Source organism: Ursus americanus, chromosome 10 (assembly GCF_024610735.1).
Source record: "Ursus americanus isolate L20-20 chromosome 10, mUrsAme1.1.p, whole genome shotgun sequence".
Classification (NCBI taxonomy): domain Eukaryota; kingdom Metazoa; phylum Chordata; class Mammalia; order Carnivora; family Ursidae; genus Ursus; species Ursus americanus.
Window position 1 is genome coordinate 21998260 of NC_142136.1, and position 288358 is coordinate 22286617.

General features: G+C 33.9%; 1 long non-coding RNA gene and 1 pseudogene across 1 annotated transcript; both read right to left on the reverse strand.

The window, feature by feature from the left end:
• Positions 1–12280: 12280 nt before the first annotated feature.
• Positions 12281–233162, reverse strand: LOC123801122 (uncharacterized). The gene is made up of 3 exons (XR_006782115.2): positions 232695–233162; positions 212616–212670; positions 12281–13791 (listed from the first exon to the last, which is right to left on the reverse strand). It is a non-coding gene; the product is annotated as an uncharacterized LOC123801122 (long non-coding RNA).
• On the reverse strand, positions 160292–160688 carry LOC123801120 (mitochondrial intermembrane space import and assembly protein 40 pseudogene; annotated as a pseudogene).
• Positions 233163–288358: the final 55196 nt, after the last annotated feature.

Genomic DNA, 288358 nt, shown 5'->3' on the forward strand with positions numbered 1-288358 from the left:
TCTATATTTCATTTTGTTATCATTGTATTTTCAACAGTGAGTTTGCAATAAACAATTTGTTAATTCATAATGCAATAATGGAAATGCTTCAAAATATGATAGTATAAATGATAAAAGTGGAAAATTATAAAATTAATAAGTAAATTTGTATGTAAGTATTTTAGAAAATTGCAGTAAGTAATTTAAAAGGTACAAAAATAAAATACAGAAGTGATTTTTAAGAAATATGATCAAAAAAACAAAAACAAAACAAACAAACAAAACAAAAACAAAAACAAAAAAAATATGAAAGTGAAAGAATAATATGTAAAATTTTATTAAAAATGTTTGATAAAATGGAATTATTTATGGAGTTCTGTCTTGTATTTGTGTTGCCTACTGTTTTCATTGCAATAGTGGAGATAGTGAGAATTTTATTATTTTCCTAAAATTAGCAGCGAATCCTCTCATTTTTCACAAACCAATTCACTCGCTCCGAAATATTCAAAAGGAAGGAAGGAAAGAGAAATTAGGGGAAACACTTTCTACAGGAGAAGCCATTTCATTCACATAGTTGAAAGATTGAGGATCACTATTTTGCAAATTTTAATGCAATAACTAGTGCAATGATTATAAATGGAAGCAAATAGCACAAATAGAAAGATACTGGGCATAGATTATTCACATTGTTTAAAAGTATCATCTCACAAATTATTTTATAACAAGGAAAATTTACACACACACATACACACACACACACACACACACACACACACACACTGAAGAGGATCAGACACCACTTTTATCCAGTGGAAAGATTAGCCTCACCTTTTGAATATAAACTGGCATCATGTGCCAGCTGGTATGATGCAATAACAATTAAGAAAATTTGTTAGTTACTGCCACCAAATGTATAAAAAAGACTAAGCATAGGAAAACATTCAGATATTTTTGAAAGTAAGACATTCTACAAAGAAAAAAAAACACAAAAAGGTCACTATCATGAAAACAAACAAAAATACCAGTGCGTCCTTTCTAATTAAAGAAGATTAAAGAGATACACCAACACAATCAGTAATTTTAAGTATTCCTTGGATAGGGAATAAATATATTTATTAAGAAGTTGAGTCCGTAGTTAAATTTTTCCAATAAATCTCCAAGCCAATACGGCTTTACTGTTGAATTCCAACAAACAATTAAAACAGAAATAATGCCAAGCGTACACTCACAAATTGACACACACAATTACACACTGATTTACACAACTATTCACATATAACTAAAATTCAGGTAAGTTTTTAGAGCCACAAGGAGAGGTAACAGCCTACCAAAAGTGGGGTTTCTGCCATGTTTCTGGCCCCCGTTCTCTCACTTTTTTCTTTTTATTCAATCCTCTTTCCTTGGTCCTCCTCCCTCTTAGAAGAAATCCAGTTTGTCTTTATGTTTGTTGCTGTTGTTTTGTTAGTTTGTTACCACTGTGAAATCATTAGGAGAATGACTTAATAATCATTCTTGCTGCCTTGAGCATATCTTTAAAATCTTCACTCTCTTTTACAATCCTTTTATCAGATCATCCCTTCAAATAAATGCATGAAATTCTGTACATATCAAAATCTCCGTCTCAGCTAGATATCTTATTACAATTATCAGATTGAGAGAGGGGGAAGGAAGGAGGAAGGCGGAGAGAGAAACGGGTTTGATGTTTTGCCACTTTATCTTTGCAAATCAAATGCATCTGACATGAATTTATTATCTTCCACTACTTAGTAAAGATACAAAAAGAAAACATACCTTCAATAAGGATTTTTAAAACTCTTACAAATTTTACATGAAATATATTAATATTATGCATATTATGATATATTCAGATTTAATTATACTCATCTGCTTTAGATTTTTATGTATTCTTAATCTTTGATGTTCTTTCTGGGTAACAACTGAAAAATTAGTATATTCTTACTTGTTGCTTATGGAATTCTCTGAATATTAAGACAAATTAAATTCTTGTATCTATTTATTCAAAACACTATTCTTTTCTTACACAGGTTGTAACTCTTTTATTTCTCTGAGTTCTACTTTGACTAAATGGATAAACAATTATAACTATATTCTATGATAAGTGTTAAAACCATACAAAATATGACAAGATAAGACTTACTGAACGATTGAGGCTTGTAAAATTAACCTTGGGAATATTTGTTTTATGAATTCATAACAACTCCAGATGACTAATATGTCAAAGAATGGTAATGCTTAGATCCCTGGAGTCATAGATCTAACAAACAAAAATAGGTAATCGTCTCTCTAATGTACTGATTTATGTTATCTGATTGCCTTGGAAGTTTAGCATTATTGAACAGTGTAGCTTATCCACTTCCGAATAAAGTGTTAAATTTAAAATAAAATTTCTCATGATATTAACAGAAAAATAAAACATAACAATAAAATCAATGTATATGTCAAATGTGATAATAACTTAAAGATTTACAAATAATAAAACATGTTATAGTCAGAAAATATACAGCTTTAACGAACAGGTACAAGTGGCCTGAATGGTTTTTCTATATTAAATTAAATCTCTTTCCTTTAAAAAGTCAACCTGCTATTGCTTCTTTTTGTAAAAAGAATGGAAATTCTCACCATAAGCTGTAAGACTCTTTGTGAGCTGAAACTTTTTCTTTCAGTCTTTGTTAAATAAAAAAAGATTATGAAAATTTGGTTTTTCATGGTCCCAATTATATGACACTGTTTTGTGTATATATACACATTTCTATAGAAGCACTGTTCGCTATTCTCATTTATGTCCATGACATATTTATTTTCCTTATTTTGTTTGATTTTAAATAACTTAATGAAACTACTTCTTACTATAAACTTCTCAAAATAGTGAAGATTTCATTAATATGATTACTCTGTGCCATTATTCTGATTATTGACATACATTCTGGTAGTTCAATTTAATGAATTGTATGATTCTTTTCTATTCTTTGCTGAGTTTTTTTTCATGAACAGGTGTTAATAGTCTTTTTAAATCATTTTTATATTTAGATGATTTTTTTTGTCGTCTGTTACTCTCTGTTAATCTATTAATCTTCATCTCGTTTCACTACTTAGAATATAATCAATAATGAATATGTACTTGTTAAGTAAATATGTTAAACTGTTGACTCAGATTCATAGAAAATTTAAGTCAAAATATGAATGAATGAATCGATTTTTCATGATGAATTTTAATTATTTATTTTTAAAGACTTATTTATTTTAGAGAGAGAAAGTGAGAGAAACAGCATGGGTGGAAGGGGCAGAGGGAGAGAGAGAGAGAATCCCAAGCAGATTCTGCACTGAGTGAGCGCAGAGCCCGACATGGTGCTCCCATCCATATGTTTAGGATTTTTACCTGTATGTCTGTGAATGCAACTGTTTCATTGTTTATTTCCTTGTACATACTGTCCTAGTTTGTTTCTAGAATCAACTTTATACAACCTTTGCAAAGGATAATAAGGGTTAAGAGTATTTCTTTAAAAGGGCATGTTCTGAACTACATTAGGCCTTTCCTCCATTTTCAAAGATTTATTTTACTTCTTTTTCTGCTTCCTGAGGTTACAGAATATACACATACACATGCAGCAGAAGTAGGTTAATTTATCTGGGGATAATAAAGTTGTTATAACAGTGATTTGAGAACTTCAAACCCAAGATTCCCTTATAATTCAAGGCCACACTTATAAATTAGGCTGCTTTAAAGAGAACTTTTGGGAACACTGCAGATAAGGGAAGGGGACAGAAAAACTAAAAACACACTTTTTAAAATGGGCAGCAACACAAAAATCATTGGGGAATTCTTCGCCAAAACCAACTTTGACAAGCTGATTAGAAAAAAGAATCCTTAATTTTTGTTTTGTTACTTTTACCCCTAAATCTGCTCTCTCCTATCTTTGTTTTCTGAATGCCTCTCCCTCCCTCAAAAAACAAACAAACAAACAAACAAACAAAGCCACTATTTTGGTTCATCACAATTCAGTAATTACTGGAAGAGGGGAGTCTTTGTCCCCAGCCAAAGGAGACAGATAGATAGATAGACAGATAGATAGATATATTTTATATAACTATAAGGATTCTTTTTAGAATGAGAAACTATAGGTGTGGCTAAAATTCTTTTTGCATTTAATCAACTTGTGCAATGAAGGATGGTTCTCGATTAAGAGTTCCCAAATCATAGTATACTTTGAACACTTCTCCACAGCACGATGGAGAGTTTTGTAGTATTTCTTTAGTACTTCCACCACTTTGTGGGATCTCAGGTATAGACATCTATCCTCCACTAGCAAATAAATCCATGGGCTCCACCCAGTATAGAGAACGTCAGTAAAGGCAGTAAAGGCGGTGGCTTTTTCCAGCTGCTCCATTGCCTTGTCGCTGCAGAAATCCACTAGTGCTGGACTTACAAAAGGTCCCCTTGGCCATGACTTCCCTAAGGAATCATCCTGGAGGTGAAGCCCCAGTGTCTGCCCATTCAGGACAGAAACCCCAGTTGTGAGTCTGTGTATTTTTATATTTTTCCTTCTCTATGAATACAGCTACTATTTTCCCTCAAGTATCCTTTTAGCTGGAACTTAATTTGATATACAAAAATAATTTTTTTATTTTTTAAGCTTTCCAATTACAATTTGGTCTTTAATATTTCATTTACTTAGAAATATGACTTGCAAGTAATTCATAATTATTTACTTCTAAATTATTTGTTCTGTACAGCGAGGAAATATGATTTACAGAACACCAATTCTATAGAATTCATAGATTTATGGCCTCATATTTATCAATTTCTGTTACTGAATTACATGTGCTCAGAAAGATTCCTGATATTTTGGGTTCAAAATATTATGAATATCCTCCATATATTATATTGTTCAGATCTTCTATGTATTTCTATTATTTTCCTTTGTTTGGTATGTCATTTTCTGAAAGAGGTACTAAAATATACAATGACTGCTTTTAAGGTATGACCATTTTTATATTTCTTTATGTAGTTGTGGCAATATTCAATTATTGCATAATTTTATTCTGAAAAAATGAACTATTAAGAATTGAAAATTTCAACAGTACTAAAAAACCTACCCTTTCTCTCCTAATATCTCTTTTATTAAGTCTATTACATCTAGTATTAACTTAGTTACCCAGCACTAATTTGGTAAGAATTTGTTACATAGTTTCCCTTTTCCATTTTCTTGAAAATTTCTCTTTCTTTACACTTAATTCAAAAGAATGAGGCCTCCATTATGATTCCTGTGATAATCCTTGTACCACTGAAATAAGAACAGCAACTGCTTATAACATCCAGATTTTTCCTTACGTGAGAGAAATAATTAGGTGTGTAAGCCACTGTATTTAGCTGCCCACACATCTGAAAGCAACTGCTAATCTACAAACCGTCTTGGTATGGACTGGAGTAACACCTGATGTGCTTTGGTAGAAGTGAGCCTCAATTTCTCCATGTAAAAATTAGGTAATGGGGCGCCTGGCTGGCTCAGTCAGTAGAGCATGTAACTCTTGATTTCAGGGTTGTGAGTCTGAGCCCCACACTGGGTGAAAAGATAACTAAAAAAAAATAAAGTTTTTAAAATTAATAAAGAACAAATTAAAAGAAATAAATAAAAGTTAAGTACTGTGATTTGTATCATATTTATCAGTTGCTTTGAACTGAGGACAGGTATAAAGACACCTGCAGAATTTTTGTGTAGTTTCCCCAATTCCTGAATTCCTTATTAAGAATCTTTAATTAATGGGGTAAATATCAGTATAATTTTATAGTTGCCCACAGAATATTATGATGAGAAATTCTAATTATGTATCACCAGAATAAGCAAACTAGTACGGCTGTTCTGATTTAATTATTTTCTTATTCTCTCTGCTTCATGAAGAACAGTCAAATTGAATAGGATCAAGCAGTCAAAGTAGTAGAGGACCATAAGATTGGGAACAGAGTGGGTTGGCCAATGTGATTAGACCTTCTCTCTTTGCTTTTTGGCACCTATCAATTTAGGCTCCTATGCTCTCACAGAGACTGGGAGATAGGGTCTTTCTCTTTCTTGATGCATGCATTTCAAAGGGATGCCTCCAAGATTCTTGACAATGACATCCCTGTGGTGTAGAACTGGCAAGAGGCTAAGAGAACATTTACAACCCAAACATTTCTAAAGTAAATGCTCTAAAGAAAAGGGATGTCAGGGGCCTAGAGTCTGGAAGAAACCTATCTTAAGTATAGTTAACCTGAGGGAAACATTAAGGCTGTCTTGGTGATTATATAAATATATAGAGTTAATTTCAAGCAAGCAATTATTACAGACTGAATTTCATTTTTTTAAAGATTTATTTATTTATTTTAGAGAGACAGTGCAAGGGGTGGGGGAGTGGCAAAGGGAGAGGGAGAGAGAAGCTTCAGTAGACTCTGTGCTGAGTGGAGTGTGGAGGCTCGATCGCATGACCCTGATGATCACAGCCAAAATCAAGGGTCAGATGCTTAAACCGACTGCACCACCCAGGCACCCCTCTATTTTTTTTTAAATATTAGTTCACAGATATTTTTTAAGAGGGCTAATATCCCACTATAAGCAAATTGGAAAATGGTGACATGATTTATATGGTTATTGATAAAATGTTACAGATCCTATCTATGCAAAGGGGAGAATTATTATCTTTCTTCCAGAAATAGCTTTAAAATACAAAGCTTAATAATACCGAAGTAAAAAAACTCTGAACTAATTTTCATTTCTAGTACAACATTAAACCTTATCTATTGTGAAAAAATTGGTAATCCTTCTCAATAGCACTTTTTTTACAACTCCTATGTGATTTCTCATTTTTTCTCATTATCTATATAATTATCCTTTGTATTAAAAGCAAACAAACATACATGCAAGGAAAAACGAGAGATAAAGTTGGAAATGAGCACACTTGAGAAGAGAGCATTAATATATGGCTTATGTGGAGATGAATTTAAAAAACACATTTATTTCTTAATTCTTGCACAGTCTGCTAGATTCTAGCAACAATTTGAAAGAAAAATTTCAATCTTGAACAGTGGCAAATTCATATATATATTCATTTAAGAAGAGGACTCGTTACATGCAATATACACAATCTGTGCTCTCTCATGTGTTGAAAAAGAATTTACTTGCTAGACATGTTTTATAAGGAAAGTTGAAAATATAACTATTGAAATTGGAAATATTTTCAATAAGAACTTTGCATGTCAATGAATATACATAAAAGGAAAATATCTTTAAAGATATAACACGTAGGGCTAATAGAGAAATACAGTGTATAAATATGTCTTAAGATGTTTTGTCTCTTAAAGATATCTCTCATACTCAGAGAACAAATATTTGTTGTTATAAATTTTAAAGTGGAAGATGGATTAAAAGTAAAGGTTATACTTATTATGCTCCTGTTTAATATTATTACTAAACATAAACAATAACCCACAAAATGAACTAACTATAAATCTTAAGGATATTCACTAAATGTAGTACAGAATAAACACTTCCTTACTCAGCTCTAATATTTATCCAATGACCTCACTTATTCTGTTTTCCAAGTAGGAAATAAATATACTCTGAAATATATTTTTATGAATATATGGCCTAAAAATTTTCATTAAAATATTTTCTGGGGCACCTGGGTGGCTCAGTCGGTTAAGCATCTGCCTTCAGCTCAGGTCATGATCTCAGAGTCTCTGGATCCAGCCCCCTATCAGGCTCCCTGCTGAGCAGGGAGTTGGCTTCTCCCTCTGCCCTTCATCCTGCTCATGTTCTAGCTCTTGCTCTCTCTCAAATAAATAAAATATATTTTCTGAATTGGACTTAAAAATTTTAGGAGCATTAGATTCAGTCTTAAGTGTTCTAATAAGAATATAAGCATGGATAGTAAAGGGATTGCCAACATTTACAAGGAAGAATTAAGGAAAATTACATGGCAAATTATTAAGTAAAATTATGAAGTGATAATTTACTGAGGAAAAATTACCAATGTAGTCACAGAAATATGTACATAAATGAGTGTAAGAATAAATGCAGAAAAAATGGTATGTTTATAAAATTGCCGGAAATAAAGGTGCCAACATCAGATGATTCCACAACTGCAAAAAAAATCAAGTTACGGATAATGACAAAACAGATGACAAAAACTTCATACTACATATTTTAAGAAATGAACTGCCTAATCTAGAAAACTAGTACAAAATATTTTATACTAACATAGCTATAAGCAAAACAAATCTAACAATACTTTAAAAGCATGGTATTCTATGAAGCAGAAGGGTAACTTTCTGAATTCAAAGTTCAAGGTCACAATATCCATTAATTCTTTTATCAGTATAATATTTAGTAAGTATACTGAAAGAAAATGCACATGAAAAATTACTTTATAAAATTATTTAAATTCACACTGAATAACAATATGGAATAATATGTGCAGATTAATGTAAAATATCCCTATTTTTTAAAGAAAATATAATGGAAATACACAATTACCACAGCTAGAAAAACTATAAACCATTATTTACCACCTTGTAGGTAAATATGAGATTTTTTCCCTAGTAACTCTATTCTTGATTGTCAGGTCCAGACCAAAAATGGCCATAGTGTAAGGCATGAATTTATCTTCTCTTTCCTTTAGCAAGGAAAATTAGGCTTTTGTCACGGCTTATGTGCTTAACCTATCAACAACATAGACAAACCTGTGCTGCTGACATGACACCAACCCCCAGTTGATAAGTTACCTTGTTAGCGGCTAGTTGATTCTCTTGGATTTGCCTTCTCTGCTTAATGTTTCTATCAACACTTCTGTTTCTTGGTTGACAAAATTCCTTATTGACTGCCAAAGTAATAACCCATACAAAACCTTTTTACCTTCTATACCCAATATTTTGGGCTTGATGAATTTGGGTATTTTAGGACAAATGCATCCACTAAAAAACATAATTATAGTTCTGATTAACTAGAAGCCAAGACTACTCCATGAAGCTCTTAGGTTTCTGGATTTCTCATGCAGCTGATATATTGAGAAGCAAACTGGTGACTTGTGTAGATAGAATAATTAATTTCCTTTATCATGTTGTTTTGCTGAACTATAATTGGAACAGGGAGGACTATTTTGAAAACTGAAATTTGCTTTAGTTTTTCTCTTAAGTACTACAGTAATTCAGGACAATGAAAACTACGGTAATATGATAAAGATAACATTACTAAGTCTTCAGATATTGCAACAATAAATGATGGGATTTCTGCCTTTATAACTAATTTGCTACCTGAGGGCAGGAGAATATCTAACGGAGATAGAACAAGTTCATTTTGATTTTTTTTTTTTAATATTTTATTTATTTATTTAACAGAGATACAGACAGCCAGCAAAAGAGGGAACACAGCAGGGGGAGTGGGAGAGGAAGAAGCAGGCTCATAGCGGAGGAGCCTGATGTGGGGCTCGATCCCATAACTCCGGGATCACGCCCTGAGCCAAAGGCAGACGCTTAACCGCTGTGCCACCCAGGCGCCCACAAGTTCATTTTGATTAAAAACACAGAGTTGTGACAAGCTTTCAGATGAGTATGCAATATTTGTGTTGTACACCATTACTAAGTATCTTCACCCTCCTATTTATTTGTTTATTTTTGCAACCCTATTTGAAGAACACAGTGATGGCTAGTATGTTAGGTTTTAGATTGGAGTAAGACTTGATTGCTAGCCACCTGTCAGTGAGAAGATTGATGATGATGGATCTTTGTGAATTCTGATCATTGGGAACACATTATATTTACCTGAACTAAAAACAGAGAGGATGATAAAGGGAAAAGGGAGTGATTTTGCCAGAGATATTCCATTTGACTTTGCTATACCCACTCTTCTCTGTCGTCATTCCTGCTCTCTTCTGCAGAAAACTGACTTGTATGAAACATATCGATGTGTCCCCATGCTTTTTGATTTCACTTGGTGTTAACCAATAGAGAACTGCAGGGGAGCATTAGAAAAGAGGAGGGAGAGAGAGATCAGTGCATTGATTTTCCTTGTTTCCTTACAAAATAAGTGTTAAATAATTATGTATTGATTAATTGAGCAAATAAAATGTAGGCAAATTATGAAATATTCTTATATCCGCGGTTGTTTTCTTCAAATCTTTTCATTAAAAAATAAAGAATATGTACTTAAGAAAAGCATTGTTTATAAATAACCAATAATTTGAGTCATAATTTATTTTCATATTCATGCTAAAATCCATCAATCCATCAAGATAATGTTTGACTATGAAATGAGAAGCATTGGTTTATCTTTGATTTCCTTTTAAAAAAAAATGGTTATAGAGCCAGGAAACTACTCCCAATAAAACCAATTACTCACAAATCCTTCTCATTATGCTTGTCACCTGATGCATTTTAATCTAAACAATATTTTAAGAATGCCTTAAACCTTTGCTCCAATAGGGAAAACTATCAATAATGATTTAGTTTGCTTTTTGTTATTTTCCTGATAAACTACTCTGCTTTTCTTATAAGAAAAATGGAGGTAACATAGTAAGAAAATGACAGAAATACAAAAAATTCATCCCGAAATACCTTGGGCAAAGAGTAAAATATAAGGTTCATTTAACAATGACTACGGGATATGTGTCTGGACTTCTGAAACAATTGGGACCAGTAGTTGAATGTTGACAATAATTTACCTTTCAATTCCACCTTTTCTTTCTGTGTTTGCTTTCTTTCTTTCGGACAAGCTATTTCCATGTGGTCTGAACACAGCCAGCCATGAGTAGTTCTTAAAGAGAAAGCCTTTATTATTTATTTCTGGGATGATCAACTATAGGGAGATATCCATAGTAATAATGTAAAGCCACTGTTAGAAACTTATGGTTGGCATAGGGAGGTGGATTGGAAAGGGGGAGTCATTGTTCTTAAAAGAAATGAAGGTTCTGCCCTCAGATAAAAGGAAAACTGCCAGAAACAGTCAGTGGACATTCAACAAAGAATAAAAGGTAGAAAATAAGCTCAGCATATATTTTTACCAAAATAAAAAGTTTTAAATATAGGAGAATTACTATCTCTACACAATATAATTCTCAGCACACTGGTGTTTTGTACACATAGACATTTAGGACACTTTCAATTATTATCTGTTAAGTGTCTTCACAGCATAAATGTTTTTATGTTGTTGTGAGGAAAGTGGTAAAGATTAAAGATGAATGCAGTGATCTGTGCAACAGGGTGTGCGCAATTCATAAATCCACTAGGAAAAGTGACTGTCACGTCAAAAAATAGACTGAAAATAAAAAACTGCTTTACAGAGAAGCATGTTTGCCCTTTGCTTTACCAGCGTTATTATAACACACTCAGAAAGAAAACGTTTTGTTTTGAAATCTTCCTCTGATACACTTGTAGGTCCTGCTGGTATCAGAAAAAGGTTATACCTTTTTCTTCATAGAATTGAGACTTGGCAACAAAACTACCCCACTTATCTATGATTTTACTTTGTAAGAACTTCTAGGATTTTAAGGGTGTAAAGAGAGAATCATTCTTAATGATGCAACCATGAGTAGGGTTGAGTTACCCAGTTGAATTATAATTCTGACTCGTTTCATTGGGTAAACTCCTCAGTTTGTAGCCAAATGTTCAGTCAAGAGATGATCTATTTTCCCTTCACTAAATCCCTATCCTTAAAAAACTACAACTTTATGCACTCATTGTTCCTTAACTTTCCCTTTAGGCTTCTGGTAACAGCTTTCACGTGGGATAAACCATGACACCGAAAATATGCCAGGGTGTTGCTCTACTTTTTTTTAGACAATCAGAGAATTACGTTCTTTTTATAATCACTGAGTTCCAGCGCATTGTGGCTTTTTTGCAGAGTCAAGCATTCATATCATATATAGAGTATTTTAAAAGAATTGCATAAATTTTAATTTCTAAGCAGCTTATTTAAAAAGTTGATTATATATTCCATATGAATGTTCTAATAAATAATACTGAAGTACCCAATATACACAACAAAAATACAGCATCCAAACAGGCACCCCCAGAGAGACTAAAAAAATTTTTAAAGTAAAAATAAACAGAAGAAAGGCAATACAATTGAACACACCTTAATATTTCCCATGAAATTTGGTAAATGGGAAAATAATTTTCAACAAAAGATACCAATTAGATCAATATAAATACATATATGTTGTAAGAATCTGAAATGTAAAATTTTTAGAGAGATTTTTGTCTCTTTTACATGACTTTAAATAATTTATGATAACGTTTAATCATGTGTGTTCATATCACTTTTGACAATTTTAGTGAGTTGAATTGTGATATTCTTACAAACCAAAGAACACCAAGGATTGCCAGCAACCATCAGAGGCCTAGAAGAGGCAAGGAAAGATCTGCCCTTAAAGTCCTTAGAGCAAGTGTAACACTGCTGAAAATATGATTTCTGAAATCTAGCCTCTAGAAATGTGACACAGTAAGTTTCTGTTGTTGTGTTTGTTGTAATTTTTTTTTTTTTTTTGGCAGCCCTAGTAAACTAATACAGCCGTCACTATGAGGCCTGAAAATAAACATAGATAAAATAACTATTTGGGGGGAAACACACTGCAAGTTATGTTAAGCAGTGATAAATTTTACTCATATAAGTTCAATACAGAGGAAAATGTGAAGATAGCACTAACAGATATGCTTTGTGTGTGGGTATGCATGTATGTATGTGTACTTTGAAAGACAGATTCATGCACTCGGGTCATTTGTGGTGACTTTGATTTGACATGAAAAATGAAAGAAAGAAGAAGTGTCAAGGGTTCATACAGAAAAATATAATGTTTCACTTACTGTTTAATATGTAGATATTTGCAAGCCAGTTGTTAACATTTTAAGCTTTGATTTTTCAATGCACATCCAATGAATAACTTATAGCTGATTCAAAGTAATATCTCAATGCACACCTGTGGACTTACATATATAGTAGTTACTAAAATAAGTAAATTGTGTTAAGAATTCAAATGGAATAATATTAACAAAGGCAGTTATGCGATACCCTTCTTGCACAAATTAAAAAAAAAAAAAGCAAAGCTGCTATCAAAGTTCCAATAAAGCAAAGTTTATTAAGCCATCTCTTAATTCCCCCAATCAAGGACTATGATTTCTCTTTTCTCTACATTCTAATAGCATAATTACACTTATTCAAGTGAGACTTGTTCTTGCCCATTGTTACTTGCACATAACACACTTAATTACTTAGATTATCTCTGCCTCTGGAATTTAACATTTTAAAACCAATTCATGTCTTCATTACTGATAAATTCACAAAAGCAGATCATATAACTTGTGCTCAATGTACTATTAATTGGATAACTTTTATAGCCACCTTTACAATCAATACATATTGCAGATATCTCTTGTGCCATATACGGTAGTCCCCACTTACGCATGGGGGTTACCCTCCAAATCCTCAGAGAATGCTTCAAACCCTACGTATACTATGTTTTTTTCTATACATACATACCCATGATAAAGTTTAATTTATAAATTAATCAGAATAAGAGATTAACAACAATAAATAAAATAGAACTAACTATACTGTAATAGAAGTTTCTCTCTCTGAAAATATTTTATTATACTGTACTCACCTTTCTTCTTGTGATGATGTGAGATGAAAAATGCTTACCTGATGAAGTGAGGTGAAGTGAGTAACACAGGCATGGCGACAAAGCCTTAGGCTACTGTTAACCTTTTGATAAGTCAGAAGTAGGATCATTTGCTTCTGTGCAGTTGTTGACCACAGGTAACTGAAACTGTGGAAAGCAAACCAGAGACTAAGGTGGGAATACTGGTACACTTTATAACTTAACAAATGGAAGTGATTAACAGTGTGTAACAGGCATTATCAGTATTATTTAACAACTTGTTCCTAAGTTTAGTTAAAAGAAATATGTGAATGTGTATGTCATAAAACTCACTTAGGATTTCCTACTTTGCCACTCATTAGAATTGGGTCATACATTAGAAGTTATACTTGTTTTCAATCCATATGTTTCCTACCTCAAATGAATAATTATGAAGACTACTTCAATTAAATTTTATAATATGCAGTGTTGTATAAAACATACTTGGCTACTTGTATAAATATCCCTTGTACAGCATTAATTGATATTTGTTACCTCATAAACTAGCTGGCTTTTTCTCTTGTATTTTGTTGCTTGGGGGATTAATTTGAGAATTGTTTAGTCTTTGTATCCAAAGCATATGTTTAACACAATGTCAGCCAGCAACATTACTACATGTTTTTTAAAAACTGCAATGCTAGGAATGCAGTGGATTTTAAAAACTAAAAAAGAATGCTGGTTTCATTTTTTACAGTTTTCAAACCAATTCCTAGAACTATTGAGAAATAACATTTATGTTTCAGCATCCTGAAATTCTAGATGCCAAATATGAATTATATTTAACATTCAAAATAACTTGAATGAACTCAGAATAATACTAAGAAGGAATTATTTGACTCTACCTCTTCTTGCTTTTTGCTTATGTGCATTTTAAAGTTAATGGGAGCCTTGTAGAATTAGAAGATATCCTAATAGGAAAATACCTCAAAGCTTTATAAAAGTTTTTATTTTTTGGTCTAATTTGAACCAGTAGATTCTCTGACTCCAACAGCATTGAGAAAGTAGTATGGCTAATCAGAATTATCACTTACAAAAGAAAGTTTAATGTTTCCAAATTTCCTTTGGGAAACTATAAACAAACATGAGGCAAAGTAAGGTCTGTAGGGATTATCTTGATATCAGTAACATATAACTTTAAGAATTAGGAAATCATGAAATGTATTCATAAATTTGCCAATCTAAAGAATGCTAGGATAAGAGTTCACAATTCTTACTTAGTTTTCATTAGAAATTAAGACTTTCAATGTTTAAGAATTCTAATTAATATATGTAATTAAAGCTACTAGATATAATAAGGGAAACACCTCTGTATGCAAAGAAAGTAAAATGTGTTTTTTGCTAATAAAAGGTATAAGGTTAAAAAAAAAGAATTATAAATTAACATAGAATTTCCTTAACATTTATTTAATAATTAACTTCATACAGATCAAATCATCTGTTTTTTTCCATCAAATTTCTCATTGTGAAAACAATCAGAATTATTCTTCTAATTCAGAATTAATTCATTAATTCACAACATTTTAATACCTTTGCCATTATTAAATGTAATTTCTATACAAAGTTTTAGAATAAAATACTTATTGGACTGTAAAATGATATATCAGGATTTTTTCTATTGGTTAGGATGTACTTTTTTAATCAAAATTGCTACTGTTTATGTAATCATTTTTATATGCATGTAACTTAGTGTAAATAGAAAAATCAAGTGTCAAGTAGTTTTTCACGTCAGAATGCACAAACATATTGAAACAGATTTTGCATATACAGTTGTTAAACTCCTACCCAAGAGATTATTAATGCACCCTTAGCAGCTGCTACATCTTTTATTTGAAGAAAGTGTGAGAATAGAATCTGACATGTTGCAAGTCACATGATCCAATCCAATAAGGTTGATTAAGGCATGAAAATGAGTCACTAATACCCAAATTAGTAGATTATTAAAAGAGATATGAATATGCATGTTGAAGTGCCAAATATATTTTCAAGATTTCAAAGACTTAAAATATCCTGAAAGCTGTCAATAAAAAGACCTTTTACAAAACTAAAAATCCACTTAAAATATCTTATGATGTTGACAATTTTATTTCCACTAAGCTTTTCACTGTGATTTCAAAAACATTACAAAATTGCTCAAATATTATAGAGAAATCAGTACTAAAACATTGTTTATTATTTTAAGCAAAAATTTTCAAATTCAAGAATATGTAGAAAGGTATTTCAAAATGTTATTTCTAATATCCATATGTTTCATGTGAAGTTATACTATTTAATTATAAGTAAAATATTTTGTGAATCCCAATTACCATTTTAAATTGGGTATTAAAATATGTAAGTCCTGCAGTATTTGTGATATTAGCCATAAAATGCGTATATTATCTGATCAGATAAGCAACATTTAAAATCTTTGAGCAATTTATGTAACATGAAAAATAGTAGAATATGTGAATTTCATAATTTTAAAAATACCTGGCTTTATTTTCAATATATAATTATTTATATACTTCAAATAGTTTGTATTTTTCAGTTGCTTGTTTTAGAACAATATTAATGAATTTCACTGAATAACAAGTATATAAGTATTTTTTAAATTTATTTTTGAAGCATTTTTCTTAGTATTTTTTCTTTTGTGTATCTCATGTGAGGTGTATATCATACTTTTGCTTTCTTTGTTCTTGGTTATGACTAAAGAAAATCACAAATATTTGCTGACAGATTCACTATTAATTATAGTTTCTTAATCTCATTCATTCCTTCACAGATTGTTCTGGATGTCTAATGTCATGTACCAAACTGCTACAGAAAATAGTGCCTTAAATTGTTTACTATCACAGGTAAACAGTTCTCTCTTGGGATCTCTCATACACTTGCAGTAAAAAATTACCTGAAGGTACAATTCAGTTCTGCATGCAAGATGTCTTTTTCACTTATGTATTTGGCTGGGCTGCCTGGAACAGCAGAAGTTGATCAAAACCACTCTCATTCTCTCTTGTCTCCCTGTCCTTCTATTCCCCTCCCTTTCTGTCTTACTCTGTCTCTTTGTCTTTCTTTTCCTACCTCTATATTATTACAATTTCCCAAGAACTTTATTCCCTCTACTAAGTGACTGCAATTATGAAACATATCAGTAAAATGTCCAGTGAATTTTTAGTTTCAAGCATTATATTCTTCATTTCTAAAAGTTATGTTTCTCCATGGACACTGAACACAGCATTGTTCCTTACTTATATTTTTAATTAGATTTTTAAAGGTATTTAAATTTTTCTTATGCCATATGTTATGTCACATACTTCAAAATTTCGTTACCTTGAATTATTTCAGTTCCATTTAGCCATTTTTATCTCATATTTAGTCACTGTACATTATTAATATTTTGTATAACTTTGAATTAAGGAATGAATTTTTGACTTAATTTTTACTAAAATGGACTTCTTACATATGCAGGAGAGTCTTTTTCAAAAAAAAAAAAATCTTAATCAAGACTTCCTGGGAAGATGGCAGAGTAGGATGATCCTTAGGTCACCTGGTCCCACAGATACACCTAGATAACATCCGTATCAGTATAAATAACCAAGAAAACGATCAAAATACTGGCAGAACAAACTCTCCACAGCTAAATGTAAAAAAGAAGAGGCCACACTGAAAAAGGTAGAAAGGGCAGAGATGTAGTCAGGTACCAAAATGACCCACAAGAGGCTGTCTGTGGGAGAAAAGGACATTGTAGGCACAGAAAAGCAAGAGGAGCACACACCACACCAGGCACGTAAGGCATGGGAGATCTGCACTGGGAAGATAAATCCCCATAAAATGTGGCTTTGAAAATAAGCAGGGTTTAACTTCATGAGTTGTTACAATCAGTGCAGTTTAACAACTGGAACTTTAAAAATCAGTGGGCTCATCTCTGGGAGAGCAGAAGGTGATAGGACATTGTGTGCCTGTGCTTAGAGAGCCAACATAACAAATGATACCTCTAAGATACAACATAAAAGCAGCAGTTTGAAATTGTGCCTGGGATATACAGGAAGAAGATTTATTTGCTAATCTCATAACATATATTAAATGGGGAGGGATTCTGAGGAGACTTGCTCAAGAACAACAGAGCTGGCGGGCACCCCTCCCCTCCCCAGAGGCACTGCCTACATACACAGTAACCAGCAGACACACAGAAACCAGACTTTGCACCGCAGGGCACTACAGCAAATCTTCTATATAAGGCCACTACTTCCAAGAAAAGGAGATATGGCAGACTTTCCTAACATATAAAAACAGACACAGAGAGATAGACAAAAAGAGGAGACAGAGGATTTTGTCCAAATGAAAGAACAGGATAAATAGCAGCAGAAGACCTAAATGAAATGGAGATAAGTGATATGCCTGATAGAGAGTTTAAAGTAATGGTCATAAAGGTACTAAATGGACTGCAGAAAAGAGTGGAGGCACTCTGAAGAGACAGAAAACATAAAAAAAAGAATCAGAGATGAAGAATGAATTAACTAAAATTAAAAAATACACTAGAAGGAATAAATAGTAGACTAGGAGAAGCAAAAAACAAAACAAAACAAAACAAAAAACAGATCAATGACTTGCAGGACAGAATAATGGAAAGGTATCAAGGTGAACAGGAGACTGAAAAAGACTAATAGAAATGAGAATAGATTTAGGGAACTCAGCAAAACAATCAAACATAATAACATTCACATAAAGTGATCCCAAAAGAAGAAGAAGAGAAATGGAGTAAGAGGGGTAGAAAATGTATGTGCAGAAATAAAAGCTGAAAACTTCCTGAATCTGGGGAAGGAAACAGAAGTCCAGATCCAGGAGGCAGAGAGCCTTCATCAAAATCAACCCAAGGAGATCCATATCAAGACATATTATAATTAAAATGGCAAAAAGTAGTGATAAAGAGAGAATTTTAAAAGCAGCAAGAGAAAAGAAAATGATTGCGTATGGGGGAAACCCATAAATCTGCCAACTGATTTTTCAGCAGAAACTGCAGGCCACAGAGAGTGGCATAATATATTCAATTTGCTAAAGAAAAAAAGCCCTGCAACTAATACTCTGCCCAGCAAGGCTATTATTCACAATAGAAAGAGAGATGAAGGGCTTCCCAGACAAACAAAAGTTATTTAGGACCATTAAAAAAGCCCTAAAAGAAATGTTTTTTTTTTTTTTTTAAGATTTTATTTATTTATTCGACAGAGATAGAGACAGCCAGTGAGAGAGGGAACACAAGCAGGGGGAGTGGGAGAGGAAGAAGCAGGCTCATAGCGGAGGAGCCCGATGTGGGGCTCGATCCCATAATGCCGGGATCACGCCCTGAGCCGATGGCAGACGCTTAACCGCTGTGCCACCCAGGCGCCCCTCTAAAAGAAATGTTAAAGGGGACTCTTTGAGTAGAAAGACCATAAGAGTAAGAAAAGTAAAAAGTACAGAGGAGTAAAATTAGGTACATCTATAAAAATCCGTCAAGAGACTCACAAAACAAAAGAATGTAAATTATGACACCATACATCTAAAACATGGCAGGTGGGGGGCAGTAAATTGAATGGATTCAAACTTAAGCAATGATCGGCATAAAATAAACTCCTATATGCACAAGATGTTATAAATAAATTTAATGGTTATCACAAATCAAAACCAGTAATAGATATGCAAAAAAAGAAGAGAAAGGAATCCAAATATATCATTAAGCAAAGTCCAGCAAACTGGGAGAGAAGAGATCAAGAGAAAAAAGGAACAGAAAAGAACAAAAACAACCACAAAACAAGTAACAAATGGCAATAAGTACATCTATCAATAATTACATTGAATGTAAATGGACTAAATGTTCTATTCAAAAGACACAGGGTGACAGAATGGATAAAAAAACAAGACTCATCTACATGCTGCCTACAAGAGACTCATCTCAGATCTTAAGACACATTCAGATTGAAACTGAAGGGATGGAAAGACATTTTCATGCAAATTAAAGTGAAAAGAAAGCTAGGGTACCAAAGCTTATACTGGACAGGATGAACTTTAAAACAAAGACCGTAACAAGAGACAAGGACACTATACAATCATAAAGGAAACAATCCAACAAGAAGATATAACAATTATAAATATTTATGCACTTAGCACATAATTACCCAAATTCATAAAGCAACTAAAAGCAAACTAAAGGAAATAATTGATTTTAATAGAGTAATGGCAGTAAGAGTACCTACTAGTAATAGTAATAACACCCCACTTTTCCACAATGGATAGATAATCCAAACAGAAAATCAACAAGGAAATAGCGGCTTTGAATGACACATTGGACCAGATGGATCTAACAGATATATTTAGAACGTTTCAACCTAAAACAGCAGAACATACATTCCTTTCAAGAGTACATGGAATATTCTCTAGAAGAGATCACATGTTAGACCACAAACAAGTCTTAACAAATTCAAAATGATCGAAGTTACACTATGTATCTTTTCTGACCACAATGCCATGAAACTAGAAATCAGCAATAACAGAAAAATCTAGAAAGAACACAAAAACATGGAGGTTAAATAAAATACTATTAAGTAATGAATGGGCCAACTGAGAAATCAAGGAGGTAATCAAAAAACACATGGATACAAATTAAAATGAAAACATGGTGGTCCAACATCTTTGGGATGCAGCAAAAGTGGTTTAAAGAGGGAAGTTGATGGCAACAGAGGTCTACCTCAAGAAGCAAGAAAAATCTCAAAAAACATCAACCTAACTTAACACCTAAAAGAGCTAGAAAAAGAACAACAAAACAAAACTCAAAACCAGTATAAGGAAGGAAATAATGAAGATTAGAGCAGAAATAAATGAAATAGAAACTAAAAACAAAAACAAAAAAACAAAACCCCACCATAGAGCAGATCAATGAAACAAAGAGCTAGTTCTCTGAAAGATCAGCAAAACTGATAAACCTATAGCCACACTCATCAAGAGAGAGTGGTGGTGGGGTGGGGGAGAAGGGGGAAAAGAGAGAGAGACAAAAGACCCACATAAAGAAAAGCAGAGATCAAAGAAGAGATATAACAACCAACACCACAGAAATAAAACAATTATAGGAGAATATTATGAAAAACTATATGCCAATAAATTGGCAACCTAGAAGAAATGGATCAATTCCTAAAAACATATCAGGTCCCAAAACTGAACCAGGAAGAAGCAGAAAATTAGAACAGACATTATCAGAAATGAAACTGAATCAGTAATCAAAAAATTCCGAACAAACAAAAGCCCAGGACCAAATGGCTTCAGAGGCGAATTCTATTAAACATTTAAAGAAGCTTTAATACTGATTCTTCCCAAACTATTCCACAAAATAGAAGAGAATGAAAGATTCCAGATTCATTCTTTGAGACCAATAGTGCTCAGACACCAAAACCAGATAAAGATACTACAGAAACAGAGAATTACAGGCCAATATCTCTGATGAACAGAGATGCAAAATCCTCAACAAAGTATTAGTGAATCAGATCCAAAAATACATTTAAAAAATCATTCATTATGATCAAGTAGGATTTATTTCTAGGATGCAAGTGTAGTTAAATATTCATGAATCAATCAATGTGATGCTTCACATTGGGAAAGAATAAAAACTACATGATCATTTTAATAGATGCAGAAAAATCATTTCACAAAGTATAACATCCATTCATAGTGAAAACTTCAAAAGGTAGGTTTAAAGGGAACATACATAAACAAAATAAAGGCCATATATGAAAAAACCCACAGCTAGCATCATACTCCATGGTTAAAAACTGAGAGCTTTTCCCCTAAGATGAGGAAGAAGACAAGGATACCTACTCTCACCGCTTTCACTCAACATAGTACTAAAAATCCTAGCCACAGTAATCAGAAAAGAAAAAAAAATAAAAGTCATAAAAATTGGTAAGGAAGAAATAAAACTTTCACTACTTGTAGATGACATGAAACTATATATAGAAAGTATATATATATATATATATATATATATATATATATATATATATTAGAATTCATAAACAAATTCAGTAAGGTTGTAGGATCCAAATCAATATACAGAAATCTGTTGCATTTCTATTAATAATTAAGTAGGAGAAAGAGAATTAAAAAAAAAAAAATCCTGTTTCAATTGCTCCAAAATAATACAATACCTAGGAATATACTTAACCAAGGAGGTAAAAGACTTGTATTCTGAACACTATTATACATTGATGAAAGAAAATGAAGATGACACAAACAAGTAGCAAGATATTCCATGCTTATGGATTGGGAGAACAAGCATTGTTAAACTGACCATACTATCGAAAACATTCTACAGCTTTAATGGAATCCCTATAAAAATACCAACAGCAGTTTTCACAGACCTAAATAAATAATCCTAAAATTTCTATGGAAACAAAAAAGACCCCAAATAACCAAAGCAATCTTGAAAGGAAAGTACAAAACTAGAGGTATCACAATCCCATATTTCAAGATATACTATAAAGCTGCAGTAATCAAAACAGTACGGTACTGGCACAAAAACACACATAGATGTATGGAAAAGAATAGAGAGCCCAGAAACAAATCAATGATTATATGGTCAATTAATCCACAACAAAGGAGGCATGGATATGCAGTGGAAAAAAGGCAGTCTCTACAACAAATGGTTTTGGAAAAAACTGAACAACTACATGCAGAAGAATGAAACTGGACCATTTTCTCACACCACATACACACACTCACACCCATACACACACACATACATATACACAAACTCTAAATGGATTAAAGACCTAACTGTGAAAAAACAAACAAACAAACAAAACAAACAAACAAACCTAAGTGAAATCTAAAACCACAGAAATCCAAAAAGAATGGAAAAGGCAGAAATTTCTCTGACACTGACCATGGCAACATTTTTATGGATATGTGTTGTAATTGCACAAAATCAAAAACAAACTATTGGGACTGTATCAAAAAAGAAAATCTCCTACACAGCAAAGGAAACAATCAGCAAAACTAAAAGACAACCTACTGGATGGGAGAAAATATTTGCAAATGACATATCCAATAAAGGGTTAGTATCAAAAACATACAAAGAACTTACACAACCAACACACACATACACAAAAACAAATAATCCAATTAAAAATGGGCAGAAGACATGAACAGACATTTCTCCAAAGAAGACAAATGGTCAACAGACACATGAAAAGATGCTCAACATTATTCATCATTAAGGAAATGCAAATCAAAACCACATTGAGAATATCACCTCACACCTGTCAGAATGGTTAAAATCAAAAACACAAGAAACAGCAAATGCTGGCAAGGATGAAAAAGGAAACTTCATGCACTATTGGTAGGAATGCAAACTATGCAGACACTGTGGAAAACAGAATGAAGTTTCCTCTAAAAATTAAAAATAGGATCATCATATGATCCAGTAATTCTACTACTGAGTATTTTCCCAAAGAATAAGAAAACACTAATTTGAAAAAATATATTCACCCTTTTATTTATCATAGCATTATTTATAATAGGCAAATATGGAAGAAGCCTAAGTGTTCATCAGTAAATGAATGGATAAAGAAGATGTGATATATATGTGTGTGTATATGTACATTTATATTATTTATATAAGTACACACACACACATATAGGAATGTTACTCAGTCTTTAAAAAGAATGAAATTTTGCCATTTGCAACAACATGGATGGATCTAAACAGTATAATACTGAGTGAAATAAGTCAGAGAAAAACAAATACCATATGATTTCACTCATATGTAGAATTTAAGAAACAAAACAAAATAAAAAGAGACAAACAAACAGAAACAGACTCTTAACTATAGAGAACAAACTGATGATTACCAGAGAGAAGGTGAGTGAGGGAATGGCTGAAATAGGTAAAGGGGATTAAGGGTATACCTATCATGATGAGCAGTGAGTAATGCATGAAATTGTTGAATCACTCTTGTATACCTGAAAATAAAAAATGCTTTACCTTTATTATATTGGAATTTAAAAAATCTTAGTCAATACTTTTATTAGTAAGTTCTCTTATGCTAAATTTAAAACTAAAGACATGTGTTGAGACATTCAAAGCTTCCCCACTAATACTGGATACAAGGGAAAGATGACCCCTCGAACCACTCATTTTCAACACTGTGCTGGAAAGTCCTTGCTAATGTAATGAGACATGAATGTGGATTAATGATTTCTGCCACATAGATTTCTTTAATATGTATTTTCATTCCTTAACAACTCTTTTATTACTCAATACAATTTCATTGTAAGAATATAAACCATTTGTTTATACATTCACCTGAAGAATTGCATATTCTTCCCATCTTCCCATTTTTTGCAATTATGAAACAAAGTGGCTATGAACATTTATATGTGTGTTTTCTGTAAACATAAGGTTTCAACTCAATTGGGGTATTTACTTTTCTGTATGATAGATGAATCCTATGGTAAGACTACCAAACTGTCTTTCAATGTGGACTGTACCATTTTGCATTTCTACCAGCAATGAATGAAGGTACCATTTGCTCCACATCCCTAACAGAATTTGGTATTGTTGTCCAATTCATGATCACTAGAATCACACCTTCACTTTTGAAATTTAAAAACAAAAAGAAAAATCCCCAAAACATTAAAATTGGAAGAATATTTAAATTATTTTAGGTTCAGTAGAGGATTGTTCTCTCCTAGAATGCTGTGTTCTTTTTTTTTTTTTTTTTAGGATTTTATTTATTTCTTTGACAGAGAGAGAGAGACAGCCAGTGAGAGAGGGAACACAAGCAGGGGGAGTGGGAGAGGAAGAAGCAGGCTCACAGTGAAGCAGGGAGCCCAATGCGGGGCTCGATCCCAGGACCCCGGGATCACACCCCAAGCTGAAGGCAGATGCTTAACAACTGAGCCACCCAGGCGCCCCTAGAAAGCTGTATTCGTAAATGACTTTCATCAATATATAAGGCATAATTTTGAAACCACATTTTTGAGCTATGATTGACATATAAAAAACTCTCCATCTTTAATATGTACAATTTGATGAGTTGGACGATTAAGTATAAACCTGTGAAACCATCACTATAATCCATGCCATAAAAATATCCATCACTTTCAAAGTTTTTCTTCCATCCCTCTTTATTATTTTTGTGACAAGTACATTTAATACAAAATCCAATCTTTTGGCAAATTTTTCAGTGTAGGGTATAGTATTTTTAACTACAGGCACTATGCTGGACAGCAGATGTTTCAGATTTATTCATCTTGTAACCAGAACTTTACACCCTTTGCTAAAACTTCCCCTGTTTCTCTCTGTTCCTCCAATTCCGTGCAAACACAATCCCACTTTTCACTTCTAAGAGTCTGATTATTTTAGATTCTTCATGCAAGTGGCACCATGTAGTATTTGTCATATATCTGGCCTATTTTTCTTAGTGTAATATCCTTCAGGTTTATCTATGCCACTATAAATGGCAAGATTTTCTTCTTTTTTTAAAGATTTTTATTTATTTATTTGAGAGACAGAGAGAGAGAGAGGGAGTGCAAGCAAGCGTGGGGAGGGGCAGAAGGAGAGGGAGAGAGGGAATCTCAGGCAGACTCTGCACTGAGCATGGAGCCAGATGCAGGGTTTTTTCCTGGGCTCTCAATTGTTTCAATGATCGATATGTCTGTTTTTATGCCAGCTCCTTACTGTTCTGATTACTCTAGCTTTGTGATATATTTTAAAATCAGGAACTGTGATGATTCTAGCTTTTCTCTTCCTGCTTAAAATTGTTTTGGCTGTTCTGGGGTTTTGTAGTTCTGTATGAATTTCAGGATTTTTTTCTATTTCTGTTTTTAAGAAAAGCACCACTGGGATTTTAGTAGAGATTGCATTTAATTTGTAGATCACTTTTCATAGTGTGGATACTGTAATATTAATTTTCCCAATAACATGGGATGTTCTTCCATTTATTTGCATCTGCTTCAATTTCCTTTATCAGTGTTTTATAGTTTTCAGTGTACCAGTCTTTTACCTCCTTGGTTAAATTATTTCTAAGGGGGCACCTGGGTGGCTCAGATGGTTAACCATCTGATTTTGGCTCAGGTCATGATCTCAGGGTCCTGGGATCAAGCCCCACATCAGGCTTTGTGCTCAGCGAGGAGTCTGCTTCTCCCTCTCCTCTTGCCGCTTCCTCTGCTCATGCTCTGTCTCTCTCTCAAATAAATAAAATCTTTTAGAAAATTAACAAAATTATTCCTAAGTATTTTACTGTTTTTGATGCAATTTTAAATGTGATTTTTTTTTCTCGATTTCCTTTCAGGATAGTTTGTTGTTACTGTATAGAAACACAACTGATTTTTGTATATTGATATTATGTCCTACAACTTTATTGAATTAGTTTATTAGTTCTAACAGGTATTTGTGTGTATGTGTGTGTGTGTGAGTATGTGTTCATGTGTGTGGAATCTTCAGGATTTTCTGCATATAAAATCATGACACCTGCAAACAGAGATAACTGTACTTCTCCCTTACTGGTTTGGATGCCTTTTATTTATTTTTCTTGCATACTTGTTCTAGCTAGCACTTCCAGTACTATGTTGAGTAGAAGCCATGAGTGGGCATCCTTGCCTTGTTCCTAATCTTAAACAAAAAGCTTTCAGCTTTTCACCATTGAATATGATGTTAGCTGTGGATTAGTCATATATGGCCTTTATTATGTTGAGATATTTTACTTCTATACCTAATTTGTAAATAATTTTATTATGAAAGGATGCTCAATTTAGTGAAATGCATTTTTTACATCTGTTGAGATGATCCTGTGATTTTTATCCTAAGTCCTATTAATGTAGTATGTCACACTATTGATTTGCATATGTTGAACCATCACTGCATCCCAGGGATAACAGTTGGTTATGGTGCATGAAACTTTTAATGTGCTATAGAATTCATTTTGCTAATATTTCATTGATATTCATTTCATTGACATTTTTCTTAACCATGTTCATCAGGGATATTGATTTACAGATTTTTTGTTTTTCCTTTTATTGTTTTAGTCTGGCTTTGACATCAAACTGATGTTGGCTTCATTAAATAAATTCAGAAGTGTTCCCTCTATTTTTGGAAGAGTTTAAATGGGATTGGTATTAATTTTTCTTTCAATATTTAGTAGAATTTACTTGTAAAGTCATCTGGTTCTTGGGTTTTTCTTATTTGGGAGCTATTTCATGACTGATTCAACATCCTTACTTATTATTGGTCTGTTCCAGTATTCTATTTCCTCCTGTTGGTTAGTTGGATGTTTCTAGGAATTTATTTATTCTAGGCTGTTCAAGTTGTTGACAAGACTGTTCATAATAATCTTTTACGATATTTTAAATTTTCCATAGCATTATTTGTTCTGTCTCTTCTTCCACTTTTTATTTTATTTTGAGTCTTTTTCTTAGTCTAGCTAAATGTTTATTAATTTTGCTTACCTTCTGAAATAACCAATTTGATTATGATGTGCCTTAGTGTAGACTTCATTTGATTTATCACAGTTTTATTAATTTAGGCTCCATGAATCTGGTTAATCATTTCCCTCCCCTCATTTATGGATTTTTTTGTCATTTTCCTTTAAATAAGTTTTCTGTCCCTATCTCTGTTTTCCTCCTGGGATTCCCATAATGAATGTATTGGTCCACTCAATGGTTACCTGTAAGTTCTGTACTTTCCTCATTCTTTTTCAATTTTTTTTTTCTTTTTTGGTTCCTCCAACTGGGTAATTCAGACAACCTCTCTTTGAGTTTGCTGATCTTTCTGCTTTATTGAGTCTGCTGTTGAAACTGCCTACAGATTTTTTTTAAATTTCAGTCATTGTATTCTTTAGCTCTAGAATTTGTTTAGCTTTTTCTGCTGAACTTTACATTCTATCTGTGTATTGTTTTCCTGATTATGCTTAGATGCCTAAATGTATTCTCCTGTATCTCACTGGACTTCTTTAATATGATTATCTTGAATTATTTTCTGAGAAGTTCATAGATCTCCATTTTTTTATGAATAGTTACTGGAGATAATTTTGCTTTCATGATTTCATGTTTCCCTGATTCTTCATTTTCCTTGTAGTCTCACATTGTTGTTTGTGGACTTAAAGAAGTATTCACCTCTTCTAGTCTTTACAGACTGACTTCATCAGAGAAAACTTCTCACTAGTCAATCTGGCTAGAGATTCTGGACAGATTTATTTCCTGGGTCTTCTGGCAGGTGACATGGTGCTGGGTTCTTCTGATACAAGAAGACGGATGGAAGATGGAAGAAGCCATGTTCTATGGCCTGCTGCTGAAGGGCTTTTTTGTTGTTGCTTTTTGGGTTTCATTGTTGTTGGTGGTGGTGGTGGTTTGTTGTTATTGTTGTTGTTGTTCCTCCTTAGCAAAATGGGATAAATTTTTCCTTTGGGAATTTATTAAAATTTCTACTTTAAACACTGCCTAATAAAGATTTTTCTACAAATATTCCAGGAACTTTAATTGGACAGAATTTTTGTTTACCATTAATTAGTCTGTCTTTTCTATGAGTCCTAAAAATGTTTAGTTGAAAATATCTCTTGACTTAAAAGGAAAAGCAGGGATATCAGCATTACTCATACTGAAAAAAATATATTCCAAAAATCTAAGATGTAAAGGAATAAATTTTCTCTACGTAGAAGTTCACTTATAGAAAATACTATCTCATCCTATGAGTTTGCAGGCTTCTATACTATTTCTGAACAAAATGCAATTCTACACATTGCTTTGCTCAAATAATTAAGTATAACAAAAATGTATATTTTCAAATTTAAAAAGCTTCCTCTAAATGGTTCTTTAAGAAAAAAAAATCAAAAAGATTTTCAAGCTAAGTAACTTATTTACACATGATGAATTATAACAGTTCAGATATACAGAGGTGATAATTATTATTTTTTATAGTTCAGTGTTTTAGAGCATATTTGATTTATGTGTGATTTCATGGGTTTTCTGAGTTAATTATTTGCTTTGATATTCAATTGCATATGCTAAATAATAATAAAGTCATCCTATATAAAATAAAATGTAGTTATTTTATATTGGAAAGAAAATTTTAAAATTATAATGTGATTAAAAACTGAGATAGGAACCAAAATTGGAGCAGTTACTGCTAAAAAGACATTTGTTCTTTTAACATTGGAGAGGTCATTCTTAGATAGCAAATAAATAGGCACAGCAGGAGATACCTACAAAGACATAATATCTTGAAATCAGATTGATGTAAGTTACTCTTGATCACCCACAGGCACCCCAATTACCTAGAATTACTATCCCAATTAAGCACCTGTCTTTACAGTTGAGTGTTATTAGGCTCGATTTGATAAGATGGGAAAGTCCCAATTAAGAGGCCTCCCTAATTAAGCATGCTTTATGTAGAACAGAGTGATTACTCCACGAAATATATTTTTCTCTCCTACTTCAATAACATTTATCCATTATATACACATATCTATCTAGCTATCATCTATCTATCTATCTATCTATCTATCTATCTATCTATCTCCATTTATGTAGTTACACAATGTTTTTATCATAAATGTAACAGTAAAGAAAAACATAATACTTGGCAGAAATGGTCCAATTATGGCAAAATCCTTTACTCTTACATGGAAGCTAAACGGTATATATAAGATTCCATTCCCTGATAAATTTTGCTTTATTTCGGACTTTTCATACAACACTTTAATTTGCATTCACATTTTAAAACACGTAAAAATCACAGATAGCCATTATATTTTGTGTAATTTCTATGAAGCTAATGTAATATTTTTCATCTAGCACATGTTTCACTCCTGTTATAATTTATAACTTAATTAAAGCTGGTTAGATAAGTTGGTTAGAACTGTGACTTTGAAACTGAAATCTGTACAGTTTCAATTATTCAGAGGTGCATGCATTGCTAATGAGAGTAAGATGTGCCACTGAGAGGAGATGAAATTGTATGAAGACTTGTGTCCCAGCTTCCATCCCCTATTGTATCAATAGAAACACATTTATTATACAATTTTTTAAAATTTAATGAGTTTTAGAAGAAAGGTTCAGAAGAAATGAGTATAAATATATCATTACTGCTGCATAACAAATCTCTTTAAAACATGCTGGTTTAAAACAGCAAGAATTATTGTTTTAGATAGCTTCTATGGGTTGAGTATTTCAGTGCTGGTTGACTAGGAGGTTCTGGTTAGGGGTCTCCATGAGATTATAGCCGAGATCAGCTGACTGCATTCTTCTTAGGGCACATATGCATTTGCAGAGTTAAATTCCACAGAAGTCACCCAGAAGTAATTTCACCTAGTTGGCAAGCTGGTACTGGCAGTTGGCTAGAAGATCTATTTCTTCTCAATGTGAACCTCTCTTTGGAGCTACCTTAGGGTCATCTCAGCAGGGAAGCAAGGAATCACCAGAGCAAGAAATTCAAGCAACCAAACTGAAAGTTGCAATGCTTTAATGGCCTAGCTTCATATTACATCAGTCACACAGGGACAACCAGCCCTGGTGCAGTGCAGGAGAAGACTACACAATGGCATCACTACAGGGCAATCATTATTGGGAACATCACAGAGGCTGTCTAACTTCCATAGGCTAGTGTGTGCTAGTAGAAATTCTTATGCCAGATTTTCATGATTCCACTTTTAATTCTGTTACTGATTGTGTCATTTGGGCAACACACTTAATTTCTATCTCTCAATTTTTCCATATGCAAAACAGAAAGTACAATATCATTTACTTCATAGTATTTATGAGGATTAAATAAACTAACATTTGAAAAATATTTTTAAAAAAGGCAGGGATACAGTAGGTTTCCATATATGATTGTTATTTCTAATTTTATTTTTACAGTAATATCATAAGTAAGCAATTTTTATGTGTTTTTTTTAGAGGTTAAAGTGTAAAACTTGCCTGGACAAGTTGATTATCAACATAATTTTTTAAAAAAATTCTTATTTGAGTATAGTTGAACCACAATGTCACATTAGTTTCAGATGTACAACACAGGGATTCAACTTCTCTGTATCCTATGTTGTGCTCACTACAACTGTAGCTACCATCAACATAATTTCTGACTGAGTGTGAAGGAGCTAGCAAATATACATTCTATGATGAATAAAATTAAGAAATGGTGAAGTGAATCATCTGATGAAGAGATGCATTTTTATAGATGGGCAATTACAGCATATATGAAAATTAAAATACACAATATTATCTCTACCAACCTTGAATATTTGGCAAAAAGACAAAAAATGTATTTAGGAAAATAATTGTGTTATAAAATAGATATATTTTTCATCACCAACGCATGCACTGCCACACTCGAATATAAGATACACTATATATCATAAACCAGATTTGTCAATTAAAATATTCAAAAACACCCAAGAACGACTGACTATATAAAATCAACAAAAGAATTAAATAAAAACTAAAGCACAAGTTTGTAGGTAAGTTTAACTCCCAGTTTTGAATTTGAGGTGAGGAGAGAGGGATCAGAATTTGAAGTATTTTCTTGGCTATGCCTGAGATCATCTCCTGACAAAATGAAAATAGGCTATGAACTAAAAATAGTCTCTATAGTTTATGCTAAATGTAGATGCCGGCCAAGAATAACAATGTTACATAAAATACTTCTTGAAAAAGGATCCACTGTCATCACTCTCCTTTGCTATTAATCTTAATTTATTTGTGAATTGGCTTAGCAAGAATCATATATTTTCATAAATATCACTAGCAGTCAGAAAAATTTACAAAAAGTATAACAATTCAATATAAAAGTATAACTCATAAAATGTATGGGAGTACTTAAAACAGAAGTACTGAATGAAATAAAATTTGCATCCATTTGCAATTCATAAGTTAGCAGTTTCAATGACTCCAGTAAAACTGAATTCCTTGTTCCAATCATAATCAACTATCTTTCTACATCAACAAAGTTTCTATCATAATGTCTATCACAGAATGAGGGAATACATTTTCCTTAACTATACTCACACTCTGTAAATTGTACACTTTAAAGATAAAATGTTTACAAGTGTACCAAGAGATTTTTCTAAATGATTGAAAGGAACCCATAAGAACAAGTGACTACAATAACAACACATGCATGCAAACATCCATACACACAATGCACCTATCTGTACTTCCCCTTGGTTTGTAGACTGGTCTATGCTTAAGGCATCTGAGGAATATAAAAAGTGGTTTAAACAAGCGCTATGATCTTTCAAAAATATATTATAACCACACACACATCAATTTGCCTTTTCCTACTTTCTCCAACTACTCTACCACATACACACTATTCTTCAATGTGCATTTAGGTTTTTAAATATTAAAGGCTTATATTTTCTAATATGTAAGGCTTTATCTAGAATAGACTTTCATTCATAGATGTTAGTCAATAAGTATTTAAAGAATCAATAGATGTTGGGCTTGATAAAAGAATGGCACCGTTTACATTGCTGTATTAGCTCATTAAAAAGTATAGTGCATGACCACCACCTGACAAATAAATTAGTGCATACGTAATTTTTTAATATATCCATTTAATAGTGCTTCCTTTTATAGAAAGATATTTATTTTAATAAAAAAATCTGCCAAGTATCATCAGCTATAAAAATTCATTTTTTCCTGTTAGTCAACCAATTGCTTTTCATTTAAGTATATGACAAAATATAACAAAAATATAGAATAAAAGACACTAAAATAGAAAAATATTCAAGAAAGAATGCTTCTTTTTTCAAAAAAACTTTTCAAAAACATTACACTGATATGCAACAGTTAATGTTATATTACATATGCTTAACAGTAACTGAAATAAAGCATTTGAACACATAGCTGTGTTCTGGATTATAAGAAGTTTCATGAGGTATTATTAATAATTTATTACTTTAATTGCTAGGTTATTAGGAAACAATATGTTATTTCAAATCTAATAAAGACAGTTGAAAATATGTCATTTATATTTTTATTTTGATTCACAATCAACATTTCATTTCACCTCATGAATCAAATTTGTACTTCACAAAACAATCTTATTCTGTGATCACTGTTCATTAAAGAAGTAACAAAGAATATTTTGCTTTATGCTGAACACTCTTTCTTACATTTGTACATTATATACCTTTAATATAAAAGTATATATGTGATATTAGTGTATATACAGATATAGATACGTATATATATCATAAAATATATTTAAATGACATAGATTACTTTATACTTCTCATGTTTCTGGTACTAATAAAATATAACTGAATAAAACATGTATAAAATGTACAAGAAGCAATGATGCTTGTCATGAAACAGGCCACAGTAAAATTGGAAAGAAACAGAAAATAGAATACATCTGACGTTTTTCAAAGTCAACAGAGTACTTAGTAATTATTTAGCAATGGTGACCCCACAATTAGATTTATATCTCAAATAAGAAAATTTTTCTGTAATCTATTAAATGTTGAATGCTGAGTTTCTGATCAAGATTTCCAAGATTTTCAATGTGTGTTAAAATAATTGTTTTAAATATATTAGCATAAAAGGAGGAACAGTTGAAATATTATAAAGGAGGTAATTAAAATATGAAAAAACAAATTAATAATAGGAAAGAAAAGCAAATGAAAGAAGTCTCTTAGCATAACAAAAATGCAAAGTGTAAGAATCCGGACAACTAGTGGCAATATAAAGGAATCAGTGATGAAAGGACTGGAAAATAGTTGCAACGTATGCATAAAATGAAACAGAAGAATGCATACCTAAGCATGCCTTGATTATTTTTCTTCTGAACACCAATAATAATCCTATCAAAAGCAAAAAAAAAAAAAATCCAGATTTCAAGAACAAGTTAATACCAATGGAAACATTACCAAACATATTATGCTTCTTTCTTTGACAGAGTAAGCTAAAAAACAAAAGATTATTTTTAGAAGATTGTATGAAAAGTTCTTTTACCCAAGAATAGGCTATCTATAGTAGGAAAAAGTCCAATATACCAGCCATCATTCATGGGTCAGCAAAATCAAAACTTTCTGGATGCTACAAACTTCAAAGATATAAAATGTATTTGAGAGAAATACTTAAATAATTGATAAGGTCCATGAAAATCATATCAGAAACATATGGCAATTATATAGTTAACATTTTTACATAATTTCACCATCTCAATTACTAAATCTATCACATATAATATGTACTTAATTTCTTACAAAAATTATATAGAGACTTCCAGGGAAGATGGAGGAATAGGAGGATCCTAAGCTCACCCTGTCCCATGGGTACGACTACATAACACTCACATCTGAATAAATAACCCCCAAAATAACCCAAAGACCGGAAAAACACTTTCCACAACTAAATGTAGAGAAGAGGCCACAATGAAGAGGGTAGAAAAGGCAGAATCACGCTCAAAGTCAAACTGACCCCTGGGACTTTCTGGGGTAGGGGGCAACTAGGCCAGGGTGAAGAGGGGAAAGGAGCATACCCCAAAGCTAGACACAAGGGAACCACACAGGGAGATGAATCCCCATAACATTTGGGTTTGAAAACCACAGGGGCCTAACAATGAGTGGGGCTTAACACCTACAAATTAAAAAATCAGCCAGCAAGACTCTGTGAGAACTGGGAGGGTGGAGTTCCAAACCTTCAAGAAACAGCACAACAATCAGCCCAGCTAAAATATAGCACAGAAGCAGCAGTTTGAAAAATGCATGGGGTATACAGGAAGGAGATTTATTTACTAATCCCAGAGCCTAGACTAGAGGGTCAGAGATCTTTGGGAGATCTCTCCAAGAACAAAAGAGAGGGTGGGAACCACCTACTCTCTTGCCTCCAACACAGATACATGGGATACCTAAAGGAACCAGCACAGTGCAACATTCTCCCCCTAGCTTTCTAACAGCACACTATATCCATGGACTTCTGTGGATCCACCCCCTACAACTCAGCTAGCCTGGTAGGAGTTTTCCTGTGTGGCTGCAAGTCCCCTCCTGTAGTGGACCTGCAGTGGATCAGCAAGAGAGCTAAATGAAATGGAGATAAGTCATATGCCTGATAAGAGAATTTAAAGTAATGGGCATAAAGATACTCAGTGGATTTGAGAAAAGAGTGGGGAGCTCAGTGGGACTTTCCATAAAGAGAAAATATAACAAAGAACCTATGAGAGATAAAGAACTCAATAATTGAAATTAAAAATACACTAGATGGGATAAATAACAGCCTAGAGGAAGCAGAAACATAGATCAGATATGGAAGGCAATCAAGCTGAACAGAAGAAAAAGACTAATAAAAAAAGAGAATAGATTAAGGAACTCAGAGAAACCACCAAGTGTGATAATATTCGCATTACAGGGATCCTAGAAGAGAAGAGAGAGAAAAGGGGGCAGAGAATTTATTTGAAGGAATAATAACTGCAAACTTCCAAAATTTGGGGAAGGAAACAGAAATCCATTTCCAGGAGGCAGGGACAGCCCTCAACAAAATTAACCCAAGGAGGCCCACACCAAGACACACAGTAATTAATATAGCAAAAAGGAGTGATAAAAAGAATTTTTAAAGTATCAAGCAAAAAAGAAAACAGTTATATACAAGGGAAATCCCATAAGGCTTTCAGCTGATTTTTCCACAGTAATTTGCAGACCAGAAAGAACTAGCATGATATATTCAAAGTGCTAAAAGCAAAAACAAACAAACAAAAACCCTGCAACTAAGAATACTCTATCCAGCAGGGCTATCATTCACAATAGAAGGATAGATAAAGAGTTTCCCAGACAAACAAGGTTAAGGGAATTCATGACCACTAAAAAAGCCCTACAAGAAATCTTAAAGGGAACACTGAGTAGAAAGGAAAGACCATTAAGTAGAAGTAAGAAAAGTATGAAGCAAAAAGCAGTAAAGTTAAGTATATCTATAAAAAATCAGTCAAGGGACTCATAAAATTAAGGGATGTAAAGTATGACATCATACACCTAAAATGTGGCAGGGAGAAGAGTAAAGAATGGATTCTAACTTAATATAGTGACCATCAACTTAATATAGACTGCTATACGCATAAGATGTTATATATAAATCTAATGGTAACTACAAACCAAAAACTGGTAATAGATATGCGAAAAATAAAGAGAAAGGAATTCAAGTATTTCATTAAACAAAGCCAGCAAACCATGACAGAAGAGAGCAAGAGAAGAAAGAAACAGAGAACTACAAAACCAACCATAAAACAAGTAACTAAATAGCAATAAGTACATACTTATCAATAAATACTTTGAATGTAAATGCACCAAATGCTCTAATCAAAAGACACAGGGTGACAGAACGGATAAAAAAACAAGACTCATCTATATGCTGCCTACAAGAGACTCATTGAGGATTGAAGATACATACAGATTGAAAGCAAAGAGGTATAAAAGTACTTATCATGCAAATGGAAGTGAAAGAAAGCTGGGGTAGCATACTTACATAGGACAAAATAGACTTAAAAACAAAGACTGTAAAAAGAGAAAACAAGGACAATATATAATCATAAAGGGAGTAATCTAACAAGAAGATTATAATGATTGTAAATATTTATGTAGCTAACACATAAACACCCAAATACATAAAGCCACTAATAACAAACATAAACAAAATAGCTCATAGTAATGCAATAACAGTAGGGGACTTTAATATTCCACTCGAATCAATGGATAGATTATTCAAACAGAAAATCAACAAGGAAACAGTGGCTTTGAATGACACAGTGTACCAGAGGGATTTAACAGATACATTCAGAGCATTCATACTAAAACAGAATACACATTCCTTTCTGGAGCACACTGAATGTGCTCCAGAATAGATCACATGTTATGCCACAAAACAAGTCTCAACAAATTCAAGAAGATTGAAGTCATACCATGCATCTTTTCTATGCAATGCTATGAAACTAGAAATCAATCACAAGAGAAAAATCTGGAAAAAAACACAAATATATGGAGGTTAAATAACATGCTACTAAACGATGAATGGGTCAACCAAGAAATCAAAGAGGAAATCAGAAAACATATGGAGATAAAAGAAAATGAAAATATGATGGTCCCAAGGAGGCAAGATAGCAGAATAGTAAATGACCTCCTTTTATCTTTATTCTGATCCTCTAAAGAGGCACGGAAAGCCTCCAGGGAACAAAAGCCACACAGAGGACTAGCTTACACTGAGCCCAGCTCCCTGGCAATTCTATAACTGAGATGCAATCTAAAATGGATGCTTCAACAGCTAGGGTGAATGAGGCAGAAGAGAGAGTAAGTGATGTAGAAGACAGGCTGATGGAAAGGAAGGAAGTAGAGGAAAAGAGAGAAAAACAACTCAGAGTCCATGAAGAAAGGTTTTGAGAATTTAATGATGCCCTGAAATGAATAAATCTCAGAACTACTGGTGTGCCTAAAGGGGAGGAGAGAGAGAGAGAGAGGACCAGAAAGTATATTTTAGCAAATCATAGCTGAGGACTTCCCAAATCTGGGGAAGGAAACAAGTATTCATGTCCAAGAGGTAAAGAGGACCCCTCCCAAAATCAATAAAAATAGATCAACATCCAGTCATATAATAGTGAAGCTTGCAAATTTTAGAGAAAAATAGACTATCCTGAGTGTAGCTCAAGACAGGAGGTTCCTTACCTACAGAGAGAGGAACATCAGATTAACATCAAACCTAGCCACAGAAATCTGGCAGGCCAGAAAGGGGGGCATGATATATTCAAGGTACTAAATGAAAAGAACATGCAGCCAAGAATTCTTTATTCAGTAACGTTGTCATTCAGAATGGAAGGAGAGATGAAGTGCCTCCAGGACAGACAGAAACTGAAAGAATATGTGACCACCAAGCCAGCCCTGCAAGAAATATTAAGAGGGATCCTGTAAGTGAAAAGAGACCCCAAAAGTAACATAGATCAGAAAGAAACAGAGACAATCTAACAGGTACTTTATAGGCACTACAGTGGCACGAAATACATATCTTTCAATAATTACTTTGAATGTAAATGGGCTAAATGCTCCAATCAAAAGACACAGGGTATCAGATAGGATAAAAAAGTAAGACCCATGCATATGCTGTCCACAAGAGACTCATTTTAGACCTAAAGACACCTCCAGACTGAAACTGAGGGGATGGAGAACCATTTACCATGCTAATGGGCCTCAACAGAAAGCTGGGGTAGCAATCCTCATACCAGACAAACCAGATTTTAAATGAAAGACTGCAGTAAGAGATGAAGAGGAACACTGTATCATACTTAAAGGGTCTATCTACAAAATCTAACAACTGTAAATATTTATGCCCCCAACATGGGAGCAGCCAATTATATAAATCAATTAATAACCAAAATACAGAAACACATTGATAATAATATATTAATAGTAGCAAACTTCAACACCCTACTCATAGCAATGGACAAATCATCTAAGCAGAAGATCAACAAAGAACAAGGGCTGTTAATGACACACTGGACCAGATGGACTTCACAGATATATATAGAACAGTGTGTCCTAAAACAACAGAATACTCATTTTTCTTGAGTGTACATGGAACTTTCTCCAGAACAGACCACATACTGGGTCACAAATCGGGTCTCAACAGATACCAAAAGACCGAGATTATTCCCTGCATATTTTCAGACCACAGTGCTTTGAAACTTGAAGTCAATCACAAGAGGAAATCTGGAAGGAATTCAAACACTTGGAGGTTAAAGAGCATCCTCTAAAGAATGAATGGGTCAACCAAGAAATTAAAGAATTTAAAAAATTCATGGATACTAATGAAAATGAAAACACATCTGTTCAAAACCTTTAGGATACAACAAAGGTGATCCTAAGAAGGAAGGTCTTAAAGGACCTGCAGAAAGAACAGCAAAGAAAGCCTAAACCAAGCAGGAGAAGAGAAATAATAAAGATTAGCACAGAAGTCAATGAAATAGAAACCAGAAGAACAGTAGAACAGATCAATGACACTAGAAGCTGTTTCTTTGAAATAATTAATAAGATGGGTAAACCTCTGGCCAGACTTATCTAAAAAAAAGAGAAAGGACCCAAATTAATAAAATCATGAACAAAAAGGGAAAGATCAAGGCCAACACCAAGGAAATACAGACAATTTTAAGAATACCTTATGAGTAACTATATGCCAACAAATTAGACAATCTGGAAGAAATGGATGCATTCCTGAAAACTTATGAACTACCAAAACTGAAACAGAAAGAAAATACGATGGTCCAATATCTTTGAATGCAGCAAAAGCTGTTCTAAGGAGCAGTTTTTAGCAATAGAGGTCTACCTCAAGAAGCAAGAACAATTTGAAATAAAAAACTTAATCTTATATCTAAAGGAGCTAGAAAAATAACAAACAAAACCCAAATCCATTAGAAGGAATTAATAAAAATTAGAGCAGAAATAAATGAAATTGAAATTAAAAAACAACAGAACAGATCCATGAAACTGGCAGCTGGTTCTTTGAAAGGGTCAACAAAATTGATAAACCTTTAGCCAGACTCAAAAAAAAAAAAAAAAAGAGAGAGAGAGAGAGAGAAAAAGAGAGCGAACTTAAATAAACAAAATCAGAAATAAAAGAGGAGAAATAACAATCAATATCACAGAAATACAAAGGATTATAAGAGAATATTATAAGAAAAGTTATATGCCAACAATTGGGCTACCTAGAAGAAATGGATGTTTCTAGAAACATATGACTTCCCAAAACTTAACCAGAAAGAAATAGAAAATTTGAACAGACCAATTCCCAGCAATGAAATTGAAACAGTAATCAAAAAAAAAAAAAAAAAAAAAATTCCCACAAACAAAAGTCCAGGACCAGAAGCTTCACGAGTGAATTCTCCCAAACACCAAAGAAGCTTTAATACCTATTCTTATCAAACTAGTCCAAAAAATAGAAGAAAGAAAGCTTCCAAATTCACTCTGGGGCCAGCATTGCCCTCATATCAAAATCAGTTAAAGACACTACAAAAAAAGAGAATTACAGACCAATATCTCTTATGAACATAGATGCAAAAATCCTCAATAAAATATTAGCAAACCAAATACAGCAATACATTTAAAAAAATCATTGACCATGATGAAGTGGGATTTATTTCTAGGATGCAATGTGGTTCAATATTCACAAATCAATCAATGTGATACACCACATCAACAAGATGATGTAACGATCTTTTAATAGATGCAAAAAAAACCCATTTCACAAAGTACTATATTCATTCATGATAAAAACTCTCAAGACAGTAGGTTTTGAGGGAATATAACTCAACATAAGAAAGGCCATATATTTTATGAAAAACCCACAGTGAACATCATAGTCAATGCGGAAAAACTGAGAGCTTTTCCCCTAACATGAGGAACCAGACAAGGATGTCCAATCTTACCTCTTTTATTCAACACAGTACTAGAAGTCCTAGTCACGGTAATCGGATAAGAAAAAGAAACAAAAGGCATTCAAATTTGTAAGGAAAAATTAAAACTTTCACTATTTGCAGATGACATGATACCATATATAGAAAACTTGAATGATTCCACCAAAAAATTATTAGAACTGATAAATGAATTCACGAAGTTTTCAGGACAGTAAATCAATATACAGAAACACGCTGGATTTCTAGACACTAATAACGAAGTAGCAGAAAGAGAATTTAAGAAAACAATCTCATTTCAACTGCACCAAAATAACAGAATACCTAGGAATAAACTTAACCAAGGAGATGAAACACCTGTACTCTCAAAACTATATAGCACTGATGAAAGAAACTGAAGATGACACAAGCAAATAGCAAGATATTTCATGCTCATGGTCTGGAAGAAAAATCATTGTTAAAATGTCTGTACTACCCAAAACAATCTATAGATTTAATGCAATCCCTATCAAAATACCACCAACAGTTTTCAGAGAACTAGAATAAATAATCCTAAAATTTGTATGCACCCATAAAAGACCCCAAATAGCCAAAGCAATCTTGAAAGAGGAAAAACAAAACTGGAGGTATCACAATCTCAGATTTCAAGATATACTACAAAGCTGTGTAGTCAAAAACAGTATGGTATTGGCACAAAAACAGAGACACAGATCAATGGAACAGAATATAAGCCCATGACTGTATAGTCAATTAATCTATTACAAAGGAGGCAAGAACACTCAACAGGAAAAAAGAAAGTCTCTTCAACAATTTTGGGAAAAGTAGACAGCTACATGTGAAAGAAAGAAACTGGACCACTTCCTCACACCATACACATAAATAAACTCAAAATGGATTAAATACCTAAATGAGAGACCCGAAGCCATAAAAATCCTAGATGAGAGCACAGACAGTAATTTGTCTGACATTGGTGGTAGGTACATTTTTGTAGCTGTCTCCTCAGGCAAGGGAAACAAAAGCAAAAATGAACTATTGCAATTTCATCAAGCTAAAAAAAATTTTGCACAGTGAAGGAAACAATCAACAAAACTAAAGGGCAGCCTTCAAAATGGGAGAAGATATTTGCAAATGACATATCTGATAAAGGATTAGTATCCAAAATCTATAAAAAACATCAAATTCAACACCCCAAAAACAAATAATCTGGTTAAAACAATGGGCAGACAACGTGAATAGACATTTTTCCAAAGAAGACATACAGATGGCCAACGGACACATGAAAAGATGCTCAACATCGCTCACAGTCAGGGAAATACAAATTAAAACTACAATGAGATACCAACTCACACCTGTCAGAATGGCTAAAATCAACAACACAAGAAACAACAGGTGTTGGGGTTGATGTGGAGAAAAGGGAACCTTCTTGCACTGTTGGTGGGAATGCAAACTGGTGCAGCTACTCCAGAAAAAACAGTATGGAGGTTTCTCAAAAAGTTAAAAATAGAACTACCCTATGATCCAGCATTTGAGCTACTAGGTATTTATCCAAAGGATACAAAAATACTGATTGGAAGGGATACATGGACCTGATGCTTACAGTAGCATTATCAACAACAGCCAAATTATGTAAAGAACCCAAATGTCTATAGACTGATGAATGGATAAACAAGACGTGGCATGTATGTATGTGTGTGTATGTGAGTACACACACACACACACACACACACACACACACACACACAGGAATATTACTCAGCCATAAAAAAAGAATGAAATCTTGCCATTTGCAATGATGTGGATAGAGCAAGAGAGTATTATGCTAAGTGAAAGAAGTCACTCAGAGAAAGACAAATACCATATGATTTCACTCATATGTGAAATTTAAGAAACAAAACACATGGGCATGTGGGAAAAAAGAGAGGCAAACCATAAAACAGACTCTTAACAATAGAGAACAAACTGAGGGTTGCTGGGGGGGGATGTAGGCAAGAGGATGGGTTAAATGGGTGATGGGTACTAAGAGGAGGTCACTTGTGATGAGCACTGGATGTTGTATTTAAGTGATGAATCACTAAATTCTATACCTGAAACCAATACTACTCTGTATGTTAACTGGAATTTAAATAAAAACATGAAACTAAAAAAACAATAAAAATTTAAATTTAAAAAATAAAAATGGGTAGAAGACATGAGAAGACGTTTCTCCAAAGAAAACATACAGATGGGCCAACAGATACATGAAAAGATGCTCAACATCACTCATTATCAAGGAAAGGCAAATCAAAACCAAACGAGACATCACTTCACACCTGTCATAATAGTTAAAGTCAAAACACAAGAAAAGAATGTTGTCAATGACGTGGAGAAAAAGGAACCCTCATGCACTGTTGGTAGGAATGCAAACTGGTACATCCACTGTACAAAACAGTATGGAGATTCCTCAAAAAAATTAAAAATATAATTACCATATGATCCGGTAATTCTACTACTGGGTATTTATCCAAAGAATATGAAAACAGTAATTCAAAAAGAAGTATGTTTATTACAACCTTATTTACAACAGGCAAACTATGGAGGAAGCCCAAGTGTCCATTAGTAGCCAAATGGATAAGGAAGAGGTGAGTATATACTCAGCCATAAAAAAGAATGAAATTTTGCCATTTACAACAATATACATGGAGCTAGAGGGTATAATACTAAGTGAGATAAGTCAGTCAGAGAAAGACAAATACCATATGATTTCACTCATATGTGGAATTTAAGAAACAAATAAAAGAAAAATAGTGTCAAACCAAAAACCAAATTTCTAATTATAGAGAATAAACTGATGGTTACCAAAGGGGAGGTAGGTCGGGGGACACATGAAATAGGTGAAGGGGATTAAGAGTAGACTAACCATGATAAACACTGAGTCATGTATAGAATTGTTGAATCACTATATTGTATAACTGAAACTAATACAATACTGTATGTTAAACTATGCTGGCGTTAAAATAAAAAATAATAATACACTAGTGAGTTAAAAAAAGAATCATATAAACAAAACATTATTACTAATTTCCAAATGAGGATAACAAAATAACAAAACTTAAGAAATTAAGTGTCTTCCTAGGACATGGGGAACACAGCTCATAAGTGATACAAGCTGCTGTTTAAACCACTCACTTTGCCTTTAGAGGTTGATACTTTCACCACTGTTTAATAAAGCCCGAAAATGTTCTAATCTGCATGCCAATGTAAAACCCATTGAGAGAAAACAGGAGTAGTCAATGAATCTAGGAATAGTTTACTAATCTAATCATTGCAAAATATAATCTTGTAACCTACTAAGAGAATAATCACTTTCTTATATTAAAAACAATGTATACTATGGGAGAAGAAAGAACATGAAACTAACTATAGCTTGGCACAGAATTATCAAGCAACCTACTGAATTTTATTTGCAAATTAAGTATGAGAGTTATAAGAATAAACGTAGTGAAGAGAAGGGCCATATGCACCCCAATGTTCATACCAGCATTGTCCACAATAGCTAAATTGTGGAAGGAGCCAAGATGCCCTTCAACAGATGACTGGATTAAGAAGATGTGGTCCATATATACAATGGAATATTACTCAGCCATCAGAAAGAACGATTACACAACATTTGCAGCAACATGGACGGGACTGGAGGAGATTATGCTAAGTGAAATAAGTCAAGCAGAGAAAGACAATTATCATATGGTTTCACTCATTTACGGAACATAAGAAATAGGAAGAATGGTAGGAGAAGGAAGGGAAGAATGAAGGGGGGTAAACGGAAGGGGGAATGAACCATGAGAGACTGTGGACTCTGGGAAACAAACTGAGGGCTTCAGGGGGGAGGGGGGTGGGGGATTGGGATAGGCCAGTGACGGGTATTAGGGAGGGCATATATTGCATGGTGCACTGGGTGTTATATGCAAATAATGAATCATGGAACATTGCATCAAAAACTGGGGATGTACTATATGGTGACTAATATAACAAAATAAAAATTATTAAAAAAATAAAAATAAAAAAATAAGAATAAAACTATAAGGAAGATTGCATCTTAGTAAGAAAGGTCTACATTGATATATAAGTAAGGTAACATATATGTAAACTTTTAAAGGTAGATATTAGTTAAATATAATAGGTGCACAAAAAAATGCCATTAAAATCAGTCAGTCAGTCATCCCAATCAGGACAAATAAGTTGAATTATTTTAGTAATAATAAAGATAGCACATTTTGCCAGTCATTGTTTTAAGCATTTTTGTATGCATTAAACCACAAGAGCTCCACAATAAATTCACTAGTTGATTCTACTGTTATATCTGCTTTGCAGGTGGGTGAACTGTGACCAATAAAGGTAAAATTGTCCACCTTGACAGATTAGGAGACAATGTATCCAGCAATGTAAAGTTTAAAGCAACTTTATTTAAATATCTTCATGACCTCACATAAGGAAGATTTATTGTATAAAACAAAGAAAAGCAAACTTTAACAATTATTCAAAACTAGGTCAAACTGAGATTGAAAATTTGCAGTTATTGAAAGATATCATCTCCCATTTTGTAAGGTAACATGTAAGAATATGGAGAAGCTATATACTAAGGAGTAGTCTGAAGCTAAGAACACTTATTCCAGCAACAAACTTAAGGGAAATCAAAGTCAAAACATGCAAAAGGAAGAAAGCAAGCTGCATAGCAGGTGGGAAGCTATTCTAAACAAGCGGACAGCTTAAGTGTGCTATGTGTTTCAGGAAGGCTATTTGTAAATAAAGTAAAACACAGCAGCTAAATCCAGGGTTGCCCACTCCCCCAACCCCCCGGTCAAAAAAGTTCTGGGAACTGGCAGAAAAGTTGCAGTAAGAAAGGTAGCTGTTAACCTTCTATTAGATATGCCTCTGTATCTCAACCTGGTTCCTCTAAATAGAACTAATACCGTTTGGAAATTCCTCTTTAATCCAAATTAACCTTGATAGTATGAAAATTACAAAAACCTCAAGGGTGTTTAAATCAACGGCAAAAATCTGCATATTACTGAAGGCCAAAGGGTTGCAATTTTTCTGCACAGAGAAAGAAGCAGCAGAAGAGAGATAAGAAATTCAGATTCACCATTGTCAGAAGTCAAAGCTCTTCTTCGATTCCAGGAATGTATCTGTTCTGAATTCTAGACCAAATAATAGAATCTATCCTGACAAATATGTGTTCTCCAATTCTTGCAAATGTTGATGCTGATTAAAATTTCCAAAAGAGATAGTCACTTCACTTAGATGTAGAAAGTCACAGTGAAGATTACTTAATGAGTCTGGAGTAACAAGAAATTTTAAAACTAAAGAGACATGGTTTTTGCATAATACCGTGAATATATGACACACCACTGAATTGTCCACTTTAAAATGTTATGTGAATTTCACCTCAGTTAAAAAAATCCAAGTTGGTTAAAAAAAAAATAAGTAGTTATCATTTCATTTCCCTTAAAATTGCAATGATAAATTAACATGTACAGTTTCATTTAATGAACATGCTTTACAAAATATATCATTTCCATCAGGGAAATACACAATTACTTATTATCCTTTTTTAAGAAGTCAGGCCAGTCATTTTTCCCAGCCCAGTATCTTTAATAAGTGATATTATTCTTTCAAAAATTGAATCTATGAGGTCAAAAGTGGAAAAGAAAATACTCTCTAATGAAAATTGCATTTCTATTTCTGTTTCTGAGGCACTTTAATCATTCAGTGTGTGTTGTTGCTGGACTTAACAATCACCGTTTGTGGGCAAAATAGCTCTAATTAGCTCCATGTAGCACTGAGCTGACGGGGAAATATTCTCAAAAGGGTTCTAAATTAGCACTAATTTAAATCACCTCTACTATCAAAGGCTTTCTTTAGCAGATCTGAAAAGTTTATGTAAGATTTTCTACTGGACCATTTAAATGAAAATCTTTCATCCTGATTAGCGTATGCTAAGGGTAGCAAGCAGGGGCAAATACCAAGATGGGGAGTTTGCAAAAGTGTATATATATATGAATTTTAACATATATAATATATACTTGGTCAGAACAAATAAAAATCTAAAACCATTTAATTGACATGGAGATTTCAAATGTGATGAAAAAATAAGTAAATCTACATGTGCATTCTAGTATTTTCTCAAAGGAACTATGGATTTGTTCAATAGCTCTTTGATTAAAATCCAAGTATCTGACACATTTATCATACAGTAAACTAATTTATATAACAATTAACTATTTATCAGAAACTGAACAAATTTTACATTAATGATATAACTGTAAAATATTTTTCTATGAAGATACTAAAAAATATTATGTACATCCACATACATAAACATCTATTTTGCATCGATAAATTCACACTATTAGTGTTCAAAAGGAATGAAGTATAATTAAAATAACATTTAATAAGACAACAGTAAAAAAAAAGTACATCTGGACATGTCATCTGTGGGGTTCCCATTACACATAAATTAATATTAAAGAAATAGGATGGTATCATTTATATCATTTTAGCTTCTTATTCCAAGGTTATAAATATATAAAGTACTAATTGTATTAATTGTGCTTAAGCTGTTAATGATTTCTGGACGAATTTAAGAAAGCAAAAATATAACCAAATCATTTAAATACTATCCCTCTCAAAATAATTTTGACAAATATATAATAATTGATACAGGAGTTAAGAAAGGTAGGTAGTAAAAATAAAAAAAAAAAATCTAAAGAGCAATTCCCACCTCCAATACTACCACCCTGCCCCAACCCATCATCATTTTAATCCTGTAACTTTACAATAATCCTCTTACTGTATCTCTTTTTTTCTGGTTGCTTTTCTTTCATCTATTCTTAATGCAGTAGCTAGTATAATCTTCTTAAAACTTAAGGTAGATCTTTTGTCAGCTGGCAAAAAAAAAAAAAACTTAAGGTAGATCATATCACTCCCATGCTTGCAATTATGTACTGTCTTCCCATCTCATTTCAAGCTGGAGTCATTACAATGAACTTACAAACTACCCAACAAATTTGGCTCCACGCTATTTCCTATTTGAGTGACTTCATCTTCTGTTTTACTCCCCCCCATTCAGTTTACTCTTATCAAAGTGTCAAGTTTGACAGCTTTTTGCAAGAACAATTAGAAGGGGCTGATTTGTCAATAGTTTTGAGTGGGAGACTACAATGATGTCATTTGCACAAAACAGAAGGAGTTCAGTTTTTCATGTGTTAAATTTAAGAAAATATAGAATTCCATTTGGAAATACTGAGTTTGTGTTTGGATAATTCAGTGAAGAGATATTGCTCAATGTATCTTGCTCAAATGTATATAGATGTGGTATACGTGAATCTCTTAAAAAAGATTTCTAATTTAAATGTGACTGCTCTATTAGTTTTTAAGAGAAGCCATAACAAAGAACTACAGAGCTGGTGGCTAAACAACAGAAATTTATTACCTCACTGCTCTGGAGGCTGGAAGTCTGAGATCAAGATGTTGGCAAGGTTGAATTCTGAGGCCTCCCTCCTGGACTTGTGCATGGCCAACTTCTCCCTGTATTTTTACATGGTCTTTCCTCTGTAACTGTCTATATTCAAATTACTTCTTTTTATGGTGAAACCAGTCATATGGGATGGGATCCACCCTGATCACTTCATTTAACTTAATTATATCTTTAAAGACCCTTTATCTAAATAAAGTCACATTCTGAGGTACTAGACATTAAGACTAATACATGAATTTTAGGGAGACACAGTTCATCCCACAACAGGTTCTTACCATTTACTTATGTTTCCTAGGAGAACCAAAAAGATATTATCGTCATTAAAACAATAAGGAATACATTGTAAAGTGTGGTATAATACAGTAGCTTTGAGAAGTTAGATGCTAATTACGTGCTATAAATTTCAAATAACACTAAGAGATACTGTATGGAAATGGTGTCCCAAATATCAATGACAGTGATGGGATTCTAGAATGTTATAGTCCAGATCCCAGCACGTAAATATCAATGGAAGATGAATATTTCCATAATGGCTATCAAGGCAGGAGTGGCATTCAACATGCTTTCTTCTGAAGGGAATAGAAGAAGTATTCTAAGGGTAAGATGGCAGGTCAGAAAAACTGGTGAACAGAAGGCTGATTGAAGCCATAATGTAGTAAATAATACTGCTTCACAAGGCTTCCAAATAGAAGTCTTTTTCCATTGTTTGAAATGGGGAAAGATTCTCTTGCAGAAGTATCTATGAGTGCCCTATGTATGCCTCCAATTTTTCTCCAAAAGGGGCTTTTGTAATTTGCCAATGCAACTGTGTACCAGAAAAAGGACAATCACTAGAGCTTTTTTTTTTTCAAGTGTATTTTGAGCTGACATGGAAACTAATTACATAAATGCTAAAATAATCTTCTGGATTGACTGATACACGAACATTAAGTAATAAATGTTTTGGGACTAAGTTCATCACATAGGATGTCTAATGCATTCTTGTACAATGTATTTTCCAGTTCTTGAGTGTCTACCTGACATAGATATACTTCACAAATGAGAGAAGCCTCACATTGGTTCTCATATTGGACATTTGTGGTAGAAAGCCCTAGAAGAAAACCCCTAAAACTACTAATCCTCTAGCCCAGATATTTTATCCAAAGCAAAACCACATTCTAGAAATATTTACAGAGAAAATAAAAGGATTTTTAAAGATGCATAGAGACTTATATCCATCATTGCTTCTTTTATTCTTTTTATTTTTTTATTTTTTGAAGATTTTATTTATTTGAGAGAGAGAGAGAGCATGAGCAGGGGCAGAGGGAGAGGGAGAAGCAGACTCTCCACTGAACAGGGAGCCTGATGCAGGGCTCCATCCCAGGACCCCAGGGTTTATGATCTGAGATGAAGGCAGACGCTTGACTGACTGAGCTAACCAGGTGCCCCCATCATTGCTCCTTTTAATTTACTATCTGAAACTCTACGGAAAGCAGTTGTACCAGATGTTATATTTTATATGGAGCCAATTAATACAGCCTCTGACATTTTGTATGTATCTTTGACTTTGGTGAATGCTTTTTTTCCTTGACCTTTTTAATAAGAAGGATAAAAAAAAATTGGGGCACCTGGGTGGCTCAATCAGTTAAGCCTCTGACTCTTGATTTCAGCTCAGGTCATGATCTCAGGAACGTGAGCATGGAGCCTGCTAAAGATTCTCTCTCTCCCTCTTCTTCTGCCCCTCCCATCTGGCTTGCCCATGTGCTCTTTCTCTCTGTCAAAAAAAAAAAAAAAAAGAAAAAGAAAAGTGTGTGTGTGTGGGGGGGGTATAATCTAGCTGCAGGGCTCTGCCCTTCTGTTCTATGGTCCTTGATCATACTGACACTTTGTGTTAATGACATTATGTTATTTTTGATCAGGTGAATAGGAAGTGGCAAGAACCCTAAATTCTCTAGTAAACAACATGCTTACTGGAGTATCAAGTCAAGATGATCTCTAAAAAGTTTTAAATGGGGGCGCCTGGGTGGCACAGTGGTTGAGCGTGTGCCTTTGGCTCAGGGCATGATCCCGGCGTTATGGGATCGAGCCCCATATCAGGCTCTTCCGCTATGAGCCTGCTTCTTCCTCTCCCAATCCCCCTGCTTGTGTTCCCTCTCTCGCTGGCTGTCTCTATCTCTGTTGAATAAATAAAATCTTTAAAAAAAAAAAAGTTTAAAAGACTGCGAATCAATGAAATTTTTGTAGGTAGAGAATTTTGGATAATCGTGGACATCTTCTTTAATATAAAGCTGCTTCTACTCTCAAGAAACTGACTTCTACCACTGTGAAATAGATTCCTAATACACCTCTTCTGATTTTAGAGGCAGTATATACCCTACATGAGTCTATTATCCTGGTCCATTAAATAAGTGAATAGAAATTCTTCTAGTTCAGAAGGTGATCTAGAGCAAAAGAGTTCTCTGTAGTAAGAGTAGGCTACAGAACATGCTGCTTAAACTTTAGGACCAGGGACCCAAAAGAACTAAGGTGACATAGATGTATTTTGCTGATATTCACACTGTGTGGACTTTGTCTTAAACTATTAGGAGACTAGCCTCTCAGGCTCATCACGTGCCCTAGCAAGACCATGCCTTCTGCGGCAAAAAAACCCCAAATGTCCTTTTTACAAATAGCTCCTACTACATCGGGACTTGGTAGAGAGTGTGTGTTTGATCATTGGACACGTATTGACTGAGTAACTAAAGCTTTGCATTGTAGCACTATTATTGAACCACTGAGTCATAATTTTAGGCAAGCATGGTAAAAATCCACCATACCATGGAAGTGGTACATTTGAGATTGGCCTTAAGTAGATGTAGAAAAATAAGGCTCAGATTCTCAGCTCACTTATTACTTTTGTACCAAGATCTGTCCTTCAACTCTCATCTACTGCTTTGTGGCATATTTCCTATAATCCACTGAGGGGGAGGAAAAGACGTGGGCCTGGTTCACATAGAGAACATCAAATATAATGGCGGTAGCCCAAAGTGGATTGCAGTTGCATTCCATTCCACTCAGGATAAACTCTGAAGAACTGTGGTAAAGAAAAATTTTCTCAGTGGGCAGAGCTGTAAGCAATACATTTCATTGTCCCACTCAAATTGTAGGGAGAAGTGGCTAATATAGGTTTTACATTGATATCTCACTAGAGGAGAAAATAATGGCCTGGATAGCATAGGATGTGGATAGTATGGCCCTGGAATAATAGAAAAAAGAGACTTGGGAAAAGACGTAATTGAATCAATAAGAACGGAGAAAAGCTTGTGATCTTTGTATTTCATATTAATATCCACAGAGACTACCATGGAGGGAATGCTATCAGGAAACATCATGACTGACCTAGTGAAGTCAGCCAGCCTCCCTCTTCTATATCCCTAATGTTTGCAAATAGGCAAATGAAGAGACTGGTCATAACAGCAGGGGTGGTGGCAATGTACTGCCTTAACATGGGCTCCATTTTACCCAGGATTACTTAACTGTGTCACTAGTCAATGGCAAATCTATCAGCAGTGCTATTTATGAATCCTATGTATGACATTATTTACAGGAAAGTAACTCAGAAAGCCTTCCTAAGCAACATAATCTGAGAGCTTACAGAATGTCTTATTCAGATCAAGAGACCCATTTTAGGATAAGCAACAGTGGGATTACAGTTATGTGGTTCAATGATCTTATCGTATATCACATTACTGAAAAACATCTGGCCATAAAACACAGGCCTGTATAATGGCCAATTAAAGAGAAAATACCTTGAAAGATTCGGCTGCTGCCCTAAAAACTGCAGTGTATGCCCTAAACTATCAGTCAAAATACAGTGTTGAGTCTCACATGCCATGATATATGGGGTCCGGAAATCAAGGGGTTGAAAAAATTTTTGTTCCTTTCACTGATATGCCAGAGACCTACTGATGAAAATTTGCTTCCCATCCTAGAAACCTAAGACCTCGGCAGGTTCTATTTATTGGTCTTTTGAGAAATTCAGGGAATTTCTGCCCATGGAAAGAGTCAGGACTTTCTGATATGAAAGTGAAGCTGTTACGCTAACATGGCACCTGTGGACTCCTCATGCCACTGGTTATGTCAATGTGCTGGCACAAAATTGACTCTGATTTTCATGAAAAGTTGGAAAAAACTACTAAATAATGGATAGGGGGAGAGGGCATATGAAGCCAAAGGGGATTCAGGGGGGTGGATCTTGGTGTTTTTATGTTAAGTTAATAATTATGAATAATGAGTTAGAGCATTAATTGCCAGAGAACAGTATAGCTTCAAAAGCTCAGTGCCCACAGGCAAGCAAACAAAACCATCTGTAATGCCACTTAAGTGTAAGGAAACTCGAAATTCATGATCAAGTAGAGAACTGATGAATATCAATTACAGGTTTAGGATTACCTTCAGCAACTGGCTTGGGTTGCTATCTCACTTTAACTCTTTTTAAGGTATTGTAATTGGCCACCTCCTTGAAAGACTGGGTTTTCACTTACTCAGTCATGGACTATGTGTATGCATGTTATTCTCGTATTATTCGAAGACACTCGAAATCTAGAAAAGAAAGTGAATTGATCTGAGTGTTGTCAGAGATATACTGTATCTGAGTCATGATTCTCCCCTGAATAATTTGGCCTCTCCAGTTTCCTCATCTGGTTCAAGAAAATCATCCCTGCTGCCTTCGTGACTGAATTTCTGATCCTCACCAGCTCTCAGAATATCCCAAAGTGAAGGAGGGCCTCTTGTTCTACCTTGCAAAACCTAGTGAGAAATCAAAAGCCATAGTGCTCCATCCAGGTAGGCCCAAGGACCTACTACTAATTGTAGGATCAGAAGACATGTCACATCTCAGGTGAGCAATATGGTTACCGAAGGGGATGCTCAAAAAGCCCAGTGAAGCTAACCTAGAAGTATAGAGTAGTTAGTACATCACAGACAAACACTGACCAAAGAGAGAAAAATTAAATAACAACAACAACAATAAAAGGAAAAAGAATCGAGGGAATACATCTTTTTCTCTTTCTTTCCACCTCCTGCCATCAGATTGTTCAAAGGCACAGTGGTTCTATACAAACAGAAGATTTAGTGAATGCCTAAGCAACTGGCTTTGTTTTACTGAGAAGCTGTGGCCAGCATGGTGACATACCACCATTTCTTTCTTTCTCATTCTTTCTTTGATGGTATCATTATCTGCCATAAAGTGCCTACAAATAAGCCTTACTACAGGTTCTGAATTCTACAGATTTCATGGTAAGATGGTCTAATTGATCATAAAGTCTATAGGTCTAAAAATTAGATATGCACCTTATCATTATGAAGATTCACTTACAGCTTCATTAGCAGGTGTCATATGTTCTTTTATACACTTAATTCCATAATAACTATGACTATGATAATACTATGATAAAATAGTATCCTTATTTTACAGAAGAGGAATTTGTGTAATAGATTAAATAGTACAAAACATCAATTTTATCTTTATAATCAGAAAAGCCTCTTGTTTGGGAAAAGTTGGATTTTACTAATTTACTACAATGAAATCAGTTATTATGGGACAGTGGCTTTAAGGTAATTTTTAATTTTGAAGTCAACGCTTACATCCAAATAGTTTGTGCATTTTCTCAACCATATCAAAAAGCTACCACAATCTAGTGTTTTCTAAAGCTAGAGAAAAATCTTTAATTGGTGACAGAGTAAACTATTCTGGTTTGAATCCTATGGATCACTTAATTGAATACACCTAAAGTGTTTGTGACAGGTTGAAATAAAAAAAGGAAACTAGCTTTCCTTGAGAACAAAATCAGAGAAGCAGTCTCTTTGCTTCTGATGTAAACCCTTACTCAGCAGGTCACTGTTCTTTTGAGAAATAGTGATTTACATGGGACTTGGTTCCTATAAATATTAAATAATTTAACATGAGATATCAGTTGACCATGAAACATGAGTTTCCCATCATGAACTCGATGTTAACTGACCTGCAAAACAGAAAGGCAATGAAGATATACTGGAGGCTGATGTTGAACAGTGGTTGCAAGCAGAAATGTCAGTGGTATACCTAGAAACAAGGCTAGAATACAATAAATACTGGAGACTTTAATATGTTGTATGAGAACGGTTGTCTGCCTCAGTGTTTCTAATCTTTCTGTACTCCCTCTCATCCTTCAGAACTAACGCCTAATTGGATAAGCATATGACCCACCAGTTAGGACTGAAAAACAGCATATCATGGATAGCAGAAATTTATGTCTATTTGTCTCCTATCCGTAGTGCAATATTCTAAAATAAACATTACTAAATTGATCTGGATGTATATAAATAGCATATAATTTAATAACCGAAGTAAAATTATTCCAGAAATGAGAAGACATTAAAATGGCCAATAAATATATGAACAGATTCTCACCTTCACTAGTCACAAGGAAAAATATAAATTCAAATCAAACCAAGATATTACTACATATTTGTCAATAAATCTAAAATGAAAAAAAGCAGACCATGACAAGTGTTGATACTTGTCTTTCTAAGGTCATTAGGAACATACCTGCAGTTTTATGGATTTTGGTTTATTGGCTTATTGTAACTTGTGAGATAACATAACATTGAACAGGGTATCTGAGTTATAGATGTTTCATGAGGATTCAAGAAGAGGTTTCACACCGAAATGAATGCTTTCTAGATATTGCTCCAGGTAGTGGGAGGCAACTTTATGGTTCTGTTTCTTTGTTGATATTATACAGAAGACAGAAAAAAAATGGAATGAGGCTAAACAAACATTTGGTAAAGAAGTAGATGTCACATCAGTTGGGAGGATAGTCATTTGATAATCCTTATGGTTTATACAGTGACCTTATTTTTGTCTCTCTTCAGAAAAGATAATGGAGTCATCTTGTTTGAGTTTACTTCATCACAGTCAAGGAGTGACCTGATCTGATACTGGTGACCATCGAAACTTTTTATTCAACAGGTGAACATGATCGCTTACTTATGGTGCCAAGACAGCTCCTCGAAGGGGCTCCTGGGTGGCACAGCGGTTAAGCGTCTGCCTTCGGCTCAGGGTGTGATCCCGGCGTTATGGGATCAAGCCCCACATCAGGCTCTTCCACTATGAGCCTGCTTCTTCCTCTCCCACTCCCCCTGCTTGTGTTCCCTCTCTCGTTGGATGTCTCTATCTCTGTTGAATAAATAAATAAAATCTTTAAAAAAAATTGTTAAAAAAAAAAAAAAAGACAGCTCCTCGAAAACCAAGGTCTGACTATTAGCAACAGGACAGTTCCCAATTATCTCTTCTTACAGCAATATCAGTTAGTTATTATCATTGACAAGTCTATGGGTTAGTAGAGAAATCATTTTTTATTTTTTGTTTAAATTCCAGTTAGCATACAGCAGAGTGTTAGTTTCAGGTGTACAATGTAGTGATTCAACATTTCCATACAACACCTGGTGCTCATCACAAAAAGTGCACTCCTTAATCCCCACGACCTATTTAACCTATCCTCCCATGCACACCCCCCTGGTAACCATCAGTTTGTTCTCTATAGTTAAGAGTCTGTTTCTTGGTTTACCTCTCCTTTTTCCTCATTGTTCATTTGTTTTGTTTCTTAAATTACACATGTGAGTTAAATCATATGGTATTTATTTTTCTCTGACTGATATATTTCACTTTGTATAATACTCTCTAGCTACATTCACATCATTGCAAATGGCACGATTTCAGTCCTTTTCATGACTAATACGACACTGTATATAAATACAGCACTTATTCTTTATCCATTCATCAGTCAATAGACACTTGGGCTGTTTCCATAATTTGGCTGTTGTAGATAATGCTGCTATAACAACTGGGGTGCTTGTATCCCTTTGAATTAGTATTTTTATATCCTTTGTGTAAATGCCTCATAGCTCAAATGCTGGATCATAGGGTAGTTCTCTTTTTAACTTTTTGAGGAAGCTCCATACTGTTTTCCACAGTGGCTGCACCAGTTTGCATTCCCACCAACAGTGTAAGAGGGGTCCCCTTTCCCAACATCCTTGCAAATACCTGTTGTTTTTGTGTTGTTAATTTTAGCCTGACAGGTGTGAGGTAATATCTCATTGTATTTTGATTTGCATTTCCCTGATGAGTGAGTGGCCTTGAACATTTTTTCACATGTCTGTTGGCCATCTGTATGTCTTCTTTGGAAAAATGTCTATTCATATCTTCTGCCCATTTTTAAATTGGATTATTTATTTTTTGCATGTTGAGTTTGATAAATTCTTTATTGATTTTGGATACTATCCCTTTATCAGATATGTCATTTGCAAATCTCTCCCATTCTGTAGGTTGTCTTCTAGTTTTGTTGACTGTATCCTTCCCTGTGCTGTAGCTTTTTATTTTGATATAATTCCATAGTTCATTTTTGCTTTTGTTTCCCTTGTCTCAGGAGACATACCTAGAATGAAGTTGCTACTGCTGTTGTAAAAGAAGTTAGTGCCTGTGTTCTCTTCTAGGATTTTTATGGTTTCAGGTCTCACATTTAGGTCTTTCATCCATTTTGAATTTATTTTTGTGTATGGTGTAAGAAAGTGGTCCAGTTTACTCTTTTGCATGTAGCTGTCCACTTTTCTGAACACTATTTGTCAAAGAGACATTCTTTTCCCATTGGATATTATTTCCTGCTTTGTCAAAGATTAAGTCGTAGGCTCCTTTCTGGGTTTTCCATTCTCTTCCTTTGATCTATGTGTCTATTTTTGTGCCAGTACCCTATCGTTTTGATTACTATAGCTCTGCAGTATATCTTAAAGTCTGGAATTGTGATGCCTCCAATTTTGCTTTTGTTTTTCGAGGTTGCTTTGGTTATTCCGGGTCTTTTGTGGTTCCATACAAATTTTAGGATTGTTTGTTCTAGCTCTGTGAAAAATGCTGTTGGGATTTTGATAGGGATTGCATTAAATGTGTAGATTTCTTTGGGTAGTATAGACATTATAACAATATTTGTTCTTACACTCCATGAGCATGGAATGTCTTTCCATTTCAACAATACATTAAAAAAAATCATTCACCATGATCAAGAGGGATTTATTCCTGGGTTGCAAGCGTGGTTCAATATTTGCAAATCAATCTACATGACATATCACATTAATAAAAGAAAGACTAAGAGCCATATGATCATTTCAATAGATGCAGAAAAATCATTTGAAAAAGTATAATATCCACTTATGAGAAAAACTCTGAACAAACTAGGTTTAGAGAGTACATAACTCAACATAATAAAGACCATATATGAAAAACCCACAGCTAACATCATATTCAATGGGCAAAAACTGAGAGCTTTTCCTTTATGGTCAAGAACAAGACAGTTATGCCCACTTGCAAATACTTTTAGTTAACATAGTACTGGAAGTCTTAGCCACAACAATCAGACAACAAAAAGAAATAAAAGACATCCAAATTATAAAGGAAGAAGTAAAACTTTCACTATTTGCAGACAACATGATGCTATACGTAGAAAACCTGAAAGACCACCAAAACCCCTAGAACTAATAAACAAATTCAGTAAAGTCACGGGATAGAAAATCAATGTACTGAAATCTGTTCATTGCTATACACCAATAATGAAGGAGAAAGAGAAATTAAAGAATCAATCCCATTTACAACTGCACCAAAAACAGTAAGATACCTAGGAATAAACCTGAGATCATGACCAGAGCTGAAATCAAAAGTCCAACTCTTAACCCACTGAGCCACCTAGGAGCCCCCCTAGGAATAAACTTAACCAAAGAGTTGAAACACCTGTATTCTGAAAACTATAAAACACAGATGAAAGAAGCTGAAGATGACACAAAGAAAAAGTAGGGCAATTCTTCACACTCAGCTTGATTCACACTTGTGTCTTGACTAAGTATGAATAGAGGGTCGTTATAAGGCTACAGAAGTATGTGGCCTTTAATGGGAGATTTGAATATCTACAGCCCAGTGTTAAGTCCACATTCACACCTATCAATTTACTTGGTAGACTTTTACTTCTCGCTTAATCTAGGGAACTTGACTTCTATGAGCATCCGTTTCTTACTAGGAAAAACTGGAGATCAATGTGATAATCACTCCACAGGCCTGTTGTGATGAAGAAACAAGCTCAAACATGTAAAAGCACTTAACACAGTGCCTGGTACACAATAACACTCCAAAATGTTAAATATAATTATCACCTACATAAATAAAATATTTAGGTCTGTTTGCTCAAGATCCAATTGGAATAGGGGTGTTAGCAAATAATATATAAGACACTCAGTTAATTTGAATTTCAGATAAGCAATTAATAAATTTTTGGTATCAGTACAGAATATGCAATTTTTAGAACATACTTATGCAAAAAAAATCATTGTTTAACAAATGTAACTAGAAGTTCTGTAATTTATTTGGCAACCATATGATGGATAAAATTCTTACATTATTTTTGGTGCATTTTTATGTATCATAGGAGGTGCACCTGGGTGGTGCTGTCAGTTAAGTATCTGACTCTTGGTTTCCTCTCAGGTCTCAGGTCATGTGATTGAGCCCCGTGCCATGCTGTGCACTCAGCATGGAGTTGGCTCGAGATTCTCTCCATCTCCCTCTGGCCCTCCCACCCATGTTTTTGTTCTATCTCTCCCTCTCTCTCTCTCTAAAATAAATAAATCTTTAAAAAAGAAAAGAATGATTATAAGAAAAAATGATGCTGAGTAAAAACCTGGATAAATACCACAAAAACATACACAAATATTTGGGAAATGTACTTACATTTTATTGTGGATAAGTACTGAAAATCTTCTACTTTTACCATATAATTTAAATCGCACAGTTCTATCAGTTTTTTCTCTATAGTTAAGAGTCTATTTCTTGGTTTGCCTCTTTTTTTTTCCTCCTTATGTTTGTTTTATTTCTTAAATTCCACATGAGTGAAATCATATAGCATTTGTCTTTTTCTGACTTATTTCACTTAGCATAATACTCTCTAGATCCATCCACATCATTTCAAATGGCAAGGTTTCATTCTTTTTTATGACTAAGTAATATCACATTGTATATATATACACAACTTTCTTTATCCATTCATCAGCAGATGGACATTTGGGTTGTTTCAGTAATTTGGCTATTGTAGATAATGTGGCTATAAACATTAGGGTGCATATATCCTTTTGAATTAGTATTTTTGAATCCTTTGGGTTAATATCTAGTAGCTCAAATGCTGGATCATTGTGTAGTTCTATTTTTAACTTTTTGCGAAACCTCCATACTGTTTTCCAGAGTGACTGCACCAGTTTGCATTCCCACCAACAGTGTAAGAAAGTTCCCCTTTCTCCACATCCTTGACAACACCTGTTGCTTCTTGTGTTGTTAATTTTAGCCATTCTGAATGGTGTGAGGTGATATCTCATTGTAGTTTTGATTGGCATTTCCCTGATGATGAGTGATGTTGAGCATCTTTTCATGTGTCTGTTGGCCATCTGTTTGTCTTTGGAAAAATGGTGGGGGGGGGGGATGCGTTAAAGAGATGATGGGGATTCTGGGAGCACTTTTGTGATGACTACTGGGTATTGTATATAGATATTGAATCACTAAATTCTGTAACTGAAACTAATATTGCACTATATGTTAACTAACTGGAATTTAAATTAACTTAAAAATGAATGAATGAATGAATGAATGAATGAATAAATAAATAAATAAATAAATAAGACAGTTCTTAATTTAGTACCTTAAATCTTCAATCTAATACTACCTATATAACTGTGGGGTGTTTGCTTTACCTTACTTGGTTCATTGATAAAATGGTGGAAAATGGTTTATCTTTGTAGAGTTGGTAAGGATTAAATGAGTTGTTACATGGAAGATTTTTTTAGGTAAAGATTGCCACAGAACATGCACTCAGTTAGTGTTAGCTACCTTTTTAAAGGTTTTAAAACATTTATCCCAGGATTCAGAATTCTAGACATATAATTTTCCTTGTTAGTCCTGTACTGATATCTACTAGCTCATAAGAACATATTTCAATTCATATCTGGTAAAGAGGAGTGAGAGGGTAGTTTAAGCTTTCTATCTCAAATTATGATAAATTTTCCACTTAAAAAATGCTCTCTTTTACATAGTTTATCAGTTATTTCAGAATTTAAACTCAGTCAGTTCAAAATTAATCTCCTTTAAAAGTCAGTCATCCCTTTCATCCCTTTTGCCTTCCCAGGAGGTGCATGAGCAGAAGGAAAATTATGTAACACCAGGAGGAAGAGCAGTGCTGTTGTCTTGGCTGACTCCAGGGAGAGGCTTCACCCAAATTGCTCTTTACTCCACACACTAGCAGCATGTATTGGTTTGACCTCTCCCACATATCCTTCTGGTGTGTGGTGACATTTACTGCTTTTCCATGGCCCTAGAAAAAATAATTTACATTCTGTACATCTTTGTTCTCTTCCTAGAACTGTTTGCATCTGCGTATTACCACAGCCTTTTCTAGACTCTGTTCAATAAGAACCAAATAAGGCTATGGAAGTAATAATATAAGGCTTATTTTTACCTAAGTACACCTTCACACTTTTTTTTTTTTTTTTTATCCTCTACAATGACAGTCTGACACTGACGCCTGACAATCTGAAAAGTGTTTTGTTCCTGAAGTTCCATATAGGAGGAAGGTCACTGGAGTCAAAGATGACTCTCTGACCTACTTCAAAACTATTAGGAGGGTTTCTTCCTATCATTCAACTTCCAAACCGTAAGTTTCTCTCTTTTTTTTTTAAAGATTTTATTTATTTATTTGACAGAGAGATAGAGGGAGAGCACAAGTAGGCAGAGCAGCAAGCAGAGGGAGAGGGAGAAGCAGGCTCTCCTCTGAGCAGGGAGCCCGACGCGGGGCTCCATCCCAGGATGCGGGGATCATGACCTGAGCCGAAGGCAGCCACTTAACCGACTGAGCCACCCAGGCGCCCCTAAACCATAGGTTTCAACACATGAAGGATAAAGACTGAAACTCCATTGACTATACTAATTTATAATTTTCTTTAATTTTAATATCTCTCATTCCCAAAAAAGAGAACAATGCATTTCATGTTTGAACTGAATGGTTATTTTGTTAAATCCTGTGCTCTTCCTATAAAGTATAATAAATACTTTAAGTCAGAAAAATCTAAAAATTTCCCAGTTATTTCTCTACATTTACTATTCTATTCTTAGATAATACTGTTTTATAATATGCCACAGTCTTGGCTAATAATTAAGAATACAAAAACAGAGGCTCCTGAATGGCTCCGTCAGTTGAATGGCCAACTCTTGATTTTGGCTCGGATCATGATCTCAGGGTTGTGTGACTGAGCCTCATATCAGTCCCCACGCTCAGTGGGGAGCCTGCTTGAGATTCTCTCCCTCTGACCCTCCCACAGCTCGCACTTTCTTTCTCTCTAAAATAAATAAATCTTTTTAAAAAAGAATACAAATTTAATAACACAATATTATACCATCAAAAACTCCAAAATTTAGTGGGGTAAATCGCAATGTGGTTTTCTCTGTAGTCAATGATACTTAGAAATAAAATAAAATATGCATTTCTGTATGCAGAAGATGATATTGCTTTAAATGATCTTAAGTGACTATAATGCATTTCATATCATTTCCCTTAACACAAAATGATACATAAATAAATCAGAGGCAAAAATCTTAGCTTTGTGTTTATTCAAAATAAAATCATGACCTACTTTTACAAGAATGTTAGGGTTTCAGAGGAGAAATGCTAATGTATTCAAATACATTCAGTTATTTTCTAACAGCATATTTATCTTTATCAATACACAGATTATTTGAAATAACAGATTTCCTCATTTTAGCTAATTGGTTTTACTCAATTTGTCACTATATAAATCAATACTGTTTTAATTTCATATTCCCCATTTATGTAACTCAATCCAAAATTTGTATGATACAGAACGCAGACAGAATTTGGAGTTCTATGTCCTAAACTTGATATATTTAGTAAGTTTGAGAAACAGTCGATGTACCAAATAAGAGCAGGAAATAAACATTATTTTCATCAGACAGTCTTGTTTGACTTCTTTCTCTTTTTATGTGATGCCAGGATTTTTTATGGTTTGTCGTATTTTGTTAGCCTCAGACATGCAATTATACTTTCTCTTCTTTATCATTATTATCATTTATAGCTTTACTTGCTGCTGTGTGAATCTCACCAGCCTACTATATTTGAGAGCATTAATTTAGAGTACTTTATTTCTGTTCTTCAAGAAAATCTTTATTTTTAAACTTAGAAGAGCACGCCAATTTAACAGTTAAATAATTAATGCAAATTTTTGTAGTCTAAATTACTTTTAAGTTTTCATCGAAAATCCAATAGAGAAAAATCTCAAGCATATATTAATTGATTCTGCCTGTAATTTGGCATGCAATACAAAGTTATGATTTTCCTTTTCCCCTATAACCTGACTTAAAGTCAGTAATGCTATGATTTTTCAAGATTTTATTTATTTATTTATTTATTTATTTATTTATTTATTTATTTATTTGAGAGAGAGAGAGAGAGGATGCACAAGTAGGGGGAGGGACAAAGGGAGAGGGAGAGAGACAAGCAGACCCCCAGTGAGTGCAGAGCCCGACACAGGGCTTGATCCTAGGACCCCGAGATCATGACCTGAGCCCAAGTCAGACACTTAACTGACTGAGCCACCCAGATGCCCCTGTGATTTTTTTTTTTAAGTTGCCAATCACCTAACTCCTTCCAGTTTAGCAACAAACATTTTTTAAACTAATTTTCTTTCCTTAGTTTTTGTATTTTACACATTTTAAAAGTTCCATACCATGTATTACTTGTTAATTCAGGACAAAATATATTTCATTCCTTTTATGGTATGAAGGACGTTTAAAAAATGGAAATTTAGAATATTTAAAAATTGAAAATTTGGAGTATTTAAAACTAGTTCTAGTAGTTTCCATTAGAAATAACTTTTCATTCATTCAGAAAAATTTTATTGACCATATGCAACTTATGTATGTACTCTGTTGGCATTAAATTAATGTCAGGTTAATTTAGCACTGGTTCCTACTCTAAGTTAATCTCGGTTATTTGAGATGTGCCCATACTAACTTAATCTTTCCAATTAAATGAAATTATATAGGTAAGGTTATAGAGAATTGAAGAAAAGAATAGAATATAACTCTCCTTATAAGCTCATAAAGTGATTTTCTTTACACTAGTGCAAATTTGAATAGAAAATAAAATTTAATCCTCAATATTCAGTCCAGCATGTAAAACTAGAGATTTCTCAAATCGGAAAAAAACATATGCAGTCTTCTGGTGAAGATGGATGGATGGATGGACGGACGGACGGACGGATGGACAGATGGATGGATAGACAGATATACAGATGCATAGATAATGTCCTAACACAATGTGTAGAATCTGTGGGCATATCAGTAAAGGTGAAAGAATTCACTTTAATGCATGTTTTCTATCTACTTAGGTGGAACTGTATACTTTAATCAAATATACATATTTGCAAGTAATGACAAGATATTAAAATTTTCATGGAATAGAATAAGCTAATTTTTCCAGAGATGCTACATTTTGATTCATTACCAGTATTTTCTTCACTTACAACTACTAAACTACTTGCCAGAAATCATCAGTCCTTTTTGCTTCTGCAATCCTGAATGTATTTTGAAGAACAAAATGATACTTTGTACCTGTCTGAATTATCATAGTTGTTAGTATAAAATTAAATACTTGTGAATAATACAATTTTCAGCATATTGTATACTTGGTATTTTTATATAGTTATATTACCAATTTAAACGGATATGGTAAATTCCAAATAATATCCATATTGTATATAACTTTTTTTAACATTAGCAATTTAACATTTTTTTTTCTTATTTCAATGAACTAGGATTTCAATTCCACTTGCTCACATTTTATAACAGCATATTATTATATCTTTTATACATTAAAGTATTTTCTTCATACATTTAAAGGCATCTGGATGAAAATTATTACTTAAACATTATCAAATGTGAAGCACAAATTAAAGTGAAATGAATTTAATTGTCTTCATAATCTGTAGGTCTCTATGCCAATATCCATATGAAGCTGTATAATTATTGCTTTCATCACCTGGTTCTACTATGATTATCCTTCATAAAAGATCTTGCATTCAGCTGGAAAGATAGCAGGTAGCTGACAATCCCCAAGTGCAGCACTTTTAGATCTGTCTCTGAATTTGAAGGTAAGATCACACATTTCCCACACAGGCCCCAGCCAATGACTAAACCTAACAAGGTTACCGAGGTTGTTCATTACCAAGGGAGTCCAATGAAGGACTCCTTTATTGGGGAATATCTATTTCTGAGCTCCTCATCATGGCACCAACAATTTGTCAAATTTGCCCAGTGGTCTTAAACTCTACCTGCCATCCCATTTCTTCCCATCTTTTGTTTAATGGCTTTCAGATGTGCAGTGCATTCCAAAGTTTTCCCTTGGGCAATCTGGTTTCCTTTCTCTTTTTCAGTCACAAGCATTCACTACCATAACTTTCCTGAACATAAGTTTATCTCAGGGCCACCTACCAGAGGTACTGAACTGACACCAGCTTCTGTATGTCAGAGTTTAATTCTAGTCGTAATTTTTTGTTTTAGTCATAATTCAATATACCTCTTACAATATAATCCTTACTGTTATTTATTTTGAAACTTGGTGCATGTGGAAATATAAGTATAAACTCATTTTATGTTTTTTTTCTTTTTTGGTATTTTTAATTTTTTTGTTATAAATAATTTTAGATTTAAATTAGAGATACAGGGATGTAACAGAGAGTTCCTGCATACCTTTCACTAACTTCCTCTAATGTTAACACTTTATATAACCATGGCATATTTATCAAAATTGAGAAATAAATAATGGTATGGCACTAATGAAGTACAGACTTTATTAAAACTTCAAACATTTGAGGCCACCTGGTTGACATAGTTGGTTGAGTGCCCGACTCTTGGTTTCGCTCAGGTTGTGATCTCAGGGTTCTGGGATCAAGACCCAGAATAGGCTCTGAGCTGAGCATGGAGTCAGGTTGAGATTCTCTCTCCCTCTCCCTCTGCCCCTCCTGCTGTCTTTCTCTTTCTCTCTCTCTCTCTCTCTTAAATAAATAAATAAATCTTTAAGAAAATTCAAATGTTTGCTACAAGTTTTTGCTACTGTATTTTCTGCTAATGAATTTCCATTCCATCATTAACCTAGGATACCAAGTTGCACTTAGTTATCTTTTTGCCTGAGCCTTCTCAAATTTGTGACTGATTTTTATTTTTTGCTTTTTTTAAATAACCTTCACACTTTTTTTTTTTTTTAAGATTTTATTTATTTATTTGACAGAGACAGCCAGCGAGAGAGGGAACACAAGCAGGGGGAGTGGGAGAGGAAGAAGCAGGCTCCTAGCGGAGGAGCCTGATGCCAGGCTTGATCCCAGAATGCTGAGATCACGCCCTGAGCCGAAGGCAGACGCTTAACGACTGCGCCACCCAGGCGCCCCACCTTCACACTTTAAAATAACCTTCACACTTATGAAAGTATTGGTCAATAATTTCATAGAATGAACCTGGTTCAGGTATTTTTCTACTTTTTTCTCATAGTATTACTAGGCTTATAGATTTGGGGGAAGAAACTTATAGCAAGTATTCTTACTGCCTCATACCAATGATTACATGACATCAACCTAGCATTAAGGTCCTGTTCCTGTGAATCTAGATCCCCAGGTCAAGGTGGTGTGTGCCAGGTTTATCCACTGTAAAGTTTGGTTTGTAGTTTTCTTCTAATACCTTATAAGCCTTTGTTTGGTTTTGATGTCAGGGTAATGCTGGCCACATAAAATGAGTTGGGCACAATTCCCTCATCTTGTATTTTCTAGAGGACATTTTTGTAGAATAGGTGTTATTTCTTCTTCAAATGTTTGGTAGTTGCAAGCTTTGTTCAATGGGAGATAGAGAGGAAGTAGGTCTGAATGGAGTTTCTGTACTGGCTGCTATTCCCCTCTCCAGCCAGCACCACAGTAAAACTTGCAGAGGTTGTCTCCCAGATCTTCCCTATGAGTGCTTCATGAAGATCTGGAAGAAGAACCTGTAGTAAGGTGCAACCCTCCTCCCAGTCTTCAACCTGAAAGGGCTTCTCATTCCTACTCTATCCTATCCTTGGCTTTTAACATTTTTTTTTAAGATTTTATTTATTTATTTGACAGAGAGAGAGAGCCAGCAAGACAGGGAACACAAGCAGGGGGAGTTGGAGAGGAAGAAGCAGGCTCCCAGCAGAGGAGCCTGATGAGGGGCTTGATCCCAGAACACCGGGATCACGCCCTGAGCCGAAGGCAGACACTTAACGACTAAGCCACCCAGGCACCCCATTTTTTTTTTTTTTAATTAGCTGAATTTTCTTTTCTGTTTAAGTGGCATACAGCAACTTTTGTCCTAGGTAAATCTGGAGTCCTGTTTCTCAAGGCAGGCATCTGTCTCTCTGCACATTTCAGGTTAGTGGTTTGCCCTGCTACTCAGTTACCTGATAAGTTAAAAAAAATCACTAATTTGCTATTTTTCAGCTTTGTTTTTGTTATAAGGGTGGGAGTAAAACCCTTTTTCGTTCTCAATATCTCTTACTGACCCTGGAAGTCCTCTGACCTCATTTATGATATTCCTATCCTATTTCTTTTCTTCCATTGTTTTTTCTTCATCATCTTCAATTGGAAAAATGATACAAACACAGAATATTAGATTTCAAAAAGTAAAGCAATATAGAAAAGTTATAATTCTGTATCAACTTAAATTGTAATTTTAGAATTGGATTTTTTAGAAGATATTGTAACTTTTGTATAATATTTATAAAATACTTATAAATGTAAGTAAACCAGGATTATCCAATCTGAAAGTTGAAAAATTCAAAAATAATCTCATCAAATAAGTGCTTGCATTTGAATCTGGATTATTTTCTGAGTGAATGAGATAAATTTCTGGATACAGGAGCCCTTTATTTTCCTAGTTTTATTTTGGGAAAAAAATCTATTTTATACTAAAGAATATTTCTTTAGCAGGAATAAGTCAATCAATATGTCACTGCATCTCTTCCTGTTTAATTATGACTTCAAAGAAAAACAAAACAAAATATGGATTTATTTTGTTTCATATTTTGTTTCACATAGTAAAGTATTACTACATAGATTACAAATATTAAAGGTTTTAGGTTTTTTATTATTAATATGCTATATTATATTGTGATTCACTGTGATCATATAACACTTCCCACATAATCCACCCATTTAAATGGTGTCAAGTCACTCAAAAGGATACCAAAGCACATGCAGTTTTTATGTTCTAAAACTGAGTTTAGGATATATGATAAATGCCATTAAGGCTTCTAAGTGCATTTGTTAAGATGCTTGTAGACACTTGTAATTAATGTACAGTTTTGTCATCATTACCAAGAAGAAAATTGTATTTTAAGTGGAATAAGTTAAGTATTTCAGAAACTGGTTCATTACATTATTTTTTTGTTACTGAAATGATTTCTAAGACAATGACACTTTGGGAAGTCTCTGTACTGAGGAAGCTTGGAAGCTTTAAAAGTAACATGTTAGAGAGGCTTAAGTAGAAAATTCTTTATTTCCTTTCCTCCCTCCTTCTTCCTCTCCCTCCCTCCTCTCTTTTTCTCCTCCTCATATTCTCCCTCCTCTCTTCCTTTTGTCACTTTTCTCTATTTGGTTAACAGGAATAACCAACTATATCAATGTTTCCTTTTAAAATTGACTTCCAACTATGGTTATCTAAGTGGACTGGTTACTAAGATATATGCCATGTAGTTACTTTTATATTACATTTCACTCCTTTATTTCCAACTAAGTCCTCTATTTAATGTCCTTTAAAATTGCCTTTAAACAACACAAGTTACAAAAGGAATGCATTTTCTTTAACAATGGAAAAACCTGCGCACAAGGCTGATGGTGCCCTATTCCACCCCCTCTCTAGACATGTTAAGAATTTGGGGGTTTTACTTGATAACTTTCACACTCCTGTTGTGTACTTGTAGGCGTGAGCACATATGAGTGTATATCTAGTGCCACATCTATCTTCACTGTTCTCTCTTATAATCGGGTAGCTCAACATTCCACCACAGCAATCGGCTCTTCAGTTTTGTTTAGTCTTGAATTAAATTTACTTTCTGAACTTCCATTTTTATTTTCATTTTTAATTTCAACAATTATTGTTTTAAATTCAAGTTATCTCTAACAGCTTTTCATTGCATAATAATCTATGCTTAATGAACACAGATCCTTCATTGGTATCTCTGAGAAACCAAAAAGGACAGACTTAAAGTTCTAAATATACTCTTATTTTTCTTTTGCTTTGTGTATTTCACTCATTTTTTCATATTCCTTGTATCTCATTTAAGATAGGAATTTACTCATTTTTTTTTTTTTATACTTGAACATACACTGACTTTCTGACTCAATTATCTATATGCTGTCTTTGCTAAGGCAAATCCTTGGTAAAGAGCCATTTTTGTTTTATTCTTTAAAGTTGAATAAAAACTAAAATCCCAAAAACTTTGTTCTAAGGCTTATGATTAGGCATATTTAAATGATATAATAAAAATACTTTAATACTCAGTTTCCATGAAATAATTTTGTTTTTTTAAAGGAAGCTATTACTACAGTTTGAGAAATACTAAACTAAAGGAATAAAGCTAATTTGGAAGATGTCTAGCTAAGGTGGGAGAGAGGAGTTTTCTGGGAAAATGCCCCAGATTTTATATAGACTGCAGTAGATATTCCCAGTATTTTTCCTTTACAGTGTTTTACTTTCTGTCACACAGAATTGGTCACACATCAGAGTAATTGCCTATTTTTCTGCTATCCTTATTAAAATAATAGAGCAAGTACCATATTTGTTGTTTTTATCTCCATAGTCTGGCACATTGTTGTTTAGAAAATATTGTTGAATAAATGAATAAATTGCAGAAATGTTTCATATTGTTTTTGATTCATACGACTTAATAACTTTTACATATGTTGAATATTAAAACAATACAAACACAATATTTCCTCTGCACTTAAAGAATTCAGTGATATAACAAGTGTTTATGAATTACTTTAACATTTGTCCTTTATTAAACAGTGAATGAAGGATACAAATTTTCTTTTACAGCACCAAATTGTACCCAATTTAAAAACATGGTCTAGTGAGTCAAATGACCTAATGAATCAACTGAAGTTTTCACAACATTGATTCTATGTATAAACCATCTCAGCCTTAATGACTGGCTGCACAATTTGTTGTTTATAGTTCTGTCTCCTTTCCTCCTAAGACTACTTTGTTCTAACTAAAACACCCCTTCACACTTTGCTGCATGGGCACGCAAGTCTGGGCTTCACTGATACTGACAACTCTATCATACTGATTCAAATTGTGCTTCAACATGTCTTTGAAGGATTTCTTATGACCATCTGTTGTACAACTGGTTTTCTTCAGTTATTCATACACAGGTTGCTTTGGAATCTTATTGCCACCAATTTTTTCCCACATGAATAGGTTTGCAGAACAAGATAAAATAAAAACAACTCAGATGTCCAGAATTTTTGAGTACTCAATTACTATATGGTTTGAAACTCAAAATTATCAAGGTATATTATTTCAGTATAAGCTTTGTTTTTTGTTTCTGTTTTGCTTTGAGAGAGCAAGAGAGAGCAGAGGCAGGGGGAGGGGCAGAAGGAGGGGGAGAGACAGAATCTTAAGTAGACTCCATGCAGAGTGTGAACCCCACGTGAGGCTTGATATCACAACCCTGAAATCAAGACCTGAGTCGAGTCCAAGAGTTGGGCACTTAACCGACTGCGTCACCCCAGGCACCCCCAGAACTCAGAATTTTCAACTAAAGATGTTATAACTATATGTTCCTGACCTGTGGAGTTTAAAAGAGCTTATTATTACTAAACTATTATAATTTGTAGTTAATTTCTAAAGAATGTTTAAGGTGATATCAAATTACGTTGAAAATGTTTAAAAGGAATAAGACAATTTGAATTCCTTATGGGTTATTAATAATCCAGTAAATCTTTGTTGATGAGTGGATGAATAATTAATGAATGAACTCAGTGGAGTTAATTGAGAATATACTATATAAAAAGGATTTGCATTATACTACAACAAACTAAATATTAGAAAATTTAATGACCTTTAAGTATGTATTATTTTATAATAATTAAAAAATAAAGATAAATTCAAAATTGATACTACCCCAGAATTGTTTTTCAGTACTGTCAGAAAGTAACTAATAAAATGTTATATTCCATAGGACAGAAAATTCTTGCAGTTTTCGGGAACTGAACATTTATAAAATACAACATACATAACTGTTTAGGGAAGATTCTTAGTCATTACTTAAACTCAGGTATGATCAAACATGCAGGAACTTCAAAAGCATGTCTGTTGAAAAGGAGAAGAAGCCAAACATTCTACAGAAACTGGTGTCCCAGTAGAAGGTCAATCAAATGTAAACGGCCTAAGGCAAAACTGGTAATAGATGGCAGTTAACATCAGGCATTTTTCTAGAAAGTATGGTTGTGTATATAAAAATAAAAATTTATATATATACACACAACCACATATATAATTTCAATCTATTAGAACTAACGGTGCATCAAAAAAGGATATACTTGGTCTATACTATAATGTGCCTTATATTTTACCAGACTGTTAAATTCCTAGATTAGAATAATATGCAGTACCCTGTCCATAATATTTATATACTAGATAGCATTAACATAATAAATATTACAAGAAATACCCAAAGGTGAAATTTTCTTCCTCCTCTCTTCTTTTTGGAGGTAACTCATGGCTTTTAGGAGCCTTCATCATAGAAAGAAGAAAAAGAAAACTGAACTGTATCTAGTTATTTGTTCACTGTGATGTATTTTCAGAAAGTTATGTTTAAGAAGGACATTGTTGGCATTAACTAAATATATTCATCCCACAATTTTGAGCAATCAGATAGAATATGTAGCATTCTTTTGGCATGAAAATTGGCAGAAAACTCTCTTGAAGTATACTTTTTCCTCTGTGTGAGGGCATGTGGTCAGATACACATATTTTCACACATAGGATGTGTGCTAGGCAGATTTCTAAGAATGGTCCCCAACATTCACCCCTGCATAACCTGCTTCCCTTTAAATGTGGATAGAGAGGGGTGCCTGGGTGGCTCAGTCCATTAAGCAGCTGACTTGATTTCAGCTCAGGTCTTGATCTCAGCGTCCTGAGTTCAAGCCCCTTACTAGGCTCTATGCTGGGCGTGGAGCCTACTTAAAAAAAAAAAATGTGAATAGATATAGTGAGTATGATATCACTTAATGACTCCTCTACACTAAATGGCAAAAGGAAGATGGTCTAGGTGGGCCTAATCTCATCACGTGAACCTTTAAAAGGCAGAGATTTTCCTAACTGGTAAAAGAAAAGCACATCAGAGAGATCTGAAGCATAGGGAGAAATGGATATGACATATTCGAATTTGAAAACCGAGGAGGCCACTTGCCAAGGAATACAGGTATCTTCTACATGATGAGGAGCAATTGCTAGTTGACAGTAACAGAGAAATGGGGGCCTTAGTCCTATACTTCGAGGTACTAAATTTGGCCAACAACTTGAATGTGCTTAGAAGTGGTTTCTTCCCCAGAGTCCCCAGATAGGAGCCCATTCTGGCTGACATGCGATTTTGCCCTTTTGAAGCCTTATGTGGAGAACCCAGTTGAGCCTGCCAGGACTTGTGACCTACAGAAATATGAGCTGATAAATGGGTATTGTTTAATGCTGAGTTTAGGGGCGCCTGGGTGGCACAGTCATTAGGCGTCTGCCTTCGGCTCAGGGCGTGATCCCGGTGCTCTGGGACCAAGCCCCACATCAGGCTCCTCCGCTGGGAGCCTGCTTCTTCCTCTCCCACTCCCCCTGCTTGTGTTCCCTCTCTCGCTGGCTGTATCTCTCTCTGTCAAATAAATAAAATCTTTTAAAAATTTTTTAAAAAGCTGAGTTTCTAGTAATATGCTATACAGTATTAGGAAATTAATACATGATGTAAGATTTTTTATTTTTAAATGTGATCTTTATGATGAAAATGTCAGTTCACATGGATCTGTATGATGAAATACATCAATACATTTCTTAATTTCAATATGTGTAGTTTTTATTTTGTTTTTAATGTTTGGACGAATAATGGTTCATAAGGAAAAAAAAAAAGAAAGACACATATTAGTGGACAGAAGACATATGAGCCAGTAGTATGAGATTGCTGTCAAAGCTGCTAAAGCCTAAGACAAGTACATTACAGCGGTCAGTGGTGTTCCACAAAAAAAATCACCTGTCTCACCTCTCTGCCACTGATCACATCCGGCTTTAGAGAACCATTCAAAGAGATAGAAAGGATTGTACTCTGTTCAGTGGTATTAAAATCAATCAGCATTTTGGATCACCTATTATTGAGGTTAGCCAAGACCCTGTATCTAGCAGTCCTTAAAAAGTCTAAATGCTATCTCTCCTAGTGCACTTTTTACTTCATTTCAAATCAATTTTCTGGGAATAAGACTCTGAGGCAGAGATGTGTATGCAGGATGTGTTTCGGACTTTCAGGAATATATCCAAAACAAAGTGAGGGAACAGAAATGGGACTGAGTAGATGAATAAGGTAAACTAAGATGCAGTTGCAACAGAAGCCTCAGCTGATATTAAGAGAGCTGTATGTGGAGATGAACCTTCAGAATTAATTCAAATATAGGCAATGGGCCTACAGCACATTGACCAGCTGCAACCACAGAAAGCACATGACTTTGGGAAATACAGCTCCCAAAAACAACTGAGAACAAGTTCCAGGGAGGTCCTCAGCTGTGAGCCATTAGAACCTAACTTTCCTGGCATCTGGGGAAATAAGGTGTTTGATTCTGAGAGTGATAGCTGGGCAGGATAACAGAGTCCACTATATTCTGTAATGAGGCTGCATGTCCATTTGGTGAAGAACTGGAAAACACTGTATATACTTGTAGTTATGGTATGAAGTCTTTCTTCAATTATATCCAGTCTTACCTTTAGGTCTTTGGGTCTGGGAATGAATTTAGATCTAGAAACTGAATGTGATAGATAATGCTTGTTAAATGTCTCTTCCCCAGTGTCCTGCTCTAACCCTCAGAATTTGTGAATATGACGACACATCACTTCTGGGATTATTTTATGTTTGGTGGCACAGATGACCTTCAAATAGGGAAGTTACCTAGGTGGGCTTGGTCTAATCACATAAGACTTTTTTTTTTAAATATTTTATTTATTTGAGTGAGCGAGAGAGAGAGCATGAGAGGGGTGGAGGGACAGCAGGAGAGAGAGAAGCAGATTCCCCGATGAGCGGGGAGCCCAATGTGGGGCTTGATCCCAGCACCTGGAATCATGATCCAAAGGCAGATGCTTAACTGACTAAGCCACCCAGGTGCCCCTCACATGAGACTTTAAACTCAGAGAGCTTTCCCTGGCTCATGGCAGAAGGGAAAGGAAGAGAAAATGGAAGTGAGAGAACTCAATATGCTATTGCTAGCTTTGAGACAGAAGGAGCCACGTGAACAGGAATTTGGAGGCCTTTAGAATAAAGAAACCCCTGGATGACAGCCAGTAAGAAAATGAGAACCACAGACCTATAACCACAATGAAGAAGAACCAACAACCTGAATGAGTTTGGAAGTGGAGTTTTTCCCCAGATCTTTGAGATAGGAGTCTAACCTGGCTGACACCTTGACTTTGATCTTCTGAGTTCCCAAGCAGAGAACCTATTTGAGTCCACCTAAATTTTGACGTACAGAGCTGTGAGATAATAACTGGGTGTTATTTTAAGCGGTTATATTAGTGTTGATTTGTGATGGCAGAAATGGAAAATTTATTCACTGAGTAAAGAATTTAGTTTTTCCATTGTGGTCAGTCCATCTGCTGGCCAATTTTTAATCCTTTTTTTGATATGGAAATTAAGCAACAGTTAACTGCATGTCTATTTTGTCCGGGCATACAGTGGGTTTTTATTCATTCCCATAGATTTCTTTGGGTTAAGGCACTCTGATTCCAACCTCAGTAAGGCTGCACATTACATTAATTAACTTCATGACCTGACACCTCAGTGGCTCAGTTGGTTGAGCATCCACTTTTGGCTCAGGTCATGATCCCAAGATACTGGGATCGAGCCCCGCATCAGGCTCCTTGCTCAGCAGGGAGCCTGCTTCTCCCTCTCCCTACCACTCTGTCTACTTGTGCTCTGTCAAATAAATAAAATCTTAAAAAAAAATTAACTTCATGTTGACTCTGATTAGTTGAATGCCATAGTTATGCTCTGCCATTCTGGAATCCCATCAGCCTCATGATATAATGGGGTTCAGTACCAGGAAGATTCTCCTGATTATCCCAGCCATCAGTGAAGTTTGCAAAAATATTGGTGCCACATCCCTCAATGTATTCCCTATCACCTAATGAAGGGGATGGCCTCTGAGCACTCCCAAACAATCAAATCAGGTGGTAGTTTCTCCAATTAGGTGCTGAATTTACAGCATCTAGAATAGTTTTTGGCACACAGTAGGTGCACATTAAACATCTGTGAATTAATGAATGGTTAAATAAACACAAACCTACAAAAGGAAGTGTGGTTTTTTCCAGCCTCTTTGCATATCACTATGGTATTTTAAAAACCTATTCAAGATGATTAAAGTTCAGTAAAGACGTTTATTTGCTGAATCAAAAAATATCAAAACTAACTGTTTATTAACTTTTGACAATTCCCTTGTAAAGAAAATTCACAAATTTTATTTCATCCTACCCTTTAACTCAATCTCTTCCTCAAATTTTATCAGAATTAAATTCTTGCTGTTATGTATTGGAGTTATATAATACACTAAAATACAATCTTATATTGTGATATTAGATATAACCATTTAAAATGACAGAACTCCAACCAAATAAATTTTAGTGTATGTTCTTCAATCCCATAAAAATAAATGAAAGGTCTCGGGTATGTTAATCAGCTGTTTCAAAAGGAATACCAGTGTTCTGCTTTTATACTTTATTAGACAAAATATGTTTTTCACAGATTTATTTTATTAATTTGCTGGTTGGTTGACAGATTGGTTAATTTCCACCCATCTGCAAAAACTTAAATGAAGTGCTTTATTTTGCATGATAAAATCATAAATATAATACAAAATTAGAAAATCAGATTCGGGTTAAAGGAAGAAGTATAATAAGAGGTTAGGTAGAAAAGGGTTATTCATATAGGTAGATTTCTACAATAAAATATTTATCTTGACAGAAAGGAGGGCTATTTTCACAGGAAAAGCAATCTTTGTATTAGTATTGAATTTCAAAGAAAAATTATTACTGGGTATTTAGTTAAGAGGTACATATTTAGATGCTTAAGCATTTAAAAATATTTTGTAAGACATTTTTATATAATGACTTTTGTAGAAAGCTGAAGGCATAATATTAAAGTAAAATAAAAATACATGTGGGATTTTAGGTATGATAATCAAATAAATTTCTGACAGGCAACTGGGTGTTAGAATAAATAGATGTAATGTGTAGCTTTCAAAATTTAACAAACAGTATAGCTCTCAGAGAGCATTAGAGAAATCTGGGAGAAAAACACAGACGAAGACAAAGTCTGTGTGGATATACTATGTTCCTACCCAAGGGCCAATATATGTCTAAGAAAGAAAAGAAATGATGAAAGAACACCAACAAATTATATGCTTGAAAAGTTTAAAAGGATAGCATCAAAATCACAATGAGATACCACCTATGCCTGTCAGGATGGCTACAGTCAAAAAGACAAGAAATAACAATGTTGAGGAGGATGTGGAGAAAAAAGAACCCTTGTGAACTGTTGATGGAAATGTAAATTGGTACAGCCACTGTGGAACACACCATGGAGCTTCCTTAAAAAATTAAAAATAGAGGGACACCTGGGTGGCTCGGTTGGTTAAGCGTCTGCCTTCAGCTCGGGTCATGATCCTAAGATTCCGGGATGGAGTCCCCCATCAGGCTCCTTGCTTCCTCTGCCTGCTTGTATGCTCGTACTCGCTCTCTCTCTCTCTCTTTGATAAGTAAATAAATAAATAAATAAAAATTTAAAAATAAATTCAAAGTAGAAAAACTACATGATCCAATGATTCCACTACTGGGTATTTACCCAAAGAAAACAAAATCACTAATTTGAAAAGATATATGCATCCCTATGTTTATTGCAGCATTATTTACAATAGCCAAGATATGGAAGCAACCCCAAGTTTCCATTGATAGATGAATGGATAAAGAAGATACGGTATATATATAATGGAATATTACTTAGCCATAAAAAGGATGAGATCTTGCTATTTGTGACAACATGGATGTACCTAGAGGGTACGATGCTAAGTCAAATAAATGAAACAGAGAAGGACAAATACTATACAATTACACTTAAATATGGAATCTAAAAAAAAGCAAACAAATAAATGAATAAACAAATAACCAAAAAGCAAAATCAAACCTATAAATACAGAGAACTGATGGTTGCCAGAAAGGAGGGGTTTGGGGAGATGGGCAAAATGGGTGAAGGGGAGTGGGAGATACAGGCTTCTAGTTATGGAGTAAGTAACAGGAATAAAAAGCACAGCATAGGGAATAATTTCAGTGATATTGTAATAGTGTTGTATGGTGACAGATGGCAGCTACACTTCCAGTGAGCATAGCGTAATATATATTGTTGCTGAATCACTATTTTGTACACCTGAAACTAATGTAACATTGTGTCAGTTATACTCAAATAGAATTTAAAAAGGGGCAGAAGTGTTACTTAGTTTTTATGAAAATGGAAAAGTATGTATGAATTTTAAAACCACACAACAGTTTTCTTAAACTCAACATATACATAATTAATAAAATACCAATTAAATCTAAAACATAAAATAAAATGATAATATCACAGTATATTTTTAAAGTTTTAGTTTTGAAAGTTTTGTATGTATGAATGCATACAACCTCATTTAGTATTCATAGCATTTTATATTCAGTATATGAAGATCTCGACCTAGATACACACACACACACACACACACACACACACACACACATACATACACATTAGTATGGTAACAATTTTATAGTCTTTTTTTTTTTACTGATTATGTATTAATAAATATAGGCATCTTTTTGTAGATTTGGTTTTACTTTTTTTAAATGGAGGAAAAGCTAATTTTTAAAACTTTAAATTAAAACCTTAAATATTTTGAAGTTATTTTGTATATTTGTGTGTGTTAGTATTCATATATTTATATACACAACTTACGTTTTGTTCTGAGGCCATAATTCTTCCTGCTATATATGATCATTCCTCTCTGTAAATGGATCTTGTGTTCATTATCAGTCCTTATGTTAATGGTTCTGATTTTTTGAAATATTTGTTTAATCTTTTAGCTGCATATAATGAGTCTCAATAAAAATATTTTATAGCAGCATGTTAGTGTTGCATACATTATTCTTCAACATCTTATTGATGGTCATTGAGATGAGATATTTGTATACTGAATAAATTAGTGAATACTTTCTCCGGGCCAACAAATGTACTAAGAGATCTTAAGTCAGAATATACATCTTGGCCCCATATCTGATAACAAGAAATATCAACTTAATTATCCTTATTTTTTTCATCTCAGATAATGGGAAGATATCTCCATAAAATCAAGCAAACCATTATCCAAGTTGATGAGTGTTTGACATATTTGAATCACATTGTCCTGGAGACCTAATTCCTGTATGCCAATAACCAAGCAAGTCATAAAATCACATGAATTACTATGTTCAAACTGGGCTTATTCCTAACAGAATAACAAACTTCAATGTGGAAAAAAAAAAAAAAGAACTTAGGCCACCTAAATTATGGGAGAACCTAAGAAAAATGTATTGCCAAATAGGATTCTGCCTCTTTAATCTCTCATACAAAATTTAGCATGAATGCATTTATATGGAAATACATATGATATACATGCATTCTTATATGATTTGTACATATGTGTGTGTTGTGTTTAGCTCACTGTCTAGCTGCATATCCTATTTTGGGGTTTACCGTATGCCTTGTCTTTGCATAAATGGAAAATTTATAGTTCTTCATATACATGAATTAAAATGTTGAAGAGTTCTAAAACCTAAATGAAAATGTAACATGAAAATCTCCACATACTACAAAGAAAGTATCATATAACTTTGTATTTTGTTTTGAAGGAGACATCCCACCAACTAGTTACTTCTACCTAAAAAAAAAAAAGACACTTTTTCCCCCCTGGAATAGGTCACTGTTTGTTTTTTTTCTTTTCTCCCAACCATATATTTTGTGGAAACTTTTCATTACAATATGTATTTTGAAAAGAAATGCATATACTTTCAAGAATAATGTCAGTAGCCAGGATTTAAAAAAAAAAAAAGATTACTTTTGGACATCTATGAGTAACTTAGGTTAAGCGTAAACATTGTATCTCTAGAAATAATGGCCCTGGATTGGCATAACATAAAAGTGAGTCTTTTTATTAAAAATTTCTTCTTTGCAGACTCATTAGGAGTTAAGGTAAGACACATGGCTAAAATTATATTTTTAAAAACATTAAAGGAAACATTTGAGCACTTCCATGGGGCAGCAGAACAGAATCTCAAATACAGAAATGTGATAACCAGCAGGTAGCATCAGATGTTTCTGATTCATTGGTAGCAGTAGGGAGCAAAAGTTCCCTGAGACAAACCACAGCTTTGCTAACAGTGCCCCAGGGTGTATTGGCAAATACATCTGAAATATTGACTTTCATAAAATAGGCAAACTTACTTTGTTTGCAGAACGCACATTTCCTTTCACAACTATACCTAAGAATCTCTCCAAAGACAAAAGATAATAGAGTTTCCTCTTTGTTTTTGGTACACTGTGAAACATGAGAGTGAATTGGAAAGAGATAGATACCTAAAAATAGAAGGATAGAACATTTTTACTTGAAATCAGAGTCACAGAATAGCAAAATATGACTTTTAAACCACATCTCACTCTTTAAATATGTTTTTAAATAGAAACATAGATAAATTACTTTTCCAATGACTAAATTAATAAAATTTGTCTTGACTAGTTCATGGATAAATCAGAATGGGGAAGGGAAGAAATGCATACAATCCACTGCAAAGCCATGTGTGAGAAATGGTAAGCTTGAATAAATATTATTCTATATCATTAAAAATATTTGTATTAAAATGCAAATAAAATAACCACATACTCTTATTGTATTTTATTCTACCAAAGAAATATATGTATCCTAATTTTCCTATTTCATACCAAAACTTATGACAAGTGTTTTTATTTTCTTTAGAGCAACACTTCTAAAATGATAATATACAAATGGGATCATCCAAAATCTTATTAAAATGCAACCTGGTTGGGGTGCCTGGCTGGCTCAATCAGTATAGCATGTGATTCTTGATCCTGGGGTTGTGAACTCAAGCCCTACTTTGGGTGTAGAGACTACTTAAAAACAAACTAAAAAAACAGTACAACCTGGTTGAGCACGGATGTGGTAGAACCTGAGTTTCCAAATTTCTAAAAAGTTCCCAGGAAATTTCAAAGCTAGCCTTTAGCCAGATTACTGGCTTTAAGCACAGAACTTTCCAGTGTATATACAACAACACACTAGTGTGTCCCCCACCGATACTGGTATGCCTAAGCTATTGATCCCATTTGTTCAGCATCTTAGTGATAGTTGAGACAGCCAGAGCCTCGACTGATTTCTTTCAGCTTCACAGAGCTTTATCCACATAGTATAGTAAGCCATACTTTATGTGTGTCCTGACATGAAACAAAGTTTAGACACAGTGCATACTGCTCTGAATAGTAAATAAGTACAGAAAAATTACATATTGACATGATATTTCAGGAGAGATAATCCTTATCAATAAATAGTTATTACCTAAAAATAGTACTTAATTAAAATATGTGAAAAATATCTTCAATATTGGCTTATTTGGCATACTTGAAAAATAATTTCGAATTATGACTGGTCTACCAGACTGGTATTAATCTCAAGCACAGGATTACTTGGGTATCTTTAGAGGAGAAGATTTTAAAAAATACTGTTCTTAAAAAATTCCTTGAAAGTAGAATGAATAGGGGCACTGGGGTGGCTCAGTCAGTTCGGTGTCTGACTCCTGGTTTTAGCTGAGGTCATGATCTCAGGGATGTGGGATCTAGCTCCACGTCGGACTCCAAGCTTGGCACTTTGGCACAGAGTCTGTTTAAGATTCTCTCTCTCCCTCTCCCTCTGTCCCTTCCCCTGCTCATGTTTTATAAATAAATAAATAAATAAATAAATAAATAAATAAATAAATAAAATGTTAAAAGTAGAATGAATAGTTCTCTAAAAGCCCAGCTGTCTTGAATATAATGAAGTCACTAAAAACATATGTGCACACTTTTTCTTTTTGATTACAAAATGAATTTTTAGAGATTACAATTTTGAAATCCATGTGTTGCTCCCAACTTTCTATATGGTTCCAATTATATCTTAAAAATCCATTTGCATATATAAAATTATGTATCATTGAATTACTTTGGAGTTTTTAGTATTATAATAAAATGTAATATTAAATGATTAAAAGACAACCATTTCTTTTTTCCAACAGTTGTCTTCTGTATCACAAAATTAATAACCCTTCAAACAGATAATAACATCCTCAGCAACAGAGAAGACAGAATATCCCAACTCACCAGAGCATAATTAAAGCCTTATGAAGTCAGTCCCAAGAGCACCTCTTACAGGATTTCACTTAAATAAAAGACAAAAAGAGTAAAATAACGCCTGTTAGATATGAGGGAGCGGTTTTCCTTGGGAGACAGTGACTCAAAGGAGCGCTCAGAGACTTGTAAGTTGCCAGTAATGTTCTATTGCATGATCTGGGTAGTATATTCAGGTTGTAAAAATCCTGAATAATGTACTCTGACATGTGTACTTTTCTGCATTAATAATAACTTTTAAATGTATGAATAATCATTTATTTCCAAAATTCTTTTTGGATTTTTCAAGGGTGATTTTTTATTTAAAATCTATTCAACGGTTGGAGTAATACTTGTGTTTTTGTTTGAGTACGTACGTGTGTATGTGTGGTGTGTGTTCAGTGAAGGATTGGATATAAACACTTTTCTTTAGCAAATTCTAATTGTAACCTTTAAATCTGCTGAAAGAGTAGACTGCAACTATAGTTTAGTGTTATGTTTCTGAAAAATTTGGAATGCTTTCCTAAATCTTTCTTTCCACAAACAGATTTGATTCAAGATAGAGAACTGCACAAGTGAGAACTTTCTGTCTGATGAAACGGCTGGTTCATCATGCAGAACGTCCTGATAATCAGAATTATAAATCACTGAGAGATAGCTTGGCTTTGAGTCATTGAAACTCTACTTCAAAATGCACCCTTTAGTCAAGATAATGAAATCCACTGCAACTATAGGCTTTTTATGAAAATACAAGTAAAACCACTCTTTCCTGACATTTACTATGGTAATCAGACATAGAACTGAAATATATTCCTGGCATCTGAGGCTGCTTTACCCTGATTGAAAAAAAGTAGCTTTTCCAAAATATCCACTTTATGGATATTTGGCAACAACCATTTTTCCCTTTCTGTGGGGTTGGGGGGGTGGAAGACTTGTAGTAAATAAACAAAATTAGCATTCATTACAGTGAAAATGAAATATTTTACCCTAAGTGGGTGGAAAAATGTATAAATGACCCTATACAGTTATTCAGTAAAAACACAAAAAGAATGATTTGCGGGGAGAGTTTGTTAAAGAATATTCAGCCTAACTCCTTATGCCCAAACTTTTCTTTGAAGGACACAAGTAAACTTCTTTTCCCAGACAGAATCATTCGATGGATCAGCATATTCATCCATATTTTGTTTCTCATTTGCATTTTCAAGATGTTTGTACTTCAAGGAGTCTGCCTTGAATAAGAACTTTGAGAAGTAGGTAGAACTACACGTAAGTTTCATAAAACACTGGAGTATCTAGGAGTAGCTAGATTTTATCCATTCATTCTCTGGTAATGTCCTCAAATTATGTTTTTGCTTCAAAATTTATCTGGGGTTGTAGGCCAAATAAGGCCTCCCGAAGATCTCTACATCCTTATCCCAGGAACTTGTGAGTTTGTTTTCTTGATGAGGGAGCGAAAGGCAAGCTGAGGGCAAAGCACAAGCTAATATCCCTCAAGCCCCCCCCCCCCAACCCCAAGTGGGGTATGTGTGACATTCCTCACGCATTCCTGGCTGCCCTAGAACAAAGGGAAGGGAAAAGCAAGTGGCTAACTGATAGAGATCAGAGTCCTGCAGGACAAGAGTCTCCATCAGTTTGCAACTGTCTTAATGATTTACAAGAAAAAAGCAATCCCCAGAAACGGACAGACACAATTTCCTCGAGCCCTAACATCACCTTCCCCTCCATAAGATAGAAAATCTACAATCTGTCACTCCTCACAATCCCAGTGCAGCTCTTTCTGCCCCACATGTCCTGTCCCCTTGCTTTCATAAAAACACCCTTTTTTATAATAATATTTTTATTGTATTATTGTATTGTATTATATTGTATTATTTATTGCATTATGTTAGTCACCATACAATACATCCCTGGTTTTTGATGTAAAGTTCCATGATTGATTAGTTGCGTATAATACCCAGTGCACCATGCAATACGTGCCCTCCTTACTACTCATCACCAGCCTATCCCATTCCCCCATCCCCAGTTCGTTTCTTAGAGTCCATAAGTCTCTTATAGCTTCATTCCCCCTTCTGATTACCCCATAAAAACACCCTTTTTGCACCAAAGATGTCTCAAGAATTCTTTCTTGGCCATCAGTCAGCTCCAAGCCCCACTTCAAACTTCATGTGGAAAAAGAGACTTTTCAGATATGATTAAGTTAAAAATCTTAAAATGTATTATACTGGAATCTCCAGGAGGGCATAATCTTGTGATTACAAGGGTCCTTATAAAAGGGAGGCAGTTGTTAGGGTCAGACAGGCAAGAAGATGCTAGGCCGGCTGGCTTTCAGCATAGAGGTGAGAGGGAATAGTGGAAGGCATGAAGCAAGGAACTCAATTGGAATCTAGAAGCTGGGAGAGGGAAGCAATCACATTCTCACCTAGAATCTCCAGAAGAAACGAGCCCTGTGGACAACCTGACTTTAGCCCAGTGAAACTGATTTCAGACTTGTGGCCTTCAGAACTAGAGGATAATAAATTTGCCTTGTTTTAAGCTACTAAATTTGTGGTAATTTGTTAGAGCTGCGGGCGGTAAGAAGCAAATATACCCAGCAACCATTAACCGATAACTGCCTATCAAGACAATGCCGCTGTTGTACTCTTTCATTTATTATATAACTCTACTTTACATAATTTACTCTTTTTGTAATTCTTTACTTCAAGGCTGGTTTCTTCCTCTAGACTTCTAACCGGTTCCTGCAGGGATCTAGCTTTAGTTCTCTTTATGTCTCCAATGTAGCAGATGCTTTTGATGTCTGCATTACATTTTCTTAGCATACAACTGATTTCAGGTAGAAATACCAAAGTTTTGTGTGGCCTCAAACCTACTTTGCATTGTCAGACTCTCCCCTGGAGTGACTGTTCCTACCTTTCTGCACTTTCTCTGGGGCCTTTTCTGATATCTGGAGAAAAGCTGCTGTACACTTAAAGCCCACTAAACATAGTACCCCTGCAGAAGATAATAACTCTAGGGGTAACCCTCAATTGGGGTGCAGGAGCTAGTACATAAATATTCCAGCTGACAGTACTTCAGATGGACACTCGTGAATTTCATTCTCAAATTTTCTCAGCTCTGGAAAGAAAGAATTCACTCAACCTGTAATAAACTTTATAGGGCATCCTTGTTTTCTCTTTAAATCCTGTCCCTTCTCATTCTTGACAAGCACATATTCTACTTCCTGAGATCACTTCACAAACAACTACCTGCACTAAGATCTTGCTTCAAGCTCTGTTTGCAGGGAAACCCAAAGTAATGTATCAGGATAATGGCAACAGTTTTGAACACAGCAGTCAATCAAATGTTTCCTGCATGATTTACATTTGAAAAACAACTGATTAATGAGAAGGATTTAAAATACATTTTAAGAATTGTCTTGATTTTGTTTAGTACTTTTAATTACCTTTCATAATGATGTTTTTTTTTCCTTCTGCATGTATGCATTTAACATTAACAAGATGTATAAGTAGCATGCTGTTAAAACTTCTGGAATACGTCCACAATGAAAAGTATTTCTAAAATCTAGTTATTAAATGGTCACTCTCATTTTATGAATCATTTTTAGATAGGTCTTACATTAATTTTATTTTTAAAATGTTGTATAAGTGAGTAATTTTCACTGAGCATGGCATTTCCTTGAAGGTCATATTATGTTAAAGATTCCTTTAAGTAGAAAAATTGTGGGGCACCGGGTGGCTCAGTCCTTTAAGTGTCTGCCTTTGGCTCAGGTCATGGCTCCTGGGATCAAGCCCCGCATCACATAGGGCTCCTTCCTCAGCAGGGAGCATGCTTCTCCCTCTCCCAGAACTCCCCCTGCTTGTGCTGTTGCTAGCAGGCACCTGCTTTCTCTCTGTCAAATAAATAAATAAAATCTTTTTAAAAAATGAAAAGAAAAAATGTACAGAATATAAAAAGATCAATTCTGATCTTAGATATAACACATGCTTTTCATACTCTATATAGGCAGTGCTCACTGGTCAGTCTTTATAGTAACTCATTAAGTTCAGAAATTACTTTTTTCTTTTTAAAAAGAAATATATATATTTGATGAATATATGCAATCTTTTAGTGCTCTCTTAAAAAAAAAGCCAGGAAAAAGCAACAGACTATGAACATATATGTGTTTGTGTATGTGTGTATTCACAGTGTGTATATATATATATATGTGTGTGTGTGTGTGTGTGTGTGTGTGTGTATGTGTATATGTATGTATACATATATTCACAGGATATTCACTTTGTGTGTGTGTGTGTGTGTGTGTATATATATATATATATATATATGCTACATATAGTAGTACATAGTACATAATATATGTACTATATGTAAATATAATTTTCATATATATTTTCAGCATATAAATAGTCTGAATCATTTTATTGAGACAGTTCAAATTACAAGTAGGAGTATAAATACTTTTCTGGAACTTTTAATCATAGAGCTTTACTCATAAAAACATATGTAACAAATTGGTCAGTTATTACTAAGAATTGTGATTAGGTGAAAATATAATACATATGTTTATGTTTCTAGATACAGTTCATAATAATACTTTTTCATTTATTTCCTTCAAGTTTTAATGGCAGTATGGTTGGGAACAAAATGTTCTGGGCACATTTTATAGTAAAAAATTATGAAGGCAGTCTAATTTTTCAAAATTATATGTAACTAAATAACTTGTATTTTTTCTAGGTAAATACAAAAACAGATTTTTGTCACTGACTTCTGATAATACTACCACGGTATAACAGGAGATTGACAATTACCCATAGAAAGTTTTTTTGTTGTTTGTTTTCCCTTGGATGGGCAGTCTTTATAATGTGCACATAAAAGATGTTCTTATTTTTTTTATATTTAAGAAATTATATCTTCTGGGGCGCCTGGGTGGTGCAGTTGTTAAGCGTCTGCCTTCGGCTCAGGGCATGATCCCGGCGTTCTGGGATCGAGCCCCACATCAGGCTCCTCCGCTGGGAGCCTGCTTCTTCCTCTCACACTCCCCCTGCTGTGTTCCCTCTCTCACTGACTGTCCCTCTGTCAAATAAATAAATAAAATCTTTAAAAAAAAAAAAAGAAATTTTATCTTCTATTACAAACTTCCTTTTTTCTCATCCATTCATTATCATCTCTTCACCTGAAATATATGTATGCATTTGTGCATTTAATTATTTGTGTTGTGCTTGATTTTATTTCATCTTTATAAATGTTTATTGTTTGAAATGATGCCAGTTCTTATGTCTGCTTATAATAATTTGTTTTTTTTCCTAATATTTCCTTTCTCTCATCTGTTTACATCCAGAGTACAGCTGACAATATTCAAAGCCTTCTGTTATCTCAGCATCTCTTCTTTGCTAACCTACAGTCTTTAATTTCTAAATTATCAAAAAAAAACCTCACAAGTATTTATAAATTTAACTTTTTTGTGAAATAAATTTTGTTTCATTAGCCACCTGCATTTTGCTTCTTTGTTCATCTTATTAGTGCAACTGAGTAGGTCCTACAATAATCCTTTTTTTTAATTACAGAGACTTTTAATAGGTGTCATTCTTCTGTGAATATGTAATATTTATCCTGAGACATGCATTTGTAAAAGTATAGAAAAGACCATCCCATGGAGGGAACTAAAGGTGTAAACTGTTTACAATTTGCTAGGTTAAGACTTAGCATCATCCACAGATGCTCTGCTTTGTGAATATATCTCCTCCCTATTCAGTAAGGTATTTGTGTGAGTCAGAAAGAAGACCAGTATGTTACAGAACTTTATATGGTTTTCTAATACTTACTCCAATTTCTCTCACCAGGAAATTAAGCTGGTAAGCTGATTAACATGTACTGCTTTCTCCCTAGTATGTCACAGAGACAGAAAAATGCTTTTGGATGAATTTTTGTTTGCTTGTTTGCTTGGTTGGTAGCTGGTTAGTGGGTTGGTTAGTTGGTTGGTTTGGTTTCGTTTGCTTATAAGATAAATACGCATTTCCTCATTGAATCTGACCTCATTTGTAATTCTATGTTTTCACCTGAGGCTTTCACTTCCCAACTGAGCTTTGCCTTGACAGGCCTACAAGTATTTCTGACTTTCTTATTATTCTCTGGTTTGCTGTTTATTCCACAAATAGCATTTCACAGAATTCAAGTTTAAAGATATGGATGACTTTTGGTTTCATAAGCAGTTCTTTTTTGTTATTATGTTCCCTCTTTGATTTGGGTTATTTTCAGAGATAAGAATGTGAATATAGTCTTTAGTTCAATATGATCATTGCCTTTAATGAACTATTACCTAGTCCCTATTTATCCCAAAATTCTATCTGATTATGCATAAATCTCCTTTTGTATGCCTGTAATTCATTTTTAAGAGGTAATTGAAAAGGACACAAATAGTGCATAGAATATTAACAAGTGTTACTACTTATTTTGTGTTCATAGATTAATACATTTCCTTCTCTGTAAACTGATAACAATACTGATTACCATACTCTGTACTATATATTAATTATGAATGTAGAGCCTGTGAGGAATACTCTTTTAATTTAATAGAAAATCTTGCCATTTAAAAATTTTTCATGACTATTAAAGATTGATTGCGAGAGAGAGAGAGAGAGAAAGAGAGAGAGAGAGAGAGCACAAGCACGGGAAGGGGCAGAGGCAGAGGGAGAGAGAGAATCTGAAGCAGACTCCATGCTGAATGTGGAGCCAGTCATAGGGCTCAATCTCACAACCCTGGGATTATGACCTAAACTGAAACCAAGAGTTGGATGGTAACTGACTGAGCCACCCAGGCATCCCAACATTGACTAATTTTCTATCATCTGACAAGCCATCTTCTATGAAGTGAGGACACAGCGGTGAACAAAACACATTCCTGTTCACAGTGTATTTGCATTCCAGTTGTGGAAGCAGGCAATACGCTAAACTAAAGCAAACATTTTCCTGATAATAAGTACTATAAAAAATAAAATAATTAAATAGAGCATGACTGACAAAAGTTAGTGTGGCAAGAAAGATTTTTCATAATATGGTGATTCATGAAAGCACTTCTGAATTATGTGAATGGGCATCATGCATAGATGTGGGGAAAATAATTTGAGATGAACAGTATGAATGCCCTGAAACAGAAATGTGCTTAGAATGTTTTGAGAACAAGAAGGGGGGTAGGATGACTGAAGCATGGTGAACACAGAAAAGAAAAGTAGGGAAGGATCTGGAAGAGGAGGCAGTGGCATTTTTACTCTATTAGATTGGTGCCTCTGAGGGATTAAAATGGGGAGTAGAGATGTCGCAATCAAATCTCAAAAATCATACTTTTGGTCCTATGTGGAGGTTGTACTCTAGTAGGGACAGACTACCAACAGTCATTAGGGTGCTAAAGCTATTGTATTACATAGGAGAAGGAAGTTCTTCCCTTGGATTAATGTCGTAGTAGTGGAGTGGAAATAGAGAGTGAAACTGGAAATAGGTTTTGATAGCAAAGACACATGATAAATTGAATGTGTTAAGAGACAAAGAGAGGAAACAATGGTTATTCCTAGAATGCTGATTGGCTCAATATATTGGCTGTGGTACCATGTCCTCACATGGATAGGATTAGGGGTCCCCAGTTGTGCTGGGGAAAAGCAGGGAGGAAATTAGAATTTACTTATGAATTAAGAGAATTAAATCGGAACCTTGGGACATTCCAATGTTTAGAATGCTAAAGGCTGAAAGTAGAGAAAGTAAAGAAAAAGCCCATAAGAAGATGATAAGAAACTCGTTTTGGAAAAAAAAAACAGTAAATTTTCCTAACATTACTGAAATACTAATTGTAAAAAGCAAAATTGACCACTGTATTTGGTAAAGTAGAGGTGGTTGTCTACCTTGACAGAATATTTTAAATGAAATCATAATGAAAGCCTGGTAGGAGTCATTACAAACAAATATAAGGAAAGGGATTCTTTTATTTAAATTTTATTTTATTTAAATTCAATTAATTAACACATGGCGTATCATTCGTTTCAGAGGTGGAGTTCAATTACTCATCAGTTGCATAAAACACCCAGTGCTCATTACATCACATGCCCTCCTTAATGCCCATCACCCATCCCCCACCCACCTCCCCTCCAGCAACCTTCAGTTTGTTTCCTACAGTTAAGAGTCTCTTATGATTTCTCTCCCTCTCTGATTAGTCTTACTTTATTTTTCCCTCCCAGGAAAGGGATTCCTAATGGAGACTAGCCTCTAAGGTAATTTTGAACTGAGTATCAGAGAAAAGTAACCCAAGAAGGAATGTGAAGTCATGGGAGTATTAATCTCATTTTTAATTTTAATTTTACTTTACAATGTATCTGTTAAACTTTTAAAGTGACACAGAAAAGAGAAGACTGTTGGTACAGAAGAGAAGATGAAAGAAACAGAAGAGTAAATACAAGAATAACTGCAAGAATGCCTGCAACATTCATGTGTTGGTCACAGTAAGTAACACCTGCTGCCACAGAGTCACCTTCCAAAATCTCAGTAGATTAGTATGATGACTCCTCCCTCAGGCAATGGCAGACTTTCTGCTCCAAACAGGTACTCAAGAACTCACTTAATAAAGGCTATGTGATCTTGCAACTATACAATCTAGATAACATGGCTTCTAAAATCACTACAGTAGAGAAGAAAGAGATGGAGAAGGCATATTGACTTTCAACTGCCTTGGTCCACATGTGACACAAATCACTTTTATTCACAACCTAGTTACATGTTTTCTTCCAAATTAAAGGATGATTGAGAAAGAAAGCAAACATAGAACATATGGTAACACTTTTATTCTCTATCACAATAGAGAGACTGAGGTCCCAGACATAGCAAAAGGATTAAACTTAGAGCAGAACAATTCTATCTTCTATAAGAGCAGAGAAGACAGAATGCATTAGAAGCAGGTACAGATGATATGGATAGGTTAGGAAGTTAAAATCTGATTGCTTTTATAATATCTATAAAATGACAACAGTGGGGCATGCAATTTTATAGGAAAGGAGAGCATATGAAACTAACTTAATTGGAGGGTAGGAAAATAAATCAATTAAGGACATGAGTAAAAATGCTGGTACTAGTTGAGATCTGTGGTAAAAATAAAATATGTACAAGACATCTGATAAGATGTGTTAATCCAACCATATAGGAAAGAGGCAAGGATCAGCAAGTATGGTGGATAGAGAATGACAAACACATTTAGAATATAAGAAGATAAATAAATTCAGCAATAGCACTTAGAATTTAAGTTGAACATGTATGGATACAGAAATATGTGGAAATGAAACTTAGTGAAAAACTAATGAGATCACCAAGTTAAGGACACACATGTATTAAATAATTGTTGAACTGAAGAAATAATTGCTAAATTGGAAATTATTAATATGGAGATATAGGTGGTTTTGGACAGAACTGGAAATTTTGAAATCATGATTACAAAGGTACAGTTATTGGAAAAATCTGATTTAAGGCACAGCCACGAAACTGGGTGGCTAAAATCAAGTGGAGAGACCAGTTTGTAGAAATTGAGATCAAGGAACTTAAAGGCTAAAATGTTGTATGGATGATCTGTATAAAAAAATGACATTACTATGATCTCAGTGTTATCTATTAAAGATATTAAGGCAGTTAATAAAATATTCAGGGAATGTGGGAAAGCAACCAAGAGGTATTGTTTGAAGTTGTATGTTTGAAAAGAACTTTTTTTCTTTGTTTTGTTTTGGTTTTTGAGGGAGAAGGCAAAAGAGAAAAGGAAATAATCTACAATTATAATAAGAACAAAGAAAACACTGCATTTTCTGCAGTCTCCATAATACATGGGTATGAAAAGAAAAAAATTGTCTCTGAGAAACTTCAAGAGAACTATGGCCTTTTCAGAAACCCAGACTTCACCTTAAAATAAAAAAAAATAAAAATAAAAAAAAAAGGAGTTATAAAAGGGGATTTGAGGATATGTAGAACTTTACTCTTTGCAGACCTTAAATTCCAGAGGACAACAATGAAAACATGATAGCAAGTCCAGCTAATGGATGATGACTTGGAAAATTATACCTTTTCTTGACAGCTGAACTAAAAAGAAAGTTATTCATGACAGGATTAACAATCTGTCATGGTCTTGCCAGAATCTTGGAAGAGTGTAGCATCTACATTTTAACTTGATAGATGCTCTTTGGTTAATGATCATCATTCATTCCATTCCCACCACCACGTTTTTAGGTATTGATGAATAGGAACAGGAAATCTGGAAACATCCACCCAGTGTACTGATACTTCCTTCTCCAATAATTTATTTACTCGGAATTGAAATATAAGCTAGTCAGCCAACTTCTTAACAGTTAATAAATGAAAAATAAGCCTCATAGTTAAATACAATGAAGTGTTTCTAAAATCCAGCTGTCAGTGGAGCCCCAATAAGCACTATTGTCTGGAAATGAGTAATCATTTAGGTTTTGCCTAAACACCTCACCTAACATAGACACTTTCTTTGGAAGGAGACACCTAGTTCCCCTCTTCACATGTTTTTGTTGTGGAGAAAACGTTATAACCTTTCTTTTGGGGGTGTAGGTGATTATCAGAACAATTTGATCTTCTCTCTGCTGCTACAATTAAGAGAGAAGCCAAAGTGAAGTCCTTCTGGGGTTTGATTTCTTTTTATTTGCCTCTCATTATACGGTTACATTCTGATTCATTTGACCTCAGATTAAAATAGCTGTGCAACTGACTAAGTAAATAAGTCTGTTCAAATCAAAGATTCTGTAGTATTAATCCCATTAACAATACACCTAAAGTTATGATCTCTAATCAGGAGTCAGTAGGAATAAGCTTACATTTTGGCTCATAGACTCTTCTATAAATTTTTACAAGAGCTATCTGAATGACTTAATTTGTAATACAAGAATTTCCTTTTCATTCCTAATATATTTTTGTCTGTTTTTCTTTCCACTCATAGAATCATCCCTTTGCCAGGATGCTTAATAATCAGGAGCACTACCCCTGCCATCGAGACTCAGGTTGGTTTTGCCAAAAAGCCCCAAAAATAGTCTCAGCAGAGCCCAAATTCAGTTTTATTCCCCAAGATCTGAGTCATTCAACTTTATATAATTAGTAATTAATGTAAGACATTAACAATACTATCTCTATGGAGCTAAGACAGCCGAGACTTTTCTCTACTTCTTTATAGTCTTTTTATCATGAGATAGAGAAAATGGCCACCTGGCTTTTATAAATGTTAGAAGCATGGCTTCTCATATATTTTAAACAATTGCTACAATTAGGAAATACATAATGCCCATAGAAAATAAAATGCCATGTAGACTCAATGCAAACTAAAGACATACATAGAAAAAAAGAAATCTTTCAAGGAAACATTATCTTGGGAAATTTAGCACTACCTATATTTTAGAGAACCTTTTGCATTACTTTGTCACACAGTTGATATTTGTGATGGTTCCACAAAATCTCCTTTCCTAATCATAGCTGTTTAAAATTGATATTAAAAAGTATTATTGGGGCAGCTGGGTGGCTCAGTTAGTTGGGCAGTCAGCAATTGGCTTCTGCTCATGTCATGATCTTGGGATCCTGGAATAGAGCCCTGTGGCAGGCTCCGTGCTCCAGGAGTCCTTGGCCTGAGGATGCGCTCTCTCCTTCACCCTCTGCCCACCCTTCCCCTGCTCTCTCAAACAAATATATAAATCTTTTTTTAAAAAGTTATTGGTACATACTGTTCTTAGACTGCAGGAAAATATCTACACTCTGGTGTATATAATATTCAATGACTTATTTATTTATTTATTTAATCTTTTTATTTTTAAGTAATCTCTACACCCAGCATGGAGCTTGAACTCACGACACTGAGAAAACGAGTCACATGCTCTATGTACTGAGCCAGCCAGGTGCCCCTACAATATTTAATGTTTAGAGTTGAAAACTGCTTGTCTTTTGAAATGACTATTTTATCTTCTGGCATTCATTTGTTAGCCCTTCACTGTTTCAAAGGTCTTAAGTCCAAGTAATCATTAAAAGACCTAAGAGCTCAAATTAGCTATTTTCCCCTCATTTCTCTGTATCAGGCTTCAAAAACAGATTTAAATTTTTTTTTCCTAAAGCTAAAAAACAGCTAAAGGACCAAAAAAAATTAGAGCTAATTACTGTGATGGTGGCTGTACCCTCCCATGTACTAATCTAGGTATCTCTAAATTTTCCTGTTATAAAACATGTATGTTACATAAAGAAAAGAACTACTGTGAGTTTATCCATGGTATTTTCAAATAAATATACATATCTAAAATAATTTATCATATATAGATATAGATTGACATGATGATATATTAATTCACCCTGAAGACTGTTCTTGAAATTCATGTTTTTAACGAATCACTTAAAGTAATTCTGTCCATTCAAGAAAGGTCTATGAACAGACTTAAAAGTAATATTGGTTGGCACTCTCTTTTTTAATACATAATACTACATTTTCTCTTAGGGTTGTGATAGAAAATACAAATCCTATACTGAAGCTCATGCTTAGTGCTGTACTATAGAGAATGGTCTACAATCTCCAGTTCACAGTATAGGTTTTTTTCTTTTTATTCATAAGAAATAACCAAAATTTCTCAGAAAAAAATCTATACGGAAAAAAGAAATGAATTATAATCAAAATGGCATTACCTTCAAATAAACGTCCAGTGTGATGCTATAGTTCATGTAGATCATCATATGACTTAGGTCCCATTCTCTCGTTTCTCTTCCATTTTTACTAGGAGAGGACTTGTGCATTGCATATACATTATTAGTTTTGATGTTATTTTTCCTCTAATGGGTTTTGTTCATAATTATCTCTTAGACTTATTTCCATTGCTGCCAGATTTCCCTCTCAAAACCTGCATCTCTGATGCTTGGCCAATTTTACTGATGCCCTAAAACCCAAAGAAGATGGTGAAAGAGGTCTTTCAGGACCTAATCTAGGCAATCCAGGTTCTATATATATTAGGCAACCCAGGTTCTCTCTCTCTCTCTCTTTCTCTCTCTCTCTCTATGTATATATTTTGCTACTCTGTACTTTCTATAAAATTAACACGCTAGCAAGTTCAGAAATATTCAAATTAAAATGTTGGCTTAATTTTAGAAGGTATTTGAAACAATGAAGAGGATTTTTTTTTTTAATTCTGATTACCTAGAATTTCTTTTATTTGAAGGGATAGTTTAAATTCTTCATACTTAAAAAGGAAGTGTTAGATATCCCAACATATGCTTGGGGCTACATTAGCTTGAAACAGACCAATCAACCTACTGAAAACAACGAGGAATCAGACAGAACATATATTAAGAATCTGCTTTAAGGTTATGAAGAGTTATTAAAGCAACCAAAACTTGAAGTGTCAATATCTTGGTTTAAGGCCTGATCCTGACAATCGGTGCTACATTTATCCTTAAGCCATTTGCTTATTTGAATATCTCCAGGGAAAAAACAGAAATGCCGAGGACACATGTTCCCAGTCTTACAAAAGTTAGAATCAAGTTAAATGGACCTCAGGTCCTCGTAAGGTAGAAGTAAACTCATAAGTACTCAAGGTTTTTGCTCTGAATCCCTGAGAGCTCAGACACATGTGAGGTATAAGGTGAAACAGAAATACACTAGCCTTTACAAAAAGTGAATTCAGTTTGAATCAGCTCAGTCTCCAACTGGATTATTGTGATGTGGCCCTATCTTATATGGCAGTCAAGAATCAAAGGACTTGAGAAGAATTTCCCAAATTCTTATGAAGATTTGGAGGCAAAAATCAGAGGTTAGGTGTGGACAAGTTAGAGATCCATGCTACACAACCCAGACTTCTTTTGGTTCCCACGTAAATCAACATACAAGGAGCAAAGCTGTGCCTGAAATAAAATACCTCTCATAAAAGGAGAAACTCATGTGGAAAAAAATGATGTAGTCTCAATTGTTTAACATGCTCTTCCAGAAATGAAAGTGAAATCTTTCTGGAAATAAAAACCTATGATATTTTACACACTGTTTCTCTCTCTCTCTTTTTTTTTTCCAAGAGAGAAAAATCTGCTCCAATTTATAACATATATTTTGCATAGAAAGAGCACTCATGTTGTGACTCTATACAAAACTGGGCAAAATATATAAGGAAATCTGTTTGGGTGTTTGATACCTAAGAACAGGAATACTCAGCAAGGTGAACCCCACACTAGATTTATCACTCTGACTGGGGACGTTTCCCCTACTGTGGGAAAGTAAACTGAGGGGGCAGAGGAAGGTTTTCAGGAGAGGTAAAGCAACTGACATATGTGGAACTTTGACATTCAAATAAGAAAGTATGCTGAGGGAAAACCAGGGGTTCCCTCTGAGTTCCCAAAAGAGAGCTTAACTGCTTATGCCCAGGCAGAGCCTCCCTGAAGCTTGTCATAGAAAGGGTGAGTTGAGAGAAGAACAGGGAAACTAGTGGTTGAGCAATTCTGGGGGAAACTGGAGATCTAGCCCCAGCAATGAGAGTCCACATTTATACATCTTCAAAGTTCAAGATCTCAAGTTTAGACACAAGAAAGGCCTTACCTTTGGATAAGGAATATGACATAGAGTAAGTTACATAGTAGCTTCACCCTAACAGTCTGAAATTATGCCTTGAAAAGAATTTGAAAGGAAACTATAGATGTAGGGCCTTAGCAACTTGTACCTGCTTGGAGAAATATTAGGCTTTCCATACATTTACAGCATCATACATTCAAGACTACACAAGCTCAGAATGAATAACCAGTAACTAAATTGAAATCTATGACGAAAACATCAAACTATATCTTTGTTATGGTGAATAATGTTGCAATGAACATGGAATACAAATATCTCTTTAAGATAGTGATTTCACTTCCTTTGGATATATCCAGAAGTTGAGGTTTCTCGATCATATGGTAGTTCTATTTCTAACAGGAAGCGCCATACTGTTTTCCATAATGTTAGTGTCCATCAACAGATGCATGAAGAAAATGTGAGATCTATATATATATATAAATGCTAATCAGCCTTTAAAAAAAAAAAAAAAGAAGGAAATTCTGCCAGTTGTGACAACATAGATAAAACTAGAGGGCATCATAAATTTAAGTAAAATAAGCCAGAAATAAGCCAGAGAGAGAAAGATAAATACTGCATGGTATCACTTCAATGTGCAATCTAAAAAAAAAAAAAAAAGAAAGGAAGCCGAACTTATAGAATCAGAGTGTATCATGGTAGTTGGTGTGTTGTGGTTGCCAGGGGCTGGGGGGACAGGGGTCTGGAGAAGGAAATAAGTTGATAAAAAGTTATAAACTTTCAGTCATAAGATGAATAAATCCTGAGGATCTAATGTATAGCATGGTGGCTGTGATAATACTAAATAACTGGAATTTGCCAAGAGAGTAGATCTTAAGTGTTCTCACAAAAAATTAAAAAAAAAATTTAAAAAGGTAACCACCTGAGATGATGGATGTGTTAATTAACTTGATTGTGGGAATCCTTTTATAATGTATACTCTATATCATATCATCACATGGTACACTTAAGTACATTACAACTTTGTCTACTGTACCTCAATTGATCTGGGAAAAAGATCAAACCAATTCACAAAAATATCACAGAATTCAAAAGGTATAAAACATTTCATACAATAAATAGTAAGCAATTAAAAATGCCAGAATTGTGAAGAAATAAGAAACGTGGCTTATAGTCCATTCAAATACAGCTTATAGAAACCAAACCCAAGACAGCCTGTATGTTACATTCAACTGACAATCAATTTAAGGCCGATACTGTAAATATTCAGAAAAATTAATGAAAAATCATTGAGAACATAGAGTATATCAGCAGCCACAAAAACTATTAAGCAAATAAACACAGATCATGGTCTGTATCTAGGACACGTATTGAGGTTGGCATGGTAGTCATTTAGAGATCTCTAAGCATCAGACTTTCTTGTTCTTTTCATTGATTTTTTAAAAATTATTATTCTACTCAGATACAGGCACCACAACATTAATTGAGAATTGGCAGATCACATATTTGACTAAAATCATGAAGACAGGGATTTCTATGAAAGTGTTCAAGGTACTTCAAAGTCATATTCTATAACAATCAATACAATTATATATTTTTTTCAACTTTTTTAGGTGATCAATGGCTTTTCCCCCCATAATTTGGATGTAAACTATTCAACTTTATCAGCGTCTGAAGAGTTAGTCCCATATCTGGTGACTGTTAGTGGTAAGGACCTTAGAAGTAAAAAACTGAAATCAGTGAAACAGATACAATCCCATTAATGATTTATTACATGATTTTCCATGGTTTCTTACCTGTAATACATGATTAAATTACACCATTAAGATAGTCTGAACATTACTATTTTGAGAATCTCTAAGAAAGAGCTTTCCACTTACAGAGTGTTTTATGTTAGTAGATACTTCATAAACAGCATTTAATAGGCACTTCTAATTAAAGATTCAGTTTGAAACTAAGGATTTTTAAAATCTTTTCTGCCTCTTGAAACCATGTCAAAATTTGAGTATATAATACATGGAGGTTTTTGTTTTGGGTTTTGGCTTTTTTTTAAAGATTTATTTATTTATTTTAGAGAGCGAGCATAAGCAGGAGGGACAGAGGGAGAGGGAGAGAGAAACGCAAGCAGACTCCACACAGAGCACATACCTGACATGGGGCTTAATCTCTGACCCATGAAATCACCCTGAGCCAAAACCAAGAGTCAAACGTTTGACTGCACCACCCAGGTGCTCCTAAAACACGTGGTTTTAAAATCATATGGGGAAAATAAAACTGAATGAAAGTAAACTATGGACAAGATATGTAACTAATTTCATAAAGATAAAACGTATATGAAGAACTAGCTGACAAGAGACATGGAATATCAAGTTCCTACCCAAAGGTAATGACAAGAAGAAGCCTGATGATTTCTACCCTCAAACCCAAGATTTGATGAATGACACAAGACACAACTATGGAATAAAGATAAAAAACTGGAGACTATTTAAAAGTCTCTAAAAAGTAGAGTTACCAACGTCTCTGCCTCTATTCCAGAGGCCATATATCCCTCAGAATAATTTATGAATGAATGGAGCCAGAGAGACTTCTTTAGGGAATCTAACCTAGCATAGAGAAGGAAGCAGCCACCTTGATAATTAGTCTCCTTAAGCTTTATTGTGTTCTATTAACAATCTCCATCTCCCATTCCCACACCACTCCCTCCCCTCAGTTATAAGAGATACTAGTACAGACTTAAATGGATTAGATCAATCACGGTTCTTCACCTCGGCTGCCTTCTGAGCAGAGCCCACGAATACCTTAGAAGAGAAGTAGATATGGATGCTGGGGATCCAACCTTGTCTTCTACATTAAGTTGAAATATTGTTCGGGCTATGGGTTCCACATTTGATGTTTTAATTATGCTACTGAACTCTATAATATGATGATAATAAATTAGATTAACATAGCAAAAAAACAGACTATAAAATTCACATTTGATCATTTTGATTTTTAAAATAGCCTATGTAAGTTACATGCAAAATTATTTCTGCTTCATACTTCTGAGCTGAAAGTTCTGGTACTCACATGGCCAACTTCACAGAAATATTTTCAAGGAAAAACAAATCTGAGAAAAGCATTCAATTATAAAGAGTCTGTGAGATGAAGACAATCATACCAAATAAAATATTTTGTGTAAAATGGTCATATTTTTTTTTCCCTGAAGGTCCTCACTGAGTCATCACTATGAAAATTTTGAATAAACAAAGAATTGTGGTACTGAGATTTCTCTTGGTACAGATCTCCAGAGATTTATGCTTTCTTGACAATTTGCTAATTACCCTTGCAAATATACAGTACAAAATAAACATGTCAAAACTGGACCTCTGAATTCCCCCTGTGATATGCTACATCTATATTTCTCACCCATTTTCAAGAATTGCTACCATCATTTATACTGGTTTTGCTCAAACTAAATAAACTGAAGTAATTCTTTCTTTTAAGCAATATTATTTTTTATTTTTTTAGAAGGAGAGAGTGCATAACTGAGGGGGGAGGGAAGGAGCAGAGGGAGAGAGAGAATCTCAAGCAGGCTTTGCACTCAGTGTGAAGCCTTACATGGGGCTTAATCTCCCTGAGATCATGACCTGAAATCTAGAGTTGGAGGCTTAACTGACTGAACCACCCAGGCGCCCCTAAACTAACATAATTCTTGACTCCATTTTTCCCATACTCTTCACACAATCCATCACAAACATTTTAAAACTACGTAAAACATATATTTCAGGGCACCTGGGTGGTACAGTCGGTTGAGCATCTAACTCTTGGTTTTGGCTCAGGTCATGATCTCAGAGTCGTGAGATCGAGCCCGTGTTTGCCTCCATGATCAGTGCCTAGTCTGCTAGGGATTCTCTCTCTCTTTCCCTTTGTCTCTGTCTTTGTCTTTCTCTCTCAAAATAAATAAATAAATCTTAAAAATTAAAAAAAATAAAATATATATTTCATTCTCATTATTACTCACTACTCTCATTATTACATTTCTAAATCTAATTTTGGACTACTGCCTGGCCTCTGAAGTGATTGTCTTGCTCTTCATACAGCAATCAAATTAGCATTTAAAATTCTAAGTCAAATAAAGTCATTTAGCTCCCTGCTCAGAAATTTCCAATGGCCTTACTGCATTACCTCCCTCTGTTCTTTAAGAATTCCACAGCGTCTCACCTCAGACTGTTTGGATTTCTGGTCTCTACTCTCCACAGATATTTATATGGCTCAAAAGTGGATTTCATTATTATCTAATCCTCTATGATAGTATCTTACATATTATATATTGTCTATGTTATATATATATAATATATAAAATTTTAAAAACTATATGGTGTGTGTATATATTATGTATATGTGTGCATATAATTCATTAATAACAAATGCTACATTGACTAAAGATTTGGATACCATCCGGTTCTTTCTGCACATTGTAGGCTACATAAGAGAACAGACTTTCTTTTCTTTTTTTTTTTTTTTTTTTTTTTTAAAGATTTTATTTATTTATTTGACAGAGATAGAGACAGCCAGCGAGAGAGGGAACACAAGCAGGGGGAGTGGGAGAGGAAGAAGCAGGCTCATAGCGGAGGAGCCTGACGTGGGGCTCGATCCCGTAACGCCGGGATCACGCCCTGAGCCGGAGGCAGACGCTTAACCGCTGTGCCACCCAGGCGCCCCCAGACTTTCTTTTCTTATATATTGCCATATGTCCAGTCACTAAGAAGATGTCTGGAATATGTTAAGTAGAGCTTCAATAAACTTTTTTAATGCTTAAGTGAATGAGACAAACATACTGATTCTATATTTGTAAATGTTCATTTTAGAAGTATTTCTGAGGGTTTTGGGTTTTGAAGCATCATCTACAAATTTTGTGTGTAGCCCCAGAATATAATTTGCATTTGCTCACATATGAAAAATAATGCACTAAATTTAATTACATTTTAAAATATATCAGTCACATGGATTATTTGTCAAGATTCTGATTATCTCCTGCTTGACAAGATAATTTCTAGTTATTTAAAATATCTCCATGTTGATACAACCTAATTCTGACATTTCAATTTTGCTCTAAGTTTTTAAATCATCCCATACCCTCTCTCTTTAATAAAGTATCTAGAAAATCAATGCCAATTAGAGATAGGTCTTTTTTTTCCTTTTCCTTTTTTTTTTTTTTTTGCAACCTAACAGTCCATATACACTGCCCTTAACTTACCATGACGTGGATTTTAAAATTACAACATAGCTCTCTTAAAAGACCAAAAAAAAAAAAAAAAAAAAAAAGTCTTCATACATCATTGTGAAATAATGAAATCCTAACTTCTTTCAAGGTGCTCTATAGTGTGACTTCCAAACAGAATGCAAATTATAATAAACAATATACTTGCAATCATTTGCCAAGGTATTTAAAGTAAAAAGTATAATCACCTACCATTAAATCACTTTTATATTGTAGTGTATTTCTGATTAATAAATGTTCTGCAGCATGGTCAGAGAAAATTAAAAAAAAATCTGTCATGTAATTAGCAGTAATGCAACTTTTCCATTAAAAATATAGAACTAAACTGAAGTAGAATAATTGTTTGCACTCAAATAAAAGCACTAGAATAAAAGAAATGCATAAAAATCAAATTTTACACTGTTATAAAATTTTTATTTTTATTCAGTTTCGGGCAGGTATTGCCTTACAACATTTCTAATGGTGATCTATTGCCCACATTGGGAAGAATGTATACCAACCAATCCTAGGTTAGCATAAATACGCTCATGCATATATACATGCAAATATAAATGCCTCTAGATGATTTTCATATACGATTTTCTTCTTAACTTTACACCAGTGATTAAAATGATAATTGTCAATAAGGTTTGAACTACTGGTTGATATTAAAAAGCAAATTCATACTCATTAACTATTATTTTAAAATATATTTCTTATTAAAAAATGACATACCTTGTAAGGGAGATTTCTAAGCAAATCTTATAAAGAAGACTGCTAGGCAAATTGTCCGTATCCCTCAATCGATAATTTGCTTAATAAGTATTGAGCTGCTTTTTCATGTTAACATATTGCTCAGTGACTTAAACTGATTTTTATGCATTCCTGTTTTCTCAGAAAATATAAACCACCAAATATAATTCTGACTCAAATACAAAATATCCTTTTCTCACATTAGTTTTCAATGATAATTAACATCATCCACATAATTTTGTTTCATAAAAATTCAAATTAAATCACTCTTTTATGCTTTATGGTTATAAGTCTTTTGGGTAATTCTCATTCTATTATTATCTAGTAGACATTGTAATGAACACTTAGAAAGACCTTTCAATAACATTTTTGCTCACTATTAATTTTGGAAGTGTTCACTGGGCAATTTTATGGTAAGTGGCAAATTACTTCTAGTAGTTTAATGAAGTCCCTTTTTACGCACAATACTCCTTTATTTATTGCTCCCCCTTTTTTCTGTATCCATTTGATATTATGCATTAGTCATTCAAGGACATAATTAACACAGACAGTCTCTTTCTAATTCTCAGGACAAACTTTCAAAGCTTTTTACAAATGTATCAGAATTCAGTGGGTAAAGCAAAAAAAAAAAAAAACATTGAGTGCTTTTTTGGGAGAAAGCCATATAGATATACTGAATCAAAGCCGATAACTAAATTATTCTGTATTATAGATGAACATAGTCTATAATATTGAGTTGGGAAGACAGTCATAAAGGAATGGTGAATATTTTAAAACTCTTGTGGATAAATATAATTTTAAAATTACAGGGCTTAAATTTTATCGCTTAATTGCATCATCTTTATGCAATAATAATAATGATTACTTTTGAAGAAATCTAAATGGCAGAGCAGAAGGCTGAAAAACATTTTAATTATCTTACATATAAGTATATCATTTCCTTTCTGTTACATTAACCACGGTATAATTTACTTGCAATTTAAAACCTAAGCTTCAAAGTCACACAGGTTTCTCCTGTATAGTTTCTAAGTTGATGCCATTCCATGTAAGTTCTTCAAAATACATGCAGTATATGTTCTAAGAACATATACATAAGAAATCATAACATCTGATTATAATATCATCTTTTATTCTTAGTGGTTATTTTGTATTGACACAATTTTTATGGTACATGTTATCAAAATGATCATTTTGCATATCATAAGTTATCAGTAAATGTATACATTTCTTCCATGTTTTAGATGGTGGGAATAAAGATCTTAGCAACTTTAGGACATATCGCTCAGGGACTCACATAGGTAAGAGTTGGAATTGTTTTAGTTTGGCATAAAGTTTCAATAGTTTTGAACTGCTTCTAATTATTACAAAGGCAGAAATCAGGTAATACTTTTCAGTATTATTATTAGGTTCCTGATTACCTCCCATAATCTGACTTAAGAAACCCTATGAATATTATACTATTTCTTTTCTAATAAACACGTCCCATTAAAAAGACTCTAGTTTCATATTGTCTTCCTTGTACTCATATCAAGCATGCCATCCTAATGACTTCAGTTTTTTCATTAGCACCTGCATCCACATTAAACAAATGGAATTAGAAGAAAATATTCCTCATTTTTTTCAACTATTTTTTCATTAAAACCTTAACTAAATAAAACTAAATAATTTCCAAGGCCTCTTTTGGTAAACATTAATAAAATGTTAATCATCTACATTAAAAAATATATATGTTGGGTTGCCTGAGTTGTGCATTTGGCTGGGCAGCCAGCTCTTGGTTTTGGCTCAGGTCGTGATCTCCGTATCCTGAGAGTGAGCCCTGCATGGGACTCCACACTCAGTGGGGAGTCTGCTTGACATTCTTTCTCCCTCTTCCTCTGCCTTCCTGTTCATGCTCAATCTCTCTCTATATAAATAAATCTTTAATATATATATAGATAGATAGATTTAAATATATCTATATATATATTTAAAATGGTATACACACACACACACACACACACACACACACACACACACCCCATTCTGAGAAATATAGCTGAATAATTTCTTAGTGAACATAAGAGAACGTGAAGGCATTCGTAGGAGCTGCTTCTGGATAGTAATGTGACTATATGAGCTCTGTAATTCAAATCTTTCCAAGATCAACCTGGAAATATTTTTTCAGTGGCTATGTAGGTAAATGAGGTAAAATTAGTGGCATCTTAGTCTCATTTTTTTTCTAATTAATCCTATTTGTAGCAAGATTCCTCTGTTGGGCCTAATACCAAAGGCTGAATTTTGGAATAACCAATAATTAAATGAGAATTTCGTATTGAATTAAAACAAAAACTCTCCCAGAAGCAATCATCGAACTAAGAGTTGAGAAGGCAAAATAGTAACAGTGAAAGAGCAAAGTGAGTATAATTTTAATGACACAAAGGGATATTCTGGTTGGTGATGGGAATGTGACAAGTGCAAGGATTATCAGTACTCAGAAAACTGACATCATATGCTACAAAATTTGAATCTTTAACTTTACTAGTAGTGCCACTTATAAATTACCACTTTGCTATCCACTGATACATAAAACTTTAGTGAAGATAAATTGTGAGGTTACTTTGCTATTTTGGTTACTGCTTAGTTTGTCTAACCTCCCATTTGAAATACATACCCAATGAACTACAAACTCTTCCAAATAGTTCATACCTTGAGAAAAAGTATGTTTTACTGGAAAGATTATCTAAGACATGGGAGGTTTAATATATCTTCTGAAGTAAGAATTAATAGGAGAACATTTCACACATTAGTATTTGTTCTAGTAGGTAAAACCTGAAATCAGGATCATCTGCTTTCTCCAACTATTAACTGTAAGGTACCCACAATATGAAGCTATGAAAAACACTGGTGAATTCTTTAACGCTAGCAGACTCAAACACAGACATCACTGAGTAGCAATTACAGAACAGGAATTTAAAGATCAAACGTTAACTCTTTGGAATTTGATTATGGAAAATGTTATTATATTTGATTTCACTAGTTGAGCTAAATGGCACATATGAGACAGTAGCATAAAAAGTCAATACACTTGAATAATGCAAAATAAATTATCTGAAACAAAGTATAAGATATTGGGGAAAAATGAGACACAATTATCAGTGACAGATGACAAAGCAGGTGTGATGGTTAATATGTGTCAATCTGGAGGGTGTTTTTGGATGAGATTACATTTAAATCAGTGAACTTGAAGTAAGCAGAATGCAAACTGGTACAGCCACTATGGAAAACAGTATGGAGGTGCCTCAACCTAGCAATTGCGCCACTAGGTATTTACCCAAAGGATACAAAAACACTGATTTGAAGGGGCACATGCACCCTCATGTTTACAACAGCATTATCAATAATAGCCAAATTATGGGAAGGGTCCAAATATCCATTGACTGATGATGGATAAAGAAGGTGTGGTATATATATATACACACACACACACACACACACACACACACACACACACACACACAATGGAGTATACTTGGCCATCAAAAAGAATGAAATCTTGCCATTTCCAATGACATGGATGAAGCTACAGTAGATTATGCTAAGTGAAAAAAGTCAGTCAGGAAAAGACAAATACCATTTGATTTCGCTCATATGTGGAATTTAAGAAACAATACAGATGAACATAGGGGAAGAGAAAAAAAAGAGAGGGAGGCAAATCATAAGAGACTCTTAACTACAGAGAACTGAGGGTTGATGGAGAGAGGTGGGTAGGGGATGGGCTAGATGGCGATCAGTATTAAGGAGGCCACTTGTGTTGAACACTGGGTGTTATATGTAAGTGATGAATCACTAAATTCTACTCCTGAAACCAATATTACACTACATGTTAACTAACTGGAATTTACAGAAAAATTTGAAAAACAAACAAACAAAAAACAAGCAGACTGCCTTCCACAATGTGGGTGGGCCTCATCCAATCAGCTGAAGGCCTGAATAGAACAAAAAGTCTGGCTTCTCCAATCAAGAGGGAACTCTCTAGCAGAGTACAGATGGATTGGAACTGTACCATCAGCTTTTCTGGATCTCTAGCCTATGGGACTACACTGCAGATTTTGGGCTTACCCACCTCCATAACTGTATGAGTCAATTTCTTATAATAATTTTTCTCTCTTATATACAGATTCTATTGGTTGTATTGCTCTGGAGAACTCTAATACAGCAGGATAACAAGTAATTGCAAGCTCAGAAAGAGATGAGGAAGAGATAAAGATAGGGGAAAGACTGTCAGAAAAAATTATTAATCATATAATTGCTAAAATCCTTTGAAGATAGAAAAATCATAAACCCAATCAGGATAATTAAAACATGTTTATAGGCTAGATGATTAATCAAAATTACATGTAGTTTCATCCAAAGCACACTGAAATTCCAGTAAGCAATTTGTTATATAAGTGTTGAGAAGTTGAGTCTAAAATGTACATGGAAATGTAAGGATCTAAGATGCCAAAAACAATCTTGGAAAAAAATTTGGAGAATCTGCATTTCCCTAATATTAAATTTAACTATAAAGTTGCAGAAATCAAAAGAATGTAGTATTGGTATAAAAGAAGAAAAACTGATGAATGGATCAAAATGTGGAGTCTACATGTAGAAACATACTTAAAATGTCAATGGGTTTTTTAAAGTGCCAAACAATTATTAGGGAAAGGAAATTCTTTGTTAAAATAATGGCGGTGCAACTTGATGTTCATATGGAATAAATGAATCTAACTCCATCTCATGCCTTATGAAAAATTTGAGATGCGTTAAAGACCTCGACATAAAGGTTTAATTTTTTTATTTTAAATCTTCTAGTTGAACACATAGGAAAACCTCATTATAACCTGGATGTTATTTAAATATTTCTTATACGAGATCCTGTAAGTGATGTTTACCATACTGTTAGATTACATTTCAAAAAATACATTTTAAAAAACCCTTTTCCTCTAAAGATACCGGTATTACAAAACTTACAACTTTCTGAGACTTGTACCCAGGGTATATAAATAGCATCTATAGACAAACATCACCCACAAAAGCAAGTTACTTGAACAAAATCTTCATGAAGGAAAGGAGAATCACTTAATTACTACCTAACCATGCACAAGAATGGGTTTATAATTGATTAAACACTTCAGTATGAAAACTAAATGTGGGAACTGAAAAGGAAGTGCAGGAAATGTTTTAATTTTATGTTAGGAGATAATTTCTTTTTTTTTTTTTTTAAAGATTTTATTTATTTATTTGACAGAGATAGAGACAGCCAGTGAGAGAGGGAACACAAGCAGGGGGAGTGGGAGAGGAAGAAGCAGGCTCATAGCAGAGGAGCCTGATGTGGGGCTCGATCCCATAACGCCAGGTCACGCCCTGAGCCGAAGGCAGACGCTTAACTGTTGTGCCACCCAGGCGCCCCTAGGAGATAATTTCTAACAGACTAATGGTATTTACAACAAAATATAAAGTTTAACTCCATTAATATTAAGAACATCTTTTACTCAAAATACAGATAAAGAAAATTAAAAAGACAATACACAAAGAGGTAAATTGTTTTCCACTTATATGGAGAAAATAAAGAATCACTATCTAGTTCTAGTACTAGGTAACAGTTTACAGTAAACAAATCAATACAAATTAAAAACAAATGTGTATACACAATTTGGAGAAAAAGCACAAATAGCAAATAAAGTAGTGAAGAGATTCTCAACCCATTTATGAATGCTGGAAATGCAAACTAGACCAACAATGAAATACCACTTAATACCCAAGAAATTCTGCAAAGATAATTTATACTAAATGTATGGGAATGCATGTTCACCAAAATAAATAATTAGTGCACAGAAATAAATATGGTTAACATCAGATTATATTCAGAATAATATGTAAATAAAACAATTTTTTTAAAGATTTATTTATTTTAGAGAGCATGGGGGGAAGGGCAGTGGGAGAGGGGGAGAAAGAATCTTAAGCAGACTCCGTTTCCCACTTGGAGCTTGATCTCATGACCCTGAGATCATGCCGGAACCAGGAATCGACAGGTGACCAATTGTGCCACCCAGGTGCCCCAATAATTCCTAAAACCATAGTGAAGAATAAAAAATTTTTTGAAGAATAATGAAGTGGAGGGCAGACATGTAAACCAAAGTCTGAACTCCATTTTCTATAACTAATGAGTATGAGTACAAGAAGCTGATTGCCTCTTACACCCTGTCTTCCCTTCATAAATTATCCCACCCATCTTCTCACTCTGGCATCTCCCCTCCTTCCATATCCTCTTTTATCATCCTGCTCTTTATTATTTTACTGGATAAACAAAAAAAGCAATCTCATGGAATTGCAGAAGACTCACGTAGGGAATCACCCCAAATATTATTGTCCTCCATTTGATAAAATATCCCAGCACCAATTTTCTTTTTTATAGGGATTAAAGGGATTATAAACTTTTATTGGAAAAAATAAATGTACATGAATGAAAAGTGTTTGAGGGCTATCACACATGGGTATTAAGCTCTAGGCAAAGATAGGAAAATTCATTATCCCTGTTTAATTATTCTTAACCTTTCCAAGACATGAAGGCTTTTTAATACTTCAAATACATAGAAAATCCTTAAGATTAGCTGCCTGACCCTCCAACAAAACACTGTTACATTAATATTTCAACTCTGATTTTGTTATTTCTTACTGTTACTAATGCAAATTCATTACCTTACTTTTAACTCTTTATCATCAGAGTTGACTAAACGTAGATAATGTGTTGAAGGCAACGTTACCAGACACCAAATAGAAAAAAATGAATTCCTCCCACTAGACATTCTACAAACATACAGAATACCAAGGACACACTGGTCTAATACATGTGATATAAGAGCATACATACAAGAAAATTATTAAAATTTGGACATTCTCAGCTTATATTTATAGCCACAATACTGGTGAGACTAGAAAGCAGGAATGTAAATGGCCTAAATGCAAAATAATAATAATAAAAAAAATTAAATTAAAATATCTGACAACAAAAAGTAATTCTAATAATAATAAAATACAGTTTTCACCCGATTACCTTCTTTCTCTCATCTTCAACCTCCAATGCTATTTTTAACTTTTTCATAGGGATATTGAACAATTCTTAAAATGTCCATTCTGTAGTTATACTATTTTAGAATGCCATCCAAACTCTTTTTTAAGGAAAATGCATATATGATTTAGAAAGTTTTTTTTTTAAACCCATCATGTTTTTTTCTTTCTAGTGAATTTTACAAAGAAAGATAAAAAAATAAAAATAGTGTAAAATAAATTATGCATATATGCATTTACAAAATGAATTAATATGTTACATTTTCCTGTGTTAAAGCATTTGGGAGTAAAGCATAGTTACCAAAGAGAGTACTACCCTCCCACCCCCATACCACAAAATCAACAAACTTAACAGTTCATAAAGGAAACATTTCTCCACCATATGTAAAATGAAATCTTGATTGAGAGCTGATCTTACTCCCTGTGAGGCCATGACATTATTAGTTTCAGTGTGTCTTGAAAATGTTCATTTTGTCAACCTTGCATGTACCTGTTTTGCTCCAGTAAACCATATTCACCTATACACAGTCTGCTGTCAATCACGCAGAAACTTTTAATGTAGCTTTTATCATCTGTGTCAGAAAAATCACTTCTCTCTAGGACCTCAGTATGTGGTTAGATATATAAAATTGGGTAACTATTGATATAAAATTCAAGGAACTCCATATTTTAACTTTATCTAAGTTAAACACAATGGGGAATGATTTACATTCATTAAAATTCAACCTTATTACATGTACAGTTCTCTAAGTTGTGGCAAAATAAACAATCTTGTTACCAACAAAATAATAAAAATATGTAATAGATCCATTACTCCCAATTTTTCCTTCATTCCCCAAACAAGACAAGCATGATGTAGTTTTTAGTTATAACTTTGCTTTTTCCAAATGAAATAAATAGAAAATTCAGTACATAGCCTTTTGTATCAAGCTTCTTTTTTGTAACATAATGCTTCAAGATGTATCCCTGTGTCTTTTTTCTAAAGAAAAATATGTAGATTTTAATAAAATTATTAATAGCTTCAGGTAAGTTCTCTGGTATCCAGTAGTAACACAATGATAGATACATCACTGGGTCACTTTCATCTGAGCACTTCAGGAATTCATGCCTTTGCATGTATGCCTAGTTTGTTTCCTTCTTTTATGGAGTAGTATATTTTGTATATATGTACTACAGTATCTTCATCTAGTTGAAGGACACTTGGATAATTTTCAGTTTATGATGATAATAAAATTTTAATAAACATTCATTTAAAATTTCAGTATGCTTTTAATTTCACTTGTATGAATATGTTTGAATGGGATTACTGGGTTGTATGGTAAGTAAATGATTAAATATATTTGTGAATGGTAAGTATACGATAACACGTTAAGTGTAAATTATGTTTAAGCTTATTTGTTTTCCAAAGTGGTTGTATAATTTTGCAGAATTATCATTTTTTTAATAAAAGCTTTGATATTTTTTTAAGACTTATTTATCTGAGAGGAAAGAGCATGAGCAGGAGGAGCAAAGGGAAGGAGAATCTCAAGCACACTCCAGGCTGAGTGTGGAGCCAGTGCTGGGCTTGATCTCAATCCACTGAGATGAGGAGCTGAGCTGAAACCAAGAATCAGGCACTTAACTGACAGCACCACCCAGGTGCCCCAAGAGTTTTCATATCTTTTGTTTCTACTTCATTTGTCCCAAGTATGTTTTGATTTTCATTTTTATCTCTGACCCATTGATAATTCAGAAGTATGTTGTTTAATTTCCACATATTGTGAATTTTCCAGCTTTCCTCCTGTTACTGTTTTCCATTTTTATACTACTACGGCTGCATATTATTTTAATCAACTTGATAGTATTTCAGTCTTCTTAAATTTGTTAATACTAATTTTGAAACCCAACATCTGCTCTATTCTAGATAATGTTCTGTGTGCACTTAAGAAGAACGTATATTCTGCTGCTGTTGAATGGAATATTAGGTACATACCTCTTAGATCCATTTGGCCTGAATTTTCAAATCCAGTTTGCTTACTGATTTTCTATCTAACTGATCTATCCATTATTGAAAGTGGGGTATTAAAGTCCCCTACTGTTATTGCATTGCTGCCTATTTCGGCCTTCATGTTTGTTAGTATTTGATTAATATATTTGGATGTTTCAATATTGTTTGCCAATATATTTATAGTTGGGGCGGCCTGGGTGGCTCAGTTGGTTAAGCGGCTGCCTTCAGCTCAGGTAATATTCTCAGGTTCCTGGGATCAAGCCCCGGGGTCAGGCTCCCTGCTCAGTGGGGAGCCTGCTTCTCCCTCTGTGCTGCCCCTCCACCCCCCCACTCATGTTCTCTCTCTCTCTCTCTCAAATAAAATCTTTAAATATATATATATATACACACACACACACACACACACACACACACACATATATATACACACACACACAAACATATATATAAATATATATATATTTACAGTTGACATATTCTATTGAGATATTGACCCTTTTATCATTACATAATGACCTACTTTGTCTGTAATTAACAGTTTTTGACAAAATACCATTTTTTGTCTGATACAATTATAGCTAACCTTGCTTTTTTGGTTTCCATGTGCATGAAATCTCTTTATTCCATCTCTTCACTTTCAGCCTATGTGTATCCTAAATTGAAAATGGGTCTTTTGTAGACAATACAGAATTGGATCTTGTTCAATATAAAATAGCATAAGGCACATCTTATCTCTGATAAGTTAAAAAAAAAGTGATAAGTTGAAAAAAATATTTTTCAGGGCGCCTGGGTAGCTCAGTGGTTAAGCATCTGCTTTCGGGTCAGGGCGTGATCCCAGGGTCCTGGGATCGAGCCCCTCCATCAGGCTCTGGGCTCCGCTGGGAGCCTGCTTCTTCCTCTCCCACTCTCTCTGCTTGTGCTCCCTCTCTCGCTGGCTGTCTCTCTCTCTGTCAAATAAATGAATAAAATCTTTAAAAAAAATATGTGTATATATATTTTTGAAATATTTTGTGAAAAATTATTTATAAATATCCTGTGCTCTTTTCATAAACATCTTGCCAAAATGGTGGCTGACATTCTGGGATAGTCATGAATAGTTGAGGTTCCAGGAAATTTAAAGCAAAGTAACAGAGGAATCAAAGCTTAGTTTCCTCACCTACACTGACACATAAAGTACTTTATTTTTAAAGGTCTTATATTGTCCTTAGGATATTGCGAAGTTTCTAACCTGCCTTAGACATTATCCACTAGACCCCCCTTTTCCGTTTAGGTTTCATTCTGATTTAAGCACTAAATACTTGACTGACACAAACTAGATCATTAACAGCTATGAATCTAAGCTCCTTTAAGCTTCTTTAAGCTTCATTTAATGTAATGACTTTGTTGTGACCTGTTTGTAGGGCAGATCTCCCATGGGTAACTTCAATAAGAATTGTGATTAAATTATGTTTATGTTCTTAAGTTCTTTTCAGTGGTTAGTTCTCATTAACCTTCATAAATGAGTGGCATTTTATTGTTCCAAATTGGTTTTTTTGGTTCTGTATTATTATCAACAACATGAATTCATGTTTTGTTCCCTTTTTTCCTAATTTTGCTCCTAATTAACTTTGCAAATTTCCCAGATAGGCATAAAATGCAGGCTGCTGTCAGGTCACTTCATGCAATTTTTGTATTGGCTAACTTAAATTGTGGCTCATAAATAGCATTGATTGATTGACTGATTGATCCATTATTTATTTATTTAATAGAACTGAAAGTACTGCATTTGAGAATGCATGGAAAGTATATTTTGCAACATTAATATTTTTATCTAAAAGAAACCAATTTTGCCTTACTGAACACATTCTGGCTTTTTCCACCTAAATGTGAAAGATGATTATAAAACATTCACCCACCTAACTTTACTTCTGGGTCCACACAAACATTTTGTACCTCATATGTGTTTTGAAAAAAAATAATAAATAATTTTTCAATTCTTTTACTCTGTATCTTTTCAGTATAGAATTAAATATTATAGTCAAATTAAAATTAATCGAAATGTGCACTTAGGTGTTTAAATTTTAAAAAGCAAAAGGACATTTGTTTTATTTGTATGTATTTGGCATCTTATCAAATTGTATATATAATTTGAAATATGTATATAATTGTGTGTATGTATATATAAAGTTGATGTGCAAAATAAATGCTTTAAACTGTTCTAGATATTGTAATAGATTTTTAATTGCTCACTTCATGCCTACTATTTGCCATATGTTTTGAATTCATTTTTAAAGGAATTCGTACAGCTCTGAATAAGAAGTATTATCACTGATTTAAAGATTTGGAAACTGAGACTTAAAAAGTTTAGTTATTTGACTTTGATTTATTACAAATAGCTTTTTCTAAAATTGATTTAGATTTCATTGCTCTATAATTAACAAAGAGGATAGTTGCTCTGGTATATGAAATAATGCTTTGCAACTTAATGAAATTCAAGTTCAAGAACATCTGTGCTTATTTTAATTAGTCTCCACAACTTCTCTAATAGTAGTGATTACCATTTCTAGAGTTAACATTTAACTGGCCTTTTTTAAAAAGTGATAAACACAATTGCAAAAAAGGTACTCTATTTCTTAAGAATTTTCTTTCATCAGTTCAATTTATTTATTGGCCACGTCTATGATTCAGAAAACTGCAATGTATTTTGGAAGTTTATGGTTTTCTTCTCTCCATTTAAAACACTTCATTCTTATATTGTTCTTGATTTTCTATTTTAATAATTTAATTGGTACAACTTTAAATACCAAGTGGAGTAAAAAAGGGATACTAATTTTAATTATCTTTATTTACCCATAGATCGGCTATTAAACATCAAATACAGTATATTTCCTAATCTGATATTACTGTGGCGTTATGATTACATCACATGCAAGATAATATCAATCAATATGCATTTTTACAGATAGCGGTCATTCACAAATTTGTCATTTTTAGGTAAACATTATCTATGTTGCTTAAAGTACTTTGAATAAAGGTATATTTTAATGATCGTAGGGAGCTGTGAAAATGTAAAATGTCATTAAATATCTCATTTAAAAATGTTTACTCCTAATGTATTTTAATAGCAGACAATCTTTAAAATCCATTGATAAGAACACTATGACAGAATTTGGTAAACTTGTAGAATAAGTAATGCCATATTGAACAATATTTCCGGTACATTTTAAATATAAAAAGAACAAGAAAAGCATAAATATAACGCCCCCCAAAAAAGGATTAAAAATCCAAAAAGTTTTCCTTTTCATTATTTGAAATGTTAAAAAGAGGTTAAGTTTTGAACTTCACATTATCTTTAGTACACAATGATGCTAATAAACTGGGGAATTAACAAAAAAGGTTTAAATGGAAAATAATATCATTCCATCATGCATACAACATAACAGAATGCAGAAGCATTCATTATACAGGTTGAGTTGTGTTTTAAAATATCCTAATATAATTTCACAATGTTGGATTTTTCTAGACCTTTGAGCAAGAAGACTCATCATAAGCTAAACAGAAACAGTTAATAGAGCCCTTCCCCAAAACAGGGAGGTCTTTATTTATTAAAATACTTTTGCCTTATTTTTAATACTTATGGAGCACTTATAATATGCTAGAAATAGTATTGCAAATATTAGATGCATTAACTTAATGCCTACATTGCTTTTTTTGGTATTATTATTATTTTCAAAAGTTTAAGGATGAAGAATTGAAGTGAGTAGGAGAAGGGTATTAAGTAATTTGTCCAAAATGCTTAGTAAGAGGTAAGGCCAGGAATAAAACTAGGACTAATGGCTTCAGATCTGATCTTATAAGCACTGCGCATTCAGGTACAAGAAAGAGAGGTATGCATGGATCAGATAGTTGCTGTAACAGTCTAGTCTATGTTTCTTCTGGTCCAAGTGTTGATTCTTTTGTGAAGCTGTAATTCTGCCAATGTTTTCATCCTTCAAGTCATGAAATGACAGCTGACGTGGTTTTTCTGGGTCTGCCTTTTTTTTTTTTTTTAATCTGTCTTATCAGCCTGATTATTGTTATTTTGTGTGTCAGAACTCTCTCAGGGGAAGCAGAGAGATACAGATTGTTGATCTGGCCTCTCTCCGGGAGTGGTATACAGACAGACATATATACATAGAGACATATATGCAAACCCCTACCCTCTCCTTTCATGGGACAAATATTGTGGCAATGAGGGCTCTTGCATGGGGGTTTGGCTTCTTGAGCTTACAGCCTTACTCTTCCACTCACATGAGTCACCTTGGTCTATTTTCTTAAAATCTCTACCCTTCATTTTACTATCCATTAAATGAGGTTAATAACAGCACTTTCCTCAGTAGGTAATTATATGTATAACAACAGTTAATAATTGTAATGCAGATATGGAAAGAGTGGAATACATTATAATAGCTCAGTAAATTTCATAATTATTGTATCGTATTAAATTTCATAATTACTGTATGGTGAGAGGCACATGTATTATCTCATACATTCCTAACAATAATATTACAAGAAATGTCTTCATATGTTGCAGATGCAGAACTTTAGGATCAAGTAGGATAAACAGTTGCTAGTATCACATAGAATGTTGACTACCAGAACCAGTCTTTCTGGCTCCAGTATTCATTTTTAAAATTCAGACGTAATTCACTTACCATAAAATTCACCGAAGTGTAAAATTCACTGTGTTTTTTAACTTGATGTTTCATCATCTAATTTCAGAATATTTCCATCATCTCCAAAAGAAACCCCACACCCATTTTCAATCACTGCCCACTGCATTCCCCTCAGTTACTAGCAAAATAAATCTATTTTCTATCAATAAGGATTCTGGACACTTAATATAAATGAAATCACACCATATATGCCCTTTCGTGTCTTGCTTTCTTCACTTTGTGTATTTTAAAGGTTCGTTCATGTTGCAACATGTGTTCATATTTTATTCCTTTTTTTCTTCTAGATTTATTTACTTATTACAGAGAAAGAGAGTGCAGGGAGGGGCAGAGGGAGAGAGAGAGAGAAACTCCAGCCAACTTCTTGTTGAGCCTGAAGCCCTATGTGGGACTCGATTCCACAAACAACGAGACTAAGACCTGAGCTGAAACCAAAAGTCAGATGCCCAACAAACTGTGTCACCCAGGGGCCCCCACATTTTATTCCTTTTTAAAGATAAATAATATTTCATTGGATGGATAGATTACATTTTATGTATTCATCAGCTGATGGGCATTTGGGTTGTTTCACCTTTTGGCTATTATGAATAACGTTGCTATAAACATTCAAGTACAAGTTTTCACATAGGCATGTATTTTAAATTGGAGGGGGAAGTATACCTTGCAGTAAAATTGCTGGATCATATGGTAACTCTATTTTTAACTTTCTGTAGAACTGCCAAACTGTTTTCCAAATAACTGTGCCAATTACATTACAACCAAAAATATATAGAAGGTTTCCATTTCCCTACATTCTCCTCAGCACTTGCTTTATCATATGTTTTATTGTAGCCATCCCAATGGGTGTGAAGTGATACCTGACTGTGGTATTGATCTGCATTCCCCAAATAGCTAATTGTTTTGAGTATTTTCTAATGTGTTTATTGTCCATTTTATATTTTCTTTGGAGAAATGTCTGTTCAAGTCCTTTGCTCAAACTTTCATTTGTTTCATTTCATTTTCATTTTATTCATCTTTTTATTCTTAGATTGTAATATTCTGAATACTAGATTCTTGTCAGTTTTATGATTTGCAAATATTTTCACCCACTATGTAGACTGTGTTTTCACTTTCTTCATAGGGTCCTTTGAATCATAAAGTTTTCATGTTGGTGAAGTTCAGTTTATCTATTTTTTCTTTTGCGGGTCCTGCTTTATGTGTCATATCTAAGAAACCACTGTATATCCAAAGCCATGAATATGGGCCTTTATGTTTTCTTCTATGACTTTTTTTGGTTTTAGCACTTATATTTAGGCCTTCGATGCATTCTGAGGTTAATTTTTATATGAAGTATGAAAGAGAAGTCCTACTTCATTTTTTCAATGGGGACATCCAATTGTCCCAAATGATTTGTTGAAGGAACTCCTTTCCCTATTGAATTGTTTTTAGCATCCCTGTTAAAAATCAATTTCTCATAAAAATCCAGAGTTTATCCTAGACTGTATTTTCTCTTTCTTTAATCTATATGTCTATCCTTATACCAGAATTACACTGTACTGATTATTGTAGGTTTGTAGTAACTTTTGAAATCAGGAAATCTGAGTTCCTCATCTTTGTTCTTTTTTAAGATTGATTTGTCTTTTGGGGTTCTTTGCATTTCCATAGGAATTTTAGGATCAGTTTGTGAATTTCCACAAAAAAGACATCTGGGATTTTGATATGGATTACAATGACTCTGTAGATTAGGGAAATTTCACCATTTTAATGGTATTAAATCTTCCAATCCATTAACATGGAATGTTTTTCCATTTTTTTAGGTCTCCTTTAATTAACAATATTGATTGATTAATGATTTTTCTGAACTAACTAATTCTGCAGTCTACACTCTTTACTCTATGTATGTTTGAGCACTTGGTGGTCAATTAGTTAATGGGCAGAAATTCTGTTACACATATGCAACCAACAGATCTCCAGTCTTTGCCAAGGTGCTTTGTGTGCTTTTAGGGCATGTCTTCAACATTCAACTCCTTGGTTAACAGTGTTGCCTTAGTCTTCACTTCCTGATCACAGGAAGATTCATGGTCTAGCAGAGATGAGAGCTTAGGGCTTTCTCAGGTGTTTCCTAAGCTTGTCCAGGTCCTTGGATATATACACAACTATGAGCATGCATATAGACTTCTAGATTCCCAGAAATATAGCAGACTCTTTCAAAGTGCACATAAACATCTCACCTCTCAGATTTTGGTTTTAAGCTTTTTAGTTGGCCAACAGTTATCTACATCCTAGGAAGCTGCAAAGTTAAACAAATACCTGTAACAATGTTTGGATAAGTGCTTCTGGAAAAAATAGCTTTTGTTCTGGATGACATCCCTATCAGAGCAAATAAAGGCAAACTTGAAATTGGGATCTTCCAGGGAACCACCACACACACACAAAATAATAATTTTCTGGGGCGCCCGGGAGACTCAGTCAGTTAAGCGTCTGCCTTCAGCTCAGGGGTCCTGGGATCGAGCCCCACACCGGGATTCCTGTTCAGTGGGGAGTCTTTTTTTTTCCTCTGCCTCTCCCCCTACTTATGTCCTCTTTGTCTCTCTCCCTGTCAAATAAATAAAATATTTTAAAAAGTAGTAATTTTCTGAGACTGTAGCTTTGAAGGAGATCCAAACTTGTTCATCTCCCTTCAGTGGTTCTGAAGCTGCTGATTTTTACTATATTTGCAGGTTGTTAGTTTTGAATCATATAAATGTGTGAATGTTTATGTATGTGTATGCATTTATAATACAGGAGATGAATAGATGGAGAGAGAGAAAAAAACAGATGCATATTCTTAATCTTCTTTAAAGTCTAAATCAAGAGCATTTGGAAAGGTCAAAATAACAAACTTCTATTTTTCCATCTCTGTATTTCTGTGAAGCTATTTATTTTTCATCACTTATTGGTTCCTATATCTGTGCCTGTTGTCTCTTCTGCCCATGTAACAGCAAGGAGGAAAATTAGAAGGAAAAAAAATAAATAAATATGCCAGAGCAAATTAGAGAACTATGTAACTGTGGGGGAAATCTAACTTTTAAAGTTGTTTGTCTGTAACCTAACCTTGTGACTTGCATACTTTTATCATGGCTCTATACTACGCTGAGTTCAAGAAAATACTTTAAAGTACCTTGCACATGCATCAAAATATGGTCATCTACCTCATGGGCATATGTGCATGTGAGTGAGTGTGTGTGTGCATGTGTGTGTATGTGTGTTTATAGAAAAATCTTTCCAACTCAATATTTATGAATAATTTACTCTTTACTGTTGTCATTTTCAAACTCAAATGAAAAGGTCAAGGTGCACAGCACTATATATTTTTAATGATATGTTAGCTATGGACTATCTGAATTTGTCATTTTCTGTGTGAGTCTTCATTTGTTATAAACTGAGGTTTGGAATAAACTTCAATTGCAACATACCATGGGTTAAGTAACAGGCTTTAATGAGGAAAGTAAACTCACAAACTGAGGGTCAAAAATGAGAGGAGTTAGGGCAAAGGTTCCTCTATTTTCCTATCATCCCACATCTTGGAGCCAGGGTGAAAGTAGACTTGCAGTATGGATCTATATTCTCATGCAGGAACTACTACCATCATCATATTGCTCCCCTTTATGGCACAGTCATGAAAGCAGCTTCACTAAGTGGAGTAAGCATTGAGCTGCTTGACACCAAGCAGTCTAAGAATGGGTGTCAATTGTGTAAGAGTTGTCTGGGAATGCTAGCTGCTTTGTCCCTGAGGATTTGGGGCAACAATAGGATGTTAGAGATCCACTGTAGGGTTAACCAAAAATCCAATGGCAATATTATCTTAAGTACACCGCTTTCTGGAAGAAGGGTGGGAAGATGCCTCCAGTATTGGATAGCTCATTTCTCAAGTAACCTAGGGTAAGCTCTCAGGGTCATGTTGGACAATTTCATTTATTGAACTACTGTGAATTTGTTTCTTCTGCCAATCAAACTCAACATTTCACCTGACATGAAAAGATTGAACAATTTTTGTTTCCACTTTATTTTCCTCTTAGAAACTGACCTAGTTAAATGGGGACTGTCACTAATGTCAGTCTAAGATAGCAGATTTTTGATAGGGCTAGTAGGTCATGCCATTTCATTTAGAGTTTACTCTCCATGGTGTAAGCAGTTGTTTTGAATGACATGGTAAAGATATTTTTCAACCCTAAGAAATTAGAGATCAAATAAAAAATATGTAGTTGTCAGTAAAAATTTATATTGGAAAGTACTATTGCTGAAAAATAACTTAGATAGATGTTAAGTATTTTTTGGAATTACAAGATTACAGAGACCTAACTCAAGTGAATTGAAATGAGCCAAATGGTTGGTAATCTCTCTCATCAGTGATTTTTTGTAAGGAGTCTCACAAATGTTTCACATCTATTGTATCTCAGTCTCCATTGTTTCAAAAAACTACCATTCAAAGTTGAAATATTTGTAACTGTAATTTAAGCAAATTTAGAGATATTTAGAAATTCATTCAGTCAAAAAACTGACAAAACAAGGCTTTTTGATTCCAATTTTATTCCACCCTTAATATTAACTTTTTGCTCTCTAATTTTGAATTGCAGGAGTATTCATCTAGGATTATTACTTCCTTTACTATTTTAAAAAATAATAATTTTCTGAGCATGTAGCTTTGAAGGAATGCTATCATCATGGCCCTAACTCAAACTTGTTATTTCCTTTCCTGTTTAGTTCTGAGGTGTAGGTGTAATTATTTCCCTGTATACATACTTGCGTGCCTTTCATATTTATGAATAATATTTGCTATTTCTATGGTTGTCTGTATTTTTTTTTTACTTGAAGTTTTCTGGAAAAATAAACCTCTATACACAAAATCCTTCTGAAAAATCTGTTAATAAATGTCCCAGCCTTGTTCACTCAGTGATTGGCAGTTAACAGAGGCTGTCCCTTCATGGATGGAGATTCATCCAGTGTGACTGGACACAGGGAAGAAATATTCAAAATCCTCTTATGGGGACTGATGCGAATGCAGGGAAATAGAGAATCTTTCATACTATTACAGTTTCAAAGAAGATATGTATATATGATTTCAGTATATATGTTCTCTACTATGTTATTAGGATCTAGTAAAAAAAAAAAAAGCAAGTAGATGGAAAAGGGAAGATTTTTTTCAATTGCAAATTCTGACTTATCTGAAATAAGGTAAAGCGCTATTACCCTAAATCTCTATTAAATTAATGTGGCTTAGACTTGACCTAGACTCTCCTGAAATTGAACTTTTGTGCTTTAGTCATCTTGCCGTATGGGACCAATATTAATTCTTGCCAACTCTAGGACTCTGAATACACATTTGATTCTAAAATAGTTGAAGATGAATTACCTTCAGGAGGGAAATTTTTTTTCCTAATCACAGTGATAAGACTTTCAACTTCTTTCAATATGGTTACCACCCATAGCCAAAGTTATTAAATTTTTAGAATAGATTATCAATATCAGTTGGTGAGCATGTGCATTGCTCTTTATTAATAAAAATATTAGAAATGGTAGAGAAAAAATAGGAGAAATCGCTAAGAGCTCTAGAAAAAAGAAAAGGTAACCTTACAAAAATAAATTGTATGGAATTTCAAGACTCCATAAAGCACAGAATAGAATAATGGAAATAGAGTATATAATAACCAAAAACTGGCAAAGTATACAGCTATTGGATATTCTTTACTATGGGATTCCAGAGGGGCTTATAACTTGGAATCCATAAATACAGAAATGTGGTTGAGACACAGGCCATTCCTCAAAGTAATTATTTAAAACAAGACCTGTAGTTCATTTGGGCCATACACAGTTACCCTACCCAAGATACTCATGACAGATTATGCTAGTTTCTTGGAGTTTAAATCATCATAAACATTTTCTAAACAAAGTAGTAGTATGCCTAGAAGAATTGTATCTGAATAGAATATTAAAATTAAGCAGAACCCAATGTAAGAGTAACTGGCACATAGCAGATGATGAAAAAAATTCAATAAAAGAATAGAAGTTTCACCCAGGAATGAAAAAAATACAAAAATATTCTTAAACTTTAAAGTTTAAATGCATGGGTACATGTACTGCCTCCTAATCATGCATCTTATTTACATAAAAGTAAGCCTGTCAACAGCCTTTACCACCTAATTGAAATCTAACATTAAGAAAATTATTTGTACACACAAAAAACTATACATTTGGTAAAATAAAACCTATAACAGCAATTTATTGTCATTGATACAGAGTTATTAATAAGATTAAATAAACAATTAATCATCTTTGATTTTGAAGAATCTAAAAAACCCAGCTTGGAATAGAAATTAAGAAAATGAACAACTGGTTTTGAATGTGAGAATGACTGAAAATGAAATGCATGTAAGGATATTTTTGAAATATGGAATTTGCATCCTTGAAGAGATTTTTAAACAACCAAACAAGGAGGAAAGACTTGGACAAAGAATAATTGCAAACAAAAGAAAAATAAGTAATTAGAATAGATGAATACCATGAAGATTTTAGACAAAATTAATACTTTTTGAAAGGTGAAGCTGGAACAACCTTGTACACACAACAAATTCAAAGGCAAAATTATTGAGAGAAAACAAGAATCAGAAATTATGAAATCTGAAAGACAAATCCTGGAAACATAATATTCAAACTATAGCATATTCAGAAAGAACAGACAAAGGAAACTAAAAATACATTATCATTTTCCTCGTGGAAGAAAAAACCTCTTATGCTTGAAACTGACAAATTATTTCTGAATAAGCATAATTTTTAAAAAGGACACACTTAAAAAATACCGGTATAGACTGAATGTTTCTATCTTTCCGAAATTCACATACTGAAATACAATCCCTAATGTGATGGCATTTGGAGATGGAGCCTTGGAAGGTGATTAAGTCATGAGTCATGTTTCTCATGAACAATATTAGTAACCTTATAAACTAAACCCTGGGGAGCTCCTTTATCCTGTGCCATGAGATGACAAAGTAAAACACTGACCATCTATGAACTAGGAAGCAGGTCTCACCAGACAACAAATCTACTGGTACTTGGATCTCGGACTTCCCAGTCTCCAGAACTATGAGTAATAAATGTTTGTTCTTTAAACCACCAAGTCTATGGTATTTTTGGTATAGCAGCTGGAATGAACTAAGCCATATACTTCTAAAATTCTAATTTTCAGGCTGAAGAAAATAAAGCTCAAATCTTTTCATAACTGGAGATATCATAACCTATGAATAAGAGATATTTATACTGGCATAACATTTCAAATTGATGGCAAGTGAAGGAGCACTGTCTTGCAAGCTGATATGAAGTATAACTGTGAATGTATAATTTAGTTATCTAGGCAAACTACTCTTCAAATACATGACTATATTAGTAAAGAGGCAAGGTTATACTGAAGGGTGATCAAAAATTAAAATCTCAGTGAACCAAGTTTGGCCACCCTCCTCCTCTAAGTATATACCACTGCAAGTCAACTATTGATATTTCAGCTCAGTATATAGTCATTCAGTGATAGAGATCTATAGAGCAGCCACCTTTTCAAGCATTAGAACTCATCAGATAAAAAAGTGATAATGCATAATTGTAATTTGTGCATTAGTTCTTAAAAATTACATGAAGAACTATTAAAAGTTTCTTATAGCATTATTTACAATAGCCAAGATATGGAAGCAATGGAGGCAATCCAAGTGTCCATTCACAGATGAATGGATAAAGAAGATGTGATATGTTTGTACACACACACACAGAGAACAGAATATTACTCAGCCATAAAAAGGAATGAAATATTGTTATATGAAACAACATGGATAGATCTAGAGGGTTTAATGCTAAGTGAAATAAGTCACAGAAAGATAAATACCGCATGATTTCACTCATGTGGAATATAAGAAACAAAGACAAGCAAAGAAAAAAGGAGAAAAACAAAAAAAACAGACTCTTAAATACAAAGAATAAATTGGTGGTTGTCAGAGGGACGTGGGTGGGGAGCCAACTCTTTTGGCTCAATGTGTCTGCAACCCTAAAACTACTCTAAAAAATAGTTTATTAATTAAAGAAACAGTACATTTTAAAAATTCTCATTGAAAATTGGGGGAAAAAAGCTAAGGAGGAAGACAGATACATAAATCAGGTCTGTTGAAATTCTTTTTTTTTTCTTCCAAATTCCAGTTAGTTAACATACAGTGTAATATTAGTTTCAGGTGTAGAATTTAGTGATTCAACACTTACATACAATACCCAATAGTCATCACAACAAGTACCCTCCTCAATCCCCATCACCTATTTAACCCATCCTCCGACTCACCTCTGGAGTTTCAGGTAATTATCAATTTGTTCTCTGTAGTTAAGACTCTGTTTGCCTCTCTCCCCTCCACCTCATTTGTTTTGTTTCTTAAATACCACATCTGAGTGAAATTATATGGTATTTGTCTTTCTCTGCCTGACTTATTCCACTTAGCATAATACTCTCTAGCTCTATGTCATTGCAAACAGCAAGATTTCATTCTTTTCTATGGCTGAGTAATATTTCACTATATGTCTATGTATGTGTGTGTATACACACACACACACACACACACACACCACTTCATTATGCATTCACCAGTTAATGTACATTTGGGCTCTTTACATAATTTGGCTATTACAGATAATGCTGCAATAAACATTGGGGTGCATGTATCCCTTTGAATTAGTATTTTTGTATCCTTTGGGTAAATACCTAGTAGTACAATTTATGGGTCATAGGGTAGTTCTATTTTTAACTTTTTTTTTTTTAAGATTTTATTTATTTGACATGAGAGGGGGAGACAGACAGAGAGAGAGTGAGAGAGAGCACACAGGCAGAGCAGCAGGCAGAGGGAAAAGGAGAAGCCCAGGATCCTGGGATCATGACCTGAGCTGAAGGCAGACACTTAACCAACTGAGCCACCCAGGCACCCCTATTTTTAACTTTTTAAGAAACCTCCATAGTGTTTGCATTTCCACCAACAGCTTGTCTATGTCTTCTGCCCATTTTTTAACTGGATTATTTGTTTTTTGGGTGTGAGTTTTATAAGTTCTTTATAAATTTTGGATACTCAGGGAACAGAAATTTTAATGGTCCTGAAGTAAGGGAATAAACCCTATTATCTTTGAGTTCTCAGTCTCTGGCAGGGGATACTCAAATCCACAGTGGTTTGTAGCCCTAGTCTCTTATCTCTGGCCTCTCAGAAGTTCTGCTTTTTCTTTAAATTCCTTGGCACCTTCCGAGGTGGGCATTGGAAAATGCCCCAAGGGTCATTTAAATCGGAAAGGGACAGAGACTTTTTGTTTTAAATTGATAAATATTTTGCAAAACAACGGTCTCAAAGCCATGGTGTTGTGGGTTTTTTTTTTTTTCCATTTATTTCTATTTCTACCAACTTTTTCTGCTAATCGCCACAGTGAAAGGGTTTATTGGTGCTGTTTATGTTTTCTTGTTTTTAGATTTCTCTTTTTTGCTAACTGCCTCCAACAATCAATCTCCCTCTCTCTCTCTCTCTCTCTCTCTCTCTCTCTCTCAATCTCTATATCTCTATCTCTCTCTTTCTCTCTGCTTCTCCCTCCATTTCCCTAAGGGGAAAAAAAAGTAATTTAAGTTTAACAGGCTTTTATGGATCCATCAAACACTTAGCGCTTACAAAATTTGCTTTCAGTCATTTAGTCTTATTAAAAGGGTTTTACTTGATAATGACTTAATCTTTTTTCATGGGTTTCTAGCTATGGATGTGACAGCAAACCCCCTTGATTTGATTTTAGTCACAAACTGAGCTTTAATCTGCCTCATTGCTGAAAAGCTTTCCTAACTGTATGCATGACTGTTTGGGTTTGAGAAGCAATGATTTTGGCACACCCTATAAATTACTGGATGTGCAGACTCCTTTAATCTCAAATTCCAATTTCAAATTTAGACAACTATTATATAATCTTATCTCTTTCTTATAACAACTTTTCAAACACAGAGAAGAGCAGCAAACCCACAATGATTAATATTCACTGTTGCTGATTTTTTGTTTTTTAATTTCTTATTCTAGAACTACATGACAAATCATCCTGCCTCCTATAATAGATCTCTTTATTTTCACCCTACTTCCCATCTGAAATTGACACATATGCTAGCTTTCTGTTATGACTGCACCTGATTTTAGGTAGTATTTCATATTATTCAAAAGCAAAGAGATGATGTTATACACTCAGATATCCGGTAGCTTAAAACAACAACAGATAATTTATTATTCATGCTACATGACCCCTTATGATTGTTTGAAGGAAGTGGGGAGATACTGTTCATGGTAGACATTAACAGTTCCACACCAGTGGAGAAGAAGCTATCATAAACATTGCTGGTTGCCATAAAAGAAATAAATGGAGATCTCTGGATCACATCATATCACCATTTAAATACCAACAGTGTGGAATTCCTGCTCCCTTCCTGTTGAACAGAACTAATCACATGGACTGGCTGAACCAGAAATAGACAATTATGAGACATCTTAAACATCTGTTTGACATCAAAGAGCTAGCAGAACTATGTGAGAAGCATTAATGACTACCACAGAGGGCAACGTAAAGATATAGTTTAAAAGTAGGCAAAGACACAAAACATATTACTTATGTACACTCCAAAAGAGGAAAAATATAATATAGAAACACAGAAAATTAAACTGAAGAAGAAATGGAATAAAAGAAAGTTTACAACTAAGACACCAACCTTTGTAAGAGATACTAAAAATCCATTAATAATGTATCTGTGAAATTAACACAACTGTGAAGAACTGAATTTTTTTAAGCAGAAATACTCTTAATACACAATCTTAAATTATCTATCTGAATTTTTAGGTAATTTAAAATATTAGAATAAAAACTAAAGGAACATGTTCGGGGATAAAGATTATGAGTAATATGTATTGTTAGCATTTCTGTGTGTGTGTGTGTCTGTGTGTGAATAGCTGTGACAAGAAAAATGTTTTGATATTTATATTAATAGATATAAACAAAAAAATAAAGGCAAAGTAGAGTAAGATGTATACAAATATTGTAGCACACATAAACAAATTTTACGGATTTCAGCCAACCAAAGATACAAACTCTGGAATATGCTTAGGATATTGCTAATTAATCCTCTCTCTGAAGGATACATAGGAAGATATAGATTCTTTTTTTTTTATTACTTAAGAATATTTACTACAGTGCTATTTATAATAACACAAAAGAAACAAACTCAAAGATTACTTAAATCAGTGTTTCTCAAACATCATTCATTGTTTTCATGACTTTTATATACCCCTTCACCTCATGTATTGATTTACTTAACATTATTCCTTAAGTCCCCTCATGATTTTTATTTAACCTACTCTTTCGACAAGGTTTTATTAATAAGCGCCTACTATATGCCAGGAACTGTTTTTTGTTTGTTTGTTTGTTTTTTGCTTCTGGTTGGAAGACATAGATTCTTGACAATGTGAATTTATAACTATTTTAGAGTAAGTCAACAGGGTGATTAATAGCGTACAGGAAAATGGCAGAAATGAATATAAAAATAGGATTGTCCCCTCCACTCTATTCTCCATAAACCAATCTAAAAAAGAGCCAGATTATGTAAACTCAAATCCCATGATTTATTTCATAGTTAATTCAAATTCAAATCCAAATCAGAGACATTACAGCCTGTGTGATTTCTACTTCTTCCCCTGGCCTTTCATCCTCTCTCTCGCTCTTTTTTTTTTTTTTTTTAAGATTTTATTTATTTATTTATTTAAGAGAGAGAGAGAGAGAGAGAGAGACAGAGACAGAGAGACAGAGAGGGATAGCATAGAGGGAGAGTGAGAGAGATAAGCAGACTCCCTGCTGAGCAGAAAGTCCAACGTGGGACACAATTGCAGGACCCTGAGATCATGACCCGAGCCAAAGGCAGATGCTTAACCAACTAAGCCACCCAGGCACCCTCTCTCTTGCTTTCTTACCTCCACAACCTGCTATGCTTTTCTGTTCTTGGAATATGATCTCAATTCAGAGACTTTAAATGTGCTCTTCCTTCTGCCTCCCTGCTCTGTCCTCAAATATCTACTGATTTATCACAGCAACTTTTTTCAACTGTCCACTAATTGTCAGCTTATCAAGAAAAACATCTCCCACTCCCTTTGTACAAAATAGCAGCTTCTTATCACAATTCCCTTACCCTGAATTAGTTTTCCTTATAACATTTATCAACTTCTGACATGTCACACATTTATTATTTATTTTCTCCCTTCATTTGAATGTCAACTCCATTAATCCAAAGGATTTTTTTGACAAATTATATCTGATATATCATATCGTATCTCTCACATTTTGAGACATGTTCTGATTATTGCTTACCTAATACCTATTACCTGTCTCTGCCTTATTAATAACATCTATAGTTTATGTATACTTAAAAAATCTCCCAAATGGAATACTGCATTCCATAAATTCATTGAGGCTAGAATTTCTGCAAATGACAAGTAGAAAAAAATCTGTGCTGATTCTAGTAAAACTCTTGCAGTGTTAGCAGGCTCACTAGTATGTGTTGTTTGCCCTTTAATCTTCTCATTATTTTTGCTTGGAACATGGGTCTGATGCTTGCAGACCTGCAGCTATCTTGTGAAGACAAGGCCATTGGCTATACAAAGGATGGCTGAGAAGAAAGACAAAAGGGCTCTGGGTCTCTAATATCATCAAAAACTTCAATAATTGCTCCAGGTTTCATGAGAATTTCTTCTTTGATGAGAAATTACTTTTTTAAGGTCTATTATTTTTAACACTTAATTTTGGTTTCCACAAACAAACATAACTTCTATCTCATAACCCTCTTCATTCAGTTCATTTTTTAAAGATAACTGAAAAAGGTAAGAAAATTTCATTTCTGTCAATTATAATTGTATTTCATCTTCAATGTTTACCTGGATATAAGGACAATTATTTACTATTTCTCCTTAGAGTGTTCTAGGATTATGAAAGTACATAGGTTTCAATACAAAATCTGCCAAAAAATAAAATTTCAATCAAAAGTTCATTCAAATACTTATTCTAACATGCCTCTGTGCTTTTTTTTAATGAAAAATATCAATCCCACACCAAAAAAAGTTCATGAAAACTCATTTAACATTATTTTCATTAATATTAAAAATATCTTAAGACAGCAAAGTATACATGTTGAGAGTAATGCTATATTTCAAAGGCACAGCATGAAGATCTTAAGTGCCTGTACAGTACCTAAAAGTTGGCATGCACTTAAATCAATTTACTTCCAGTGGCACACGTTTTATCACTCATAAAGATTAATGCTAAGCCCTGATTAAAATGAGGTGCACAGCCCTAGAAGCTTACAGAAGTTGACACACAACTCAGAGACAAGTCAATACTAATCAAAAGATTTAGGAGCATCATATAATGCTAGTGCCAAGAGAAAGCTAGTTAACACAGATCAGATATAATTTCCTATTATGATTGTGTTTTACAGACTAGAGTCAAAAGGCTGCAGTCAATGGTGTTGTAATTTAAATCATGTGTGTGTGTGTGTGTGTGTAAAATTTAGTTGAATATATAAAATTTTAGGTGAATACATAAAGTTTTCTCTTTCAGTTATTCTAGAGCTTGACCATCTCAGACAACCTGGGGGGGGGGGGGAATAAGAGTAAAAGACTTTAAAGTAATTGCCTTATTTTCAGCAATGTTTGCATTATATGAATAAAATTACAAAAGCATTTTAGGTAATGTAATTTATATCTCATCTTCGCTTTGTATTTTAACTTACAATTCACAATCCCTGGAAGCAAATAGTCTGCAATGTGCATAGACATATTTGTGACCAGCGGCTTTCCTCAAAAATACTTTGATTTATACAAATGAATAAATTGTGCTCATTAGCTTTAATCTATAACCATCAAAATTATAGAACAGAAAATACTTCTCTAGAACAGAAACTTAACATCTAAAACGAATGGAAAATTAGAAAGAAACTTGTGCCGGTATTAAATCAGACTGAGGCTCCTCACCTTACATCTTCTATTCTTTATTGATTCTGTTCTTACAACTACCAGAAATGATAGCATATAGTACATGATTGGCATATAGTAAGCATTCAAAAATATACTCCTTTATTGAATTAATGTAAGAATAGATAAATGACTACAAACGAATTGGGAAGTACATTGAATTGGACATGGCATTTTATGCTATAGCTCTCTTTCAGGAGAGAGAAAGAGTGAAATTGAGAAAGAGATTACTTATCCCAGTATCCCATGTCTCAGGAACCCATCTATCCCCAATCATGTCTCTGACTTCAGCATAGTAGAACTTCCAAGGTTGAGAATTCACCCTATTTTGGAACTCAGCTACACTTTAAAATAAATCTTGGACCTGATTTTCTCTGCTAGAGTCTGATTGTAGGAGGTGAGAGTCAAGGAAGCTCTCTGAATTCCACACTTCACTTTCAATTGTTGATGAATGTGTTTGTTTTTCTCTGGTATGTAAATTTTCCCCAGCAGCAATCATACAATATCCTTACAACTATTACTTCCAAAAAAAATTCCCAAGTGCCTAATACATTGTACCTGTCAGTACATTCCCTTCCTCTGACATCTCTATAAAATATTATGCTATTACAACATGCCTGAGACTTTTCATGTTTCATCTACTACTGATGCTAGCCAGCCAATGGATGATTCACTTCTAAAATCCTTTTCTTTAGAGTGCTTCTTCAGATCACTTCTGGCACTAACAGTCTTGGGTCAGAGTTTCTGTACAGAAAACTCTGAGATGAAGATCTGCATCCAGATAGTTTATTGAATCGAACATTGGTATCAAGAAATGATTGGCAGTGATGGAAGAAGAACTGGACGGAGTAAGAACACTAGATTGTGGTCGCAACAGGGATGCCAGCCAACCTCCCAGTAAATTCTGAATAACCTTCGGAATTGTCTGCCTTGAGGCAACTACACTGGGCCCTATGTGCCTCCATACTGACCAGTCATTGGATTAAAGCAGCCCTGGAGAGTGATGACATCAGATAAGGCAGCTCCTTCACTCTTTGACTCTCAGACTAGCAAAGAGTCAACATTCACCACAACTCCAGAACCTGGAGGGATGAGTGCCTCACTTCTCAAAGTGTGGGAGGCCATGCAGCACACCAGAGTATAAAGATTAGTCCCAGGAAAGAGAGATTTTTTTCCCTGTTGTTTGTGTGTCTTGTGTATATGTTATTATGTTACTTATATATATTACATTATTATTATATACTGTTATATGTATGTATTATTTGGACTATATGATGCATAACTAGAAGAATAATTATATTTTGTAATTGTGTGTGTACTTGTAGTAAACAATGACCTGGTAATGACTCCTGTTTCTTTTAGAAACTCACAGAAAAATTTTGGTAGATATTTTTACATCTTAAAAGATTTTTATTTCTCATGTTTTCCTTGTATTGTAACTGAGAAAATGTATTTGGAAAATCAGTACATTTATTCCAAATATAAAGAACTATATTTTCTCAAATAAGGAAATCACATCTGGAAAGCAAGTATAATTGAAATAAACACCCAATAAAATTCATAGCAACACATTTTATTATCTTTCTCCAACATGATAAATTTTATTATAATGTGATAGGGATGCGCAACATCCTTGATGTCTTTGACAGTGATAATAATCTCTGTAATTTCCCTTAAAATACAGTATTATGCAGGATGGTATAACATGCTTCTTCAAGGGTATTATAGCATTTTTAATTTCTCCTTGTCCTTTCTGCTACTACTTCTACCACTACTGGTACTATTATTGCTATTTCTGCTACAACTACTAGTACTACTACTACTGCTGACAGCTCTATGTCTTCAATCAGGTGAAAGAATAAAATTTCTTACTTAATAAAAGGCTGTGTATTTTTATTTTTATTTAAGATTTTATTTATTTATTTGAGAGAGTGAGCATGAGTGGGGCAGCGGGGGAGGGGGGGCAGCAAGGGAAAGGGAGATTGAGAAGCAGACTCCCTGCCAAGCAGGGAGCCAGACTTGGGCTCAATCCCAGGACCCTGAGATCATGACCTGAGCCAAAGGCAGACACTTAACCAACTGAGCCACCCAGGTGCCCCTAGGCTGTGTATTTTTAATGTAATAACTCAACATGGCTTATTTTTAAGAGTTTTGGTGGGATGGGAGGTTTTTGTTGTTTTGTTTTGTTTTAATTTATTGTCACCCTGTTTTCAAGATTTTTTATTATTATGTTCAGTTAGCCAACATATAGTACATCATTTGTTTTTGATGTAGTATTCAACGATTCATTAGTTGCATATAACATCCAGTGCTCATCACAACACATGCTCTCCTTAATACCCATCACCCAGTTACCCCATCCCCCCACCCCTCTCCCTTCTGTAACCTTCAATTTGTTGCCTCGAGTCCAGAGTCTCTTTGTCTCCCTCTCTTACTTCTTCCCACTCAGTTTCCCCTCCCTTCCCTTGTGGTCCTCCATGCTATTTCTTATATTCCACATATGAGTGAAACCATAAAATAATTGTCTTTCTCTGCTTGACTTATTTTACTTCGCATAATCTCCTCCAGTACCATCCATGTCAATGCAAATGGTAGGTATTCATCCTTTCTGATGGCTGAGTAATATTCCACTGCATGTATGAACAAATAAGTGGGTACAGACAGCAATCTATAAAAAAATACGACTGACCTATTTTGTTGCTTCTTGGTGTCTGATTAAAAGGATATGTCCTCCCATTTGAACTCTGTATGTATATCTCCTAATGAGCAAGCTCCTATCAATAATTTTACCCTCTTTTGCAAAGCAGATGCACACATTTGTGAGATTTCTTATAGAATTCTAAATTTGTACATGCTCTGTAGGTAAAATCCTTTTCTTTGCTATTCTAATGTTTTACCTCCAAACCCCTAAGGGCTGCATGGCATTTATCCTGGTTTCTTAGTAAATTTTTATGAAATTATTACTAGGAAAGGGGCTTTGAGCTTCATTTACTTTCCTTTGCAAGAGAAAATAGCTTTGCCTGGCAAGGTTTCCACAGTGGAGATACTTCTCCAAGCTTTTCATATCTATCATGACAGCAGTCCTCTAATGTTTCTTATCCCATTTTTTATCGATCAGTGCCTTCAAGTTCATACAGAGCGGCACAGCCGACTGTAAATTCAACTGACATTATAATGCAGCAACATACAGAATCAACCAACTAGTTTGCCAGAAAATGATGTCATTTTTAGAGTCACAATGAATAACAGGATCTTTCAGTGTGAATAGGGAAAAAAAACATCAGGTTACATTCTGGGTGTGTGGTGAACTTGATTTTAGGAGCTGAACTGAGCTAAAGGGACAGAGCTGATGTCCCAGGTGTGGGAGTACATGATTTAAACAACCAGACAAAAATGAATGAATTAAGCCTTTAAGCACTAATTGCAATGGTAATAAGAGTTTAAAACTGGAGAAAGTGGACTATCTCTATTCCATTTTCGCCCATGGAACAATGTACCGGTTGACTGATCAGTGTACATAACAGAGGTGGAGTGTCTCACTGTTGAGAGAGCCCTGAACCAAAGGTGTCAGAAATCTAATGGACTCTGGAGCGGGTGGAAGGTCTAGAAGTGGAAAAGCACTGAAACTTGAGGCAGAGAGGGGGGAAAGCATCTTCACGTTTTTTCCTTCCCCCTACCTCATTAAGGAAGCCTCTAGTGGTGCTTGAAGAAGACTTCCACCTAAAACCTCAGGTAAAGAGACCTTGGAATTAAAGTGCTTGAACTAGGAATGCAAACATACGAAGAGCATAACTAGCCAGGTGCCTCAGGACTGCAATTCCCCTCAGAGACCTCAGCACATTGTCTGTGCACCAAGTCTAGTGTGGGACGGGCAACATTCCGCCATGAAGCCTGCCGGGGAAACCATCTGTAACTGTCTATGGTCAGAGCTGAAAAATCCCACAAAGATTTTCAACCGAGAACCAGACCCTCCACTTGATATTTGAGTGTATAGATTTCTGTGTTTTCATTAATGTCAAATCACCTTCCTTAAACTGTGGCTCCAATATTTACATTAACTTTTAAGTCACCCTGTGGCAGCAACTGCCTTGTTCACAGCAACTCCTTCAATAAACACATGGTCCCACATGACCACAGCCATAGTTTGAGCACCTGTTTCTGAACTTCCTAAAATAAACTGTTTTTGTACCACTTTGAAATATGAATCAGACGCTCACTGCCATTCACTGAAATGCAGGTCAGTATTTAATTCCAAATACATCATATATTCCAGAGGGAATAATACCTATAGGGTTGCTTTCCGGAAACCAATTTCAATAATTTATTGAGTTTTCTGTTTGCCAGCTACAGAAACCAACAATGACTAACAAAAAGAAAAGAAAATAACTTATAGAATTAAATAGCTTAACCATAAGAGCTTTATAAGTTTTGAAGAGACAACAGTCCTTGGATTTCAGCAACAGAAACTCTGATTTACCTTCCTAAGAGGTCAAAGGAGTGATTTACCACATTTCTGCCCCAGTTTCTAGCAGAAAAAATTAAATTGGTCTGGAATGTGTCACATATATACATGTATGAAGTGAAGGTGTGAATCTGGGCATTCAGGGAAGAAAATCTCCCCCCATAAATGTCTATTATCGAAGATTTAAAAACAAATACATCTGGGCAAATAAATGGTGAACTTCCACAATTCTCAAATCTGAATTATAAACTGTGATCTCTCTTCTGAGATCAAGACATTTATCACATTAATATTGGATACCTATATTTGTCTGCATCATAACATGTCCCCAAATGAATTCTAATTTCTCACTGCTGCCTCTCTCCGATTTTTACCATTGTCTTCTGCAACCCCCAATCTATTTAATATCATGTCACACAGTCAGTCCAAAGAAGAAACACGAATAACTTCTAATCTTCCTTCCATTGCACTGCCAATGTTCAGTCTCCACATAGTGCTGATTCCTCTTTAAGTTACCCTCAGTATATAATATTTTGCCCCACCCCCAATACATTGTTCATTATCTAATTATTGGATACTTGGAATATCCTTAGGACATATTTTCCCTGATGACATAATGATTACCTATGGAGTGAAAAACTGAATACCTCACTTCCCAGTGTCTGCTCTGAAATTCAATGTCTTTGCTTATCAACATGCCCTTAATAATATATCAACTTTCTAACAATCAGCCATACTTATGTCTACATGTTCATTAACAATCACATTAAACTACTTGCCTTTGATAAGTACATCATATAACCATAATGAATTTAAATATGTAGTGTATTCTTTCTGCTATAGTAGATTAAACAGACTCACACAATGATTTACTCACATAATTTTAGGATTTTATATGGCATCTCACTTTTCTGTATTGTATTTACCTTGCTTTGTTTTTATTTATTTTTCCTTTTTCTTTTTTCATGTACTATACTTATTTTGGTTCAGAACATTCTATTTTTATTCTAGTTGGGGATTAACATTAGGCACTAGTTTGAACTATTTATTTTCTCCCATATGTCCACACATGATTTCACACAACACCCAATATCTCATCTATTTCATGTTTTCTATACAATAATTTTAGTTATTAGATGTATGTATGTACATGAATTTACTTATGTGTATGTGTGTTGGTTTGTGCTATATACTATATAATTTTTCGATCTTAAACTTTTTTTAGAATATAAACATTACTGAGTACTTTTGTAGTCATTTCCTATACATCATGCAACTTCTTTCCTGATTTATCATTTTTCTGGAGCATGCTCTCTGTAAGTATTTGCAAAAAGAGATTGTTATGTTGTTAATCTGCTGAAACCATGCATGCCTGCCATTAACTATATTCCACACGGTTATTTAGATGATGACTAAGAAATATTCAAATACTCCATCGCAGTAATTTCCTGTTGATGCCTAATAAGCATTTGAGACTCAATGTCTCTTATCTTGACAAACTCCATTTTTTTTTGCATTCTCAATATTAGTAAGTGAAAATACATTTCAATCAGGTTTAAAAAAGACAGGAGTTCATGTTACCATTTTGCTTCCCTTGCACAGTCTATCATCAGCAATTCTCCCTGGTTCTGCCAGCAGATATAGTGATTTTTATCAAGGCAACTTTATCATACTGCCCGGAATGGCCATAAGACTCTCTTAGAATTTTACAAAATCATTGATTTTCATGCTTCCAATTTCCCCCACCAACCATACTTCACTATAAGTGAGATCAGTAAATGTAATTCGAACCATACATGGCATCATTCTCCTTAAAACTTCTCCATCATTGATCATAGATTTACCAGGGGCTATGGCCCTTAAGGTCTCACATGACAGGATCTCCGCGCATGTGTCCTTCCTCACTTCTTACCAATTTCTCCTTGCTCCCAGTATTTCAGTCTTCCTGCCAACCTTCCAGGAATTGTAGTAATGCTAATTTGGGGGTGAAACCTATTCTCCTTTTTTTGAAATACATTTCCAGGGACTATTATTCAAGTCTCTGCCCTATGTAATATCCTTACAGAAGATGACTCTTCCAATCTATCCAAAATGGCCAAAATGCCAGTCACTTTCTCCTTAGCTGAAATATGGTCCATTTACTTATCTACTTGTCTGTAGGTTAAGTCGCCCAGTTACTTATATCTCTAAGGATGAAACATGCTAATTTAGATAGATAGTTACAGCTCTAAGGACTAAAACATGCTAACTTAAATAGATGGACAGATGATAGATGACAGAGAGATAAACATTTAAGTATAATCTACTTAAAATGAAGTTAGATATGAACACTGTTCACTGTCATTCTTTTCTATCTAAGTATTATTAGCAAATATATAATGTCATTTCAAATGCAGAAATAAAGAGTTGCTTGTAGTTCTAAGTATACTTTAAATATTCCTATCTGTTTTGTAGGTTATTACACGAAACTTGTGAATTTATCTGCCATATTATCACATAATCTTGACTTAAATATCAAATATATTATTCTGAAGCCTTGTACACACAAAAATATTGTCAAAATTAAATTGAACTCATGAAAATTAAAATGTCAACCTTTGAAAAATCATTTCACAGTGACTGGACACATATTTAATCCCTGGTTATTTCAACCTGAAGAAATTACATACCTTTCAATTAAGTATTAATATTATTTTAAATCCAAGTATAAGGTGTGGTCATGCTATATCTAGTTATTTAAAGTCTTCAGTTAAGAAGAAATATAGAGTTAAACATCTGAAATAGATCCATATGTATTATGTAGGAAGAAATTAATATTATATTTTCCTTGTAAATCAGAAGCTTCATAGAATATTCCAAAATTAAATAATGCTTGTTGCTTCTACAAAATGAAATTATACATTAGTACAATATAACATAGTCCTGAGATTCAAGAATTTAAAGATTTTTGAGAAGGAGTCAGAAGAGCTACTTTGGAGTTAATGGTAAACTGAGTAGATAAAGACGTTTTTAATCACTGAAAAAAGATTTCAAATTAACCAACTTAGAGTATTTAAAATTTTTATTTTAGTGAGGGAATATTAAATAGAGAGCAAATAACTGCCTTACTGGTTTGGTTTTGTACTATGATAAAAACTGAATAACATGAAGCAGGAGCATACGATTTTCAATAGATTTGGATGAATAATTTGCAAAATTTATAAATGTTCAATAAGAGAAGAATTATGCAAATTCTAACATTTATTTCTCTCATACTTTTTATGTAAGGAAGGCCATGTTAATAACCTAAGTGAGTTTCTTCTTGAGTCTTAATAGATAAAGTAAATCTTTCTTTTCAGATTAATTTATTTGTGGCAGTTAAGAGAACCAGAAAGTTCATGGGATTGGGAATAAAACTTAACAGTTTAATCACAGTTTTTGTCTGACTAGCTTTGTACCTTCTGACATACCACTTAACTACATTCTGAGCCACAGATTTTACTTTGAAAAATTAATAATTATTATAACTGCATGTAGCTTATGTAAACATTTAAAAACAGTTAATCAAATATAGAAGTGCACATTTAAAAAGGAGAGAATGGATGCTTTAAGGCAGCTTCATTCATTTTCTCTCTGGGTCACTGCAAACAGCTTCCCTCAATGCAAACAAAGATATGCATGTGTTTTTGTGTATAGACACACATGTAAATTTTTAAGGATACTTTATATTCTTAATTATTATTATTTGCAAGTGAATAAATTTAATATTTATGGGTAAAAATATTACCTAATATGAGACTTTTAGTTTCTGTCATTTCATGTTCTGCCACCTTCAATTTAGGCACTGAATATGATTACTGTGTGTTTAACTGTTCAAAAGTGGAAATTATTTATTATTTGATTATAAAGCTCTACTGAAATATGTCAGAGTCTATACAATTCACCCACTAAAAGTATATAACACAATGGAATTTAGTATATTCAGAGTTATGAAACCAATAATACACTCAATGTTAGAACATTTCAACCTCCCCAAACAGAAACAATGTATTCATTAGCAATCCATACCAACTTCCTCCATAGTCCCAGTCCTAAGCAATAAGAATTCTTTCTGTCTCCATAGATTTGCCTATCTTGAACATTACACGCAAATGGAATTATAAAATATGCAGCCTTTTTTGAATGATATTTTCTATAGAAAAATATTTTCAAGGTTCATTCATGTTGTGGCATATATCTGCATTTGATTTATTTTCGTTGCTGAATAATATTCTATCATAAGCAAATGCTACATTTGATTTATCCATTCATCAACTGATGAGAATTTGGTTTCTGTCCACATTGTGGCTGCTATGAATAACGCTGCTTTGAACATTCACCAACAAATTTTGTGTGAATATGGTCTTCATTTATCTTGGGTAAATACCTAGGAGTGAAACTGTTGAGTTTATATGGTAATTCTATCTTTAATATTTGGAGGAATAACTAGACTATTTAACAAAGCCATTGCATCAATTTACATTTCTACCAGTAGTATATGAGGATTCCAATTTCTCCACATTCTCACAAACACTTGTTATATTATTTATTATTATTTTCTATTATCATCCTAGTGGATGTAAAGTACTTTCCTATTGTAATTTTTTTTTATTTTCAACTCTTTATTGTAAAATAAAATACAGATACAGAAAACCACCCAAAATAAACGCATAGTTTACTGAATTATTTAAGACAAAAACCTATAAGTCCCGCCACCCATATCATAGAATGTTGCTGGCCACCACAGAAGTCTGTCCAAGTGTCTCAACCCCTAATGTAATTTTGATTTGAATTTTATTGATGGTGAAAGATGTTTAATACCTTTTTATGTGATTTTTGTGCTATAACGTATCTTCTTTGGAAAACTGCCTATTTGCATAATTTTCATATTTTGTTTTCTTTTTTGTCTTTTTTATTTTTGAGTTAGAAGTGTTCTTTCTATATCTGAATAAAAGTCCTTGTAAGATGTATGAATTGCATGCTTCCATACGGCCTCTTTTTTTCAGTTTCTCAAAAAGGAGAAAATTATAGAGAAATAGTATTATACATCATATATCATCAAGCAATTATATATATATATATATATATGTTGAGAATATGAGAATATAAAAATATATCAATTTATATAAATGTATACAGGTGCAAATTAATGTGTTTACAATGTGTTTGGAGAGTTTAAAATTAATAATTAGGGATCACAATCAATAACATTGTTAACCAGACCTACTAGAGACAGGTAGATTTGTAATGATATCTAAATTAGTTTTAATTCTCTGTATTACCCCATACCTTAGATATTTCACAGTCTAAAATAATAAAAACTATAATCACAACAGTCTCTCACAGTTGTTGGATATTATTTATAGAAAAAACTCTAATAAATGCAGGTAAATGATCGTATTGAATGTGGATCCCACAGATAAGTGCCATTATCAAAATGTCCAAGAAGTTGAAAGGCGTTTCTGAACTATGGGTTGCAAAACAGATACCATTTGGAATTCAAATTAGAAAACTGCAAAATGTATCCAATTAAGCTCTATAAAATATATATTATACTTTGAGTATATCAATTATACCTTGACTGCCTTGACTATTTATTTTTAATACTACAAGTAAAATTCTAAAGACATTGTTAATACTTACAAACAAGTACTGTATATATTTGAGAGTGCAATTTTTGTAGATGTTAGGTTTATAACCAGATTAATTTATTTGCTGAATTAAAAGGTGGTTTATTGGGATTTTTTTGCTGTACACGAATATATATATTCCCTAAATTCATAATATGATGCAAGATTCTTTTCATTCAGGCTATGTTTTCTTTAAAATATTTAAACTTTAAGGAATAGTGTGATATTGTTACAGTTTAGATTAAATTATCTGTTTAAGAGGCAGAATGAAGTGTTTATTTCAATCTGTTTTAGATTTTGTTAGATTAAAAAAAACAATGAGCGTGGAATTAAAAGGTCACTATTTCAATCTGAGTACCTTAAGAAAATCAAAGGAGATTTAGTCAGTTGAGTAATTTCCTTTAACATCCAATTTATTTTGGTAGTCTCCCCTTTCTGTGAATTGTCAAAGCAGCTTAATTTTTACAGTATTTATGTGCTGTCAGCCTTATTAGTTCATGGTGTTAAGATGCTAAGGAAATGTTATGACAGAAAAAGATATTCCGATCCCTAACCTGTTCATAAGGTAGTTATAGCTAATTCTTATTAAATAAAAAAATAGGACTTGCATTAACTAAAAATTTTTTTCCCTCAGGAATTTCGACTTATGGTAACCATTATGATGAATGACGTCTTCTAATATGCAATCTCAAAGTTTTTCATGTAAAAATATCAGTTATTTTTAGTAATTCACAGCTGTTAAAAAACCACTGATTTTACCTATCTAGTAGAATATTAAATATTTTGTGAATAAATCAGAATATCTTCTAATTAATGAAATTAAGTAATTTCATGTTTGTATTTTAGAAAACTAGTATTTCTTCTATGATGGCCTTATTGCATTTAATCAAGAAATATTTCACAATAATCAATATATTTAATTAATATTTATATTCTTATTTTACATCTGACATAAAATAACATAAAATGAATAGAATTTGAAAATTATCACATTCTCAAATCAAGAAAAAAGTATAATACTATTACAAATAAAGCAGGTTATATCGGTTAAGTTGAAATAATTTCAAACTTTAGAAATATTTTGTACTTCAGTTATATATAGATGAGAGATGAAAGTTTATCATCTAATTATATGCTAAGAAAATAGTAAATATCAGAAATACATAAGTATTCTAAATAATCTGAAGCAAGTGCACTAGATCTATTTCCTTGACACAATAACAAAATCTAAGATATATCAGACATAACACTAAAACATAGTTACATAAAAAATGTAATAATGTAAGACATGATGACTCAATAAAATCTGTATTTAAGCTTTTTTTTTTGATGAACTAACCATCTTGTCATAGTGTATTCTTATTTCTTTAAAGTTTTTATTTTAATTCCAGTTAGCTAACATACAGTATTATATTAGTTTCAGGGGTACAATATAGTGATTCAACACTTTCACACATCAGGTTGTGCTCATCACAAGTAAATTCCTTAATCCTCATCACCTACTGAACCCACTCTCCAGCCCCCTTCCCTCCAGTAACTGTAAGTTTGTTCTCTAAAATTAAGAGTCTGTTTCTTGTTCTTTTTTTCCCTTTGCTCATTTGTTTCTTAAATTCCACGAGTGAAATCATATGATATTTATCTTTCTCTAACTGACTTATTTTTGCTTAGCATCTAGTTCCATCCATATCATTGCAAAGGACAAGAGCTCATCTTTGTGGCTGAGTAATATACCACTAAATATATATATCCCACCTCTTCTTGATCCATTCCTCAGTAGATGAACACTTGGGTTGCTTTCATAATTTCACTACTGTAGATAATGCTGCTATAAACAGCAGGGTACATATATCCCTTTGAATTAGTATTTTTTTTTTTTATCCTTTGGGTAAAGACCTAGTAGTGCAATTACTGGATGATACGATAGCTCTATTTTTAACTTTTTGAGGGACCTCCACACTGTTTTCCAGAGTGTGTGATTAAAAAACAAATAAAACAAATGAATATTCTAATTTGCTAATATTTTAAAATTTGCTAAACATTAAGTTTTATGGAAATCCTACATGAACACTTGATCTTACTCTCCTGTGAAAATAAACAGTTAGTTTCTGAGTGATGTTGGATAAATCATACATACCTTCCCTCATGAAACTCATGGTCTCTTGGTGGACACAGACAGATAATGATGAAACTTAACGGTATAAAAATGGTATTAGTTGATATAAAGAAAATGAAGAGGTTATAAATCAAGAGAGGCTAAGGTTTCAATAAACATACTCTCTTTCTCATGTGAAGAGTACACAAATACCTGATCTCTTCACTTTAGCCTAGTTACGCCTCATGACCCTGAGTAATAGATAGCAATGCAAGCACATCTTTCTCAATGATAAAGAAGTGACCATAAACATAGGCTTCCCTGGGGGTTAGGCTGTAGGAGGATGGAAGAAGAGTGCAACTGGCATTACTTCTTTTATCACTTGGCATTAGTAATCACAGTTTGCTTAAGTATTTTAGCCAATATGATCAGAGAAGGGTAAATGGAGTAAGAAGTACTCATATCAGAAGGCACAGAAATGTCTCCAGTAGATCCACAATAGAAATGGTTTTTAATTATACCTATTTAATTAAGAGTAATCAGAATTCTATAAACTCTGAGGAGGACAAAAAATAAACTCAATAAAAGGAATGTCATATAATAAGATAATTTATATAATTTATAAATATTTCTTAATGGAGTCTAAATTAAAAGAGGAATAGCTTTCTTATGGTCATCCTCAAGACTACCCATCTCCACTGTATGTCTGTAACCTCAAATCACAAATCCTCAAAGTCAGTAACTCCTGTAAATCCTTTGAAATATGAGAAAATTGTGTCTTAAATAATGTGCCCAAAATAGCTACATTTTCATAACCACAAACTTATTTATAATGAAATATTCATCACTATTTATAGTATTCACCTGTTACTATGTATTTGGTTTACAAATTATACTCATACGTATAATGTCATTTATATTGCTTATGCAAATATTATAGGTATTTTTTTAATTGTGTTAAAAATATGCTAAGTATAGCAATACATTAATAAAGTGACATTAGTGATTTTACTGTTGCAGTTGGTATTGTATATTTTTTATTGATTGAATTTTTATATCTTTCTAGCCAGCTTTGTTTTTAACTCAACATTTATTGATTTAAATTAAACTTCTATCCTGTAACATTAACATATCTATTGTGCTATAATGTCAAACCTCTAGGTTTAGGATTTAACAGTTAAATCTTTCACATTTTATTTAGAGAAGGAGATAAAAAAAACACTTTCCTTGTGTTCATGACACTATGTCATATAATGAAGCAACTGATTGATTTAACTCAGTGACTCAATTTAAAGATAGATATTTTCAGTACTCACTTTAAGCAATTTAATTAAACACACATGAACTCAGATTTTATATATCTTTAAACTGATCTTTAAATTAAATCTTTATCTTTAAATTAAAAAAAACTATATGTTCTCTGAATATTCAATTCCATCTTTTTTATATGCATTAGTTTTGTATCAGTATAATAAATTAATGTGTATGCAAGGGCAGAGAATGAGAGAGGAAGACAGAGAGGAAGACAAGGACTGACTCTCAGTTGCTCAACCTGGGACTCCTTAATAACACAGTTCGCTTTTGTCAGGAAGTTGCCATTTTTTGGAGGAGTTGGGCTTTTCAAAATAAATTGTATAAACTGTGTAAGTAAAGTTGTACTTTTTAAATAAAGTTTAATTCACAAATATAGAGACTTGACTGTAAAATAGATATCAAATGTTTAACCTCACTATTAATCAAGAAATTAACAGTTCCTTGAGGTAAATTTTAACACCATACAAATTGATTACTTTTTTGTAGCCCTATAAATTCCATTTTAGGATACAGTTTAGCAATACCATGAAAAAGTGAGCGAGCAAATAAATACAACAATCCTATTTTCAGGTAGTTTATCTTGGAGGAAATGATGAATGTGGATACATGTGTCGGGATATAGATTATAGCACTACATTAATCCTCCCAGGGAAGAAATAACTTAATTTTTCCTCAGTAGGTGAGTATATAGGTAAATTGTGGATTAAAAATACAATGCAGTACTAAATAATTAGTGAATGTACAAATCATAAAGGTCAAAGTATGAATAAATTTCACTAATATTTTTAATAGAAGCAATTTGCTTCATGATCTGTGCAGCTTAATATTTATATAATATTTGAACCACATAAAAATAACATAATATAGGGGCGCCTGGGTAGCGCAGTCATTAAGTGTCTGCCTTCGGCTCAGGGCGTGATCCCGGAGTTCTGGGATCTTGTCCCACATCGGGCTCCTCCACTGGGAGCCAGCTTCTTCCCCTCCCACTCCCCTGCTGTGTTCTCTCTCTCACTGGCTGCCTGTTACATAAATAAATAAAATCTTAAAAAAAATAACATCATATATTCTTATGACTGTATATTTAAGAAAATACAAATTATGCCTATTTATGTGATGGGTATTGAGGGCACCTGTGATGAGCACTAGGTATTGCATGTAAGTGATGAATCACAAAATTCTACTTCTGAAACTAATATTACACTATATGTCAACTAACTGGAATTTAAAAACTTAAAAAAGGGAAAAAAAAGTTATGTGGCATAGAGGTGCTCCCAAGTGAGACTTAAAAAAAAACAGAAATTGAAAGGGAGTAAAAGGGTGACTGTCACTGAGGCTAGTGAAAGACATTATTTGTAGATGTAGATGTTGTCCACTCTTTCAAGGTAATGAATTTTCCAGTAACTGAGGGCCAGGAAGTATGATTAGATGTAACGATATGTCAGCTAGAGTCCCTTCAGAAAAGTGTTGGGTATGGATGCTAGCACTTGGTGCACTGAGGTCATGAGATGTGAGGAAGAGTAGACAGAAAATCTTTCCTGCAGACATCTGTCTATACCTATTCAATTAAAGATTGGGGGGATGAGGTTCATCAATTTGCATTTTTACAAAAATTCCAGATGATTCTGAAAGTGCTAATGTTCAAAAAGTTCTATGTTTCTAAAAATATAGACAACACTAAATCTTGAGAAAGCACTCATAAACAGAGATTGGATAAATATATAGAAAGGGGGTAATAACTGATGGACTGCGATTGCTTAAGGTTTCATGTTTAATTCCAAGTAATGATGAGATCCAGGGAGTTCTCAAATAGGGATGGATTGGAAAGAAAAGTCATTAGTGAGAAGGAGATAAAGGAATCTATCACAGTGTGTTTGCGGGGACCTAACCATTGATAGAGAAATAGTGTATGAAAATATCAGAAACCGGCACAGTAAAGAAAAGAGTGATCCAGATATTCCTCAGTGAATTTGGGAAGTAACATGTGTATGAGCAAATGACAAAGCTGGGGAGATACAGTAGTTTAATACTGAAGGTGCCCTGAACCTTGGGGCAGCAGAGATATTTACCAGAGAGCAGGAGAGTAAAGATGTGGAAGGACTTTGATCCTTTATAATGAATTATTTAGGGTTTGTATTATAAAGTGCTTCAAACTAAGATGGCTTTTGGGGAAAAGTTGACCTCAACAGACTTCAGGGTTTCAAATAAGGAAAGGAGTTGGATGGAGCAATAAAAATGTAATTTTAATTAAAAAAGCAAATTTTGGTAACCATGAGTTCCAGTTTCAGGTGGCATAATGTAAAAATAGGGAAAATGGGGAGGTGGTTGGATTATAGAATATATGAGTGGTACAATGGAAATCCATTTGTGGAAGATGGTGAAAAACTGAAGATGCTTGAACTTATGGATGAGAATCAGAAAAATGTGAATTCTATTTAATCAGCTTGTTTCTGAAGGAAAATGCAAATTATAGCAAATTATTTTTAGGTGAGGAGGTGAGCGTCAACATTTGAAAGAATTGATTTGAGTGTTCCTCAGTGAATGCAATCCCTGACAACTACAGAGAACGTACTGACCAGAAGTAATGAGGAAGTATGGAGACAAAGAAAATATGTCAAAAAAGGCAGAAGGAAAGCAGGTCACAGAGGATTTGACAATGGTTCAACCAAGTTTAACCTGTGTTTTCCAGAGTGTGTTTGATTTTTTTTTTTTAATTCATAGGGCCAACACATATAACTCCTTCCCAGTGGAACTGATTTCTATGGGAAAAATTGTTTGAAACATATCAAAAATAAGATTATGCAATAAAAATATTATATCAATGCTATTAAAGGCAAGTAACTGTTCCTAAGGTGATTATGGAATAATACTGTAGGATGTATAATGACTATATAACTTTCCAGTTCTAATAAATTCCAAGATTTTAGGCCCAGAATATCAGCCATCTCCTACCCCTTAAACTGTCAACATCAATATTTACTCCTATGTTGGTAGATAAAATAATTAAAACTAATTATATACCATCTGCATATAGATTTAGAGCTTAAATGCAAAGTTCATATATAAGTGTATATATATATTGATTTTTGTCTTACAAGTAAAGGTAGAGTATGGATAATATAAACAATTAATCCCAAATCACTCATTTTATTATAAGTGATCTAACCATCTCTTCTCTTATGCCACACACCTCATTTGTTACAATGAATTGAACTTCCTTTGTTTTTCTTTGCATTATGCTCAAATGATTGAAGAATGAAAGAATAAATGAACAAACAAGTGAGTAAGTGAATGAACCGCTGGGACTCTGATTTATACCTTTATTGCTATAATTGTAGTGACTACAGTTTCTGTATCTGTAATTGGGAAATGTATTTTGAACTAATCCTTGAAAATAGGCAATGTGTGGCATACTACTGCATGAGATATTCAGTCAATTTAACTATAATGTCAAGGCTGATGATGTAGCCTCCATTTGGCTGAACTGCTTTGTGGTTAATAAACTGGAAATTTCTTACTTCTATGGTATATGCATAACCTATCTCCGTCTATATTTAATATTAAATGGGAAACAGTTAAATAATGTTTAGGAGAAAAGAACAAGTCATTCAACATTCAATAAATATTATTCAATATAAAGTGTTCTTTGCATGAGTGCCTTCAAACTCCCTCTATAATGAAAAAGAGAGAGGTCAATTTTAAGTTTGTGTACATTTTCTAACTTAGGGCAAGTCAACATTTTTCTAAATAAACTCTACTTCATTTTATTTCTGGAAAAGAGTAAATTTCTCAAGAGTTTCTCAAAAAATATCAGGGAAATTGAATTAAAAGAAGTTTATGTAAACAAAATTTATAAAAACAAAAGTGCTTATATATCTACCTGTAAATTTTAGAATTATTTGTATAAGGAGGCCTGTTCGCGGTTATTGCAAATATATCTGTTTACGGGGAAAAGAAGATATTGTCACACTGCGGATTAGTAGGTTCTCCTGCCACTTCCAAGCAAGTGTGAATGTTATTAGCTCAACTCTTCATGCACTATTGATATATAAAGAACACAAGGATATCAAAGAAGGCCTTGTATTTGTGTGACAGAATGAATAGAATAGACATCCTGGAACAGCTGAGTTTTAGATTCACACATTACACTGCAACCCCAAAAAGAGGCCTTTTATGAAAAGAAGGCTCTGTGAAAAGCAAGTTCTGTAATACAAGCTCACCTGCATTATCCTCTTTTATTTTTGGAGAGTGTATTGAAGTCACTATTGGGGAAACAATCTCTCTTCTCCAGAATATGGAAATACCTCTTCAATATTTTTATGTATTTTAAAAAGAATGTGGTTTAATTCTCTACCCAGCAAATGAGAAGAAGTGCTAGTGGGAAGTTGGTAAGGGCTTGAAGAATAGTTCTGTATAGAGATCTATATCCGTACTGGATCAGAAACACTGACATTACTTCTAGAACTAACCTCATGTATTCGATTGCTGGCTCCTAGGAGAGAAATCGCTATAATCACTTTCACTCTGTCAGAGAGGGCTTCCCTTCCCAGTCTCCTTTTGGCTACACCTCACTGAAACCAGAGCTCATTCTATCACTGCATGAAAGAAATAAATATATACCCAGCCAATGCCTATTACACTAAAGTACTTTTTAAAAATCATTCTGAAGATTGTTTATAGATTTCTCAAGTACTATATTTTCTAATACAATTTATTACATTATTCTGAGAAAAAGTTTTAATTTAGATTCTGATTTGTCTATATGATAGTATGAATCAGGCATCTCTAGGTGTGTTTGCACATAAGCTTATTATTTTATTCTTGCAGAATACATATGGAGAGAGTATTATAAGCGCCCTAGTTTTACAAATGAGGTAACTAATAATCTAGATATTAAATACATTGTTTAAGACTACTTCCTTAAATAGTCTTAACATAAATGAACGTATTACCAGTTTAAACACGAGCCCTGGTAGTTACAAAGAATTCTCCTTTTTCGTTTTTTGTACTTTTGGGTTGTGTTTCACAATCTCATGGAGATCAAGAGTACAATATTCTGAAAGAAATTTTGATATTCAAAATATAATGTATTTATAATAAGGTACCAAAATTATTCAGAGGAAGAGACTGCAAGTGTGAAATTAAAATCCAATCCTTCCTTCTTCTGGCAAAATCATTTGAATCACTGTCTACATCACAGAACATTTCAGAACAGGGTACTATCATTCATCACAAAATTATGTTTATCTGTAATGACTTTGCACATACATATGGGAATTTCTGTTTTCTCACTGTTTTCTTTTCTGCTGATACAGATTTATTAGAAAAGAAACACACACACTCAAATCTTAGTTGTTTTAAAAATTCTCACTAAGGCAAAATCTTGCTGTTTTGCCATGAATCTCTTTTCATGAAATCCAATTAAAAAAACTGTTACCTAAATTTTTAAAAAATGGGCTGAGCGTCTGAACAGACATTTTTCTAAAGAAGACATACGGATGGCCAATAGGCACATGAAAAGATGCTCAACATCACCAATCATCAAGGAAATGCAAATTGAAACCACAATGAGATATTATATCACACCTGTCAGAATGGCTACTATCAGAAAGACAAGAAATGTGTGTCAGAGAGGTATAGAAACAAAGGGACATACACTGGTGGTGGAAAGGCAAATTGATGAAACCACTATGAAAAACAGCATTGAGGTTCCTCAACAATTAAAAACAGAACTACTATATGATCCAGCTATCCCACTTCTGGGTATTTAAGCCCCCCCCCCCCCGCCAAAAAAAGCACTAATCCAAAAAGATATATGCACCCCTGTGTTTACTGCAGTATTATTTACAATAGCCAAGATATGGAAACAATCCATGCACCCATCAGTAGATGAATGGAATGGATAAAGAATGCTATGATTATACCAAACCCGTAATACAGACATTTGTTACATTTTATACCACTCATCTGACTTTTGGCAAATTAACAAATTTGTGATTGTTTTCTTGCTAAACCATATGCTGGAGATCAATTTGTTGTCTGTTTTATTCTTCTTTGATGTCATAAAGTTACAATTGTGCTTAATATATAGTAGGTGTCAATAACTATTCCCTTACAAATACGTGTGACCATATGGACTCTTAACACAAAACAATTTATTGGAAATCATAAAATTGTGACATGAATATAGTATTTAGCAGTAAATCTCTCTATAATGTTTATAATATGTATATATAAATGTGTATAAATGTAATATGTATATATGTTTATAAATGTACATATAAACATTTATATATATGTATGTAAATAAAATTGGAACATAGTTGTTCAGTAGTACTAGATTACTACTACTAGACTACTACTACTAGTAGAACTAGACTTGGTACATAACCAATGTCTACATTTTATTATTATTTTTTTTAAGGTATCAGTCAGGCAATGCTTAATAGACTACTTTTCTCGATGTAAATGTAATTTTTCATTAACTATTAGCTATTGTCATCATATTCTGAGAAATTCAGATTTATCTTGCCATAAGCAGAGAGGCAAGTAGCTCATACTTTGTGAAAGTAAAAACATAGATAATATTTTAACAAGTGTGAAAAAATAATATAGAGGCTTAGATTACATTTAAGCAAATTGGGAAGATAGTGGGAGCTGATTTTTGTTTCATATTTTTGTTTTTGCTCTTTCTTTTTATTTCACTTTGTTTTACACTTTTTTTCTTTCTCCACTCTCCATTTTCTTTTAAACCAGAAAAAAACAAGCTGATTCTGTGGCATATCAAAGGAATAAACTATTTGAACTCCATTCATGACCTAAAGAGACTTCCAGCTGATACATGTGATTGTTCCAGGTGAAGAGTTTGATTACTCTCATGAAAAGAGTTGAAAAAGTGGTAATAAGGGACAATAAGACAGCCCATGGCTTCTGGGTTAGCATCCACAGCATAGTAGGAAAAGTAAAGAAATTAGAGTGGGATGTTTCAGAACATGGGTTGCCATGAAAGGAAGCCAGGCATACAGGAAGGCAGAGCACTAGCCTCACCTCAGCAGCTTGATTTAGTCACATCTTTATTTTCCAGTGATTTGTAGGTTGGATCAAAAATGATATGCTGTGCACACTATACCCAGCTTCTCTCCATTCCTTACTGTTCTTTGCCTAATTAATTATTTTCTTAGATACTTCAAGCATTGCTCAAATGTAACAATTACTCAAATATAAGTAACGTTCCCAATTTTGAGTACTTTGGCTCATGTATTAGTTCTTCCACAGTGATTTAAGTCACTTAGATGAACATCATGAACGTCATAAGAATAGAACATAGTGTGTGTGTGTGTGTGTGTGTGTGTGTGTGTGTGTGTGTGAGAGAGAGAGAGAGAGAGAGAGAGAGAGAGAGAGAGAGAGAGAAAAGCTTAGTATCTTGAATTAGCTGGTAGATAATTAGATTGGTACAAATAAATAATGGTACAATGTCAAATAAAAGGTCTAATTTATACATGTTTTCAATTATATTGGCCTTTTTGAATGGCATAAACAGCTCCAATACATTACAATAATGAAAATTAGTTCAAAAGAAACACAGCAAATATATTTATAACAATAATATACCTTACAGAATATATTATTGTAATCACATCTTTTTAAAAGCCCACTAAAAAGTAATCTAATGCACAACTTTGCATAACTTTACCTATTTCCACCTATTTACCAAGTTTCTATATTAGATTTCTTTATCATATTTACTCTTCATCTTTGAAAGACACAGCAAAGTGAACTTAAGAAAGATGTTAAAGTTACTCTTTCTTGTTGCATAGCTGAATATTAGCCAGGGCAAACTTGTTGAACTTCACGCAACCTGTATATTAGGAAGTGAAATTGGCTAAAGAAGTTTAAGGTCTTAACAAACAAGCACCATGACTCTGGGATAAATTTATGGTTCACTCACCTATTTCCCATTACCCTTTCAGACACGTATATTATGGCAGTTATTGTAGTGTATCTCAGTTATTTATGTGTCTGTATCTACAAAAATGTGATGAGCTCCCCAAAACTGGAGCCGTCTGTGATTCATTTCTGTATCCTCAGTGCTTACTATGTAAGTACCCAAACTGTTCTAAGTAATAGCTTATGTAGATTAGTCAATTAAGAAATTGATTTCATACATTTGAGACAATAAATTTGAAGACTTAAAAAAAGATAATCGATTCATTCCATTATTTATAAGAGAACATTCCATGAACATTTCCTTTCAGTACGCTCTTTATGCTATTTCTATTGAAAAACTCAGAAATTAAAGAATAAACTGTGCCACACACCAACTGTGCTCATTTGATTCTGATGATAAGAAATGACGCACTGTGTAAAACATCTTTGTCAGCATGAGGCTGTCCTTTTACAATTTGGCTGTATCAAGAGTTGTTTCTTTTTGAAATGGTAATGAACTCATTACTTATCAACTCTTGCAGAGTTCTACTTAATTCCAAAAATTATATCAATGATAATTTCAAGTACATTTTAAATCATGCTTATGAAACCATTTTCCTTTGTTTTCTTTAATATCTTACCTTGTATAATGCTTAATCATTCTGCTCTTATGCATAATTTGGTTTAAAAAGAAAAAAAATATGCTCAGGTTGAGACTTCTAAGCATTGGGTATGAATAAAATATTGATTAGATTATATAGATATCTGGGGCGCCTGGTTGGCTCAGTCAATTGAGCATCTGACTCGTGATTTCAGCTCAGGTCATGATCTTAGGGTTGAGAGATAGAGCCCTGAGTCAGGCTCCACGCTCAGTGGGGAATCTGCTTGGGATTCTCTCTCCCCTTTTCCCCACCCCGACCCCACTTCCTCTCTCTCTCAAATAACAAATAAATAAATCTTCAAAAAAAAAAAAAAAAAGAATATACAGACATCTAATATGTTTAAAATTTAGTATTTTTTTCAATCTTAAAGAATTTATTTTCCCATTTGTAGAGTAACATTATTATAAAATCCACAGTTATTGAAACCTACATTTGTAGAGTAACATTATTATAAAATCCACAGTTATTGAAACCTACATTGCTTAAATCAAAATAATGTACATTTATCTCTGAACATTGTATCATTAAAGTCCATGTAATGTCCCCTGTATAAATCAATGTGATGACACATAACACATGATCTCATTTTTATCCTAATGGCTTCTGAACATGTATGATATCCAAGATAGAACCAATGCTTTTAATGTCAGACTAAAGAGACAAGTATGATCTTAAACAAAAGAAAGAAAAGTTTTATAAACAGGACAGAAGTCTAACAGTTTAGCTGTTTGCTGCATCTGCTTGGCAAGGCCATCCTTCTTCATCTCCAGAGTTGAAGCACATAAAACAGTGAAACATAAATGTTATGTGTTGTTACTCTAAAGCAATAGGTTTAAAGGATTTAGAGCGCTACTTCAGGCCAAAAAATAACAAGAGGGACTGGATTTACCTTCTTGCCTGAAACACAAAAAAACCCAGGCAAAATATATGATTCTGTAGTTTTCATGACATTGGTGTCTGCTTCACAAAGGGCAGTGAAAAATTAAAACAAAACGAGCCCTATGATTGCACATAGACTAAATGCCTTGGGAGAGTTTACTGGACACAGTAGAGGAAGGTGAAAACCAGGGGGAGTCAGCAGAGTCCCAGATGAGGAAAGAGAGGAGTCTGGAGTGACTAAGGTGTCTAAAGTTCACAAGGCTGAGCAATAAAGAAAAGAAAATTACAGAGAGAAAAAACTATGGAGATCCACAGATGGTTGCCCTCAAGAATTCAGGAAGAGTACTTACTACATAGTCATGTGAGGAAACTGCCCAAGACCAGGGGATGAACACCTAAAACAATTAAAGAAACACTGCCTGTACTCACAAAAGACTGTGAATAGCACCTATTCCTATCAGCCGAAGTAGAATGCCACATAATTCAAGGCACATTAGGCAGATTATTTAGACCTACTCTGGATTATATCCTTCTTTGGTACTACCTGACAATGTTTAATAGCAAGCCTCAATGGGGAAAAACAGCTCTTTTCATGTAACTTAAACTCCATTCCAGGACAAAGATTATCAATGGCACTACAAATAGTTAAGGTAATACACCAAATAAAGTAATATCCACAGTGTTTGGCATTTATTAAAAACTAGCAGTCAAACATACATATACACAATCCATAAGAAAAATAAATTTCCCAAAACTAACCAGAACTGATATTAAAATTAGCCAAAAAAGATATTAAAACAGTTATTCTGAGTGTATTCCACATGTTTAATAAGCTAGAAGAATGACTGTATCACAGAGAAGCTATACACACACACTCACACTCACACAATTTAAACTGGACTTCTATATATTAGGATGATGATGCCTGAGATAGTTATATATAATTCTTTATATACATATATATATATTTGATGGGGTAAATAAAAAAGTTTAATTAATTTGAAACATAGAAGTAGAAACTATTCAAAATAAAACACAAAGGGAAAAGAAGCTGAAAAATAAAAATGAACAGAACAGCAGTGGACTGTGAAACCTCTTTAAGATGCCTAATATATGGGTAACTGGAGTTCCCAAAGGAGGGAAAGTAGAAGAGAAAAAAACTGAAAATATGACTGTGGAGTATTTTCCAAATTTGGAAAAATAGTACTAAAACACATGTGTAAGAAATTCAGAGAACTAAGCACAGGAAACATGAATAAAACTACCCTAAGTCAATTTATAATCAAAACAAGTAATAAATGGAAATAGAGGAAGACTATAGTCAATGGAAAAAGTGTTTTAAAAAGTTTATCAAGTCCAGGGCAAGATTTAAACATGTTATTTCTACTGAGCCAATCAGGACAATTTATCTCTTTCAGCTCTTACACTCACTAAAGGTGTAAATTGTGAGAAATATACACTTATTTTCTTGGGAAAATATTGGTTTCCTGCTGATATACACATATTCCCAAGACTCCCTCTGAATAATCTGGAGAAAAGTAATGACACAGCACCACCTGAGGACTCAATTTATGAGTTGTTGACTACAGTTACTAATGCTATGCACTTTGTAGGTTGTGTTTAGATTTCTAGTTATTTTTCTCAGATACCCTGGGAAAGTACTGTCAACAAATTAAGTAGGGTGTTGGTTACTGAACAGTAGAGTTACTGAAATTTGTATTTCAACAATCAAGGTAGCACAGTTTTAAGACAGCTTCCTAGTTGGGGGAGAAAATAGATTGTACTTCATTTCTCTAAATATTGAGAAGGATTGGTCTAAATTTCTCAGATTAGAATCCTTCTCTGAATCGGTCAAATGTGAAAGTGGACAGAATTTTTTTAAGAAAATGAAAATAGTACTTCGACAGTTTCAAGAGAGACAGGGTCATGACATTACAGATAACTGTTCTCCAAAGTTAACACAAAGGACTTTAATAAGAAGGTTATGGTATCTTCCTCAAACAGATAAACTGGGGGAGGAGTGGTTAAAATATACACAGTTGAGCAGCTCATGGCACATACAGTATCTTTTGATTCACACCATATTTCTATAGTACTAATGCCATTAATATATAATGTCAACAGTACACGTGATGTTTTTAATCAGCCCTGGTCCATGTGCTTCAAGTGTTCTTAGGGATGTTAGGCGCTGACCTTGCCCAATCAAGTAAGGCTGAAATAAGATCCCTGGAAGCTCACTAAAAAATTTTTTAAAAAACTGTAAATAAGGACAATAGAGCTGTGTTCCAGGAGACATCCCATGTCAGAAAATCAGCTTGAAGAGAATACAAAGCACTATTTGAATGGACTCATCACATAATAATGACTCTCATGGAATATCATATTCATCAATAAGCTGTGAACGTTCTTGTTTCATCACCCATAAAGGTTTATGAATATTGTAGGAGCTATGGAACTGAATGTTTTTAAAGGTCACTATTGGTGAAGGATGTACGTGAGAGTTAGATCAAATAAGTTTATGGGAAACTTAACAAACCTAACTTATGGCAGAAAGTCACTAAATGTTGTGGACTTGATCACTGTTCTATAACCTTCCAGGTAGTTCATTTTAAAAGGGAATTTATCCTTTTCCGGGGTGCAATCTTTTGGGGTTGGAAAAAAACAACGAGTGGCACTGAATTGGGGTGCATAGAAGTGTTGCATCATGATACCTAAAAGCCAGGGCTATTTAAGCTCCACTTTGACATCTGAGACACAGTTATATCCCAAACTCGGAATGCAGAATTTGCTAAACAATGGCTTCTACTCACCCTCCTTGTTTATGAGATATGTTAGGTACATGAGAAAATGTTGTTTCTTTTGAGAAGGAATAGAAAACAATGCAGTAATTTTAATGATTGTTGGTTTATAAAGCATTATTTTAATCTATGACAGTTACTTGTTGTAATAAAGGAACTTCTAATTCACTCAACAAATGAAGTTAAAACCACATTTATATAAACATTTATATAAAAAAAATTCCCAAGAAAAAAATATGTATTTGGAAGGTGACTTGAAGCCCCCGACTGAGTAAACACCTACAGGGCTGACCAAAATTCATCTTGTAAAAATTACATACTGAATTAAGTGCCCCCATCAACAAAGGATGATGGAGCTGACGGAGTAACTGAGCTGGTAAAAGAACGTTAGGTCTGTGAAAAGAGTATTAGATGGATGTGGTTGATATTACTGTGCTCTGAGGAGGAGACTCTACTACATGATTTAAATCCTGGTGGTCATTATGGTTTTTTCTTTTACATAAAACTTTGCAGCAAATATTTTAAGACAAATAATTAATAGCTATCTAGAAAATATTTATTGAGATGATACTGACTAAGGTTAAATGAGGAGGGTGGAGCTATACTGGCTGGATATACTGATAATATCTAGAATTATAGTAATAAATATACAAAGAATTAGAAAAGAGGAGGCAAAGAAAATAAGGGTCAAAAGTTTAAATATGTAAATTAAATCAAATTACATAAAAATAATTGAACAATTTTTGTACAACACATAACCACTCCATCAAAAAGTAATTTAAATTAAGAGAATTCTTAAATGATTATCCTGGAAGATTGGTAAGGTTTAATTTCAAATTTAGGTAATTTTAAGAATTGCTGGATGGATAGAATTTGAATGAGACCAGGTTGAAGAAGGGACTGAAGGATCAAACACTAATAAAGTAAGAAAAATAAATTCTCTTCAGAAGAACCTAAAACCTATACTCCCTACCCCACTTGGTGGGTAAAGAAGAACTAAAGTTCCCTACAGTGTACTACTGCAAGATCCAAGGTTATACTTACAGTGAGATCCAAGGACATGAAAATCTGCTAGTGGAAAGTTAATGAAAACTATAAAGGACTCTGAAACCATAAGATATGTTTCAGATATGATACAAGCATTAAGAAGGAATTAATAGGGTATTTAGGGAAAAATTTACATTGAGGATCAGGATACTAGTAAAATTCCAACAGAATCTCCATTGGGGCTAGAACAGTACTCAGAGGAGCATCAGTTATTGAAAAAAGGAATAAAGGCAGTTTTCTGCTTGCCTCACTAAAATGTTGCATTTCCCCCATTCTTTTCATAGGTATCACCCCTGCCCCCAACACACACACCATTATGAAAATAAAATACATGATATAGGCTGTGTTTTTGATGAAATGAAAGGCATCTTAATCTGTATACAATAATATTTAATGAAAGGCTATTAAAGGCATTGGCAGTCATGCAGCATGTAAAGGAAATGGAGAGAGAAGTTCCAATTGTTACCTTTCAAGAAAAGGACAAACAGACCACATTTCTACAGGGAAATGGCATATCCTGAGATTTAAGCTTGACCTTATTTTGTGTGCAGTACTGGGTACTGGATATACTGACTCCTCTTTAATCCCTCTGGCAAACAGAGAAGAGAGTGGAGAGAGAAAATGAAAAAAAGCTAAGTGCATAAGAAATTTCACAGGCCAGCAACATTAGCATTAAGCTGTTTGTCAAAAAATCAGTGTGTCCTGAATTGTTCGCCTCCATTCATCTTACACACACTGGTGCACCACGCAAGAGAAGGCTGAGAACTGTGCATCCCAGTATTCCTTGAAAGCAGGCCTTCAGGCTAGATTGAGACATGTTGTGCAAAATTTGAAAACAGAAGAGAAGACATTATTTTCCAGCTGTAGTTAAAGGAAAATGCATTGGCACTAAGCAAGATAGAACTTTTAGTTTCTGGTTGAGTTCCTGTGAATGATTTGTTTCATTGGTGTGGTAGGTTAGACACCAGTTGTAGGTTCCTAGAAATTTAGGCACTTTCTAAACACTTAGATTTCCACCTCTCACTCATCTAGCCCTTACAATGATTGTTTAAGATTCTCTGATTCTCTTACTACTTAAAACACCCCAAGTGAATCATTTTTCCAGCTAGAACCTCACTGATACTGTATTTAGTATCAATATTTGGTAACAGACTCAAAAGTTGGGAAACTGGTATTAGTTTATCTCACCAGGTTGGATATGAAGTAGGTGTGTGTGTGTGTGTGTGTGTGTGTGTGTGTGTGTGTGTGTGTTTTCCACCAGTAGACAATGGAATACCATTAGTCCAGTATACAGTAGAATAAGTTACTAGCATTCATTAGCACCTTCACTTTGGAATATAAATGAATCTCCATGAGGGGGGGTGCATAGCGGAAAGGAAAAAAGTCTCTAGCTTCACTTCACTGCACTGTAAGTAACTGGTTCTTGGGAGGTAAGTTTATAAATCATTTCTAAGAAATACACAATCTCTAGTTTCCAAGGCATATTTACTGCACAATCACTTTTTACCAAGTCTGCCAGTTCTTTTTATGCCCAAATCCTGGACCATGAAGGAATGTGAAAACATTCATGAAGAACTTCTCTCACCGACTTTTACGGGAAAAAAAGTATTTTTAGAAATACCAAATCCAAATTTAAGTGTGAAATTAAGAATTTAAATTATAACATGGTTGTTTTCTTTCAATGATCGCCTAGACAAAGTAAATTGTAGGATTTATACAAAGATTGAGTTTCATCTCAAGTAAGGAAAAAAATGAAATAAGGGGATCAGATAATTTGCAACTATGTAACTGTTCTTATAAGTCACAAATTTTAGTCTGGACAAAAAAACAAAAAACACCAGGAAAATGAAAATAGTAACAGAAAAAAAAAAGTGTTGGAATCCATGAATATGTCATGATTCTGGGGAGACCTTGAGGTACAATTTAATAAAGCACCCTGAAAAGGTGACCTGAAAGAAATAAGTGCAAAAAAGAGTGAAATATTTCAAAGTATATAATTGTAGATGGTATTTGTTTGATGACAAAATTTTTAGTTTGACCATGACAGACTCGAGGAAGTGAGCAGAAAACATGCTTACCGTTTAAGAGGGTAAAAAGCAAAAGAACAGCAAGCCATACATGTGGTTGATACTGCAGTGGAAATAACCAATTTCTGAGTAAATTTTAGAATGAAGAGGATTACGGATGGCCAGGGCAGTTGTAACTTCCACTGAAGGCAAGGTAAACCTAGTTGTAGTTCGTGATGGAATTCATTAAGATTGTAGCATTAAACTAGTCCTCCAGGTGCAATTTTGCATGTTTTCCTATGGGTGTGAGGCTCATAAGGGCTTAAGAACAATATAGTTGGCTCTTAGCTCCTTGAGAATGTGCTTTACAACAGAAGTCGAATTTGGGAGTTAACTAAGGCTGAGTTGGACATTTTTTCAAAGATTTTCAGAAACGTTTTGAGTTACATACTATTTTTCAAATTTTACAGACAACAAAAAAATTGCTTAAATAATATTTAATGCTTCAATTACACCAGTCAATTATAGCCTTGTAGGACACCTTATAATGGGCTCATGGTGTAACCTAATGGGTTGACAGCCCAGGAGACCAAATCTATGAGTTAGAATTGATAATATTTTTTCAAATAAAAAGCACACAGTTTAGAATAACTTCCTTTCCATTTAAAATAGGAAGAAACACATTCAAATCCCTTCTGGGGGATGCTATACTATTATTTCCAAAGGATCAACAAGAACCATTAACATCTGCCTCTCGGGAGAGGGTATATTAGTATGTCATAGGGATCTTTACTATGTAATTTTGTAATATTTTGTGCTGTTTTCTGTTATTAGACATATGCACTTGTGTGTGTGCTTGTGTGTGGTTTATTCATTCAAAAGCATGATGTAAATGCTGATTAAATAAATATTCACTTCATAATTTTACATTAAAATTTAGTTATAAAATAAAATACAAATGATCCAAAATATATTTCTATTTTTTCTATTACTTTTTATTCCAACAGTGATATTTTTGATTTATTCCTCTCAGACTTTAAGAATAACTCATAGTGAACTCACTTGCAATTCTCATATAAAACAAATCAAAAGTTGATAAAAAAAAAAAAAACTTTCCAGATGATATTCCTATGTGAGCTGCCAGCACTCAGTGTGAAAGAGCATTAGTGTCATTTATATGAAAAGTCTTTCAAGTCAATGACAGAACTGGGCCAGAAGCAATGAGAATAAATTAAGTAAAAGGATGTTCAATGACCATCTGAAACCGCAGTACAGAAGCCGCCAGCAGTTCTCTTCTCTGTTACATGGACTAACAGAAACAAAAATCTACCCTTCATCTTTTTAGGAGGAAAAACTATCATATTTGTACTTTTAACCTATCAACATTTATCAAGAGAAAAATGTGTTTCATTTATTTTAGTTGATACCAGTAAAAGTCTCAATCACTTTGATTACAAACGTTTGACAATAGTGAAAACCAATGCATAGAAAATGCATGGCTGAAATGGCATTCAATATACTTAAATTTTTTTCAATTGTGTTTTATTCTATTGAATAGTCCTAAACTTGACATCAAATGTATCAAATATTCCCCCCACCCCTGTATACACACACATACACACACACACACACACACACACACACACACACACACACATACACACACACACACACACACAGGGTCTGGCCCAACACTGAAAAAGCCCATTTCAAAACTCATTTAGCTCTTTTATGTTTTCTATATATCTTACCTATTCCTTTAGAAAACTTCTTTCTCAGAGAACTCATGTATCAGGAATTATTCTATTCCCTATTTCTTGAGCCCAACACATTCATTCTACCTTAACATTATTTCTCAAATCTGTCTATGCATTTATGTCATCATTTTCCCTACACTGTTGTAACTAGTGGCTAGATGTGCGTATATTCCCAAAAACTGGATCTCTATCCCAGGTTTACAAAATTCCTGCACTTTACTTCTCTTTTCTTTATTGTTTGAGTATTTATATCTGATACTTATTATATTTTTTCCAGGTAAAAATCGTGCTTTCCTTTTAATTGACTACTTAATCCACATCATTTCTTCTCTTGGCTGTTACTTTGGTAACGACTAAGTCCCCACCTTTCAAGAACATTGCATCTGACACAGACAGAGCCAGTGTGAACACAAGCCCCAAACCTGAGCTTTTGGAATCACAAGAACAGCAAAACCAGCCTTTCTCTTCACTCAGAAAGGGACTGTGACTCTGAGGGTCCAAAGCTCCAACTTCCAAAACAGAAAACCTGAAGTTCAATGTGAAAATGGAAACTAAAATGTATCGGAAATGAAAATATAGTATCTCCTCATGTACTCAAGGTCAAGAATGTTCTTAAGAAAGAAGTATCTGATCATTTACCTGCCTCCTGTATTAGGAATGGCCTCACTCCAGCATTTTTAAAGGAAGAGGTTTCTGCTTCTATTTCATTTCCCAAAGGGGTATAAAATCTACTAAAAGGGATATAATCCATCAAATTAAATCAGCTCATTCACAAGACACTCCCAGATAATGATTTTTTTGTTGCTGAGCACAGTCAGCATATTATTTTAAAGTTCAGAGTAATCTGAGAAGAGAATTCAAGACTGACAGCTATAGGTTTATGTAAGAAACACATATATTTTTTTTCAGTGAATATGTCAAAGGACCAAGACCCCTGATGATCAAAATAAGTTATTTTGTACATTACGGTGCAAGGAACAATAGGGGAAAGAGACTTTATCAGAGAATGACCAAAAGGCATTTTGCGAAAGGTTTATATCACTCTGAAGCAGGACTGGAGCCCAACGCCTAGTGGTCATTAGCTTGACCCCTGCTCTTCTTTGGTTGCAGGGGCCTCAGTGGTAGCTTTCTGCTCTAAATGTTCTGCTGGCTTCTCCTCCTCTTCCTTCTTCTGAGGATACTGGCCATTCCCCACAGGGGCCACTCCCACGGGCAGTTCCAGTTAATGTCTCCAATCGGCAAGATCAATCCGTGCTCGTTAGGATTCTTGGGATCATCATGCACCAGCTCTGGACTGCTTGGAGTTTCACGGCCATCATAGGTTCCAGACAGGATTCACTCTTTCCCTTCCTGCGGGCAGTAGGCCATGGCTGCAGCCCAGGACTCAAACCTCAAAGCTACAGTGCTGCTGGCGTTACAGGGGGCGGCGGGCTCCTCTGATGACCTCTCTCCTCAGGTAGGGCTGGCAGCTGGGAGACCCACGTGCACCCACCCCCAACAGGCCTGCCCACCGCGTGCCTGCCTCCGCCTGATATTTACTATTATTTTAACAGCTTAACTTGGCTCACATATTTTTATTTTTTTCTGTCCAAATAACTTTCACTTTTCCTATACCACTGGAGTATTTTCAGGATTTTTTGAGTCATAACTTGCACTATGTCATTAACCTGTGTGATCTTGATGATATCCACCTTATGTTTTTAGTATGAATAGCATCAATAAAATATTTTAAAACTTACAGTGATTACCATTTTAATGAGCCTATACATGTCTTTTGATACATTTCCTAAATAATGTGTCATAATGAAGCAAGAAAATGTGTTTTTTTTTTCCTTTTTTCACAAATTAGTGAGGACAGGCTCAAAGATATTAAAGTAATATAATTCACTATGTCCAAGTTTATATACATAGTAAGTGGTGAACTCACACTCTGGTCCATTACTTACAGCCCATACTCTTTTTACATCTTTATATTGCTTATGAAAAAACTTTAGAAAAGGTCATAAAATGCAAAAAAAAAAAAAGTTTTGCTTGCTGTTATTCAACAAAATTATTTTGATTTCTGCCAATGTCTTTTCTAACACACATTATGACTTTATGTAATTTATTTATTTGCATACCTGCACCTGTCTTGATTGTGAGCAAACTCAGGCCATTAGATGACCTATCCAATTTAGGAATTAAAAAAATTACTGAAATTACATCATGACATTGTACATTTCCTCTGTATCCCATTCTGGTGGCTTTTATTCTCAGCTTTATTGAGATATAACTGACACATAATCCTGTGTAATTTAAGGTAATTTGATGCACATATATATTGAGAAAGGATTACCAAAATAATGTTAGTTAACACATCCATCACCTCACATAATGACCTGTGTGTGAGTGATGAGAACATTTAAAATCTTAAGTATTTTAGATTTTAAGTATTAAGTATACATAAGTATCTAAGATTTTAAGTATATATTATTAACAATAGTCACCATGTTGTACATTAAGTCCCTAGAACTTATTCATCTTATAAAGGTTAGTTTGTACTCTGACCATTATCTCCTGATTTTTCCCAACCCCCCCAGCCCTGGCAATCACCAATCTACTCTTTCTAGGAGTTTGGTTTTCAGGATTCACGTATCAGTGAGATCATGCAGTATTTGTGTTTCTCAGATGTATTTTGCTGGTAATGCCCTCAACATCCATCCATGTTGCTGCAAATGGCAGGATTTTCTTCTTCTTTCTTTTTTAAAGATTTATTTATTTTTATTTGAGAGAGAGAGCCTGGGGTGGGGAGGGGCAGAGGGAGATGGAGAGAGAAATTGAAGCAGATTCTGCACAGAGCCCAATGGGGGGCTCGATCTCAGGACTCTGAGATCAGGACCTGAGTCAAAGCCAGGATTTTCTTCTTTTTATGGATGAATAATTTTTTGAGGAATCTCTACATTATTTTCCACATTGGCTGTCCAAATTTGCATTCCGACCTACAATGGTTCCCTTTTCTCCAACCTCCCTAACACCTGTTATCTTTTGTCTTTTTAATAACAGCCATCTAACAGGTGTGAGGTGATAGCTCACTGTGGTTTTGAGTCATCTTTTCCTGATGATTAGTGATGTTAAGCACTATTTTCATGTACCTATTGGCTATTTGTACGTTTTCTTTGGAAAAATATCTGTTCAGGTCCTCTGCTGGCACTACATTTTGAATAATGCCACAACCAAAACTAATTATCTGAAGATCTATCAGTGAATGAAAAGTCACTTTCTCACTTATCCTATATGTGCTTACACTTAAAATTAGGCGGTGATGTTTCTGGTATTTACAAAAAAACAATCTGAACTCTTCAATTTACTAAAATACATTAAATTCAACACAATTTTTCCTCTAGTATTTACACTAGTATATTGGGTGGTCTGCCTGTGCATTTTGTGGTTCATGCATCTACTTAGTGAACTATTTACTCAAACCCACAACACTGGCTCTCTGGGAACAGTTTTTTGTTTTTGTTTTTTTTCCAGATGAATTAATGTTTTAAAACAAAACACTATTTTGACTTGAGAGAAAGCCTGGATAAGAATATTTTGATTTAATTTTTATCATATGGATAGTAGAAATTCTTTCTTGGTTTTGAAATTTCATAGCTTATGTATCTGAATGTCTAGGATTCATGAGTTGATCTTTTACTTGGTGTCATAGAAAATGGTGCAAAAGACAGTGCTTCTCAACTGCTACTTTAAACAAAAAATTCCTAGACATATAACTAACTTTCTAACTAACTTGGAATCAGAAATAGAAAAAGAGTGTTTTCCATATATACCATTGTATCATTTCCAAAACAAGAACAAAAAATTATATTTAATTGAAGTAATTTTACAATTACTTACTAAATACTGGATGTATGCTATGCCAACTATGGTATTAGGTATACAAATTCCAATGGATACAATTTGTATTTTCAAGTAGCTCTAGTTCTTTCAAGGGACATAGACACGTAAACAATTAATTGTAAAGCAATCCAAGAGTGTCTTTGTTAATTATATTAACATAATGAAAGCCTAAGGGAATTTGTCACTTGGTCATACATAATTTATTGAGTAACGTGAACAATCTATTTTTTTTTTCATTTTCCACAAATTGAATTATATGACTCTTAACATGACCCAAAGTACTGAGACTTAAAATACATGTAAAGAACACGTACATTTATTACTTTCATTATCCATTGCCAGGGTTATTTTATAATGTGAATCATTTCAAATATAGGAAACATTTGCATATCCAGTTTGTTTTCTATTCATTCTATCAGATGGAATGGTCTCTGAGTACTCAGGTTAATTAACTAATCACTGCATTGTCAAGCCTCTATTATGCTCTCTGCTGTAATCCTACCACTGACTTGTACTGGGTTGAGATTTATCTTAGGAACTGAGAGCCAAGGCTAAAACACTCTGAACAGAACGTTCTATTTCTGTGTAAGATGATAGATGTTGCTCTTGCCCAGAATGACAATACTTTGCACTGCTCCCAATCTGTAAATTGTTCCACTTGCTTGGCATAATAAATATACTGATGTATTTAATTCTTTCTACCAGGGCCATGCTGTTCAATTCCTCTCCACTAGCCAAATATACCAGAAGTCATAAATTTATCATCAATAGGGAGACTAAATGTGATCTCTTTCATATGTAAAAGTAGTGCTACTATCCTGCTGTTAGTGTTTTTGAGTTACTGTATTTTCAAAATTCAAGATTAGAAAAAGATTTGTTGTGATCTTTTCACTTTTAACAACTACTCTGTCGAAGTCCAGAAAAGATCCTGACAAAATTACTGTCTACAATCACAGGTACGACCTGTGGAAATGATTTCATATTTATATAACTACCACCTCTTTTCAAAATGAACTTTCATTTCTTTGAATCCCTTTCATATATTGCAAATGAAAAAAAAGAGGGCTTGTTTTGGCTTTACATATAAATTACAGAATGATATGACTCCATTATTTTCAACTACGGTACCATGTACGATTTTGCTTTCTCTTTTATCACTTCTTTTTTTTTTTTTTAACTTAATGAGCATGGAATGTTTTCAGTTCCCCCAAAAGGAGAATGCCTCAAGGAAACAACGGTTGGAGTGTTTAGTGCCAAGTGTTATTAGTTTCCTTTACACTTTCATACTACCAGAATCATATTCTGTGCTTACCATCTAAGTTAGGGGACACCGAATTATGACCCACCGGTTCCACCTAGCCCATTACCTCACTTTGCAAAACAAGTTTTATTGGAGCAATGACCACTTATTCAATGTTATCTAGCGCTGTTTTGGCAAAACGCTGGCAGACGTGACTTTAACTGCCACAGAGACTGTGTGGCCTATAAAGCCTAAAATATTTACTTATATGAGATTTACGAAAAAAGGTTGTTGACTTTGATCCAACTCAGAGTGCAAAACTGGAGTTGTGTCTGGTGTTATTTTGTCCTGTGTAGTTTTTGGAATTCACTGAATTAGTTCTCTTGTTACTCATAGGGATGTTAGGAAGACCACATTAATTAAATAAGCTAATATTTGCAAGTAGTTAAAAAAACACTTAGGTCTTAAGAAGGGCCATATAAATGGTGTTAGTAAAAAATGGAAATGAACTTAGCAAATATACTAATTCAAAGAATGCCAGATCCCTTGATGTCTGTTTAACCAAAGTGTGGATTTCGACAGTGTTCAGATATTCATTATTAAAATCAAGCATAACCTTGAGTACATCAGGTAAATTATGAGAAAGCAGAAACTCTTTTTCTAAAGAAAATTATTAATAAATTTATGTAAGAGAAAAAAAGGCTTGATGGATTTTTGGGTATAAACATATTCTAGAGGAAACTGTACGTGTTTTTGCTAATTAGTCAGAAGCTAGGAGACAACAAGTTTTTGGATGGTTTTAGTAAATAGTTGAATATAATATAGTAACAGTTGGTTATTTTGAGATATTACTCTTGTTTACATCTCATTCAATGAAAGTGTTCATTTGATATTAAAGTGTTATAATGCTGCAGTTACACACATACACACATATACACACACACACACAAAATAAATACTTGAGAACTTAAGAAAGAATAGAAAAATTTGTGAATAATTTTTATGCTTTGAATGTCTGTTTCTGTTTCCAGAACTAAGAGTACAGTACGTCTAGTCACACAGTTCCATGCAAATTTGGCTGTGTTTGGTTCCAGGTGCTCATTTATGTTAATGATGACACACCTTTTGATTAATAAATATAGGATTCTTTTGCATACTTCAGTTCCCTCACATTCTTTCTTAACTACTTTTTTAGGAAAGTAATGAGGCAAAGTTTGCTTCTCTACTCCAAAAAAATCTCCAAATTTTTTGTAGTTTAAAGATTGCAGATTTAAGCGGACAGATTACTAAAATGTCTATACAACGTTTTGACTGATTATGAATATAGCTTCTACGGCATTTAAAGCAATATAGATCAGAATGAAATATGCAAAAATGTGATGAACAGTTAACATTTTCATGGTGTATAAAATAATTTAAAGATGGCATAATATAAAACAGTGGTTTTATATTTTTTTAAGGAGTAGTAACCTATCTTGAGAAAATTTTTGGAATTCTTATATATTCAAGTTTTAAAGTGGAGATTCTACAGTTGAAGTATGTTGCTGTTGACTGTGTCTACCATCTATTTCCACAAAAATTCTGTTTAACAAACCATCTTAAAACTCAACTATTTGAAATAATAACCATTTAGTCTCCATTTGTCTGAATAACCATTTGTCTGAAAATTGGCTGGAGACTGATCAATAAAGGCTGGTCTCAGCTTGGCTTGACTCCAAAGTTTATGTCTGCTCCATATGTCTCATCCTCCAATCAATGGGTTATCTGGACCATTTCTTCATGTGACAGCAGCAGATTTACAAGAGCATAGAAGCAACTGCACAAATACATTTCAAACTTCTGATTGCATAACCACTATTAACATCTTAAGGAGCAATACAAATCACACGAATAAGCCTAACATCCAGAGTTGGGGAAATAGATTTCACCAACCATGACACAATGGGTAATCACATACAGTGTCAATATGATAGGGGCAATACCTTCCCCATCTTGGTTTGGCAAGTGCAGGATTTAATATTTTTGTAAAATAATTCAGTTTACACACTGCCCTCTACCCCAACTAATTTGATTACCTCTTTAATACTCCTTTATCACCAGTAGCACCAGAAGCATCACTGAGGAAAGCTAAGTTTCTGTAGAGAGCAAGCATTGGTTTTAGAAACAGACTAGAAACAATCAATTCTAACTCTAGACACTGAAATTACTAATTTGCAACCTTAAACAAGTCACTACATTTTCTATGCTTTAATTTCTTCATCTTTAAAATGGTAGAAGGGCACCTGGGTGGCGCAGTTGGTTAGGTGTCCAACTCTTGGTTTCCGCCCAGGTTGTGATCTCATGGTCCTGAGATCCAGCCCTGAGTCGAGCTCCATGCTTGGCGTGGAGTCTCCAGATTCTCCCTCTCCCTCTCCCGCTCCTGTTCTCTCTGTCTCAAACAAATAAATAAATCTTTAAAAAAAAATAATAAAATGGTACAAACATGCTCCATGGAACAGATGTTAAAGACGACCAGATGAGAGATACAGATACAGAAACAGAATCAGATATAGACATAAAGATATGCAATTCCTCAGTCACTTCCAGGCCAGGGAATAGAGTGTTACTATGATGGTTATTAATTATTTCTTATCTCAATTACATTTTCTTGCATATACTCCCTTGAACACCTCCCTTTCCAACTTTCGGTTCTCATTGGATGCCTTGTCTTTTCATGAAAATTTCTGGTCATTTCCATGGACATATTATTCAAATATTCTAATTCTTCATCACTATTGCTTACTTACTATCACTGTAGAGTATGATTTCTCCTACATACCATTTTTTGTTAGAGCTACATAGGTGTGTTTTGTAAAGTGGGAGGATTCATTTCCTTCCATTTATGCCATGGTATTCTTATTTTGACACATATATCTTATTAGTTTCTCCTCTGATTCCTTATTTTATAAAAATGGGACCTAGTCAAGAAAAATATCTGCTTTAAAAAACTATGATAAAATATTAGGCCAAATTTTATTAAAGATATTCTTCTCAGAGAATGAACACTTTTCCCGATGGGTTCCTTATACATTCATGTAAGTAGATTCTTGTTGAGAAAATTAATTTAGTCTACTATCAGACAAATCTACAGAGTTTGTGACTCAATGTTGGTGTTAAATAAATTATACTGAATTGTTTAACTTCATCTGCATGGATAATGTGTTTATTATTTTACTAGGAACTCATTTTTTATACTTATATTTAATACTTATTTAATTATTATTTAAATGAATTTTATTAATACTTAAATTAGTTAAATAAATTATTTAAATATTTGCATTGTTACTAAGAAGAAAACTATTTTAACATTAAATTATCCTAATAAAAATTTTCATGAATTATTTCTGAAACATGAAACTCAAGATAGAATAAAATGATTCTGTCACTTTAATGAAAAACAAAAATATATGAAGTAACAAACTATTTTAAAAGGATATTCCCATTTGATTATAAAGCTTATTTGTCATTGAATAATGGGGTATACTTGCACTTGAACAGAAATGGCTTTAATTTGCTACAATAGCCTTGTGGCTATGTGTTGCCACATAGTTTCAGAAATTTCATTTTTTTGAGTGACAAAACAATTACTATTGGAATCTCTTGCTGGTTGACAGGAAATATGACTTTACAAATGGTAAATAGAAAATCCCAAAAAGGAGAGCTATCTTTCTTTGTTTCTTTGTTGATGAATTCTCTAAGGAATATTATACTATTGCATAAAGAACCAATTTATTTAGCCAAGAAACTGGGACATCCCTTACTAACTTTTCAACTGGCCCCACTGTAATTGTATTTTTGTGATGGGGGTGAAAGTTGTCTTTCTTCCTTCCATCACTGATCTAATTTAGAAATTTATGTATATATATATATAATCACTGGAAAGAATAATCACAAATAACCATAAATAAGTATTTTTAAATTTTGAAAAAAAATATAAGAAAATATAGTAAACTCTAATATTAGAAATCCTCTACAAACATGCTTTAATTGAATTTTATTATTTTTTAGGAAAGTCCTCCTTTAAAACAATTTTAAACTGATCTAAAAAACCCTTTCACTTAAGCTATTGTCTTTTATAAATCACAAACCAAATAGCTGTTTGTAAATACATGAAGTCTTCACTCATTATTATGTAATAAATTATCAGTGAAAACTGGGATTAGACTTCTGTAAGAATTACATAATTTCAATATTTCTGATTAAGAAATGACTGAAGTAAGTGGGAAACAGCATTCATCTCATAGGTTCACAGAGGGTGACAATTTCTGGGCCTGCCTTAGACAAAAGGAGCGGTCACTGTTTCTTCTAGCTAACGGTGAATGCAGAGTTTAGCTAAGCTACTCCATGGTACTGATGCTTCAGCACCTATTTTGTTTGACCCAGTGGCCTGCAGGGAACTTTCACTAGCCCCTCATACAGCAACCCGCAACAGCCACCCACAGTCCCCAAGACAGCAATCCACAGTCACAAGGAAATGTAAATTCTTTTTCTTTTTCTTATTTCTTTATTATTTATTTTTTATTAAGTTCAATTAGCCAACACATAGTACGTCATTAGTTTTTGATGTAGTGTTCGGTGATTCATTAGTTGTGTATAACACCCAGTGCTCATTACATGTGTCCTCCTTAATACCCGTCACCTGGTTACCTCATCCCCCTACCCACCCTCTCCCTTCTGTAACCCTCAGTTTGTTTCCTGGAGTCCAGTCTCTCATGGTTTAATTTATCTCCCTCTCTGATTTCTTCCCATTCAATTTTCCCTCCTTTCCCCTAAGGTCCTCTGCGCTATTCCTTCTATTCTACATACGAGTGAAACCATATGATAATTGTCTTTCTCTGCTTGACTTATTTCACTTAGCATAATACCCTCCAGTTCCATTCATGGAAATGCAAATTCTTGATAAGACTTTTCCAACACCCCTTGAGATCAACAGTCTCCCCTGACTTTCAATGCCTTCTACTTTTGCACATTCTAGATAAGACCCCAGAGGAGCTTATCAAAACCTATTCTTTAAGTTTGAATTTCCCAGAGTGGCCCTATCTCAGGAACTGCAGATCACTTCCACTCACATACCATAAAAGGCATGCAACCCAGATCCTGCCTCTACCTCTGCCTACATCCTGCCTTGACCTTCTTGTGTGGCCCCTTGAGGCATGCCAGTTACTTCCTTCAGGACCTGTGAGTGATGTACTTCTCTATTCAAGTTCTTTTGTGGTCTCTTAATGAACCTCAGCTCACCATCCAGCACCCTGTGCTCTATTTAAAAAGTGTTAATTTGACAGATTGATAACAAGATGTGAATGGATATTGTGTACTGTGACAGCCTGAATGAGAAATCAATTCTAGTGCAAACTAAATAAGAAGAATTCCATGATAAAAATATTAATAAGCATGGAACATTCAGTGGAGTAATAATAAAAGCATGCTCACCTCAGTAAGTACCACTGTATTTTTAAACCCTCCCGTTGCCTTTAATTTAAAAATATTTATTGCATATTGGATTTTCATTCCTGGCTTTAAGATATGCATTCACATCATTTCTAAGGTAAAATAAATTTTGCCTTGTAACACTAGCCGAAAAATAGTTGTTTCCCCTCACTATACATAAAATACACTGCTGACTTCTGATAAAAGATGAGATTTAATATACTCATTATATCATGTTATCCCAAAACCCATTAAAATGACTATTTGAACATATAAACTTGGCAGGGAGAAGAGAGGAAAAGTACTAAATAAATAGAAAAAAAGGTATTCTGAAGGTTGAAAAGCAGATGCATGGATGGTCACTGAGCTAGTGGCCATGAAAATGCTGCCTACTAAATTGGTAGTTGGAAAGTCAATGAACAACTGGGTTTCGACTGCAAAGGAATTTGATGAATCAGCTATTCAAGCAGATTCTCATAGTAGATGCTTTAAATAACCCATTTTAGTGTTGCCAGGCAGTATCTGCCAAGATTATGAATTAGGACAGGTTGGTGGCTCCATAGTTCTAATCGACTGAAGATAAATCATCAAAGAGGTAAACACTAATTCCAAGAACAAACCAAAAACCAATAAATGACAACCACAATAAAAACAAAAATTTCTGGAAAATGCTTAGGGAGAAAAAAAGACTTCAAACCCCAGTGTTTTCATGCAATTTGGGAAAGGGCAGTGCTTGACGTATATGGTAAGACGATATTAAGAAGTTAAGTTGAAGAAAAAAATTAAAATTCATGTATTTTCCTTTTCTTTCTTTTCTTTTTTTTTTTTTACTGTCTGGAATTACTGCTGATGGCCTTTCTTTATGGAATTTGTTGCAACAACTTTGACCACTGATGCTGCAGTAGGTGATGTCCACTGGATAAATAGCAACAAGGTAACTTCAAATCATTAGGATATACGGAATTGGAGGAAAAAAATGCAAGCTAGTATTCTGTTAGGCACTCATAAACTAGGACAGGTATGCCATAAAATAATGAGTTTCTCTACCCCCAGTGCAAATTCTTCCTAAGAGTTAAAAATGAAACAATTATCAGAGGGGCTACTTTCTGGAAAAGTCAAACAGGAATGACCAATACAACTAAAGTCATTATAGTAGTTTTTACATGGTGTACTTTGAATTGCATAAAAATGATGTACTTTGAATTGCATAAATCAGAAGAGTAGCCAGGGCTGTCATAGAAAGCAACTTCATTCAGAAATGTTTGTGGATAAAATATTGAATTTGGCAAGAGGGGATTATAAAAATTGTCTTGTGCTTCTATGAAATGGTTTTCTTTCAAGTGTTTATAAAATACCATACCTCTCACAAAAATGGGTGGGTTATCATAACATACTTAGAAACATTTATATTTTCTAGGGGTTTAAAATTTTTAATGATGCAAGAAAGACTTTTTAATAATTTTGCCATGTAAGAAATCCACTGTTTTTGGCCAATGGTAATGAAATATCACTAACTAATATGTTAAAATAAATGTATAATATTTAAAATATATTTGGGTATTTGTACAGTGTTTTTCACTATATTTAACTTTGTTATGGTATAAAAATAACCATGTACTAAAATAATATTGGCTATATAAACTATACAGAATAACAATAATTTGCTTCTATTTAATAAATACATTAATGTATATTTCCAGGATACCAATATTTCCTGAATAGTTCAAGAGCCAGAACTGTATCATTATGTAATAAGCAACTATAACCTCTAATTCATAATTTTCAACATTAACATTATAAATTAATACCTATGTGTATCATCATAAATATTTTATATGAATATTTATTCCAGGAAACTGGATGCTTGAGATTCACCAGCAAATTTATTGCAATTATGGTAGTACTGTATATTTGAAATGACCATCTGAATAATATTAAATGTTAGAATATAATGGGGATTATATTTCTAATACTACCAATGCTATAAATACCTGGGTATAGTGTTAAAGTAGGCTCTACTAATGATAAAAGTAAAATAAAATAGGTTTTTATATGATAATACAATATTTATTAAATGAGCTACATTATTAGAAATTCCACAATGGTCAACCATATAATTTAAAGGTTAGCATGTACATCAACTTAGAAATCACTTAAGGCCTAGTATGCGAAGGATTCAATGACAATAACTGTGGAAAAATGAATGTGTTTATACCAGCTGCCTGTAAAGACTGTCACAACTCACAGACAAGTGGAACAGCTATAATCATTCCTTTGATCTATGTAGAAATTTCTTTGTCTTTAGGCAAATGGTAAGGAGAGAATAAACAGATTTCTTCAAAAGCATTTTCTTATTAACTACTGTGGAAGCAGACATTTTCAGTAAGTGTATTCAAACATCAGTTAAAAAAGGGAACTAATTATTACCTTGCAATATATAGCACCATTTCTCTCATTTTCAATAATGGGAATTTTAAGGGCCTTAAGAAATGAAGATAATCAAACTTGAAAAAGAAGAAAAACTAAAAGCTCAATTTTAATTAGAAATTGAAATAGCTTTGAAGTCACACAAAATAATGAATTCTAAATTCTACTTATTTGAACAAATTTAATAAATATGTATAATAAAATTATTACCACATACTATATATTTCTCTTTTTCACTATAAGAAAAATGTTACAGCTTGTTTCTAATGTTACTAAAAAACTTCCATTAAAATATCTCTTGAGTACAACAAATTTGATCAATTAAAACACAAATATTTTCAACTACCTGCATGGTGTCTTATTAAATATTGACAACATAGTGACATATACATATAGTTGCTCTTAGAGCAAAAAGCATGAACAAAATATAAGACCTATGTGTATGAACCAAGTACCACAGATACTGATTGTATAAACTAGCAAGAAGCTTGGCATAATCTTCTGTATTCAAACTTATTGGGAAAAAAAAAATAAACACATAATAGGCAAACCAGATCACTGCAATGAAACAAATATCACAATAAAACGAGTCAAATGGATTTTCTGGTTTCCCAGTGCATACAAAGTTATGTTTCCACTATACTGTAGACTGTTAAATGTGCAATAGTATTGTGTCTGAAAAAAACAAGGCACATACCTTAATTAAAAAATAGTTTATTGACAAAAATGGTAACTTACATCATCTGAACTTTCAGCAAGTCATAATAAGTAATCACAAATCAATGTAACAAATATAATAATAAGGAAGAAGTTGGATATATTGTGAAAATTACCAAACTGACACAGACACGCAAAGTGAGCAGATGCTGGTGGGAAAATGGCACCAACAGGTTTGCTCCACGCAGAGTTGCCACAAACCTTCAATTTGTAAAAACTACTCAGTATCTGCAAAGCACAATAAAATGAGGTATGCCTTAATGCTTTAAAATACGTGGCATTATTGAAACTTTTTTTCATGAAGGAAATCAACTTTAAATATAGTCACCTGTGTTTCTTCAAAAGTACACCGTCAGATTATTTTGTTTGCAAACTAGATTATTTTATTTGCAAACTAGATTATTTTATTATTCATTGTATACTATTTTCTCCTCTAGAATTTGAATAATTATGACATAAAAAGAAAATCAAGGGCTTCCATATATGAATACTTTTTCATTCAAAGGATCTAAATTTAACTATTTAAAAATGTTTATTAATATTTTCCAATAAATATACGTTGACAAGTAAATCCAACACATGATTTTGATTCTGAATTACACCTAAATCCATGTTTATGCCTAAAATCAGTAAGACTGACTTACTGAACTCTATATTGTCAGAGGTTGACAATTTGCTAATGGCAGTAAGATTTCTTCTTTAATAATGTTTCTTTACGTGTCCTACTTATTAAGCTGGAATTGAGGTAATGTTTGGAAGTTTTATAATACAAGTGACATAGCTGGTAAGGGAGAAAGAAGATTTTAGTTGAAACCTAAAAATTAATACACTTTTTTATAGACAAACTAAACAAAATTTATATGGGTTTAACCTTTTGGATATATAAGGTAACTTTTTAAAATTCTCTTTTTCACATCCTATTTCCACTGACTAAAAAATAATGACAGTGTTAAAATATCATACTCAACTAATTAGCTAATAAAAATGCTGCTCTGTATCTATATCATATGAGTATTTTAGTAATCAGATGAATAGTGATTACACAGCGTTTTCCCAGTCCTCCTTGTGCCAAGATCTTACACTGAAGCTGTTTCACGGTGATAATATAATCTATCATCTTAAAACTTAGACTACGATAATAAATTTAAAAATTCAATTTAGCATTTGTATCTCTAGAATTAGGAAATTTAAAATAATGTATATGTACTTGAAGTAGCAAAATTCTGCCATTTTTTCTATATAATAAAAATGATCAGGAACAGATGACAAAGGGTGATGTCAGCCACCACTGAGAAATATACCATTCTTTGCCAGATTCAAGACAGTTCTCAGACCCTTGATTCAAAAGAGTAGTAGTGTCCACTTGAGAAAAGACCATGCTTGCAATGTGATAGCAAATATATAAGGTATGGATTTCTTTAATGTTTTACCAGAGGAATATGAGTAAGTGTTCACTGAAGAAAGGGAAATTTTCACATACTTTGAAAGGTACTGATTACAAGTTCTGAACTGTTACTAACAGTTGGGCTGTATACCATATGCAATACTGAAATACATAACACCAATATCAGAATAATACAAATCAGTTATTGGTGTAAGTTTCTCATTTTAGAGGCTAAGTAATATAACTGAAGGAAGACTGAAAAGTTGAAGATACGTGGTATAAAATTCGAAGATGGCACACAAATTTCCTATCTTCTGTTGTCTGTGTGCTATAAAACACCTCCCCTTTGAGTATAGGTAAGACCTGATTATGGATAGTCCTCTCTTGAATAGGCTGTTCCATGCAACAGGTTATGGGATAGTCACTCCCGTCAACATATTACACTGTATAACTCTTTTAGAGTAAACTGGAATAAGATTCTCCTACTGGCTTTGAAGAAGAAAGCTGCCACGCTTTAAGAGGGACATGTGGTTAGGACCTAAATGTAGTCTCTCACAGAAACCCCCGGCCAGCAAGAAAGCAAGAATCTCAGCATTAGAGCCACATGGAACTGAATTCTGCAAAAAATCTGAAAGAGCATGAAGAATAGCTGAGTTCTAGGAAAAAATTCAGCCTGGCCAACACCTTAGTTACAAACTTGTTAGACCCAAGGCAAAAAATCCAGTTATACCATACCCAGATTTCTAACTCACATTAAGTGTAAGATAATGCACTGGAGTTATTTTAAGCAATTAAGTTTGTGGTATATTTAACTGGGAAGCTGCCGTAACAAATACCTAAATATATCTAAGTAGAGTCAGAAGGGGGCAGAAAGTATAAATAATAGGAATTTTTAGGAGGACAGATGAAATTTAAGTTGTCTTGAATATACAGTTAGTAGAAACACGGACTTTAAAGATGCTGCTGTTTAGGGATCAGAAGAAAATGAGCAATGTATTATTGGAGATTTGGGAAAGAAGAATCCTTGTTACATAGTGACTAAGAATTACTAAAATTGTGCACTGAAATCATGTGAAAGGCAGAATGTGCAACTAACTAACTTACATAACTAGGTGAAGGGATTTTCAAGTAAAGTGTTGAAGATGCATGATTTCTTTGCTTACAATAAAAGGTGAGAGTAGAGAAATAAACTTACGAAAGAACCATTGAACAAAAAAGAACCAGGGGTAGGTGATTTTGGAAAGTCTCAGCCTCCCATCTGACAGAAGATGTTAAGTGGTCAGAAATGGCTGCCCAAAGGGCCACAGAAAAACCAAACATAAAAAAGGTTCTTTGGCCGATGTCGTAGAGGTTGCTGCCTATGTTCTCCTCTAGAATTTTGATGGATTCCTGTCTCACATCGAGGTCTTTCATCCATTTGGAGTTTATCGTTGTGTATGGTGTGAGAGATTGGTCAAGTTTCATTCTTTTGCATATAGCTGTCCAATTTTCCCAGCACCATTTATTGAAGAGACTGTCTTTTTTCCACCGGATGCTTTTTCCTGCTTTATCAAAGACTAGTTGCCCAAAGAGCCTAGGGTCCATTTCTGGGTTCTCTATTCTGTTCCATTGGTCTGTGTGTCTGTTTTTGTGCCAGTACCATGCTGTCTTTGTGATCAGAGCTTTGTAGTACAGCTCGAAATCCGGCATTGTGATGCCCCCAGCTTTGTTTTTCCTTTTCAACAGTTCCTTGGAGATTCGGGGCCTTTTCTGGTTCCATACAAATTTAAGGACTATTTGTTCCAGTTCTTTGAAAAATGTCCTCGGTATTTTGATCAGGATGGCATTGAAAGTGTAGATTGCTCTGGGTAGCATGGACATTTTAACTATGTTAATTCTTCCGATCCATGAGCATGGAATATTTTTCCATCTTTTTATGTCTTCCTCAATGTCCTTCAAGAGTGATTTATAGTTTCTAGAATATAGGTCCTTTACGTCTCTGGTTAAGTTAATTCTAAGGTAACATATGGTTTTTGGTACTACTGTAAATGGGATGGATTCCCTAATTTCTCTTTCTTCAGTCTCATTATTCGTGTATAGAAAAGCAACTGATTTCTGAGCATTGATTTTGTATCCCGCCACATTACTGAATTGCTCTATAACTTCTAATAGTTTGGGAGTGGATTCTTTTGGGTTTTCCATATAGAGTATCATGTCATCTGCAAAGAGAGACATTTTGACTTCTTCCTTGACGATCTGGATACCTTTTATCCCTTTTCATGACACATCTCCAAAGGCAAGAGAAACAAAAGATAAAATGAACTTATGGGACTTCATCAAGATAAAAACCTTCTGCACAGCCAAGGAACTTAAAAACTAAGAGGCAGCCCACGGAATGGGAGAATATATTTGCAAATGACACTACAAATAAAAGACCGGTATCCAAGATCTACAAAGAACTTCTCAAACTCAATACACGAGAAACAAATAAACAAATCAAAAACTGGGCAGAAGATATGAACAGACACTTTTCCAATGAAGACATACAAATGGCTAACAGACACATGAAAAAATGTTCAAAATCATTAGCCATCAGGGAAATTCAAATCAAAACCACACTGAGATACCACCTTACGCCAGTTAGAATGGCACAAATAGACAAGGCAAGAAACAACAAATGTTGGAGAGGATGTGGAGAAAGGGGATCCCTCCTACATTGTTGGTGGGAATGCAAGTTGGTACAGCCACTCTGGAAAACAGTGTGGAGGTCCCTTAAAAAGTTAAAAATTGAGCTACCCTATGATCCAGCCATTGCACTACTGGGTGTTTACCCCAAAGATACAGACGTAGTGAAGAGAAGGGCCATATGCACCCCAATGTTCATAGCAGCAATGTCCACAATAGCTAAATTGTGGAAGGAGCCGAGATGCCCTTCAACAGATGACTGGATTAAGAAGTTGTGGTCCATATATACAATGGAATATTACTCAGCTATCAGGAAGAACGAATTCTCAACATTTACTGTAACATGGACGGCACTGGAGGAGATAATGCTAAGTGAAATAAGTCAAGCAGAGAAAGACAAATATCATATGATTTCTCTCATCTATGGAACATAAGAACTAGGATGATCGGTAGGGGAAGAAAGGGATAAAGAAAGGGGGGGTAATCAGAAGGGGTAATGAAACATGAGAGACTATGGACTATGAGAAACTGAGGGCCTCAGAGGGGAGGGGGGTGGGGGAATGGGACAGACTGGTGATGGGTAGTAAGGAGGGCATGTATTGCATAGTGCACTGGGTGTTATACGCAACTAATGAATCATCGAACTTTACATCGGAAATCGGGGATGTACTGTATGGAGACTAACATAATATAATAAAAAATCATTAAAAAACAAACAAACAAACATAACAAACAAAAAAACGAGTATGTCATTGAACTTTTTGGTATAACATTAGTAAATTCAAAGCTTCAGTGCGTTTAGTTACGCAAAGTGCCCTTTCACGACATTAAGGGTAAAACTCACAAATCTTCTCAACCAGACCTGAGGACATCCAGGAAGATAAAGAAAATTATCTCTCATCCATCACAGCAGGAGGCAAAGGTAGAGAAATGATTCTCTCTCTCTCTCTTTTAATCTCAAGTAATCTCTATGCCCAATGTGGGCTCCAACTCATGATCCCAAATCAAGAGTCACATGCCCTACTGACTGAGCCAGCCAGGTACCCCATCTCTGTTTTCTTTTTTTAAATTAACTGAATTAACTACTTTATTTTAATCTCACCAGATATCCCAAGGATGTCCTTTTCCTAGTCCAGGATCCAACCCAGGATTCCACATTGCATTGATTTTCAATTGTTTTTAATTAAAAATGTACATATTTAGGGTGTATAACATATTATATATTATAAAGCTATAATAATCCAAACAATATAGTACTGCAAAAAAAATAAACACGTAGGCCAGTAGAACAAAATAAACCAAAGCATGTAAGGTCAACTAATTTTCAAGAAATGATTACCTTACAGTGATTTGTGGGTGTGGATTTTCTCTAATGGAAAGACTCTCAACATACATGTAAGACCCACAAATTCTTGAGAAAATCCTATCAATAGAATCACTGTCAGCTTGGACTGAAAGAGTCCAAAATGCAAGAGGCTGTCAGACCTTACATTTTACTGTAAACACATTCTACCTTTCATACAAAAAGAAGGACAACACAAAGAATAGAGTCAAGAGCTAATGAAACTTGATTCCCGGGCCTTGAAAGCCTAATTTAGAAAGAGCCAACTTTCTGTTGGCTGGATTTCATAACTGTTGTGGTTTCTTGATTCATTTTTTACCTTTCATTCCTCCCTTTTTGAATTATAATGCCCATAATTGTTGTCCTATGCCTTTCCATCATTATTTATTTTGGTACTTCGAGACAGATTACTTGTCTCTATAGATTCACAGTTCTACAGAGAGAGGACTTGTGCTCTATCAGCTGCACTTAATAGATTACAGCCAGGAACCTCATCCCTACCTGGATCTGATTTGGATTTCGGACTTTATACTGATAAAATAATGAGATCTGGTTGCATGTAATAAGATTTTGAACTTAGAGCTGATGTTATAATGGAATTATACTCTTGAGAAACTTGGAAAGAGATGACTGTATTTTGCATTTTAGAGAGAGGACAATTGTGGGCCCATAGGGTAAACTGTGGTAGGCAGGATTCAAGGTTTCTAGCCCCTAATGTGTATGTCTTGTGTGATCTCCACCCCTTGAGAGTGGACAGGACCTTGAATATGATGGGATTTTGGCTCTCTCGATTAGTTTACCTCTACCAGCAAAAGGGATGATATGGTCACTCCAATGATAACTAGATGTTATATAGGATTTCCTCATATTCTTTTCTGGGTTTTTGCTTTCCTGTGTCCTCCATTTCCTGTTTTATCTGTTTATCCATTTATCTACCTATCTACCAATCACCCATCCATCTATTTATCTATTTATCTATTTAATTTTGCTCTTTAGCTAAATGCTTATCATTGAAGAATCTAATTACCTTGGAGTTTTGTTGATCCTTCTCTCATTATTCTACCATTTTTCTCACAGCTAGCAAACACAAAATATACATTTTTTTGTAATCTCTGTTGGGACAGAAGGTAATTGGAGAAGGTTTTCTTCTTTAAATTTTTCCTTTCCTCCCCATATTTCTTATACTTGCTCATTCTGGCTTTTTTCAAGATAAAGATGATAAGTTTTTCAAGATATAATTTGCTCAGTTAACCTTCTTTGTGTTTCTATAAACTGTACAGTTTGGAGCTGTGTTGAGATGCACTAAGCCTCATGTATTCTGATAAATATTCACTTCCTATCAGCATTTTAATGTGATGAGCACTATTATTTCTGTTGCAATACTTATTCTTTTTTGGGCCATTTGTGGTTTGACTGTCTCTTCAATTTTTCTCAGAAGGAACACTTTAGCTCTGCATTTACCCTACGATTTTACACTTGCAGGCAAATAAATTTTGATGTTTCCATTGTGATACCACTGCATAAGTGCTACAATTTTCAATTTTAAATAATTTTTAAATTCTAATTTTAGTTACTGCTAATGTATCTTACAGGATTTATTATATTATGATTTTTACTTAACAATCTTGGTTCAAAAGTGTATTTCTAATTTGCACATCTCCCATACTCAGATTTTTGTTGTGAATAAATAGGTCAGTGTCTGATACTTAGCCAAACATCTGGCCACTTACTTCAGATCAGTTCAGAGGCTGCATACTAAACCTTGAAGCAGAAACATGATTTATGAGAAAAATCCAAGTAACTGATTATATATATATATATATTTTTTGACAGAGGGAGACAGCCAGCGAGAGAGGGAACACAAGCAGGGGGAATGGAAGAGGAAGAAGCAGGCTCTCAGCAGAGGAGCCTGATGCGGGACTCGATCCCAGAACGCCGGGATCACGCCCTGAGCTGAAGGCAGACGCTTAACGACTGAGCCACCCAGGCGCCCCTAACGGATTATATTTATATTTTTGACCATGGTTTAATGGGAAATTTATCTAATCATTAAGAACTTCTTTTTTGCAAGAAAAAGTGCAAACATTTATTTTGAATACAGCTGAGATTATCATAATTTGTTTTGCAAGATTATGATTTGGGGTAAATAAGAAAGCAAATGTAAAATGGCAAATGCAGACGTCAAATCAGTCTACTTAGAGGTTACTTAAAGGAAATTATTAACTCCTCAAGTATTTAAAGTGTTTTAAAAGCTTTAGAAATCAACTCAGTTTAAATCATGCCTTTAAAAAGAAGATAGATAAAAAGATAGTGATACATACATATATACTCATGAATTTTTAAAAATTTTATAAGCATGGATGGCGTTAGAAGGCAGAAGGCATTATAAATCATGAGGAAAATGTAGCATTTGTTTCCATTAGCAAATGCACAGGAGGGGAGCCAAATATCATGCCTTAAATTTCTAAAAGAAGCAAAAGATTATGATTATATATATACAATCCTAGTCTTCCCACACACTAAGGAAGCAATACCACCCCCAACATGCATACACACATACACAGTGATTGGCGAGAACCTAAAATTCAAAGGTTTAAATAGGTTGCTGAAGTCATATAAGCTACTTTGCTTTGCAATAGCATTTGGATGGACCTAGTTTTTTCAAACTGCAAATGTATGTTCTTATTTAGTCTGCTATATTGCTTCCCTACATTACTGTAACAAGATAAAGAGAAAATATACACATATATGAAATATAATATGACAGCAGCTTAATCAGTTGTAACTGAAGTGTGCACATTTAAAAATTTTTTTCTTTTACAAATATATTTTTAAACTCTGTCAGAAACATAAATTAGAATTAGCTACAGTGACCTACTACCATCAGGCCTGATAAAGGAAAATTTAGATATTTGAAAGTTTACAAAAGGTTAATTGAAATAATAAAATTATAATAATTGTCCATTTAATTGGCCTTAAGCAATTTAAGATTGGAAGCAATTATACAAGCTATGGAACTGAAATACCGTGTGAGCTTTGAAGTCTGTATTGGCGGAATTATGTAGAGCATCACATTTTTCTCCTATGTGATGAACAGAAAGAATGAGATAGAACTGCCTCAAAGGCAATGAATTTTGTTTAGCAAAACAGTGTCGTAAGGGTTAATGAATCAAGAGAATATTATCTAATAACTTATAAGTGGCGGTATCAAGTTAAGGTTTTAATGTCATTTAATAAAACAACTGCTATAGGTAGTGAACAAAATTAAAGAGCATAGCTAAGAGAATATGACTTTGGAAAATCCATTTCTGTGAAAATTCAGTTTCTTGTTTCTTTTTTCTGGAGAGAGAGAGAAAAAAAAAAGAGAAAGGGAGAGACAGAAAAAAATGAAACGTGATGTTCATTATATTACACATAAACTTTTTAAGTTTCTCAGTTTCTTCAATACGTATCAAGATACAATTACCAAAAAATGACCGAGAAAGATTAAATTAAAGTGTTACTGGAGCAAAGTCATCTAGTGGCTAAATATAAAAATAAAATATACATATAAAACCACACAAAGCAAGGATACAATGTCTCTGAATTGAGTAATGAGGATTGGAAAATGCAATAAAAAGACTTGATTTGGGCTGGGGATATTTCACATAAAACAATTTCTTAGATAGTTTACAGTTTTGAAGGAAAAATAAAGGAGACATGATTTTGTGTCCCAACTTTTAATAAAATCTAGTGAAATACTCTGTATTTGAATCAAGAAAACTCCTTCAGATTTCTATATTTAGCCTCACTAGAAAATGACAGGCAATTCTATGTCTCAAAACATTATATTTAGAATCATGTAGAAATGACATTTTTAAGTATATATACATAGTATAATACTGAATTTGTTTTATTGATACTCTTAGATCTATTTTTTTAATATTAAATCACTTCCACAACTTTCATCATTGTTAACAAGTTATCTTTTCTACCTTCTTCCTCTGCCCAAGTTAAAACAAAATTATTTTATCCTTCCTTGTTGCCCATATTGCATGTTATTAATTAATATCCCTGATTCAGTAGCTATCACATTTGACCTAAAGGTTTTCAACCTTCTAATATTTATGAACTTTCTGGGATCAAGACCATGTTATTTATTTTTAACTGTATTTTAATAATGAGAAGCATGCCTACCTTATAAAAGGGTCACTGTAAATATTTATTGAATTAATCATATTTATTTTAATACCTTAATAGCTACTGGCTTATGCCTGCTTACATTACTAAATATAAACATCATTTCTGGGGCGCCTGGCTGGCTGAGCCAGAAGAGCATGTAATTCTTGATCTCAGGGTTGTGAGCTCCAGACCCATGTTGGGTGTAGAGATTAATAAAAATAAATAGACTTTAAAAAATAGTTTAAAAAATCATTTCTGCACAACCATTCAGGAAGCCAATATCCTTATTTATAAATAAACTTTGTAGCTGTAAAATGTTTTGCAACAAAAGAATAAGCCTAACTCACAGACACACATGCATACACATTCATCATGTATTCTCCCATTCTTATTCATGTAATTGTCTTTATATAGAATGCCTTCCTCTATTACTACATGACAAAATTCTTCCATGTTCCAGAAAAATCCATGAAACCTTTAGACTCACTGTTGCATTTTTTATGCATATTCTTCTTCCCCACTTTTTTTCATTAATATATTCTAGGATCTCACCAACAGTATCATTTAAGTTAATACTTCACTGTCCTTTAAATTTCCCAAAAATTCTTAATGTTATTCTTGCTTTCTTTTTCTAACTTACTCCCTATATATCCAAACCTATGACAACTCCTGCTGATTCTACCTCTTAATCAAAGATGTAATGGATCAATCATATGATATAGCATATTTAAAAAAAAATAAGGGGGAAATAAGCATAGGGAAAATAGTAGCTAGTTAGTTATCTTTTAAAAATCTACACTCTTTCCACCAATCACAACTATTTATTTGAGTAACTATCTCTAACAGTTTCCTAACTCTTTTCTCTGCCTCCATTTATGGCCTACATAAGTGATTTAGGCCAGAAGTCAGCTAACTAAGACCCACAGACCAATATATGCCAACTGCCTGTTTCTGTACAGTTTGGAAGCCAGAAATAGTTCTTACATTTTTTAAATGATTAAATTTAAATTTAGAAGGATTATACCTAGTGAAACACAGAAATTATATGAAATTTGGGGCACTGGGTGGCTCACATGGTTAAGCGTCTGCCTTTGGCTCAGGTCATGATCCCAGGGTCCTGGGTGGAGCCCTGCAACTGGCTCCCTGCTCAGTGGGAAGTCTGTTTCTCCCTCTCCCTCTACAGCTCCCCCTGAGCTCTCTCACGTTCACTCTCACTCTCTTTGTCAAATAAAAAAAATCTTTAAAAAAATAAATTATATGAAATACAAATTTCAGTGTTCATACATAAAGTTTTATTGAAACATGGCTACATTTATTGACTTATTTATTGTCATGGCTGATTTCTTGGTACAACAGCAGAGGTGAAGATTCATGTCAGACCAACTCACCAAAGATACAGAGATGGCAGTAAGCATATGAAAAGATGTTCAAGACATATGTCAGAAGAAACTGTACATTAAAATAGCAATGAGATACTAGTATCCATCATTAGAATAGATAGATGCTGCTGAGGATGTAGAGCAACAGAAACGGTCATTCACTGCTGGTGGGAATGCAAAATGCAGCCCCTCTGAGAGATAGATTGGCAGATTCTTATAAAATAAAACAGACTTTTCATAATCAAAAATCTCCCAAATCAAAAGTCCAGGGGCAGACGACTTCCCAGGGGAATTCTAACAGACATTTAAAGAACAGTTAATACCTATTCTTCTCAAACTGTTCCAAAAAATAGAAGTGGAAAGAAAACATCCAAACTCATTTTACCAGGCCACCATTACCTGACTCCAAAACCAGAAAAAGACCCCTCTAAAAAACAGAATTGAAGACCAATATCCCTGATAAACGTGGATGCAAAAATTCTCAACAAGATACTAGCAAATCAAATCCAAAAGTACATTTAAAGACTCAGTCACCAGGATCAAGTGGGATTTATTCCTGGGCTACAGGAGTGGTTCAATAATTACAATTAATTAACATGATTCACCACATTAATAAAAGAAAGGATAAGAACCATATGATCTTCTCAATAGATGCAGAAAAAGCATTTGACAAAGTATAGCTTCCATTCTTGATAAAAACCCTCAACAAAGCAGGGATAGAAGGAACATACCTCAACATCATAAAGGCCACATACGAAAGACCCACAGCTAATATCATCTTCAATGGGGAAAAACTGAGAGCTTTTCCTCTATGATCAGGAACAAGACAGGGATGTCCAACCTCACCACCATTATTTAATATAGTACTGGAAGTCCTAGCCTCAGCAATCAGACATCTAAAGAAAATGAAAGGCATCCAAATCAGCAAGGAAGAAGTCAAACTTGCACTATTTACAGCTGACATGATATTCCATGTAGAAAACCAAAAAGACTCCACCAAAAGACACATGAAAACATACTCAATATCACTCACCATCAAGGAAATACAAACAAAACCATGATGAAATACCACCTCACATTTGTCCGAATGGCTAAAATTAACAACTAACAACACAGTAAACATCAGATGTTGCTGAGAATGTGGAGAAAGGGGAATCCTCTTATACTGCTAGTGGGAATGCAAACTAGTGCTGCACTCTGGAAAACAGTATGGAGCTTCCTCAAAAAGTTAAAAACAGAACTACCTTACAATCTAGCAATTGCACTACCAGGTATTTACCCAAAGGATACATAAATACTGATTCAAAGGGGCAGATGCATTCTGATGTTTATAGCAGCATTATCTACAATAACCAAATTATGGAAGGAGCCCAAATGTCCACCGACTGATGGATGAATAAAGAAGAAATGGTACATATACATAATGGAATATTACTCAGCCACCAAAAAGAATGAAATCTTGCCATTTGCAACAACATGGATGGAGCCAGAGTATATTATGCTAAGTGAAATAAGTCAGTGAGAGAAAGACAAATACCATTTGATTTCACTCATATGTGGAATTTAAGAAACAAAACAGATGAACATCAGGGAAAGAGAAAAAAAAAGAAAGAGAGAGAGAGAGAAAGAAAACCATAAGAGACTCTGTTTATAGAAGCTTTACTTAAAAATGCCAAAACTTGGAAGCAACCAAGATGTCCTTCAGTAGATGAATGAGTAAACAAACTCTGGTACATCCAGAGAAGCCACGAAAAACCATGGAAGAAACTTAAATGCATACTACTAAGTGAAAGAAGCCAGTTTGAAAAGGCTACATTTTGTATGATTCCATCGATATAACATTCTGGACAAGGCAAAACTATGGAGACAGTAAATATTTTAGTGGTTTTTAGAGGTTAAAGGGGAGGGAAGGATAAATAGGGGAAGTATAGAGGATTTTTAAGGCTATGAAACTATTCTGTGCACTACAATGGTGGAAACATGTTATTATATATTTCAAAAAAAAAAAAAAAAACTTGTAGAATTTTTAACCCCCAGACTGAACTCTGATGTAAACTATGGGCTTAAGGTGATAATTATGTATCAGTGTAGGTTCATCAATTGTGACAAATGTACACTGTGGTGTGGGATGTAAATACTGGGGAGATTGTACATGTGTAGGGACAAGGAATATATGAGAGTTCTCTGTACCTTCCACTCAATTTTGCTTTGAACCTAAAACTGTTGTAAAAACTTTACTTTATTAATAATATAAAAAGTTGTGACAGACTGCAAGGTTTGCAAAGTACAAAATATGTACTCTTTTTGTCCACTAAGGAGAAAAAAAGTTTGTCAATCCCTCATTTAAGCACAGTTTTATCATGGCATACTTTGTTTACAATCCTCTCTTTATTCTTATTACTGTAAGGAAAATTTCCGAAAACAGGTGTTTATCTTACTCAGGAATGCTATCGGCCATGACATCTGTTATTCTTATACTTCCATTTTATTCTTGTTTGACACATTTTTACACATCCTTCAGTCCCATATGTAAATACCCCTTCCTCCAAAAAACTTTCATGATACCACTCCCCAATGTACTGTTTTCTAAGTTTAACACCAAAACATAATCTCTTAAACCTTGATTTTTATTTTATGGCACTTATGTCAATTGAAATTATATCATTGTTCTTCATTATCTGTTCAAAGTTTGGTCCAAATACTACATTGTAAACTCTATATAGTCATGGACCACAGTAAAACTAAATATGATTCTATTACAATGCCTGATAAATAGTGTGCAAAAAATAAAATCGTGAATGAATAAGTTTGCTTACTTCCTGAAAGCAAATGTTGATACTTTGACCCCCTACTTCTGCCCCCATTCTGTCCCTTAGAGTCCTTGGTCTAATATAGCCCATATGCCTCTTTTATATACTTTTTCTTCCTTTATTCATGTCCCTTACTCTACTGGATACACCTTATGGAAATGAACATATATTCATATCCTTGCCAAGATTCACTTAATCATTGAATACTTAAGTCTATTTTAATTTCTCTGTCCACCCTCACTAACTCTAAAAAAATGTATTTTATATATTTTGGTCTTCACTGAGCTAGCAACATGCTAGAATTTTCAATAGATGCTCAATAAGTACTTGTCAATGGTTACACAGATAGCTGTTATTTATGCGTTCTTTCATCCAAAATTAACTCATTTTCACACTTTCCAGTCAGCAAAAATTTTGTTTTTCCATAGTATAATGTTACCACCATTCTTGCATTTGCTTAGTATTAACAGCTTCAACTCTTTTAGCTGTCCATGCAATATTCTTTTTTTTAATTCCCTGACCCAATTACAGGTTATCAAATCTTATATAAAATATTTGTCTCCATAATGACTTTGAACTTCAATATATCATGCTTGCATTAATATCTCCTCTTAATCTGATTTTCAGATTCCAATAATTATTGTACACATAAATTATCATATTACAAGACAAATACAGCCCTTGCAAAGCTATACTGAATTTCTTTTTTTTTTTTTTAAAGATTTTATTTATTTATTCGACAGAGATAGAGAGAACCGGCGAGAGAGGGAACACAAGCAGGGGGAGTGGGAGAGGAAGAAGCAGGCTCATAGCGGAGGAGCCTGATATGGGGCTCGATCCCATAACGCTGGGATCACGCCCTGAGCCGAAGGCAGACGCTTAACCGCTGTGCCACCCAGGCGCTCCGATATACTGAATTTCTATTGCACAAAAATTACCAGAAAATTCAAAGTCAACCACAACTTGACCTTACATGTCGATCTATAGTTTGATACAATTATCCTTCTACTTCTATCCTTCTAATGTCCATAAATATTCATGTATTTTCTCACTCTCTACTTTCTTGATGATTTCCAAATATCAATTTAAAATATTATCCTTGTGGCGCCTGGGTGGTGGGGCAGTCGTAAGCGTCTGCCTTCAGCTCACGGCGTGATCCCAGGGTTCTGAGATTGAGCCCCACATCAGGCTTCCTGGCTAGGAGCCTGCTTCCTCCTCTCCCACTCCCCCTTCTTGTGTTCCCTTGCTGTCAAATAAATAAATAAAATCTTTAAAAATAAATAAATAAAATAAAATATTATTCTTCTTAACAATCTTACCCAGATCCTTCAGACATAGCACATTAATTTTATAGGATTAAAAAAAAAAAAACAGCCCAGAAATGACATTACACCTGTGAAGTATGCCCTCCGTTAACCAAACTTATCCTATTGGAATTCATCTGAAGTTCAAGAGCTCCTAATTTCATAGAAAAGGCAAAGTTATCATTAATTACCAAACTATAAATACCAATGACAGGTGATACATGAGTGTTAACTGCTTTAGGATTTTAAAAAGCAGACGCTGAGGGGGAGAAAAGATGGCGGAGGAGTAGGGGACCCCTTTTTCAGCTGGTCCTCTGAATTGAGCTGGATATCTACCAAACCATTCTGAACATCCATGAAATCAGCCTGAGACACAGGAAGATACGTCTGGATCTCTACAAACGAACATCTCCAGCGCTGACTATTGAGGTAGGAAGCGGAGAGCCGTGAATCCGCACACAGAAATCGGAAGATAAATGGAAGGGGGAGGGAGCCGCCGCGATCGGACACCAGGAAGTAGTAGCCACCTGCACTGGGGAGCTGGCCGAACTTGCGGACTAGCACCCACAAGAAAGCAGACTGAGACCATGAGCCTGGGAATGCACATGAGACCAGACTGAAAATTGGAGCTCCAAAGCGCACACTCGAATTAGACTGAAACCGGGAACTCGGGAGCACGCCCACATAACCAGACTAAAAACCGGCACTCCAGAGCCCGCGGAAACCACACTGAAACAGGGAGCTCGGGAGCGTGCGTGGGAACCGGGGCGGCTGGCAGTGTTAGCAGCACAAAGACAGAGACAAACCGGCCCTGGAAGTGAGGGCTGGGAGAGTGGCTGTGGGGTGCACAACCCTAGACGCTGCAGGGTTTTTAGCAGCACCAACAGAAAGAGAGTTAAATGGCCAAGAGAGCTCAGTGGAGACTGGAACGCCATCTCTGTGTTCTGAGACAGAGGCTAGGATATGGCCACTGCTACTCTGACTCTCAGAAGAGGCACAGAAAACCACCAGGGAAAGCTGCCAGAGAACAAAAGCCCGGAAATACCAGCTCACACTGTGCCCATCCCCATCCCCTCTCACAGGGGATGGGGCAACTCTACCCAAACAGGGTTGCCTGAATATCAGCACGGCAGGCCCCTCCCCCAGAAAGCAGGCTGAAAAATCAAGAAGCCCACATCCCTAAGGTCCCTATAAAACAAGTGCACACTGCCTGGGTCCTGGTCAATAATTTGGGCTCTGGGCATCCCTGCAAGGGATGAAGAGGAGGAGAAATCCCCCCCAGCAAAGAAAAGATAATGAGTCTGTGGCCTCTGCCACAGAACTGATGGATATGGATATGACCAAATTGTCAGAAATGGAGTTCAGAGTAACAATGGTCAAGATGATGTGTAGGCTTGAAAAAAATATTAATGAAAATATTAACAAGAATATAGAATCTCTAAGGGAGGAAATGAGAATGAATCTGGCAGAAATTAAAAATGCTATGAATCAATTGCAGTCTAAACTAGACACTCTGACGGCCAGGGTAAATGAGGCAGAAGAACGAATTAGTGAATTGGAGGAAGGGATGGCAGAAGAGAAAGTTAAAAGAGAAACTTGGTTCAAAAAAATCCAGTCTCAAGAATGTAGATTATGGGAGATTACTGACTCAATGAAATGTTCCAACGTCAGAATCATTGGCATCCCCAAGGGGGTGGAGAAAGAGAGAGGTGTAGAAGAGCTATCTGAACAAATTGTAGCTGAGAACTTCCCTAATCTGGCAAAGGAAACAAGCATTCGTGTCCAAGAGGCAGAGAGGACACCTCCCAAGATCAATGAAAACAGACCTACACCACGTCACGTCATAGTGCATTTCGCAAATATTAGATCCAAGGATACAGTATTGAAAGCGGCCAGGGGGAAGAAAATCCTTAATACAGAGGGAAAAATATCAGAATTACGTCAGACCTGTCTACAGAGACCTGGCAGGCCAGGAAGGGTTGACAGGGTATTTTCAAAGCTCTATCTGAGAAAAACATGCAGCCAAGGATCCTTTATCCAGCAAGGCTGTCATTCAGAATTGATGGAGAGATAAGGACCTTCCAAGATCGGCAGAAACTGAAGGAATTCGTGACCACCAAACCAGCTCTACATGAACTATTAAGGGGAGGGGGTTCTATAAAAGTAAAAAGGCGTCAAGAGTGATACAGAACAGAAATTTACAATCTATAGAAACAAAGACTTCACAGGCACATGACATCATTAAAATCATATCTCTCAATAATCACTCTCAACGGGAATGGCCTAAATGCTCCCATAACACCACAGGGTTGCAGATTGGATAAAAAGACATGACCCATCCATTTGCTGTCTACAAGAGACTCATTTTGAACCTAAAGATACATCCAGACTGAAAGTGAAGGGATGGAAAACCATTTTTCATGCCAATGGACCTCAAAAGAAAGCTGGAGTAGCAATTCTCATATCAGACAGATTAGATTTTAAACTAAAGACTGTAGTTAGAGATACAGAAGGACACTATATTATTCGTAAAGGATGTATCCAACAAGTGGATATGACAATTATAAATATTTATGCCCCTAACAGGGCAGCAGCTAGATACACAAGCCAACTCTTTTTTTTTTCTTTATAACTTTTTTTTTAAAAGATTTTATTCAAGGGGCGCCTGGGTGGCACAGCGGTTAAGCGTCTGCCTTCGGCTCAGGGCGTGATCCCAGCGTTATGGGATCGAGCCCCACATCAGGCTCCTCTGCTATGAGCCTGCTTCTTCCTCTCCCACTCCTCCTGCTTGTGTTCCCTCTCTCGCTGGCTCTCTATCTCTGTCAAATAAATAAATAAAATCTAAAAAAAAAAAAAAAAAGATTTTATTCATTTATTTGACAGAGAGAGAGACAGCCAGTGAGAGAGGGAACACAAGCAGGGAGAGTGGGGGAGGAAGAAGCAGGCTCCCAGCAGAAGAGCCTGATGCGGGGCTTGATCCCAGGACCCCGGGATCACACCCTGAGCCAAAGGCAGACGCTTAACGACTGAGCCACCCAGGCACCCCACACAAGCCAACTCTTAACCAGAATAAAGGGACATATAGATAATAATATGTTAACAGTAGGGGACTTCAACACTCCATTCTCAGCAATAGACTGATCACCTAAGCAGAAAATCAACAAAGAAACAAGAGCTTTGAATGACATACTAGATCAGATGGACCTCATAGATATATATAGAACACTACACCCCAGAACAACAGAATACTCATTCTTTTCGAATGCACATGGAACTTTCTCCAGAATAGACCATATACTGGGTCACAAAACAGGTCTCAACTGATACCAAAAGACTGAGATTATTCTCTGCATATTCTCAGACCACAATGCTTTGAAACTGGAACTCAATCACAAGGAAAAATTTGGAAGAAACTTGAACACTTGGAAACTAAGAACCATCCTGCTCAAGAATGACTGGGTAAACCAGGAAATTAAAAATCAGATTAAACGACTTTTGGAGACCAATGAGAATGAAAACACATCGGTCCAAAACCTATGGGACACTGCAAAGGCGGTCCTAAGGGGAAAAGACATAGCCATCCAAGCCTCACTCAAAAGAATAGAAAAATATAAAATGCAGTTTTTATATTCTCACCTCAAGAAGCTGGAGCTAGAACAGAAGAACAGGCCTAACCCACACACGAGAAGGCAGGTGATCAAGATTAGAGCAGAGATCAATGAATTAGAAACCAGAAGCACAGTAGAGCAGATCAACAGAACTAGAAGCTAGTTCTTTGAAAGAATAAATAAAATCGATGTGCCACTGGCCAGACTTATTCAAAAGAATAGAGAAAGGACCCAAATTAATTAAATTATGAATGAAAGGGGAGAGGTCACAACCAACACCAATGAAATAGGAAGGATCATTAGAATCTTTTATCAACAGCTTTATGCCAATCAATTAAACAACCTGGAAGAAATGGATGCCTTCCTGGAAACCTATAAACTACCAAGACTGAAACAGGAAGAAATTGATTATTTAAACAGACTGATTAATTATGAAGAGACTGAAGCAGCGATCAAAAACCTCCCCAAAAATAAGAGTCCAGGTCCTGACGGATTCCCCGGGGAATTCTACCAAACATTCAAAGAAGAAATAATACCTATTCTCCTGAAGCTGTTTCAAAAAATAGAAACAGAAGGAAAACTACTAAATTCATTCTATGAGGCCAGTATTACCTTGATTCCCAAACCAGGCAAAGACCCCATCAAAAAGGAGAATTACAGACCGATATCCCTGATGAATATGGATGCCAAAATTCTCAACAAGATCCTAGCTAATAGGATCCAACAGTACATTAAAAGGATTATCCATCAAGACCAAGTGGGATTCATCCCTGGGATGCAAGGGTGGTTCAACATTCACAAATCAATCAGTGTGATAGATCATATCAACTAGAAAAGAGTCAAGAACCATATGATCCTCTCAATGGATGCAGAAAAAGCATTTGACAAAATACAGCATCCTTTCCTGATTAAAACCCTTCAGTGTGTAGGGATAGAGGGTACATTCCTCAATTTCATAAAAACCATCTACGAAAAGCCTACAGCAAATATCATTCTCATTCCCTTAATATCAGGAACATGAAAAGGATGCCGACTCTCGCCATTATTATTCAACATAGTACTAAAAGTCCTTGCAACATCAATCAGACAACAAAAAGGGATAAGAGTATCCAAATTGGCAAAGAAGTCAAACTGTATCTCTTCGCAGATGACATGATACTCTATATGGAAAACCCGAAAGACTCCAACCCCAAATTACTAGAACTTATACAGCAATTCAATAATGTGGTGGGATAAAAATATCAATGCTCAGAAATCAGTTGCATTTCTATACCCGAACAATGAGACTGAAGAAAGAGAAATTAGGCCATCCATTCCATTTACCATGCACCAAAAATCATACGTTATCTCAGAAATAACTTTACCAGAGAGGTAAAGGATCTATATTCTAGAAACTACAGATCACTCTTGAAAGACATTGAAGAAGACACAAAAGATGGAAAAATATTCCATGCTCATGGATCGGAAGAATAAACATAGTTAAAATGTCTATGATACCCAGAGCAATCTACACTTTCAGTGCCATCCTGATCAAAATACCAATGACATGATTCAAAGAACTGGAACAAACAGCCCTTGAATTTGTGTGGAACCAGAAAGACCCCGAAACGCCAAGGAATTGATGAAAAGAAAAAACAAAGCTGGGGGCATCACGTTGCCAGATTTCAAGCTATACTACAAAGCTGTGATCACAAAGACAGCATGGTACTGGCACAAAAACAGACACACAGACCAGTGGAACAGAATAGATAACCCAGATATGGACCTTCAGCTCTTTGGGCAACTAATCTTTGACAAAGCAGGAAAAAACATCCAGTGGAAAAAAGTCTCTTCAATAAATGGTGCTGGGAAAATTGGACAGCTAGATGCAAAAGAATGAAACTTGACCAATCTCTCACACCATACACAAAGATAAACTCCAAATGAATGAAAGACCTCGATGTGAGACAGGAATCCATCAAAATCCTAGAGGAGAACATAGGCGGCAACCTCTTTGACATCGGCCACAGCAACTTCTTTCATGACACATCTCCAAAGGCAAGAGAAACAAAAGATAAAATGAACTTGTGGGTCTTCATCAAGATAAAAAGCTTCTGCACAGCCAAGGAAACAGTCAAAAAAACTAAGAGGCAGCCCACGGAATGGGAGAAGATATTTGCAAATGACACTACAGATAAAAGACTGGTATCCAAGATCTACAAAGAACTTCTCAAACTCAATACACGAGAAACAAATAAACAAATCAAAAAATGGGCAGAAGATATGAACAGACACTTTTCCAATGAAGACATACAAATGGCTAACAGGCACATGAAAAAATGTTCAAAATCATTAGCCATCAGGGAAATTCAAATCAAAACCACACTGAGATACCTACCACCTTACGCCAGTTAGAATGGCAGAAATTGACAAGGCAAGAAACAACAAATGTGGAGACGATGTGGAGAAAGGGGATCCCTCTTATACTGTTGGTGGGAACACAAGTTGGTACAGCCACTTTGGAAAACAGTGTGGAGGTCCCTTAAAAAGTTAAAAATTGAGCTACCCTATGATCCAGCCATTGCACTACTATTTACCCCAAAGATATAGACGTAGTGAAGAGAAGGGCCATATGCACCCCAATGTTCATACCAACATTGTCCACAATAGCTAAATTGTGGAAGGAGCCGAGATGCCCTTCAACAGATGACTGGATTAAGAAGTTGTGGTCCATATATACAATGGAATATTACTCAGCTATCAGAAAGAACGAATTCTCAACATTTACTGCAACATGGACGGGACTGGAGGAGATTATGCTAAGTGAAATAAATCAAGAAGAGAAAGACAATTATCATATGGTTTCACTCATTTATGGAACATAAGAAATAGGAAGATTGGTAGAAGGAAGAGAAGAATGAAGGGGGGGTAAACAGAAGGGGGAATGAACCATGAGAGACTGTGTACTCTGGGAAATAAACTGAGGGCTTCAGAGGGGAGGGGGGTGGAGGATTGGGATAGGCCGGTGATGGGTATTAAGCAGGGCATGTATTGCATGGTGCACTGGGTGTTATATGCAAATAATGAATCATGGAACATTACATCAAAAACTAAGGATATACTGTAGGTGACTAACATAATAAAAAATTATTATAGGGGCACCTGGGTGGCACAGCAGTTAAGCATCTGCCTTCGGCTCAGGGCGTGATCCCAGAGTTCTGGGATCGAGCCCCATGTCAGGCTCTTCTGCTCAGAGCCTGCTTCTTCCTCTCCCACTCCCCCTGCTTGTGTTCCCTCTCTCGCTTGCTGTCTCTCTCTCTGTCGAATAAATAAATAAAATCTTTAAAAAAAATTATTATAAAAATAAATAAACAGATGCTAAAATGTTGTGCTTAATTAACCCTTTGGCATTCAGAATAATTACATTTACTTTATTGTTCCAATGACAGGCTATAAGTTAAGCAAATCATCATCATGTGCCCTAATATAAAGCTATATTAGTTTTCATTGATCTAATTAATTAAAGAATAAAATATTTGGGGCTCCTGGATGACTCAATCGGTTGAGCATCCAACTCTTGGGTTTCAGCTCAGCTAAAGATATCAGCGTCCTGGGATAGAGTCCAGCATTGGCTCAATGCTCAGCAGGGAGCCTACTTGAGATTCTCTCTTCTTCTCCCTCCCCTTCTGGCCTTTCCTCTGGCTCATTCACATGCACATGCACACTCTCTCTCTAAAATAAATAAATAAAATCTTTAAAAATACATAAAATAAAATATTCTATTTATTATGTATAAAATATTTTTTTCATGTATAAAATATTTTTTAAATGTAGATTAACTGGCAGAGATTTATCTCCCAAATAATTATAGAGACATTTAACAAGAAAATATCAATAATATAAATTATCAAAAAATTTTTAAATAGAGCTGACTTGTTTTGACAGAAGCCAATGTAGCAAAGATCTTTCCTTAGATAACCAGCCAATTTCCCATCACATTTTCATTTTATGAGATAAACTGAGTAATCATCAGATAAAACTTAATAAATCCAAAATAATTCATTGAGAGAATAAATAAAACATTTTGTTATGAATCAAGAACTTTGATATATTCAGTCAGAGAACCAAATGAAAACGACATGTTTGACTTAAAGCAAAACCCTTATTTAGAGGAATACTTAAATCAAGCAACAATCTTTGTATTTGGAGTAAACAAAGTGAACAGTGAGATACAGAATTGGAAACTGGAAACTTACATAAAATTAAATCTCATATTTTACACCGTGTTCTGCAATAGTGTTAGCCACTTCTAAAATATTATATCAAATATTTTGAAAGCCTGAAACCTCAGAGGGATTTCCCTGACAGAAGAGACGAAAGTCGACAAGAAAATGTCTGCTTGTTTCTGGGTGATGAGCATCTGTCTTTTTCTTGACACTGCCTTTGTCTACAACACAGCCTCTCATCACCCCTTTTCTTGGTGAAAGAAATAAAACCAATTTTAGTAAAAGATATTGGATATTACTTGCTAAGATATATATCCATTTCAGCACTATATTCATGTAAGTGGATGAAAATATTTCTAAAGGGAACCTTCATTTAGTTACTCATAAAGATGTGAACATATTGTGTTTATAAATAAGTATTTATTAAAACTATATCATCTAAAACATATCCTTAACCAATCTATTCTATTAACCTTAAACTTTTTTCCATACTTCTGAGTAATTTATGAACGTATTTCTTATATTATGGTTATTAAATATATACTATGAATAAACAAAATGTTTTTTTAATTTTATAAACACACCATTGTTTACAATTTTGCCTATAATATTCCCTTCATTTAAAGTGTTAAAACCTATCATGTCTGATAAATTATGTGCTCCTTCTGCTTAGGATTCAGTTCCTTCAGGAATTCCTCATAAATCAAATTATAGTATATCTTGACGTGTACATTCAAAATGATAATTCTAACTTAAACATATCTCAAGCTACCAATGTTAATAATAAAAAGACAAAACAGAACCTTCCTTCAATCCTAGTTTTCTTTTAGCAACTACTATGTCATTTCTATTTCCCACAAAAGTAACTTCTGGACAGATTATATCTAATGTTTTACATTCTAATCACTTTTAAGTCAGGCTGGTCTCAATTTTGCCCCCAATAATTCATAAAAGGTAATTTTTGCCATAATCACCAATGACCGTTAAAATTTAATTTACCTAATTCATCCCATATCTACTGCAGGTTGCCACAGCATTTAATCCTTATGATTATTCATTCCTTTTTGAGAAGTCTCCTTCCCATTTGCTTCTAGAGCAGAAAAGCCTCCAGAAACCCTTCCTGCTTCCCTGTTCATTCTGTGTCCTCTGCTGATCCTCTTTTTCATCAAAGCTAAGCACTCACCCTCCTTGCTCTCTGATTGACTGTTTAAGTGATCTAATCTGTTTATAAGCCTTTAATTATCATCTCCAACCCAGTAATTCTAGATGTGTAACTTTTCCTGAGAATTTTTCTCTATGATTCAGACCTATATAATCAAAGAATCTCTTGGATACCCTCAAATGACTATCTCACAGGCATGCCAATGAATAACATGTTCAGAACTGCACTCACAATCTTTTCCCTTCATTTAAAATGTCAAATCTATCACTTCCAATAAACTATGTGCTTACTATCCTTTAGGATTCAGTTTCCTCAAGTCCTCATAAATCTAATTACAGTATATCTTGATGTGAACAATCAAAACGACAATTCTAATTTAAACATATCTCAAGGTTACCAATGTTAATAATAAAAGACAAAACAAAATCTTCCTTTTCCAGTGTTTTCTGTTATAGTAAATGTGTCGGAATCTACCCAGTTCAAACATTTAAATTTGGTATTTATCTTTACACTTCATTATTTTTCCCCTTTCTGACCACTTTTCCAATTAAACGCAAAATCACTTTGCATTTCCCTTCTAAATATCTCTTGAATCCATTTGCTTCTCTGTACACATTGCCACCACTCTGGTGCAAGCCAACACACCTCCTTAACTGTGCCAATGTAGTAACGTTCACTACTTGCCTAGTCACCAGTCTGCTCAGTAATTAAATGAAATTTTAAAACAGTATCTGTTTCTGCCATCTCCCTGTTAATCAACTCCCATTGTCCCTAGAAAAAAGTACGAGAACAAAAACAAAACTAAAACAAAAATTTAAACATACAAAACTAACAAACCAATACAAACAAAACCATGTATTTTTGAAATGAACAAAAAAGCACATATTATCCCCCTATGTTACACAAGTCTCATTTCATGCAATTTTACCCTAAAAAATACTTCTTTTCTTTAAATACACTATGCTTTAAATGTATTAGTCTTCTATTTAAACTTCCCCTTTCTCCTAACTCCTATTAATATCCATGTGTCAGGTTAAATTGACCTCAGAAACTCTCAGTGTTAAAGTCGAAGAAATCTTAATGGTTGATACAACTACTATTGCAAGAAAAGGAGTTCAGATGGATTCATTGTGAATACATTCTTAAAATATGTACTCTCTTGTTCTGTCAATGTTGAGGTAAACAAGTAGTGACTGCAAAACATTTTGCCCACTATCAAACTCAGAAGCATCATTAGGTTTCAGAATTTGATCCCTAAAATGATTGGTTGTTAAGGAAACCAGCAATCATTGGGCAGTAGTTGACCTTAAGCTCTGGGACAAGAAAAAGCAAGATGGCTCTAAAACATACTGCTATCACCAGAACTAGAGATGCTTTGAGGAAAAGCAAAAGGCAATGGCAAGATACAGAAGACTGCTACACGGGTTTTTTCAATAAGCTGTAATACTTGGAACATCAAATAATAATAATATAATGAAATAAATCAGAGTAAGTAAAAAAACTTGGTAAAACTTAATGCATTCATGGTATTTTACAGACATATGTCATTGTACACTATAGAAATAAGGCAATTATAAAAGAGAAGGTTGTTTATTATTATATATATTTATTTCTTGATTTTATTAAATAGTGAAATGTTAGTATGTTTTGTTTCCTTTGTAAAAGCTAGTTTTAAGTTTCAATATGTTCTTGTTTTACCGTGTAAGTAGAAAATGGTTAAAGTTTGTAAGTCAATCAGTTTTGAGGTCATACAATAAGTATGCAGAAAATAATGGTCAAATAAAATATGCACTTAAAAGGATTATTCCAATAGTTGTTCACTAATAATGCGTTGACAAAATACCCTGAAAGAAAAGCAACTATGCAAACTGAACCCCTTGTTTCATAAAAGATGAAAATTCCTGGTAGTTCTACTAATTATAATAAGATATTAATGAGGAATATGTGAATTCAAAATAAAGTTTTAGGGAGATGGATGACAGATAGATAGATATGATATTTATAGGGTGAAAGTGTCCCCCCATGTAACAAATAAAATTCTGTGACAAAAGAGCCCTCTGAATGTCCTTGACCTGAAAAGCAAGTGCCTGTGACTGGAGCAAGAGCTTATTAAGAATAAATCAGGTACTGCACTGTCCGCTATTTTTTATTTGTTTTACTTTATTTTTGATTTATAGAAATCTGAAAGTAGGTACAACAAACAAAAAACAAAAATATATAACAAAGTATACTTAACTCCATAAAAGAATAAGGCAAAAATTAGTATATTTATTGAATTATAATCTCTGATTCTTATATTCAGTTAATGATATTACTGCAGATTACAGATTTGTTTTCATTGTAACATTTCATGTATGATTTCTGTTTAATAGGTTTAAAACATTTAGTGAATCAACAATCTGAGGCATGATTTTAATACTCTAGAAATTTTTAAGTTTTCAAATATATTTAAATATTGGAGAAACTTATGTTTATTATGCATGTAGTATATAAATATTTAAAGACAAATCAATTGTCAGTAAAGCCTATTCTTTCATTTGACAAACTGACAAGTCATTTATTAAATATCTTTATTTAAAAATATCACCCTAAATAATCTAAAATTAAAGTAATTTCTAGTTTTTTTCTTTTCATATGTTTTCAATATATTTTATATGATGGATGACCCACATTCCATATAAATCAAGACTACAAAATAAGGGATCGAAACTATCAGATTAGTACTATTCACAGATAGTTTTCCCACAACAGGATACTTTGGATATGATTCTGATAATTAATTTTCTTTTGTCATAGATGACCCAGAGCAGCTATGAATAAAACCAAAATGATGTAGTAATAACTAATGCTATGTATTCTAGTCAGTGATGTCATGCATGACCTCTTTGTGTAAAGAGGTTACCAAGGGTCTTTTCAGTAAAAACATATATTCTCAGAAGATTAGTTCAGAGCTGCTTTGTAAATATATCCTATAAAGTACACTGTAATTTTTATCTTGTATATCTTCACCTTTCAGTGAATCCTAACCATTAATATACCATGAATGTATAAATAGAGCAAAAGGGGATTCATATTTCCACTACTACAAAGTTTAACAGCAAATTAACTCAAGTAAGTTTTTTCAATATATCACCGATTTATTTAATCTTATGAAACAACTATATTTAACAACAAAGTCTGATATAAAAACCTTTTAATTAAACTAACTATAAATTCTAAATTAAAGTGCATATTATTCAGATATTATCACTTCAGGAAATATTTCAAATTTTATATTATGTTTTTTGTTCTCTAAATGCTTTTTTTTAGTGGCTCCTGTTACATATGCATATATGTGTGTGTGTACACATATGAAATGCAGGTCTGGTATATATATATTTTACTAATGAGATAAGTGTTTAATAAATGAAATGAAAATCTTTTTGTTACCATAAGCTGATGAATTTTGCTATCATTTTTGAAACTGCATTACAAATCTGTCTTTGCAAAAAATAAATATCTACAATGTCAGTTTCTGTAGAGCAGATATGATTTTTCTTATTACTCAAAATAATCTTTTTATAATATATGAAATGACATCACAGATATTTCTTCCCCAAATCTGTATCACTCAGTAATACAACCTGTGTCAGAAAAGAGTCAATTTAGTTTAATGTAACATTATTTTAAATGATCACTGAAAGATCTATAATGTGGAAACTACTAGCAATGTGTTAATATGTTTGAAGTATTTCAGAGATCCTCTTAAAGGCAAATGATAATGAGTTTAATACCGGAAAGCAGGTGACAGTTTCTGAAAGGAGTATTCGATAAGAAAAGTAAATGTCTTGCTAAATGTAACAGACAAATGGAAAATACTATCTAGCAACATAATGGGTATTAACATTTTAATATCTAAGACCATTGAAAGGAAAATAGAAATGACACAGCTTAACCACTATAAGAAAATTGAAAAATATTTGATAGAGAAACCACATTTGGAGTACTAAAAAACTAACAAAAATATAGAAAAAATCATCTTGAGATACATAATTACATCATACTGACAAATTTATGCATGCATATGCACAAGCATACACTCGCTAGATAGATAATTATAATTGTCTAAATAGAAGTGCACATTTACAAGAATTAATTTCCCCTCTCTCTTTCTTTACTAAAATGCAGAAAATATGCAAGGGATGTTACCCTGCTCTAAGGATTCAAAATGAATCAAGGCTAAGCTCTTACCCAGAAAGATAAAAATAATTATGATTCAATATAAAAAAGATACCAAAATGCTGTAGGAGTAGTCTAACTAGTATACAAAATAGGGAGGAGTTTCATAAACAAGTGTCATTTGAGGTATATCTTCACAGACAAGCAGTACTACTCATTTGACAGCTAATGAGCAACAAGGGTATAGAATGTGGGAATGATTTTTGCAGGGCTGACTTTTAAGGATCACAGTCATTTAAAATGTTTGGATGACACAGAGTATATGAAACATTAGCAGAACTGAAGTTGAATACTGAAGGATCAGACCATAAAAGGTTTCATATTTCATATGCCACACCAAACAATATCATCATGTAGTCAATAAGATGTCTTAGAAGATTTTAAATAGAGAACTCATATGAATAGATTTGCATATTGGATATTTTAACACTGTGAAGGATTAATTTACGAAGACTTGTCAGAGCTGTTAGAATAATTTGGCAAAATAATGAGGCCCTTAATTAATGTGTGGCACAGAGCATGGAAAGAAATAATTGATGCAGAAGATATTCAAGAAGAAGATTTGCAAACTTGGCAATCAATTGAACATGGTACAGGAAACCAGAAAATTTAAGGATAACTGTGACTACATATTTGATCCTTCAGGACAACCTGGAGAAACAGGCACATTATCAAACTTGTTTTCCTCTAAGACTTATGACCAATGAATGGGTACCCCAGAAAGGTAATCTGAGTATATTTGTTTTATTTTGCATACCACCCATTGGTTTTAAATTTTTCAAGGCAGAATAACTTTATCGAATTAAGTTGTGTGTCATTTGAGTACATAAATCATTGTGGAACTTCCCTCTTTGAATGAGAACGTGCATCGACTGGCTTTGTACCATGCATCTTCTTCTTGTCCATAATGTAAATCCTTTCAGATGTTTCCACAAGACTTTGTGCCAAAATACAGAGTAAGTGAAAACTTGTACGCTACATCACACGTGTATCCCATATATACTGTATCACATATGTATAATCATATATATATCCATACATAAATGATATACACACACATATATGTGCATGTATATGTATATGCCTTACACTAACACTATACATTAAAACGTGTGTGTATGTATATATCTCAACTGTGTATGGGATACATATGTGTGTGATGCAGTGTATATGGGATACATGTATGATGAAGTATATAATTTTCCACTTTTTCTACATTTTGACACAAAGTTCTCCAGAAGCATCTAAAGGGATTTACACATTTATATGTATATATCCTCAAAGATATATAATAAATCAATAGTCTCACTACTGGGTTAAGTAGTTACTTAAGTAGTTACTTCTAAGTTCACAAAATACAAAAATCAGACCACATCTTTACTTTCAGAATGAAGTAGTTCAGCCCATACTGGTATAAATCAATTACTTGTCTATACACTACGGCATGGCATCATCCCATTTCACTGTTAAATATCTGGAGTTAGGTATGTTTACTCAGCACTGCTAATATATAATAATTATCTTCACCCATTATTTACACCCCATTCATGCTTTTTGAATGATATTTACTATATAAAATTTGTAGCAAGAAAATACTGTTTCATTGTTACCTATGCTATCCATTGTTAGCTATGATGTACATAATCGTAACAAACTAATTCAGTTTGCAAATGATTTTAGAAAGTCACTCAGAAGAATGAAAATTGAATTGTTCTGTCAGATCTATCAAGTATCAGGTGATGAAGAGCCTACACAGGATTAATCAGAGCAAGAATCTTTTTATCACACTTTCTGCCCATATGCCTGCCAATTCAATTGTGTAGTTTTTTTCTTATATATGCACCTATGCTGGCACTTTTTAATTATGCTTACAAATTCACTTTTCTGAAAATAGGTTCAGCTTGAATTTTCAAGATATGATTGATATATTTACTTAAAAAAATAGTTGGAAACACTCATTAATCAGAAAAACTATTAACAAGCAAACATCTTAGCCATCACTACCAGCCATTAGATGATAAAAGGGCCTGCAAATTTCATATAATCTGGTTTATGTAAGCAATTGCTCAGATTAAATTCACAGGGATTATTATACTTGTCTTTTCCAAACATGAACACAGTAATTCTTGGTAAATTTAGTGAGTGAATACAACATGATGTCTTGTTTCGAAAGGAAAAATTGGATGAACACAATCATTATACCTGTTTGATTTTTATGTTGCAATCTTGCTTTAAGAATCATTACTACACAATTTGGTTATTCATTTCATGTTAAACACATAAGATGATGCAGCAATTGAGGGCAGAACAATCATGAAAGTAAAACAAAACCGGTTCAAATGTCAGAAGGCAACTGCTGCTTATATTTACTTCTAAAAATAAAAGTGTATAATATAACATAAATATACAAAAAAACCTGAATGCCTTCCATATAATACAATGTCATCTTTATGAAATATATTAGTTTATATTCAATTAAATTTTATATAAAGGATTTTCAGTTATCCACTAGTAACTGACAGTTGCTATTTTATAAATGGGTTCAAAATAATAGATAATTTCGAACTGATGCTCAATTTGTATTCCTCATAGTTTTGTTACTTAATGAAAATTTAATAACCAATTTCACAGTTTTCCAATAAACATCAACTTTATTTTCTTAAGTAACTGTAAGATTAAATATGCCTAAGCATTCACTTTTTAATAATTTGATATGATTTGCACATTGTTTAAAATGAAAAAAAATGTTATAATATTTGAGAAACATTTTAGATTTACTCTATTATTCAGCTACGTATCAGATAAACTTAGGAAAATGTCGATTTTATATTCCAAATTTTAAGATGATAATACCAGAGGCAAATAATAAAAGACAAAGATTAGTCAGTACCATCCTCCTCAAAATAATATCAGTCACATTTTAGGAGGGCTTCATTTTATGATGAGAATTTATTTAAATCAAAACAAGATGCGCCTTAAAAATAGTCATAGAAATACCTAAATCTTTTCTGTAAGTAAACATAACTTGTTTATATTTTACTTAACTAACCACTTAATTGGCATATCTGATTGCTATGAGAACCCAAAACTGTTCAACTTAATCTAAGATAAAATAAGTGTGTAAATTACATAGAACAATGGATACAAAAGTGTTAAGTAAAATTTTAATATATATCATTGCCATTCCTTAAAAATGTATCATTGCTATGATTTTTAAGTGTTGTATTTTATGCAGCAAATTCAACAAAGGCAGTAATTTTTGCTTAAAATACAGACAACTATTCAGTTCACAGCAGGCACAGAAACTGTTTTTAGCTATAATACATCCAATAATATTATTTGATTCTGTATAAAAAACATATTTATACACGTGTGATTTAGATAAAAATATGGAGAAACTCAGAAGAAAATAACCAATGACATATTTAAATAGGCCACAGTGTTTGTATGAGAAACATGCCATAAAATCTTTAGTCAAAAGTTACCCACTTATGCACTTTCAATGTATGTGTATTTGTGTATGTATATTTGAGTTAAATTTCAGATTTTGTGTTGTAATATTTAAATGCTATGAACACAAAAATGTTCGCTGTTATCTACTTAAAAAAATCTTTTTAGGTTGAGAGAAAAATGGTGACATGCATTAGTTACATCTAAGATGAATTGAATATTTAGGCATATAAACCACCATCTATAACATTTGGTTTAAACTTACAGAATTAAGTTACTAAAAACAATTTTTTGGCATTTTCTTTTGTTCTAGAACTAGACTTGTTGAAGCCCTTTTTTACATCATCAATTCTTGATTCAAGAGCTAGTACTTTAGTATCTCTGGCATAGATAGCTGGTTCTTCCAGAATTAAGAATACTCTTCTATCCCTATAATGTAATGACTAGCATTTAACTGAATGCATAACAACCCAGACACAGGACATTTTGTAGTCTCTTACTCCAGAGTGAGTGTGTTTGTGTGTGTGTGTGTGTGTGTGTGTGTGTTTAAGATTTATTTATTTATTTGAGAGAGACAGACAGAGAGGAACCCAAGCAGACTCCTCGATGAGTGTAGAGCCCAACACAAGGCTCACAACCCTAAAATCAGACCTAAGCCGAAATCAAGAGCTGGACGCTTAACAGACTACACCATCCAGGCACTAGACCAAAGTATGGTTTTGTAAACAAAGGATGTCAGCAGTGAGTTCAAATTGTTCAAATTTCAGGATCTATATTTAAAGAGAGTACACTTCCACTTTCTTCTAGAAGTCTGAAAGGCTTATTTGTCTAATGAAGTAACCATTAGATGGTCCATAAGTTCTCAATCTACTGTTGATGGAGCATAAAGTTAGATACAGGATTTCTGGATTCCTATTAAGAGGTATACCAGAAATGTACGTATTTCCCACATCTTGAATGTATACTTAAAAGAGAACTAAAATTGTTTCTTGTTTTTCCAATGTTATTTTGAATCTCTCAAGGATAACAAAAACATACTAATACATTATCAACTGTAGTTCATTCAACAATTTAATAATTACATGATACTGGTAAACAATTGTATTTTTCCTAAACTCTTTCCATAATAGAAGGTAAGCACAGTTGAACCTTGAACAACATGGGTGTGAACTATGTTGGCCCAATTATATGCAGATATTTTTCAATAAATAGAGTATAATACTATATTTCCTCTTTCTTATGATTTTCTTAACATTTTTCTCTAACTTAATTTATTGTAAGAATACAATATATAATACATATAACATACAAAATATGTGTTAATCAACTGCTTATGTTATCAGTAAGACTTCCAATTCACAGTAAGTTATTAAATTTTTAGGGAGTCAAAAGTTATATGTGGATTTATGATTGCACAGGGGATCAGCGCCCGTAACGCCCACATTTTTCAACAGTCAACTTTATTTCTCACCTTCAGTATTGTTTTTTTTTTTTCAGTATTGTTTTTTATTGTTCATGTTAGTGCATACAAAGCCATTACCTTTAAGTCTGGTACGTAAGGCCTTAAAATTCTTAGCTATTATTTTTGTTATACCACTAAGGAAGCCTTCAGCAGTTTATGTATCATCAAATGTACTAGAAATACAGATGTAGTAAATAAATATATTTTTACTATTTTAAGTTCTCAAATCATTACAGATGATTTTACTAATTAGGTGGTACAGTTGAAAATGGCAATTATGTTAAGTATTTCAACAATGATAACAATATAAGAATATGTTTAAACAGATATTGGAGGTCTAAAGAAGCAAAAAGGAAATACTGAGGTTTACAAGATACAAGAACTAGAGGAAGCACCTATCTAGGTGCTCAGATAAGAGACCCCCACGGAGATGGGATTCAAATTTCCGAGAAAAGGGAATAGTCTGGCCATTGCTAGTATCTCAAAATCTCAGGACAGAGTTGTCACGTATATCAAACTCAAAACTCTCAGGAGGCTATGGCACATAAAGATTTTGGTGGAAGACTAGCGTAGAGAACACCTGGATCTCTGAGAAGGGACACTGCTTCAGTGGTGCTGATGCCTGTGAACAGGGCACCATAAGACAGGCTCTGGGAGTGCTGGAAGGTTCTAGAGGATGGGAAGAGTTGCCTCTGGCAGGTTAAAGACCACTGCTGGGGAAAACTTGCAGAAAAAGAAAAAAAAAGTGGGTTCTTTTCGCCTTCCTCTCTTCCAGACCCGTTTAGTGCCCCCAACTGGCGGAGCTACATGTCACAGAAAACCACCTGACAAGTAGAGCTCTTAGTATCAAAAAAGCCCATCAAAGGATGATTCAGATCTGAGCTTAATAACCATCAAAAAAGCCCTGTTGTGGTGATGTAATATTATCACATCATTATGACTATGCAAATCCCAAATTTAAATCTTACATGTTAAATTGCTTATACGCTAGGCACATCAAAAGAAAAAAGCTGCAACATCGTCATATTACAATAAATGATTTATATGTTTTTGGCCCAGTGTTACTAGATTTCAAATCTGTCCTTGCAAAACCAAAGCCCTGCTTTAAGTCAATTGGGTTTTATGCTTCTGTGTGTTTTTTGTTTTCTTTTTTTTGCTTGTTGATTATAAACTAAGATTTGGTTGATATTGTAAAGTTCATAATAAACTATTTGTACTCGATTTCAAGAAAATGATAAAGATAGAAATGATATATGAACACCATATAAAAACTTTATATATTTAATTCCATATATATCCTTTCAATTCTACTTAAAATAATTAGATTTTACATATAGAATTTTAGATATTTTATCAACCTACTAAAACTTCTATTTTTATCTAATTTCATGTATCATTATTAAATTTTCTTAAATTTTATTCCAACTATGTCTCTACCAATTCAATTCATTACATTATCATCACCTACTTTGTGAAAACTGTATCTCCTCAATCTCTCTCTCTATATATGTACATGTATATATATATATATATGTAAGTCATATAGTATATATAGATAACATATAGAAAACACATGTAATATATAGATATTAATATAGTATATAGCCATAGCTATGATCTGAAGGTTGTGTCCCTCCAAAATTCAATATTGAAAAACTAATGATCAAGGTAAATGAAGGTATTATAAGGTGAGACCTTTGGAAGGTGATTAGATCACGAGGGGAGAGCCCTAATTAGCTGGACTGGTGCCCTTACAAAAGGCGTTCAGAGAGCTTCTTGGCCCTTTCACCATGTGAGGACATAGCAAGAACTCGGCCGTCTACAAGCCAAGGAGACAGTTCTCACTAGAATCAGACCATGTTGGCACCCTTATCTTGGACTTCCAGCCTACAGAACTGAAATAAATTCCTCTTGTTTATAAGTCACCGCATCTGAGGTATTTTGTTAGAGTAGTCCAAAATGACTAATTATATATAATATCAAATATATGTATCAATTAGCAAACACACTGATGGGACATGATCTGAGATATTTCCACTTCCTCATTCCTCAGAAATTAATTTTTACCGTAAACATAAACTTTATTATGGGGTGGCCATACATCTCAGATTGCGAAGGACAATCCTGGTTTATTCTCATTGATATGGGATAATTCTTAAAAGTACTTTATCTTTCAGAATTGCCTTATACGGCCACCCTATTTATAAAGCTTCATAAGGCTGTCGAGTTTTCAGGAGCTGTGGTGGTGGGACCATAGTCTATCTTTGCTAATTGGTCTTATTCAAAGAAAAAAGAAACTTTTCCTATCATCATTCAGTAGTTTTAGAAGTCAAAGCAAGGCACCCACTAAAGTTAGGGTCTACTATCTCATAAAGACAGGGAATAGGGGAGTCTTCCTTAACAATTACATTTAAACGGTACAGTTCCCAGGTCCTTGAGAAAGGTACAGTCATAGGTTATAAAACTGGCAAGTGACTTTTAAAAAAGATTTTAAAAATTGTGGTATGTTACTACTACAATAACATGGTAATAATAATACCCATTATTATTGGTATATTACTTAGCCTTTCAAGAGGAGATCTTGCCATTTACAACAACACGAATGAACCTGAAGACATTATGCTAAGTGAAACAAGCCAGAAGCAGAAGGAAAAATAACTGCATGATCTCACTTACATCTGGAATCTAAAAATGTTCAATACATAGAAGCAGAATAGAATGGTGGTTGCCAGAGGCAGGGAATTGGGGCGAGGGGTGGAGGAAGGAATGAGAAGATATTGGCCAAAGGTACAAGGTTGCAGTTTTGCAGGATGAATGAGTTTAGAGAACTAATGTACAACATGATGACTTCAGTTAACAATATTGCATTGAATACTAGAAAACTGCTAAGAAAGTAGATTCGAGGTACTCTCATCACATACAAATACACCAAAGTAAGGAGATGATATGTTAATTAGCTTGACTGTATGACTTTAGTAATCATTTTGCATGGACATGTATATAAAATCATCATGTTGAACACTTCAAATAAATATAATTTTTAGTTTAAAAAGGAAAAAGAAAGAAACTAGGTAGTACACAAAGGAAGAATGAGACATGATCCTTGCCCCCAAGAATTAAAATGAAAGGGTGAACGCTTATTCACTGATGGCCAAAGGACAGATGGACTATAGAATTAAGTGTAAACTGTAAAGTAAAAAATTAGGGTTTTTCTGTTTTTTTCTTTTCAGTAATAAACAATGACTGAAAAAAAAATAATAAAAAGATTTACAACTCAAATGAGCAGAAATTATTTGCATATTTAAGTTTCCTATAGTAAATCTTCTAAGAAAAGGGATGAGAAGAACCTCTTTGGTGAAGTTGTCTAGATTTTGTAAAGGCAGGGATGAGAGGAAAGTCAGCAGGACAAAGAAGAAAAGTCTGACTTTAGTTTAATTAAACTGAGGGAAATATTAAGGCAGCCTTGATGAATATATAGTCTTTTGAGCAAGCATTTTATATGATAGATATACATATATATACCTAGTATATATATGTATGTATGTATATATATCTATACACACACACAATGGAATTTTATTCAGTCATAAAAAAATGAAACCTTGCCATTTGCAACAACATGGAGGGAGCTAGAGAGTAAATGAAGTAAGTCAGAGAAAGATAAATACCATATGATTTCACTCATATGTGGAATTTAAGAAATGAAACAAATGAGCAAAAAGAAAGAAAAAAAAAGAGAGAGGCAAACCAAGAAACAGACTTTTAACTATAGAGAACAACCTGATGGTTAAAGGGTGGTGATGGGTAAAATAGGTCATGGGGATTAAGAAATGCACTTGCTGTAATGAGCACCGAATATTATATGGAAGTGTTGAAGCACTATATTGTACACCTGAAACTAATATTATACTGTATGTTAACTAACTGGAATATATATTTAAAAAAAGGAAAAAAATTAAAAATTTTAAAAATGTATCCACCATTATAAAGAGTTAAGTTAAACAAAATTTATTTTTTGCAATCTTAAACGTATGAGGAATCTTAGAGGCTGACCAGTATACCATTTACTATCATCACACTCACTGGTGAAAGATTCAATACATTCTACTTAATATCAAGAAAAAGACAAAAGTTTTATGTTCTCACCACATGTATATAATAGTTTATTGAAAATTTAAGCCAGTGTAATAAGGCAAGAGAAAGAAATAAAAGTCATGCAAATTGTACAGAAGGAAGTAAAACACTCCTTACTAGGTTAGGGTTACGATTTTACTTCCACAAAAAAATCCATAAAGCCAATCAATGCATTTAGCATGATAGCAAACTTAGGTCAATAATAATTCATTAACTGTATAACCATATACTAGAAATGAACAATGAGAAAATATTTTTGAAAGCTTCGTTCACAATATCATTAAAATGGATATAGAAATAAATTTAAGAGAAGATGTGCAAAATATGTACAATGTAAATTATCAAATACTACAAATCATATTTAAAGAAGAATAAATGGAGAAACATACTGTGATTATGGAACTAAAAATTGCTATGATGGCAAACCTCTCAAATTTTTTCTAAGAGTGTAGGGTAATACCATCCTAAAAGGTTTTTTGGTATTAATTAAAAATCGCACGTTAAGATTTATATGAAAAGGTAAACGATATAAAAGAGCTAAACAATTTAGAAAATGAAGATCAAATCTGGAAGTCTCAGACATATTGATTTCAAGAATTATTATAAAGATACAGTAATCGAAGCAATGTGGTACTGACACAGGTTAACACGTAGATCAATGAAAAGCACTGGAGCATCCCAAAAGAGGTCTAACATGGTCTACTGATGTTCAAAAAAGTCTCTGAAGTAATCCCACGAGGGAAAGGAGCACTGGAAATGTTTTTTGTGTAAATATATAAATCCCTGAATCATAGCCACTGAAGATTTTGGATGTGCAGGTCCAAATTGAAGCACCCAAAAATCTGGATTTTTTTTTTTTTCCAATGGCATACTATCAAGAAACCCCACCTCTTTGGGGAGAGTGGGAGACAAAAAGCTGAGGCTTAGTCAAAGCAATAAGCTTTGTGAATGACAATGCACAAGGATGGCAGGAAAATGGCATATTTTAAAGAGTGAGCTCTGTTACCCAGTCTCCTGAGGACAATGCCTAACACCCTTCACAGCTTATTCCTACTATTCTTTATGCCTCACCGCACCCTAACCCCGAATACACACAAGAAATATCCACAAATACACTCCCATTAGATGGGTCCTGGAAAGTTCAAGAGTTATCCATATTGTGACTGCAGAAACTGAGTTTCAACTTGTTACCTATTCTTCCTTACCATCTTCCTTAGACGGTTACAGTTAGTCTCCTACTTTCCTGTTTCCACATTTACCCCATTACTGTTTACTCTCTGCATATCAACACTTAGATTAGTGAAATAGTCTCCTCACATATCTAAACCAATCCTTCTCAAAAGCATTTCAGATCATGTTACTTTCCTCAAAATCCTTCAAAGGCTTTTATCTCACCCAAGCTAAAACACAAACTCCTTACGTTGAACTTGAAGGCCTTTACATGACTTTCCCCTACTCCCTGCTTCCAAGACCCTACACCACATTGCTTTCTATCCTTCATCTAAATTTTCTGTTATTCCTCCAACTTTGACAGGATGTTTCATTTGTTTTTCCTTCTAGAAGGAACTTTTTTTCTTTTTTCACTGCTATATTCAAAGCATTTTGTACAGTGCCTGGAAGTAGTAGATAATCAGAATCTACTTGTAGACTGGATAACTGAATAAACAAGAAGAAACTTTTAATTACATATTTGCATAGTATGGCTCTTTACATTACTGTTAATGGGAAAATTCATAGGGAGAGATTGTTTTTTAAAAGATTGTTTTTTAAAGAGTAATGATCATTTAATTTAAAACATGATAGTTTATCTTGATAACTGGTTAAAATACTTTAATAAATTAGCTAAAAATTATTTTATTTAAAAGCTTTGTCTCACTTTAGATAGAAATCTGAAATTGCACATGGTTATAAAATATTTAAAATGTCTTCTACTGACATTCAATTGTAAAGTTTCAGGGTAGGTTTTGTTTTAACTTTAAAAATTCAAAAGATGTGAGTACTGCAATGGAGTGTAAAGTGACACATTCGATTCCCATCAGACTTCAATCTTACAGATCATAGCTGTAGGGCATTTTTATTAACTTAGGCTTGAATACATCTCTTCTGTTGGTTTTAGTCTTTGTGAAAGTTTCTAATTTCATAAGAAAGTAAACCTTTCAGTATTAAAGTGAGTAGACAATATGATCTCTATCAATCCCTCAGGTAAGATATTTCTCAAGTTTCTGAATAATTATGACCTTGGAGATGATAAGAAAACTGACAGAATTTATGGGAACTTACAGTTTTTAGAGTCTTGTACCCTTGGTCTGGTCCCATGTCCCCATAGCAAATCTGCCTGTGATGGGAATGAAGATTAAACATGTCCTATATTAGACAATAGTCCTGCTAGTCTCATCCAAATAACAATGAAATAAAAGAATAATGGCCAATTCTTAGGACAGTTTTAGCACATAAATATTAATATTGTAACTTCATATTTAATAGAAAATATTAAATTCATAAATTTTATAAATATTTTTATACATACTAAATCAATTAGATTTCTGTTATATACTTCCTAATATTTGTAGCAAGCATTCAAGGAGCAGACAAGTAAAAAAGGATTAACTTACACAAACACACACACACACATATCCACACATATATGTAGATAATATGTATATATACATATATTTATAAAGCAAAAATCTCAATTTATTGAGGTATAAATATGATTTGATCTTATTTTTTCAATAACAGTTATCACTTATGCTCCATTGGGCCACTTTTTTTTTCCTGATAAATAGTATGAAATTGATATCTTTATTGGTATCTCAGTCTGCTTCTGAAACTGCTATGTAATTTTAATTATTCATACTTTAGTTTATTGTGATAAGACTTAGTGCCTTTTTATTTTTTTTTATATTTATTTTTTTTAAGATTTTATTTATTCATTTGACAGAGATAGAGACAGCCAGCGAGAGCGGGAACACAAGCAGGGGGAGTGGGAGAGGAAGAAGCAGGCTCCCAGCGGAGGAGGCTGATGTGGGGCTCGATCCCAGAATGCCAGGATCACGCCCTGAGCCAAAGGCAGATGCTTAATGACTGAGCCACCCAGGCGCCCCATAGTGCCTTTTTAAAACATCAACACAATATCTTATCTTTTCATTCTTCCCATAAAGGCTAGATACAGTTCTGAGGAGGAGAGTGGAAACATGCTTTACCACTCCTCTGTCTACTTGCTCCTCAGTTATTCTGAAAGCAAAAAGAGTTTGTTTATAGTTTGTCTGTTTTCCCAACACAGCTATCTTTAATCATGTGTTGACTGACTGCTTCTATGTACAGCATTAGTTTAGAACTTGTTTTCTCTATATGACAGGCTTACAAAATCTGGCCCTCCCATTAGGATGAACTGATTTCTGGCAGGCCACAAGAAGCTTTCCATGCACAGGTAACAACAGTGTAGTGGATACGCCTAGGGCTCAACTACTTACTGATATGCATGGTCACTTTCGTTGCCTTTGGAATCCAAGCTCTCTTTAACTGGTCTGTGACTAGAGGTATGATTATGGAAGCCTCAGGCAAAACCATTGAAAACTAATAAACCTACCGTAATGTCAGTATAACCCTCAGAGAAACTATGTTTTATGAAAGAGAAACTATGTATCTTTCAACCATCAAACATTTGCAATGCTGGCAGCTCTGCTAGGACTCTCTCGGCTCAGTTCCTCTGTCCTTATTTTTCCATACATTAACATTTTTTTAGACCAATGATCAGCACTAGTACCCTGTCTGCCATTAGGAGCTATTTGGTACACTCCATATTAGGCAGTTGAGAATGAAAGAAATTAGACATAGAATCCCATCCTAAGGAGGGGACAGGATAAGGGATCATTTCTACTGAATGATTTCTGTAAAATCCAAACCACTAACAGAAGATCTTCTTACTATCTAAATTGATCCTATATTTTTGGATATAATATTAGTTTTATTTCTTTAGGTTCTGTCATAGAGAATTTAATCATTTGTTCTCATTATATTATGTCAACACTATAACCTCTTTACTTTTATAATCTCTCAGGGAACACAATATTTTAAATGCTAGCTGAATCCTGTTTTACCAATACAAATAAAAAATACCTGTCTAAAAAAATAAATTTATGGAAACAAGGATCTGTACATTAGAACAAGTTGCCCTATGATTTAGTAAACACTATGACCATCAGAGCATCCATACAACTCCTGAATAATGGATTCTATAAAATGGAAACTTGCTCTGTGTAAAAAAAAGGGCTTACGTTAGGTATAAGATTCTATTATTCTATTATTTCCATGAAATTTTATTATTTCATTTACTTCATGCATGCTACTTCTAAATTAATTAAAGTGGAAAAATTTTGACAGAGCAATGGTTTTCCTGGTACATGAAGATTTAGGTATTAATTGACAGAGAAAAGAAAACTAAGAACATTAAGTTTAAAAAAAATTAAACATACTTGGCAGGGTTTGGCTCTCTCTAGATCTCAGTGGAAATCATGTGTTCTCAAAACAAAAACAAAAAAAACAGGGGCGCTTGGGTGGCTCAGCTGGTTAAGCATCTGCCTTTAGGTCAGGTCATGGTCCTTGGGTCCTGGGATTCAGCCCAGGGTTGGGCTCCCTGCTCAGAGGGGAGTCTGCTTCTCCCTCGCCCTCTGCCCCTCCCCACTGCTTGTGTTCTCTCTCTCTCTCTCAAGTAAATAAATAAAATCTTTATAAATATATGAATGAATGAATGAATGAATGAATGAAAGAAAGAAACAAAGAAAGAACACATAACACTTGCACTATTCTATAAAGTCATAAAGCTTGAAAATAAGAAAGAGGAAAGATAAGGTTTATAAATACTTCAATTCAGTGGCCTTCAAACTTTCATGCTCACAAATTCCTAAAAGAATTTTGAAAACATTCACACATTTTTAGGTTGGCACAAAGTTTGTTATAACTTTAAATAAATGCAAAGAGTGTATTTTTTTAAAGATTTATTTATTCATTCATTTATTTGAGGGGAGAGGCACAGAGGGAGAGAATCCTCAAGCCGACTCCCCATGGAGCATGGAGCCCAATGTAGGGCTCAATCCCACAAGCCAGGCATGAGATAAGACCTGAACTGAAACCAAGAGTCAGATGCTTAACCAACTGAGCCACCCAGGCACCCCTACAAAGGGTGTAATTTTTGACATGTTATAAATATTGACATTTAAAAATAAAACATCATTCTTTTCAGGTATCCAGTAAATTATAAATACAATAGAATATAAAAGTAAACATACACATAAAATTTTTTAAAGAACTATAATGAAATAAGCATGTACCTATTATTTCTGTCTTTTGGTGCAGTTTAAAAGTAATGATAACAAAAATCTGTATTATACTCTGTGACCTTACATTGATGTTACATGTAGTAACTACACTGACTAGCTTTCCGCAAATTTCAAAAGTAATACAAGTATTTACTTTAAAAGGTTTATATAAAAAACAATTGTTACTAATCATCACTTACCCCTAAAAAATTATCCATTTCAAAATGAATGTTTTCCCTAAATACATTCATATTCAGGGAAAATGTGTCTAAAAATAAATTTAGATCAGTATTCCTGTTTTTTAATCAATCACATTTATTCTTTTCCATTGAACTATGCCTCCCTACTAAGAAACTCTTAAGACATTCAGAACTTTGCTTTCCACCTCTAGACACGTGATGGCTGAATCAGTTATCTACTGTCATATGCATAACAGACAATCCCAAAATATCAGTGGCATACTGCAAGAAGTTTACTCACTCATGTGAGGATCAGCTGAGCTTGGCTGGGGCGACTAGGGTGACCATGACCTACATCCATTCTATGTGTCTCTCATTCAATAAAGACTTCTCACCAGGAATGTGTGCAGGTAACTTAACTTCAAGGAAATAAGAATTTGAGGGTATAACCAACCTGACTGAGTTTGAACTAAATGAAGATCCAATTATTATGCCAGGAAAGATATCAGCTGGCCTATGGCACTCAATCTGGTGAAACAGTTACTGCAGTTATCAGATGTGATTATCTGGTGAATGAAGTGACAGCTGCTCTGAGACAGTACAAAAGGGATTGATACTGTAAAGGCTTTGGGGTGAAATGATAAAGCAAAAAAAAAAAAATCAATCTCAATACTACACTGAGAACTCAGGACGAGTTGAATGCAAGATAATGTAACGGAGTTTCTATATGTCCTTCAAAAAGATCTCTTCTCTCCTTTATACCCATGAATTCGTGGTATCTGAGCCAATGGCACTCAATGAATATTTGCTGAACTGGATCACCACCTTTTCTATTAGGTTCTAACACCTAAACTTTCCAGGCCCAAATCTTAATTATCTATTTCTCAAAATTCTCTCAAAAGAATGTTTCCAACAGAAGATACACTATTGGTGTCAATTAGAAGTCAGAAGAGCCTTTTTACTATTTTGAAGTCTTCTGGACACTGACTTAACATGCAAAATGAGGTGTTATGATTGCTAGTGGCATTACTATCCACACTTCCAAGAGAATATAATGGTTGTTGCTACATATCTAGACAGTGAGGAGTAAGGTAAAACTCACAGTCTATTTTAGGATGCTTTTAGAATATTTCACAGAAAAAAAATAGAAATAATTTAACAACAAAATAGTGGCAGAACTATCGATGTTTCAGATCCATTAGGAATAAAATTTTGTTTCCTTTGCCTCTGGAGACATATCCAGAAAGAAGTTGCTAAGGCTGAGGTCAAAGAGGTTGCTGTCTGGGTTCTTCTCTAGGAATTTGATAGTTTCTTGTCTCACATTTAAGTCTTTCATCCATTTTGAATTCATTTTTTGTATATGATGTAAGAAAGTGGTCCAGTTTCATTCCTCTGCATATTGCTGTCTAGTTCCCTCAACACTATTTGTTGAAGAGACTGTCTTTTTCCCATCAATATTCTTTCCTGCTTTGTTGAAGATTAGTTGACCATTTGGTTGTGGGTCCATTTCTGGGTTTTCTAGTCTGTCCTTTTGATTTATGTGTCTATTTTTGTGCCAGTACCACACTTTCTTGATCACTGCAGTTCTGTAACATAGCCTGAAATCCAGAATTGTGATGCTTCCAGCTTTGCTTTTCAAGATTGCTTTGGATATTCGGGTTTTTTTGTGGTTCTTTACAAAATTTAGGATTGTTTGTTCTAGCTCTGTGAAAAATGCTGGTGGTATTTTGATAAGCGCTCTATTAAATGTGTAGATTTCTTTGGGTAGTATAGACATTTTAACAATATTTTTTCTTCTAATCCAGGAGCATGGAACGTTTTTCCATTTCTTTGTGTCCTCTTCAATTACTTTCATAAGTATTCTATAGTTTTCAGATAAGAGATCTTTTACCTCTTTGGTTAGGTTTATTCCTAGGTACCTTATGGATTTTAGTGCAGTTGTAAATGGGATCAATTCCTTGATTTCCCTGTCTGCTGCTTCATTATGGGTGTTTAGAAATGCAATATTTCTATACATTGATTTTGTAGCCTGTGACTTTACTGAACTCATGTATCAGCTCTAGCAATTTTTTAGTGGATTCTTTCAGGTTTTCTACATAGGGTATCATGTCATTATTAGGACTTCATCCATATAAAAATCTTCTGCACAGTGAAGGAAACAATCAACAAAACTGAAAGGCAGACTACAGAATGGGAGAAGATTATTTGCAAATGACATATCTGATAAAGGGTAGTATCCACAATCTATAAATAACTTATTAAACTCAACACCCAAAAAACAAATAATCCAGTTAAGAAATGGGCAGAAGACATGAGTAGACATTTCTCCAAAGAAGACACATGCATAGCTAACAGACACATGAAAAGATGCTCAGCATCACTCATCATCAGAGAAAAACAAGTCAAAACTATAACGAGATTATCACCTCACAGCTGTCAAAATAGCTAAAATTAACAACACAGGAAACAATAGATGTTGATGAGGATGTGGAGAAAGGCAAACCCTCTTACACTGTTGGTGAGAATGCACTGGTGCAGACACTCCTGAAAACAGTATGGAGGTTCCTCAAAAAGTTAAAAATAGAAATACCCTATGATTCAGCAACTGCACTACTGGTATTTACCCAAAGGATACAAAAATTCAGATTCAAGGGGGTACATGTACCCTGATGTTTATAGCAGCATTATCAGTAATGGCCAAACTATGATGTCCAAATGTCCATCTCACTCTTTCTCCTGATAACCCACTAGCAAAATATTTGCTTCCTGTCTCAATGAACTTATGCTTTGCTGGCTTAGACATTTTAATTCCAAAGGGAGAACTATTTTTATCAGGAGATATAACAGTAATTTTACTGAACTGGAAATTAAGACTGTTGCCTGGCCACTTTAGGGTCCTCATCCCTCTGAAATAATAGGGCAAAAGAAAGGCAGCTACCATAGCAGCTGGGGTGATTGATCCTGGCTTTTGAGGAGAAACTGGACTGCTGTTCCAGAATAGTGATAAAAGACAGTAGTATGTCTGGATATAGCAGATCCCTTTGGGTGTCTTTTACTATCACCATGCCCTGTGATTGAAGTCACTGGAAAACTAAAATAATGCAATGAAGGAAGGACTACTGAGGACCCAGATCCTTTGGGATCATTTTATTGGTTATGTTTCACTTTGGAGAACTATGGATGAAATGTTTATGTTAGTACTTGCATTTCTTTTTTTTTTTTTAATTTTCCTTTTTTATAATTATGAACCCATCATAAATACCCTTAGTTGATACCTCTGAATGCTTTATTTTTACATATTTATTCACTCTATGTATCTGCTAAAACTAGATGCACTTAACACAACCCTTTTCCTCTCAGAGTTTCTGGGATACAATGATCTGCCAATTAAGTTAAATCCATGATCATCTATTTTCAGGGACTGATGAGAGAAAATAGTTCTTTTATATTCTGTATTAGTAATTTACTAGAATTAAAAAGTTCTGTTAACTTTTTACTATAATGTTAATTACAGTTAAGTGTAGGGGGCTATACTTAATCCCACATATGTGTGTGTGTAATGCACAATCTCACCTCCTTAAAAATCAGCAAGCAAGAAGTAACTGTGCACCTAACGAAAACTTAAATTTTATTATATACACTTTCCTATCGAGGCTCTATTTCCTTTTCTTATATTTTGTTCTCATTTTAATTCATTTTATCAAAGAAGAAATTAGAAAATTCACTTTTATTTTAAAATTTTTGTGATTATATCTTAATTTTACTCTTGTTTTTTTATGCTAAGAAAAAAAGAACTTATTTCTCTGAAAAGCAAAACAAAACAAAACAACTCTGCTTTCATTTCTATGGTGTATAACTATAGAATTTGTAGTAATTACCAAAATTTTATAACGTATTCCATATGGTCTACTTTGAGAACATGGAATAGACAGCATAACTAATAATTTATATGTATGCATATGTTATCAGTCAGGGTTGTATCAGAGAAAGAGAACCAGTACATTACAGAGAGAAGAAGAGAGAGAAAGGGCACAAGAAGAGTGAGAGGGGGAGAGAGGGAGAGATAGAGAGAGGTGGGCTGTGAGGAAAAGGGGAAAGAACAGAGAGAAGGATTCATTGCACGGAATTAGTTTATGTGATTGTGGTGGCTAGACGATTCTGAATAACTTATGACAGGTCACAGAAGGGCAGGCTGGAAACAGGCAGGAGCTGAGACTACAGTCCAAAGTGAAATTTCTTCTTCGGGGAAATCTTATTTCTCCTCTTAGGGCATCTAAACTGATTAGATCGTGCCCGTCCAGATTATTCAATATAATCTTATTTCCTCTAAATCAACTGGTTTTAGATGTTAATCACATGTACAAAATACCTTTACATAATAACTGGATATTCCAGCCTGAATGAGTTGACAGATGAAACTGAACATCACAGCACATATGTATTTTATACTAATTAATTTAACAATATTTAGAGAGCTCCTATGCTTATTTTAAGCATTGTGGATAATAAGGTAAGGTAGTCAGACAAGGAAATAGCAATTTATAAAGCTTCTTCTTTAGTAGAAAACATGCAATAACTGTTAAGGTTATTTCAGGTAATGATAAGCGTTACAAAGAAAATAAGTCAGGACATCTGGATAGAGATAGACAGGCAGAACAGGGGTACTTCCAAACTTTTATGTCAGAAAAAGACCTCTCTGAGGAGATCACATTTGTGCTGACATCTTCTTAAAAGGAAGAAATAAGATCCTACAAGCCAAAAGAAAAAGTATATAAGGCTCTTAAGACGGGTAGGAGTTTGAAAGGCTGGGGAAAATTGAGAGGAAATGAGGTCATTTCTGTTGGGCAAAGATCAGATAGTTAAAATTCAATGGAAGCTGCGCATATTATTTTAATTTAGCTGCAAGATGGTTTTTAATCCATTGGAGAATTCTAACCAAATGCACAGAATATTCCAATTTACATTTTAAAAGAGTACACTATTGCTCTTCAGAGAATGGTTGATCACAGCAACAATTTAAGAGATAACAATATCATAAAATGGTAACTTGGAATAACAAGACAACAGTTCAGATGGAAAGACAAGAGGGAGATAGACTGAACTTTAATTCTGCTTGAACAATGGGTTCAGGGCATACCATTTACCAAGATGAAAAAGGAGAAATATGGCAAAAGAAACAGCTTTGGAAGGATGAGGACAACCAATGAATCAGTTTTTGTGATGTTGATTTTGATTGAGATTTTGATTAGACAGTTCATTGGTGATTCTGATTCTATGTGGATTCTGATAAAAGGGCACTGTTTGCAGACTGTTACAATTGTCCTATGAATCAAGATCTCTTGATTCACTGTAGTGTCTTCCCACATTGACCCCAGCATTGCTCAGTTAATTCCCTTGCTCAAGTGGACATTGATGAACATGTTCCAAAAAGAGGCTTGGAAAGTGCAATGGGCTTATTATCTCATTCTACTTCAAGTCTAACATATGAATAACTGCAGGCTAGGCTACTGGGGGAAAATGTGGAGACAGGAGCTTTCCAAACTGAATCTTCCTTAATTCTCATGCCCAACTAGAAAACGCCACAAACGGTACTGCGTAAGTTATCTCAGGTAAAATTTTCAGAAGAACTACACAACTTAGACAAGCCCCAAAATCAGACTCATAGCATCAGGACCATATTAAGTAGTTAATATATTACTAACACTGTGCTAGACGTGCCTCAGGAAGCAATCAGTCTACATACTCTATGAAATACGAAATAACTGGAAGATAACTCCCTGTGATTAAAAAAAAATAAAAAATAAAAACAAAGGACTTGAAAAAAGAAAAGGACTGTGACAACACCAAATGCTATTGAGGATGTGGGGCAACTGAAACTCTCATTCGTTGCTGGTAGAAATGCAAATGGTATAGCCACTTCAGAAGACAGTTTGCTGTTTCTTACAAAACTAAACATAATCTTAACCCATGACAATCACACTCTTTGAGCATTTACCTAATGGAGTTGAAAACTTACGTCTACACAAAAACCTGCACATCCACGTTTATAGCATTTTTGTTCACAATTGTCAAAACTCAAAAACAACCATTTTTCTTTCAGTAGGCAAATGGATAAGTAAACTACTGTATAGCTAGACAATAGAATATCACTAAGCACTAAAAATAAATGAGCTATCAAGCTGTGAATAGATAGGGAGGTATATGAATATAAATTACTAAGTAGAAGTCAGAATGAAAAGTCTGCGTCCAACTATATGTCATTCTGTAAAAAGTAAAACTATGGAGGCAGTAAAAAGATCAGAAGTTGCCAGGGATTAGAAGGAAGTAAGGATGACTAGGTGGTACACAGAAGATTTTTAAGACAGTAAATTTATGTTTTGTGATACTATACTGATGGGCATATGTCATTACACATTTGTCAAAACCTACAGAAAGCACAATACCAAAAATGAACAAGAATGTAGACTGCGCACTTGAAGTAATAATGATATGTCAATGTAGGGTCATCAATTTTAACAAATGTACTACTCTGTTGAAAACTGTTAATAATGGGGGAGGCTATGCATATGTTAGGGCAGGAGACACATGATAACTCTCTGTTCTTTCTACTCATTTTACCATGAAACAAAACCACTTAAAATATAGTCTATTAATAAGAAAAATACATCATTTTTAGAGAATACGGTTACTAGCACTGAGAACTGCATCTTGGTAAGCAAATATGTTAACTAAAATTGATCAGATAAACTACAAATGCTTACTTTTACTTATGGGCCAAAGGTTTACACCAACTCAGTGCATTAAAAAAACTGTTGACAATTTAATATGTGATAAGATGACATTTACAAAGATATTTAAAAGGAAGCAGAAGCAAAAATATTGCTTAGTCTTCTAAATATTTATGACATCATTTATTGCTTTTCTATGAATATAATCAGAATACTTAATCTTTCACTATGTTTGTAATAAATAAAATGATTTTCTTGTATATAGATGTTATAACTTGATCCATGTACTTTAACTACAGATCCACACTGAAGTAACAACTTGCTTCAAATTTATAGGGTGGGAAGACAGGCTTATTCAGGTATCATTTACAAAGAGTGAATCGACCCTTCACACTGTAGAATTCTATGCTTTGAAAAATGTATATAATCATATAACCTTCACCAAACTCAAAATGTAGAACAGTTCCATCCTTCTCCAAAGTTCCTCCTTGCCCCTTTGTAGATAACGACTTTTCTCCCCTTTCCACCCCACATACTTTCCCTAATAACTTAGGCTTTTATTTTGGGGGGAAGAAACGTCTGGGGATAAAGGAGGAATGCTCAGTCTTTCTTGCAGTGGTAACCACTCTCTCCTGCAAGCTTCACCACCTAGGGAGTCTTTCTCTGAATTTCTTCCCTGCCCACAACATTTCTTGCGAGTACCTAGTGGCAATCCTGGGTGAAGAGACTGCCAAAATGTTTTAACTTCACTTGTGCCTGTGGTTCCAGAGTTCATCTGTTAGCTCACACTCTGCCATTAGCAAATTGCTTAAGTTTAGCTGAATTCTTCTTACCTGCTTCTATGATGCCCTACATCCCTTCTACGGTGCCCTGTATTCCTTCCTCTCGTGCTCTGTCACATGAATCAGGGCTCCAGTTCTGTCTCTCTTTGGTGGCAATAAATTTTCCCATAGAATCCAGGCTGCTTGGTTGCCATGTGATTCCAATTCTCTAATGGGTTAAAAACAGTTTTATCTAGCTTTTTTTTTTTTTTTTTTGCTATAATTATGGGACCAATGCTGTTTCTAAATTCTTGCATTCTAGGTGGAATACAACACCCTTCTTGATTTGAATTTAATATACTGTATCAACACTCTGTGAGTTTCAAAGATTATATTATCTTCTTTAAATAAATTATAGAATTATCCTGACCATTTTTTATCTTTCAAACATAATGCCTAAACATTTTATTAAATGAAAGCTATGTATTATAAATTCATCTATTGCTCATTTATCTTCAAAATTGCAATTATCCAAACATTACTGGATCACAACATATATGATAACCGTAAATGTAATGTAACCTAACGTATCAATTTTAACTCAGAAAACTTCTTAGGTAGGCAGTATAACAAGTGGTTAAGGACATAATCTTTGGTAGAAAGTAACATTTTTCCCAAAGGCTCTCCCATTTTTCTAGGTATGTGACCTTAGTTTCTTAAACTTTCCAAAGCAAAAAAAAAAAAAGGTATAATAATAAACATAAGTCAAAGTAATGGAAAGACTGGACTAGATGAGCTATGTAAAATATTTTACATATAACCTATACATATAATTCTCACCATATATTTGTTACTATTTTCATTATCTTCTTTTTTTTTTTTTAAGATTTTATTTTTTATTTATTTGAAGAGATAGAGACAGCCAGCGAGAGAGGGAACACAAGCAGGGGGAGTGGGAGAGGAAGAAGCAGGCTCATAGCAGAGGAGCCTGATGTGGGGCTCGATCCCAGAACTCTGGGATCACGCCCTGAGCCAAAGGCAGACGCTTAACGACTGAGCCACCCAGGCGCCCCCTATTTTCATTATCTTCTTAATCATCATAATCATGAGAGCAGTGATCTGACACCATATAATTAAAAATAATTGGCATAAACACTATCTGAAGAAAAATTAAAATGTTACCAGTTTTATTCTTGTTGGACAATGTGGACCATTGTTACCTGCCATTCATAGAAGACATATCACATTTCAAGTCTACTGAATTATAACAAAAATAATACTGGTTATGTAAAATATTATATGCATTTTCCAAAATTATTCCAACCAATTTTTAAAAATAATCATGTTGAATTCTCAAGATTCTTGAGTCTCAAGAGAACTCTGGAAAGAAAAACAAAAAGACAGAAAGATGGATGGATGAACAGAAGGAAGGATGGGAAGGAGGGAGGAGGAAAGGAAAGGGAAAAGAAAAGAAAAGACAAGACAGATATTATGAGCTAGATAACAATGAATAACCAAAGCTAATTTAGTCTTATTTATGTTAATAGACTGAATTATGTGCCCCCCCCATTTACATGTTGAACACCTAACTTCCAACCCAATATGACTGTATTTAGAGATAGGGTCTGTGAGAAGGTGATAAAGGTTAAATGAAGTCATGGGGGAGCAAGGTCTTAATCAGATAGGTCTGGTGCCTTAAATGATAAAGATGACAAAGCAACAACAGAGCTCACTCTCTTTAGCATGTGAGGACATAATGAGAAGGCAACCATCAAGCCAGGAAGAGAGTTCTCATCAGAAACTGACCATACTGACATCTTGAATTTTAACTTCTGAGGTTTAAGAAGTGTGAGAAATACATTTCTGTTGTTTAAGCCACCCAGTTCATAGCATTTGTTATGGCAGACAGGGCAGACTAGTGCAGTACACACAGTAGAGAAATTGAAGCCAAATAAATGGAATAATTTTTAATATGATAATGCAATTACAGATTTTATTCCTGAAGAAAAGTTACATAGAGAAGAAAAATAAAGAATTTTAAAACTGTGTGATAGATGACTATTGGATATTTTGCAGAAAAATCAAACATTTTATTATTTAACCCTTGTTTTCAGAAGATAACCTACCATCACTCTTTAATACAACTCACAGATATATGGCTATAAATAGGATTATTTTGGCATTTTCACATACCTCCATTTAAAATGTTAACTCATGAGATCTACAGATCTATTAAAATTAAAATCTGTAGGTTCAGTTTCCACTATCAATTATATACCTGAAATTATAATAGGCATTAAAACAATTACTTCAAAAAGGTGAAATTCCAATTAAATACTTATCTATGTGAAAATATTACTTAACTGGGAGTAGATCCAAAGATTATGTTAGTATAAAAAAATGCTATTGCAGCCAACCAGCATCAGCTAATTATTAATAAATGTATTCATTTCAGTATGTAAATTTTAAATTCCTTCATTCTATAAAAGTAATGTTAAAAATGATCAGAGAAAGAAAATATAACATAATCAATTATCATAAATAATTTATAAATTATACTTTCCTTAGTCATTAAAATGTTCTCTGTTCTAGACATTTTCCCCCAGAGCATGGAAACAAAAAGGACTTTCTAATTGGTCTTTAAATAATCAGAATATAAATGAATTGTTCATATTATTCCTTGAAGATTCTAATTAACTAGGTCCTGCACTCTAAGGGATTATTCCTATAATACACAGGGAAAAAAGGCAAATAAAAATAAAATTATGAAAGTTTACTAAATGCAGGATAAATGAAGGGAATTCAATCACCCATTTAAAAATTATATTGGGAATCTAATTGAAACAAGGCTTAAACAACACTCTAGAGTCTAATCATGGTTAAAATTCTTTTACATTTTCTCTGGAGATACTCTGTAAGGGCTTCTTTTATGTACAAACAGGTTTCATCTGGAAATTACAATAGAAGTTACTTATTTTGAAACATATCATGTATATAGAATAAAAATGTAAAAGTTTAGTAAAATATGTTATTTAATTATTTTTGTCAGGGGTGTCTCGGTGGAACAGTCAGTTGACTTTATGACTCTTGGTTTTGGCTCAGGTCTGATCTCAGACTTGTGAGATCAGGCCCCACATGGTGCTCCTTGCTCAGTGCAGAGTTTGCTTGGGTTTCTCTCTCCCTCTCCCTCTGCTCCTCCCCTCCACTAAATAAATAAATAAATAAATAAATAAATAAATAAATAAATAATACATAAATAAATAAATAGTTTTTAAAAATTATTTTTGGTCACTTAGCAAGTACAAATTGAACAAAATAATCTAATGCAATTTTATTTTTTCATTTTTTTTAAGTTTTTTTTTTTTTTTTTAAGATTTTATTTATTTATTTGACACAGAGAGAGAGCGACTACTAGCAGGGAGAGCTGCAGGGAAAGGGAGAAGCAGGCTCCCGCCTGAGCAGAGAACCCGACGTGGGTTTCAATCCCAGGACTCTGGGATCATGACCCGAGATGAATGGAAGGAGATGCTTAACTGACTGAGCCACCCAGGCGCCTCTAATGCAATTTTAATTAGACATTTTTGCGTGATTAGAAAAATCCAGGCGAAAAGATCATAGAACTGTGATTGTTTTACGAATTTTTTCCTCCAGCTTTTTGTAATGATTATACTTACCTTGATAAATAAAACAAACAAAAAATAACAGCTGAAGTCAAGGACCTATTATGCATGAACGAAGCAATGACTTAATGAAATGGAATACTATTTTAAAAATCAAATTCATTATTTTGCTCATAGCATCCCCAGGTAGAGAAAACATGACAAAAGATTATTGAGGGGGTGCCTGGGTGGCTCAGTCAGTTAAGCATCTCCCTTCAGCTCAGGTCAGGATCTCAGGGTCCTGGGATCGAGCCCTACATCGGGCTCTCTGCTCAGCCGAGAGTCTGCTTCTCCCTCTCCCTCTCCCTCTATGCTCTCTCTCTTGCTTAATCTCTCTAAGTAAATAAATAAAAACCTTTAAAAAAAAGATTATTGGGATATGTTGTTTATAAGTTTACAAGAGACTGTGACTGTAGACATTGAACTGTAAAAGTTCCTTTCCTATTACCACAACAGCGCAGGTCAAAAATTTAAATCAAACTAAAATTTATTAATAAGAAATCATGAGGAAAATTAGAAAATAATTTACGATAAATGAAAACAAAAAAAACAACAAACCAAAACTTACTGGATGCAGCAAAATCAGTACTCAGAGGGAAATTTTTGGCTGCAAATTCCTCTATTAAAAAAGGAGAAGGGGACACGTGGGTGGCTCAGTCAGTTAAGAGTCTGACTGGCTCAGGTCATGATCTCAGGGTCTTGGGATCAAGCCTCACGTGGTGGTGCTCCATGCTCAGTGGGGAATCTGCTTCTCCCTCTTCCTCTGCCCTCCCCCTGCTCGTGCTCTCTCTCTCTCTCAAATAATAAAATATTTGTTTTATTTATTCATTTTTTTATTATGCTCACTTAGCCAGCATATAGCACATCATAAGTTTTGAAAGTCTTAAATCAGTGACCAAGCTCTCTACCTTAGGAAACTGGAAAAAGAAGAAAAACCTAAATCCAAAGCAAAACAGAAATTAATAAAGTTAAAATAATTTGAATAGATGAAAAAGTCTGAGTACTAATATTCTTAGAAATTAAATGAAATCCAAAATAGATTTGTCTAATGGAAATCTTAGTATGAATCCTGTACTCATTAATATCCATTCTGGGACTCAAGGTTGTCAGATGTAGGCAAAATTAAACTTACACACAGTGCGTCATGACTGACTTGCTAGAGCTCTCCCCTAGCCTCCAACACAAAGTATCAGAAAGTGCCATCCTTTGGTCACTGAATGTTGTCACCAAAACAGATGAGACACTGAGCTGGCACATTCTAAACATTTAGAAATTTTATCTATTAGCAACTATGAAGTTCAAAATAAAAAACATCGATTAGTATATAGTCAACATCCAAGACTAAGCAATTGGATGGGAGATTCATTGAAGTCAGTATCCTATATCTTTTGCCTATGAGGAGTTGGGAAGGTGATACCAAATTACTAGAGATATATAATCAATATCTTCCTTACTTGGTACTGAGAAGAATGGTTCTAAATATGTAAAGCTCCATGTCTCAGTCAAAATTTTGATAGTAAAATATCCAATAACACAAGATTTGAAAGTTTTAAAGATATGGACATTTTTTAAATAATAAAAAAATAATATTTTTGGTTGAAAAGCACTTGTGTATATTTTGTATTTGATATATTTATAATGTGTAAATGAAAAAGGCTTATTTGGAGTAAAAGCATTATGAGTAATTTGAAATTTGTAACAGAAATAATTGATGTAGAATCATTTTAAGCTGAAATCTTAACAATGTTTTTCATGAATGTATTGAAATATGTGAAGAGATTCAATGCTTCCCTTATTTGTAAGATTATTTTATCAAATCTATTAGCAGTATTTAGTACCAGGAGGTTTTGTTAATTAAGTCAGAAATCTGAAATACTTAGAATGAAGTTGAGTTAATGAATGCATGTTTAAATGTTTTTAGGATATTTAACTAACTCAATATTTAAATGAGACTAAACACTCCTTAAAGACTTTTTAAACATAATAATTAAATTGTTTTAGGTTAATAAAATGGGAAATAATTTTGCAAACTTATATTTGAAAGGAAACTTTAGTTTTCCACTGCCCTGCGGTGTCTTTAGCTTAGGAAAGGTAGAAATATCTTGTGCTATCCCCTAAACATCATGATTTCCCTTTTTATTACAGCACTGAAAGTTACAGGATCACTCTTGTTCTGCTTACCACAAAAGAAGTTTAAGAGGCTGATGACAGAGTAAAATACTGGCAAGTGGCAAATTCTTATTCTAGGTTCTGTGATTTCAATTTTCATTCTCCAACATTAAGAGTGTTTTAAAAGTTTTGCCATATCAGGGCACCTGGGTGGCTCAGTCATTGAGCATCTGACTCTTGATTTTGGCTCATCTCAGGGTGGTAGGATTGAGCCCAGCATCGGGTTCTGCTTGGGATTCTCTCTCCCTTTCCCTCTGCCCCTCCCATCATGTTGCCCCCAACTCAAATAAATACATAAAATCTTTTTTTTTTAAATTTTCCATATCTAGAAAGTAAAACTCTTGATTGAGCCTAAAAAAGTAACTAAATACTGTGGAAAAGGCCCTATCAAAACAGAAGAGAGAATCAAAATTAATAGCCTTTCAAACCCAGGATTCTGGCTCAAAAATTAAAAAGAGCATGATGCCCCTAAAGATAAGGGAGACATTATCGAACAAAGAGGCAAAACAAATCAAACTGATAAAAGGATAATCAATTTTCAGGTCATTCCAAATTATGTCATTGATTTCAGCAAGGACAACTCTGGAAATTTTGGCCCTTCAGAATCCTAATACAGGATTCTTCACAAAATTCAGCAATGATCTTGTTGGAAACATACCAGGAGAGCTTAAGGGAATCAAATTTATCTTTAGTTGCTTGTATCTCTAAATCCAAATGATTCATTTTTTTTCCAGTGCAGCACTTAAAATTGAGCTTTTGATACTTAATGGGGCAAGCAAATCTATGCCAACTAGATTACCTTTTAACTTTCCTTTCCCTTCTCAAATTGTCAAGGATCTAGGTATTCTAAACAATGATACATCATTCAGTTTTTAAAAACTATCTGCTTCTACACTCTACTTCTGATCAAAAGTTTTTTAAAGACGTTTTCTCAGTACACATTCCAGTTATAATATTTTGTGGTTTTGGACTCTGTCATCTTTTGACACCCTGGTCTATAACATGTAATATCCACCTCTCCTTTGAAAGATTACCTCGTAATTTTTAAAAATGTGTTTACTCCTCCTATCAAAACAAAGTAAAGTCTGACATATTTTATCAAGAAATCTGTATAGACATATTGGTCTTCCAGATTGAAATCATTTACACTATTTCCATATTTACCAGACTACTGGAATAAAAGAAAATAGAAATGAGTTCTTTCTAAACACCATTTGTTCAAAATGTGTGTCAAGGTGAATCATAAGTGGCTTTAAAACATTCCCTTTACTCTATTGATCCTATAATGACTCCAAACAGAAATAAATCAATAAACCAATAAGTAACAAAGAAATCCTGAATGTATACAAATTTATGATAGGAAGCAGCATTAGATTACTCTCATCTATCAAGCTAAATAGCAACACATGTTCCTTATGGTACTGTTTCAAGCTATTGCAAAGCCCATATAATTTGTACCCTTATGATTTAAGCCCCTATGAGTCAAGCTCTTATAACTCAGTCTGTAAACCATTCCCAGACAAAACCAAAACCTCTGCCATTAGCTATTCAAAGTAACTTTGTTCAGATTACAGAACAACATTAAGTACCCTTCCCCAGATCAGGATATTTCTCTTGAATGATATTGTAAGTACCCCACCAGTTTCTCACAGTAGAATGCCTAGAACTTAGGGTCTGAGAAAAGTCATCAAACTATGTAAAGTTACCCAAACCAAATAGCAATTCAGAAGAACAGACTTTGTTTTTTTCTGGTCAGAATGCAGCCATATAAATATAAACATGGTCAAAGAAACAGTCTGAGTTTGAATACTTAAACAAAATCAATAACAAAAGTAATTACAAAGGGAGGTGACTCATTTAGGAGATGATCCAGCTATTCTTGGGTCAATTTGAAGGTGGTCTTTAGTACTTATAAGCGATTATATGTTAACTACTTTTAAACTCAAAAAATATACAATAAAATCACCCCCAAAATTATATGGAGATGCAAACCAATTTTAAACTAAACACCTTTGCAATGATGTAGGCAGAATGGACAAAAAAAGAAACAGATTAGAAATAAAATTATATATAACCAAATTATAATTTTATAGTTACTCCTATTTAAGAATGTCTTGTAGACACTAGAAACTCATGAATGAAGTAATTATCTTAATTAGATGAAATGATAAACTGCTGAAATATGAACATATACATATAAATCCAAAAATATGAATACATACATATGTATTTACTTCTATATGTAAATATAGAATATGTATACATAACTCTGTATGTATTTAAGTACACAGATGTGTGTGTGTGTGTATGTGTGTGTGTGTGTATATATATATATATTTTTTTTTTTTAACTTGCCCATAGGACCATATTTTCTTCTCATTCTTTCTTACTGGTTAGACTGTTCTCTCTCTTGATGTCCTGGCACAAACACTAATGTCCTAATTTCAGTTTCTTTCCAAAATATTGTATGAGACCTTTAATTGGTAAAAAAATAATTTTGCCTCCTACAAATAACAAATATCTTCTTATTTAAAGTGTATACATTAGATTTCCAGAGCTCGTTGTGTCCTGTTAACCTCATTCTGCTTTATTCCTCTTTATTTTGAGGCAAACCCCCAAACACCATTAAGAATAATTTTAGAAAGCTTACAATTCTGAGGACCTTGTCAAATTTGGAAAAGAATCTGCTGTTCTAAGTTGATTACGTTCAACGTGACTTAATACATATAATCCATGAGTTCTCTTTTGAAATAAATGACTTGTACCTAAATATAGTACAATGTCATCAATAACAAATGGAAAGTTAATGCTGGAGGTGAAGTCCCATCCTGGACATGGAATCACTGTTCATGTTACTTCAGTTTCGTGGAAACACATCCCCACTGTATTTCATCTTACATCAACTGATATATATGATCAGGGCATTATGCATGGGAGAAACCTCTTCTCAGGTCCTCAGCCTATAAATTGACTAATTATAGTTAGAATTTCTTTTTACCAACAATGGGACTTCTACTTCTGCAATGCTCTAAATGCAATAACTATACCGATAATAATGATACAGAGTGCCAGGAAAATCAATATCCGTTAGGATATATGGAGCCAAATATGCATTTAATATGCGTAACTACTACAATCCCAGATTTTCCTTTCCAACAATATAACTATAATAACTGGCTTCAGGACCACAACTGACCTGGATCTGCGGCAAAACCCTGACTGGAATTGCAGAAGCACTGTGTCACATTCATCCTAGGAGACACCAGCATGACTCCGTGTGGAGTGCACGGGCCCTAGAGAAACTTTTTCTTAAAAAAAGGGTACTCACTTAGGGCGCCTGGGTAGCGCAGTCGTTAAAGCGTCTGCCTTCGGCTCCGGGCGTGATCCCGGCGTACTGGGATCGAGCCCCACATCAGGCTCCTCCGCTATGAGCCTGCTTCTTCCTCTCCCACTCCCCCTGCTGTGTATCCCTCTCTCGCTGGCTGTCTCTCTGTCACATAAATAAATAAAATCTTTAAAAAAAAAAAAAAAAAAAAGGTACTCACCAGTGTTGAAATAATTTGTAGGCCCAAGCTGGAGCGGCTCCTGCAGGAGGTGTGACGTCAGCAAACTGAACTTACGACTTCCTGGAAGGGCTCCGCTCGACCAGAAACAGTATATTTAGTTAGAAAAATCTGCCAACGCCAAGCCAACTCTGGGTTCTATACTTATTTCCTTGTTTCTTTTCACTCCAAACAAGGTTGGCTGTGTTGGCCCCTGCCAGTCAGGTATTTTCTACTTTTCCTTTTCCTCCGTCTTCATTCTTTACCCTATAAAAGCTTCCTGCCTTTGCCTCATTTTTCAGTTCTCGTCAGGAAGTGTTAGTCTGTTTGCGTCACATAAATTGTCTTCTTTAATCAGTTCTTGACTTTTTGATGACGAGCAACGGGGTCCCAATCTGCATTTTACAGCCTGTAGGACTCAGGGTAAAGGATTCGCTCCTGCAGAGCTCGGAGCCTCCGACCCGCTGAGCTCAAGCGTCTTCTCTGCATTACGGAAGCCTGAGTAGGCCAGAAATTTTAGCTTTGCTCCCTTGCGTGCAGCAATCTCGTCCAACCTTTATTTAGGGAACAACAACAACAAAATGTTCTCAGAAAAGTTCTGCAGCCATGGAAAGGTTCTGGGTTTCTTAAAGTTAGCAAAATTGATCCGAGGCCCCAGAAAGCTTCCAGAGTTTCTTAAAGTTCCCAGAAAGGTTCTGTGGTTTCAGAGAGGTTCCTGTAGAGATACTGCGGCCTGCATGCTTGGCAGCCATTAGAGAACTCAAGAAGAAATTCCAGTGTCCGTAAAGGGTGGCAGCCACTGGGGGACTCACAAAGCCTGGAGGCCTAAGTCCACAGCATAAATTTCTGGGGACTTGGGGAAATAAATTAAGACAAAACTTCAGACTGTTTTGAACATCAAAACTAAAATCTAATCAAACGCATTAGACTATTAAAAGCCATTAGGGTCTCTGTCACTATAAAGAAATCTTATGAAAGGAACTGTAGCTCTATTAATAATGAGAATATAAGGCCAAAGCAAAAAATTGGTGGGTTTTGTTCAAGCGCTTAAAAGCTGTTAGTGCACTTACAACCTAACTCTGACGCCTGAGCTAGATTAAGTTGGTCATAAAACAAGTTAGATAGACACTAGGTCACCCACCAATCTCAAGACAATTTCCATGCAATGAAGTACACTGTAAAACACCAACAAATCCCAAACCCAGTGGTACATTCCTCTTGGGTACTAATTTGGCTCCAAGATATCCAAGGTTTAACCAAAGACACAGGATTGTCAAGTTACAAAGAACTGAACACTCCACCCTCTGGCACACCTGCTAATTTTATGTCTAAAAATTGTGGTCCCAGAGGCTGGAGATATCTACAAAAATGGCAAAATTTAAAATAACCTAGGATTACAATGGCCATTATGGGGAATGTTCCATTTAGACAAGATTGTTCATTTAAGAAGTGCACTTGAAAGCAAGGGTTTCCAAGTCACACAAACAGAATGGTATACCTATTTTAATGGGCATGTAAAAGCTTCCAAAAGACTTCAAGATTCCAAGATAGCTTCATTGAAAGATTCATTGCAAAAGGGTAATGAAAAATTAAAGACACAAAGATACCTAAAAAAAAGACTATAAGACTGATATCATTCCTATTGTTCCCCTCTTACCCAACTCTACTGGAGTACTCATTCTACTAATTCTCTATCCAAAGAGACCACAAGACCGTAAACAACAGTCCACCAAGGTAGTAACCTTAAAACTGTTAATAGTTCCAAGACCAGAAACCTAAAACACCTGGGCCTCCCTCACTGAACCCCACAGGGGTCCATCATCAAAACACTGGCCCAGAAATCAGCGTCTCATTTGCAAAATAATCAGACAGTGGGGAAAAAATTTGTCCTTAAGGTTTGTATGCAAATCTTACCACACCAATTCAAATGTCCCCTATCAACCCTCAAAGAAGGGTTCCTCCCAGAGCTGACAGGATTTAAAGGGTAAACTGTTCTCAGTTATTCCCTTAAACAGCCAAAGGGAATCTAAAATTTTAAATGAATGGAAGGCTTTGCCAAATTTGATTAGATACCAGGGCTACAAACTCTAAACCCCACACACTCAGGAGCCTGTATATGGGATCCTGGAAAACTGGCAGCAGATGGCAAAGGGTGAGAGTTCTTACCAGAGGGAGCTCTCCTGAGTATCTCTGGTTGGGAGAGGAAGGTAAAATTCCATGTTGTCTTTTATTGGCTATTGATCTTTCTTCTCTCCCAGGAACAACTATTGCTCTCTTGTTTTTCTTATTTTGTGTGCTGAGAACTTGGCTTGGATTTCTGCCTACCTGGGGCTTGCAGGCTGTTGGTTCTTAAATATGTAGGCAGCTTGACCATAACATTGAGGGACCAAAAATATTTGGATTTCCCTGATGATTAATAATGCTAAGCACCTTTTCATGTACCTGTTGACCATCTGTATGTCTTGTTTGGAAAAATGCCTATTCAAGTCCTCTGCCCATTTTTTTTTTAATTAGATTGTTTTTTGCTATTGAGTTATATGAGTTCAGTAAATATTTCAGATAATAACTCCTTAGAATTTACAGACAAACCTACATGAGAATCTATGTACTCAATGTGCTCTTAGGTTTAAATCATTATAATGAAACATATTTTATAACCCTTTGCAGTTTCCTAAATTAGGATTTAATGGTTGCACTTCTTTTTCAAGTGTGTTTTGTTAACATTTATAACTCACCATTAATTTAATTAGGCATTTCCTATAAAGGAAACTATTTTTATATGAAAGTGTTACACATGACTTCGTAACTCTTTAGGTAATTGTGGAAATTTTTAAAAAGCACGTGATTCCTATTTAAATATTAATAATTAATATTAATTCGAGAAAATACTAGTCAGAAAATTCTGAAACATAGGAAAAAATTTTAAATCTAGATTTGTGTATCATGATGGAGAAACCTTCCATTTTCCCACTCCTGTAATGTATTAAGTAGTGAAAACCCCAAATAATTTAGGAGATACCAATCCATAATCATAGTACATGATATCATTTCCCACACTAGGAACCCATTCATTTCCCTTCTTCCGTACAGCACACAGTTCCTACTTTATCTGTGACATTTTTGTGACTAAAATAACAACAAAAAATCCTCCTCCAAGATCCAATAGTCTTTATTGTGGTAATGAATCATTTGTCACTTACTTTACATGTACTTATTGATGAAAGCTCCTCAATTCTGTCTGCTGGGATTTACTACTTATTCTTATTGACTTCAGTGACTTTTCTCCCTTTCCCAATAATCCTATCTTCTAAACAAAACTTTTTTCTCCTCAATTGCATTTCTGGTCAGTTTTACAAAAGCTGAAAGACTTGCTGACAATTTTTTTACAGAGTTTCCACATATCCACACATTATTTTAATTTTCCATTTTTCTAAAGATAGGGAATATGTCAGAAAATCCATGGGTAAAGATCAGAGAAGAGCAGGAAAACCCCAAAGTCTAAATTGTATCTCAGACTTTTTTTTTTTTTTTTTTTTTTAAGATTCTATTTATTTATTTAAGAGAGAGAGCACACAAGATCCTGAGGAGGAGCAGAGGGAGAGGGACAAGCCAACTCAGTGCTGAGGGCCAAGCCAGAGGCTGTGCTCTATCCCAGGACCCTGAGATCATGACCTGAGTCCAAATCAAGAGTCAGATATTTAATTGACTGAGCCAACCAAGCACAGTTTAGACTTCTTATTACAAGGTCATCTACCTCCTAGAATATGCTTTAATAAAGATATTTTAAACTAAGTACTATGGGGAAAAGGAGGAGTCTAAACAAGAGAAAGAACTTTTTTTATCTTAGATATGTAAATGCAAATATTTTAAATTATAAAATAATTTTTTCAATAGGGGCAAGGAAAGATTTTGAATGAGCATTCATAAGGAGAATGAAGAAAGGGTAATCAAGAAAAGATGATGTAATAAAAAAATAGCTCTTCCTTTTGTATTATGTCCTAGAACCAGTGGTATGACAGAAATGGCAACATATTTCTCCACCAGACGTTGAAAATTTAACCATCCGACTTGTCATTTTAATGCCTTTTTTTAAATCTCTAGACTTCTTTTCTATTCCATTCTTTGGCCTCATAATAGAATGTTTAACTTGACAATTTTATACCTTTCCCAAGATAAGTTTCACAAGATAAGACTTGTTAAATTTCACAAGATAAGTTATGACTTTCACAAGATAAGACTTGTCTTCTATAAGGACAGCCTCCTGTTGATTCAGATTACTTGGTCTTTACTCCCAATGCAACTGTCATGGGTCTCACTGGAACTAACGCTCTTCCTTCTCTACTTCTTGTGTCTCCAAAAGAACCCCTCTGTCTTTATTTCCTTGTACTTGGCTAAGCTCATGTAATCTATTTACTTCAAGTACTTTTATGCATATACTTTAAATTTCCTTACAAGATTATTTTTTAGTATATTTGCCTGGCAATGCCTTGCCTTGTGCTTAAACCCAAGCCGATAGCTACCACTAAAGAAAGCTTTCCAACAAGTGCCAGTACAAGGTCATGTTTATCAACACCATCTGGCCTGTACTAATACATGGCAGCTCTTTTATAATATTTGGGTTACTCTGCTCTCTCACTGCCCCCAGTGGACAGTTCATACTGCTTCCCCTTCCATCTTTTTTTGAGTTTTCTTTTTCTCTATCACCTAACCGGTAACAAACTTGTCCATACTATAGTTAATGCAGCCATCTACAGCTGCTCTAACAGTATTAGCTCTGTCGTGTCATTACTCCATTCTCCACTTTACAAGGAGGGTAATATTCATAAAACTTACGGATTCTCTCCAAGATGATAAATAGCCCTGAAGATAAAATCCATTAAAAAATAAATGACTTAAAGGACAATCGCAGTCTGAATTTTTCCTGCATTTGGAAATTTATCCCATATATCTTACTCTCATTACTAATATCCCACTGAAATAGAACTCCTAAAGGAATGTCTTCTTTGCTTTACCTTTCATTTTATCCAGTTTCTATTTCATTCTTCTCATTTTAGCTGTGAACACATTTTCAATAGTTGCATTCTTCTCTGGCTTTCAAGTTCCATGAAAACACGGACCACTGCACTCTGTTTTTGATGACATGCCAAGTATTTTTTATAGTAGGTAGGGTAGGCAACATGATGACTCTGCAGAGATATCCACATCTTCATCATCAGGGTTTTTTAGTATGTTACCTTACATGGCAAAAGAACTACATAGATTTAATAAAATTTGGGATCATGAGATGCAGTGACCAAGTATTCTGGAATATGTGGATAGACCAAATGTAATCACAAGGGTCCTTTTAAGAGGCAGATGGTTATCACAGTCAGAAAAGGAGATTTGGAAATGAAAGCAGGGGTCATTTCCTATCACTGGAAGGGGACCACCCTATAAAAGCAAAGACAAGGCATGGATTCTCTCCAGGAGACTCCAGAAGCATAACCCTGCCCACTCACTGATTTAAGCCTAATGAAATCCATTTTTCTGTGCTGTTTTAACACACTACATTTCTGGTAATTTGTTGCAGAAACAATGCAAAATCAATACAGTAGGTGTCCAATAAATTCTTGTTAAGCGATATGTTAATTCTATAGATACATTTTAGTGTGTCTGAAGACAAACGACTTTGAATTACAAGGCGAAGAAGTTCCAAAGAGGGATATCACGGACTATACAAGATAATCTCACTTTAAATTCAAATTTCAATTTGTTTTAAGGACATTTTCCTTCATTTTAAGCTATTATTCTTGAGGTTGCATAAAAAACACTGTTTTAGAAAAGTCATGATGCAGTATATGTACTCAAGTACTTATAATATTAAGTAAAAATTAATACCACATGTACATTGTAACTATTTACCTCACATATTCTTTAATGATTCATCAGATACTTAGATTACCCCAATTTTATTTATAATAAACACAAAATTATAACAGTATTAGACTCACTTCAAAATATAAGTGTATTACAAATTTGCTGTAATAACCACAAATAATTAAAATCATAAAGTGTTGAGCCATTTATCCTAAATAATATTGGCACAATTGCTAAAAGATAAACATTTGAGTCATAAAGGAAGCATTAGTCAGAAAGAGAAAAATAAATCAATACAGATATTTATAAATATGAACTAATTTGCATTACTGGGTTGGAAAGTGAATGTTAACATCCTTTAACTTACTCTGAACAAATATTTCCTTAACTTTGCCTGTGTATCTTGTGTATACTTCTTTTCATTTTGGCTTTATTTTTCTGGCTAATATATTGAGTGTTGCAACAAAGAAAATTCTCCCATTGTTAGAGAGAAACCCACATTATCATTATTGATTTCAAGCTAGTAAAATTGTGTAAATAACTTTAGTTTTGGTACTAGCATTGCTTGTCTTTATTTTGAATGAATTTTTAGTTCTTCTAATATCTTGCAGTTCTTCCCTAATATCAATTTTCAAAGAGAGAGAGGGATATGTATTTTCACTTAGTTAGTCATATGTCTATCTTAAGAGTAGCTATACTCAATCTGTTTCTGAATCTTTGGGGGACATATTTCTGTAAGAAGAACTATCTAGCAGATGTCACTGCAGTTCAGATCACATGCTTGCTGGTTCTCATTGGTGTATACAGGATATTGATTACATTGGAAAGGAGACTAAAAAGTGTAAGACTACATAATTTTGCATGTCTAATCTACAGGTAGTGCATTTGCAATAATGAATGGTACCTAACTAGGTCTTCTATTACCACTGGCTGAAAGCAAAGAGAATAATGTACCTTGTCATCATTCAAAAACAATAATCTGCTCAAATGAGAAGATGAATTATGCCCATCAACATTCACTGTTTTCATATAAACCCAATAATTTATGGGAATTATAAAAATGGAATTATAAATATACAATGATGCTAACTTGAGTTATACATACCAGCCTTCATTTTCTAGATTCACATGGAGCTACTACAATTCCCTGGTGATAAAGACAAATAATAATAAGTGCTCCAAGATTATAAAAGTGTTCCTAATCTAAATGTGAAATGTGTATGTAATTATTTATGATAGTGCTTGAGAGCAGTGATAGGTTTTAAAGAATGTTATTAACATCATTTCAAAATCAAAATCCTTGCTTATATCCTTTGATATAAATGAAAATGACAAATCATCTGGGAAAAGCAAGCGATCATATTTAGACATTAGACTCTCCTCTGTAAGCTTACAGTGTGTTTAGTCCTACAATCTCAAAAAAGAGGAATGAAACCAAGATACTTCATTCAAATGTTGATTGTGATTTCAAAGATCACTTTTTTTTTTAATTTCTGTAATTTCTCACTTTAAAATCAGGCTAAAAATCCCTCTCATCAACATCTCTAAACTCTATACCCCCAGAAGTACTGAAAAAGAGTAAGGAAAATCTAGCTTATGATTAATTTGGCTCTTATCTTTTATCAAAGAAGTCATTTAGGCATAAATAATTATGGCAGAAACCACTGCCATGTTTTTGTAAGTTATGAAAATTGCTATTTGTGGAGAATGGATGGCAGAGCATATAATTGCTTATCCACTGATTGTTATTATAATAAATATAGAAATAAAATAGAAGTGATTATCTTAAGCTCCATATTTAAATCCAAGAAGGTTAAAAGTGAAATAATGAATCATGCTAAGATCCCGGAGAATTTTCTGAATCATTCAATTACATGGGAGTTACAGAAACATTTAGTTGATGATTCATTAATTTATGACCCAGTTACTGTGAATTTGAAAGGCCAAAATACTAGATGAAAAGTAAATTTCCCACCCCTCTGCCCCAGCCACATTGTTTCTATGCTTTAAGAATAGTGCTATAAAATTAGTAAAAGGTTTACTGATTTGTATTATTCACCTGAATAATTAGAGGTTTTAAAAATAAAGACTTTGTGTTTGCCACAAAAATAATGTTGCATAAATTAGTGATTATTTTTTTTTAATTTACATTCTCTTCAGGTTAGAATGAAAAATCAAGCCTAAGACTCCTTAAACTAGTCAGCGTGCAGCATCACAAAACTAATGGAAGAGTATACATAACACTAGTATTATATGCATATATTTTATTGAGACATCTCAACTTCGATAGTAGAAACAAGAAAAAAGAAAATCTATGTTTCAAAATCTGTCCCTCAACCATGTTTACTTCACCGCTGGATAGTGGTTCTGTTAACTACCTCTGACCCAGATTCCATATTTTTTCAGTTTCTTTGTGCCACTTGTATACATTGATTTACCTTTTTCAAAAATTTTATTTTGTATCTACTTCAGAATTCATTTCCCCCCTGGCCTAGTAAACACCGGAGTTGTAACCAGGAGACAGAGAGAAAGATGCAGCTATGGTCTGGCTCTCAGATAATTGACCTTAAAATGGTAGCGCTAAGAGATGAGATGGAAAAAATATATAAGGTCCTGAATGACTAGAAGAAGTTGCTAATCGTCTAATAATCTGTTGTCTAATAGTTATGGCTATGTCTCTAATTAATGACTACAATCACCTGAGTCTTGGGAAACTCAAATGCTGCCTCCCATAAATAAGCATAGAGGCTTATTGAGCACCCCTGTGACCATCACATTGCTCATTTTTATAACATATTCCTGCTCCACCTTTTCTAGGTCCAATCACCTCCTGCCACAGATAATCTCTTCTCTATCCCTTTCTGAGCAGGAAGACTTCCCAAGGAGGGAAGTGAATAGCCAAGTTTCTTAATCTTTACTACATTCCAGGACATACATTTTCCTACATATGGCGTGAGAAGACTTGAGAAGGCAGCCTCAAATCTCTCAGTTGTCTTTTCTCTCCACATCTCAGCAGCATTATGTTTTCTGAGGGTCTCAGTGACTTAATTTCTCTAGCAAAATGCCACCAGCACCTGCATGGAAGACACCCATTCCCTCAGAAACCTAACCTTACAAGTTATTTGGTGTGGCCACTTAGCACCTTACTCCCTGTACTCAGGATCTTTCCCTTATTGCCTGGTGGGGGACAAAGGTGGTTCCTGGAGAACAACTGTTGTGAAATGGTCACCTGCTAATGGGCCCGACAGGAGTTAGTCTGATTTGGAAGCTGACCTCCATATGGACTTAGAAAGCAGTACATTTATTTAGAGATTCTGGTCCTCTGATTCGATTTTTAACAAGTTTCCACTCAGGAGAAGTATCACTTGATACTTTATAGTTCAAAAAAAAAAAAAAAAAGAATGACTATAGATGGAATACTATGGATTAGATGAGTTATTGCTTTAATTTTGCTGGAGAAAAATACTTTACGATAGTCCAGGAATATTACTATTCCACCTAGAGTTGTATATGTGGAGAAACATGGGTGATACCCACTTCCATAAAAGATTTCTTCTTGCTATACCAACTTCACACGTTATCTTTACTTTAAAAGCATTAAATGCATATGTTCTGTTTTATTGAAGATTTTGTTTCGAGATTATTCGATCTGCTATGTGAAATTTTGAAATATTTAATAATGTGAATGCTTTGACATTTCTAAAACTTTTAGCTTATGGATAACTAGATTCTTCCTCTACCATATCCCCTTAGACTTGTTATCCCAGGATATATTTTTCTGGAAATTTTTACTTAGAACCCTTGGTCTTTTTCTGCCTTTTTTTTTTTTTTTTTTAATAAATTCCAGTAAGGAAATTTAGTAGCCATTTGGATTTTTTTTTTTTTTTTGATACTAGCTGTATTGTTGGTGATTTGAAAATATCAGCAGCCCATACCCACCTGCTGGGAGCAGACTATAATTAAGGACCTTTCTTCCCTCAAGTTTATCAGTTCTGCTCCATTTGTTATCACTTCGGCTTCAGGTGCTAAATAATAATAATAATAATAATAATAATAACAACTAGTGTAATGATTCATCATTATTAATTTATATCATAATTGTACCAGTGTAGAAGTTGCCTTTTTGATGTAGACTATTTGTTAATTTCACGGCAAAGAGATAAATTTGCCTAAGAAGTAAGGGCAATAAAAAGCTGTAGCTGGTCTCAAAAGATTAATAAATCTGCTAAAGCATATTTCAAATGCAACTGTGTATGGAAGCAATTAAAAGCATTAATTTGTATATGATCAGATTTGAGAGTGATAAATTTAAAAGTGGAGATTTAGGGTATCTTTCATTATTGTTCCATGCATGATTTCCCTTAGGGACTTCATATTATAAATAATTTTTATGGAAACTAAGAATTTTCTCTCAAGGCACTGATTATTTTTTACAACCACATGAATGCACTACAGTATTTGTTTTCAAATAATACATTTTAGGCACATAATAGGCACTAAATTTATGTCACTTTCCTTTCTTTTTGTTTGTTATACATTTTAATAATACACAAGTTTTATTCAGTAGTTTTTTTTCTTTTTTTAAAGGTTTATTTTATTTATTTATTTACTTACTTACTTATTTTTATTATGCTCTGTCATAAGCAAAATTCAAACTATCTTTGCTGATCTCCCAGCATTAATTTCTGAAGGAACAATTAACGGGAAGTCACTTCCTTAAATCTACACAGGTCACTCCATTCCTGTTAGTAAATTTCAGCTTAATTTTGTTTTCAGTCCAATTTAACATTGATTTTTAACTTTCACTTTTATATTTAGTTTATGTTTTGTTTTTAGTTTATTTCTCTTTTCTTCTCATTCAGTATTACTTTATAGTTTTTCTATAAACCCTCCAATCTGGCCAAATTATTTATTTTATCCACCCATTTACATTCACTATACACCTACATTTACATAATTTTGCTGAATTGAAATTTCATATTATTTATTACATGGGAGACAGACAAACAGAGTAGGATTTGTACATAGGTCACTGTTAGAAATTACAATTAATAAAATTTGTTACAGATTGTGAATGCTTATGGAAATCAACCATTATATTTCAACCAGTAGAAGTTTAAAGATACATTCTTTGAGAATGACATTTTCTTTAGATGAAATATTTATTTTAAAAAATGTAATTCATGGGGCACATGGGTGGCTCAGTTGGTTAAGCATCCAACTCTTGATTTCAGCTCAGGTCATGATCTCAAGGTCCTAGGATCAAGCTCCAAGTCGGGCTCTGCACTCAGCAAGGAGTCTGCTTGAGATTCTCTCTCCTTCTCCTTCTGCCCCTCACCCCATTTGTTGTGCTCTCTCTCTCTAAAAAAATAAATAAATCTAAAAAAGTGTAATTCATTTAATATATTTTGTAAATTTCATCTACATTATTCAGGGTTATCCAGAGAAACAGATATATTTAGATCTAAATATATTCTTTTTTAAAAAAACATATTTTATTTGTTTATTTGAGAGAGAGAGAGTAGAGTGGAAGAGAGAGAGCATGAGTGGGGTGAGGGGCAGAGGGAGAAGCAGACTCCCTACCAAGCAGGGAGCCCAACCGAGGGCCCAATCCTGAAACCCCAGGATAATGACCTGAGCTGAAGGCAGACGCTTAACTGACTGAGCTACCCAGGTGCCCCTAGATCTAAATATATTCTATTAAACACCATATATATATATATATAGAGAGAGAGAGAGAGAGAGAGAGAGAGAGAGAGAGAGAGAGAGAGATTTTTTTAAAGAACTTGTTCATGTGATTATGAATGTTGGCAAGTCTGAAATCCGTAGGGCAAGCCAGCAAGCTGAATGTTAAGGTAAGAGTTGATGTTACAGTCTTGATCCACAATTCACAGTGCAGACTAGACAGGCTGGAAATTTAAGCAAAGTTTTTATGTTTCAGTCTTGAGTACAAAGTTTTCACTGTTAAGGACCTCAACTGATTAGATGAGGCCCACCAACATTATAGAGAATGATCTGCTTTATTCAAACTATATTTATTTAAATATCAATCACATCTTAAAAACATCTTCACAGCAACACCTAGACTTGATTTGACCAAACAACTGATATTATATAGCTAGCCAAGTTGATCTCTTGAAATTAACCTGTGATTGTTTTTGATGATACCTCCATGCAACTGCTGAGCAATGCAAATCTTGAATCTGTGTCATAACTTTCTTCAAATTCTTGGTCCAACTTTGAATCTCAGTTAAAATGTTTGCTCTCATTTTATCATTTTCTAAAGAGCCAGGTCTTCCACCAAAGCCAGAAGAATCTAAGATATATCCATCGATACTTTCCTTAGAAATTTCCTTGGCTAAATATCTAAATTTATCACCTGCAGGTTCTGCTTTTCACATAACTGCAGGACAAAACTTTTCTAAGATTTCTGCTACAATATAACAAAGCTAGCACTTTCTCTAGTTTCCACTTACATGTTCATCATTTCCTTCTGAGGATTTATATACAATTTGAGTTTACAAATTAAATATTTTCAGCATATATAGGTGAAATCTCAAAATTGATATCTTAATCATTCTTTCAAATTTGAATCCCTGTATTATGCTAATTTATTAGTCTAGTTGAAAAAATGTTTTACATAAAGAATAATCAGAAAATTGATATATTACATGTAATTTGCATATATTACTTATTTGTGAAAATATTAATTCATTTAAATTATATTAAATATAACAAATTATTATATTTTTAATTATTATAATAAAATATATAATTAATTATATCTATGTAGATCCATGTATTAATTATAGAATTAATTATGTTCTATCTATATAGATCTATAAAACAGGGCCACATATATATTATATTTCATTTAATCCTTATAAGCATACAAGTGTCTCAACTAAGACTGATGTTTGATGATATCATCGAAAGCAGATATGTAGAAGACTACAGTTCTTCATTCATGTATTCATTCAATTCATATTCCCTTAGAATTTACATATATCATATGCTAGATGTGCATGCATGTAACAATAAACTTGCAACTTCTTGAAAGCAAATGACATGTTTTTTATCTTTGTTCCTGCAATGTTATCCTTATAACTTGATAAAAAGTCATGACAAAGCCTGAAAGAATTATGAGTAAATACATAAATAGGTAGAAATTAAGTAAATTGAGTTTATTTAGCAGGATAGCCATGGATGTACACAATTGCAAATACATTGCCTGGCAGATATGCTGGTATGTGTATATATAACCTAAAATTGCACTTGAGTTGGAGGAAGATTTAATTCAGAGAAGTGTTCAAAACACAGGTGAGAAGTGAAGCATTTGAGGATTAGCAAAGTTTTTTTTTTTTAATGAGATTTTTTATTTATTTGACAGAGAGAGAGAGAGAGAGAGAGCACTTGAGTACAAGCAGGGGGAGAGGCAGGCAGAGGGAGAGGGAGAGGCAGGTTCTCGGCAGAGCAGAGAGCCTGATGTGGAACTCCATCCCAGGACCCTGGGATCATGACCTGAGCGGAAAGCAGACGCTTCTGACTGAGCCATCCAGGCTCCCCTAGGATTAGCAGAGGTTTAATGAAGGTAAGCGACTCTTCCAGAAGAATGAAGAGCCTGTGCAAGGATTACTAAAACAGGAAAGCACTCAGGGAGTCAGTGTGGTAAAAAGTGAGATGTGAGTGGGAGAGGGATGACAGTGAAATAAAAAATCATTCAGGAGTCTAGGGATGGATGGCAAACAAATTCAGACATAAATTTGAGGTTTTAGAGAGTGAATCTTTTTATTTTTTTCAAAGATTTTATTTATTCATTTGAGAGAGAGAGCGAGAGAGACAGAGCACAAGCAAGGGGAGAGGCAGAGGGAGAGGGAGAAGTAGACTGTCTCGTGCTGAGCACGGAGCCTGACATGGGACTGGATCCCTGGACCTGGAGATCATGACCTGAGCTGAAGGCAGACGCTTAACCATCTGAGCGCATCAAGTGCCCCTAAAGAGTGAATCTATTTATGAGGAGTTTAAAATAGAATTGCTCTGTGTTTGGGTTTCCTTTTTTGTATCTGTTGATGTGACTATCTGAAGAGTAGTGAAGCCGTAGTCAGGGGAAAGTGCAAGAAACCTGTTATAAATATTCAAATGAAAGGCAAGGAGGGACCTAGACTAGTGAGATGAGACAAAGGAAAGGTTATAGATTCCTATGTAAGATAATGATTCAAAGATCAGACAAAGGGGTGCCTGGGTGGCTTAGTTGGGTAAGCGTCTCCCTTTGGCTCAGGACCCTGGCATGCAGTCCCACATCCATCAGGCTCCCTGTCCAGCGGGGAGTCTGCTTCTCCCTCTCCTGCTGTCTACCAGTCTGCCTACTTGTGCTCTCTCTCTCTCTAATAAATAATAAAATCTGTAGAAAAATTATTTTAAAAGTCACTTGCAAAGGGCAACTTGTCAATAAGGCTTTTTATGGATACGTAAGTCGGAATATGAAAAAACAAGTAAGAAAAACCTAGTAAAGTACCTGTATTTATTATTTATTTGATTACCAAGGTGATTAAAAAAATAATGTCCTTCATGGGGTCGTTTAGAACACTAAAGAGTTTCTAAAATGAGCTTACATAATTTAGAATCACATCACCGTTTTAATTATATTATAAGCAAATGAGATTGGGAAGGAAAACATATTGTATAACTTCATATAACTTCCACTTAACTGATAGGAGGGGCTCGATGTTATGCAGGAAAATAAAGTAACTCCCAGGGTTTAGGATTTCGATATTAAGTATTATGGGCACACCTGGATCAAATATTTAAACTCTGTGAGAAGCTATAAAAATATTAAGGAATGCACGAGGCCAGAGTTTTTTCATCCTGAAATGGAAAATACAAGGGGGAGGATCAGTGACCATAATTATTGCCTAATTGCCTTACAAGAGTTTCTTTTATTGTGAAATGAGTTCACAGACTTTTAATCTTTATCAACATATTCTAGAAGATGATGCTTTGTTTATCTGACCTTATTTTTTGAATAAGTCAACAGTATACTAAAATTTCCAAGGGAAGTCTGTTCTAGCTGAAAATAGCACTCCAGAAACCACCAGGCAGGTTGTGTCATTATGAATTACAGCCACACATCTATTCTACTGCTGTTTCCCTACAATCACGGCAATGAATTACAGTAATACATGCAATCCTGATAAATGATCTACTCAGCTTCTGCTAAAATTAAACGGACTGCAATCCAGATGAGTGCAGCCACATATTAGCACTGGGTGCGCCATTTCTTGTCTCTATCCTGGTGAATTATGGGATGGTAGTCCTACCTTTATGCATTGATTAACATTGCTGCTACAGCTTTTTCACAGATCCATGTTCAAGTGGAATGGAAAACAGGCTCAAACATTCTGCTGCCACATTTAATGCTGTCATCATAAAATAAATATGTAGTGTTCAAAATCAAATCTTATAAATAACTCTAGACATAGCCATACTACAAAAATATGAATCACTAATTTCTTTTATCATTACTATCTCCTTCCCTAACACTATGAAGATAATATTCACAAATGTCAGTATAGATACGGTAAGAAGTGATGACTATTTTTTTTAAATGCTTTGCCTTTTCCTGGAAATTGTAAGAAATACTCTTAAATGGGATGTTTTTGCATATTCTATAATGCCCATTTTGAAAACTTAATCTATCGTATTTAATTTTGTTGGAATGTGTGAAGCACACACACATGTATTTCTTAGTCAAACAATGTTTCTCTTGAAAAAATAATGTTGCTATAATTTTCAGAAAATGAAATGCATACACTCTTTATATTTCATTTTGTCCTTGGCTTATAGGAAGCTCAGAATTGAATGAGGTACTTAAACATTTTATAACAAAAGCCAAGATTAGTTGTATAATCATTTTCCACTGCTCTTCATTTTAATGGCGCAACTTTAAATACTCACCCCAAAGTCACATCAAATTCTTTGCAAAGCACATGGACCTAAAGACATTGTAATTATGTAAGTCATAAAGATAAATAACTTTTATGAGAAATGCATGATTTCTACACAGAAAAAAAGGTTATTTATGATTAAAAGTATATCGCTATAATACTAAAATAATAGCCTACCTTGACAGTGGATATTTCTATCTTATAATTTAGTACATTTACCTCATTGCTTTTCTGAGAGCTTTCAAAATGATTGAAGATGAATGCTATGTGCTACAAAAAGACTTGGGTGGTATTGTAAAAGTAATTGATCCAAAGACCCACATACTTTAGGGTCAAATACTCTCTACAATAAGAAACAAAACAGTGCAACTAAAGACACAAAGTTTCAGTATAAGTTTGATTCAGAACTTCACTCCTGTTAAGACAAAATAAGGAATGCCCAGTACTCACTGTGGTCCAATCACTGATTTTTGATCAATCAAATTAATATTCCTCTCTTTACTGGGAATGCATCACTACAAGAGTCATCAGAGTTGAGTCACTTGTGCAGAAAGGAGCTTAAAATTTCCATTCCCTGTACTAATACTCTTGTTATTTGTATTTATGCATGTAATTGACTAGCTGATCATGTTAGCATGGCATATTAAAACCTTATTTTCATTTTACCTGACTTGAAGAACAAGGAAATTGAAGGAGAGGTAGTTATCATTGATTTTTTTCTGGTTTTCAATTGCATGAACCTGCTTTTACCTAATCTCTAAAAGCTGGCAGAGTGTTATGATAATAAATGTGTACATTATATTTTATTAGAGAAGCAATTAAAATTTACAGATACAGAAACGCCATGAACTTCCAACTACCTCTGCAATTCACTGGCTCTTTTGTTTTGTCTTTTTATTTTCATTTATTGTTTTCTATTGTTATTGTGATGATCCTTTCATTCATTTATCAGACGCCTACGCTAGAATGTGGGTTTTTCAAAAATATTTGTTATGGAAATTTTGAAGTACTCTGCAGTGTTACTATTCTTACTTTATCCTTTTATACAGATATATTTATTAAAGCATATTTTTAGTGTTTTCCTATTTTAGCTCTTGATTTATACATTTATTTTTATGCAAATTTAAAGACAATTGGCTTTAATGCCATATGAAAATCATTCTAAATTGTTGAAATTAGAAGAGAAAAGTTCAGTATAACTTAAGGCAACTTAATAACGATCATGTATGATTTAGCCAATTTCACTGTGAACAATGTTTATTACTCAGAATACTATTCTTGTTTATGAAGTGGCACCAAACATAAAAATAACTCAATTGGATGAGATTTCTTCACTTGCCACCATAAAATACATTTTCTATCTTGTAATTTTTTTCCTGTTTTACGTAATTTTCTCTATCTCTAATTTTTTTTTCAGGTGATTTGATGGTCATTCCTTCTCTTCAATGGTTGACACACCTTCTAAAACAGAACAAATTTGGCTGCAAATAAAAAAAAATTCAACTAACAGTTGCTTAAATATTACAATAATTTTGGAGTTACCCCTACCTTGGTTATATAGTCTGAAAATGTGTCCTAAATTTTCTTCGTGCTTCCTACTTCATTTTCATAAAATATCTAATGGTAACTGTTAGTGTTCCACCTGGAAAATAGAAGAGACATACCCTTTGCCTAGTGAAGATTTTCCTTTTTATTTGTGAAGAGAAGCTCACCATGAGAATTCCACTAGCAAGCCACCAGCTGTAGCAGTATCAAAACACTCTTCGTTTTTTGAGGTTTTTTTTTTTTTAATAGATGTTCTATTTTAGAGCAGTTACAGGTTCACAGCAAAACTGAACAGAAGGTACAGAGATTTCCCATATGCTCTCTGCCCCCAGTATAGACTCCCTCATTAACATACCCCACCAGAGTGCTCCACGTATGACAATCAACGAACCTACACTGATACATCATTATCACCCAAAGTTCATAATTTTCATTAAGGTTCGTGCTAGGTGTTGTACATTCTGTGGGTTTAACAGATGTATAATAAACTCACCCCTCAACTTTATTGCCCACAGATATTTTACAGTTATTCAAATTTTTCAGATTTATGCTAATTCTATTTAAAATATTGAAATTTCTCTAGGATTCCTGGTTATAATTTTGAATTCTTATATTCTGTACCTCTGTCATATCAAATTCAAGCTTGATCATTTGCCGTCTGTTATGTCTGTTGCATTCCTTTCTTTCCTACATCTAACCCTGTTCATAGTTTTCATCAATAACCATCTACATTGTTGTAAGAGACTTTTTGTTGTTGTTACTGATGCTGTTCAAAAAAAGATAACACCAGGGGTGCCTGGGTGGCTCAGTCATTAAGCGTCTGCCTTTGGCTCAGGGTGTGATCCTGGAGTCCTGGGATCGAGCCCCACATCAGGCTCCTCTGCTGGGAGCCTGCTTCTTCCTCTCCCACTCCCCCTGCTTGTGTTCCCTCTCTCACTGGCTGTCTCTCTGTCAAATAAATAAATAAAATCTTAAAAAAAAAAAAAAAAAAAAGATAACACCAGTATGAACTAAATGCCAAAATGTATTCAGATTTCACTAGTTTTCTTACCAATGCCATTTTTCTGTTCCAGGATCTGTTCTAGATATTATATATATACACTGGGGGTACATTAAAATGCCAATGATGGGATCATGTAATGTTACATATAATGTCTAATTTTTGGAGTTTGGATTAATAACATCACAGGACAGGGAAAAGATCCACATGAGACCAGTTCTGTCCAGTGGAGTGTGTCACTTCATAATGGTTTTCCAGGAAATCCCCTGAGATATGTAGAGTTGCTAATTCATCAATGTAAAACATACTGTCTAATCTCAGATGTATTTAAAGATTAAACAGGAAAACTATACAGATTCACCAAATGCACTGTCTTTATAAACAAAATGCATATCAGTGTGCTTGGTGTTAAAACCTTTACACAGTAGTCCACTAAACGTTGCTTCAGTTGACGACACTTCTACAAGTTATTTAAAAAGTCCATTAGCACTAATGGCAGAATGCATACGTTTTTAAAAGTAGGTTATAGTCCTTTGTATATAAAATGCAATCCCAGTTGTTAATTCATCTGACAGCTCTAGAGATAGAGGCAAAAGTCTAGTAGAGACCTTGGGGTGACTAATTAGTATACAGGACCACACCTACATAAGGTTGCAGTTACATCTAGATAGGGAGAATAAAGCAAAATTATCCTTTTGGGGAAAAAAAAAGAAGGAAAACATCTTTGAGTGTCTCAATTATTACTAGCTTATTTTTAAATTATTATTTCTATGTAAAGTAATCTTACTTTATGTTTTATTTTTTAGTGCAAGATACTTTATAGTTTGAAGAAATTTTAATGCAAAAATGATTATATTCTAGTTAGTACCTTCTGCTACAAATTGTCGTTTCAAACTGGATTTAATAAAATATTTGCAAGTATTAAATTTTTCACATTTAATTTAAGTCAAACTGTTAAAAATAGTAAAGTTCACTTTTATACTACATATTTCATGAAAAATAGAAATGCAGAGTATTTCACAGTGATTTTAGTTCATTAGGACTTATTTAAATCACTTAGTGATATATATTGAGAATTACTCTTGTCATGTCTTAAGCAACTGTTTATATAATACTGACATTATAAGTGAATTATAAGTAATGAAAAAATGTTAGCGTACATTACAGAGTTATGGATTTTACTTATCAAAATACATTAAGAATTTTAATTTTAATTTTAATTAAGCAAGACATAATCTTATTTTATGCATGACAATATTTTCTGCATATATTGCTTCCTTTAAAATGAATTTAGGTTGCATAATGTATGTGTGAATCCCCTAAAGATATATTAGTAAGACTGAAAAATTAATTTCTGGTAGAAAGAGGAAACTGATGGAGGAAGTGGAGGAAATGTGTTTGGAGGGTAGGCCAAAATACACATCTTTAACAGGCTAATTTATGCATTTTTTTCCAGAAGACTCTATCTGTGTTTGACTATGCCATTGATTTTTTTAAAGTCTGAACACAGTTAAGTTCCAAGTTAACCTGTAAACATACTTGCAAAAAAATACATAACCCCAAAGTCAGTGACCCTGTTTATTACCTTTTAGGATATTAACAAGATTCAGAAGTCTTATCCAAATATACTTTTTTTAAAAGAGAAACTTTTCTGATGAACAATATAATACCCTCAAATGTTCTTGGAACAAATTTACCACATTGCTATTTTAATTCTTAATTAACAAATTAAATACAATTTTCACAGGTGTTCATTGGAAATGTATATGAGTGTAAGAAGAATTTCAGGAATGGCAATGTAAGGAAGCCTAGAAACCTGTTCCACTATAGAAGTAATAAGAATATTAGCCAAAATTATCAAAATCAACTTTTTCACACCTCTGGAAATTAGCAAAGGCTTGCAACAATCTACGGGGTGTTAGAGCAGGAGGCTTTTGACATTTTCACTTGTCTGACTGCCATCAGAGTCCTCAAATTCAAAGTAGTTTTGAAAACCAACATCTCTACAAGTATAGTCCTATGAAATCTGCAGCTCTGAAGCCACTTGAGGGGGGAGGAATGAGTATGCAACTCCCCCAAGGCTTCCTTCCCGCATAATTGCCACCAGTTGACATATCTGGAACCTCCTTAAAATAGCCATTTTCAGAGCTTGTCTTTATTTGAACTGACTCAGACTATTATGTACCAAGAACCCTATTGCTAGGGCATTTATGCGGGAAAAAAATACCAGCAACTGTTTAATAATGCAGCTACCTGAGGCAGCGAAGCATCATCACTGGGAGTAACAAAAGCTGAGTAAATAAAAATGAAAAGGAAAAACTAAGGAATTAGATGTCCATAGTGAGCTTTGAAAAACTCCAAAATATTCCTGGAAATCTAGAACACCATGTACACATGCAGGATTGTGTGCATGCCCAGAGAAGACCTAAGAAGTTCCTTAGTCTCATTATTATCTAATTCAGTGTTTGTGATGATTTCTAGAACATAACTACTGTGAACAAGAATCCACCTTATAATATATATGTTCACAATAGCTAAGATATAGAAACAACCTAAGTATCTCTCAACAGATGGATAGATAACAAAGACGTGGTATATATACACAATACGATGTTCTTTGGCCATGAAAAGGAAGGAAATTCTGCCTTTTGTGACTACATGGATGGATCTTGAGGGCATCATATGAGTGAAAAAAGCAACAGAGAAAGACAAACACTGCCTGGTACCACTTATATGTGGAATCTAAAATAAAAACCAAGCTCACAGAAATAGAGTAGAAGAGTAGTTACCAGGGGTTGGGGTTAAGCAGTGGAGGAAATTAGGAAAGGTTGATAAAAAGGGTACAAACTGTCAAAAATAAGAATAATACAGTGAGCATCTAATATGAAACATGGTTACTATAGTTTGTTGAGGGGTCATCATTGAGCACAATTGCTAAGAAAGAATTCTTGAGAGGTTGTATGTTGCAACTTTATGTATGTTGCATTTAAGTGATACAGGGACAGGACCCACGGCAGAAAGAGCTGCACTTTTGCAGTATGAAGCTGGTGGTTATATGCTTAGTGCTTAAGGGGGAGTGGATGTGCAGGGAGTATTAGATCATAAATGTTTTTCGAATTTTACTTGTAAAACTGCTTTCCCAAGATTTCCCTGGTGCTTATCATTCAGTTCAATATTGACTATCCGATGCGATCTACAGGTAGTCATGAGACCCTTTAAAAAATGTAGCAACCAGTACATATTTGATTCTTATGAAAACTATGCAGGCTATAGGTCAGCCTTCTGGGCTAAAGGTGAACATTTCTGCCTCTATCCCTCATCATAGTTGATAATACTATATTGTATAATTGAAATTTGCTAAGAAAATCAAACTAAATATATATGTGTGTGTATGTGCGTGTATGTGTGTGAAAAATATGTATCTGTAACATTTAAATATATTAACCAGGTGCTGAATTAAAATATGTGGTGATGTATTGAAACAGGATATTAAAGTAAGAACTCTTTGAGGATAAAGCATTTTAAAAAATGACTATGATCTGAATGAAAAGCCAAAACAAAAGTGGAAGGAAGAATGTTCACAGAAAAGAGAATTGCTTGAGCGGTCCCTGAGGTGGGAAAGAGCAGCAGAGATTGACCTACGCAAGGCCTGGAGACACGGTCAATTAAGAAGGAAGTGTCTCGCTATAGAGTAAGAATTATAAACAGAGTCACCAGATAATGTATGTATCAATTTCTTTCATAACTTGAGACAAGTATTCCATACTAGCATTCTTTTAGATCTCAGGCTTATAGCACCAATCTAGATAAATGTCTACCAAGGATTTATGGAGTCTTTTTTGTGGAAACGCTTATATATGGGTCTCTTCTTGTGTTTAAGCATTTAAGCATGGCCACATCCTTTACATATCAGTCAGCGCCCAGACAGAACTCTCTCTCTCATGCAATAACCTACTTTCTAGTATTTATGTAATATTTTCCGTGACATGACAAATATAGGCCTGCTATGTGCAACTAAATTGAGAAGCACATTTCACTTTTCATCTGAGAACATCATTATTTTGCAGTGTTAATAAGTTATCATTCAATTTTCTTTTTGAACATTTTTTGTAATTTTCTTTCTTTAAACTCTAAGAAGGAACACAATATTAAAATAAAATTTAATAAAAAACATTTATTTTGAAAGCTCTAATTGTTGTAAGCATTTATTGAAGATGTAATCTCTCTCGTCAGTCTTTGGTTTGGTTTTCTAGACCAAGATTCAAAATTGTGTTTTCTTTCTTCTAAGTGCTTTGCTGCAAGAATAAAACTTGTCTAGCACTTGGTGAAAAACAGGGTATCTTACAGATTTCTCAATACAATCTTATATATTTCATAGATGTGGTTTCCTGGAAGATAATAAAAAAATCTCACAAAAAATCTTAAAATTAGAAAACCTATAGCTATTTCATTAACCTATATTAGTAATGCTAAGTTAATTCATTCGAAGTCTTTCATTTAAAAATGTGTGCAAAGTAAATTTTTTACAAATGTGTACATTTATGACTACGTTTTATTCAATTATTATTATTATTAATATTGTTATTATTATTAGTTTATCTGTTCCTGGATGAAGATGTCCACATATCCTAAAGAGATGTAGTCATTTAGTCATAAAGCAAAGGATTATTGAGCTCCTACTGTGCAGCCGAGGACTTTACCAAATGCTACTGTCCTTATGTTTCTTGAATCTGGGGTGAAGGAAAAATAATCATCTCTAACTCTCAAAAATCCACGGAATTTTGGGGCGCCTGGGTGGCACAGTGGTTAAGCGTCTGCCTTAGGCTCAGGGCGTGATCCCGGCGTTATGGGATTGAGCCCCACATCAGGCTCCTCTGCTATGAGCCTGCTTCTTCCTCTCCCACTCCCCCTGCTTGTGTTCCCTCTCTCGCTGGCTGTCTCTCTCTCTGTCGAATAAATAAATAAAATCTTAAAAAAAAAATCCACTGAATTTTAAAGGGAATTGAATTGTGATATCCTTATAGGAAATTATCTTCCTTATTATTTTAGCCAACAGTGAATGCTATATCCTAAGATCTTTTTATAAAACTAAATTTATATTAAATTCAGCCTTTTCAACTATACAAAATATTTATGTAGTTCATAATATACACTATCATTTTAATACTTCTGATCTGATTGTGTTTATATTTCCAAGGTAGGAATTATGCTGTAGTCACCTTTCATAGCCCATTTAACTTAATAGGATGACATTTATAGAGTAGGTGATTAATAAATATACTTTTCAGTAAAAATGAAATTACTTGTCTGCCATTCATATATTGTATAGGAAATCAGAGCAAATAAATTTGGAAAGTAATAGCCTCTAGGATACATTACATTAAAATTATTCTTCTTTCTTAATTAAAAAAAATTTTTAAGTAATCTCTACACCCAATGTGGGTTTCAAACTCATGACTCTGAGATCAAGAGTCACATGTTCTACTGACTTAGCCAGCCAGGCACCCCTGTTCTTCTCTTTTCTTTTCTTTCTTTCTTTCTTTTTTTTTTTTTTATAAATATTTATTTATTTATTTTAGAGAGAGAGAGAGAGAGACAGAGACAGAAAATGCATGGCTGGGGGAGGGGCAAAAGGAGAGGGAGAGGAGAAGTAGACTTCCGGTTGAGTGGAAAGCTTCAAGGGCTCCATCCCAGGACCCTAAGGTCATGACCTGAGCTGAAACCAAGAGTCTGATATTTAACCAACTGAGCACCCAGGTGCCAACCTGCCTCCCTCCCCATGGTTCTTTTCTAAACAAGCAAATAGACTAAGTATAAATATATTATCAGTTTTGTCTCCTAAGAGGAAGGTCTTAAGACACATGTGATTCATAAAATCAGAGCAACTTAGAAATTTTTAGTAGATCATTGACTTGCTCAATAACATCTAAGGGATTCTTAGTGATGAGATCTTACTAAAATGTCAAATCCTTTTTGTTTATAATATTCACGGATAAAATCATAGTAATAAATCCACTTAAATACCAACTATTTGGATATTCCCCCACTATCATAAATCACAATAATCAAGGGATATATAAATGATAATAATAGGGAGATGCTCACAACTACAGTTTCTCTTTTGGCTTAGAATATATTAAAATCTTGGTATCTTCTAAGTATATTCAGAACAGATTATATTATGTTTATAATCTTGTAATGAATTTTAAAAAGATTGGGTTTATGTGACCTGTAAATATGTTCCTGAAAATTTTTATCTCAAGCAGAATGGGAATGTATAAGTGATTTTAACAGCACATCTTCATTGTATAAGTGTATCAATGCATTTGTGGGTTTGTTTATATATAACCCTTGCCCCTTCATGAACCAATCTCTTTGAAGCATTTAATGAATCTTACTAAATGTTTCTCTATGTATTATGTAGTTGGAACTTTTAATGATATATGTATAATCTGCAAGGAGATATATTCCATTGAAACTATTCAATTAAATACAATACAGTTAAAATTAGCTACCTTGGAAAATATAAAGTTGCTTATCATTGGAGATATTCAAAGAAATACCAGGAAGGAAACTGTGGACATATGGTAGAACAGAGTCAGAGAAAATGGTCTTTTGAACCAGAGTGACCTCCAAATCTCCTCAAAGTAAGAACATAATGATTTTTCTGTATAATTCTTCATGGCTATGATAAAGAGTCCACTTCTACATATTTCTTTATAGAACTTTCTCCATCTAAAGACATTTCTTTCAGGAATTCATGTAATAATTCATTAAATTCTTTATTTTGGTAATGACTTTTTTGTAATTGTTGTTTCTGTGTATGTGTTATAATCCTTTTAGATTGACTGCTCATGTAATACAAAAGCCATCATATTCTCCCTAAATCTTTATTCAAGGTTTTATATAGCATATGCTTTCAATAAATATTATTTATGGCAGTATGTAACTTTAGTGAAGTATCTAGCAACAAGTAGACATTTTGATGATTAAGAAAAGTCAAATGTCAATCTATACCAAACCTAGGTTATGTCATAATAATTATACGAGTATTTTATGTCATTTATATTCTGCTTCAATTTATTTCCATGCCATTTTTCAAATTTTCTATTTTTGTAATAACTTGGGAATGCACAACAATACTAGCAGTACATCCAATTAAAATAATAGTTTTTTTTTCCCCCAGACACACTTTCGAAATTATGGGTAGAATCATGTGAGGGTTTTTGCTAATAAGGAAAGCAAAATTGAATTCTAGGCATAACATCAGATTTGTTCCAAAATTATCTTAGAGACTATTAGAACAAATCAAGGCAGAGTGACATGTGATCACTGAATAGTATTGGAAAATCTAAGAGTTAAATGACAAAATGAAGATAATTCATAAAATAGTCCTGAATGAACCACTGTTACTAGAATAAATCAGAATAAAGTGTTATCAAGTTTGTGGAAAGAATTGGAAAACCTGAATTAAATGATAAGATAAAGATAATTTAAAGTGGCTGAGAGAGAAATGAAAGTCCGAGCTAAATCAATGTAATGTCTTTCCTCAGCTAATTGATTAACGTACAGGGGGAATAACTCTTGAATTTTTAACCTATATCTTTCACTATTTTCCCAGATGGAAGAAAAATAAAATAATTTCCTTCTTCTATATGATATTTTTTATGAAATGGTGGAAGAATTTGTAATACTTACATCAAATACATTTCCGTTTCTTCTGCACACGTGAATCAGAATTGCCTAAATTGATGTGTGGGATGCTGGCATTTGATACATGTGACCGAGCTTTGAAGAATAAGGACAAATCATCTCTGCAATAGTGAAAATAAATATAAAGGTTCTGTGGAGTGATCTTTTTAAAATATTTAAAGAAATTACATAAAACTTGCCAGAGAATTAAAATAAAATCACAAATTTCTAAATCAGTGAGGTTTGTATTCTGCTTTTTAATTTTTTTTTTAAATTTAATATCATAAGGTATAAGTGGTTGTAAGTCAAAACAAGTAAAATCATGTTAATGGCAAATAGTATTTTAAGTACAAATTTTAATGCAGCAATAAAAAATACTGAATTTTTAAAGTTTATTAAGAATCATTATACACTAAATGTAATTGACATCCTAACATTTATTCAAATGTAATATTCTCAATAGGATATCATATTTACTTGGGCATTTGATAATTTAAAAGTTAAAAACCAGAAAAAAATAAACACTATATATAATTGTTATTGATGTAGGAATAATGGTATTTGGGCAATTTCTGAGAAGGATAGTCTTAAACTTGATTTATATAAAATAATGTTCAATTTCATCTACTAGTGTCTAATGACTGGGAAATATTTGTGACTTGATGGGATGTTAGAATGTGATAGTTGACAGTTCAAAATTCCACTATAGCATTGTAAATTACCATATTATTTTAGTATTAGCAAGATATTTAATTATTGCAATCATAGATTAAGTAAAAGAAAGTATGAGGATTTACACTATAACATTTTATAGCAATGTACTTCATTTTAAAACAAAATAATTTTGTTGATACCAAAGTAATTCCTAAACATAGCTTTAAAAATCAAAATGTAATAAAGGACTTATAATAAAAAAGATGATCTCACATGTCTACAATTCAAGTAGTTCCTTCTTTTTGTACTTCACTATTTACCAAAATAATTTCATTTATAGTCAATACAGACATAACTTAATAAACATTTTTCTGTATGATTTTCAGTCGTATGCATTACTCTCATCCTTTTCCTGGTTAGTAAGGGTAGGCTTCCTCATGTCTACCCCATCTCACTCTGTTCTTCTATCACCATATTTTGATATAACCAGATGTCATTGTTTATATTGTATTGTTTATGAAAATACTGTCCAAGTGGGTTACTGGAACCTAAAAATCAGGGTCACTTTGAGGGACACTGTAACTACTGTACGGCCTGATCAGCAGAAACTTGGGCCACAAGACAGATAAGCTAGCTGGTAAGAATTAGAACATGGAAGAAATTCAGCCAAAGATGGAAAAGCCAATGGTAGCAGTGTGTCGGGGGTGAAGGCAGGGAGGGCACACACACACTGACTTCTTCCTTCCCCTAGTCCTCAATCACCAGCCATTATCTTCCGTTGACTAACCTAATTGGAATCCGTTTGACAAAGAAGCCTGGAACGTAGTCGCAGGAGTCAGCCTCTTACGGTACAGAGAAATGATGGGGACCAAATTATAGAGCTATAGGCAAATGATGAGCAGAATAAATACCATGTATACACCCTGACATCCTTGTCACAGACATATCGGTAACATCCTCATGAAATCGGTTCCTAGTTTTTTTCTTCCAAAGACTTCCTTTCTAGGCAACCATATTTCTTTTTTAAGCTGTACATTTTCTTCCTCACGCTGAAACACAGCTCTCATCCTGTCATTTCTCAAAACCATTCCCTTCTATTAGATACACTATTTCCCAGATATCAGGGCTTTCTTCTTGGTTTATTCTCTCATTTGCTAAAGAATAACCTTCAACTGCTTCTTAAGAAAATGTAGTTGGCATGTCTGAATATGCCTTATTATATCCTTATATGTGGTAGTTTGACTGGCTATTAAATTGTAGGTTGGGAAAAGATTTCCCGCAGAAATTTTAAGACAAGTTTCATTATATTGTAGTAGTCAATGTTGTTGTAGAGAAGGGAGGTGCTATTGTGATTTCTTTATGCTCCAAAGACATTTTCTTCTCACTCTCTAGAAGGTTCTTATAAGTATTTTTATTTTCTGAAGTTTTACAAAAATTTATTTTACTCTGGTGGGGAGCAGGAAGATGCTGGTGTGGAGTAAGAAGACCCTGGGCTTGCCTTGTCCCAGAAACACAACTAAGTAACTATTAAATCTTCCTAAATACCTCAGAAATCAGCCTGAACACTGACAGAACAAACTCCACACCTAAAAGGACAGAAGAGACCATACTGAAGAAGGTAGGAAGTGTGGGGATGTGGTTTAGGAGAGAAAGGTATTAAGGCTGCTGCAGAGGGGAGGGAGTTATGGCTTCAGAGAAAGGCAAGACAGAGAGAGGAACACACAGGGGATCTCACAAGGAGAGCATCTCCTCAAAACCATTGGCGTGGAAAACAAGAGGGGCTCAATTTTGTGAGTTCTTGCAACCAGTGGGTGGGGTTGGAGTATTAAAGGTCAGTGGGCTTGGCCTAGAGAACCCAGATGGTACTGCACTGCTCCTGGAGAAAAGGCAAGAAAACAACTCAGGGGCAGACAGTATGCAACAGCAATCTGAAAAGCACCTGAGGCACACAGTGGGGAGATTATTTGCCCTTCTTGGAGCCTGCCCCTGAGAGGCAGCATTCACAGAAATACTTCTTTAGGAACTAAGAAGCTGGCCTGTCCTTTTCTCTCCCTCTCCCCTCAGCATAAGCACAGACCCACCTGCAGTAAGCGGTACAATACCAGCACTGGCTGCCTAACTTGCTTACATCACGCAACAACCCCCTGCACTTTGGTGGAACCGCCCTTCTCGGTCACGCATGTCTTGTCCCAGCAGGGGGGCCCCACCCCCGAATACCAGCACAAACCCCTGCCCATACCACATCTGCTGACCAGAGAGTTTTGAGGGCCTCAGTTCCAGTGGAACTGCAATGTAGTCTCGAATTGTCTAGCTCTGTCCTGAGGAAGGAAAAGCAGGCTTGGGAAGCAGCTGACCAATTTCTAGCATATCTTAGCACAGATCTGAGTGCATGGAGGGAGTACACCTCATACCCCCCCAGAAGACTGTAACTCCAAATGAAGAACAAGGCAGCCAGAGCGGATGTCACAGAAGAAGCAGCAGCTTGCTGATGAGGAGATGTGGTAGGATTTGACATTTTTTCCCCAAATGTGATGATTATGTGAGTAGTAGAATGATATGACCTACGTTTTAAAGGGATTGCTCTAATCTGTTTTGAGGAGAATTTGCTATGAAAGAGAAAAAGTGGAAGTAAGGAGATGATCTAATGACAATTGATACAATCCAGGAAGGAAGCTTATCAGAAGCTTTTCTAGAAGTTCCTCAGCCCTTATAAGAAATAAATACCTTGGTTACCTCATCTAAGAAATGATAAGATTGATCATCCCCCAAGGGTTGTTATTCTCTGATGTTAAGACAAATAAATGAAGAAACACAGACAATAAAAAGTGTTGCATTGAGAGATTAATTCTAAGAAATTATTTCATGAACAACAAAATTATGCATTGCTTGAAAATATTTCCTACTTACTGAGGGGACACAGATTTTGGACTATCAAACATACCTAACCAGTATGATTTATATACTCCAAATTTCTCCGTTTCATTTTAAAATACACATGTGCACCACTTAAATCCTTGCTGACAAGTGAAACTTTTCCTTGCTTTTACATATAGCTGGGTAATGATGGCCTTGGAGACTGACGTCAATTATGACATTTCTTAGAACATTTCTTAGAACATGAGCATGCTGGGCAGACCACTTTGCGTGTGACAATTCTCTATAGAATCATCCTGTCCTACAGAAAAAGGCACTTGCAAAATTATTTCAGGTGTAAGTTCTGCCAAAATTCAAATTCATTTCTGCCTTCTCAAGTTTGGGTAACAAAGGTATTTCAACGTTAGCCATCCACTACAGAGCAGTGAGGCCGATTTCTATTACCTGTGCTAGGCACAGGTAAGGACCACATGTAGCATTCCTTTTTGCATTCACCAGAAGTATTGCAAACTGTATTTATCTCCTCAGTCCAATTCTTTTTAGAGGTGCCATCAATGGATATTGACACATAGCAAAATATAAGAACTAATACCTTTAAATCCATAAAAGCAATAGGTAAAGTATGTAGGTCCTTTGGGTATAAAGAATCTCATCTGCTTTCATAGACTTTGTAAATAACACCATCATTTGCTCTGAATATAGATGCTGATTTCACAAGGTGACTCACAGAGTCCTTAATAACCAGAATATAAGGTCGTTTGCAATTTGAAGCATTGTGTACATATATTTATTGTGAATAAAAAAAAAAATCCAGATTGTATTTTCATTAGTCTTCAGCGAGTTACACTTTTGGAAAAAGATTTAATTTCTCTCTCTCTCCTCTGTGTGCACGTGCGCGCGCATCTATGTGTGTGTGTGTGTGTGTGTGTTTTGTCTGGTTTCTATTAACTTATATTTCTTAAGGTTAAAACCCTAATGATGAAAAGTTTCTTTTATATTTTAAGGTATAGGACCATGTATTTGGATATTTGGAGCTATTTTCATAGTTGATCTGAATAGAGTTCAGATGATTTATAAGTAAAACAGTGTTGGAAATTACATTTTTATAAATTAAAACTATATTTTAGAAAAATATTGTTATAACAAATGAGCATATTGCTTACTACCTTTAAAATAAAAGACCTGGTAACATACATGTATACTTAATATACACATATACATATTTGTATTATACTGTTAAGTCTAGATTGTCTTATGGGAAGTCTTGATTAAAAAGGCACTCATATTTGTAAAGCAAACGATTGATGACAAAGTGGTCATACATGCAAATTTTAAGCTTTCTGTGTTGTCATCTTGAAGCAGGACCATCAAAAAGAGCTTTAAAGTAAGTAGATATATTTTATTGTTAATATATTAGACTTAAATCTTTCATGGCTAAATAATGATTTCTGGAATTAATTGAATATGTCTTGACAAAAAAAAAAGCTTTCTGGAGATGACTCATTAAGATGTATTTGGTCAAAATGAGTGCATCACAAATGCCAACAGAATGAATAAAAAGGAAATTGGTTATACATGTGTAAAAATTCCTCTAAATCCATGCCTAAAATATACCTGAAAGACTCAATATTTTTCTTATTTTTTCCTAATCCAATTACTCATGCCTTTAAATCATGATGGCTACACTACAGTATTTTGACTGAGGGTAGTAAATTCATTTTGTTAAAGAAAAAAGTCTATCTAGCTAAAAGAGGCTTGTTTTTACAGGAATTTAAAGGAATAAACTGTAAATTACATTATCCAGTTAGTTTTATATTTCCACTGAAATAAATCTTGCTCTCAATTCCCAGTACAGCAGATAATTTCAATGTTGTGTTAAATACGTAGCAGCTGGAGGTTTCCAAATGAATGTGTTGAATGAGTGTATTTTAGTGAAGTGTGTACTATCTTTTTTGACATGCATGTAATGATTACACATTTTCTGGCAGCTGGATTCCCTAGGGCAAAATGAAACTGTAATAGAAGATAAAACAGCCTGCTTATGTAATGACCATAAAATAGTATGTATATATTTCATGAAAATGTCTCAATTGGATGAGTGACTTTAGCTGAGGTCATATTTTACAATTCATATCCATCAAACATTCTTCAATAACCTGAGTAGAATTATAAATACTAAAATGAATGCATATAACTAAATTCAGCTCTTGTAAACAAAACCTCAAGTTTTAGTTAACATATCATCAAACTGTCTTAGCAAAGCATTTTTTAAATGAAACAATAAAATGATTTTAGTAATTTTAACTTTCCCAACCACAAAGACATAAAGTCATATAGAGTTTGGTGGGATTTTTTCCTTTTATTTATAATTCTCTTGAATACATGAGGAATTTTGTACAAAATACTAGTTAAAATGATAGCTTACCCCTTCTTTCACAAAAAAAAAAAAATGCCTACAGTCAGCCAATGATTTTGGATACTAATTTTTATTCATAAAGACTACAACATTTATTAAATTAAGTACATTTTTAAGTATATTTGTATCTATCATCTGGCTTTCCATTCTTACCCATCATGACTCCCTTTAATCTGTATCAGTGTAATCTGTACTTTAGTTAATATTTGAGGATGTTTAGTTATACTGTAGATAAGTAAAATATCAGATACATGAAATTCATAAGATATGCTAGTATACATAATGAATAATCCATCAGATTTAAAAATAACGGTACAGCTTATAAAATGCTTTAAGTATGGATCCTAACATCTGAGACATTATAGAAATAGGCAAAATGCACTGAATAGATAATAAAAGATTTAAGAAGAATGTGCTTAATTCTAAGAGAAATAATAATAATAATAAAGAGGAAGCTTAACATTTATATAGATTGTGACATAAAATGAGAGAAAGAAAATCAAAGGCAAATAAAATTGTCATGGAAGTATTAACTCTCAGGCATAGAACTTGTATTGGAGGACAAGTAAATAATAAAAAGAGGGTGATGTTTCGAGAAATGATAACTTGAGATTTTAATCTCTCTGGGACACATTTAGTTATTTGTATCTTTCATATTCATTTGTTTAAAAACAAAAAAAACTAGTTTCCTAGTTATAAAGATATACTATGTATTAGCATATGTTATACAGAGTATTTTACTAAATGTCTGAATATACTTTATATTTGTGACTATATTAATTTTCCATTTATAACCTTGACAGTTTCATCATTTCTCTGGTTTCATGTTCAATCTTATTGGAAGTTTTTTTTTTCCATTAAAATATTTTTAAAAAATAATTTCTTAGAGGGGTGCCTAGAGGGCTCAATCGGTTAAGCATCTGCCTTCAGCTCCGGTCATAATCCCAGGGTCCTGGGAAGCAGCCCCAGGGCAGGGCTCCCTGCTCAGCAGGGAGCCTGCTTCTTCTTCTCTCTCTGCAGCAACCCCTGCTTGTGATCCCACTGTCTCTCTTCAAATAAATAAATAAATCTTTCAAAAAAATAATTTCTTAGATTTTAAAATGTATTTGGCTCTTTCTGGTTCTTACCTAATTTGTTGTTTATATATGTATTATCTCCTTCCAATGCAACTATAATCATTTTATATAAAAAACTTCAGTTGTTCAATGATTATTTTATTAAACTTTATTTTTTATTATTAAAGATAATATTTTATGACTTTAAACACTTGCCTCTGAGTACTGTTTTGTTAGCTACTGTTTGCTTTTGGATACTGTCAACCTTCAGTAACAAAAAAATTAGGGGAAATTTAATTAAACAAAGATGAGTTTATTCAGGAATAGCAGTGGAATCGAAATTTGGGGCAAGCATTTAGTGCAATATTCATCAGTATATTAAATTACATATAAATTGATTTGAGTATGATTTACATCAAAATTGTAAAATGGACTTATGTTGTACATATCATCTGCTAGTTTTAAGGAACTGATGTTTAAGGTATTATTTAAAAATTAAAAGAATGAACAAAATGTATTTTTCCGTTGATTCTACTATTTTTGAAAAATCATTCTTCTATTTTTGAAAAGTCATTCTTTTAACATCAGTGAATGAATACATTGTATATAATGTAGAAAAAGAGTCCAGTGTCATAGTTGTTACATGTTCTAACTTCTGATTGGACATACTTGGATACATATTTGGATATCTTCAGCATCAACTTTTTTATAGGTCGCTTTTTTCTGTTTCCTTATTAGATTGTATCTGAGTTTTATTTTAATTAGGGAGAATTTTTCTACCTTTTTAGCCACCTTCAAGAAGTTTTAAATAACTATAATAATGGTTTTAGTTACATGCCAATATTAACATATTGATAATTCTAAATTATTGTATTAATGAAATATTATATGATGACAATAATGGAATAAAACCAACAATATTTTGTTAGTATATTTGGACAATACTATAACTGTTTCAATAAATGATAATAGAGGAAGAATTATACATATGTGATTTATGAACATTTTTTTTTCCTGATTATTTAATTTTATGAGAAATCAAGGATATGTTGTCTAATTAACCATAGTGTTTTCTCTACACTAATGCAATAAAAAATGATGATGATGATTGAACTGTAAAGCCAGTAGAAAGTTGACCAGTATTAAAATTGTCCTGGGCTTATTGAATATTTTAATCATGGGCTTAATTTTAGCAAACATATCAATAGCATATTAGATACTGTCTTTTCTTTCAAACCCATGAGGTAAATGTTATTCTCACCATTTGACAGATGAGAACACTGAGGTTTATAGAGGTGAACCAAATTGCTTAATGCCGCATAGCTAGAAAGCAGTGAGGTTGGCATTGGAACTCAGGTAATCTGATTTCAGAACTAGAATTCTCAAATTTCCATATTTGCCCCAACCCATCCTACTCCTTTCTTTGATTTGTATCTTCTTTTTTTAAATTTCTTTCCTTTCTTTTTAAATTTCTACCCCAGTTTGTGATTTGACATGTATGAATGACAATCTCTGTGTCTTTATTTGCTGTTTGGTGATAAGAATAGTGAATGCATGGGAATCAGTAAGCTTAGTTCTTTGACCCTATTAAGTTTTCCTTGTTTTTTGAAATTTTATAGGATCTAATTGTAACATAATACCACAAAACCAACATGGTATAGATTTCCAAGAAACTCAGAAAAAATCATATGCAAGAACTGGTGCATTCAGGTGATATACTAGAAGTCAGAAAACTGTTTTTGTTGTTGTTGTTAACATGAAGTATTGGAAAGCAAAGTTGTAAAAAAAAAAATGCTGTTTAGAGGGCACCTGGGTGGCTCAGTTGGTTAAGTGTCTGCCTTTGGCTCAGGTCATGATCCCGGAGTCCCAGGATCGAGTCCCACATCGGGGGCGAGTCCGCTTCTCCCTGTGACCTTCCCCCCTCTTGTGCTATCTCTCTCTCACTCTCTCTCTCAAATAAATAAAAACTTTTCAAAAATGCTTTTTACAGATTAGAACAATAGAACACATCTGATAAGTGACATCTAATAACTGCAAACCAAATCCATGAATTTACTTTCAAGCTACCAATGTCCAGAACAGCAGATTGTATTAAAAATTCTTTGAGGGGACATCTGGGTGGCTCAGTTGGTTAAGCTACCAACTCTTGGTTTGGGCTCAGGTCATGATCTCTGGGTCCTGGGATGGAATCCTGTCTTATACTTTTCACTCAACTGGGAGTCTGCTTGAGATTCTCTTTCTCCCTCCCTCCGCTTGTGCTCTCACTCTCTCTCTCTCTCAAATAAATAAATAAATAAATAAATCTTCAAAAAATATTTGGGACTTCAGTTGACACACATTTCAATGAGTTAATATTTTGATGTGAGCATGAAAATACTTCATGTGATCTTGTGAAGTATTTTGTGATCACAAATCTTCATTTGATCGTCATGTGAAATTAGTAGAAACACAGTGGTCAGCATAAAATACATGGTAGATCTACCATTTTTCTTCCTCTTCTACAGAATGTATTGAACTTGGTGCACCCATGTATCATATCTTCTCCCAGTTTCCTAATCTCAGTTAACAGCTCCACATTTTTCCAGATGTCTAGCTCACTAAATGGAATCCTCTATATTTTAATTCTATTGCTTCCTTCTTTCTGTTACCCAGAAACAATATTTCTCATATTTAACCATATCCTGCTTCAACTTTTATGATCCTAAATATAGATGCTTTTTTTTTTTGGCAATTGTAGTATAACTGGCATTGACAAATTCAACTTGTGACCACTTCTGCCCTTTGCTAGTCTAATTTTTGCTCTGCAATCACATGGATCTGTCTACTACATAATTAAGACAAATTCACTCTCATCGTTTTCCTCCTAATCATTGTAATAAAATTTGTACGCCTAAGCATAGCCTAAATGTGTCTAAATTATATGGTCACTTCCTACCTCCCAGTGTCATCTCATAACACTCTCTTCCACAAACATAGAGTCCAGGCACATAATCATTCTTTTTTCTTAAAAGAAGAAAAAATCAATTTTGTTCTCATCTTTAGGGGCTTCCCAATTGTTATAATTTATTTTTTTAAACAAGAATATTCTTTCTTCACTTATTTGGGGAACATTCAAAACTCTTTATTCAGGTCTTGGCTAAACTGTTATCTCCCGTGACTACAACTTCTAAAACACTATCTTTTACTCCATTTCAGTTATTCATAATGTAGCATCTTTTATTTTCTACATAGGATACAATATTATTTGAAAATATTATATATTTTTTATTTTTTCATTTTTCCTGAATAAATATAATTTTAAGACTATTTGTTAGAGCAGTTTTAGGTGTACAACAAAATTGAGAGAAATGTAGAGTTTTCCCATATACCTCTGCCCCCTCACATGCATAGCTTTTACTGTTATCAACAACATACATCAGAATGGTACATTTTTTTTTATCAAGGATGAACCTAAATGGATACATCATAATCACCTAAGTCCATAGTATACATTAAGGTTTACTCTTGGTGTAATATTCTATGGGTTTGGGAAAAAGTATGATGGCATATCCATCATTACAATATCATATAAAGTATTTCCACTGCCCTAAAAATCCTGTGCTCTGTCTATTCGTGTCTCTCCACTTCATTTTTGGAAGCCACTGATTTTTTACTGTCTCCATAATTTTGTCTTTTCATGTAGTTGGAATCATACATTATACAGCCTTCTCAGATTGGCTTCTTCTACTTAGTAATATGCATTCAAGTTTCCTTCATGGCTTTTCATGGCTTGATAGCTAATTTCTTTTTAGCTCTGAATAATATTCCATTGTCTGGATTTACCATAGTTTATTTACCCATTCACTCACTAAAGGACATCTTGGTTATTTTCAAGTTTTCACAATTATGGTAAAGTGGCTATAAACATCTGTATGCAGTTTTCATGTGGATATAAGTTTTTATCTCCTTTGAGTAAATACCAAGGAATTGATTGCTGGATCATATGGTATGAGTTAAATTTTGTAAGAAACCACCAAACTTTTTTCTAGAGTGGCCAACACCAAATGCTGGTGGGGAAATGGAGTGATAGGAACTCTCACACGTTGCTGTTGAGAGTGCAAAACAGAACAGCCACTTGGAATATATGATTTCTTTTTTTATGCCATTTCTTTTTTTATATTTTTAATGCCTTTCTAACCATAGTACAAACACCAGAAACTTCATAACTTTATTTTTAACATCTATGATACAGCATATAGAACTCCTCAATATATATTCACTGAGTTAATCAATTACTTATAAAAAGAATCTGAAATAAAATTTTATGCCCATCCATCAGGTATATAATGGAAATATTAAATAATTATAGCAAAAGTTATTTTAATATTTGGGCAAAATATTTTTATAACCATATATAAATTTCAACTTCTTAAAACTATCTTTTCTTATCTTTTTTTAATGGTTTGGTCATTATTAACTCATATAGGAAAAGTAACTCTTGAAGATTTAAGAGGGTAAAAATGCCTCCTAAAAATAACTGAAGCAGAATTTCTCTAAATCGGGGCGCCTGGGTGGCATAGCGGTTAAGCGTCTGCCTTCGGCTCAGGGCGTGATCCTGGCTTTATGGGATCGAGCCCCACATCAGGCTCTTCTGCTATGAGCCTGCTTCTTCCTCTCCCACTCCCCCTGCTTGTGTTCCCTCTCTCGCTGGCTGTCTCTATCTCTGTCAAATACATAAATAAAATCTTTAAAAAAAAAAAAGAATTTCTCTAAATCTTACCTTTGCTCCTAATTGCTTTCATAGAATATAAGGATAAAGCAATGATAACATTGGTAGAGAGAAGGAAATCATCCTGTCTACTGTCATAAAAATATATGAATTTTTTTTATGCAAAGCAAACGAACCAAAGACGACTGGAACCTGGCTCAAAACACGTCCTCTGAAATGAAAAAAAAAAAAAAAATCACTGAATGTATAGAGAAAGAACTTCCAGGGAGATTTACCTCCCTTGGAAGGTGTGTTTACTTTACTAAGGGAGATAAAATCTTGAGGCATGTTCTACATTTCAAAATATTTGTTTACATTAGGAATATGATTCTTCTTTCCCTCTCTCAGGAGAGGAGGTTGGCAGCTGACCAGCCTATAACCTATATAAATGTTCAGATTCATAATATTGGGGCTCTTTTCTTGTGGTAAATTTAATCCACTTTTTGCATATGCCCAATAACATCTGACCTTCATAGCACCTGCTTGGGAGAGAATGGGGCTTAGGGATCTAATATGGGTATTGCTGCAATAATATGTCTGAAATCTATTACAGACAATATGCATTTCATGATAAAAATGAACAAATATGGATATTAAGTACATATCACTTACTCAAGCACTGGTTTGTGACTACAAACATTTTTCCTATTTCTTTACCAAGTTTTTGTAAAAATATTTGAAAAAAAATCAAGTATGTCCTTTGCTCTTTACCATACCTCATTTTAGTCTAATGCAAACAACTATTCTAAAAAGGGAAATCCCATCCATTGACTTGGAGTTGCCAACAGTGGATGTAACAATTGGAATTTCCAAGTGTACTTCATTGTGACCTAGGCTGGATTTTACTTTAAGAAATATATTTTTAAATATATTTTTTAAATATTACTTATTTATTTGAGAGAGAGAGAGACAAAGAGAAAGAGTATGAGCGGAGAGAGGGGCAGTGGGGGGGGGGGGGAACAGACTCACTGCTGAGCAGGGAGCCCTGATGGGGAACTGGATCCCAGGACCTTGAGGTCATGACCTGAGCTGAAAGCAGACACGTAACCAACTGAGCCACCCAGGTTCCCCTATTTTAAGAAATATTAACACAAATTATTTTAAAAGAAAATTGAGTACATTTTAAGAAAGAACATTTTCAAAAAGCAAAGAAAACATGAAAAGATGTGGAGCACAATTTTGGAATTAATATAAAAGGAATTCCTACTAAAGAGCTTAACTTTTATCTCACTATGTTTAAAGAGCAAAGTAATTTGATATCAGAAATCAAGTTGGTACTCTGGAATTGGAAAAGTTTAGATTTTCCTAGTGCTTTGCTATATTTCTTATCACTGCTATGTTTTGGTTATAACAAGTAAGTTTTTTAATACTTCACTTTTAACATTGTGAGTTAAAAATACATTGTATTATGTGAACACCTTAAAAGATAAAAGATTTAATAATTAATATATATGCCTTTCTAAATATGTTTTCCAAAGCCAGGACTTCTAAAATTAGTTGCTACTAATACCTAAAATATCAAAGTTAATATTTAAATTTCCCACTTCATTCAAAACAGGCTTTGCTCACAAATGCAAATAGCATATATTTACAGTTAAAATTTAGATAAAATAAAAAATTAAATTGGTACTACTGAACTTCGAAAATGCAGATCCTATGAAACATTAGGCCTATGGAATTTATAAAAAATGAAGTCAGAGAAGAGCTATGTTTAAATACTTTCTAGTATTTCCTTAGATTAGTGTGTAGATTTTAAACAAATTTGTATCAGCTTCTTTTTGTTGCACTGTGTTAACAGTAGTTTTATTTTTCAAAATAAAATTATAATCATCACAATGATAATATATCATAATAGGGCACATGCCATACTTTGCTATTTGTAGGTTAAAAAATATATGTATATAAATTATATATATTATATAAATATTATACATATACATTTACATGTAAATTCTGAATTGAGGAAAATATGATCTTAAAAAACTGTTTGGGAGCTGCAGTGTTTAACACCTCTTTAGGATCCACAAGATTACATATTTTTTTAAATTTAGTGAATCTGGAAAAATTGGTCAATGTGACACATACGATTGATCCTTACTAAGAGAAAGGTTAATAGTTTTTTTTTTTAAATAATTAAAATTTATCTGCTCTTGGTTTATAACTTATTAGGCTAGGAGAGGTAATGAAAAGTACACCTATAGCTATAAACGTAGGTCAGATTATTATTAATGACACAAAAAGTTCTCGAGGAAGAAAATAGATATAAAATAGAATTCATACAGACTAAATGGAGAAAAAATAGGGAATATGAGTGATTGAAATAACTTTCAGTAGATGGTGGTAAAGGGTGGAGTTTTCTAGGTAGAGATGAAAAAGCTAAGTCATGTCACATAGTCTGGAAATCCCAGTGTTTGTGGCAAGAATGATGAGTAACACAAAGCATGTGTGGTGTAGCCATGACTAACAAATTGGAACCACATATGCTCGTTTCTGCAATGTCTCGAACTTGAAGCATCTTTCATTTAGGAACTTCAAACTTTGGGGAAGCCAAAGTAAATAAAAAGACAGTACATGTGTGGCTTTTGAAAAAAAAAAGAGACTGAATATAATGAGACTAGAATCTTCCTGCAACAACCCTGGTGAGATAAAACTAACGATCCAAATCAGAGTCATAATTACAGCCCTAGAGATGAGAGAAGAGAGTAATGGCATAGTGGATTTTACAGGGCTCGGCTGGTCCTATTGCCCTGAAAAATGAAGGTGAGGTGAGAAATATGAGGTAGAGTCAGCAAACAAAGAGGGAGGAGAAGTCCCATCGCTTCCAGCATCCTCAGGAAAATTTGTTCTTACTTTAACTAGAAGACAGGACATTTGTCAAATTATGTCCCTCCTCCCCTTCTCTTCTCTTTCCCTGCTTTTTCTTCCTACTTGCACAGGCATACACTGACTCACACAGGCACATATACTCACACACACTCAAGCAAATACCATCACCACCAGCATCATCATCCACCGTCACCACCACAAACAGCATCACTTTAAGATCCTGCCATCCTGTTTCAGCTTAACAATCAAAATAAGTTCTTGTCACATTAACCATTTCCTCCTAACTTTTCCTCATCCATTCTCACAATATCTACATTACCTTTACTTCTCAGTTATAGATCTCATAGTCTACAATTTCTCTCTATATGCTATTTTCTGCCATTAGTTTAGTATCACATCTTTAAATGGAGTGATTTAGAATTATTAACTATATAAGGTCTAAATATTCATGATGAAAATGAAACTATACACGCCTGAGAGGGAAACAAACAAGTGACTCCTCTTTAAGCTTCATGTATGGAAATGCTTTATAAGTGAATAAAAATCCAGAGGGAAAAAATTCTAAATTCAACCGTACAATTTAAAGAAATAATCATTAAAATTAAATAATAATAACTGGCAAACAATAAACTGACAATTGAGAACATATTTGCAACATATATCATAAAGAGCTAATAATATCCCTAATATAAAAAGAGCTTTAAAAAACTGAGGAAGGAAATCCAATATAAAAAAGTTGGAAAACAACTTAAATATCCATCCATAAGAAAGTAGTTAAATGAAGTATGGTTTATACAATCAATGGATGAAGAAAGAATGAAAATGGATTCTATGAATTGATATGGAGTGGTTTCCAAGACATATTGTAAGATATATTGTTAGTTGCAAAAAGCAAATTATCAAAAATTACATACAATATGTTATACTCTATATAAAAATGCAGGAAATAGAGTGGTAGTTGCCAGGGACTGGGGGCAGGGGAGGAAAATGGCGAGGTTTTAGTCAAAGGGTATAGCATTTCAGTCATGAAAGATGAGTAAGTCCTAGAGATCTGCTATAAAGCATACTGCCTATAGTTAACAATACTAATTGTATTATTTACTTGAAAATTTGTTAAGAGAATAGATCTTATATTAAATGTTCTTATTGCAAAAATACTTTTATTATTATAAATAACTGTTACTATATCATCATCATCATTATTTTAAATAAAGATGGAGGAAATTTCTGGAGGTAATGAATATGTTTATGGCATAGATTTTGGTGATGGATCATTGGATGCATATTTATTTCCAAACTCAACAAATTGTATACATTAAATATGTACAGTTTTTTGGATGTAAATCATAGCTCAATGAGTGGTTTAAGAAAATAAAAAAAGAAAATATGCTCATATCTCCTCTTTTGTTTAAAGACATATAAGAAGGGGAAACCAGAAAATAATAAAATTGGGTAGTTACAGGCAGTGGGTGGAGAAAGGGAGGAAAGAATGTGAGAATAACAAGGTAGAAGAAATGAGGAGCAAGTGATACATCTCTGAGCATACCTTTTTAGAAAAAAAATATTGTGGTAAAAACAATACGAAATCTACTCTTTTAGCAAATTCTAAGTATGCGATATCATTTTTGACTATAGATGCAATGTTGTATGGTAGATCTCCAGAACTTATTCTCTTGCATAAATGATACTTTATGCCTACTGATTAGTAACTTCTTGTTTCCTCCCTCCCCTTACCCTTGGCAATCACCATTCCACTCTTTGATTCCATTAATTTGACTATTTTAGATGCTTCATATAAGTGGAATCATGCAGTATTTGTCTTTTTGTAGAATTAAAATAAAAAATCTTGAAAAGATACTTGTTCTTACTTATTACTACTGTGGAATTGAGTATGATCAGAGTTGGACTTTTGTTTATTTCAGGTATATATAACGTAACTAAACCCACCGGAGTATATTTACAGAATTTTCTTAAGTCTAACAAGAAAAAACACATTGATATAAACATTTTAAACTTAATGAAATACTGTGTGGCAGCTTTAAAATCCTAGTCAGATAATTCTAACAGCTGAGTCACCCATGGAATGGTAGAGTAGTAGAACGGAAGACCAGCCATCCACACAGCTTTAAAACCATGAGGATAAGAGGGGAATGTTTTTCTACTTTTGTTTGATTGGACTATAGCAGGTATTCAAAGAGATTTACTGTCCTACTGGGCCATCATTTTCCCATTCCCTTAGCTAGAGAAAAGGGCTTTTGATGAAATTTGTATTTGCCATTATTGGAGTTTCTTGTCAGGTAGCAATAACCATGCCCTGTCCGAGATACATGGGAGGCAACAAAAAAGAAAGGACCCATATTAGGGAAACTCCTCAAATCACAAGGTCCCTTAGTATTCCTTTGTCTTTCCAATTTTCAAGATTTTTTGTACTTTTTTGCCTTTATCTGTGATTTTATTTAATTTTTTTATTTTTTATTTTTTATTTTTTTGTAGTAAGTAGAAGGACCTAGTAGGAACTGGACTTCTCCATCTTGGCTAGTTCTTTTCATTATAAATCTATGAGGATCAGGTGCTTGCTTGACAGTCTGACATTGCCACTTATCACTTACCAAGGTAATTGCATGCACCCAGTTCTGTCGCTTTGCAGCCTTGTCATATTTACTGATTATTTGGAAGCAGCACAGGATGGGCCTCCTGGACTCCTACACATATTGTTGGATATGTCAAGATTGCAAGGCCCTGACTACTCATTCACTTTGTTGCAAGAAATTATTAGTTCTCTAGAATCAAATAAAAAAAAAAGAATGTATTGACAAAAAATTAAAACTTATAGAAAAAGACCAAAATGCAAATTATAACTGAAAAATACAATGACAACAATAACAACAGCAACAAAACTGTATGGGCTTAATAGTATAGTGAGATGACAGAGAATAGATTCTGTGAACTCAGTGAACTTGAAGTCAGATCAAATGAATTTACCCAGAGCAATAGAAAGAAAAGAGTAAAAAAAAAAAAAAAAATAGAAGGAAATGGATAGAGTCTTAGGGACAAGAGCCACACTAACAAATTCTTATCATCCAACTCCAAGAGAGCAAAAAGAAACAATGTGGGGCCAAAAAAGAACTCAAAGAAATAGTGATTTTAAAGTCTTCGCATTTGGTGAAAGGCATAAATCTACAGATTTAAGAAACTGAATCGCAAATAGGATAAACCTAAAGAAACTCATGCCAAGACATGTCATAATTAAATGTCTAAAAGCTGATGATAAACAAATAATCTTAGAAGAAGTCAGAGAGAAAGGACACATTATTTATAGGGGTAAACATTTTTCATCTGAAACTGCAGGTCAGAAAGAAATAAGCACACTTAAAATGCTAAAAGAAAAAAATTATCAACTTTGAGATCTATAACTGACAAAACTATCCTTCAGGTGTAAAGACAAAATAAGATATTCTCAGATAAGGGAAACTAAGAAAATTTGTCACTAGCAAGCCTACCCTTTCTACATACTGAAAGAAAATGATAATAGAAAAAGGCTTGGAATTCCAGAAAGGAAATTAAAACATGGGATCAGTACAAATAAAAGTAAATAGACCATTAATCTCATGATTTTCTTAAAATCACATTTGATGCTGAAGTAAAAATCATAACACATCAGATGTTGTGTACACTGTATACCAACGAAATTCTTACAATAATTATATACAAATTGGGGAGGGTAATGATCAAAATAGAAGTAAAATTTTGACATTTACTTTAATTGGCAAAAAGCCTTAATGCCAGTTGACTGTGATAAGTTTTTTATGTACATTATAATACCTAGACCAATCACTAAGAAAACTATACAAAGCAACATACCATAAAACACTATAAATACATTAAGAAGAAACCTTAAATAATTATCAAGTGACTCACATATCTTGGACTATTTGGGTTATTTTAACAAATTACCATAGATTATTTGGCTTAATCAACAAACATTTAGTTCTCACCATTCTGGAGGATGGAAAGTTCAAGATCAAGGTACCCTAGACAGATTTATATCTCAATGAGGGTGTTTAATCCTCTTACTATATTCTTATATGGCAGAAAACAGAAAGAGCTCTGGTATCTAACTGTTGAATGTCCAACTTTCCATCAATGGGAAACAATGCTGAGTCCCTCATAGGCCACATCCTTTAAAAAAAACCATACTTGATAGTAGACTCTGTCAAACTGATACAGTGATTCATTCTTATAGGGTAGACACATAACACAGGTATGAGTTTTCTTTTCCTGCCCAAAGGGCCTTAGATAGTGCAACTACCTAGAACCTTATTGAGTGTTTCCTCTGTCAACACGTGATCGATTTAACCATTGTATCTGTCCTGGGTTCTTTCTCAGATTATCCCAAACGCTGGGAGTGGCCCCATGACTTGGGATCCAAAATATTATACAGAAGTTGTTGGCCTGATAGCTTGTGTACAGAGTGATGTACTAGCTTAAAGGCAATACTTTGGTAAAATGAAGCACCATCCTTCAGGACAGACTCTACACTATACATTCATACATATAAATCTGTGATGCATGTACTGTGCACCTTTATATAGTCTCATTTCTTCAACAGGAACATGAAGTCCAAGGACCATGGAGTTAGAAGTAGCTCTCCTTATCAACACTTCCAGTGTGCTTTCACTCACCACAGCTTTGGGCTCTGAAAATTTAGAGGTTTTGGTTCTGAAAAGGAGAACACTGCTGCCAGGGGATAGAGAAATAGTTAGTGAATCATAAGCTGTGACTGCCACAGGGACATGTCACATTCCTTGTGTTAAGGGAGCAGAGGGCAAGAACAGGAATCACCACCCAGACTGGGGAATTGATCCTGACCATCAGGAGGAAATAAGGCTGCAGTCACACCGTGGAAGGGACCAGGAAGATATTAGGTACCCAGTTGTTTCTGTTGAGCAGCTCTTGTATTTCCCTTGCCCAAATTTGACAGCAAATACAAATGTTTAGCAACTATATCCTTAGAAAAGAATGTGTCAGGGGCTCAAATCTCTCCAAGATAAAGGTCTTGGTTACATCTAACTATACCACTGACACCAACTGTTGTTCTAGCTGAGGATGGAGGGAATAGAGCGTGGGTATAGGAGAAAGGAGACAATGAGTTTTACATTTGGTCCTGAGACTAGATGTAGTATTTGGGTTAGTAGTTCAACTTAATATGATTATTTCCTACATTTCTTTGAGAAGTTTATCAGAACCTTAAAGAAGCTGGCACCAAGGGTGATCTGTGTTGAACATTGACGCACTGCCTAGATCTCCCTACAGTGAAGAATCCATTGTCCCAACTTCTGGGGATGCTCTAGGTGGACAATCTTCGGCTGAAAGCCCTTTTGTGATTTTGTCAGCTGCCTGGTACTTTTGGTCCCAAAGTCACATCTACAAAATCAACATCCAACAACTGATGGAGTGAGCCTAAAGAATGGCCATCTCAGTTCACTAGGATAACACCAAAGGGTAGTTATTTCTCTAGATCTCCCCATGAGGTCTGTCCAAAGTGTTTCTGAGTCTACCTCACAGCTCAGCTTCTCCATCTGCTTCTCCTGCTCCCTTTCTCTCCCTTCCATGGGTATTGTTTGTAAGGCTACTTTACACACTAACTAGTAATAATCTGCATGGTAAACCATAACTTTAAGTCTGCTTTCTATAGAACACTTTACATGGGGTGCCACTTGGAACTAGAAGAAAGGATGTGACTGCCCCGTATGACCTGGAATCATGGAGGGCAGAGATATCAGAAAGCAGCTAGATTCCTGAAACATAAATCCTTGTGTCTCCCCCTCCCAGTTTTTCAATCATCTTTTTAGGAACTTAATTACCAGAACATAGCCAGAAGTAAACCGGCAGGGTAGACTTAGAAATGATCCCGCCCTAAGATGCAGAGCAGAGCAATAAAAAGTTATTTACCTGAAAGCAAACCAAAAAACAATTGGTAAAAACGATAGGTGATAGTCCAGATTCTCAACTTATAGGACATGAAATTTTTGCACTTTTAGGAATAGAATTAACATTTTAAAAACTTTTAAAATATAAACCTCCATTTTAAAGAACTAGGAAATATTTCAGGGATTAGGTTTATATTTTCTTTACATTTTCTGTGGGTGGTTAATGTACTCAGTGAAATCAGTTGTTTTCCATAACTTTTTAAAAACGTTTTTATCTATCTATCTGTCTGTCTAGCTATATATCTAACTATAATTTATTTTAAATTTTGGAGAAATAAGCATTATACAATGGCTGCTAATATTGCAGCCACCCCTTGTATGACTAAGTAGAGAGTGGCTTCCACCATCTGATTAATACTGAGTTATTACTGGGGATTAATACTAGGTATTATAGTAAGAATACTATGTAAGAATACTACGTATATGGGGTGCCTGTGTGGCTCAGTCAGTTAAGCGGCCAACTCTTGAATTCAGCTCAGGTCATGATCTCAGAGTCCTGTGTTTGAGCCCCACGTCCAGCTCTGGTTTCAGCACTGAGTCTGCTTGAGATTCTCTCTCTCCCTCTCCTTCTGCTCCTGCCCCCACTCATGCTCTATCTCTTTCTAAAATAAAAAAATAAAATCTTTAAAAAAAAGAAAAAGAATACTAGGTATATAAAAGTAAGAATTATCTTCTCCATGCTTAAAGAGAAAGCACAGCAAAATCACCTAAGCAAAATATGCTCAAGATTTAAGAAAATGCTACACCTAGACACACAATAAATTAGAAAATATTTCTTTTTTCAAGATTCTTAATATGGGAAGAGTAGAAGAATAATATAACCAGTACTGTCAGCTAAAATTTCTACTATGGCATCGCATATGATCAGAGACAAATTTTTGTTTTATTTTTCGGTTTATTTCAGGTATATATAATTTATGAATCAGCTTACTGAAATATATTACTGAATTTTCTTAAATCCAATAAGAGAAACCTAACTGATATAAATTTGATTTAAATTTGTCCATGACTTCTCAATAGCATAATTATTCCATGTATTAATGAAAGCAACTTTAATTTATTAAATGGAATATCTTATAACTATTAACATAGTTATTTAAGATTCTGGAGTATAATTGAAATCTTTATTTCTAGAATATTAATTTTAAATAGTTAAAAATTGAAATCCATGATTTTTAAAAAATTCATTTAAAATCAATTAATTAACATATATTATATTATTAGTTTCGGAGGTAGAGTTTAGTAATTCATCAGTTGCATATAACACCCAGTGCTCATTACATCATGTGTCCTCCTTAATGCTCTTCTCCCAGTTACCCCATCCCCCCCCACCCCTTCAGTAGCCTTCAGTTTGTTTCCTATAGCTAAGAGTCTTATGGTTTTTCTCCCTCTCTGATTTTGTCTTATTTTATTTTTCCCTCTCTTCCCCTATGTTTATCTGTTCTTTGAAATCCATGCTTCTATTAAAATTAAGTATTCAAAATGACAGGAAGCAATTAAAAATGCATATATATGTATATGTGTGGAGATATATATATAGAGAGAGATAGATATAGATATAGATATAGATATATTTGTATATATGTATATATGCACCTGGTAGTAAAAGTATATACTTTTGCATGAGTACATTTGAAATCAAAACATATTTGTAAGAAATAAAAAACTGTCTTAAAAATTTCTCCTGACTGAATTTTCAATCAATTACAAAATATTTCCCTTAATAGAGTTGCAATGTAAAGTAAGTATACTGAAGTAAGGTCAAATTTTTTGTTATTTGAAATATATACTTCTTAAGGTTTTAACTCAATTTATTTTTCAGTGAAATACAGCAAATTTTCCAAAGTGATTTAAACTTTTAAGGTAAATTGGTTGGAATATCCAGAGGAAAGTATCTGTATCTTGAGTGCATGTGACTAATGGTTACATTTTCATCTCATAAATCTGTAGATAAAATTTAGTCATTTACTAACACTCCGATTTACAGCATATATGGATTTTTGTTTGAAGCAAAGAAGTCAGAATTACATTAGGGGCAAGCAGCTACAAATAAAATATCTTGACCTTCATACATGAAGACGAAACTTCTGACATTCCTTGAATTGAATGAAACATTGAGTGATTTTTTCTGTAAATTAGACGGTTGGGCTTTAAATTATCTAGTTTCTTGTTCTGTACTCTGAGCTAGCTATGATTTTTTTCACTCTATTTCTCTATGGGCTACTGGCAATATTTAAAATTTTAGTTAGTGAATTTTTATGTTTCAAAACATTTCATATATATAAATAGTGAGGCATTAAAATATTAATAGGCTTGAGTAAAAATAAATGCAACAATATTCAAATTCATTTGAATAATGATGTATTATAAAAGTATAAATAGGTTTAGATATTTTAATAATTATTAATAACTTTGAATATTAAAATATAGATGCACTATTTGATTTTCCCAAAGGAATTTGAATATATGATATTAAAATTTAGAAGGGAATTGTGTTCTACAGAATTACATTTTTAGAAATTCTGATTTATTCAAACCTAATTAATAAAATAAAGCCTGTTCTTAGCCATACTTTCAATGAAGTTTTAATGAGTTGAGAAAGGTACTGCACTCCAGTTAAAGTTACCAAAATTCTACATAAGATACATTTGTTCCCCAACACTAACAAATATATTTCAGACACTAAAAATGTCATTTTTTTTCCTTTTTCAAGTTTTTATTTAAATTCCAGTTAGTTAATATACAGCATAATGTTAGTTTCAGGTGTACAATTTAGTGATTCAACACTTCCACAAAATACTCAGTGCTCATCACAAGTGCACTCCTTAATTCCATCACCTATTTCACCCATCCCTCTGCTCACCTCTCCTCTGGTAACCATCAGTTTGTTCTCTATAGTTAAGAGTCTGTTTCTTGGCCTGCCTCTCTCTCTTTTTTTTTCTCCTACGATCATTTGTTTTGTTTATTAAATGCCACATGTGAGTGAAATCATATGGTAATTTATTTAATATTTTCCACATAACTTAAACAAAATTTTGAAAAAATTTAAATTCAAAATGTGTTAGTGCTAGGAAGCATCTTTCTTCCCAAAACTGTGTCTTAAACTGCAAATGCCTTAATGTTTATTATTATTTTTGGAAAAATATGTTTATTGTCTCTTCTCTAATTTTTAGATACTACCCAATGAATAACCAGAGAAACCATCAAACGCATACAATTATCAAATGCGATTGTTTTTAACATTCAGAAAAAAATCTATATAATAATTATTTTAATAAGAACACCAAACTATTGATAATAGTTTCTTTGGGTGGTGGCTATACTTTAATTAAATATCTAGTGTATAATGTTAACTTAGTCACAATCCTCTCAATTCAATGGGGATTCTCAGCAGCAGACTCTTGTTACTTTTTGTTGTTGCTGTTGTTGTTAAAAGTTCTATTTTCTTTTCCAATTCTTACTGCTCTCTCCTCATGAGGACTTCAGATAAAATTTGTATTTTTCACAGATATTTAATTATATTTTACACAAAGACATTGGGTTATACATCTTATCATTCCCAGTTAGCCATTTATAAGAACTGTCTATGTAGCTCTAACTATATCTAATTTGTTCCCAATTGTTGCATAATTTTTCACAGCATATATCAACCACATTTTGTTATTGTGCCCATCCAGTGATAGGTTTCCAGGGTACTCATCTACCTTCAACCAAAAGCAATAATAATATGAATATCTTTGCAGATATCCTATCAATGAAATGTGTTAAGAATTACACCAGGAAGTATGCACATGCATTTCTATTTTGACAATGCAAAGTCAGAAAAATATATTTTAGCTTGCACTCCCTTCCATGAGTGTTTCTATATCCCTTCATTCTTGTCAACATTTGGTATTATACAGATTTCTAATATTTGCCATACTATTGAATGTAAATGGATTTAATTGCTATTTTTATTTGCATGTTATTATTTTTAATATCAGTTTGAACACCTTTGTATATACTTGTCAGGAATTGGCTTTTTCTGTCTATAATCTACTTTACCTTTATTCTTAGGCAATTTTCCCTACAGGCTCTGGTGTTTCTATTGTTATAAGTGAGAATTTGCTAAATATTTCAAATATTAATTCCTTCTTAGTCTAGGATTATCTGGATATAATCTCAAATCTTTTCAAAGTAGTTAATTTTGTCTAAGGTGTTTTTTTTAATTAGAATTTATTTATTTATTTGTTGGTTGGTTGGTTGGTTGGTTTGTTAATCAGAACATTTAAACTCACCATAATCAGTTCCATCATTCTTTCTCTTTATTTTTAATGCTTTTTTGGAATTGTGTATGAATTTACTCTTCCATTTTATATCATTTTCTCTATAGATATTTTGTAGAACACATCTCAATTTGAATCTGTCTAACATTTTGTCATCTTATTCAATATGGCAGGTATACCACAGAAATACTGTTGTGGCCTTCTTAGTCTGTTATATCAAGAGACAGATGATGGCAACCATTGCTATTTACTTTAATCACCTGGTATGATGATAACTCTCTGGTTTCCTCATTGTAAGATAATTATTTTCTCCTTTTAAATTAATAATTGCATCGTGGGAAGATACTGTGAGACTGTACAAACATACTATCTTTTCTTTGTTCATATTGCAGAAAACAAGGAATCATCAGAATAATGAAATTGTTTAACATTAAAAGTTAAAAAAATATACAGTAAAAATGAGACAAAGAAAGAAGAGAACAGAACACATTCAGGGATGAAAAGAAAAGTTTAAAAAAATTAAAGAATGTATAGTTAACTTCCTCAAATGTTGTGCCTATGTGAAACAATAACAGAATTCTACAAAACTAGCACAAGCGAGCAAAGAGTTCTTAAAAATTAAACATATTATATATATATATATATATATATATATATATATATATATATATATATATATATATATTGATCATAAAGTTTGAAAATAGAAAGAATGAGAGACAGAGCCAAAAAGAGAAAGAAATGGGGAGATAAAAAGGAGAATTCAGCCTTACAAACATTAAAATAATCAAAGTTAACATAATAAATAATGTCTGTGGTTCATGAAAAAATAGTTTAATGAAGATAGGTTAGACACAATATGTGTGCATGTACATGGTATTCATTTATACACATATATTGACTTGATATGTGACAAATGAGACACCACAAATAATGTATAAAATGACAGTTTACCATATTAAATAATAATAAATGCAACTAAATGTAACTCATGATCTGATATTTTCACTTGTTAGTTTTATTGATGAATCTTGCCTGAATAATTTGGCAACTTCTTAATTCCATGATCTCTTATACAATCAGCTGGCTTCTATTGTAAGGGAGTTCTTTTCCTGCTACACCATTTATTTTGGTATTTATGTATTTCTATATTCATTTCTTTATTTATAGCAGTGTGTTTAGTGGTTTCTTATTTTATTCACTAATAATATCCTTTTTGTACCACCGGTCCTTTACATTCATGCCCTCACTGTTGTTTGATGACTACTTTATTTTCTGCCACCACAAAATGTGTCAGGCTCATTTTGTGCCTATATGGCCCAGACCTGGAGGCAATCATTTATTTCTCCAAGGAACACTGGTTCTTTTTTGTGAAGAATAATATTTGTGTAGAATAATATTTGAAACCAAAGCTGGAATGATAATTGTGCTCATTTCTTCTGGTGTGTCATTGCTTGTCAAACCTCTCAGTGGAAAAATCAGGAAGGAGATGCATGAATTCTCAGACTATATATACATATATACACAAGTATGTGTGCACACTTGTACACATAAATATGTATCTATATTTCTACACATAATGTCATGAATTCATGATTTCAAGCCAGTTCCCTTTTTTCTGTATTAATATTTCCCCTCCCTGTCAGTGAAAAAAACATAACCTAGGGGCGCCTGGGTGGCACAGCGGTTAAGCATCTGCCTTCAGCTCAGGGCATGATCCCGGCATTGTGGGATTGGGCCCCACATCAGGCTCCTCTGCTGTGAGCCTGCTTCTTCCTCTCCCACTCCCCCTGCTTGTGTTCCCTCTCTTGCTGGCTGTCTCTATTTCTGTCAAATAAATAAATAAAATCTTTAAAAAAAAAAGAAAAGAAAAAAACATGACCTAAAATATTTTTACTTATTTGCCAGTCCACAATACATAAATAGTATATTCTGGTTTCAAAACTACTAGCCTATGGCTATGTAAAAAGGAAAAAACCCTATGAATTAGAGCTTATATTGTATATTTTTTCTTCAGCCTGAGGGTGTATAAATTAAATACTGAACACAAATTTTAGTTACTTTCCCTTGCCTATCTATTCTTCACTGTTGTTATGTAATTCACTTAAAATATGTTTTAGTTCCTTTGTTTCCTTTTGTAATTCATTTTAAGTATCATTTCCCCACTGTTGTTTACTATAATTACTTTCTTTGGGTATGTGAAACATTACCATGGTTCCAAAAGTCAGAAATGTGCAGAAAGAAACAGAAAAGTGATTTCACTCAGTATTACTGCTACCCTCTTCACACAGTTCCTATCCATCTTCTTTAGGTAACCCAGCTCATTGCACTGTTGTATCGTGTGTTCTTTCCTTTTACAATGTTCAAATACATGTATATTTTACTGTTCTCCCTCGCTTTTTTTTTTTTACACAAAATGCACTGACAAGTGGCATTTCTCAAAAACGATAGAAAGTAGAGAATGTGTTAAGAATGAGTACGTTATCAAAGCAGATCAGAAAATGCTTTTAGGTCAAAGTAATATTTTTACTGAGAAACAAGATAAAATAGGAAGTCCTGTGAAGTACCAGGTTCTCTCTCTCTTGAATGCTGATGTTCATCTTCATGTTCTACATTTTCAATTTTTACATGTCTTGTGAATTGTTTTGGCTTCATGATATTATCCCAACATTTCAGAACATAATATATTCTTATATTTATCACTTAGATAGTGAATACAAATCCATAAAATAAATACTATTCCATAGAAAAGATCTTGTGAGATCTGATTAGATCATTTCTTGATGTTACAAATCATAGAACAATGTAATGTAAAGTTGACATCTATTTCATATTTGCTATCATTATATTATGCTCTAGTATACATTATAGTGATGTATGAAATTCAATCTCTTGTGCAGTCTGATAAGTAGAAATGTAAATTTTAGTAATAGTAAACAAAGAGACCTGGTAAAACAGTCATCAAATGTATGTCATTGTTAAGTGATTTTACTTGATAAACAATATAGCTAAATGTTAAGAGAAATGGGAGGAATGTAAACCAAGAAAATGAAATACAATTGAAAACATGAGATGAGTTAAATGATATTTATTATCTAATTTTAAGATCTTATTATACATCTATACATCTACTTCTCTGTCTCACTCTCTCTACAAAGTTACAGAAACAAGATTTCATACTGATTATCTCTAGCATATTTAATATATGCTTAGACACAATATTTTAGTTATTTGCTCAATCCTAGAATATACATAAAACAATTTTAAAATTGTTAAATCACACTCTGAGTAACAAATGTATTGACTGAAGACAATGTTTGTTTACTGTTCTTTTTGGCTTTAGCCTTACATTAGATAGTCAAAATGTTGTCTTCCAAAGTTACCTGGGTTCATCCCTCCTACTTGCTTCTGTGTGGTATGGTTATATTATTCATTTGAAATTGAGGGATTCATTTAGTTCTATTTTTATTTCATTTGGAGTTTTCTTTCCCTCTTTGATTTTATTTTGTAGTATGTGAAACATTAATGTGGCTCCAAAAGATCTATATAAAATGACATATTCAGAAAATCATTGTCTCCCTTCCTTTTGTTTCATTTTATTAATGACGTATAATCCATATGCAAATAATTTACCTTTTTTTTTAAAAGTGTACAGCTCGGTAGTTTTGAGTATATTTACCATATTTCATTTTCCCATTCATTCCATCCTGTCCCCTAGCCACACCCAACATTAAACAAAGTTAATAAATTATTTAACTTTAATTCTGTACGAGGTATTGTGTCTTATACTTTATAAGTATTACCTCATATTTATAATACATTTACATAAATTATAAATTATAGAAAATATAAACTTTGTTTATGGTCGAGGATACTAAAATTTAGAGTAAAATGTAACTTTTATGGTATTATAATTCTGTGTTTATAAATTCAGTTTAGAACCCAGCTCTTCTGAGGCCAAGATCCATGTCTTACTAACTCCAAAATGACTCCTCTACTGTTATAATCATGGTATAGATACCATAACACCTCATCGGGATTTTTGCAAAAACACCTAAGTCGTATCATTGTTCTTCCTTGCCTATGTCTGTTCTTGGCAATGCAACCACAGTGATCTGCTGAAAAACAGGTCAGATCATGTCTCTTCTTTGCTTGAATTTGTATAAATTTTACCCTTTAAATGAGAGTAAAAGCCTAAGTACTTAAATGGCCTAAAGTTACAATATGATTTTTCAACCTGCATTTTTGTGGTTTCATCTTCTAACACTCTGTCCGATGCATCAGCCAAGCTAGAGACCTTGCCAGACAACAAATGGTATCTTAACTATTCTTAATGTCCTCACCATTGTTCACTCTCTTTCCATATATCTTAGCTTATCAGGAGGTCACTTTCTGACCACAATCCACTCTTGCCCTGCCCCAGCATTTCATATCACTTCCCTTAGTTATTTTGCTTTGTAGCACTTATTACTGGTGTCATAGGTTAAAAGACTTATCATCATTCTTCTGTCTCCATTAGGAGGACAGCAGGGAATATGATGGCTTTGTTCCCTACATAATTCCCAGCACCCGTAACATATACTCCTCCAACAAAATAAGAGATTAAGTTTTTATAGACCAAACTGATGGTGTGCTATAATATGTGGAGTGGATTTAGTTTTATTCTCTACTCCAGAAGTAACATAGAAAAGAAGTAAACTAAATAAAGATATAGTATACTAACATCTGCTATTGAATTGATTCTAATTATACTAATGAATCTTGATATTGCCATTTTCTATCATACAGATAATTATATAGTAG